The sequence below is a fragment of the Hemiscyllium ocellatum genome, chromosome 16, assembly GCF_020745735.1.
Source record: "Hemiscyllium ocellatum isolate sHemOce1 chromosome 16, sHemOce1.pat.X.cur, whole genome shotgun sequence".
NCBI lineage: Eukaryota > Metazoa > Chordata > Chondrichthyes > Orectolobiformes > Hemiscylliidae > Hemiscyllium > Hemiscyllium ocellatum.
Genome location: NC_083416.1, coordinates 77981299 through 78269656, shown reverse-complemented (window position 1 = coordinate 78269656; position 288358 = coordinate 77981299). Strand labels below are relative to the sequence as shown.

At 48.0% G+C, this 288358-nt stretch overlaps 3 protein-coding genes across 5 annotated transcripts in view; 2 read left to right on the top strand and 1 right to left on the bottom strand.

The window, feature by feature from the left end:
• Positions 1-71255, top strand: part of anxa6 (annexin A6) — a 105266-nt gene extending 34011 nt beyond the window's left edge. Inside the window, exons 4-25 of the mRNA XM_060837428.1 lie at positions 2075-2169; positions 5305-5418; positions 7521-7611; positions 9149-9228; positions 11827-11883; positions 13322-13415; positions 14465-14560; positions 19840-19898; positions 22824-22946; positions 24057-24115; positions 26160-26238; positions 30319-30400; positions 35678-35772; positions 39156-39269; positions 43993-44083; positions 46442-46521; positions 55746-55799; positions 59783-59876; positions 60881-60976; positions 64679-64737; positions 65876-65998; positions 69016-71255. Of these exons, the coding sequence (XP_060693411.1) occupies positions 2075-2169; positions 5305-5418; positions 7521-7611; positions 9149-9228; positions 11827-11883; positions 13322-13415; positions 14465-14560; positions 19840-19898; positions 22824-22946; positions 24057-24115; positions 26160-26238; positions 30319-30400; positions 35678-35772; positions 39156-39269; positions 43993-44083; positions 46442-46521; positions 55746-55799; positions 59783-59876; positions 60881-60976; positions 64679-64737; positions 65876-65998; positions 69016-69075 (1895 nt within the window). The 3' untranslated portion in view covers positions 69076-71255. The remainder of the gene's footprint in view (positions 1-2074; positions 2170-5304; positions 5419-7520; positions 7612-9148; positions 9229-11826; positions 11884-13321; positions 13416-14464; positions 14561-19839; positions 19899-22823; positions 22947-24056; positions 24116-26159; positions 26239-30318; positions 30401-35677; positions 35773-39155; positions 39270-43992; positions 44084-46441; positions 46522-55745; positions 55800-59782; positions 59877-60880; positions 60977-64678; positions 64738-65875; positions 65999-69015) is intronic.
• Positions 71256-127982: 56727 nt separating this feature from the next.
• tnip1 (TNFAIP3 interacting protein 1) lies at positions 127983-243268 on the top strand. 3 transcript variants are annotated; one of them, XM_060837426.1, is made up of 18 exons: positions 127983-128062; positions 177461-177668; positions 180040-180180; positions 184452-184537; positions 187423-187491; positions 196223-196417; positions 197113-197207; positions 200160-200298; positions 206523-206618; positions 219698-219763; positions 227437-227568; positions 229139-229267; positions 229518-229646; positions 231553-231678; positions 236498-236578; positions 239653-239829; positions 240389-240473; positions 241796-243268. In XM_060837426.1, the coding sequence occupies exons 2-18, from the start codon at positions 177500-177502 to the stop codon at positions 241831-241833; spliced, it is 1953 nt and encodes a 650-aa protein (XP_060693409.1). In that variant the 5' UTR covers positions 127983-128062; positions 177461-177499; the 3' UTR covers positions 241834-243268. The 3 variants fall into 3 exon arrangements, with proteins under 3 accessions (XP_060693409.1, XP_060693408.1, XP_060693410.1); XM_060837425.1 differs by lacking the exon at positions 127983-128062 and adding an exon at positions 144074-144160; XM_060837427.1 differs by lacking the exons at positions 127983-128062; positions 236498-236578.
• Positions 243269-255821: 12553 nt separating this feature from the next.
• gpx3 (glutathione peroxidase 3) lies at positions 255822-285902 on the bottom strand. Its single transcript, XM_060837424.1, has 5 exons — positions 285759-285902; positions 270842-270998; positions 265426-265543; positions 258000-258099; positions 255822-257053 (listed from the first exon to the last, which is right to left on the bottom strand). The coding sequence occupies exons 1-5, from the start codon at positions 285828-285830 to the stop codon at positions 256832-256834; spliced, it is 669 nt and encodes a 222-aa protein (XP_060693407.1). The 5' UTR covers positions 285831-285902; the 3' UTR covers positions 255822-256831.
• Between the last annotated feature and the right edge of the window lie 2456 nt (positions 285903-288358).

Genomic DNA, 288358 nt, shown 5'->3' with positions numbered 1-288358 from the left:
CCTGGACCGTCGGAGGCTGAGGGGTGACCTTACAGAGGTTTACAAAATTATGAGGGGCATGGATAGGATAAATAGGCAAAATCTTTTCCCTGGTTTGGGGAGTCCAGAACTAGAGGGCATAGGTTTAGGGTGAGAGGGGAAAGATATAAAAGAGACCTAAGGGGCAACTTTTTCACACAGAGGGTGGTATGTGTATGGAATAAGCTGCCAGAGGATGTGGTGGAGGCTGGTACAATTGCAACATTTAAGAGGCATTTGGATGGGTATACGAATAGGAAGGGTTTGGAGAGATATGGGCTGGGTTCTGGCGAGTGGGACTAGATTGGGTTGGGATATCTGGTCGGCATGGACGGGTTGGACTGAAGGGTCTGTTTCCGTGCTGTACATCTCTATGACTCTATGAGTCCAGATGGGTTACTCTTTGGAGGGTCGGTGTGGACTAGTTGGGCCAAGTGGCCTGTTCCCACACGGTAGGGATTCTGTCCTATTGTGACCCTTGACTCCATCATATACAGTGTGGCTGGCTGTAACCATTCTTTGAAATAGCTGAACCTGGCACACACTTCCACAAGATAGGAAGGAGGCTGTTGTGTCAGGGCTTTGGGAGCATGGAGCAACCTTGTGATGATGTCAGGGAACTGCACATCACTAAAGAAAACATATCACAGTTTGGGAGGAGTTAGAGCAAGTTCAAACTTTAGATTCTCTGGAAATAAACCTCAATATCCTCTGAGGAAGACACATGGATATTAACACCATGAAGGTAGATTAGTCCTTACCTCATGTAACTGTATAATCAGAGCCTGGTTTATCTCAGATTACCGTGTATAGGTATTAGTATTAACGTATAATAAATGGTATTACTTTGATCTTTAAGCCTGAAGACAGCTGTTAACTTTGCTGTCTCCCCAACCAGTTGATATTAAATCCAAACTCAGGGTGCAGCATCAAACCACACAACAAAAGACAGACTCATGCTGACTTCTCAGCGTAGCTGGGGATGGACAATAAAAGTTGGCCTTTTCAATGATACCTGTGTCCCAGGAATAATCGTAATGGAGGGGTGAAGTCCTCATCTGTTGAAATGCTTGTCCTGTCGTATTGAGTGTTTAAGGTAGTGCTTTCAATTCTCCACCAGGAGCTCCTTACTGATTGGTTACTAAGAAGCAGAAGGACTCACTTGACCACCATTTACTGTCCATCACTAACCGTTTGGTGTTGACAGGCCATGTGGTGGAGGGTGGACCTGCAGTGCTGTTAGGGAGGGAGTTCTAACCCAGTGGCAGTGAGGGAACGTCGATATATTTCCAAGTCAGGGTGGAAGGGGAACTTGCAGGGGGGTGATGTTCCCTTGTATCTGCTGCCCTTGTACAATGAGGTGGTGTCACTGGAACTTCGGTGAGTTGCCACAACTCACCTTGCAGCCGGTCCACATTGCTGCCATTGTGTGGAGAGAGTGAATGTTTGAGAGGGTGGATGGGGTGCTGGTCAAGCAAGATGCTTTGTCCTGGGTGGGAAAGGCCGTCCTTAATTTTTTTCTCTCTAGGGTCCTGGCCAGATCTAGAGGAATGTCACAGTTGGCTATGCCATTGTCACCCCGACTCAGTGGTAGATTGATGGCTGGCATTGCACTGATCAAACATGACTTCCATTTCCATTATTCTTCAGTGGGCTGTGGGCATCGCTGGCAAGACCCACCCTTGTTGCTCATCCCTAATTAACCTTGAGCTCAGCTAGTTCTGAGTCGACCACATGGCTGTGGGTCTGGAGTCACATGTAGGCCACACCATGTAAGGATGCCAGATTTCCTTCCCTCCAGGGCATTAGTGAACCGAGAAGGGGTTTTACAACACGATGAGAGTTTCATGGTCCCAACTGCTGAAAGAGAGTTAACAAAGCAGATAAATTAAAATTCCAACAATGGGATTTGAATACGTGCCTCTAAAGCATTAGCCTGGGCCTCCAGTTCACTATCCAGTGACAATAACACCATGCCATCATCTCCTCAGTGTAGATTAATGAACTTGATAAAGTGCAAGAACTAAACTCCTGTCTTTATCCCCATTGAATACAGGCAGTGATAAAGAAACCATCATTGACTTACTGACCTCCAGGTCCAATGCACAACGCCAGCAGATCTGTACGAGCTACAAGACCCTCTATGGAAGGGTAACTTACTATTTATGCTTTTGTGTGTGTTGAAAGATAATTGACCCATTTCTTTTATGTTTCAAACCTCCACTCCACTCTCAAAATTGCAGAGGAAGTCTGTACTGGTATAAGTTCCACATTGTCAGCTCTAACCCCATTTGCCTGCCCCTATTAGGTTGCATGTATTTATTTAATTCCTTCAGAAATGTGGTAGATTTAAATTCGATCATTTCTTGTTGAAGGACGTTCCATATTCTAATTATTGCTGGACAAAACCATGTTCCTTCACTTAATGTTCCCCACACTGACTCGGGGCATATTCCCACTTGTTAATGATTCAGCAACAAGTATCCCATTTACACTCATCCATAATTGGAATGCTTCTATCTAGTGTCGTCTCTCAATGGTCTGAACGCAGGTATAAACGCAGTAAATGTCTTTCACAATGTCTGAAATTTCCTTTTCATACAAGCATCCAGTTAAGAGTAGGCCATTCAGCCTTCTGCTATTCTGTGACATCATGGCTGTTCTGATTTGGCCCAAACTCTAATTTCTTGATAGCCCTCACTGACCAATCAAGAATTATCTCCCTTAATCATCACTACGTTCAATGAACTGCCTCCATTGGGGATAAAGAATTTCACAGATTCACAACAATCGGACTGATAAAACAGTCTCTTCACAAAGGGTGGGAGAGGTTTGGAACTCATTTCCATAAATGGCAGTGGATTCAGGACCAGTTGTTAATTTTAAATTGAGGTGGATCAGTTTTTTTCAGCAAAGGTATTAAGGAATAAGGGCCAAAGGGGGGTATATGGAGCTAGGCCACAGATTAGCCAGGATCTCATTGAGTGGTGGAACAGGCTTGAGGGGCTGAATGGCCTCTTCCTGTTTCCATGTTGCTATGTCTTAGATGGGGAACCACTTATTTTTTAATTGTGTCCCCTCGTTCTAGTCTCCCTCCAAAGGGGAATCATCCAGTTAGTATTGACTGTGTTAATTCCCATCTGTAGCTGCAGTGTCACACAGAAATAAAGAATAACATATTTTCAGAGAGTTGGCTCAGGTACAATGGGCTGAGTCATTGAATCCCTACAATGTGGAAGCAGGTCATTTGGCCCATCAACCCTTTGAAGACCATCCCAACCAGACTCACCCCCATAACCCTGCAGTTCCCACAGCTAACCCACCCAGCCTGCACATCCCTGGACACAATGGGCAATCCACCCTAACCTGCACAAGGAAACCCACACAGACACGGGGAGAATGTGCAAACTCCGCACAGACAGTCACCTGAGGCTGGAATCAAACCCTGGGTTCCTGGTGTTGTGAGGCAGCAGTGCTAACCACTGAGCCACCATGTCACCCAAAATGGGGGCAGGGGAATAAGGCCAAATGGATTGTTGTCTCAGAGCAACAGTACAGATATGATGGGCTGAATGGTCAGAGGGCAGAGGGACAGGAAAAAATGGAGATTTGTTTTCCAAGGGAAGGCACAACATACCATGGGTTAAAAGGGATAATTTTAAATAAAATTCATAACCCTCCAAGTGCAGCTTGACAATCAGTGTGAGCTGGCTCCAAGCATTGGGTGTCTCAGTTGTAATTTTCAAAAATTAGGGGTTTTCAACCCTCACAGCTTGCAAGACAGTTCACCTCCTGCAGTGAACTCTGTCATTTTAAAAATAACCAGGTTCCTGGATAGTGTCATAAGGGTGTTAACACTGCATTAGCGCGTATGCTAAAATTAGACACAAACACAATTACACCCCTTTTCATAACCAGACTGTTCGGGGCAAGAGACTTTGAACTTTGAACTGAGCAAGGATAGAGAGAAAGTCCACCTGGGGGCTCTGGAATAAGGCAAAATAATGTGGGTGCTGGGAATCTGAGACAAACTCGGCAGGTCTGGCAGCATCGGTGGAGAGAGAAACAGTTGATGTTTTTGAGACCAGTGTGACTATACTTCTCCTGCATTTCTCCAGCAGTCTCTGTTTCTGTCTGTATTTGAAGACACTTGAAAATATCGCAGATTGTAGATTCAAAGAAAGAGGCAGAGATGGTCTGGGTTAGCTTACCAAGAGCAGCCGGATGGGAAAGGGTAATGGGAGTATTACAGTTGGTCATGGAGTTGGCACAGACAGGAGGATCATCCAGATCAACCTTGACCCTAACCTGACCCTGACCTTAAACCTGATCCTACCCCTAACCTGACCCTGACTCTAACTCTGACCCTAACCATAACCATGACCCTGACCTTAACCCTAACCCTAAACCGAACCATGACCCTAACCATAACCATGACCCTGACCCTAATCCTAACCTGACCCTGACCCTGACCTTAACCCTGACCCTAAGCCTGACCCTAACCCTAACCTGACTCTGACCCTAACCCTGACTGTGACCTTAACCCTGACATTAAGCCTAATCCTAACCTTAATCCCAACTCTAACCCTAACCTTAACCCTTATCTGAAACGTCAACATAACAACCTGAGCTTAAAACTCTAAACTTAGCCCCAATACTTACCTTAGCCTTAACTCTAACCGTAATGCTCATCCTAATGTCAACTCTAACCTTGATCCTAACCCTGATCCTATTCTTAACCCAAACCTTAACTCTATCCTGTACTCCAACTTTAACCCTGACCTTAACTCTAACCCTAATGGGGGTGGTGTATAGCCTGGATTTGTATGGTGTTGAAGGTGAGAGATTAACAGTTGGCTGAAACAATCAAAAGGGCAGTTTGGTTTACCTGGAGGGAAGGACAAAGGGGTGAGCTTTAAAACGAGAGCTGGATGGTTCCGAACCAATACCAGGAAACATGTTTCCATGTGTACCCCCTCCCCCCAGCACCCACTCGAACAGAAGCCATTGTGACTGGAGAGTAAATTAAACTGGATACACCTCTGTTTGGTATGGTTACTGAACCATGATGGGCAGATCGAGGTGGGACACAGATCAAGTCATGACGCAGTTTGGGAGCCTGTTTATTTTTAAAATGATACCTGTTTAATTATTATACCATGCTGGTTGGTGAACCATCTTGTAAGCTCAAGCCCCAAGCTGTACAGCGAAACAGGCTTGAGATGATCACAAAAAAAAATCTTTGCAGTACTTCTTAAAGAAAATGACGAGATTTCTGTGTCACAGGATCTGATTGATGACCTGAAGTATGAACTGACAGGAAAATTTGAGAGACTGATCATTGGCCTCATGAGACCTCCCGCAGTCTACGATGCCAAAGAGCTGAGAGACGCGATCAAGGTAAAGGTGTATTTGCATGTTTCTAGATACACTCCCAGGGTGACCTAGTGAAAGGCTCCTGCAGATAAGACAGTACAGTATTGTCAGGGACATAGTACTGAGGGAGTGCTGCATTGTTGGAGGTGCAGCGCTAAGGGAGCATTGCATTGTCAGTGGAACAATACGGAGTGCCTAAGGGACCATGGCTAATACCCAGTGATGATTAGGAAGCATCTTTCCAGTATTCCAGGGCCAACATTCATCCCACAACCAACATCACTGAAAGGAAAAGAAGATTGACTGGGGTCATCTTGTCACATTTCCATTTGTGGGGGATCTTGTTGTGTGCAGATCGCCTGGGCTACCGTTCCCACGCTGCAACACTAACTTGACTTTCGAAAGCGCTTCGTTGACTGTCAAGTGTCGTGGGTCATCCTGAGGCTGCAAAAGGCGCTACAGAAATGTAATCCGTTTCATTTCAAAAGGGAACATAATTTGAAGTCATTTATAACTCACGCCTTGTCAGAATCAAGTTGCTATGGCAATGGAGCAGTGATCAAATTGATCATGGGAGAGTTTTGCCAACTTCCTGCTGACAGAGATGGAGGTGATGGAGTCCAGAGTGTGGCGCTGGAAAAGCACAGCAGGTCAGGCAGCATCCGAGGAGCAGGACGATCAACGTTTCGGGCATAAGCCCTTCATCAGGAATCAGGCGATAGGGTTAGGGTTTGAGTTAGGGTTGTGCCTGGCCTGCTGTGCTTTTCCAGCACCACACTCTTGACTTTGATCTCCAGCATCTGCAGTCCTCACTTTCCCCATCACTGCGTTGTAGCCCAGAGTAAGAGGCAATGCTGTCAGTTCATCTTCCACTGTTTCAATTCGAGGTAAAATTTCATGAATTTGACAGCTGCCTAGCAGGAGGAAGAGAACTTGTATAATTAAAACCCAATTGATTCTCTGATTTTATTTTGGTAACGATACAAAGGAAGAAATAGTATTATGAAACTACTTCTCACCGTCACAGGACTTCCAAAACCACTTCATTTTTTGGTGCATCCTTCATAAATTGTGGATGTCACTGACAAGACCTACCCCTAACTGTGCTGCAAAGGTTAGCTGCCTTCCTGAACCGCCACAGTCCATGTGCTGTAGCTACACTCACAATGCCCTGAGGGAGGGAATTCTGGGATTTTGACCCAGCGACAGTGAAGGAATGGCGATATATTTCCGAATCAGGATGGCGAGTGGCTTGGAGGGGGACCTGCAGGTGGTAGCATTCCCATGTATCTGCTACCCTTGTCCTTCCAGGTGGTCAAGGTCATGGGTTTTGCAAAGTGATGCCACTTCGGTGAGTTGCTGCACTGCGCATTGTTGATGGTATGCCCTGTAGAGACTGAGCGCTGGTGGTGGTGAAGGGAGTGGAAGTTGAAGATGGTAGCTGGGGTGCCCAAGACAGTGAGCTGCTTTGTCATGAGTGGTTCCAAGCTTCTTGAGTCTTGCTGGAGCTGCACCCATCCAGGCAAGTTGGAAGTTCCTGAACTTTCACCCAGTGACAGTGAAGGAATGCCGATATATTCCCAAGTCAGGATGGTGAGTGGCTTGGAGGGGGACCTGCAAGTGGTGGTGTTCCCGTGTGTCTACCCACTTTGTACTTTTAGAGGATAAAAGGTTTGGAAGGTGCTGTCGATGGTGCTTTGGTGAATTTCTGCACTGCATTTTAAAAAAATAGCCCACAGTGCTGTGACTGAGCGTTGGTGCTGGAGGGGGGAGTGAAATCGGATGTGGTACCAGACAAGCTGCCTGGCTACTTCCTGGACGATGTGGAGCTCTTTAACTAACTCCAGAGAGTCAGAGACTCAAATACCTCACCCAGGCTGAGCCTACGTGTTGTACAGGGACAGTGTTGGCACGCTGGAGGAACCATCGCTTGAGTGAGTGGTTAAACTGAGGGCCCCATCAACTCTCTGTGGTGACGGTAAAAGAAATCCCCGTGGCACTATTTAGGAGAACAAGGGGGGTTTCAGGGATGGAACCTGGAATCCGTGCGGTGCGTGCAGCTGAGACATTGGCTGGATAAAGTTCACAATTCCCCAATTTGATTGTGTCTCTTTTCCCCTGGGCAGGGACTAGGCACAGACGAGAAAGCCTTGATTGAAATCCTTGCCTCCAGAAACAACAAGCAAATCCATGAGCTCGCCGCAGCTTACAAAGAAGGTAGGGTTAATATAATCTGATTGATGTAAACGTGACCTCGTTGCACCAACATCTAGCCATCTATCACCACCATGGCTCCACACTCACTGTGACTCCCAGAGAAACTAGGCTTCAATTGTAAAATTCTCAGGTATGTTTGCATCTGTAATCTGCTCCACACCTACAACCCATTGGAGGTCATAGAGTCATACAGCACAGAAACAGACCCTTCGGTCCAACTAGTCCATGCTGACTATGGGTTTCCAAACTAAATTAATCCCACCTGCCTGCACTTGCACCATATCCCTCCAAACATTTCTTATTCATGTGCTTATAAAATGATAAAAATCTTAAACTACGAAATGTAATGACTGTAAGAGATCTAGAAGTGAATCAAGAATTGAGCCTGGCTCTCAGGAGCAGCTGTGAGACCTGTGCTACACTCAGTCCATCATTTTGGGATCTGCGCTAATCTGATTTTGGTCTCTTGTACATCCCCAATTCACATCGGTGACCGTGCCTTCCAATCAACTTGAAATTCCACCTCTAGTTGCAACTCTCCGCCTCACGATCCTTCTCTCCTTCTTTAAGATGTTCCTGAAAACCTCGCTCTGTGACCAGTGAATGGGCTGTCTGCCTAAATTGTGTCTCATGTAGCTCTGTGTTGAATATTGTTTGATTACACGTTTATGGAATGCCTTGAGATGTTTCTGTGTGCCAAAGACGCTATACAAATGCAGGTGGTTATAGCTGATTTAAGCAACACCTCCCTCCTCCGGCTGGGTAAAATTTCTTGGATGATGGCCCCCCTCCAAATTCACCCTATCCATGTCCCTCATGATTTTATAAATGTCCATAAGGTCACCCTCAATCTCCTATACTCCAGTGAAAAACGTCCCATCTTATTCAGCCTATTTTTATAACTCAAACCTTCCATTCCTGATAAATTTTTTTTAACCCTCTCCAATTTAACAATGTCCTTCCTATAACAAGGTGATCTGAACTACACACAGTACTCCAGAAGAGGCCTCACCGACGTCTGGTACAAATGCAGCGTGACATCCCAACCCCTACACTCAAAGGGCAATGAAGGCAAGCATGCTCAAAGCTTTCTTCACCACCCTGTCAAACTGTGGCGCAAATTTCAAAAAAATTAAGTACCTGAACCCCCTTGGTCTCTCTGTTCGACAACACTACCCAGGGCCCTGTATTTATTGTGTAAGGCCTGTAGTTGTTTGTTTTACCAAATTGCAATACTTCACATTTATCCAAATTAAACTCCACCTGCCACTCCTCAGCCCCGACATCTGTGTGTGTCATGTTTTACTCTGTAAATGTATGTTGAGTAGGATGCATTGACCAATTGGCTGTCTCGAATGTAATATGTTCTTGTCACCCTCGTGGTAAAGACATTTTTTTTCTGAATTCCTAACTGGGATTTTTTTGTGACTATCTGATATATCTGGCTATTAGTTTGAAATAGAAATATGTAACCTCCCAAACTAATAGTATCTTGCTTGCAGCTAATGGGATTTATTATCCTGGTGTTCCCTTACAGTGTATGAGTCCGATGTGGAAGCAGATGTTGTTGGAGACACATCGGGACATTTTAAGAAGATGCTAGTGGTGCTTCTGCAGGTAAAAGCTACACTGAAGAAGAAGGATGTCAATGACACATTGGTGTGTGTGAACCTGGAACCAGGAAGAGACCATTCTTTCCTCAGCTCTATTCTGTCATTCAATGAGGTTATGGTCGATCTGCGCTTAACTCTGCCCACTCACCCTGGTTTCAGGTCCCTTACCTAGCGAGGTTTTATCAATCTTGGTACAGATTTGGAAGTCTCTTCCACAAACAGCAGTGGATGTTGGATCAGTTGTTAATTTTACATCCAAGGGAGAGAACTTTCTGTTAAGTAATGGCATTAAGGAAAATGGAGTTAGGCCACAGATTAGGCCAGAATCTTACTGAAAGGTGGGACAGGCTCGAGGGACTGAATGGCCTACTCCTGTGCCTAAACTTACACATCAAGCGGCTTCTGTTTTTTTGGTGCGAATGTGTTCCTCATTTTTTACCCTACTCCATCAATTCCTTTCAAAAAATTGAAAATCCCAATCGAATCATCCCTCAATCTCGAATGTTCCAGGTTTTGTGAATATCTGCTCCGTGTTCCCACAATTTTGGAGAGACTCTCTAACCTGAGGAAACAGCCTCTCCACCCCTAGCCTCTCATCCTCTCGAGCTATGAGAGACACCACAAAGCAGACCGTTCCCCAGCGACTGTTCCCCGATGTTTGATGTGTGAGGAGAGACAGAGAGTGGCGGGAGGTCACTCTACCTGAACAGCATCCCAGTCACAAAGTAAAATGCAACGGATGCTGCAAATCTGAAATAAAACAGTAAGTTGTAGAGCGATCCGAGCAGGTCTGGCAGCACTCTTCTTCTGAAGAATCAGACTGGATTTGATATGTGAACCCGATTTTTCTCTCTCCACAGATGATGCCAGACCTGCTGAGTTTCTCCAGCATTCTTGGTTTTATTACAGATCACTCAGATCCTGTGTCACTATGCATGGACATCACTAACAGAGAAACATAGAAACTAGGAGCAGGAGGAGGCCATTCGGCCCTTTGAACCTGCTCTGCCATTCAATAGGATCATGACTGATCGTCCAACGCAGTCCCCTGTTCCTGTTTTTTCCCCATTCCCTTTGATCCCTTTAGCCCTAGAAATTATATCTAACTCCTTGTTGAAAACATTCAATGTTTTGGCCTCAACTATATTCCATGCCAGAGAGTCCCACAGGCTCCCCACTCTCTGGGTGAAGACATTCCTCCTCAGCTCAGTCCAGAATGGTTTACCCTGTATCCTTAGACTGTGACCCTGGTTCGGGACCCCCTGGTTATTGGGAACATCCTTCTTGCATTTACCTTGTCATGTCCTAATCGAACTTCAGAGGGTTTTGTGAACTTTCCCCCTCATTTCACCTAACTCCAGTGAACATAATCTGAACCAATCCAGTCTGTCTTCATCCGTCAGCCCTGCTATCCCAGGAATCTGTCTGGGAATCCCTCACTGCACTCCCTTTGTTGCCGCCAGAACATCCTTCTTTAGATAAGGACATGGAAATTGCGATACTTAATAGTTCTTGGTGCTAAAAGGATCAAAGGGAATGGGGAGAAAGCAAGAATGGGGACTGAGTTGGATGCTCAGCCAAGATCATATTCAATGGCGGAGCAGACGCGAATGGCCGAATGGCCTACTGCTGTTCCTAGTTTCTATGTCTCTGTGGCTTAGTGCCACTCCTACTCTTCTCCTGTTAAAGCAGCTCTCTCTCAATCTCCCATTCAGTAATAGTTTATACATACATCACCATAAAAGTATTAAACATAAAGATCCAGAGACAACGTACAGCATGCATCTATCTGCAGTACACTATAGAGCAACTATACCTGTTTTTTCCCTCATCCCACCTTTGTGCTTCTTCTCAGTTAATTACCCTGTCCTCAGATCATCAACCCTCCCAAAAACCCTCCCTGGAAACACTTTCTCAATGTTTAATTTATCAAAAACTCTTAATGACTTTAACCAGCTCGATCAACTCTCCCCGAACTTGCTCGACTTTAAAAGAGAGCGATCCTAGTTACGGAACCGAATCTCCACAGCCCAGTTCCATTTGCACTAACCCTCCTTGGACCCTGGTCTAAGATCTTGATGTCCTTCTGAAAGAGTCCAAAATGTGGAAATAATTCTCATGCCCAGCAAACCCCCCCATCCCGGTGTGATATTCTGTGGACCAGGGGAAGTAAAACTGGATTCATCCTGCACAGGCAGACACCTCTGTCCTTCCTCCATTTTGTTTAGACTAGATTAGATTACTTACAGTGTGGAAACAGGCCCTTCGGCCCAACAAGTCCACACCGACCCGCCGAAGTGCAACCCACCCATACCCCTACATTTACCCCTTACCTAACACTACGGGCAATTTAGCATGGCCAGTTCACCTGACCCACACATCTTTGGACTGTGGGAGGAAACCGGAGCACCCGGAGGAAACCCACGCAGACACGGGGAGAACGTGCAAACTCCACCCATTGTGACTGATGAACGTTCGTGGGGAAATGAGTTGAAAGTACAGGTCTAATTGGACAGCAGGACGGGCCTCCTGCTTTCCCAGCCCAGCAAATAAAACTTCAAGCGGCATTCCTCTTTGGTTATTCGATTCCTTGTTTTTCTAGGGGACCAGGGAAGCAGACGATGTAGTGAGCGAGGATCTCGTGGCTCAGGATGCACAGGTAGGTGCAGTCCGTGGGTTTGGATCTCTAAACTGAGCTTTCGCTCATCTCCCCAGCACCGACCAGGCCCACGTGATTCTCAGTGTTTGGGCCCAGTGCGAGACCAGGCTGCGTTGCTGATGTAGCCCCAATGGGGACACACAGGAATTGGGTGGCAGAGTCGGGTTTGGGCCAGTCCGGTACCCGGAGGCATCGGTGACATCTGCATTGGTGAGGTCTGGCGAGGACTCATAGTGGCGAGGGTGTCGGTGTAGGCAACCTATCTGGGGGCGGGGGAAATTGTGCCTGACCACTAGGCCCAAAGCCCCGTACTGGTGCACTTAACAAGAAGGATTGTAAAGGAGAAAGTGAGGTCTGCAGATGCTGGAGATCAGAGCTGAGAGTGTGTTGCTGGAAAAGCACATCAGGTCAGGCAGCATCCAAGGAGCAGGAGAATTGACGTTTTGGGCAAAAGCCCTTTATCAGTTGTTGAACACTTCTTATCTTTATTCTTCTGCCTTTTAGGCTTTGTTTTAGACAGTGGCGACACCATATAACAGTTTTCACTGTATATTGTAACAAGAAACACATGATACATAAATTAAATCAAAATGGCTATAGCTAAGGTCTGAAGTTTGTGGGGGAGGTGGTTCAGGGAGTGATGGAATAGTCGTGTTATCTCTGAACTGGTAATTGAGGGACCCAGACAATGGTTATGGAGGTCTGGGTTCAAATCCCACTGTGGAGGAATTTTAATTCCAAATATTTTTAAAATCAACTTCTAAGGATCACTGTGAAATCATTGTAAAATTCCATCGGGTTACCCCTGAGGAAAGGAAATCTTTTGTTCTGACCTGGTCTGGCCTGCATGTGACTCCAAACCCACTGCAATGTGGTTAACTCTTCATTGCCCTCTGTAATGGCCCTAGCAATCCCCTCCCGTTGTAGCAAATCATTGAAAAGGACACCAGGACGGTAGGACACACTCAAGAGGAAGTTGCCCTGGAGCCCTCAGCATTGACCTCATGAAGTCTCATAGCATCATGTCAAATATCAGCAAGGAAATTTCCAGCATGACACACTCCCGGTGCTCCGGTTCCCTCCCACAGTCCAAAGATGTGCAGGTTAGGTGGACTGGCTGTGGGAAATAACCACATAGGGTATAGGTGTGTGCAGGTTAGATAGATTAGCCATGGGAAATGCAGGGTTATAGGGATAGGGTAGGGGTTTGGGCCTGGATGTGATGCTCTTTGGAGGGTAAGTGTGTTCTCGACGGGCCGAACGGCCTGTTTACACACTGTAGGGATTCTCTGATAAAGCATTGGGAAATATGCAGGAAAAAGGAAGTGGAACTGAAATATAAATCCGACTCCGAACTGATAGAATGGTGAAGCAGAACCGAGGGGCTGAATGGTCTCTTCCCATTCATTCCTAATGTTCCCCTGTTTCTGTTCCACAGGAGCTGTATGAAGCTGGAGAGTTACAGTGGGGAACTACAGAGAGTTCGTTCATTACTATTCTCGGAAGCCGGAGCTATTGTCACCTTCAGTTGGGTACAGTGACTGAATGATTGAGTGGTTGATAAATAGCTCCTGATCTATCAATATCCCAGTGTATTAAGCACAAACACCCATTCATGCCCCAAACTTGATCATATTTCTCAGCCCATTGGCTGAATCCGTTCCTTCATGTTAGAGCCATTTATCTTACAGCTTTCCATTGATGCTGGCCCCTAGCTACTACAGACAAGACTACCTCAAACAGAGCAGTCAGTGTCCCCTGGTGGACAGCTGACCCCACTGACTTTCACACTGTCACCCCCTGTGTCCAAGTGGGCGCAAGTGTTTACATGTGTGTCTGAGCATGCGGTGACATTGTGAGAACACAGAAGTGTGTGTGTGTGAGACAAAGTATTGTGTGCCTGTCTGCGACTGTGTATATGTGTGTTCCTGTCAATGTGAGAGAGAATGTGTGTCTATACTGTGTTAAAAATCACACAACACCAGGTTACAGTCCAACAGATTTATTTGGAGGCAGCAGCTTTTCGAGTGCTGTGCACCTCCAAATCACGTATACTGTGTGAGTGTGTGTGCATGTATGTTTGTATATGTGCACCTGTATGTTAAATGCCTCTCTATGAGAGAGAATGAGAGTGTGTGTATGTGTGTATCTGTGAGAATGTGTGTTTGTGTCTGTGTGAGAGAGAGAGAATGTGTGTGTGTCTGAGAGAGAGAGTGTGTGTGTGTCTGAGAGAGAGAATGTGTGTGTGTCTGAGAGAGAGAATGTTTGTGTGTGTCTGTGAGAGAGAACATGTTTTTATGCCTGAGAGAGAGAATGTTTGTGTGTCTGAGAGAGTATGAGTGTGTGTGCCCACGAGAGAGAATGTGTGTGTGCGTATTTGTGAGAGCGAATGTGTGTGTGCGTATTTGTGAGAGAGAATGAGTGTGTAAGGGTGTCTGTGAGAGAGAATGTTTATGTGTGTCTGAGGCAGTATGTGTGTGTGTGCCCGTGAGAGCGAATGTGTGTGTGCGTATTTGTGAGAGAGAATGTGTGTGTGAATTTAATCACTGTCACTGACCTCACTACTTGCTGTGTTCCTCAGTTTTCGATGAGTATCAGAAGATTGCTGGGAAGGAAATTGAAGAGAGTTTGAGGGGTGAACTCTCGGGGGACTTTGAGAAGCTGATGCTTGCCGTGGGTAAGAGTTAATGTGCTTCCTGAGTGCTGGAGGTTAAAAAGCCTGGTTTCCCAGCTAATTGAGGGCATGCAACCTGTATGCAAATGTTATCAAGCTGGGGTTGGTTAAGTGAAATAGGAAATTAGGTGAAGGGGTGGGTCAGTGAAGATGCCTTGGCAGACATTTGAGGAGATATTTCCAACATTTGGTGCAGGACAAATAAAACTCAAGGAGAATTTATATTGGAGGAGAAAGTGAGGACTGCAGATGCTAGAGATCAGAGCTGAAAGTGTGTTGCTGGAAAAGCGCAGCAGGTCAGGCAGCATCCAAGGAGCAGGAGAATCGATGTTTCGGGCATGAGCCGAACTTATATTGAACAGAATATAAAAATCATTAAAGAATTATTTTTTTTAAAAAAGATGGACAAAGGAGTATGAGAGATAGCTAGAAATATAAAAGATGACAACAAGAAATTCTACAGGTCTTTAAAATGGAAAAAGGAAACTACAGTGAACATTGGTTCTCCAGAGAGAGTCTGGTAATTAATAATACAAAATAAAGAAATGGCCAATGCATTGACATTTCATGTCTGACTTCACTCTGAAACAAACAAATAACATTGCAGAAATAAATAATAGTGTGGTAGCACGGAATATAAACATTGTTAAACGGAGACTAGATTTGGAAGCTTTTTGTCCTGCACTCGTCAGAACAAGAAGGCAAGAAAAAAGACACTGTTTTATACAAGATGAGAAGAAGCTGCTGATTGGTCAGGCCATCACTGCCACAGAGATGTTGCAAGAGCAGTTAACTGTCAATCTTAATAGTTAGACCAGGCAGGTTGATTCTGCCGAGAGACTGTTCAGGTGCAGTGGTAGTGTCTCTACCTCTAATCCAGGACACCTGGGTGCAAGTGCCACCTGCTCCAGAGGTGCGTAATAACATCTCTGAACAGGTCGATTGGAAAATATTTACAGCAGCAGCTGAGGGAAAGTTAAACTGGTTTTCTACAGGCTTCAAGTGGCCTTTATCGCAAAGCGCAGGGAGAGAGCTGGTGTTGGTCTGTCCTGAATCACTCAGCCACTGATCACATAGTTGAGGACTTCTATCATCAATAACTGGCCACTTGCGCTCAAACCAATTTTTGTTGCCAACTAGAGCTCCATTTGTACAAGATCCCCTTAGCTCCAGTTCGTCTGCAAACTAAACTTCCGTTACTGCTTGAACAAGCAGCTCTCCCAATGATGCCTGCCATGGGGGTCAACTTACTTGCTTTTCAAAACATTCAGCAATCCTTACAAAACACTGGTTTTAAACGTCATAATTTGAAAGTGCCGGTGTTGGACTGGGGTGGACAAAGTTAAAAATCACACAACACCAGGTTATAGTCCAACAGGTTTAATTGGAGGCACCCACTTTCGGAGCGCCGCTCCTTCATCAGACAACCACCGAAAGTTAGTGCTTCCAAATAAACCTGTTAGACTATAACCTGGTGTTGTGTGCTTTTTAACTTGGTTTTAAAAGAACATAGAACTGTACAGCACAGGAATAGGCCCTTCAGCTATGATGTTGTGCCAAACATGATACCAAATTAAACTAATCCCTTCTACCTGCCCTTGGTCCATGTCCCTCCATTCCTTGCATATCCATGTGCTTATCTAACAGTCTCTTAACCTCCCCATCATATCTGCTTCCACCACCATCCCCTGGCAGCATGTTCCACACTCCTACCACTCTCTGTGTAAAAAACACCCGTCCCTCACATCTCCTTTAAACTTTCCTCCTCTCGCCTCAAATGCATGGCCACTAGTTCGAGACATTCCAACTCTGGGAATCCCATCTATGCATCACATTATTTTATAGACTTCTGTGAAATTTCTCCTCAGCCTCTGCCGCTCCAGAGAAAACGACCTGAGTTTTTCCAGCCTCTCCGTACAGCTCATACCCTGTAACCCAGGCAGCATCCCGGTAAACCTCTCCTGCACTCTCTCTACAGCCTCCACATCCTTCCTGTGATCAGACCCGAACACAGTGCTCTAAGTGTGGCTGAGCCAAGTTTTATAAAGCCTGTTAGCATGCTCCACAAAGGGTTCTTTCTCATTTCAGTCCATAACTTTAAACAGCGCGAAAATAAGAAGATCTGGTCCTTTTCATTACAAATTCCCTTTTTCTTCCTACATAAAACTGTTTCAGTGCACCGTCTATGCCCAAATGAATGGCATTGCCATGATCTAGCTAACGCCTTTGTTGGTTGGCATGAGAGATTTATCCTTGACAGAAAGACCACTAGCCTGCTAACCCTCCACCTACACCGATCCATTGTCCCCCAACCTCCCCACCAAAAACCCTGGCTGACCCCATTTGATTCTCATTCGGCCCAACAAGTCCAAACCTACACTCCGAAGAGTAACCCACCCGGCCCCATTCCCCTACCCTACATTTGTCCCTGACTAATGCACCTAACACTGTGGGCAATTTAGCATGGCCAATCCACTTAACCTGCTCATCTTTGGATTGTGGGAGGAAACTGGAGTACCCGGAGGAACCCCACGCAGACACGGGGAGTATGTGCAAACTCCACACAGACAGTCGCCCGAGGTGGGAATCAAACCCAGGTCCCTGGCACTGTGAGGCAGTAATGCTAACCACTGAGCCATCAGGCCACCTCAGAAAGCCTGTACCTGTCCTGCACACATGACTCAACACCATACGAGACTTGGACATGTATACGTTTCCTTGTGAGCTTGTACCACACAATTATCACAAAGTTTCAGTGTCACCAATTACTGCCTTTAATGGCTTCAGTTGGTTGGCAAGATACAATGAACAGAGTGCCACAGGCATTAGCTCTAAGGCCTCACTTATCATTGGCTTGGAGGAAAGGATCCGAATGTTTGGTGCTGGATTTGTCAGGGAGGCAAAACTGGGTGGGAGAGTGAGTTGTAATGAGGACAGAGAATAAGAAACCTGGAAAGGCACCTGGAAAGGTTGTGTGAAGGGACAAAAGATGGAGAAAGTGGAGAATATGCTGGGAAAATGTGAACTTGTCAACGTTGTCAGGAAGAACAATATTATTGTAAAGGATGGAGATTTCAGAATTCTGTAGAACAGAGGGATCTGGGTGTACAGGTCCATGGATTACATAATGTTAGTCTGTAGGTATAGCAAGTGATTCCGAGGTTAAGTGGAATGTTGGGATTTCATACAACGGAGTGGAATCCAAGGGTTTTCCAATCGTTGTACAAGACATTTGGTGAGAGCACACCTTCTTGAAACATACAAGATCCTTACAACGAGGGTGGAGTGACAGGTAGAAAGGGTGGTAAAGAAGATGTTTGGCACATTTACTTTCTTTGGACAGTGCCAGGAGTTGGGAGGTGATGTTATGCAGGACATTGGTTAGACAACTTTTATAATACTGTGTTCAATTCTGGTGTCTCTGTTCGAGTAGGGATATTGTTAAACTTGAGAGGTGCAGAAAAAATTTGCAAGGATGTTGCCAGGGTTGAAGGGTTTGAGCTACAGGGAGAGGCTGAATAGGCTGGGGCTGTTTTCCCTGGAGCATTGGAGGTTGAGGGAAGACCTTATAGAAGTTTATAAAATCAAGAGGGGCATGGATAGGGTGACTAGTCAAGATCTTTTCCCCAGGGTAGGGGAGTCCAGAACTAGAGGGCATAGGTTTAAGATGAGAGGGGAAAGATTTAAAAGGGACCTAATGGGGCAACTCTTTCACACAGAGGGTGGTGTGCGTATGGAATGAGCTGCCAGAGGATGTGGTGGAGGCTGGTACAATTGAGTTGGACCGAAGGGTTTGTTTCCATGCTGTGTATCTCTATGACTCTATGGCTGTATGAGACAGTTTAAAAATAAGGAGTCTCCCACCTCAAATGGAGATGATGAGAATGAGTCTTCTGTCAGTGGGTCGTTAGTCTGTGGAATTCCACTTGGTAGGGGAGCATGAGGCATTGAATATTTTTAAGATGGAGTTAGATTCTTGATGAAAGTGGGAATGATGAAGCAGGATTGAGGGCTGAATGTCCTGTGCTGACTCCTAATCTGTATGTCCAGAGATAGTGAGTGCGAAGATGCAGCTCAATTCTCAATCAGCAATTCAGTGATCCTGCAGGCAGGCAGTTCGAGGACAGGAGCAGGGGTGTTTTGCTGCAACTGTACAGGGGACTTGGTGAGACCAGGCTGGGAGAACTGTGTGCAGTTTAGTCTCCTTGTCTGAGGAAGGGTACTCTGATGATGGAGGGAGTGCAATGAAGACTGATTCCTGGGATGGCCGGACTGATGTAGTTAGGACTATGTTCCGTTTAGGAGAATTTCTGATTTAATTTATTACTGTCACATGCACAATGAAAAGGTTTGTATGCAGCAAGAATAGATCATACCATACAAAGTGCATCAAGGTAATAAAGCAGAGCGAGGAATACAATGTTATGACTACGGAGAGGGTGCACAAAGAGAGAGATCGATATTAAAGGTGGAATTTGAGAGGTCCAAAGAGTGAGGGGTGATCTTGTAGAAATCTGTAAAATTCTAACAGGATTAGACAGGACGGATGGAGGATGCGCCTGATGGTTGATGAGCCCAGAACCCAGGGTGGGGGGAGGGAGGTTACAGTCTAAGGATACAGGGTAGGCCTTTTATGACTGAGCTGAGGAGAAATGTCTTCACCTCGAGAAAGGGGAGCCTGTGGAATTCTCTGGTTAAGGCCAAAACGTTGAATGTTTTCAAGGAGGAGTTAGATACTGTTCTTAAAGCTAAAGCGATCAAAGGGAACGGGGAGAAAAGGAGAACAGGGGACTGAGTTCGGCCATGATCCTATTGAATGGCAAAGTAGGCTCGAAGGGCCGAATGGCCTCCTCTTGCTCCTATCTTGCAGATTCTTAGCACAATATTTAACTCCTTTCACAAGGTGGTGTCTGGGCTACACCAGGGTTTCTGGTTAACGACCCTGTCTTGGCCACATTGAAGGATCTGCTGCTCAAGGAGAAAACCAGTGACTTACACCCGGGCAGAATTATCGCTGTAACAGCTGAGCGTCCCAGTCTAGTTGTACAAGTGAGATTGGGGGAGTTGGGATTTACTCAATAATTGCAGCACTAGCCCTTGTAAAACACTCTGCACTGTGAAACCCTAACCTCCTTATCCTGTCGACCTGGTTAATCACTGGGATTATCGTCATGTTATTCCATCACAGCCCCCAGTTCATCTGAAATACAGTTTAATGAGCCTTCCCCATTGGGTGGAATTCTCGAGTAACTTTGTGCCTTTTTGCTTTTTGAATTCCGCAGTCCGATGTGCCAGAAATACCCAGGAATATTTCGCTTCCAGACTATACAAGGCGATGAAGGTAAAGCAGCAAAGGTCCACCACAATGAACATAAGCAACAGGAGTAGGAGAAGGCCATTCAGCCCCTTGAACCGTGCTGCACCAGCCAATAAAACCCTCGCTGATCTTTGACGTTAACCCCCACACCCCTCTGCATTGTTGAAAATTCCTCAGCATTTCCCAGAATAATCCCATCCTTCAGAATGTGCTTCTAAAGTGCAGATCCTTTAGTTATGTTGCAAATGTCCCAGTGTAATGAAAGACCTCAGCAACTTCCCAAATCAGTTTTCCAAGGTCCGTGGCTGACAGTGACTATTGTCCGTCTCTAATTGCCTGGGAGCAGGAGGTGATGGTGACCTGTCTTCCTAAACCCTTCCAGTCCACTTCGTTTCAGTTCATCTTGAATAATAATGTTCTCTGGGTTCACATCTCAGCCTCCCTGGTTAAGGACAGTAGACATTGCTCTCTTGAGGAAGGGTAGTGAATCATACAGGTTTTTACAGTTTCAAAGTCACAGACTGTCTTTTTAATTTCAGAGTTATTTAATTTGAACTCATGTTGCTGGTGCATTAGACCAATCCTCTCGATCATTAATCAAGTAACAAACTCAGTCTTCTGTATGAGGAATCATTCCTGTTTATATCGTGTCTTCCAGGACCGTAAGAATTCTCCAAAGAGTTTTAAAGCAAACACTAAAATTCAGGCACAATGCAATCAGTTTGTAGACAGGCTCCCACAACTTCTCTCCCTCAGTACTGACCCTCTGACAGTGCAACACTCCCTCAGTACTGATCCTCTGACAGTGCAGCACTCCCTCAGTACTGACCCTCTGACAGTCGGCACTCCCTCAGCACTGACCCTGTGACAGTGCAGCACTCCCTCAGCACTGACCGTCCGACAGTGCAGCACTCCCTCAGCACTGACCCTCTAACAGTGAGGCACTCCCTCAGCACTGACCCTCCAACAGTGCAGCACTCCCTCAGCACTGACCTTCCGACAGTGCAGCACTCCCTCAGCACTGACCCTCTGACAGTGCAGCACTCCCTCAGCACTGACCGTCCAACAGCGTGGCGCTCCCTCAGTACTAACCATCTAACAGTGAGGCACTCCCTCAGCACTGACCTTCCGACAGTGCAGCACTCCCTCAGCACTGACCCTCCAAACGTGCGGCGCTCCCTCAGCACTGACCCTCCGACAGTGTGGTGCTCCCTCCGCACTGACCCTCCAATAGTGCAGCACTCCCTCAGCACTGACCCTCCGACAGTGCAGCACTCCCTCAGCACTGACCCTCCGACAGTGTGGCACTCCCTCAGCACTGACCCTCCGGCAATGCGACACGCCCTCAGCACTGATCCTCCAACAGTGTGGCACTCCCTCAGCACTGACCGTCCAACAGTGTGGCACTCCCTCAGCACTGCCCCTCCAACAGTGCGGCGCTCCCTCAGTACTAACCGTCCAACAGTGCAGCGCTCCCTCAGCACTGACCGTCCAACAGTGTGGCGCTCCCTCAGCACTGACCCTCCAACAGTGCGGCACTCCCTCAGCACTAACCGTCCAACAGTGCGGCGCTCCCTCAGCACTAACCGTCCAACAGTGCGGCTCTCCCTCAGCATTGACCCTCCGACAGTGCGGCTCTCCCTCAGCACTGACCCTCCGACAGTGCGGCTCTCCCTCAGCACTGACCCTTCGACAGTGCGGCACTCCGTCAGCACTGACCCTCCGACAGTGCGGCACTCCCTCAGCACTGACCCTCCGACAGTGCGGCATTGCTTCACTACTGCACTTGGAGTTATCTGGACAAGTCTCTGAACAGTGGCTTAAATCCACAAACATCATACTCAGGTGCTGAAACTGACAAATGTGAGATTGAACAAGATCCAAATTGAATTTGCCTTGTCATAGCGTCATAGAGATGTTCAGCTTGGAAACGGACCCTTCAGCCCAACCCGTCCATGCTGACCTGATATCCCAACCTATTCTAGTCCCATTTGGCAGCACTTGACCCATGTCCCTCTAAACCCTTCCTATTCATATAGCCATCCAGATGCCTTTTAAGTGCTGTAAATGTACCTGCCTCCACCACTTTCTCTGGCACCACCCTCTGTGTGAAAAGGTTGCCCCTTTTAAATCTTTCCCCTGTCACCCTAAATCTGTGCCCTCTAGTTCTGGACTCACCAACCCCAGGGAAAATACTTTGTCTATTTATCCTATTCAAGCCCCTCATAATTTTGTAAACCTCTATAAGGTCACCCCTCAGCCTCCGACGCTCCAGGGAAAACAGCCCCAGCCTGTTCAGCCTCTCCCTGTAGCTCAGATCCTCCAACCCTGGCAACATCCTTGTAAATATTTTCTGAACCCTTTCAAGTTTCACATTTTTCCGATAGGAAGGAGACCAGAATTGCACGCAATATTCCACTCCTCAACCCCTTGGCCCATCTGGCCCAGATCCTGTTGTAATCTGCGGTAACCCTCTTCGCTGTCCACTACACCTCCAATTCTGGTGTCATCTGCAAACTTACTAACGTATCTCTTATGCTCGTATCTAAATCATTTATATAAATGACAAAAAATAGTGGACCCAGCACCAATCCTTGTGGCACTCCACTGGTCACAGGCCCCCAGTCTGAAAAACAACACTCCACCACCACCCTCTGTCTTCTATCTTTGAGTCAGTTCTGTATCCAAATGGCTAGTTCTCCCTGTACTCCATGAGATCTAACCTTGCTAACCAGTCCTTGTCCAGTTGGAGAAGATACATGGCAATTCAAGACTCATGCATCAAACTGTTTACAGAGTGAATAATCACTGAAGTGTCATTTTGTCTCTCTCCTTCTCTCCCCTCTCCCTGCCGTCCACTGTCTGTCTCTCTCCCTCTCTCTCTTCGATTCCCTCTTCCCCCTCCCTTCATCCCTGTCTCTCTCTCTCTTTCTTCCCTCTCCCCCACAGGGGATGGGGACAAGGGACAACACTCTGATCCGAATCATGATTTCTCGCAGTGAGATCGACATGTTGGACATCAGGGAGGAGTTCCGAATGAAGTACGAGAAATCGCTGCACAATATGATAAGGGTGAGTGCCTGTGTCCATGGGGCAGCTACAGCTTGAGGTGGGCAGGTGGTCTCTGACCAATCTGGGACCATCAATCATTCCAAGTGGATTCTCCTAGTGGCACTGCACCGCTCCGGGGCGGGGAGGCCAGCCAGAGCCCCTGCCCCTGTTAGTGAGCTATCCCCATGTGCCTGGGTGTGTGTGCGTGTCCACACGTATGTGTTTGTCTGTGAATGTGTTTCTGGGGACTTGTGTGTTTGTGCCCATGCGTGTCTCTGGGTGTGAGAGTGGGGAGGGGGTGTGTGTGAGTGGGGAGGGGTGTGTGTGAGTGGGGAGGGGTGTGTGTGAGTGGGGAGGGGTGTGTGTGAGTGGGGAGGGAGGGGTGTGAGTGGGGAGGGAGGGGTGTGAGGGGGAAGGGTGTGTGTGAGGAGGGAGGGGTGTGTGTGAGGAGGGAGGGGTGTGTGTGAGGAGGGAGGGATGTGTGTGAGGAGGGAGGGGTGTGTGAGGAGAGGGAGGAGTGTGAGTGGGGAGGGGTATGTGTGAGTGGGGAGGGAGGGGTGTGGGGAGGGAGGGGTGGGGGTGTGTGTGAGTGGGGAGGGTGTTTGTGAGTTGTGGGGGGGCTAGGTTTAGGGGCTGATGTGGATACATGTGGCTGTCTGTATTGTGGGATGCGAGGACAGGACCTACCTCAAACCCCAGGCCCTACCACATTCCATTGCAGCCTGGCCTTTGAGTAAATAAGGCACATGACCCCCTCGGTTCAGATACTCACCGATGATGGGCAGACACAGAATAGGCACCTATCCCGGGGTGACCAAGTGAGGCAACCGCACCCACCTCGCCATAACTGGGCAGCTCCCTGATTGGCCAAGAATGAGGGCACATGACAGGTGGTCTGGAACCGGCAGGCCGTGGCTCAGAGGGGTATGGGAGGCAGGCAGATGTACCATCTCATTGTGGGAGGGAGGGCGGGTGGAGACTGAGGAGGAGGGAGAGCATGGAGCGCAGCAGTTACCCTCATTACTGCCAGGACTCCCAGCAACCCCCACTGGGGGCAGGAAGATGGAGCATGGCCATGGTGTGTGCTACATTGACATATCACCTGGATGACTGCTGTGTCCTTTCTTTCAGAGTGACACCTCTGGAGAATACAAACGAGCTCTGCTGCGGTTGTGTGGAGGAGATGATGAGTAAGTGTTCCCCTTCCTCCTGTGTGGGGTTCAGAGGTCAGTGCAGAGTGGTTCACAGTCTATTAGCATCTCCTTAAAACTGAGGCCGTTGACAATCCATTTGATGCCAGAGATAGTAGGACTAGGTAAACAGTTAATCAAACCCTGGGAAGTGTAACTGATATAAAGTAGGGCAGCTCAAGGGGGTTGGGAGGTGACAGACAGAACCTGTTTCCTCCTGGTACACCAAATCCAGAGCAAGGCATCAGCCTGTTCAAATCAGATCGAGCTGGATCACTGGGAGGCTCTTCAGACTATCTCCCAACTATCTCCCAGGGATGAGGGTCAACAGAACGTTTCAAAAGTGAGATCAACACATTTTCACTTGGGAATGTTATTAACCGTTTCACAACCAAAACAGGTTAGTGTTAATATACAGTTCAGCCGTGACCTCATTAAATGCTCAATTCGGCTTGAGGGGCTGAATGGCCTCCTCCTTGTCCTACACTGCTACCGTCACAAGAATATAATAATAATGAAACTAATAATGAGCTTTCATTTTCAGACTGAATGGTTCACCTGGGTTTCTTCACCTCCTGTAGTATCCCCCTGAATTATTTTACATTCTGTCAGAAGTGGGTGGTCACACTGAGTTGAGGCTCGATTGGGTTGGGGTTGGAATGGCTTGGGTTGGGTTGGAGTTGGACTGGGTTTGGGAGTGAATTGGGGTTGGGAGTGGGCTAGGAGTGGAGTGGGGTTGGATTGGGGTTGGGAGTGGATTGGAGTTGGGAGTTGATTGGAGTTGGGATTGGACCAGGGTTGGATTGGGTTTGGGAGTGAATTGGGGATGGGAGTGGATTACATTGGATTGGGAGTGGATTGGGGTTAGGAATGGATTGGGTTGGGAATGGATTGGGTTGGGAGTGGATTGGGGTTGGGAATGGATTAGATTGGATTCGGGTTGGGAATGGATTGGGTTGGGAATGGATTGGGGTTGGGAGTGGATTGGATTGGGAGTGGATTGGGGTTGGGAATGGATTAGATTGGATTGGGGTTGGGAATGGATTGGGGTTGGGAATGGATTGGGGTTGGGAATGGATTGGGTTGGGAGTGGATTGGATTGGGAGTGGATTGGGGTTGGGAATGGATTAGATGGGGTTGGGAGTGGATTGGATTGGGAATGGATTGGGGTTGGGAATGGATTGGGTTGGGAGTGGATTGGCTTGGGAATGGATTAGGGTTGGGAATGGATTGGGTTGGGAGTGGATTGGATTGGGAATGGATTGGGGTTGGGAATGGATTAGATTGGATTGGGAGTGGATTGGGGTTGGGAATGGATTGGGTTGGGAATGGATTGGGCTTGGGAGTGGATTGGGCTTGGGAATGGATTAGATTAGGTTGGGAATGGATTGGGGTTGGGAGTGGATTGGGGTTGGGAGTGGATTGGGCTTGGGAATGGATTAGATTGGGTTAGGAATGGATTGGGGTTGGGAGTGGATTGGGGTTGGGAGTGGATTGGGTTGGGAATGGATTGGGTTGGGAGTGGATTGGGGTTGGGAGTGGATTGGGGTTGGGAGTGGATTGGGTTGGGAGTGGATTTGGGTTGGGAATGGATTGGGTTGGGACGAAGTGGTGTTGGGATGACTTGGTTTGATTGAAATCACTGGTGAACCACTGGTGAGAGGTGAGACCACGGAAGATGAGGATGGAGGTTTGAATATTGATGAGTTGGTGCACCGGGGAGTATGGGCAATGGGCAAATGTGACTTGGTACATGTTACAATCCAGGCAGGCCATGGGTGATGGGGTGGGGTTAGAGTTTGAAGTTGACTGCCCAGAGGAGTATTGAAACAGTCCGGTCTGGAGTCAGCAGGGACTGGGACGAGGAGTTAGTGAGCAGGGACAGGGTGACGTCACAAAGCTGGAATCCTTGGAGACGATGTTGGAAACTCACTTTGGGATCAGTCCCTACACACGCCCCCCTCCTAGTGTTCCCTCGTTTATCTTCAGAGCCCTGTTCCCTTCCTGGGCCTTATCACAACGTACTGTTTGCTTGATGTTGCAGTGCTGCAGGTGAATTCTTCCCCGAGGCCGCACAGGTCGCCTATCAGATTTGGGAAGTCAGTGCCGCCAGACGGATCGAGGTTTGGTTTAGACGATTAGCTTCAGTCCCTCTCCCATCTCTCTCCACCTCTCACTGGCCAGCCCAGCTCCCTCAGCTCCACCTGCTTCCACTGCCCACACCTCCTGCTGGTTGCAAGCTTGCGTTTGGTTTGTCTGTATGAAACCCGCACCGCGGATCTTAAAGAGACAGTGCCCACTGGTCGAGGGCTCCGAAAGATTTTCAGGGAGCTTCAGTTTGAGAGCAGACTCAGAACGGTTAATGGTTCCTGATGCCCATCAGGTTCAGTATTGGGAGGTGTAGCAAATTGAGCTGGAAACAAAGATCTTGCATTCCTGTAGCACCCCTCTCAGCCCGAGGATGCCCATCAGTCAGTAAATTACTAACACAGTTCCCTGATGAATGCTGAACACCATGTATCAGACTGACAGGTGTACCAGCTCAAGCACATTCTCGATAGGATTCCTAGTTTGATGTCTTTGAGGGCTGTTGGGTGTCTACATAGAGTAATGTAAAGATTGACTAAGGGAGAGGAGATGGTGCAATGGTATTATTGTTCCACTATTAATCCAGAGGTCCAGCTCATGTCCTGAGGATCTGGGTTCAAATTCTCACCGAGGCAGATGGTGAGATTTGAATTTGATAAAGAATCTTAAATTAAGATCTAACGATGACCTTGAAATCATTGCCAATTGTTGGGGGGGGGGAATCCATCTCTAATGTCCTTCAGGGGAGGCAACTGCTGTCCTTTTACCTGGTCTGTGTGTGACTCCAGACCCACAGCATTACTGCAATTAGGGATGGACAACTAATGCTGGACATGTTGGTGATGCCCACATCGTGTGAGTCAATACAAAAATAATCATGAGCCTGTTATGTCAGAAATCCAGCCTTGCCCCAATCTGTAAAAATTATTTTAAAGCAGTCTTTTACTAAAGAATTTGAATTTAAATTCTGATTTGGGTATCAATTTACATCGATTAATGAAGACCTGGTTTTGGTTTTACCTGTTGGAAAGTACACACTCTCGGTTGCCCACAGTCAGTAGTACGTATCTCTGACAAGATGGTGCAGGGAGGAACTCAGAGATTCACTGCAAAGGCACCACCTACTGGGCACAGCTCACAACGACATTGTCACAGCCAATTGTTTACATATGGCCTTCCCATTCTCAAGGGTTAGTGTAGGCTCTTTCTGTGTTGATGCAAGTTACTGATCAAAGGTCGTGAGGACAGTGAGTGCTGCCCGTGCAAAACTTTTCTCAATAGCTCAGTGCTGCCTCGCAGCACCAGATTCGATTCCAACCTCGGGCCACTGTCTGTGTGGAGTTTGCACAGTCTCCCCGTGTCTGTGTGGGTATCCTCCCACAATCCACAAGGTGTGCAGGTTAGGGTGAATTGGCCGTGCTAAATTGCCCATAGTGTTCAGGGATGTGTGGGCTAGGTGCATTAGTCAGGGGTAAATGTAGAGTAATAGGATAGGGGAATGGGTCTGGGTGGGTTACTCTTCGGTGGGTCAATGTGGACCTCTAGGGCCAATTGGCCTGTTTCCACACTGTAGGGATTCTATGATTTTATATTGATGAAGTGGTAAAATTGTAATAATTAATGGGAGGCCATTCGGCCCACTATTTATGCACCTGAAATCTGTAAAACCACCAGTGGACACTGTAGTACTATCTCTTTAAGTGAACTGCTCTTGCCTCCTGCTGTCCCACTAACCCTGCTGTGCTCTGCTGGTTTCCCCCAGAGATTGAAATGTAAGTATCAATATACTGGGAGTAACTTTTCACCAGCACCTAATGATTCCTAACACACACTCCGCCTCTAACCCAGGACTTTTCTGCTGTTTTACCCCATCTCTGATTAATGAATTTGCAATAACCTGCTATTCACTTCAGAACACTCTCGTCTCTCCTGTGAGGTAGAAATTTTCTGTGTTACTGGTTAGATACAGGGACCCAGCTGTCTGTACGAGTTTCAGTATCAGTTTGTGGTTAAAGACATCTGCTGAAACAACTGAATCTTAGTGATGAGTGATGAAGTTTATTTGGTATCAGTATTCACAAAACGGTTACATTAATAAATTAGAGATATTGTTACTCAGAATATGAGGGGACTTGGGATAAAGCTCTCCTGTTTGCAGCTGTTGTGCTGCAGTGGTAGAGCCACTATCTCTGAGCCAGGAGCCCTGGATCCCGGCCCCACCTGCTCCTGAGGAGTGCCTGAGCAGGTCGATGAGGGAGAAGCTATGGGTCTCTACTGGACGACCCCCCAGAGCTGATCCTCAGCAGGACTGTGTATGTGGAGAAATGTTTCTGGTCCAGTGACCCTTGCTCAGAACTCAGGATCACCAGACTGTTCTCTCCCCACAGATGCTGACAGACCTGCTGAGTTTCTCCAGCTCTCTCCCGGTGTTTGTTTCGGATTCCCAGCATCCGCAGGTTTTTGTATTATGTTAAAATCCAAAACTGTTCTGCGTTTTCCCACCCAAGTCCCTCTGCTATGATCAGATTGGGTGGAGTTTACTGCAGTCCCAACATTAACCCTTTAAGAATCATTCCCTTGTACACCAATGTTCTCTGTTTGTTACTGGGGAATCTCGACAGGGTCCTAGTGCCCTGTGCTTTGTTATTGGGAGAGATCTCTACAGGGCCCTAGTGCCCAGTGTTTTGCTTTTGGGAGAGATCTCTACAGGGTCCTAGTGCCCAGTGTTTTGATACTGGGAATTGGTACAGGCTCCTAGTTCCTGCATTATTGGAAAATCTCTACAGGGTCCTAGTGCCCAGTGTTTTGATTTTGGGAGAGATCTCTACAGGGTCCTAGTGCCCAGTGTTTTTATACTGGGAATTGGTACAGGCTCCTAGTTCCTGCGTTATTGGAAAATCTCAACAGGGTCCTAGTGCCCTGTTGTGTGTCACTTGGGATCTCTACAAGGTCCTAGTGCCCAAATGTATTTTACTGGGTTCTGTACAAGATCATGGTTCCCTGTTGTGCCTGACTGTGTTTGCCGTGGGGTCCTGGTGCCCATCGTGGTTGTGCTGAGTAACTGGTTTAAGTCCTTGCTTCCATGAGGAACTTCAGCTGGAGTCAGCCCCCCCTCCGGCTCAGTCTCCCCACAGCCCCCCCTCCGGCTCAGTCTCCCCACAGCCCCCCCTCCGGCTCAGTCTCCCCACAGGCCACCAAGCAACGTGGAGCGGGTTAGTGGAGCTGCCGGGGCGATCTCCAGCTGTTAACCAATGAAATGGATTAGGAGGAGTCTGATCGTGATGCCCACTGCAGCCGAATAGCCCACTAACGCTATTAGAGCTGAAAATGTGTTGCTGGTTAAAGCGCAGCAGGTCAGGCAGCATCCAAGGAACAGGAAATTCGAGATTTCGGGCAAAAGCCCTTCATAAGGAATCCTGTTGAAGGGCTTTTGCCCGAAACGTCGAATTTCCTGTTCCTTGGATGCTGCCTGACCTGCTGTGCTTTAACCAGCAACACATTTTCAGCTCTGATCTCCAGCATCTGCAGACCTCACTTTTTACACTAACGCTATTAGGTTGTTGCTGAAGGATGACGACATGAAGTGGCCCTGAAACGGCCTGCGCCACTGAGGGCAACAACAAAAAAAGAGGAAACAGCTTAGCAAATGTTTTTAAAGGTAACAAGTACAAATGTTGTAAATCTTAAAAAAAAATAGAAACACAAAGTGCTGGAGAAACTCACTGGCTCTGACAGCATCAGTGGAGAGAAGTTCTGATCTTCTCCAAAGAGAGGTCCTTTAGTCGGAAACATTAACTTTGTTTCTCTCTGCCTGGATGCTGCCAGACCTGCTGAGTTTCTCCAGCGCTCCCTGTGTGTTTCGTTCTCCCTTTTCTCTGTTTGACAGTCTTCTCAGACGGCGTATTCCGAATCCCAACCACCCTCTGTGTCAAAAAGTGACATCTTCCCATGAGATCCACTGGACTGGGAGTTGGGAGTGGAGGGATGGAAGGTCTGTTTTCCTTTGGCGAGACCGTTGCTGTTTCCTCCCTCCTCCTCGCCTTCCCCACCTCCCCCACCCCATTCCCCACTCCGCTCTCACTCATTAACGCGGTCTCCCTTTCCTTCCCAAACAGCTCAAAGGGACGGTGAGACCCGCTCCTGATTTCAAACCAGAAGTGGACGCCAAGGCACTCCGCAAAGCCATGAAGGGATTCGGTCAGTGGTGATTCAGAGAACATTCTGGAACAGGATCAGGCAATTTGAGGCAGAACCCCCACAACCCCACCCCCCACCCCAGAGTCTGCTCTGGTTCGACAAGTAGGTGATGTGGAGCTGCCAGTGTCGGACTGAGGTGGGCAGGATCAGAAGTCACATGATACCAGGTTATAGTCTGAAAGGTTTATTTGAAATCACAAGCTTTCAGAGCACTGCTGTTGGACTATACCCTGGTAAAGTGTGACTTCTAACTTTGTCCTCCCTCAGTCCAACATCAGCATCTCCACACCATGTTACATTGAGAAAGTATTCTTGTGGGATGTTGTACATTTGTGTTTGTTCCTTATGTGTAATATATCCCTTACCAGACTCTGGGTAACTCTTTGAGGCAAACACACTGATGCTGAACTGCTCATTACAGGCCAGGCTCCATGCTCCAGCCAATTGCTCAGCCTCTACATTTGTCCTCAAGAATATAATTTCAAAGCTTCAGTCTCTATCTGCTCCCAAAGCTGGTGGGCTTAAAGTCAAAATGTGAACTTACCCGACAGCCTAAACATTCCTATCTATCCTAATGGTACCCCTCCCTCAATTAAGGTTAATGCATATGTGTGTGAGAGGGAGGGAGAGTGAGAAAATCGGAAATCACATGACACCAGCTTATAGTCCGACAGGTTAATTTGAAATCACAAGCTTTCGGAGCGTTGCTGTTGGACTGTAACCTGGTGTCATGTGACTTCTGACCTCGACGAGTGCAATAGATTAGGTTAGATTACTTACAGTGTGGAAACAGGCCCTTCGGCCCAACAAGTCCACACCGACCCGCCGAAGCGCAACCCACCCATACCCCTACATTTACCCCTTACCTAACACTACGGGCAATTTAGCATGGCCAATTCACCTGACCCACCTGGGAGGAAACCGGAGCACCCAGAGGAAACCCACGCAGACACGGGGAGAACGTGCGAACTCCACACAGAGAGTCGCCTGAGTCGGGAATTGAACGCGGGTCTCAGGCGCTGTGAGACAGCAGTGCTAACCACTGTGCCGCCGTGCCGCCCACCAACACGCCCAATAACACGGGCAAAGTTGCTAGACTAATCATCCTGAGATCACACGGTCATAGTTTCATTGTAATAGAAGCAGAGGTAGGCCATTCGGCCGTCGAGACTCTGCCATTCATTAAGATCATGGCTGATCTATGCATCGTTTCAGCTCCTCCTGCATGATCCCCATAACTTTTAATTCCCCGACCATACAAAAACCCATACAACTGTGTCCTGAATGTATTTAATGAAGCTGCCTCCTTGGGCAGAGAATTCCATGGATTCACTACTCTCTGGGAAAAGCAGTTCCTCCTCATCTCTGTCCTAAATCTACTGCCCCTAGTCCTAGTTTCACCCACCAGCAGAAACAACTTGCCTGTCTCTATCTTATCTATCCCTTTCATAATTCTATATGTTTCTGTAAGATCCCCTCTCATCCTTCTAAATTCTAGTGAGTACAGTCCCAGGCGGCTCAACCTCTCTTCCTGATGAAGGGCTTATGCCCGAAACGTCGAATTTCCTGCTCCTTGGATGCTGCCTGACCTGCTGCGCCTTTCCAGCAACACATTTTCAGCTCTGATCTCCAGCATCTGCAGACCTCACTTTCTCCTCGGCTCAACCTCTCCCCATAGGGTAACCCCCTCACCTCAGGATCAACCTGGTGAACCTCCTCTGCACCCCCTACAAAGCCAGTGTATCCTTCCTCAAGTAAAGAGACCAGGATTGTGCACAATACTCCAGGTGTGGCCTCACCAACACCTTATCCAATTTCAGCAGAACCTCCCTTCACTTAAATTCAATCCCTCTAGCAATGAAAGCCAATATTCCGTTTGCCTCCCTGATTAGGTGGACTCTCCACATCCTCTGCACAGTTTGCCTTTCCACTCAATTTAGTGTCATCAGCAAACTCGGATATGTTACACTCAGTCTCCTCTTCTAAATCATTGATGTATATCATGAACAGTTGTGGGCCCAACACTGACCCCTGTGGCACCCCACTCACCACTAATCTCCAATCAGAGAAACACCTATTTATTTTAACTCTCTGCTTTCTATTGGTTAACCGATCCTCTCTCCATGCTAGTACATTCCCCGCAACTCCACACATTCTTATTTTATGGATGAGTCTTTTATGTGGCATCTTATTGAACGCCTTCTGGAAAACCAAGTATACAACATCCACCTGTTCCCCTCCATCCACTGTGCTTGTTACATCCTCAAAGAACTCTAGTAAGTTTTTCAAACACAACCTTCCCTTCCTGAATCCAGGGTGGAACCTTTTCCATCCAGATGTCTCACTATTCAAATCCCCCCTTTTGGAAGTTTGAATTCCATTAGGGGAAAGTATCTGGAAATATAGAACTGGAATCACAGAATTGCGATGGCGCAGTAGGAGCCATTTGGCCCATCTTTCCTGTGCCAGTTCTATTCCCCAGTTCCAATCTCTCACCTCCTCCCTGCAAGCCATTTCTATCCAAATAACCATCCAGTGCCCCTCTCCAATGCCTCAATTGAACCTGCCCTCACCACATTTCCAGTCAGTCCATTCCACGCCCGAACTACTGGCTGAGTAAAAAAAGTCTTTCCAAAAATCACCTCACCCTTGCCTCATTTGCACATCCTTTTAGAAGTAGCCATGACACCGTGATAAAAGTAAGGCTTTAGATTGTTGTAATAAAATAAAGGCCAACTGGTTTGGCCCTTTTGGAGATGAAACCAGCCCATTTTGTGTGGAGCGTGGGTAAGCAAAGTCTGGTGTCATTGAAGCAGATAAAATTCTCATGGATTAGAGGATGAGAGGCTGATTTCCTCATTCTCTAATCACGTGACCATCCTGATCGTTCCAGGGTGAATCAATGACATTGGCATCAGGAGGGTCATGTGATTAGGACAAGGAGGTCGGCCATTTTGGGACTGCGATGAAAAGAAATCTCCCCACTCAAGGAATTTATTTATGATTTCCGAACCCACCCCTAACCCCTTTGTTTGCTCAGCAGTTGAGTGTAACAAGCACAGCTCGATAGATTTTCGGACCTAAGCAATTTTTGGGGTTTAGGATCAAGTGAGAAAGTGGAGTTAAAACAGGAAATGAACCTTGATTTTGTTGAATGTTGGAACAAAGGGCTGAATAGCCTCATCCTGCTCCTATTTCCTGTTTTACCAGGTCTGGTTGATATGTGAGTCAGGTCCCACAATGAGAAAATTGATTTTTCACTGCTCTCTAGGAGCTCAGTAAATCATTCCATTTGCATCAAAACACCGTGGGCGTGGCACAGTGGTTAGCACTGCTGCCTCACAGCGCCAGAGACCCGGGTTCAATTCCCGACTCAGGTGACTGACTGTGTGGAGTTTGCACGTTCTCCCCGTGTCAGCGTGGGTTTCCTCCGGGTGCTCCGGTTTCCTCCCACAGTCCAAAGATGTGCAGGTCAGGTGAATTGGCCATGCTAAATTGCCCGTAGTGTTAGGTAAGGGGTAAATGTAGGGGTATGGGTGGGTTGCGCTTCGGCGGGTCGGTGTGGACTTGTTTCACACCCGAAGGGCCTGTTTCCACACTGTAAGTAATCTAATTTGGGTGACATGGTGGCTCAGTGGTTAACACTGCTGCCTCACAGCGCCAGGGACCCACATTCAATTCCAGCCTCAGGCAACTCTGTGTGCGTGGAGTTTGCACATTCTCCCCAGGTCTGCATGGGTTTACTCTGGGTGCTCCAAAGATGTGCAGGTCAGGAGAGATTGGCTGTGCTAAGTTGCCCACAGCGTTCAGGGATATGTAGACTAGGTGAGTTAGCCATGGGAAATGCAGAGTTTCAGGGATAGGACATGGGGGCTGGGATACTCTTTGGAGGGTCAGTGTGGACTCAATGGGCTGAATGGCCTGCTTCCACTCTGTAGTTGGGATGACTCAGGGTAATGAGAAAGGGGTGATGAATACTAGTAATGGCCACATAAATCAGTGAATTTAAAATCCCTCATGATCCCATCCCACTCCCTTGCATATTTCTTTGCCAGCCTGAAGTTTAATGGAATGGACAATACCCTTGAGGTTGGGCGTGAGGTCTTGCCAGTGACACCCACATCCCATAAACACACAATGAAGATGAACCCCCAATCCCTTCAGCCCTGTTCCCTCTATGTCTCCATAGTTCCCTATCTCTGCAACGGCGTCTGCCTGAGTGTGTGGGCCCTCAGCTGGGAGCCAAGTGGATGAGACACTCACCTGTCAAAGTCCAGTTCAGCCACTGAGAATTCAATCAGACATTGTGAAAGCCAGTCCAGTCACTTTGTGGATCTGAACGTTACCTCAAGGTGACCTGGAAATCATGGCTAGAGGACATTCATTTATATAGCACCGGTCACATCCTTGTAAGGAGTAGGCCACTCAGCTCTTTGAGCCGACCCTGCCATTCGACAAGATCATGACTGATCTTGCACTTCAACCCCACTTTCTCACCTGTCCCCACAATCCCAGGCAATCCCAAATTCCCACCAACAGCAGAGGCAAGTCGAGAGGATCTGCTTTAGTTGATGCTGATTTGAGGGATAGGTGTTGGCTGCAGAGGGGGATCTCCTCTTCATCAGAACTCCTTGATCTGCCTGAGAGGGCACTTGGGGTCTTGATTTAGCATTGCACCAGAGAGACAGACATTGTCGCACTCCTTCAGTAGTGCAATGGATTCTGTTCATCTCTATGCAGTGGGACTTGAATCCACAGTCTCCATGGTTCTGAGGTGAGAGTGGTGACTATTGAAATGCAGTGGCAGCATGTCACATGATGATCCAAGGTCCTGAAGTAATTTGAACTTTGTGCACATTGTCGTGCGGCTATAGATAGTGCTGGTGGAGACTCCAATTTCACTTCATTATGTGACTGACCAGAAATCTTTCCCATTCTCACCACTTGCCTTTGGAAGGATTTGATATTTAACCTGTTTGGTTGCATTGTGCACACAGTTTCCTGGAAGGTTAAGTCCTGGGGTAGGATTGGAACCCAGAACTTCTGGCTCAGAGACAGGGACACTACCTACAGCCCCATAAACTGAACTGCTGTTGACCCTAAAAGTGTGGGTTTGAGTCACAGCCGAGTTTATAAAATGAAAAGATTTAGCTGCAGTCACAGTGCAGACTTAACCATCTCCAGTTCCCGTGTTTGGAGAAATATTCTGTTAATGGGTCTTTTGGCTGGGATTGTGGAATGATGTCTAAACGTGGTCCATCTGGTCTTTTGCTTCAGGCACTGATGAAGAAACAATCATCAACATACTTACCCAGAGAAGCAATGCACAGAGACAACAACTGAGACAACAGTTCAAATCCCAACTGGGCAGGGTAAGTAACCCACCCTACACTGGGGATTGTTCTCCTCATCCTCGTCCAACCATACATGAAACCAATCAGGCCTACTGCCCAGACTGACTCTCAGCTGCAGCTATCCACTTAATCCCTTCTCCTGTCCTAACCTCAGAGACCTGTCTATTTGTTTCTCCCCCACCTTTCTGTCATCCATCCAATTCTGTTTTCAAGTCAACCGCTGAATTTGTATCTTCAGTGCTTTCCAAATCCCAACCACAAGTTCTGTCAAAAAAAACCTTCCCATGTTATGGTTTGGTTGTTCTGTGTTTGATTGTGAGTGACTGGTCTATGCTAAGTGTGTTTGATTGATTAAGCCTGGGTGAAGGTTCAGAGCAAAGTAAACCAACACAGAAGCTAAGCCTGGAAGACAATTATAACAATTATAAAGGTGTATAAATATGTTTCAGCGCACACAGAAACCTCGGGTAAGGATGGTAGATTTCCTTCCCTGAGGGGGATCGGTGAACCAGATGGGTTTTTACAACAATTCTATGACAGTCACTAGGTCCCAATCTTGGAATTCCCTCCCTAGGGCCACTTTGGGTGTTCCTATAGCACAGACTGCAGTGGTTCAGGAAGGCAGCTCACCATCACCACCTCAAGGGGGCAACTACACATGGGAAATAAATGCTGGCCCAACTGGCGATGCCCACTTCTCATGAGCGAGAAACCAAGCACAGCTTTGACATGATAGTTCTGTTCTTGTGCAATTCTGTGTTATAAGAAAAGTGTGTGATAGCAGCAGCATTTAAACTAATGGGGCCGGAATGGCGTAATAATCAATACATGCTTTAAAAGTTCATGCTTGAGAAACAGTGTCCCCAGTTTGTCAATCGTATTATGGTGAATTTGCAATAACAAAACGCGTGTTACAGCAGAATGGTCTGTAGTAAAGTGATTGCCAATAAGTTAGCTATTTACTAAAATTTACCTTTCACTACCTGCAGTGGGGCATCAGTGGGATTGGTTGCTTTGTAATGCAGAGTGATGTCAACAGCGTGGGTTCAATTCCTGTACTGACTGAGGTTACTGTGAAAGGTTCCCTCAGATAACCCAAGAGCAGTTATCACTTTATAATGGGAGAGTATGGCTATGGTGGGATTTGAGCCCAAGAACATTAGTCTGGGTTTCTGGCCCAGTAACATTATCAGTACACCATTATCTCCCTGGATTTGCAGTATTATATTCCGGTCACCCTCATGGCAGCCTCTCTCAGTCCCTTATTATTCAGCACCTGGTTATTTTATTGTAATTTACTGGATTCTACACAGACCACACTGACTGTGAGACAGGAAGATACTGAACTGGAATTATTAAGTAGAATCATTAAATAATTAAAGTGCGTCTTGTCCATTGTGCCTTTGAAAGAGCTATCCAATTAACCCCACTCAACAACAGCAAAATGCATTTGTCTAGCACCCTGTAGGCGTGAACAGTGCCAAAGCAGTCTCCAAGAGTGTAATCAGGGAGAATTGGACCCAGAGTTATTATCAGAGACGACTGAAACCCTCCCACTGTGCCCCCCCCGTCCCCAACACCAATCTTCTCCCAATCCCCTTCTCACTCAAAGATGAAGGATGCAATTGAATTTGCTTCCGCCCACCCTTTCAGGCAGCGTGTTCTGGATCATTCTGGATGTTTATGAGAATTTGTGGGGATCTGCAGTACCTCCAGGAACCATCAGGAGGCGGTGTGTGATAGTGCCACCTGTAGGTTCACTGTGGCACTGCATCCTCTGAATCGATTCTTTGGAGAAATCTCGAATGTAGAATTATTGAAAAATTACAGCATGAAGATATAATTACACCAAAGCTATCAAAACCAACACATTATCCATGGCAACAGAGAGCACTTGCCAACCAACCACACTCTTCTGATAACAGATGGAATGCTCCCCTTCACGAGTATTCTTGTAGATCGTCCTGATGGGCGTTAAGAGAAAAACTTGAATGAAATGTCTCTGTTTTCAACAATAGTCAAGCTCTGTGCCACCCAGAGACAAATTTATGGATATAATTAATGCAAGAAAGCCCACAGTCTCAGTAAAGACACAGAATAATACTCTTAAAGTTAACCTGAGGTTGTAGAAAGATAGTCATTGAAGCAGCTGGGCTTTCACGAGGGACTTAGAGATATTAATGGAGAGCAAAGGAAATGGTTTGAAGTTGGCCAGGTCAGGAATATACAGTGAAGGTGGAGAGAGAGATACGTTGGAAGGTGGGGGTGGAGGATATGGCTGGGTAGGGACATGATAAGCATGGACAGTTGGTCTGCAGGATGTGGGGGAGATGGGTGCAAACTTGGGGTGAAAAATATGGGCTGAATTTGGAGATGAGGGACTTGGCAAGATGGTGAGTTTGAGGGCTATGTGGCAAAGGAGGGAAGATAGGTGTGTGAGATATGGGGGGAAGGCAGGGCGGAGGGATTTGGGAGGAAAATGGGGGTGAGGGATATCGAGAGACAATGCGGGGAGGGATGTGGGGAGACGGTGCGGGGGAGGGTTGTGGGGAGACGGTGGGGGGAGGGTTGTGGGGAGACGGTGGGGGGGGGGGTTGTGGGGAGACGGTGGGGGGGAGGGATGTGGGGAGACGGTGCGGGGGAGGGACGTGGGGAGACATTTGGTTCAAACTGATCTAAGAATCTGAATTGTCAAATGTAACCGATCTTTGAAATAAAAGTGTTCTTACAAATTTCCATTTTAAAGGCACTGAGTAAGTGGTGTGTGTGGGTGTGGGTGTGTCTGTGTGTGGGTGGGTGTGTGGGTGTGTCTGTGTGTGTGTGTGTGGGTGTGTCTGTGGGTGTGTGGGTGGGTGTGTGTGGGTGGGTGTCTGTGTATGTGGATGTGTGTGGGAGTGTGTGTATGTGAGTGTGGGTGGGTGTGTCTGTGTGTGGGTGGGTGTGTCTGTGTGGGTGTGTCTGTGTCTGTGTGGGTGTGTCTGTGTCTGGGTGGGTGTGCGTGTGTGTATGTGGGTGTGTGTGTGGGTGTGATGAGAAGTGGTACAGAGCATGTTGTAATCTAATGTGAGTGAAAGTGATGACCTGAGCGTTGTGGTAAATGAGGAGTTTGGATTACATTGGGTCAGGTATTAAAGGCAATGGGGAGTGAAGAGGCAGTGGGACTAATCTGTTTGGGTTTATTAAAGGGGAGAGTGGGTGGAGTATGGAATGTGATGGGGGGTGGGGTTACAATGGGAGGGGTGTTAAAGGTGGAAGTACTTGGTGGGGTTTGTGGAGGGAAGGAGAGGTAAGGTCTCAGGTGGGTGAGGCAGTTTCCATGGAGAACCATTTAGGAGATGGCACTCTGATCCAGTCCTGTCCACTTGCTGTGACGGTCTCTGCTGGTGTGTTCTCTCTCCCAGGACCTGATGGCAGACGTGAAGTCGGAGGTGGGTGGACCACTGCAGAAGATTCTGCTCGGTTTGTTGATGACTCCGGCTCAGTTTGATGCGAAGCAGCTGCAGAAAGCTATCAAGGTGAGGACGGACACTGTGTCTTTGTACCTTCCTCTGGTCCTGGCCTAGAGGCTGCACCTGATGAAAGGCTTATGCCTGAAACATCGACTCTCCTGCTCCTCAGATGCTGCCTGACCTGCTGTGCTTTTCCAGCACCACACTTTTCGACTCTGACCTCCAGCATCTTTACATTGGTTAGGTCACTGTTGGAATATCGCATGCAATTCTGGTCTCCTTCCTATCGGAAAGATGTTGTGAAGCTTGAAAGGGTTCAGAAAAGATTTACAAGGATGTTGTCAGGGTTGGAGGGTTTGAGCTACAGGCAGAGGCTGAACAGGCTGGGGCTGTTTTCCCTGGAGCGTCGGAGGCTGAGTTTTATAATATCATGGGGGGCATGGATAGGATAAATAGACAAGGTCTTTTCCCCTAGGTAGTGAAGCCAAAAACTAGAGGGCATAGGTTTAGGGTGAGAAGGGAAAGATATAAAAGGGGCTTAAGGGTCAATCTTTTCACACAGAGGGTGGTGCGTGTGTGGAATGAGACAAAGATACGGCAGATACTGGAATCTGAGGTAGATAAACAGGAGGCTGGAAGAACACAGCAAGCCAGGCAGCATCAGGAGGTGGAGAAGTCAGTGTTTCACGTGTAACCCTTCCTCAGGGGACTAGGGGGAGGGTGTAAGGAGAGCTGCAGATAAAGGGGGTGGTGGAGTCAGGGGGTGAGGTGGGGATAGGGTAAAGGGTATGACCTGGTTGGTCAATGTGAGGGATGAATCCAGTTGGTGGCAGGGAGCCGTGGAAGGGAGGTGGGAAGCGAGTCGAGGGGGATGGGAAGGGAGGTTATTTGAAATTGGAGAACTCAATGTTGAGTCCTCTGGACTGTGGGCTGTTACTTACTTACAGTGTGGAAACAGGCCCTTCAGCCCAACAAGCCCACACCAACCTTCCGAAGCGCAACCCACCCAGACCCAATCCCCTACATTTACCCCTTACCCAACACTACGTGCAATGTGGCATGGCCAGTTCACCTGACCTGCACATCTTTGGACTGTGGGAGGAAACCGGAGCACCCAGAGGAAACCCACACAGACACGGGGAGAACGTGCAAACTCCACACAGAGAGTCGCCTGAGGCGGGAATTGGACCCGGGTCTCTGGCGCTGTGAGGCACCGTGCCACCCGTGTTGTTCCAATTTGCAGTTTGGTTCATTGTGGCAATGGAGGAGGCCAAGGATGATCATGTCAGAAAGGAAGTGGGAAGGGGAATTAAAATGGGTGGTGACTGGGGGTCCAGTTGGCCCCTGTGAGCCCGGTTGAAATGCTTGGAGAACCGTTTCCTGAATTTATGTTCGGTCTCCCCGATGTAGAGAAGACCACATCGGGGAGTAAACCAGATTGGAAAAGAGGCAGTTGAACCTCTGTCTCACCTGGACAGACTGTTGTGGTCCCTGATAGAGGTGAGGGGGTGGTGTACTAGCAGGTTTTGCATCTTTTCCGGTTGCAGGGGAAGGTACCTGGGGGTTCGGAGGGTGGTCAGCGGGGAAAGTGGTGCAAACTAAGGACTGTGGAAGGGAACGGTCCATGTGGAAGGCAGAGAGGGGTGGGGAGGGAAGATGTTTTTGGTGGGGTCTAGTTGGAGTTGTCAGAAGTGTTTAAGGATGATGCATTGGATGTGGAGATCAGTGGGGTGGTAGGTGAGGCCAAGGGGGACTCTGTCTTTATTGCGTGGGGGGTGTGGTTAGAGCAGCGGAACGGGGAATGGAGGTGGTGTGGCAGTGGGATATCTGGATGATGGAGGGAGGAAAATCATGTTGTTCGAAATAGGTGGCCATCTGGGAAGCTCGCGAGTGGAATGTCTCCTCATCCGAGCAGATGCGGTGGAGGCAGAGGAATTGGGAGAATGGGATGGAGTTCTTGCAGCATACTGGGTGGGAGGAGGTGTAGTCCAGGTAGTTGTGGGAGTCTGTAGGTTTATAGTAAATATCCATCTGGAGACTATTGCCAGAGGTGGAAATGGAGAGGTCAAAGGAAGGCGAGGGAGGTGCCCGAGATGGATCAAGTGAATTTGAGGGTGGGGTTGAATTTGTGGGTGAGGTCGATGAACTGCTTCAGCTCAGCCTGAGTGCAGGATGCTGCACCAATGCAGTCATCGATGTAACGGTGGAAGAGTTGGGCACAGTTGGGGCCTGTGTAGGTACCGAAGAGGGACTGTCCAATATGGCCGACCAAGAGACAGGTGTAGCTGGGGCCTGTGCAGGTGCCCATGGCCACCCCCTGGATTTGGAGGAAATGGGAGGAGTTGAAGGAAACATTATTGGGGGTGAGGACCAGGATGAGCTGCCAGAGGAAGATGGTGGAGGCTGGCACAATGACAACATTTAAAAGGCATCAGGATGGGTATATGATTAGGAAGAGTTTAGAGGGCTGAGTGCTGGCAGGTGGGACTAGATTGGGTTGGGATATCTGGTCAGCATGGACGAGTTGGAGCGAAGGGTTTGTTTCCATGCTGTACGTCTCTATGACTCTATCTATCCTTACTTTCTCCCAGGTGCTGTACCATCACCATGGGAACAGCAAGCCCTTAACTGTCCTGAACAAACATAGCAAGAACCTGCGAGTACCAGGCCCAGAGTATCAGAAACACAGCAACTAATCCCTGAACGGCTGCCTCCCAAAAACCACAATGACATGATCTGGTTTGATACTGAACAAAACAAAACTAAAGAACAGTGGATGCTGGAAGTCAGAAACAAAAACAGAAATTGCTGGAAAAGCTCAGCAGGTCTGTGCAGAGAAATCAGAGTTAATGTTTCAGATCCAGTGACCCTTCAGAACTCAGGGACAATAGCACAAAGGCTACCAGACCTGCTGAGTTTCTCCAGCCTGTAGAGTTCGGTGGGGTTTCGAAGAATCAAAGGTGACCTTACTGAAATAGACAGGGGGACATGACAGGATAGACACAGAAAGATTGGTTCCCTTTGTGGGAGAGATCAGGACCAGAGGGCATCATCTCGGAATAGGAGTTTGCATATTTAAGACAGAGATGGGGAGGGATTTGTTTCTTGTGGGTAGGGAATTTATGGGTCTCTTTACCACAAGAGGAATGTCATTATCCTCAAATCCATTTTTGATTCGATTAGATTCCCTACAGTGTGGAAACAGGCCCTTCGGCCCAACAAGTCCACACAGACAGTCGCCCGAGGTCGGAATTGAACCCAGGACCCTGGTACTGTGAGGCAGCAGTACTAACTGCTGAGCCACCTGCCTTCTCCTCAGGTTCCTTGATTTTCCCCCTTACTGATTAAACATCGTCAATCTCCGCCTTAAATATACTCAATATACAGAGTCATAGAATCCTGACAATGTGGAAACAGGCCATTTGGCCCAACAAGTCCACACTGACTCTCTGGAGAGTAACCCACCCAGACCCTATTAATCTACATTTACCCCTGACTAATGCACCTAACTTACACATCCCTGGACACTCTAGCATGGCCAATCCCCCTAACCTGCACATCTTTGGACTGTGGAAGGAAATCGGAGCACACCCACACAGACACGGGGAGAATGTACGAACTCCACACAGACAGTCACCCGAGGGTGGGATTGAACCCAGGACCCTGCCGCTGTGATGCAGCAGTGCTAACCACCGTGCCACCCTACTAGGGTCAGTGTGGACTTGTTGGACCGAATGGCCTGTTTCCACACTGTAGGGATTCTGTGAGTCTGTGATTCTGGGGCATTGAGCATATGTAAGGTGGAGGAGACATATGTTTAATCAGTAAGGGGGAATCAATGGTCCCGAGGATAAGGCAGGAAAATGGATTTGAGGACTATCAGATCAACCATGATCTCAATGAATAGTGAAGCAGACTTGATGGGCTGAATGGTCTACTCCTGCTCCGAAGTTTTATGTACCTCCCTTTCAGGCAGGAAGCTGCAGACCCAGGCTCCCTCCAGGTAAAACAAATGTTTCCTCACCTCCTGTCTTGTCCTCCTGCTGATCATGTTAGATCAATAAACCCCAGCCCTCCCTCCAGTTACTGATCCCTCTGTCCAAAAGGTATCTGGGCAGTTATTGTCCCTCACTGTCAGTGGAAGCTGGTTCCCCTCCTTTCTCCTATCAGTTGTCCTCAGTGTCTGACACCCCTCTGTAAGACCCCTGAACCTTCGCTGATTTGTGGAGCTCAATCCCAGCTCTGGTTCCTCTGGAGAAATTGTTAGTGTCCACTCGACCTCGAACTCTCCACCCCCTCCCCAAATGGTCAAGTTTGCTGGCTCTTTAGAATCTGTCTCTCAGAGATTAGATTACTTACAGGCCCTTCGGCCCAACAAGTCCACACCGAACCGCCGAAGCGCAACCCACCCATACCCCTACATTTTTACCCCTATCTAACACTACGGGCAATTTAGCATGGCCAGTTCACCTGACCCGCACATCTTTGGACTGTGGGAGGAAACCGGAGCACCCGGAGGAAACCCACGCAGACACGGGGAGAACGTGCAAACTCCACACAGTCAGCCGCCTGAGTCGGGAATTGAACCCGGGTCTCTGGCGCTGTGAGGCAGCAGTGCTAACCACTGTGCCACCGTGCCGCCCACACGGCAGATATAAAGGTGCTGTCAGCGAGTATATCCAAGCTGTATGCTGATGGATCTTGAAGTCAGTGAATATCAGAGAAGGTTCAAAGGGATCAATCCATGGCACATTTCTGCTGCTGATTCGTTTTTCTTTCCTCGTGACAGGGTGCGGGTACAGACGAGAGGGCCCTGATTGAAATCCTAACCACAAGAACAAACCAGGAGATAAGAATGATCAATGAAGCTTACAAGGATGGTGAGTGAAAATATGTAAGGAAACTGATTTCAGTCCTTGTGAGGTGGGGGAAGGTGAGATATTCTTTGGAAAAGTAGTTACTGAGCCCTGAGTGTCGCTGACTGGGCAAGTATTTACTGCCCGTCCCTAGTTGCCCCTTGAGAAGGTGGGGGTGAGCTGCCTTCTTGAACCGCTGCAGTCTGTGGGTTGACCCACAATGTTGTGAGGAGGGGATAGGACCCCAGTGCCATAGTGGTGTGGCTGACTCTTAGCTGCGCTCTGAACAATAGGGGGAGGGCAATAAATGTCAAGTCTGTGACACCCACATCCCATGAACAAATAAGGGAACAGGTTTCGAGGATTCTGACCCAGTGACCGTGAAGGAACGGCAATATATTTCCAGGTCAGGGTGGTGAGTGGCTTGGAGTGAAGCCTGTATGTTTCCATGGTGATAGAAATTGTTGGTTTGGAAGGTGCTGTCTAATGTCCTTTGGTGAATTTCTGCAGCGCTTCTTGTAGATATTACACACTGCTGCTACTGAGCATCAGTGTGGAGGGAGTGGGATGCTTTTGGATGTGATGCTAATCAAGTGGTTTGTCCTAGACAGTGTTGAGTCTCTGGAGTGTTGTTGGAGCTGCCCCCCTTCCAGGGCACGTGGGGAGTCCTCCATCACACTCCTGACCTGTGCCTTACAGATTTTAATTATTTTAATTTGTTTCACAGCGTGTGGGTGTCAGTGGCTAGGCCACCATTTGTTGTCCATCGCTGCTGTTGTTGAATTGAAAAGCTTTCTAGGGGCATTTCAGGGGCCAGTTAAGAGTCAGCCACATTGCTGTGAGTCTGGAGTCACATTTAGGCCAGACCGGGAAAAGACAGCAGATTCCCTTCCTGGGAGGATGTCAGTGAACCTGACAGGATTTTCCAACCGTTGACAATGTTGCATTCTCACCATTTCACTGCTAATTCCAGATTTGAATTGATTTCTTATGTCACCCTCTGCCGTGTGGGAGACATCTCCCCAGAGCGTTAGGCGGAGGTTCTGGATTGTTGGTCTCAGACTAGCAGTTGGTATCGCCTCCCTTTCACTCTGTGACCTGTTCCAGGAAAGACAGGTTCCTGTAAAACCACAGGATTTGTCCAATTTGTGGATCCCCAGGAACAGGCCTGTGCCTCAGCTGTTGAGGGACCTACAGAAAACGATGAAGTAATGATGGGAGGAGGGAGGGAGGAAGGAGGGTGTGATTCTGTTTCTGTCATACCTGCTGAGGGACACATCATGGTTCCAATAACATCCCCCCTCCTTCCCCCGAGTCCTGCTCCTGGCTGGGAAAAGTCAATCAAATAGGCAAATGGGACACAGGGCCCCAACTCATCTTGTGTAATTATAAATGAAGGACCAGTACGACCCAGTATGACCCAGAACAACGCAGTATGACCCAGTACAACCCAGTACACCCCAGTATGACCCAGTACAACGCAGTATGACCCAGTACAACCCAGTACACCCCAGTATGACCCAGTACAACCCAGTACAACACAGTATGACCCAGTACAACCCAGGACCATAAGACATAGGAGTGGAAGTAAGGCCATTCGGCCCATCGAGTCCACTCCGCCATTCAATCATGGCTGATGGGCATTTCAATTCTACTTACCAGCATTCTCCGCGTAGCCCTTAATTCCTCGAGACAACAAGAATCTATCAATCTCTGCCTTGAAGACATTTAGCGTCCTGGCCTCCACTGCACTCCGTGGCAATGAATTCCACAGGCCCACCACTCTCTGGCTACGACTGAGTATGACTCAGTACAACCCAGTACGACCCAGTACAACACAGTATGACCCAGTGCATCCCAGTATGACCCAATACAACCCAGTATGACTCAGTACAACCCAGTACATCCCAGTATGACCCAGTACAACCCAGTACAACACAGTATGACCCAGTACAACCCAGTATGACCCAATACGGCCCAGTATGATGCTGTACACCCAATATGACCCAGTACAACCCAATGTGACCCAGTACAACCCAATATGACCCAGTACAACCCAATGTGACCCAGTACAACCCAATGTGACCCAGTACAACCCAATATGACCCAGTACAACCCAGCATATTCATCCCTAAGTATGACTGACTGTTTTTTTTATTGCTTCCTTCTCTTTGGGATTATTAAATATTTTGCAACCGCCCTGAGGCTCAGACCAGGGTTTGTTGACTCGGGTCAGCACTGCACAGGGTGGGCCTCTGGTCTGGATTCGACTCTCGGGGAGGGGAACCTGTCACCTTTTAACTCAGGGCTGATAGTGCAATGACGATCACCTTACTGATAACTTGTGTTGTTGTGGTAACCTCACCTGCCTTTTCTCCACAGCCTACCACAAGAGTCTAGAGGATGACATAAGCATGGATACATCTGGCCACTTTAAGAGACTCCTGATTTCACTGATTCAGGTACAAACTCCTGGGGTGCTCTCGATACAATCTTTACACCAATGGGATTAGAATTACATTAGAGTCGTGGAAATAGCCATCTAACTATTCTAATCCCATTTCCCAGCAGTTGGCCAGTAGCCTTGTGTACTTTCGCATAATAGATTCCCTACAGTGTGGAAACAGGCCCTTCGGCCCAACAAGGCCAAACTGACCCTCCGAACAGTAACCCACCCAGACCTATTCCCCTGCCCTATATTTACCCCTGACTAATGCACCTAACCTACACATCCCAGCATGGCCAATCCCCCTAACCTACACATGTTTGGACTGTGGGAGGAAACCAGAGCACCCGGAAGAAACCTGCACAGACATGGGGAGAACGTGCAAACTCCACACAGGCAGTTGCCTGAGGTAGGAATCGAACCCAGGTCCCTGGCGCTGTGAGGCAGCAGAGCTAACCACTGAGCCACCGATTCTAGCCTCACACGTGCACATCAAAATCCTTCTTCAATGTGATGTGGGTTTCTGCCTCCCCCCCCCCTTACAGGCAAATTCTCACCACCCTCCGGGTGTAAAAGCTTTCCCTCTCATTCCCTTTAAACCTCCTGCCCCTGACCTTAAGTCTATACCCTATGACCCCCTGATGCAACTGTCACTGATCCGGACACCAGGGAGAAAAGTTTTTTTGTGTTCACCTGTGTGTCCCTCGTTATTGTAAACATCTCAAACATGACCCCCCCCCCCCCCCCCCCCCCCCCCCCCCCCCCCCCCCAACCCCACCTCAGTCTCTTCTGCTTGTAAGGAAAGGAACCCCAGTCTGTCCAATCTATCCCTAGACCAGACAACGTCCTGGCAAATCTCCCCTGTCCCCTGTCCAGAGCTATCACATCCCTCCTATAATATAGGTTCCAGAACTACACACAGTACTCTCGCTGTGGCCTAACTAACTTTATATACAGCTTCACTGTAACTTTCCCGTTTTTAAGGTCTATGCATCAGGCAAAAAAACCACATGTTCCAAATCCTCCTTTAACATTTCATCCACCTGGCCGACTCCCTTAAGGGTGGGGTCTTGTTCGGAGGGTCAGTGCGTACTTGAGGGGCCGATTGGCCTGCTCCCACATTGCATTGAATTGAATTTATTGTCACGTGTACTGAGACACACTGAAAAGCTTTGCCTTGTCAGCAATACAGGCCGATCACAGAGTTAAGTAGCAGAGATAGTAAATAATAGGAATACAGCAGCAAAAACAAAAACACAGGTACAGGTGAATGTTCTGAGTTTGTGAGTCCATTCAGTATTCTAACAACAGGAGGGTAGAAACTGTTATGAAACCGGCTGGTGCGTGTGTTCAGGCTTCTGTACCTTCTCCCTGATGGTAGAGGTCGAGAAAAACATTGCCAGGGTGGGATGGGTCTTCGAGAATGCTGGCGGCCTTTCCTTGACAGATTGTAAAGATTCTATGATTCTGTAATTTCCAGAGTCATAGGTATGTGTCTGAGAGCAGAGGGCATAGGTTAAAGGTGAGGATCAAATAGTTTAGAGGAGATCTGAGAAAGGTAGTGAAGGCGGTGTTTGGTACGCTTGTCATTATTGGTCAGAGTATTGAGTACAGGAGTTGGGAGGTCATGTTGCGGCTGTACAGGACATTGGTTAGGCCACTGTTGGAATATTGCGTGCAATTCTGGTCTCCTTCCTATCGGGAAGATGATGTGAAACTTGAAAAGGTTCAGAAAAGATTGACAAGGATGTTGCCAGGGTTGGAGGGGTTGAGTGAGAGGGAGATGCTGAATAGGCTGGGACTGTTTTCCCTGCAGTGTCGGAGACTGAGGGGTGAACTTATAGAGGTTTATAAAATCATGAGGGGCATGGATAGGATAAAAAGACAAGGTCTCTTCCCTGGGGTGGGGAGCCCAGAACTAGAGGGCATAGGTTTAGGGTGAGAGGGGAAAGATAAAGAAGTATCCTAAGAGGCAACTGTTTCACTCAGAGAGTGGTTTGTGTATGGAATGAGCTGCCAGAGGGAATGATGGAGTCAAAAAGCTGCAGATGCTGGAATCCAAGGTAGACGAGCAGGAGGCTGGAAGAACACATCAAGCCAGGCAGCACCAGGGTTGGGGAAGTCAACATTTTGGGTGTAACCCTTCTTCAGGACTGGTCCAGAGGAAGTGATGGAGGTTGATACAATTTCATCATTTAAAAGGCATCTGGGCCAATTGCTGGCAAACAGGACAAGATAAATTTAAGATATCTGGTCCTCATAGACGGGTTATACCAAAGGGAATGTTTCCGTGCTGTACATCTCTATGATTCTATGACACTAACCGATTCAAATGTTTTTTTAAAATGTTGTAACAGTGTCCACATCCACCACTTCCTAGGGACGTTCACTCCCCACACAAACCACTCTGTGTTATTTCAAAAACAAAATTGCTACTCAGGTCTTTTTTAAATGTTTCCCCTCTGGCCTTAAGAATAAGTCGCCTGGTCTTGAAATCCCCCACCCTTAGGGAAATAGCGGGTAATTTTCCCGATCTATACCTCTCATAATTTAATAAACCTCTATAAGGTCACCTCTCAGCCTCCTGCGCTCCAGTTAAAATAGTTCCAGCCCATCCAACCTCTCCTTATAACTCAAACCATCCATACCTGGTAGCACCCTGGTAAATCTTTTCTGAATCCTCTCCAGTTTAATAATATCCTTCCTGTAATTCCTGACAGTAAATTCTGTGAGCTGCAGTCTCAGGATGTGGCCACTGGGTGTCAGTGGCACTCTCTCCAAAACCTCCCCATAGCCGGGGAGTGCCTGAGTAGCTGGGAGCCTGGACCATACAGAGTTCCCAACTCTCTCGGATTCTCCTGGAGTTTAGGAAACAGAAATTGGAATGTTTTAGACAGTACTGGAGCAGGACCTCTGAGGGCCTTTTCAAACAAAAGTCAAGTATTATTTTTCTTAAATATATTTTATTTCTGGAATAATTCTGAGACTTCACACGTTGTCGAATGAAATGAAGACCAAAGAGTTTGGAATGTGCTGAAGTCGTGTAAGGCTTGATATCACAGAAAATTATTTTTAAATCAGAGAGGCTGGCCTATGGGAGCACTCTGCATAGAGACACAGAGAAACAGACCCTTCGGTCCAACTCGTCCATGCTGACCGGATATCCTAATCTAATCTAGTCCTATTTGTCAGCACTTGGCCCTTTCATGTACCCATCCAGATGCCTTTTATAGGAAGATGTGGATGCTTTGGAGCGGGTTCAGAGGGGGTTTGCCAAGACGCTGCCTGGACTGGAGGGCTTATCTTATGAAGAGAGGTTGACTGAGCTCTGATTTTTTCATTGGAGAAAAGGGGGAGGAGAGGGGACCTAATTGAGGTATACAAGATAATGAGAGGCATAGATAGAGTCAACAGCCAGAGACTATTTCCCAGGGCAGAAATGGCTAACACGAGGGGTCATAGTTTTAAGCTGTTTGGCGGAAAGTATAGAGAGGATGTCAGAGGTGGGTTCTTTACACAGAGAGTTGTGGGAGCATAGAATGCGTTGTCAGCAGCAGTTGTGGAAGCAAGGTCATTGGGGATATTTAAGAGACTGCTGGATATGCATATGGTCACAGAAATTTGAGGGCTCGTACATTAGGTTTACCTCACATGAGGATCAATGGTCGGCACAACATCGTGGGCTGAAGGGCCTGTTCTGTGCTGTACTGTTCTATGGTCTATGTTCTAAATGTTGTAACTGTACCAGCCTCCATAATTTCCTCTGGCAGCTCATTCCATACACGTACCACCCTCTGTGTGAAAAAGGTACCCCTTAGGTTCCTTTTAAATCTCTCCCCTCTGACCTTGAACCTACCCACTCTAGTTTTGGATTCCCCTACCCTGAGAAAAAGACCTTGACTATTCACCCTATCCGTGCCCCTCATGATTTTGTAATCCTCTATAAGGTCACCCCTCAGCCTCTGACACTCCAGGGAAAACAGCCCCAGCCTGTTCAGCCTCTCCCTGTAGCACAAACCCTCCAAACCCGGCAACATCCTTGTAAATCGTTTCAGAACCCTTTCAGGTTTCACAACCTGGTCCTTTGTGTTGTGAATGGAATTGAATGATGTTCAACTCAACCGCACTCAATTGTATCAAACTAGACACACTCAAACTATTTAACGTTAGAACTAAAGGTGTCTTAGTTCTCTTCAAAGTTTCTTGCTAAAATTGCCTCAAAATCTGTTTCTCTCCTGTCCTCATGGGAGCTAAATCCTCCGAAGGAGCCTTGTGAAGGGAGGAGGCTAATCAGCCCCTCTAACCAGCTCTGCTGTTCAATTAGATTCATGGACTCAACCGGATTTAGCTGCCTCGGTTCCTGAACTCTTAACATTCGCATCAATATCGATATGGATCAAGCTTTGATTTGGAAATTTAACATGACCTGTGACCTTGATGTGTTTTGGGGAGGCAGAGGGTGAGGTTTGTGTGAAGAATCATCTGCTCGTCCCTAGGTAGCTCGGCAGTCATTGGAGAATCGAATACCTCATCAGGACTCGCTTTCACAGATCAAACAATTTCTGTCCCTTTTGCACTTTTGTAATCACCGTGATCAGTTGTGGCTCAGTGACTGTTTCTGACCTACTAGGTCCTGGGCTCAAGTCCCACTGCAGTACTGAGGGAGTGCCGCACTGTCAGTGTCAGTACTGAGGGACTGCCACACTGTGATAGGGTCAGTACTGAGGGAGTGCCGCACTGTCAGTGTCAGTACTGAGGGAGTGCTGACTGTCAGAGGGTCAGTACTGAAGGAGTGCCGCACTGTAGGAGGGTCAGTACTGAGGGAATGCCGCACTGTCAGTGTCAGTACTGAGGGACTGCCACACTGTGATAGGGTCAGTACTGAGGGAGTGCTGCACTGTCAGAGGGTCAGTACTGAAGGAGTGCCGCACTGTAGGAGGGTCAGTACTGAGGGAGTGCCGCACTGTCAGTGTCAGTACTGAGGGAGAGCTGCACTGTCAGAGGGTCAGTACTGAGGGAGTGCTGCAGTCAGAGGGTCAGTACTGAGGGATTGCTGCTCTGTCAGAGGGTCAGTACCAAGTCAGTGCTTTTAGATTAGATTAGATTACTTACAGTGTGGAAACAGGCCCTTTGGCCCAACAAGTCCACACCGACCCGCCGAAGCGCAACCCACCCATACCCCTTCATTTACCCCTTACCTAACACTACAGCAATTTAGCATGGCCAATTCACCTGACCCGCACATCTTTCGACTGTGGGAGGAAACCGGAGCACCCGGAGGAAACCCACGCAGACACGGGGAGAAAGTGCAAACTCCACACAGTCAGTCGCCTGAGGCGGGAATTGAACCCAGGTCTCTGATGCCGTGAGGCAGCAGTGCTAACCACTGTGTCACCGTGCCGCCCATGTGCCACCGTGCTGAAGGAGTGCTGCTCTGTCAGAGGGTCAGTTCCGAGGGAGTGCTGCAATGTCAGCGGGTCAGTGTTGAGGGAGTGCTGCACTATCGGAGGGTCAGTACTGAGGGAGTGCTGCACTGTCTGAGGGTCAGTACTGAGGGAGTGCTGCACTGTTGGAGGGTCAGTACTGAGGGAGTGTCGCACTGTCAGAGGGTCAGTACTGAGGGAGTGCCACACTGTCGGAGGGTCAGTGCTGAAGGAGTGCTGCACTGTTGGAGGGTCAGTACTGAGAGACTGCCACACTGTCAGAGGGTCAGTACTGAGGGAGTGCTGCACTGTTGGATGGTCAGTGCTGAGCGAGTACTGCACTGTCAGAGGGTCAGTGCTGAGGGAGCGCCGCACTGTCAGAGGGTCAATACTGCAGGAGAGCCACACTGTCAGAGGGTCGGTACTGAGGGAGTGTTGCACTGTTGGAGGGTCAGTGCTGAGGGAGTGAACCTGGTGGAGGGTGAACTCCATACTCCAGGTGTTTCGGAGGTGCTGTCTTTCCAACGGGATCCTAAATCCGATGCTCTACCAGTGCTGCTCCGGTGCTGTTTTTGAACTGGAGTGGGGAAATCTCCCTTGTGTCCTGCGTTAAGGTCAGAGCCATGCTAGCCTGTTTATTATCACATTATTAACCACGTTCCTAAATCGCAAACTAAAGTCTTGCCAGAATCCAGTCTGTGGATCTTGTGGGGTTGACGAGGACAGTGTAACTGCCTTCGTTCGATCATCACTGAATCATTTATAGTGAGGGAAATCTGGGCCTGGTCGATAAAACCTTGCTGCATTGCACCTTTATGTCACCCCCAGTTTCATCCTGAGGCATCCCAGCTTACTCCTTCCAACAGCACTTGCCCTTCCTGAGGTCTGGTGCCTGGAATTAAAGTCCGGAGGGATCTCAGTAGAGCTCCATACACCTGGAATGTAACATCTTAGCCATCACCCTGCATCATTGTGGAGATGACCAGAGACGTGTGTTAACCTGTGTGATTGCTTTCATGCTCAGTTACTGTTCAGGGGGCTTTGGCTCCTCTCTGCACCCGCGCTTAAATAGCAACCCCTCCCATCCCTCCCAGTTCAGGTCTGGTGACAGGCAGCAAATAGTCAGCGTGGAGCTACTCCACCATGGAAGTTGGCATCGTTTTGCAGTATTCCAGATCTAGCAGGGTCCTGGAAGACCGCCTTTGTTTATCCACCATGTCTTAATCAAACCGTGACAGTCAGTAACAGGCCAATACATTGCTCACCCTGACTCAACTCAGATTTTAAATGAACAATCTGACCTAGCATCAGTTTATTTAGAATCCGTACAGAATGGAAACAGGCCCTTTGCCCAACAAGTCAACACTGACCCTCTGAAGAGTAACCCACCCAGACCCATTTCTCTACAGTTCCTCCTGACTAATACACCTAACCTACACATCCCTGGACAATCTGGGCAATTTAGCATGGCCAATTCACCTGACCTGCACATCTTTGGATTGTGGGAGGAAACTGGAGCGGCCAGAGGATACCCGCACAGACACGGGGAGAATGTGCAAACTCCACACAGACAGTCACCCGAGGGTGGAATCGAACCCAGGTCCCTGGTTCCGTGAGGCAGCAGTGCTAACCACTGAAATACGGTGTCATCCTCCCAGCTGTGAAACGGTGTCTCAAACTGCAACCCAGTTTAATACCTAGAGCATCCTCCTGAAGGACGAAAGGATGTTCCCAATGACCAGGAAGTCCAGTGTAAGGATACAGGGTAGGCCATTCAGGGCTGAGCTGAGGAGACATGTCTTCACCCAGGGAGTGGGGAGCCTGTGGGATTCTCTGCAACAGGAAGTGGTTGAGGCCAAAACATTGAATGTTTTCAGGAAGGAGTTAGATTCAGTTCCTCGGGCTAAAGGAACTGTTTTCCCATGCTCCGAGTCAAAGGACATTCTGAGCGGAGATGGAGTAGGCAGACCAGAGGATCTCTACGTATGATCAATGTGCTCGAGGAGGTTGCTGTAGCAACGACCTCTCTGGTTTTAGTGAAGATTGATCAGGCTGCTCCCGGGAAGTTCACTGAAGTTCACACAAATGAGGAGGGGGACCTTACAGACGCTTATAAAGTTCTAACAGGACTGGGCAGGGTAGATGCAGGGAGGATGTTCCTGATGGTAGGTGTGTCCAGAATCAGAGATCACAGTCTGAGGATTCAGGGTAGACCATTTAAGATGGAGATGAGGGGACATGTCTTCACCCAGAGAGTGGTGAGCCTGTGGAATTCGTGACCACAGGAAGGGGTTGATGCCAAAACATTGAATGTATTCAGGAGGCGGCTAGACATAGCAGTTGGGACAAACGGGATCGAAGGTTACAGAGAGAAAGCAGGATTAGGCCGTGATCGTGATGTGGCAGAACAGGCTGAAAGGGCCGAACGGCCTCCTCCTGCTCCTATCCTCTATGTTTCTATCTAAGCCCAGTTGCCCTTGGAGAGGTAGCTTGAGGTGTCCCTGGCTCATGTGAAGTTTCTCACTGAAGTGAATCGTCTCCCATCCAATCACATTCCATAAACTCTAACTCCGTCAGCTTTCCTTTTGATGCAATGCTGCTTTTGAGATTGTGATCCTTCGAGCCAATGTCCCTTCGGGGAGGGGCCTGTCAATTGTTAACTTGGTTCTGTTTGGTTTATTTGAGTTATTTGAAAAGAGTCAATCAGAGACCGCTGGGTTTGTGGTTAGGAGGTAGCTGTAGAGAACAGAACGAGTTCAACCAGGTGGACCTCATAGAATGTGAGTTCCCTGATTGAGCTGTTAACCCAGTCCAGTCAGGGAGTGCTGGCTGACAGATAGAAACTGGAATGACTTGCCCTTTGATGTGAAGGGCGCTGCTTATCACTGGACACTCGGGTGTTTCCTTTCTTCCTGATGGTGGAATAGAAATAAAGATTTACACACTCATTGTTCTTCACTGTGTCCGACACCTGCACAGACACACCATGGGTGCGGGGGAAAAATAAGCACTACTGCTGTTAGGCTGTAGTGTGGGTATGTCAGGGATTCTGTTTACCCTGGCTCTGAGCTAGTTGGGTCAGTATCATGTCTAATGATTGAGTAACTTGGTAATGGGATACTGGCCTTAGTGGAGTTATTTCAGCCCAGAGGTAAGTCTTGTATTGAACCTATTCTCAATGAAACCCTTAGTGTCTAATGTCAAACTCCAGCAGCTGGCTAGAGATCAGTCCGACATTGCCCTGAGCTCTGGAATCCCCCCTCAATGACCATCTCCATCTCTTTCCTATTATGAGTCACTCTCTAAAACCAACCTTTTCCTTACCATCTCTTTTCAAAGGAATTGACCAAAGGCCCTTTTCATAGAATACTGACAGTGTGGAAACAAGCCCTTCGGCCCAACAAATCTACACCGACCCTCCGAAAAGAAGCCCACCCAGACCTATTCCCCTAACCTATATCAAATATTTACCCCTGATTAATGCACCTAACCTACACATCCTTGAACACTATGGGCAATTCACCCTGACCTGCACATCTTTCAATTGTGGGAGGAAACCCACGCAGACACGGTGGGGGGAACGTGCAAACTCCACACAGACAGTTACCCGAGGCTGGAATCGAACCCGGGTCCCTGGCGCTGTGAGGCAGCAGTGCTAACCACTGAACCACCGTGCCACCTTAAGGCTCAGTGTCCATTCCTTTCATAATGCTCTTATTCATCATCTTTGCCTATCATGCTATAGTCAGGTGATTATCGTCGAAATGGTCTTGACGTCTCCTTGCACTAACGACGTTGTTTTGTGTTTTTCTGAAAGGGGAACCGAGAGGAGGGGGAAGCAGATCTGGCCCGCGCCATGGAGGATGCAAAGGTAACCAACCCATTGGGTCAAAGTCAGTTGAAACACTCGAAGACAAAGGGGCAGGAGGGAGATGAAACCCACACTTTGATTTAACAGTGGCAGCCATCGCCCGTTTCCTAACGCACTGGGTAACATTATCTCCCTCCATGACTGCTCCAAACTTCTCCGGAATGTGCCTGTCTCTAGGTGGGACCATTAGTGTACAAAGCCTCTGTGGGCTAGGGGTCTCCAAGACTGGCCCAGCACCCACAGAAATTAAAAACCCACCTCCCGATGCAGGTATAATCCAAATCACAGAGGGGGTTTTCAAAAATGGTGAGTAATTCCGGAATTAATTTTCTTTGAACGTATTTGTCCACTAATAGCAGAAGTATTGGAGGCAGGAGTAAGTATTTCATTGATGGTGAAGGGGGTTGGGGGGTGGGGACCCTGCAATTGTGAAAGGCACTATATAAATGCAAGAATTTCTTTAAAGGTTTTAGTGCGACTTGGAACTTGTCTTATTCTTTACCCAGGCCTCTGTCCCAACAGACTGCACTGTGATACAGACATGCCCCTCGTTATTTTATAAACCTCTGTCAGGTCACCCCTCAGACTCCGATGAGAAAAGACTGAATTGAATTAACTTTATTGTCACTGACGTGAACACAGTGAAAAGTTTACAATCACCCACTTAGAACACTACCTTAGCTGCCAATGTGCTTAAGTATGGAATCTTCTGTACAAATTCTTAGGGAAAAAAGTAGAATAATAAAGAAATAGAAAGTTTAGCATTACAGAAATTCGAAAGTACAAAATTATGGTAATAATTTAGAAAATACAAAGAAATTAAAAATTCTGAATAACAGTGCTTCCACTATAATATAACAAAGAACAAAAAGAAATAATCCCCACCGCGGCCTATCCAGCCCCACCCTGGAGCTCAGAGGAGAGCAGTCCTCTGGGGGGTCCTTGGGCCAGTATTGATCCCTGAACCGACCTCGACCTTTTTCTTCCTATTGGGGAGAGCTGCTGATGGGCAAATTGCTGTGTAACTCATAAAGCAGCAGTGCTTTGATTGGCTGGAAGCATCATTTTAAGGTTGTGAAAGGATATTTTTAACCACAACGTTTTTTTTAACATAACATGAATCTGGATAACTTTTTGGATTTAGCCAGCTGCATCTACAGGTCAGGGTATGCAGTCCGCTGTGTGTGTGTGTGTGTGTGTGTGTGTGTGTGTGTGTGTGTGTGTCCGCTCTGTATAAAGGATGCTGAGATTTCCCAGCATGCACTGGTGTATGACAAGGCCCGATTTGAGATATTACATCCTGCCCTGCCTTAGTCCCACTTTGAAACTCTTCTGTTTCAGGAGGTGCCTGGTCTTGGTTGACAATTGTACCTGGAACAATATTGGAATGAAATAGCACAGAGTGAGGCCATTTGGCCCACTGTGTGTATGCCAGCTCTTTGGAACAGCTATCCTAGCCCCCTTTACTCTTCCCTCACAATACCCTGCAAATGTTTCCTTTCCAAGTGTTTATCTGATTTCCCTTTTGAAATATATTCAGAATTCTGCTCTCACCACCCTTTCAGGCAGATCATTCTTGATAACTACTCAGTGCTGGGTTATATTAAAAACACTCCCCGTCCTCCTCTGATTCTACTGCTGTTGCCTTCAATGAATGTGTCCTGGTTTCTCATCCTTCCACTAGTGGGCATTATTTCTGTGTATTTAACTCTCTCAGAATGGGAGCAGCTAGCTAGCAAATGGAACCCCACCACAGGACCGTTGTAGGTGACAACTATCAGACAGTACAGTGCTGTGCTGTCTGGGTGTCCGATCTCTCTTATGTTCTTGTTGGATTCTTACTAACGTGACAGAGAAACAAAAACACTCTCTCTTTTCTTTCCTTTACTATGCAAACCATGTCAGCTTATATCCGATTACCTGGTAAGTCTCTGTAAACCGTCACTGCACTGTCATGGTTGAGACTCTTCCTTAGCGGACAGCAGGTTTTTAGTGTTTATATAAATGATGCTCCTTTGAATGTAGGATGTTGTGTTTTTAATCCAGTTTTCTGCACTCCCTCCTCAAAACCCCCCAGAAACAAAGAAATTCATGATGGGCACTTGGTCAGAAAACACGAGTGGTTTGACTTGACTGTTGATGTTTGGTTTTACTGATTCCCATTTGTTTTAGTGTCTGGCCCAGTATTAAATCACGTTGCTGTTAGTTAGAATGGGGCGGGACTGAGGTCTAAGTCTGTTAACTCGTGGATCTAGGAATGGAGATGATATCAGTCATGGCTCAGGGGGGAGTGCTCCCATCTCTGAGTCAGAGGATTGTGGGCTCAAATCCCCATCCAGTGCAAAATCCAGACTGATGCCAATAATCGGATCAAGAGACATAGAATAGCAAACTCCGATACACAGCAAACATTACAGCTGTAACTAGACTTCAGAAGGTACTGGTGATAGACAGCACTAGGGCAACATAAAGTCATGGCAAGTTTCTTTCTCAAGAGCGGTGTTGGAGGACACAGTGTGGGATTGGGTATTTGGAGAGTAGGAGAAGTTGACAGGGATGTGCAGGTTAGGGTGGGTTGGCCATGGGAAATTGCCCCATAGTGTTCAGGGATGTACAGGTTAGGGTGGGTTGGCCATGGGAAATTGCCCCATAGTGTTCAGGGATGTACAGGTTCGGGTGGGTTGGCCATGGGAAATTGCCCCATAGTGTTCAGGGATGTACAGGTTCGGGTGGGTTGGCCATGGGAAATTGCCCCATAGTGTTCAGGGATGTACAGGTTCGGGTGGGTTGGCCATGGGAAATTGCCCCATAGTGTTCAGGGATGTACAGGTTAGGGTGGGTTGGCCATGGGAAATTGCCCCATAGTGTTCAGGGATGTACAGGTTAGGGTGGATTGGCCATGGGAAATTGCCCCATAGTGTTCAGGGATGTACAGGTTAGGGTGGATTGGCCATGGGAAATTGCCCCATAGTGTTCAGGGATGTACAGGTTAGGGTGGATTGGCCATGGGAAATTGCCCCATAGTGTTCAGGGATGTACAGGTTCGGGTGGATTGGCCATGGGAAATTGCCCCATAGTGTTCAGGGATGTACAGGTTCGGGTGGGTTGGCCATGGGAAATTGCCCCATAGTGTTCAGGGATGTACAGGTTAGGGTGGGTTGGCCATGGGAAATTGCCCCATAGTGTTCAGGGATGTACAGGTTAGGGTGGATTGGCCATGGGAAATTGCCCCATAGTGTTCAGGGATGTACAGGTTAGGGTGGATTGGCCATGGGAAATTGCCCCATAGTGTTCAGGGATGTACAGGTTAGGGTGGATTGGCCATGGGAAATTGCCCCATAGTGTTCAGGGATGTACAGGTTAGGGTAGATTGGCCATGAGAAATTGCCCCATAGTGTTCAGGGATGTACAGGTTAGGGTAGATTGGCCATGAGAAATTGCCCCATAGTGTTCAGGGATGTACAGGTTAGGGTGGATTGGCCATGGGAAATTGCCCCATAGTGTTCAGGGATGTACAGGTTAGGGTGGATTGGCCATGGGAAATTGCCCCATAGTGTCCAGGGATGTGCAGGTTAGGGTGGACAGACATGGAGAATGCAGTGATGGAGTGGGTTTCGTTGAGATGCTCTTCAAAGGGTTGGCATGGACTTGATGGACCGAATGGCTTGTTTCCACATTGCAGTTGATTCTAGGAAGTTGATCTGTGAACTACCCCCCACACACAGCTTCCTGCGTTGCTCTGAAGTGAGACCTGCTCTCAGTCCGAGACCAAGAGAGAAACCCGGTCTGGCATTGAATTTTAATTATGTTGTGCTCTTGACGATGACAGTCAGACACACGGGGTGAAAGGAGTGGGAGGATAGAGGGAGATGGTGCAGAGGAGGACAAAGGCTTGTGTCCAGCACACACTGGAATGGAGCGAATGGCCTGTCCTTGTGCTGGCACTGTTTTCTAACTCCGTCCCCTTGCTGTGTGGTTGTTAGGAGCTGTGTGGCTCAACCGACGAAGACTCGGGCTCCATGGAGTCAAAGTTCATCAGCATCTTGTGTATGAGGAGCTACCCCCACCTCAGGAGAGGTGAGTGTTCGCCCTTCCCCCACCCCCCAGAATCTGCTGCTGTCCCTCTGTGCTGTCTTCATCCCTTGTTGACCCCTGCTTCTCCTTCAGTTTCTGCTCTGCACTCTCCACCTCTGAGTGAGAAGGCCGTGTGCACAAGTCTTCCTTGAGAGATTTGAGTCACAGGCCAAGGTTGGTACTTCCCAATCCAACGCTGTCGGATGTACCGCCCTTCAGATGACATCTGAAACTGAGGTCCTTCTTCATTTCTCAGGTGGATATTAAAATTCCCAGGCCACGTATCGACAGGGAGCTCAGTGTACTGACCACTGCCGGCCATTTTCTCCTTAACTTCCCCTGTTTGTCTACACCTCAGCTACACCATCCTAACCCTTCTCCCACCCCTGATTCTCAACCCTCCATGGTCTCCTCACAGCCCCCAGGCCCATCTCTGTAAATTCCTCAGGGCTTTCAATCCAGCCTGGTGGCTCAGTGGTAGCACTGCTGCCTCACAGCCCCAGGAACCCGGGTTCAATTCCAGCCTCGGATGCCTGTCTGTGTGGAGTTTGCACATTCTCCCTGTGTCCAGGGATGTGCAGGTTGGGGTGGATTGGCCATGGGTAAGGTAGGGGTTTGGGTGGGATGCTGTTCAGTAGTTCGGTGCAAACTTGATGGGCTGAATGGCTGCTTTCCACACTGTGGGGATTCTATTAAGCCTCTGGGATCTCTGAGCTCCTTCACTTCTGGCCTCTTCCGCAGGCCCCATTTTCATCGCTCTACCATTGGTGGCCTTCTCCCTGCGCCCCATCATTGGAACCCCCTCCATATCTCCCATCTCACCTTGGAGACTATCCTTAAAACCTACCCCATCTGTCCGACTGTGCCCTGAAATGGTCTCACTTTCTGTTTGATTATCCTCCTGTGAGTGTTTTGCCGATTGTTGGAGACATTGAGGCCTGGAGCTTAGGGTAGAGGTTGGCAGGTATTTCCCAGGCTCTGATTGGCTGCACTGTGTTTTCTTGCAGTTTTCCAGGATTACATCAAACTCACCAACAGAGATATCGAGCAGACCATCAAGAATGATATATCTGGAGACGTGAGGAATGCACTGATCGCTATCGGTGAGTCAGTCCAGTTCATTCCAAATAAAAGGGACAATGTTCATCTGCACGTACACACACATTAACACACATGTGTACACACTCAAACACATACACAGACAACATATGCACTCACACACTCAACCACGTGCACACACATGCATGTGCACACATGTACATTTATCTACATGTGCACACACCTACATACGTACAGCCACATGTACACACACGCACACATACTTATGCACACACATGTACACACACATGTACATACAGATGTACCCTGTATGTCCTTGTTTGCTATGATCTGCCCGTACTGCTCGCAAAGCAAAACTTTTCACTGTACTCAGGTACATGTGACTATTATAAATCAAATCAGATGCACACATTTGCTCATGCACATGTGGATTCTGCACACAAAGATTCACATACATAACACACACATGTGGAATCCCCCCAACTCTGTCACCCCCCCCTTCTGTTTCTCCCACTCTGTCCCCAGCCCTCTGTTTATCCCCCGCCCCCACTCTTGACGATTCTGAGTCTCTGACTCCCCCCTTGATTTCGGTTCCAGAGGCACTGACAAACACCCGAGCCCTCGTTCCTGCTCCAGCAGCTCACAGACTGGTACAGATGACCCAGATTACCATGTGCTGTGCGAGACCCTGGCTCCCCTGACTCCAGTTTCCTGCCTCTCTCGCTGTCCCTGTTTCTCTCTCCCACCTTCCCGGGCCTGTATTTCTACAGAATCTCCTTTAATCAATGCAAACTGCAGATCTTCAATAGCACCTTGTGATGAGGCATTCCACATCTCATTAGCTATTCCATCAACGAGTCCTCCTCCTATTGTACCTTCTCACATTTGATCTCTTCCTGGTCTCTCATAAGTGGTTTTTCCCTCCTTCACCCTGTCATCTCATAAAGGCTGTTATTTATTATTTTATGACCAAAACCTTATGCAAAGATGAATGGTGTGAAAGGTGAATTAGGTTCTTAAATTATCTGGGGTAATTCCAGAGTTCTTTCTGCATATTCTCTTGTCTGTAGAGAGTGAGTCAGCAACACATCAGAAAGTAAACAGACTCTGGAACTCTCTCTCTCTCTCTCCAGTCCACATTGCTCCCCCACCCCCCCACACAGTGTGATAACAGGCCATTTGGCTCAATAAATCCACACCAACCCTCTGAAGAGTAAACCACCCAGACCCATTCCCCTAGCCTATTATCCTATATTTGTCCCTAATTAATGCACCTAACCTACACACCCATGGACACTCTGTGCGATTTAGCAAGGCCAATCCACCCTAACCTGCACATCTTTGGATTGTGGGAGGAAACTGGAGCACCCGGAGGAGGCCCACACAGACACGGGGAGAATGTGTAAATTCCACATCAACAGTCGCCCGAAGCTGGAATCGAACCTGGGTGCCTGGTCGTTGTGAGACTCTTCTTCCTGTTGATTTTGTTTTTCTCCCTGTGTACCTGTACCTGGACAGTATTTGCATAGACTCTAACCTCTCCCATTGGCACTGCCTAGTGTCTCCTCTTTGTATGTTTCTGTGCAAGGGTGCATATCCTTCCACAATCCAGAAGGCTTCCGTGAAACATTGTGACTGAAGATCAAAACATGGATGGATTTAGTCTGTTTAAAACCTGCTGTGCCGTTTCGGAAGGTCATGGCTGATCTGTCCGAGGGTTTGACTTCTCTTTCAGACCAGTGCCTCTCAAAGCTGCAACTCCGTCACATTTCAAAAGTCTGTCTACATCCTCTTCAAATATTTTCAGAGATCTCCACAACCCCCTGGGGTAGAGAATCCCAGACATTCATTGCTCTCTGGGAGAAGAAAATCCTCATCAGTCCAAAGATGTGCAGGTTGGGTCGATTGACTAAGGGAAATGCAAGGTTACAGGGATAGGGTTAGGTGGGGTGAGGCTGGGTATGGTGCTGTTTGGAAGGCCACTGTGGACTTGTTGGGCCGAATGGCCTGTTTCCACACTGTTAGGATTCTATGATTCTCAGCTGTGAGTGAATTATCCTGTATCTGTGTCCCTTGTGAGAGTTTTCTCCATTGGTAGAAATACCTTTCCAGCATCAAGCCTCTTCAGAATCTTGTATATTTCAATAAGATCAGCCCTCATTCTTCTAAACTCTGAAGCATAAATCAAGAAACACAGGGAATAGCTGCAGGAGTAGGCCACTCTGCCCTTTGTGCCTGCTGTACCATTCGTTAGGACTGTAATTGATCATCCAATCACAACCCCTATTCTCCCTAGATCCTTTGATCCCTTTAGCCCTAAGAACGTGGGATGGCACAGGGGCTCAGTGGTTGGCACTGCTGCTTCACAGCACCAGGGACCTGGGTTCAGTTCCCACCTCGGGTGACTGTGTGGAGTTTGTACATTCTCCCTGTGTCTGTGTGGATTTCCTCCGAGTGCTCCGGTTTCCTCCCACACTCCAAAGGTTAGGTAAATTGCCTGTAGTGTTGAGGGATGTGTAGGTTAGGTGCATTAGTCAGGGGTAAATGTAAAGTAGTAGGGGAGGGGAATGGGTCTGGGTGGGATACTCTTCGGAGGACTCTACAATTCTATGGGCTTCTTGAAAATATTCAATGTTTTGACCTCAACTTAGTTCCACAATCCAGTACTCACTTGTATATTTTGCCATTTAATGCCAGACACCTGTTCTGTAAAATATTTGAGGTGCTGGTTGGATGATGATAAAGAGCATGTTCTGCCATTGGCAGCTGTGCCTTCAGCAGTCCTGGTGCTAAGCTCCAGAACTCTGTCTGTAAACCTCAATGACTCTTTACCTCGCTCTCTCCCATGCTTAAAACCACCCCCATTGACCAAGCTTTGGGATCATCTGTCCTTCCATGACTTGATAGCACAATAACTCTAAACTGCCATAGCATCATATTGTAATGCAGCAAGAACTAGGCTATGTAGCCTGTTGTATAAGCTTGTGGTCCTGAAGGAGTTAATGTTTATGTCCTGTATTTTGATTCTGTCCTTGTGCCCTAGTGCCCCAGGGATTGTTTGCAGAGGTGGCTTATTTTCTACTATTAACACCCACCATTAACACCTATGCTGCATCTATATCACTCCTCTACATTGCTCATCCCCCTTTGTGAATATCATTGAAATTATCATTTTACACATCCCTTCAGTCCTGGGGAAGGATTCCTGGACTCGAAATGTTAACTCTGTTTTTCTCTCCACAGATACTGCCAGACCTGCTGAGTTTCTCCAGGACTTTGTACTTTTATTTCAGATTTCCAGCATCCGCAGTATTTTCCTTTTATTATAGGGTAGAGGGGTGGGTGTGGGTGGAATGCTGTTCCTAGGGTCATTGTGGATTCAATGGGCTGAATGGCCTGCTTCCACACTGTATAGATTCTATAAAGAAGGGTCACCGGACCCAAAACATTAACTCTGATTTCTCTCCACAGATGCTGCCAGACCTGCTGAGCTTTTCCAGTGATTTTTGGTTTTGATTTTCCTCCCCATTGCCCAAGATTTTTTTCTGCTTAACTGATTTATTTGGTTCCAGTTGGAAAGCTACTGTTTAATCTTCTTTCACCAGCAAATCAAAATTCGCAGTTCATGAGTTCAGCGTATATATTTTCGGATTTTTATTTTTGTTTTGTCAATGGAAACATCTAGGTGTGCTACATAAGTGCAGGCTGTTGTTGTACACCAATTTCTCTGTCTCCTTCATTCCTAGTTCGCAACATCAAGAACATGCCAGGTTTCTTTGCTGAACGCCTCTACAAGTCGATGAAGGTAAATTCTCCTTCATTAACCTCATCTGTGATGGAATTAGTTTATCCATTCACTCCACAGCTGCCTACATGTATTCAGTTCCAGGACTTTGACCCAGCGACAGTGAAGGAACAGCAATCTATTTCCACGTCAGGATGGTGAGTGCCGTGGAGAGGAACCGGCAGGGGTTGGTGTTCCCACGTACCTACTGCCCTTGGCCTCCTCAGAGGCAATGGATGTTGGTTTGGAAGGTGTTGCCAATGGAGCTCTGGTGAATTACTGCAGAGAATCAGGGAGATGTCCACACTCTGTCAGCGGTGAAGGGATTGAGCAGTGAAGGGAGTGGATGGGGTCCAGACCAAGCTGTTTTACTGCAGATGGTGTTGAGCTTGTTGGGAGTGTCTGTGGTGTACTGAGAAGGTGGACAAGGGAGAGGAGGGGAATGTGTGTCTGGTGTCGGCATCTCACTGGAGGTGGTGGAAATGGTGGCTGATGATCCTCTGGGTGTGGATGGCAGTGGGAGGGTAGGGAAGGGCAAATGTTGTAACCGTACCTGCATCTACCCCTTCCTCTGTGTGAACAAGGTACCCCTCAGGTCCCTTTTAAATCCTTCTCACCTGAAGATGCAGTTTACCCTTTACTGTCTGGAGTTCAGAAGGATGGGAGGAGATCTAATAAAGGTATACAAGATTCTAAAAGGGACTGAAAGTCGAGAGAGAGGATGTTTTCTCATGTGGGACAAGCTGGAACGAGAGGTCCTGGTTTTCAGATGGGGAGGGGATGCAGTATTGAAGCAGAGATGGGGAGGAATTCACTCCCCCAGCATGCCAACACACGGAATAAATCAGAGGAGATATTCAGACTTTCAATTCCTAATGGCTGAAGGGTCATGGAGAGTGGGAAGGAAAGTGGAGTTGAGACCAAGATGAGATCAGCCATGATGGTATTAAATAGTGGAGCAGGTGCGAGTGGCCGAATGGCCACCTCCTGCTTCTAGCCCTTATGTGCAGTGAGTGAATCAGCATCATCCAACTTCAAACTCTTTACCGTTTGGCGATCGAAGCCCCAGCAGAGCACCCTAGTCCTGATTAAACGGCTCTGGGATTAGCTGTTCTCCTGTCTCTGGTGTTAACTTCAGAATCTTGTCGTGATTTTCTAGGGAGCGGGGACAGATGACAAGACCCTGATCAGGATCATGGTGTCCAGGAGCGAAATTGACCTGATGAACATCCGACACGACTTCAAAGAGATGTATGATGCGTCGCTGTACTCCTTTATAGAGGCAAGTGTCCGAGGGGAACCATCAAACATGAACTCCAGGAGGGAGAATCCAGGAGGGAGTGATTGTGTGTCTGATGAAGAGCCGAGTCTTTCAGGTCACGGTCTAGTTGGGTTTTCCCTGAACCCTGTCTGTGCCTGCTGACCCACGACTGACTCGTCCCCACCAGCCCTTTGACCTTTAAATTCCCAACCTGGATCATTTTCTGGAAGTAAAGACTGAGTCAGAGAGGAAGGTGGGGCTGTGGGAATAGCACCAGGGAGGTTGCAGACATAAGGACACAATGATGCGGCACAGTGGCCCAGTGCCTTAGCACTGCTGCCTCTCAGCGCAAGGGACCCGGTTCGATTCCAGCCTCGGGCAACTGTCTGTGTGGAGTTTGCACATTCTCCCCGTTTCTGTGTGGGTTTACTCCCATAGTCCAAAGATGTGCAAGTTAGGGTGGATTGGCCATGGGAAATTGCCCCAGAGTGTCCAGGGATATGCAGGTTAGGGTGGGTTGGCCATGGGAAATTGTCCCATAGTGTCCAGGGATATGCAGGTTAGGGTGGGTTGGCCATGGGAAATTGTCCCATAGTGTCCAGGTATATGCAGGTTAGGGTGGGTTGGCAATGGGAAATTGCCCCATAGTGTCCAGGGATATGCAGGTTAGGGTGGATTGGCCATGGGAAATTGCCCCATAGTATCCAAGGATATGCAGGTTAGGGTGGGCTGGCCATGGGAAATTGCCCCATAGTGTCCAGGGATGTGCAGGTTAGGGTGGGTTGGCCATGGAAAATTGTCCCATAGTGTCCAGGGATATGCAGGTAGGGTGAGTTGGCCATGGGAAATTGCCCCATAGTGTCCAGGGATGTGTAGGCTAGGGTGGATTGGCCATGGGAAATTGCCCCATGGTGTTCAGGGATGTGTAGGCTAGGGTGGATTGGCCATGGGAAATTGCCCCATGGTGTTCAGGGAGTGCAGGTTAGGGTGGGTTGGCCATGGGAAATTGCCCCATAGTGTCCAGGAATGTGCAGGTTAGGGTGGGTTGGCCTTGGGAAATTGCCCCATAGTGTCCAGGGATGTGCAGGTTAGGGTGGGTTGGCCATGGGAAATTGCCCCATAGTGTCCAGGGATGTGCAGGTTAGGGTGAATTGGCCATGGGAAATTGTCCCATAGTGTCCAGGGATGTGCAGGTTAGGGTGGGTTGGCCATGGGAAATTGCCCCATAGTGTCCAGGGATATGCAGGTTAGGGTGGATTGGCCATGGGAAATTGCCCCATAGTGTCCAGGGATATGCAGGTTAGGGTGGGTTGGCCATGGGAAATTGTCCCATAGTGTCCAGGGATATGCAGGTTAGGGTGGATTGGCCATGGGAAATTGCCCCATAGTATCCAAGGATATGCAGGTTAGGGTGGGTTGGCCATGGGAAATTGCCCCATAGTGTCCAGGGATGTGCAGGTTAGGGTGGGTTGGCCATGGAAAATTGTCCCATAGTGTCCAGGAATGTGCAGGTTAGGGTGGGTTGGCCTTTGGAAATTGCCCCATAGTGTCCATGGATGTGCAAGTTAGGTGGGTTGCCATGGAGAATACGCAGTTACAGAGAAAGGGTAGAAGGGGTGGGTCTGGGTGGGATACTGTTTGGAGGATTGGTGTGGACTCAATGGGCTGAATGGTCTGTTTCCACTCTGTGCGAACTCTATGAATGAGCTGAGTGTCTATGTGTTAACCATTCAATGTGGTCAGATTCCATCATGACACTAGGCCACGAGGTGTGATGTGTTAGGTCATATGACCTCACAGCAAGAGCCAAGAGGCAGTTTTTCTCGAGTGCCTTAAAGGTGTAGAGAGAGTGAGAGAGAGAGAGAAAGTTTTAGGGAAGGAATTGGACAGTTATGTTCTGTACTAATGGAGTGGAGTAACAGGGGTACACTGGAGAAACCAGAATTGGAAAAACAGAGACCTGGCTGATTAGTGGGAATGTTATAGGGATGTGGGTAGGTTTGGTCGGATTTTTGTTATTGAGGTTAAGGATTTCAAATCTGAAGTGAGAGCCTGGGAATGACAATGGAAAAGACTGGGATGCAGTAAAAGCGATCTGGAGACAGTTGCAGTGAGGTCTGTTAACAGATTTGAAGGATAGGCCAAACCAATTGGCTGTGACTTCAGTCGTTCACCCATTTACGGGTACCACAGAGACCCAGCCATCCTGGGAATAGCACCACCCCCAAATCTCCCTGCGATTAACAACTTGGAGATTGCACTCGAGACTCACTGACAACATCTGATCAAACTGAAGGGTCTGGGGGTCATTCTCAGTCCGGTGAACGGAAAGGGGATTTTGATTGGAGGCGTTTGAAATCGTGAAGGGTTTTGAGAGGGTAAGTAAGGAGGAAGTGTCTCCAGTGGTGGGCAGGTCAGTAACTGGAGGATGCTGATTGAAACTCAGTGGCAATAGGAGTTGATTGTCACCTCCTCAGTGGGTCATTGTTGGAAAGGCCAGTGGGAACCTTTGAAGGGGATTTGGATAATACTGGAAAAGTAGATGTTTGGGACTAATTAGTTAGCTCTTCCTAAAGACCATATGGGCTGAATGGACCCCTATGCAGTTAAAATAAAATCAAATCATCTATTCTTAAAGGACTGCTCTCTCATTTGAGAGAGATTCCTGGTGGTGGTTTAACCTCAGGGTCACCTCAGGCAAAGGGGTTGGGGGTCGGAGGTTTTGATGGTGGGTGTTTCATGGTAACCTCAGTTGGTGTGGGAATTGAACCTGCACTGTTGGCATTCTATGCCAGCTGACCAGTGAACTGAGGTATCTGACTCCAACAGCACCCCCCCCCCCCCCCCACACCCAAACCCCACCTGATCCTGTGCAATATCCATCAGTGTCTGCACAGATATATGTCCAGGCTGCAGGAATCTCTCCAATGGACTGCAGGGATAGGAGACGGTGCAGAAAGGATGGGCCGAACAGAGTTCTTCGCCACCACAATAATTCCTGATTCTGTCAAGAGCGTTCATTTTCCATTTGTTTCCAGGGAGATACTTCAGGGGACTACAGACAGGTCCTGCTGGCACTCTGTGGTGGTGAAGACTAGGAGCCATCATCCCATTGGACTATGTGGCTGCTGTCCTGAACGTTGGAGAGATACAGGACGGACACCACCAATATCCACTGTTAAAGCAAGGCCTGATGGGACATCGGCAAGGGGAGAGAGGGGAAAGGGACGGTCACCAGTCCTTCAACGTCCCCAGCCAACGCCATGTTTGTATCTGTCAATGTGCTGAATCACGAGTTGAGCTTGGCAGTCCCTTTAACCCTCTCTTCATCATGACCAGTCACCCCAGTGACCTTCCGTTAGTTCACAATCCAGTCTCTAGCTGTGTGTGTGTTAAGCGATAGTCAGTACTGAGCTCTGCCGTATAGTACATCTCTGTTTCATTGTGTAGCTCCATGATTGGTCTTGGAAGGTCTCCCTACCCTTCACCCCTCAATATCAGCCACCTCATTTTTTGGGGGGGGTATTCTGCCCTGTTACCTCAAACATTGCCCTGCCTCCCCAATGCCATTTCCAGTCTCTCCAAACTCCACGAGATCCACACGATCCTTACCCCTCACTCAGAATATCCCTTCCTCTCAGAATATCGCCACCTAATTTTCAACCTTCTCCACACCCACCCACCCCCACCCACACCCACCACACTCTCACACCCACCCCCACACCCAACCCACACTCCGCATCCCCACACACCCCACCCCCACACACTCCCACACCCACCCCCACACTCCGCATCCCCACACATCCCACCCCCACCCTCTCTACACCCCATCCCCACACACCCCATCCCCACACATCCCACCCCACCCTCTCTACACCCCATCCCCACACACCCCACCCCCACACACTCCCACCCCCACCCCCATACCCAACCCCACTCCCCCACTCCACACCCCCGCACCCACCGCCACACCCCATCCCCACACCACACCCACACCCTCACACCCCCACCCCCACATATACCACACCACCACCACCCCCAACCCACCCCAGCACCCCACCCCCACACAACCCCTACCCCACCCCACACCACCCAACCCCACTCCCCCACACCTTCACATCATCCCCACACCCACCCCACCCCCACACACATACACAGGCACACAGACACAGAGACAAACATTTACAGACGGAGACACACACACACACACACACACACACACACACACACACACACACACACACACACACACTCTCCCCTGCAGTTCTCCCCTCAGTTTCCCTGCTCCTGCCCACTCGATCGCTCCACCTCAATCCTGGCTCTGACAATCTCTCACTCTGCTGCCTGACCTCCAAATGTCTTATTTCAATCAACTTTTTAACAATATAATTTTCAGCCTACTCTCTCGTATCAGGAATGTGTTTGAAGATGTGTTTTTTTAAACAGACATTTCTCCTGTGCTGTGGGGCTGCCTTTTAAATTGGACTCCACCTTCATTGTACACCTTCAGACTCCATTGTTCATGCCCTCCTCCATCCCCTCCCCCTTCCTCACCCTCCTCATTCCCACCCATCCCATGCTTCTCACCCCCTCCTTCCACCACCCTCTCACTAATTTTCCCAGCCCCAGTAAATCAAACCCCATTTTATTTCCTTAAGAACATAGGACCCAGGAGGAGAAGTAGGCCATTTAGCCCATTTAGTTCAATGAGATGGTGGTTGATCTGTCAATCTATAACTTTGATGCACTGACTGATTTCCTGCCTCGAAACCAAACTCCCGGGATGGATCCAGAGGAGTTCTGTTCCAGTTTAAGCTCAGACCGCGGTCACCGCTAGCGTTTGCGATAAATTCTACGCCCCTCAGTCACGAAGGAGAGCTCCCAATCCTCTGGCCAGCCCTGAGTTGTTGAAGAAAATCATCTGGGATTTGTAAAGATTAGGTGTTTTAGTCCTTTCCTTCCAATACGTCCATCTGTAAAAATAACGGAGCTGAAGGAGTGGAAGGGTTTCTGGAAAGTCAAGGAGTGGGTAGTAGCTACACCCTCCCCAAATACCATTCATCCAAGGACAGGACGCTCTATCCTGACCCTTGCTCTTGGCAGTGAGAAGCGTTTGACAGTAGGTCCTCAATGGGTGCACAGTTGTCGACCTCAGCCACCATTCTGTGTCTTCTGCACGTTCTTGGGAACCTCCTCAGCCCCACCCCTGTGCTGCTAACGAGCTTGCATTATTTTTTAACAAAAGACACAGAAGTTGCAATAAACTTGTGAAGGTCCAGGTTCTGTCGTCTTTGTCCTTTTTCCATAGTCAGCGAGTGTATTTGAAGTCCTCATGCATTCTCCCGTTCTCTGGCAGTCCCTGGGGATGGGGGAGGGGTGACTTGTGGGGCTCTGAGATGCCTGATGAGACTTAATGCCCGGCCTGTGGACTCTACCACTCTGAGAGGCTGAGGGTGGGGTTGGTGCACAAGGAGTTGGATGGATGATTTCGGAGGCTTTCCCCACACCCTCACCCCCACCTTCCCGACAAAAAGGTAATGGGGAGGTGATATCCTAGTGGGATTATTGCCAGATCTTTAATCCAGAGACCCTGGTAATTTTCTGGGGGCATGAGTCCGCATCATACAGCGGCAGAAGGTGGGATTTGAATCCTTATAAACATCTGGAATTTGGAGTCTGATGGTGTCGATTGTCAGGAAAATCCCATCTAGTTCTCTAATGTCCTCAAAGGAAGGAAATCTTAAACAGTCTGGCCCAGGCGTGACTCCAGACCCACAGCAACGGGGTTAAAACTTAACTGATGAAGGGCTTTTGCCCAAAATGTTGATTCTCCTGTTCCTTGGATGCTGCCTGACCTGCTGCGCCTTTCCAGCACCACAATCTTGACTCTGATGTCCAGCACCTGCAATCCTCACATTCTCCTCTGGACAATTAGGGATGGGTCATAAATGCTGGTCTGACCAGTGATGTCCACATCCTGTCAATGAATAAAAAGAAACTCTCAACAATCTCTGAGATAGTCGTCAGGCACCTATCTGATTAGATTAGGATATCTGGCCAGCGTGGACAAGTTGGATGAAAGGGTCTGTTTCCACGCTGTACTGTACATCTCTATGACTATGTCTATGACGATGACTAGTCCCATCCTCCAGAACTTGGCCTGTAGCCTGGATAATTCAGTGAAGTGTGTAAGACACTGAATCACATCAGGTCATGTATGTCAGTTTTCTGTATTCTTTCTGGAATAGACAGGGGAGGTGATGGCCTAGGGATATTATTACTCGACTTTATTCATCGAGAGCGCTAGGTAACCTTCCTGGGGAGCTGGGTTCTAACCCCATCATGGCCGATGGTGAAGTTTGTCTTCAGTAAACATCAGGAATGAAGAGTCTAATCATGCAAATTGTTGCTGATTGTCAGGAAGAAGCCATAACTACCTTTTAGGGAAGGAAACATCAGACACACGCATGACCACAGACCCACAGCAAAGTTGTTGAGTCCTACCTACCCTCTGGGCAATTAGGGTTCAGCAATAAATGCTGGCCCAACCAGTGATACCCACATCCCAAGAATGAATTAAAATCTTGATGAAGGAACTGTTCTTCGTTACTCCTGGTATTCCATCCTGTGAACAAGACAAAATTCCTGAAAATTGTGCTTTGAGCTGAGGTGTAAGTGTTACATGTAAATTACAATCCCTTAATAGCAAAAAATAAACTCTCCTAGCTTAACAATTACAGCCAAGGAGCAGCTGCGTTTTAATGGGGAAGTGATTTTTGTTGAGCATGTTGATTCAAGATAATCAGAGGGTTAGATCGGGTGGACAGTGCGAGCCTTTCGCCTCCGATGGTGACGGTGAGCACGAGGGGCACAGCTTTAAACTGAGGGGTGATAGATATAGGACAGATGTCAGAGGTAGTTTTCTTTACTCTGAGAGTAGTAGGGGTGTGGAACCCCCTGCCTGCAACAGTAGTACACTCACCAACTTTAAAGGCTTTTAAATGGACATTGGATAGACATATGGATGATAAGGGAATAGTGTAGGACAGATGGGCTTCAGATTGGTTTCACAGGTCAGCGTGACACCAAGGGCCAAAGGGCATGTACTGTGCCGAAATGTTCTATGTTGTTTCTTGGGGACATGTTCGTATTTTAAATGAGGCATAGCTTTGAGCAACTTAGTGTTGGGTTATACTTGGCATTGCTTTATTCTCCTTTCCTGGGATGGGATTATCACAGACAAGTCCCTAGTTGCCCTTAAACTGCTTGGCCATTACAGAGGGCAGTTGAGAGTCAAACACATTGTTGTGGGTTTGGAGTCACCTGTGGTTCAGACCTGGGAAAGGACATCCCTTTATGAACCAGACAAGTATTGAATGATCAATGATCGTGTTGTGGTCACCAGACAATGACCAGGATAGCTCCCCCAAACTCCCAAAACACTGATGGAATCACTGACAGAACAGTGAGCTCCTGGTGGTAAACCCACACGCTTCTGAGTCAAGGCCACAAAACAAACAGCTGAAAGGCAATTTCAGTAATACAGCAACAGCCCAAAGGAAGAGGGATAAGGAAGTGAGATATCTCCATAGCAAGCAGATCTCATGAAAAACCAGTTTTTGCAGCAGTCTGACCAGCAAGTGGAGTTGTTTCCACTCACTTCAGCCTTTCCTGGAGCTCTTCAGTGACTAGGAATACCTCTGTGTTTGTGGATAGCAACCCAGGTGAGTCCAAAGCTAAAGGGGAAGAGGTCTGTTCAGGTTTGGTCTATTCTTTGTGGTGGTATCATGTGATCTCCCATTGTCCCAACCCCTGCACACCCCCCAACATGTCTGCTTTCACAAGGTTCCTGTCTCCCAGCCAGTGTCCCTGTCACTCTCTACAGCATCGGTCAGTGCTCCCACATAACAGCCTTGAGGCGGCCTAAATAAAGGGAGTTCCTGATGAACATTCCTGATGAAGAGCTTCCGTTCAAAACATCGACTCTCCTGCTCCTCGGATGTTGCCTAACCTGCTGCGCCTTTCCTGCACCACACGTTTGGACTCTGATCTCCAGCATCTGCAGTCCTCACTTTCCCCTAAATAAAGGAAGACTTCATATTTTGTTTTTATTAAATTTATTTGTGGGCTGTGCCCATTCCTGACAGCCCAGAAGGCAATGTGTTTCTCAACCCCATTCTCCTGCCTTCTCCCTGTAACCCTTAACCCTGACCCCTCACCCCTTGCTAATCACAAACCTCGCTCTCTCTATCTTAAATACACACAGTGACGTAGCCTCTGCAGTCCTCTGTGGCAATGGCATTTCCTTCCCTCGGGACATTAGTGAGCCAGATTGACATAGCTACTTCCATGTTCTCACCACATCTCAAAGCCCTTTGGAACTAATGTCGCTGATTTAAAGCAGCAAGATCCCACGAATGGCAAATTTAAAAATAAAAGATGGGAGGACACACCTTTCCACGACGAGACCAGTTGCATTCCCTCTCCTTTTCTGACCAGTTGCACGGGCCTTTGAGGCGATTGTACAACAACAACCCAAGGAACATCAATGCTGCAAACAGCACGCCAATGTCAGTTACTGTACGTGGAGCAGCTACGCCCCCAACCCACACAGTGTAAAGCCCAGTTTTCAGCAATTAAGGGCAACAAACCCATCAGTATCACCCTAAAAGATTTACCAGGCTGCTATCCAAAAGTCACAGGTGTAATCAGCAGATGGCTTCCAGCACACATTGCTAACCTCACTTTTTTTATCTGAAAGAAACATACGGATTCTGTCCTCACTTGATAAGAACTCTGTCTCATCCAGAAAGTGTCCACAAACTTCACATGGTCCATGAATAAAGATATGTATATACGCCCATTCAGAGTTGGTAATATTATTTCATCAACCAATTAAAAGACATCATCAGCCGTGAAGCTGCCATTCAGGATTAGAATGGTGCCAGAAAAGTACAGCAGGTCAGGCAGCATCCGAGGAGAGGGAAAATCCTGATGAAGGGCTTTTCCAGCACCACTCTAATCTGGACTCTAATCTCCAGCATCTGCAGTACCTACTTTCTCCATGAAGGTGCCAGTGTTGACACAGCTTGCTCGAGACTCCAGCGGCAGTGCTGCACGCAATTTGGTGTAATGTTGTTTACCAGGAAAAGTACAAATGGTCTCAGATTTTCACTTCCCCAACATCCTCCCCCTCCCACAGTCTCTGCTGTCACCAACGCAGACACTATTTCTGTTTGATGACAAGAAGAAATGTAATTTCGATGAGTTGCACAAACAGCCAGAGCCATTCAGGATCATTGGTCACTCTGTAATCTTGCCCCCACACCTTTAAGCAGGTCCCAGGATAATTCCCCAATGAAAAGCCACGATAACCAGCATTCAGTGATTTTGGTTAAAGGTTACAAATTGCTCAGGGCTCGGTGGGGGATAAAAAGCTGCTTCATATTGACATCGAGACTTCACTTTTACAGAAAGATGGAAAGGACAAGAATGGGGCGCTCCCTCAGCACTGACCCTCTGACAGTGCGGCACTCCCTCAGCACTGACCCTCTGACAGTGCGGCACTCCCTCAGCACTGACCCTCCGACAGTGCGGCGCTCCCTCAGCACTGACCCTCTGACAGTGCGGCACTGCCTCAGCACTGACCCTCAGACAGTGCGGCACACACTCGGTAGTGACCCTCCGACAGTGCGGCACTCCCTCAGCACTGACCCTCGGACAGTGCGGCACACACTCGGTACTGACCCTCTGACAGTGCAGCACACACTCGGTACTGACCCTTCGACGGTGCGGCACTCCCTCAGCACTGACCCTCTGACAGTGCAGCACTCACTCTGTACTGACCCTCCGACAGTGTGGCACTCCCTCTGTACTGACCCTCTGACAGTGTGGCACTCCCTCAGTACTGACCCTCTGACAGTGTGGCACTCCCTCAGTACTGACCCTCCGACAGTGTGGCACTCCCTCAGTACTGACTCTCTGACAGTGCGGCACTCCTTCAGTACTGACCCTCTGCCAGTGCAGCACTCTCTCAGTACTGACCCTCTGACAGTGCGGCACTCCCTCAGCACTGACCCTCTGACAGTGCGGCACTCCCTCAGTACTGACCCTTTGACAGTGTGGCACTCCCTCAGTACTGACCTGCAATGTCAGAGCATCAGTACTGAGGGAGTGCCACACTATCGGAGGGTCAGTACAGAGTGAGTGCTGCACTGTCAGAGGGTCAGTGCTGAGGGAGTGCCTCACTGTTGGAGGGTCAGTACTGAGGGAGTACTGCGGCACTCCCTCAGCACTGACCCTCCGACAGTGTGGCACTCCCTCAGTGCTGACGCTCTGACATTGCGGCACTCCTTCAGCATTGCCCCTCCTACACAGCCGCACTCCCTCAGCACTGACCCCCTGATAGTGCAGCACTCCCTCAGCATTGACCCTCAGACAGTGCAGCACTCCCTCAGCACTGGCCCTCCGACAGTGCAGCACTCCCTCGGTACTGACCCTCCGACAGTGCAGCACTCCCTCAGCACTGACCCTCCGACAGTGCAGCACTCCCTCAGCAGTGGCCCTCCGACAGTGCGGCACTCCCTCAGCACTGACCCTCCAACAGTGCAGCACTCCCTCGGTACTGACCCTCCGACAGTGCAGCACTCCCTCAGTACTGACCCTCCGACAGTGCAGCACTCCCTCAGCACTGACCCTCCGACAGTGCAGCACTCCCTCAGTACTGACCCTCCGACAGTGCAGATGTACTTCAGTATTGTAGCGCCAACAATCTGGAGAACCCTGAGCGCTGCATCTTTAAGAATGAAGAATTGTTTCAGTAGTACATCTTTAACAAAGCAGAGCTCCGTCAGTACCCGCAGTGGGATCGTTAGTTTTGATTTTATGATCCGTTACTTGGAGTAAGGATAATCAAAAGTGGCCTCCAGTTCACCTTGTCCATATAAATCGCTCTTACCTGGTAACCTTGTCAAAAACAATAAAACCTTTGGGATCTGAAATTCCAATCTGACCACAACTTCCCTTTTCTCAACTTTTATTTTGCGGAAAGGAATCTAGAAGACAGTTCAGTCAGTGGTCGCTGTCGCCATTAGCAACAGCTTAACTTTGGCCAGTGTTTTCACTTCATCAGCTTGAGCACCTCTGTTTAGTCCACAACAAAAACTTGCATTTATGTAGAATCTTTAACCAAGCATCGTGAGATGGGATACCTCCATACTGGCACTAGACATATTCATTTGGGATTTGTGCTTAAATTCCGGGAACATTGATTTTTTTTGCTGTATTCTTTACCCGGATGTGGGTCTTGCGCGCCAGGAGAGCATGTGTTGCCCATTCTCTTGAACTCCTTGACTTGCTAAGGCCATTGTAGTTCAGAGTCAGTCAGATTGCTGCGAGCCCAAAACCAAACCAAATATGAATAGCAGGTGACTAAAGTGTAAGGATGTGCAATCGATGATAGTTGCCAAGGTTGAAATAGTTTCTATTCCCGATGTATTTGAGTTTGATGGGATTTGAACCCAGGATTTTATTGTACAGCGCGAAAACAGACCCTTCGGTCCAACCAGTCCGTGCCGACCATAATCCCAAACTAAACTAGTCCCACCTACCTGCACCTGGCCCATATCCCTCCAAACCTTTCTGATTCACGTAGTTATACAAAGGTCTTTTAAATGTTATAAACGTCCACCAATTTCTCTAGAAGTTTATTCCACACACAACCACTCTCTTTGTTAAAATAAATGCCCCCATGTCTTTTTTTAAATCTTTCTCCTCTTGCCTTAAAAATATGCCCCCTTAGTCTTGAAATCCCCCAACCTACAGGAAAGACACCTGCCATTCACCTTATCTATACCCCTCGTAATTTGAGAATCCTCTATAGGACAACTCTCAACCTCCTGCACTCAAGTGAGATAAGTCCCAGCCTATCCAGCCTCTCCTTGTTACTCAATCCCTCCACTCCTGGCAACATCCTGGTAAATCTCTTCTGTACTCTCTCCAGTTTTAATAATATCCTTCCTGTAACGTGGTGACCAGACAGTTCTCCAGAAGACGTCTCACCAACACCCTGTACAATCTCAACGTGATGTCCCAACTCCTGTACTCAAAGGTCTGAGCAATGAAGGCGAGTGTGTTAAACACCTCCTTAACCACTCTGTAGTCTTGGTGGACCACATTAGGGAGGCAATTCCAGGATCTTGACCCAGCCACCGTGAGCCCAGACCATTAGCACTCGGATTATTACTCTGGTGACATCACTAGCACATATGATCGACCAAAGCGCCTTCTCATTTCCCATTGGAACCAATGATTCAGTTCACTGGGTGTTCATGATGGCATTCTCAGACAGGATGTGACACTGTGGCACATAAAGGGGTGTTAAGGCAGATGGCACAACTCTTAGACAAGGGGGTAGGGTCCAAGGGGTACCTTTAATAAGGAGATAGAGAAGCAGGGAGGTTTAGGGAGCAGTTCCAACCCTTCAGGACACAATACACAAAGGCTTGGCTATCAATTCTGGTATAATTAAACTTGTGGGGGAGGGGATGGATGGGAGAGACACAAGATGGCCAGGATTGGAGGAGTGCAGAGGTGGATGAAGGTAGGAGTATTGGAGTGGATAAAGTGTGGTGTTGAAAAAAGCACAGCAGGTCAGGCAGCATCTGAGGAGTGAGAGAGTTGATGTTTCAGGCTTAATCCTTCATCGGGTGGCTATTGCAGAGTCAGGGAGGTGCAAGGCTGGAGAATGGTTGGAACACGTGGATGAGGGTTTTGAAATCGAGGTGCTGGCTGGCCTGAGAGCTCATGTAGGTCACTCGCTGTTGACTCTCTTCAAGAAAAAGCAACCGCACACTTCCTTCAGCTTACTTCACAGCACATGCTCCCGACACCCCTTGGCCGGGGGGGGGAAGGCGAGCGGGTGTCAAACATGCCGCTTGATGCAGTTCGCATTTAAAAAAAAGGTGTGAATTCCTGATTACTTCCTCCAATTTAATAAAAGTAAATTCCCCCAAAGTGACGTGAAATGCCAGAGACGAGATGTAAAGAAATCAGCTTTTAGACGGTGCGGGCTGGAATGTGCCGTCTGGAGGGCTGGTGGAAGCAGATCAATTGGAACTTTCAAAAGGGAACCAGATAAACACATGAAGGGGAAGCACTGAAAGGCTGAAGGAGAAGGATCTGGTCATTTGACCAGCCAGTATAAACACCGTGGGGTGAATGATCCATATCTGTGCTATACCTCTCCTACACATCCACAGAATGGATTTTTCCTCAAGATACAATTTGAACATTAGGATCCAGACTGAGCATACACTTCAGGAAAGATCTGACTTGTATTGCTAACTAAGTTCTCTTCTCATCATGGAGGGGATGCTGAAGAGATTTACCAGGATGTTTCTGGGACTGGAGAGCTTGAGTTATAAGGAGAGGCTGGAACTTTTTCCACTGGAGTGTCTGAGGCTCAAGGATGACCTTATAGAGGTTTATAAAATTATGAGGGACATGGATAAGGAGCATAGTAAAGGTCTTTTCCTTAAGGTGAGAGGAGAAAGTTTTAAAAGAGACTCGAGGGGCAATGTTTTCACACTGACAGTGGTTTGTATGTGGAATGAGCTGCCAGAGGAAGTGGTGGATGCAGGTACAGTTACAACATTTTAAAAAATGATTTGAGCATGTACATGGATAGGAAAGGGATATTTAAGAGATATGGGCCAATCAGAAGCAAGTGGGACTAATTTAGTTTGGGAAACCAAACTGGCATGGATGAGTTGGACCGAAGGGTCTGTTCCCTTGCTGTATGGCCCTATGGCTCTACACGTTAAGACCAAAAGAAACAAATGATTGAAAGGGTCAAATATTTCTTATTTGCTTTCGTTGGCAGGAAGTCGCTTATTTTCTGAAATCAGATCGCTTCTGCAATTGCTGAACGATAACTGTTTCACACTTAACCAGATCTCGAGAACTGGAAATCCCCAACAACACTGACCTGCTGCATCATTCCATTTCCTTTTATGGTTACAGCGATGAATGTTTTGACAGGGAACCGTGCATTGTTCATTGAAAGTAGTGTTCCAGCCCTGATGAATGTTACTGGGCAGGGTGGGGTGGTGGGGTGGTGGTGAAGGGATGTGTCTGATGGGAGAAGTTCGGGGTTTTGGTCTGAAAGAGAAAGATGCTTCTTTAACCCCTGAAGTACCTCCTGGGGCAATTAGTGAGCAAACCACTCATCCCCTCACTCAACCAATACAATATTACCATTAACTGAGCAGGAGTAGGCCATTCAGCCCCTTGCGTGTGCTGTGTCATCAGTAGGATCTTGTAGATAATTACTGATCGCCCTGTTATGACACACCCCTGGAGCAGATGGGACTTGAACCCGGCCTCTAGGCTCTGAGGTAGAGACTTAGTGCTGTGCCACAAAAGGCCTCTGTGCTGATTTTCGGAATCATGTGGGAGCAAGCCATTCGGTCCATCGAGTCCACACAGACCCTCCAAAGAGCGTCCCACCCAGACCCACCGCAATCCCTACTCTATCACCCTGCATCTCCCATGGCCAACCCATCCTAACCTGCACATCTTTGGAGGAGACCGGAGCACCCGGAGGAAACCCACGCAGACACGGGGAGAACGTGCAAACTCCACAGAGAGAGTCACCCGAGGCTGGAATCGATCCCGGGTCCCACTCGCAGTGAGGCAGCAGTGCTAAACCACTGAGCCACCCTAAACTGTAACCTTACATCTGCATTCCCACCTTTAACCCCTTTGTTTAAGGAGAATCCAGCTAACACTTCCTTAAAAATATTCAAGGACTGTGCTTGCAGCACCTTGTCAAGGAGACTGTTTCAAAAGCTCACACCCCTCTGAGAGAAACAACACGGTGGCACAGTGGTTAGCACTGCTGCCTCACAGCGCCAGAGACCTGGGTTCAATTCCCGCCTCTGGCGACTGTGTGGAGTTTACACATCCTCCCTGTGTCTGTGTGGGTTTCCTCCCACAGTCCAAAGATGTGCAGGTTAGGTGAATTGGCCATGCTAAATTCCCCGTACCGTTAGGTGTGGGGGAATGGTTGTGGGTCGGTGTGGACTTGTTGGGCTGAAGGGCCTGTTTCCACACTGTAAGTAATCTAATCTAAAAAAAATGGTTTCATGTCTGTGGCCAACCCTTAATGTTTGAAGTGACCTCTGAACTCTAGATTCGCCCACAAGCAGAAACTTGCCTTGCCAAGACCCCTCATAATCTTAGACTATTCTTCGAAACTCCAATGGATACAAACCTAACCTGTTCAACCTTTCATCCTGTTGAACCCACCCAGGCATTAATCAACTAACACTTTCTCTGATGCTCCAATGCATTTACATCCTTCTTTATCTAAAGGAGACCAATCCTGTGCACAACACTCCAGGTGTGGTCTCACCAAGGCTCTGTATCATTAAAGTGGAAATGTCCTCCTATTGTATTCAATTCACCTTCTGATTAACAATACCAGTCTATTAACTTCTCGAATTGCCTGCTGTACCTACATAGTAATCTCTTGTAATTGATGCAGATTGCATAACAACAGCACCTTGCATTTTTATAGTGCCTTTAATGGAGCAAACATAACACCAAAGAGTTCCAAAGCAGCGTAATCAGAGCAGCATAATTGACACTCAGTTGAAGTCATTGGCTGTAGGTGACCATACTTTTGAGGTGATTTATTCAAACACTTAAGATCTTGGAGGGGCCTGGATAGGTTGAATACCAGGAGGGTATGGGTCTGGTTTATTTGTGTGAGGGGGTTTAATAATTAGGTCAGTGCTTTTTGGAACGATGATTTTAAGCCAGCTACAGACCTCCTGGAGAATTAATGCAGGTTTGTTTATATTGTGGGGTTTTATAACAGAACAAAGACAAAAGTGCTATTAGCTTAGTAGAGGATAGGAAGATTGGGCCGTTAAAGATTGGTTATAACATTCTGATTCTAGTTCAAATGAGACCTGACAGAAGTCAGATGCAAGTTACTCCAGTGTACAGGTTTCAGTTTGCGAACATTTCCAGACCAGAAGTGTTTTGTTAGACATCTGTGTTGATTATTCAAAGCTGAGAAAGTCTAAGATCTAAGTTGTGTAAGTCAAAAGAAAAAAAGGCTTGACAGCTCACAGGATTGGAACAGAAAAGAAGGAGTCAAGTTAAACCGACAGATTTGATGTGGAAGGAAAAGGAATCGGGTTTTGATTAACTGCAAATTAAGGGTAGATGGGGAATAGGTTTTGTTTTGCTCAGTGTTTGCAATCTTTAAAACTTTTTTTTTGTGGGGTGTGGGCGTCGCTGGTTGGTCCAACATTCATTGCCATCCCTAATTGCCCCCTGAGAAGGTGGTGGTGAGCTGCCCTCTTGAACCGCTACAGTCTACCTGCTATGTGCTGACCACAATGCCATATATAGTTATAGATAGCTTGGCTTGTTTTGTTCTAATTAACATTCTTCCGTGTAATCAATTTCTGTTTTATTGTTAAAACCAAATCTGCAATTTGACACATTCATGTTTCAGTGAGAGAGACCACCGCAATAAGTTAGGAATAAAAAAAAAGTACAATCTATCAAACCAGATTTTGTTATCGGCTCTGACTTGTCCAGTAGCAACATCAACTGGGATCATAGCTGGGATGGAAGGAACTTAAAAAGCTTGTTGCTAAACCTTCGTGGCTGGTGGGTAATGTCCTTAGAAACATTGCCCAGAAACCAACAGACCGAAAAACAGTCTGCCCCATGGCAGTAACATGACAAGGCCAACTTCACTGAGTGAGATGAAGTCCTACTTGTTAATGCTGTTGTCCATTCTGATTGGCTGATAGATGGCATTGTCTCACAGCGCCAGCACTGCATGGTGGGCACTGGCAGAACTGCAAGCAGGGCTATGAGAAATGCTCCAGGGATCCAGAATAAGTAGTTAGGGGTGAGTGGGCAGGGGATGGCCGGGATGACATTGGGAAGGGAGTGATTGGAAACCTTGGAATGGGTGGGGGAGGGTGCGAGTAGATGAAGTGGTGGGATTTCGATGTGCGGTTAAGGTGGAAAGTAGGACTGGCTTCTCTGGGGGAAGGGGAGCCCTTCCGATGTATACCCCCTCCTCACTCTTTCAAAACATCTCCCACCTGCCTGCCCACACCAGCCACAGTAAGGCATGAGCCAGGTAATATTGGGGGCTTTAGACAAACTGATTTCAACCCCTACTCCAACCCGCCCTCGTACATTGGGGGTTTGCCTGGGGTTTGGGGGGTGGGAGCATGGGTGGGGGTCAGGAAGCTGCTGGGCTGGAAACCTGCACTGTTTTACATACCCCCTTCACCAAAAGTGGGAAGTGTGCGATCTAGCCCACAGTGTGACTGGACTGGAAACCAATGTAGGTCATTGAGAACGGGGACTGAGAGGAGATGGGGATATGACCTTGAGAAGATTTTGCAGTTGGTTGTGAAATCTTGCTCATGTAGTGATTGTTAAGTGAATGTCCGTCTGGTTCAGTTTGAGGGCGGGATGGGGAAGGAGATGCACAAGGCAGGAAGGGGGGAGTTTCCCCTCAGACAAGAATCCCAAGGATATCGGGTTCCCTAACAACTGAAATTATGATAGATGATTGACCGAGGCTCTCGGCCAGGGTTCCAGACCTACTCTGTGCCCATTGTGGCTTAACCAATGACAGGATGACAATGATGAGTCATGTCCAGGGATGTGCAGGCTATGTGGATTAGCCATGGGAAATGTGGGGTTATGGAGCTAGGGTGGGGATGCTCTTTGGAGGGTCAGTGCAGACTTGATGGGCTGAATGGCCTGTCTCTGCACTATGGCGATTCTATGATTCTAAGATGGAAGAGGAGAAGTAGAGGAATTTCCATCTTTCTCAACTAAGTGCCTTACAGTCCATGAAAAGCCATTTGATGTGCAGTCACTATTGTAATGTTGGACCAATTTATACTCAGCAAACTCGCACAAACCACAATGGGATGGTGATCCTGATTGACTGTTTTCCTGAGGGTTGGACACCAGGGAGCACTCAGGATCACAGGGCTGTGACAGCGCCAAAGGAGGCCGTTTGGCCCATCACGTCCACACTCTACAAGTGGAGCGTCTGTATCTTTCACCTCCACCTCAGGCAGCAGCTCATCCAGAGGATGGCCTATCTCTGATTGTGAAACACTCTTTCAGCACAGCACTGCAGTGTCAGCCTGAGCCTCTGGAGATTTGAACAGGGCGGGGGAGATAGAGAGAGAAACTCACTGGGTCACAACTGACACTATATAAAACTTCCCTAAAACGTTTGGGGTTGAACTATTTTCAGGTGTGAGAAGTGTTCCCATTAACAGGATTCATGTTACCATGGGAACAAAAACTCACTGGACTCGAAAACCTAATTCTGATGTCATCAGAGCAAAGCTTCATTTTTGAGAAATGAACTATAGACTGGGAATATTGCCCGTGCCTAATTGCCCTGGAGATTGTGATGGTGAGTTGCCTTTAGATTAGACTTTTAGATTAGACTTACAGTGTGGAAACAGGCCCTTCGGCCCAACAAGTCCACACCGACCCGCCGAAGCGAAACCCACCCATACCCCTAACCTAACACTACAGGCAATTTAGCGTGGCCAATTCACCTGACCCACACATCTTTGGACTGTGGGAGGAAACCGGAGCACCCGGAGGAAACCCACGCAGACACGGGGAGAACGTGCAAACTCCACACAGTGAGTCGCCTGAGTCGGGAATTGAACCCGGGTCTTCAGGCGCTGTGAGGCAGCAGTGCTAACCACTGTGCCACCGTGCCGCCTTCTCGCGCTGTTGTAGTCTGTGTGACGTAGGAGCTCCCACAATGCTGTGAGAGACGGGCGTGAGGGTCCTGGATTTTGATTTACCTATAATGGCCCTAGATAAAGCAGAGAGAACAGGCATATGTAATTACTTTGAAAACGTCCTTTAATTCAATCAACTTGAACTACATCGTTCTGAGTTGTCTCCATTTCACCTCTTGTTCATGTTTATAAGGTATTGGTTCTGAAAGGGATAGCGTTGGAGATTGCATTATGTTTCCTTAGGGCAGGGGATACTGAGGAGGAAGCTGTATGAGGGGCATAGACAGGGTGGACAGGGAGAAACCACACGCCTTGCTGGAGGGATCTATGATCAGGGACATAGATTTAAGGGAAGGGGCAGGAGGATTAGAGAAGATGTGAGGAGAAACCTTCTCACCCAGAGGGTAGTGGGGATCTGGAACTCACTCCTGTGAAGGCGTGGTGGGGGGGAGGCGTAGAGGCATACACCCACTTCACATTGAGGAAGGATTTCGATGTGCACTTGTGAATCCAAGTGTTATGGGCCTAGTGCTGGGACATGGAATTAGAATAGTTAGGGGGTTGTTTCTGACTGGCATGAACCCATAAAATCATGAGGGGCAGGGGTAGGGTGAATAGTCAAGATCTTTTTTCAAGGGTAGGGGAATCCAAAACTAGAGGTTTAAGGTGAGAGGGGAAAGATATAAAAGGGAACGAACAGGCAACTTTATCACACAATGGATGGTACGTGTATGGAACGAGCTGCCAGAGGGAGTGGTGGAGGCTGGTATAATTACAACATTTCAAAGGCATCTGGATGGGTACATGGATAGGAAGGGTTTAGAGGGATATGGGCCAAGTGTTGGCAAATGGGACTAGACTAATTTAGGATATCTGGTCGGCATGGACAAGTTGGACTAAAGGGTCTGTTTCTGTGCTGTACATCTCTATGACTCTACGAGAAAGACTAGACTTAAAATAGAAATTAAGAAATAACATTCTTTTAAAGTTTCACTCATGGGATGTAGGCATCACTGTCTAGGCCTGTATTTATTGCCTGTCCCCAATTACCTAGAGGCTAGTTAAAAGTCGAATGCCAGCCTTCAAAGATCCATTTATCAGGGTAGTAATCAATAGCATAAAACCCCAACCTACAAGCAAAAATCTGAATCTGCACCGATTAACAATTGTAGATGCTTGAACAATACTTCCTGTATCTTTAGAAAAAGAAAATACTGCAAAAGTTGTAGTGGGAAACTTAGTTCAATTGTTTTTACATGATATGGATTACCCAAAGAAGAACCAAAGTTCAAATCCTATGTCCAAAATAGTCAAATGGATAATGAATAGTTTGGGAGGAGAACAATTTACATCTTTCATTTATCACCCACAATCTCAAGATGCATTGGACAGAAGACATCAAACCTTAAAGATCAGGAATAGAGCTTATGGTCGGGAATGTCGTAATGGTGGAATGAAGGAATTCTTTTATTATTACAATCAGGTATGTTCCAAACGAGTCCACTCGATTTAGTCCTTTCCAAATGACAGGTGAGAGATGGCAGGTGAGAGGAATGCTTAATGTGACTAAAAAGAACCAAAGCTGACAGGTAACACTTCCAATTCAAGTTTCAGGGAGAAACTAAGCTCAGTGTGGGAGCTGACCAAAACAAACCCTGAAAAGTGCTCAACAACCAGGAAAACAGGAGCAGGTTCAAAAGTCTGAGGCCCAACCACCAAAGCCAACCTTCTTCCCCCAGCCCCAGGAAGGCCCTGGAACATGAGGACGTTAAAGGAAAGGCTCCTACGAGGTTTCCTTCGAGTTTTCAATGCATGGGTGACCCTCATTCAGATGAAACTGACTCGGAGGATGCTCTTGAATGAAGGGACTCAATTCCCTTCAACAGGAAATACAGGAAAGGAACCAGAGAATGGAATGCTATTGATCTGAAGGCCAAGGGTCACCTCCACCTCCTGGAGATGCCTGCCATATGTGTGGCTCTAGGATTGGACTCATTAGTCACATGAGGACCTGCAGAACCCATCAGCTGTGACACAGATTTACCGAGGTGGCCAATCATACTCATTAGCTGTCTCTGCCAATAACAAAGAGGGTGATGGGGGTGGGGGCAGGGGCTGAACAATACAGGGTGAGGGAGTGGGCGTTCATGAAGGGATGTTGCTTCTGAAAGGATTTCCAAAGGGTTTTCAGTTTTGAGGTTGATCAGGCCCGTGGGCTGGGGTGATGGGGGTGGGTTTACTTACAGGAGGTCTGGTCGATTTTCCTGCTCCTCGGATGCTGCCTGACCTGCTGTGCTTTTCCAGCAACACACTCTCAATACTGTCAGTGATGAATCAGGGCATCGGTTTAATAGCTAACTTTTAATAGCGGTAACTTTCCTGGGTAACTATTATACTTATCTGACCTGAAACCCTCCGAATCTCCAAATTTAATAGTTTCATTCAAGAGGTTCCAGACACAGAGGAATCTTCAACTTCCCATCGAGTCAGCTTTGTTGGGAATTCTGCAACTCCATGAACCCTATGCCATTGGAATAGCCGGGCCATTATCCGTCGTACAGAAGCAAAATTCTGCAGGTGCCGGTGATCTGAATTAAAAACAGCAAGTGCTGGAGAAAATGCAGCAGGTTTGGCAACATCTACACGGAGAGAGAAAGAGATCACATTTCGAGTCAGGTATGACTCGTCTTCAGAACAGTTCTGAAGTCACATTGGACTCAAAACATTAACTCTTTTCTTCCTCAACAGCTGCTACCATTATCTATCAAGACAGATCTCATTCTGTGCTCTGAATTGCCAGTGGTACCATCAGCTGGGATCATAACTCAAGAGGATTTGAGAACAGGAGTCACAAAATTGTAATTAGTTGTATAAACCGTCAGTTCGACATCATTTGGAGTATTGTGTGCCCTGACTTTAGAAAAGATATTATTGTCATTGAGGGAGTGCAAAGAAAGTTCTCCTGACTTGTTTCCAATACTTCATTATCGAGAGTATCAAAGAAAGAAGGTGATCTCATTGAAATCTACACAATACTTGAGGGGATATAGACAAGGTAGATGCAGGTAATGTATCTCTCCACTTGGAGAGTGTAGACCCACAGGGCACAATTTCAAATTAAGGGGGAAGCCATTTAGAACTCTGATAATGAGAATTCTTTTTTTGTTCGAAAGAGTTGTGAATCTTTACAAACCTACTTTCCTACAGGACTGTGGAAGCCTAGTCATCGAGAGTGTTTAAAATAGACATCGACTGATTGCTAAGTAACACTAGCATAAAAGAATATGGGGATACAGTGGGGGAAAAAAGCTTTGAGGTGAATGAACAGCCATGATAGTATTGAATGTTGAAGCAGGATTGAAGGGCTGAATGGCCTCCACTGCTTTCATATTCCTCTGTTCTACCTACAGGCTCAACCCCAGGACTAAGGAGAATGGTCACGTTTCCAGACTGTGGTTTTGAATGGTTTCAGTTTGGAAAACCTCTGGTCTTAGAAACTAGATTAACAAAAAAGGAATTAAAATCAACAACAATACAAGGCCCACCTTATCACTCACATTAGTTAGTTATTTCATTTGCTGTACCAGCTTCTGGATAAAAATTAAATCCATTTCTATTTTAAGAAGCGAGCAAAAAATTTCTAACATTGGGAAAGCATTTCCAATTCAATTTGCACTGAAGTTAGAAATATCAATTTGAGTGAATATGAACTGATGTGTAAAAACTCCATAAACGTGAGCTCATCCAAAACTCTGTTGTCTCTATCCTATATGGAATAGGTGGATTGTCCCATATGGAAGATTCTCATCCATATTTTCAAATACCTCCATGTCCTTCCTCCCCCAGTCCGAAATCTCTAACCTCCCTCAAACTTCCAAGAGCTCTGTGTTCCTCCAGCTCTGGTCTCCTCTGTGACCTGAATTTTATACATTCCAACATTAATTGTCAAACCTGCAGTTTTCTAACCCTAAACTCAACAATTCTTTCTGAGGCTTCTCGGTTTTTTTACCTGACTGTCCATCTTGAAAATAGTCTTCTAAACCTCTTGAAATTTTCTAATATCTCTTCATTGGAATAACTTCCTGTTTATACTGATCTTCTTTGAAAGTGAACCCCTATTAGGAATGGGATTAATTTGGATTTTATCCCCCTCCCACACCACTGAGGATCTGCAGGTCCTGGGCCTCCTCCATTGCCACTCCCTAACCACCCTAGGCCTAGAGGATGATTGCCTCATCTTCCACCTTGGGACCCTCCAAACCCCATGGCGTCAATGTGGATTTCACCAGTTTCCTCAAATCCCCTCCCTCCACCTTATCCCAAACCCAACCTTCCAACGTGGCACCACCCTCATGAATTGCCCCACGTCTCACGCTCCATCCTCGTCTCTGACCTATCACCATCACCCCCACCTCCATCCACCTATCACACTCTCAGCTACCTACCCCCAGCCCAACCTCACCCCTCCCATTTATCTCACAGCCTCGTTCCTGATGAAGGGCTTAGGCCCGAGATGTTAATTCTCCTGCTCCTCGGATGCTGCTTGACCGACTGTGCTTTTCCAACACCACTCTTGACTCAGATCCCCAGCATCTGCAGTCCTCACTTTCTCCTGGGACTAATCTCTTGTTGAAACTAATCTCTCATTGGGACTAGTCTCTCACTGGGATTAATCTCTCGTCGGGACTAATCTCTCATTGGGACTAATCTCTCATTGGGACTAGTCTCTCACTGGGACTAATCTCTCATTGGAACTAATCTCTCATTGGGACTAGTCTCTCAGGGACTAATCTCTCACTGGGACTAATCTCTCGTTGGGACTAGTCTCTCACTGGGACTAATCTCTCATTGGAACTAATCTCTCATTGGGACTAGTCTCTCACTGGGACTAATCTCTCATTGGGACTAATTTCTCGTTGGGACTAATCTCTCATTGGGACCAGTCTCTCACTGGGACTAATCTCTCGTTGGGACTAATCTCTTCATTGGGACTAATCTCTCATTGGGACTAGTCTCTCTCTGGGACTAATCTCTCATTGGGACTAATCTCTCATTGGGACTAGTCTCTCTCTGGGACTAATCTCTCGTTGGAACTAATCTCTCGTTGGGACTAATCTCTCATTGGGACTAATCTCTCACTGGGACTAATCTCTCGTTGGGACTAATCTCTCACTGGGACTAGTCTCTCACTGGGACTAATCTCTCGTTGGAACTAATCTCTCGTTGGGACTAATCTCTCGTTGGAACTAATCTCTCGTTGGGACTAATCTCTCGTTGGGACTAATCTCTCGTCGGGACTAGTCTCTCACTGGGACTAATCTCTCATTGGGACTAGTCTCTCACTGGTACTAATCTCTCATTGGAACTAATCTCTCATTGGGACTAGTCTCTCAGGGACTAATCTCTCACTGGGACTAATCTCTCGTTGGGACTAATCTCTCATTGGGACTAGTCTCTCACTGGGACTAATCTCTCGTTGGGACTAATCTCTCGTTGGGACTAATCGCTCATTGGGACCAGTCTCTCACTGGGACTAATCTCTCGTTGGGACTAATCTCTTCATTGGGACTAATCTCTCATTGGGACTAGTCTCTCTCTGGGACTAATCTCTCATTGGGACTAATCTCTCACTGGGACTAGTCTCTCTCTGGGACTAATCTCTCGTTGGAACTAATCTCTCATTGGGACTAATCTCTCATTGGGACTAATCTCTCATTGGGACTAATCTCTCAGGGACTAGTCTCTCACTGGGACTAATCTCTCGTTGGGACTAATCTCTCGTTGGGACTAATCTCTCATTGGGACTAGTCTCTCACTGGGACTAATCTCTCGTTGGAACTAATCTCTCGTTGGGACTAATCTCTCGTTGGGACTAATCTCTCACTGGGACTAATCTCTCATTGGGACTAATCTCTCATTGGGACTAATCTCTCGTTGGGACTAGTCTCTCAGGGACTAATCTCTCACTGGGACTCATCTCTCGTTGGGACTAATCTCTCGTTGGGACTAATCTCTCATTGGGACTAATCTCTCACTGGGACTAATCTCTCGTTGGAACTAATCTCTCGTTGGGACTAATCTCTCACTGGGACTAATCTCTCGTTGGGACTCATCTCTCGTCGGGACTAGTCTCTCACTGGGACTAATCTCTCGTTGGGACTAATCTCTCACTGGGACTAATCTCTCGTTGGAACTAATCTCTCGTTGGGACTAGTCTCTCACTGGGACTAGTCTCTCACTGGGACTAATCTCTCTTTGGGACTAATCTCTCGTTGGGATTAATCTCTCGTTGGGACTAGTCTCTCATTGGGACTAATCTCTCATTGGGACTAATCTCTCACTGGGACTAATCTCTCGTTGGGACTAATCTCTCATTGGGACTAGTCTCTCACTGGGACTAATCTCTCGTTGGGACTAATCTCTCGTTGGGAGTAATCTCTCACTGGGACTAATCTCTCACTGGGACTAGTCTCTCACTGGGACTAATCTCTCGTTGGGACTAATCTCTCGTTGGGACTAGTCTCTCACTGGGACTAATCTCTCTTTGGGACTAATCTCTCGTTGGGACTAATCTCTCATTGGGACTAGTCTCTCGTTGGGACTAGTCTCTCACTGGGACTAATCTCTCGTTGGGACTAATCTCTCGTTGGGACTAGTCTCTCGTTGGGAGTAATCTCTCACTGGGACTAATCTCTCACTGGGACTAATCTCTCGTTGGGACTAATCTCTCGTTGGGACTAGTCTCTCACTGGGACTAATCTCTCTTTGGGACTAATCTCTCGTTGGGACTAATCTCTCATTGGGACTAGTCTCTCACTGGGACTAGTCTCTCACTGGGACTAATCTCTCGTTGGGACTAGTCTCTCGTTGGGACTAATCTCTCGTTGGGACTAGTCTCTCACTGGGACTAATCTCTCGTTGGGACTAATCTCTCGTTGGGACTAGTCTCTCACTGGGACTAATCTCTCGTTGGGACTAATCTCTCGTTGGGACTAGTCTCTCGTTGGGACTAATCATTCGTTGGGACTAATCTCTCTCAGGGACTAATTTCTCACTGGGACTAATCTCTCGTTGGGACTAATCTCTCGTTGGGACTAGTCTCTCAGGGACTAATCTCTCACTGCGACTAATCTCTCGTTGGGACTAATCTCTCGGGACTAATTTCTCACTGGGACTAATCTCTCATTGGGACTAATCTCTCGTTGGGACTAGTCTCTCGTTGGGACTAGTCTCTCGTTGGGACTAATCTCTCGTTGGGACTAGTCTCTCAGGGACTAATCTCTCACTGAAACTAATCTCTCATTAGAACTAATCCCTCGTTGGGACTAGTCTCTCATTGGGACTAATCTCTCGTTGGGACTAGTCTCTCGTTGGGACTAGTCTCTCGTTGGGACTAATCTCTCGTTGGGACTAGTCTCTCAGGGACTAATCTCTCACTGAAACTAATCTCTCATTAGAACTAATCTCTCATTGGGACTAGTCTCTCATTGGGACTAGTCTCTCATTGGGACTAATCTCTCGTTGGGACTAGTCTCTCAGGGACTAATCTCTCACTGAGACTAATCTCTCGTTAGAACTAATCTCTCATTGGGACTAGTCTCTCACTGGGACTAATCTCTCGTTGGGTGCTCTGAATGCTGTTCACAGCACACGCGCCAAAGACGAACTGAATGAGATCACGCGGGGCCCAAGAGCTTTTGCGTTCAACAAGCGCGTAGCAAAGCAGAACAATGAAACCACGTGGTTGCACACGGGTGTTTTGCGATCGTACTATCATTCATACCTTGAATTTCGTATGTACGTTGAAGCAAAATTTTACATACAATTCTTTTTGCAAACCGATTTGTTTGTGAACCGGGTCGTTCGTATGTCGAGGCGCTACTGTACATATCGTTAATATGTAAGGGAGGTGTAAAATGGCCCAAAGCATGGCAGAACATAGCAAAAAGAACTCAAAACGCAACTGCTTCTCACGTTTCAACAAAACTTGTTATCAGCTGACTACCAATTCCTGAGAGACCACACCATCACCCTCAAGAGACAGTACGACTGAGACTCAGAAAACCCAAGCTGGTCATTTGACCTGATGAGGAAACAGGCAGCAGGGAAAATGTAACCAGAGGCGTACCACATCATCAACTTCTTACCATCTCGATGAATGTCTTGGGTGAAAGGTTACAGAGTTTACTAAAATCGGTAGGAAAGTGAGCTGTGTAGAGGACATAAGACGATCATGCAGGGGTATAGATGGGTGAAGTGAATGTACAAGGGTCTGGCAAACAGAGTATAATGTGGGAAATGGGCAATTGTCTGTTTTGGCACAAACAATAAGAAAGAAGCTTATTATCTCAATGATGAGAGATTGCAGAATTCTGAGATGATAATACAGAACACCATCTCAATGAAGCATTTCTTCTACCGAGAGAGGCATTAACATAAATTTCACGTCAGTGAGCCAGTCCTTCATTTCGCTGTATCATCTGTCCTTCTTAAAGAGGTCATGGGTTCAGACACAGAAACTCCAGAATCTAGTGGGAAGATCCGCAGCTACAGTGGGAAAATACAATGGAATGTTGGCGCCATCTGAAGGAATAGGGAAAAGGGAAGGTTGAGGGTTATGTTAAAGCTCTGGTATGATGACATCAGACCAGATTAAATAGGAACAGAAGTAGACCATTCAGCCCATCAAATCTGTTCCACCACTCAATGAGACCATAGCTGATCGGGTAATCCTCTATTCCATTTTCCTGCCTTTTCTCCATAACCCTTAAAAACCTTTCTGATTAAAAATCTCTCCATCACAGTCTTGAATATACTGAACAGTCTAGTCTCAACAGCCACCTGTGGTAAAGAATTGCACAGATTCAGAGCCCTCTGAGAATAGACATTCCTCCTCATCTCTGTCTTAAATTTGCCACCCTTTTTCTGAGCTTAGATCCTCTGGTCCTAGAGTCTCCCACAAGGGGAAGCAGGCTTTCTGTACGTATCCTCTCAAGCCTCCTAAGAAATGTGCATCTTTCAATAAGATTACCTCTCGTTGTCCTTTATTCCAAGGAGTACAATCCCAATCTACTCAATCTCTCTGCATAACTCAGGCCCTCTGCACCTGGTATTGACTTAGTGAACCTTCCCTGCACTGTTTCCAGCGTCAATATAAATTTCCTTGGATGAGGAGACCAAAACTGCTCACAGAATCCCAGCTGGGGTTTGATTAGTGCCTGGTACAGTATTAGTAAACTATGTTCATGCTCCATTCCCTTTCCATTTCCTATCTGTTAACTCGGAACTTAAGTGATGAAGGTGCAGCGCTCTGAAAGCTTGTGAAATCAAATAAACCTGTTGGACTGTAATCTACTGTCATGTAACTTCTGACTTTGTGCAGGGACTAATCAGTCTTTAACCCCATTAGTTTGGAACCTGTTCAGGGCGGCACGGTGGCACAGTGGTTAGCACTGCTGCCTCACAGTGCCAGGGACCTGGGTTCAATTCCCGACTCAGGCGACTGACTGTGTGGAGTTTGCACGTTCTCCCCGTGTCTGCGTGGGTTTCCTCCCACAGTCCAAAGATGTGCGGGTCAGGTGAATTGGCCATGCTGAATTGCCCGTAGTGTTAGGTAAGGGGTAAATGTAAGGGTATGGGTGGGTTTCGCGTCGGTGTGGACTTGTTGGGCCGAAGGGCCTGTTTCCACACTGTAAGTAATCTAATCTAGTTTCTCAAGCAATTTTTCTCTTGTGATAGTTATTGTGTTTATTTCCTCTCCTGCTTTCGCACGTTGATTATTTAATCATTATGGCATGTTTTAGACTGTGAAGACTGATACAATATATTTGTTTAACATCCATTCCATTTTCTGGTTCTCCCTATTATCTCCCCAGCCTCATTTAGGTCAGCTTTTCTCTTATCTTTCATGTATTTAAAGAAGCTATTGCTGTACATCTTGATATTACGTGTAAGTTCACTCACAAAGTTTATCTTCTCCCACTTTGTGTCTAGTTTCGATTGTCTTCTGTTGGTGTTCTTGGTTCGATTCTCTCTTGTTGAAGATGGTTAGGAGGGATTTGGGGGTGGCATAGTGACTCAGTAGTTAGCACTGCTGCCTCATAGTGCGGGACCTGGGTTCAATTCCACCCTCTAGCGTCTGTCTGTGTGGAGTTTACACGTTCTTGTGGGTTTCCTCTGGGTGCTCCAGTTTCCTCCGGGTGCTCCAGTTTCCTCCCACAGTTCAAAGATGTCCAATTTAGGTGGATTGCCAAATTGCCTTTAGTGTCCAGCAATGTGCAGACTTGATGGATTAGCCATGAAAAATGTAGGGTTATGGGGATTGGCGGGTGTGTGGGGTGTGTCTGGGTGGGGATTTCTTCAGTGGTTAGTGTAGGATCGATGGCCGAATGGCCTGCTTCCACATTGTAGGGACTTTATGGAACAGGAGCAGGCAGCTAGGACTAGTTTAGTTTGAGGTTATGTTTGGCATGGACTAAAAAATCTGTTTCTGTGACTCTATGGTCATTGGTTGGCACTTGTGTGACTTAAATCATAGTCCCTGGGATCTGGCTGGTCGCTGAGTGCTCCGAGGTCAGCGTTTAAAACACTGACAGCTGGTGCCAATGCACCATTGAGAGTATACTGTCCGGGAACATCACGGCCCGGCCTGGCAACTGCTCTGCCCAGGCTTATAAGAGACTACAAAAGGTGGTCAGCCCAGCCCAGACCATCTCAAAAGTCAACCTTTCATCCATGGACTCTACTTACACAGCTCGCTGCCGTGGAAAGGCTGCCACCATCATCAAAGACCCATCGCACCCGATAATGATCTCCTACAACCTCTTCCATCAGGCACAGGATACAGGAGCCTGAACACATGCACCAACAGGTTCAGAAACAGTGTCTTCCCTGCCGTTATCAAACTGATGAATGGACTGTCCAACCTCAAATAATACTGATCTGTTAATGCTGATCTCACCTCGTGCACGCTCTGTGCAGTGTTACCTGTGTGCTTCTGTCTCAGCCTTTTTGATCTGTGCATCCTTTCTTATTACAGTCTGCTAGTACTGATCGTAAACCAAGCTTCTTTCTGTATATGACAATAAGTCAAGCAATCAACCAACTTTTCTTATCAACTCATGCATTGCTTGTAAGGAACAATTAGGGTCGTGATGCAGTGCTATTAATGTAAACCAGTCACTTACCACCCTGTTCCTGAATTCCTATTCTGTTACAGACATGGGAATTTCCACAGAGAATGATTAGCCAATGCTGTTGGTTAAAATCTCTTCCTGTGCTGCTTGAGTAAACGGACAGCATGTACTGTTCTTGATGTCAGTTATGGTTCCTGTCTCTGACGCAGAAGGTCCTAAGTTCAATACTGGGGCCAGAGTGTGTAATCTCAGCTGACGTTCCCAGTGTGAGCATTTCGCTGGATGTCTGGTTTCCAGAGCAGAATGGCGTGGGTTCAATTCCTGCACTGACTGAGGTGATTATGAAGGATTCTCCTCCCTTCACCTGACCCTGTGAAAAGCAGGATGCTTCTCCCCAGTGTCTGGGCCAGCAAACAGTGTTGAAACAAATGATCTGAGTTAGCGAGCTTTGAGAAGATTTGTTGCTCTGGTGATCTGAATATTGCAATGTTGCTGCTCAGGATCTCTTCTGTGCCTCTTGGCTGCTTCCTTCCCTACATTACAGCAACTACAAGGATTTCCAGAGTTGGTCAATTTGTTGTTCCACAGTTGTTGAGAAGTGCTGTAAATTAATCTATGTCTTTCTTTAAATATCATGAGTATTGTGCAAAGTTAAAAATCACACAACACCAGGTTATAGTCCAACAGGTTTATTTGAAAGTACAAATTTTTGGAGCGCTGCTCCTTCCTAGTGAGGCAGGATCATAGGATACGTAGCTCCCTGATGGAGGAGCGGCGCTCCGAAAGCTTGTGATTCCAAGTGAACCTGCTGGACTATAATCTGGTGTCATGTGATTTTTAACTTTATCCACCCCAGTCCAACACTAACACCTCCACATCATGGGACTTGCAAGCAGAGCTATCGGGTATTGCTGGAATGAAGGCGTTTAATGGAGCTGTGGTACAAATTTTCCTGATAGCAGACATTAAACTAACTGGAAAGCAGTTACCTCTTCGTTGTCTCCTTGAACAAAAGGTGGAACAGACATGAGGGGTTGAATGGCCCTCCTGCAGTTTCTTTTCCCCTTGTTTTTAGTTAGTTTTCTTTTATCTCTATTATTCTGGAGGATTAGTTAGCTCAATTGTCCACACAGCTAGAGGGTAGATCAGAAAAAAAATCACATAGTTTGATTGCTGTTTCACCTGCAGGTGGATTTGGAGCCAACTCACCTTCAAACACAGTAAAAAAAAATTACAGCACATAGCAACGGTCTGGCCAATAATAACCAAGGGCCATGTGATTCTTACATGGGACAAGACCAGCATTTGTTGTCCATCCCTAATTGCCCTTGGATGTGTTGTTTTTTTTAGGGCAGTTAAGAATCAACCACATTGCTGTGGGTCTGGAGTCACATGTAGGCCAGACCAGGTAAGGATGGCAGATTGCCTTCCCTAAACAACATTAGTGATCCAGGTGGGCTTTCACAGCAATGGTTACACAGCCACCAGTAGGACAGCTTTTGACTCCAGGATTCACATTTCACCATCTGCTATGACGATATTCAAACCCACGTCCCTAGGGTTCTGGAATACTAACCCAGTGACATTACTGCTGCACTGTCATGTCCCATCCACCACAGAGCGCTGGGGAACATAAGTTATATTGTGTGTCTGAGGGTATAGGTGGTAGAATGGATAACATACAAGCCCCTTAACATCTGGGAACAACTTCTAAACCCAGTCTAGATCAGATTGTTCGCAAACAATATGAATCTGGTCACAACCCAACATTAGCTAGCAACTGGGCTAAGTAAGTAAAGAGTTAAAAAAGGAATGAAAATAAAATCTTTATCTTAAAGTGGTTTACAAATGGATTATATAAGTAGACACAAAGTTGGCTGAGTGAAAGAAAACAGAGAGTGACGGTCAATGGATATTTTTCAGGCTGTTGGAAGGACTGTAATGGAATTTCCCTGCCTCAGTATTGGGTTCATTGCTTTTCCTGATGGATATTAATGATCTGCACCTTGGTGTGGAGGGGGCTATTTAAAAGTTTGCAGTTGTCACAAAACTTGGAAGAATTGTGAAGTGTGAGGACGATGTAGAATTCTGAAAGGATGGCTATTAAGTTGTCACAATGGGCGATAGATGGTTACGCTGGATTGTGTACAGTTTGGATGCCACATTTTAGGATAAAATTTGAATTCATTACAGAAAATGTTGAATTTGCTTCCATGAGTCACATGTAGGCCAGACCAGGTACGGCTGGCAGGTTTCTTCCCTGAAGGACCTCAGACAAATATGTAACGTCCAGAAACCCAGGGAGTTTTAGAGTGGTGCCATCAGACTCTCTAATCTGTGACTCAGCTAGACTGTCACTAACACCCACAGGATTGAGATAAAGGATTCGATTTCTTGATATCTGCAACCAGAGATTCCCCAAATGATTTAGATTTTAGATTTTATTGTCAGGTGTACCCAAGTACAGGAGTACAGTGAAAAATGTATCATGTCCCACTCTTGGTGCCATCTTAGGTACCAAGATATCCAGGTACAAAACAACCTTAGGTATAAAGTAGTAAGAGAAACAAGAGTTAAAAAGTTAAGCATTATTTCATTGAATAGTAGATAAATAAAGACATAGGCAACAGTTAACATCAAAGTCTTTTATAGTTTGAATGAGGAGAATAAAGGAAAACGTAAAGGTTCAGTGGTCTTTGATGAGTCCTCTGCTCCTCTTATTCGCGGGGAGACCTCAGCTGTCTGTCCTTGACACTGTTGCAGGTACCATCACTGCTGCTGGCACTGCCACCTCTCCAATCGCCCATGATGCCTCAGGAACATTTCCAGATAGAATCCACTTGCAGGCCGAGCCAAGACACCACCATGACCCGCCAAGAGAGTGGTCAGCAGACCACTGAGAGACCAGGCTGGGATACACATGAGACACTGAGAGACCAGGCTGGGATACACATGAGACACTGAGAGACCAGGCTGGGATACACATGAGACACTGAGAGACCAGGCTGGGATACACATGAGACACTGAGAGACCAGGCTGGGATACACATGAGACACTGAGAGACCAGGCTGGGATACACATGAGACACTGAGAGACCAGGCTGGGATACACATGAGACACTGAGAGACCAGGCTGGGATACACATGAGACACTGAGAGACCAGGCTGGGAGACACCGAGAGACCAGGGTGAGAGACATCGAGAGACCAGGGTGAGAGACACAGAGAGACCAGGCTGAGAGACACCGAGAGACCAGGCTGAGAGACATCGAGAGACCAGGCTGAGAGACATCGAGAGACCAGGCTGAGAGACACCGAGAGACCAGGCTGAGAGACACAGAGACCAGGCTGAGAGACACTGAGAGACCAGGCTGAGAGACACAGAGAGACCAGGCTGAGAGATACCGAGAGACCAGGCTGAGAGACACTGAGAGACCAGGCTGAGAGACACAGAGACCAGGCTGAGAGACACCGAGAGACCAGGCTGAGAGACACCGAGAGACCAGGCTGAGAGACACCGAGAGACCAGGCTGAGAGACACCGAGAGACCAGGCTGAGAGACACTGAGAGACCAGGGTGAGAGACACTGAGAGACCAGGCTGAGAGACATCGAGAGACCAGGCTGAGAGACATCGAGAGACCAGACTGAGAGACATCGAGAGACCAGGCTGAGAGACACCGAGAGACCAGGCTGAGAGACACAGAGACCAGGCTGAGAGACACAGAGAGACCAGGCTGAGAGACACAGAGAGACCAGGCTGAGAGACACAGAGAGACCAGGCTGAGAGATACCGAGAGACCAGGCTGAGAGACACTGAGAGACCAGGCTGAGAGACACAGAGACCAGGCTGAGAGACACAGAGAGACCAGGCTGAGAGACACAGAGAGACCAGGCTGAGAGACACCGAGAGACCAGGCTGAGAGACACTGAGAGACCAGGCTGAGAGACACTGAGAGACCAGGCTGAGAGACCAGGCTGAGAGACACTGAGAGACCAGGCTGAGGGACATCGAGAGACCAGGCTTAGACACACCCAGAGACAGGCAGGGAGACACCAAGAGACCAGACTGAGAGACGCAGAGAGACCAGGCTGAGGGACACAGAGAGACCAGGCTGAGAGACACAGAGAGACCAGGGTGAGAGATGCAGAGAGACCAGGCTGAGAGACACAGAGAGACCAGGCTGGAAGACACTGAGAGACCAGGCTGAGGGACATCGAGAGACCAGGCTTAGACACACCCAGAGACAGGCAGGGAGACACCAAGAGACCAGACTGAGAGACGCAGAGAGACCAGGCTGAGGGACACAGAGAGACCAGGCTGAGGGACACAGAGAGACCAGGGTGAGAGATGCAGAGAGACCAGGCTGAGAGACGCAGAGAGACCAGGCTGAGAGACATCGAGAGACCAGGCTGAGAGACACTGAGAGACCAGGCTGAGAGACATCGAGAGACCAGGCTGAGAGACATCGAGAGACCAGGCTGAGAGACACTGAGAGACCAGGCTGAGAGACATCGAGAGACCAGGCTGAGAGACACCGAGAGACCAGGCTGAGAGATATCGAGAGACCAGGCTGAGAGACACTGAGAGACCAGGTGAGAGACATCGAGAGACCAGGCTGAGAGACATCGAGAGACCAGGCTGAGAGACATCGAGAGACCAGGCTGAGAGACACTGAGAGACCAGGGTGAGAGACACTGAGAGACCAGGCTGAGAGACATCGAGAGACCAGGCTGAGAGACGAAGAGAGACCAGGCTGAGAGACACCGAGAGACCAGGCTGAGAGACGCAGAGAGACCAGACTGAGAGACGCAGAGAGACCAGGCTGAGAGACGCAGAGAGACCAGGTTGGGATTCACCAGAAGACAACGAGACACCAGACCGAGACCAGCCAAGACCAAAGCGAGAGAAAAAGAGAAGGAAACAGCAGGAGTGGAGGAGCTCTGGTTGGAGAATTCTACTCGGCTGCCATCTTGATGGGACATTTACTGAGTTTGTCCAATTGAAATCGATCTATGGTCATGAGATTTGATGCCCTTAAAAACTGATGAGGGAGAAGTTCTCAAAGCAGAAAGATAAGTCCTCAGTGCTGGATCATAGAAAAGAGGAATGTCAGTGATGAGGATAGATTGAATAAGTTAGAACTGTTCTCCTTAGGGAGGGGAAGGCAGAGAGAGCTGTTTGAAAACATGAGTGGGCTGGATAGAGTAGAAAAGCTGAATCTGTTCCAGTTCATAAAAGGATCAAGAATCAAAGAGCACAGATTTAAAGTGATTTACAAAAGAAGTAAATGTGGGATGAGAAAAGCCACTTTCACCCAGTGAGTAGTTACACATCCTGGAAATGTGTTGGAAACAGGTTCAACCAAGGCATTTAATTGGAAATAATTTGCAATGGTATGAGGAAAAGGCAGGAAATTAGCACGAGATAATTATGTCAGAAGTCGTATGACACCAGGTTATAGTCCAACTGGTTTATTTGAATTTAAATAAACTTGCTGGACCATAGCCGGATGTTGTGTGACCTCTGACCTTACCCACCCCAGTCCGACACCAGCATCTCCACATCATAGATAATTAAATGCATTTCAAAAGTTGGTGCAAGCATAATGGGTGAATGGCCTCTTGCTGCACTGTAATAAGCCTGTGATTCTTTGACATGTTTTTGGTATACAGAATATAACTAAAAGACCTTCACCACAGAGATGATAACATTGCGACGTGAAGATAAATAATATTTGCTTGACACAGAATAAACACAATCACAGTGCATGAAAGGCACAGTCAGAAAGTGGGGAAACCAGAGGACGATCTCTCAGCCATTTTCAAGAAGGTGTTAGATATAGTTCTTGGGGCCAAAGGGATCCGAATGTCTGGGGAGAAAATAGGAACATGAGATTGGGTCAGATGTTGAAGGGAGTGGTGCTGGAAAAGCACAGCCGGTCAGGCAGCATCCGAGGAGCAGGAACATTTCGGGCATAAGCCCTTCATCAGGAATGAGGCTTGTGGGCCAGGGGGCTGAGAGATAAATGGGAGGGGGTGGAGCCAGGAGAAAGGTAGCTGGGGATGTGATAGGTAGATGAAGGTGGGGTGTGATGGTGATTGGTTGGAGAGGAGGGTGGAGCAGATAGGTGGGAAGGACGATGGACAGGAAGGACAGTTCAAGAAGGTTGGGACTGGGATAAGGTGGGGGAGGGGGAAATGAGAAACTTCGTGAAGTCCACGTTGATCCTGTGTGGTTGAAGTGTCCCGAGATGGAATATGAGGCGTTTTCCCTCCAGGCGTCGGATGGTTAGGGTTTGGCGATGGAGGAGGCCCAGGACCTGCTTGTCCTTGGCAGAGTGGGAGGAGTTGGATGATCATATTGATTGTGCAGCAGGGCCAAATAGCCTACTCCTGCTCCTATTTTCTATGTTTCTATAGATACATTGAATAGAGTAGAGAAACAGGCAGTTGGTCCCATTGTTGTGGCTATATTTATTTTCCAAAGAAGCCTCTGTCCAACTTATTTTATTTTAGTCTTTCTGCATATTGTGAGGTGCTGCATTTTGGGAAAGCAAATCTTAGCAGGATTTATACACTTAATGGTAAGGTCCAAGGGAGTGATGCTGAACAAAGAGACCTTGGAGTGCAGGGTCATAGCTCCTTGAAAGTGGAGTCGCAGGTAGATAGGATAGTGAAGAAGGCGTTTGTTATGCTTTCCTTTAGAGTATTGAGTACAGGAGTTGGGAGGTCATATTGTGGCTGTACAGGACATTGATTAGGCCACTGTTGGAATGCTGCTTGCAATTCTGGTCTCCTTCCTATAAAGAGGATGTTGTGAAACTTGAAAGGGTTCAGAAAAGATTTACAAGGATGTTGCCAGGGTTGGAAGGTTTGAGGCATAGCAAGAGGCTGAACAGGCTGGGGCTGTTTTCCCTGGAGCGTCGGAGGCTGAGGGGTGACCTTATAGAGGTTTACAAAATTATGAAGGGCATGGATAGGATAAATAGGCAAAGTCTTTTCCCTGGGGTCGTGAGTCCAGAACTAGAGGGCATAGGTTTAGGGTGAGAGGGGAAAGATATAAAAGAGACCTAAGGGGCAACTTTTTCACGCAGAAGGTGGTACGTGTATGGAATGAGCTGCCAGAGGAAGTGGTGGAGGCTGGTACAATTGCAACATTTAAGAGGCATTTGGATGGGTGTATGAATAGGAAGAGTTTGGAGGGATTATGGGCCGGGTGCTGGCAAGTGGGACTAGATTGTGTTGGGATATCTGGTTGGCATGGACATGTTGGACTGAAGGGTCTGTTTCCATGCTGTACATCTCTATGGCTCTAAACTGAATCATTTCTTGTGCCACTGAATGCCTCCACCTTCCCTCATCACAGCCATGACAGTATGTCAGGAATTACATTCTCTCATCATACCACGTGTATAATTTTCAAATTGAATTGCTGCAATAATAAGTTCCATCTAAATAATCTAGGGTTTTTTAACCCTTAAGTTTTTCCAAAAACTTTGTTGGGTTATGATCGATATATACATTAGTCTCAGACACATTACTGGCAACATAAGTGTTGAAAATGTTGCAAATCCGGCACCAACCTCAAGGTCTCTTTTTCTGTTGTGGAATATTTCTGCTGATGAACATTCAGCTTTTTGTAAAAATAGCCAATAGGTCTTTCTATCAGATTTTGTAACTGCATTGACTTTGTGACAGTCCACACATAATCAGTGGGTACCGTTTGGTTTTGCACCATGACTATGGGTGCACTCCATTCACTGCAACTCACTTTGATTATGTCATATCTGAGCATGCATTCAATCTCTTTTAGAAACTGTGCCAATTTTAGAGGGCTAAGTCTATAAGAATGTTACTTAATTGGAACAGCATTTCCTTTATATACATAATGCATAATCATGGATGTATTTCCCAGCTTATTCCCACATATCTCCCCAAGTGATTGCAATAATTCTTTCAGGCCATTTCAATTTCTCTCTGAAAGGTAACTCAGCAATTTATCCCAATATTGATAATTTCCTCTTTGTCCAATTTAATTTGAGGAATGTCTAATTCAGAATCCTCTGAACTTGGTTCTTCCTTCTGTGTTGTAATCAGTAAGACATTCTCCTTTAGCCTTCCTTCCTTATCGAAATACCTTTTGAATATATTCACGACACACTCTGTGAGATTTCTTTCTATCTAGTGTTCTTATCAAATAATTCACCTCACTCAATTTCCTTTCAATTTGATAATTGCCTTGCCTTTAGAGGTTCATCTACCACTGGAAATAACTCACCAGCTCTACTTAATCTTTCCCTTCAACTTGACACATGGTCCAAATATGGTGGCCTCTGAACTCTGACTCATCAATTTCTTCTTCATTAATTTCAGTGGTGCTCTCACCTCTTACTCCAAAAGTCTTCAAATGGACTGAATTTGAGCAATTCATTTGGTGCATCCCTAATTGCATAAGAGCAAATGGAATTCTTTTATTTCAATCCTCTAGACAGTCTTGACTATAAGCACTTAAGGTAGTCGTTAAAGATTGATGCCACTATTCTAATGCTTCCTGCAATTTTGCATGGTACACAGGGGATTTTGAATTGTTTTATTCCTAAGCTATCTACAAAATCCTTGAATAACTTTGATGTAAAATTTGATCCTTGATCCGATTGTATTTCTGTGATAGTCCATATCTAGTAAAAACTTTGAGTAACTCTTCTATAATCCTATTAACTATGATAGTGCATAATGGAGTAGCCTCTGGAAATCTTGTAAACATATTAACAAATACAATTCCCACTTTTTGTTTTACCTAAGAGTCCTACATAATCAATTAAGATCTTGTAAAAGTTCCCCAGGAATGGGTAAGAGTGCTAGCTTTATTACTGCCTGTGGGTTTTCCAATTACCTGACATGTTTGACATGTCCAGCAAAATTCAACCACATCTCTATGCAGTCCAGGCCAGTAAAAATGTTTTTGAATTTTGGATTGAGTTTTGCTTACTCCCAAATGACCTTCAGCTGGTAAGTCATGCACTATCGGCAGCACCTCCTTTCTATAACCCACTGGTGATGCTAGTTGACAAATTTCTGACAATTTTTCATCCGCCTGAATATGTGATGGGGGTCTCCATTTTCTAATCAAGACTTGATTTTTAAGGTAGTAACATTCTGGGATTTACTCAGATTCTTCTTCTGTGTTTGATCTTTGATACACCTGCTTTAGTTTTCGACCTTTCCGCCGTGATTCAGCTTGCTTCTCTGAATTCAAATATTCACTTTGTCTTCTACTTGTTCCCATTTTCTCTCTTGATCAAGCATAGTTTCTGATAATTGTACTTCAACTTTCATATCTTTACTCCTTGATTTCTCCTCCAGTTTTAACCAGTGACTTTGTGACCTTGTTACCACACAGTCAGGAAAAATCCCAGGATACACTGTCTGAAAAACCTCAGTTGTCTGATTTTCCTCTGGCTTTTCAACCACAGTAGGCATCACTGCTATGCCATTACTAAGAACAAACTGTGTCTCCTGAACAAAGAATTTCTCTATTACTTTTACCACCATTTATCCACTTTTCACCGGACTCTCTAACCTCACTTTACACAATGGAATATTGCTCTTGTCACCATGAATTCCACATATTACCACCTTTGTTGGGAACACTCTTTCTGAATTGCATATCTCTTCATCTCTCACCAACAAAGATTGATTTGCTCTTATATCTCTTAAAATCTTAATTTCCTTTGTTGCTCCTGGTATGCATGAGTAAACCTTACCCGCGTAAGTAAATTCTTTAAAGAGATTGGACACTTTCTTCTCAAACAATCCCTGACCAGATTCTATATCCTTTTGTAGCTTTTTAGCTTCCAATGTGCTATCCTCTACCACTTCAACAAAACTCACTGGGTTATCCTGTTTTCCCAAATCTGTCTTCCCAGTGCTTTTTCTAAACCACCAACACTGTGACTTCACGTGACCTACTTTATTGCAATGAAAATACTTGAGTATTTTACTTTGCCTTTCCCCTCAAGAGTTTCCTTTCTGTGGTAGACTATTTTATTATCTTCAATGGGATCTTCCTTTCCCTTGCTACCTGAGGATTTCTCTTTTGCCCAGTTCCTATCCCTCATAGATTGATGTTGGAAGCCACACTTTGATTTATGAACCAACTCATAATCATCGACCATTTCCACTGCTAATCTTGCTGTTTTAAGTCTCTGCTCTTCCACATGAGTCCCCATTACTTCAGGAAGTGAATGTTTGAACTCCTCCAAAATAATCATCTCTCTAAGTATGTCATGCGTTTGATCTATTTTCAATGCTTTTGTCCACTTGTTTGATCCTTACAAACTCAATGTCGGTTTGACTAGGGTCCCTTCCTAGATTCCTACAACATTGTCTGTAGGCTTCTAGCTCATATGCACTTAAGATGGTTTTACTCACCTCCTCATACTCCCCACACACCTCCTCTGACAGAGATGTAAATACTTCACTTGCTCTACCTGACAACTTTGTTTGGATCAACAATACCCACCTGGTCACGGGCCATCCCATTTGTGTAGCCACATTCTCAAATTAAATGAAAGAGGCTTCAATGTCCTTTGTGATGAGCTTCAGCAACGTTCGAACATATTTAAACAGGTCCCCATTGGCTACAATGGGATTGCTCTCCAACACTGTCCTGATCACCACTCCTATCTTTCACCTCTGCTTCTGCCGTTTCAAGTCGACTTCAAGTTTTCAGTTCCAAACTCTCAAATTCAAAAAAATCTCTCTGTCTCCCTTCCTTCCGTTAGCTTCTTCCTTTCCTTTCCCTTTTTCCACCGCTAGAGCTATTCTCTCTTTCTGTTTTTCTTCTGTCAGGGATATTCTTTATTTTTCTTTTGCCTCCCTTGGACTTTCCCTGGTCATTGTCTCTAAATCAAGCTGTTTCATTTGCAAGTATATTTTAGCCATTTCCAAAGATTCTGCTGGCATTTCTAGCAATTGTAAATGTCAAGTGATTGCCGCCATTACTCCCCTTTTCACTCAGGCAAAGGCAACCCCCAACTCCAGCTTGCTTTCCAATTCCAAATGCTTTGTCCCAAAGTCACTTCTTCCATCCTCAGGAAGCATGGAGTCACCGAAAGAGCCATTGCTACACAAGGCACATTCTGTTTAAACCAATAGAATGCAACATGTGAAAAGAGAGTGCCAACACTCACCACTCACTGTCTTTGAGTCCAATAACCTGCAGCCCAGCCTGAATTATTGATTTTGATCCCAATAAGAGCCTCCAATTTGTTGTGGACCAGACTGACCCTCTCCAGATATATTAAGAAGTCCAAGAGAGGTTGACTAATGAATAGAGTCAATAGCCAGAGACTTTTCCCCAGGGCAGGATTAACTGGTATGAGGGGTCATAGTTTTAAGGTGTTAGGAGGAAGTTATCGAGAGATATCAGAGGTAGGTTCTTTGTGCAGAGAGTTGTGAATGCATGGAATGCGTTACCAGCGGTGGTGGTGGAAGAAGAGTCATTCGGGACATTTAAGCAACTGCCGGACATGCACATGGATAGCAGTGAGTTGAGGGATGCGTAGGTTAAATTATTTTATTTTACATTAGGATTAAATCTCAGCACAACATCGTGGGCCAAAGGGCCTGTTATGTGTTGTACTTTTCTCTGTCCTATGTTCTAAGAAGATAGTCTAGACCCCCAACTTGTGCTTATGTTTAAAAACAAGTGTAAAAACTGCAATTTGCTCGGTCACTCTACCAGACCTATGGAATCATAGAGTCAAAGAGTCGTACAGGATAGAAACAGACCCTTTGGACCAACCTTCCATGTTGAACATAATCCCAAACTAAACTAATCCCACCTGACTACTCCTAGCCCACTTCCCTCCAAATGTTTCTTAATCATGTACTGATCTAAGTGCCTTTGAAATGTTGTAACCGTTCCCACATCCACCACTTCCTCAGGAAGTTCATTCCACACGCAAACCATCCTCAGTGTAAAAACATTGTTCCTCATGGCTCTTTTAAATCTTTTTCCTCTCACCTTAAAAATGTGCCTCCCAATCTTGAAATCCTCCATCCTAGGAAAATGACACCTCCATTAATCCTATCCAAACCCCTCCTGATTTTATAAACCTCTACAAGGTCACCTCTCAAGCTCCAATGCTGCAGTGAAAAAGGTTCCAGCCTTAACATAACATATTGTATTCTTACACTATTGTTAAAATACACACAAAAGAAAGAAGAATTGGAATATCTCAACTCTATTGGAAAACTTATCAGAATAGCAGATTTTTAACAACTGTTCCGATATACCAAATCCCTCCAGCTTCATGCAGTCTTTCTCCATTTAAATAATATACAGCTCCTCTGCAAAAGTGCACAACCTCACAGTTCCACCTTTTGTTCTATCTGCCAAGTTTTGGCCCATTCAGTTAACCTGTCTCTATTCCTTCCTGCCAATGTGCAAGACCTCACATTTCCCCTCACAGCTTCCTTTTTCAGACTTTGCCTTAGCGTACTGTAGGGAAAGTAAGGTCTGCAGATGCTGGAGATCAGAGTTGAGAGTGTGTTGCTGGAAAAGCACAGCAGGTCAGGCAGCATCCGAGGAGCAGGAGAATTGACGTTTCGGGCCGGAGCCCTTCATCATGAATGCCCACATGCACCACTTCCTCAGGAAGTTCCTTCCACACACAAACCACCCTCTGTGTAAAAAAAAACTCCCCATGGCTATTTTTAAAGCAAAGTTTCCTGATGAAGGACTCCAGCCCAAAATGTTGATTCTCCTGCTCCTCGGATGCTGCCTGACCTGCTGTGCTTTTCCAGCATCACTCTCTTGACTCTGTTCTTAGGGAATTATGCTGTTCTTAAAAGCATGTCAGCATTGTACAGAGGGACCTCGGTGATCCGAAGGACATGGGCGGGGAGTTTTTCATTCAATTAATCAAATTCCTGGATAATCAAATGCTGGATAACATAGTTTAGCCATGCAACCTTGGGATTTTGTTCGGATAATCTGTAATTCGGGTAATCGAATGCTGGATAATCGAGGTTCCTCTGTGCATCTATTTCTCCTGTCTATATGTCACGTCCAGATGATTTACCTTTACTTGAAATCACATGCTTTGCAGCAGATGGAAATGGTTTGAGGAAGATGCTCTGAAATGGCCAGTGGGCGGACTTCGCTGTCACTTTATCTCTTCCAAATAAGTATCAATTAAAATGTTCACAACTAATAAAAAAGCCAGGAGCTTTAGTGGGATATGGGCCAGATGCTGGCAAATGGGACTAGATTAATTTCGGATATCTGTTGGGCATGGATGAGCTGGACCTCTGCTTCTGCACTGTACACCTCTATGACTCTATGACTCTGAGTATAATGTTCATGCTCATATCAATGTCATTGGTCACCCTGGAAAAGTGTCTTCAATATTGACAGTTTCACTCCTGCCCTGGTGCTGACATCATCAACTGTTTGATTTTAGTGAAATTTTCTTGATCCGTGCCCCAATAACACAGATTCAACAGTGAACTGGTGCAGAGCTTCACATTCTAACAAATTTATGAAGCAGTTCACAAATTCAACAAATTGTGGCATTGCTATATCTCTGTTACAGCTCTCACTTTTCCAGGATCTGGCAGAAGTCATTCTCCGATTATTTCCTACGACCTCAGTATTTGGCTTCAAGCATCTTCAATCGGATCTTTTACTTGTTCAGGTTCAGGTTGATTTGGAGAGCCCTCGCTCACACTCACATTCGGTCCTGGTTGTGGTCTGTGTTGGTTCTATTCCATCATATCGCCACATCCACAGACTCAATGACATTACTCCTGGAAGATCACCGACTATCTCATTCTGTCAGTGTTGATACCCTCGTGGAGCTTTGAAAATGTTTACCTTCTGTGTAACCATCTCCTGAATGCAGGCAGGAAAATTCTGCTTTCATCCATCTTTAGTTGACCATGCTTTATACCGAGGTTAGTAAAGACCACCGAGTTGATATGGTGTGGCAGAATTTCTTCAATGGATAGCAAGAAAGTTTGGGATTTGAGGAGATCATGTTGTGGTGAACTCTCTTTGAAGGCTTGCTGGGATCCTTTGGATCCATATCTTCTTCAGCTTTCCAGGATTTTCACCCCTATCCTGTTCCTCATCCAGAAGGCTGGAGAAATCACTTCCCTGACATTTTCAACTCTTTTATCTTATCTTTCAGGCTGGGCCACAGAGCAGACTGACATTCTCCTCAGCAGATGCTGAGTTGGTCTCATACTCACATCCGATTTGAGAAGACACACTCAAGAGCTGTGAGAACATCTTCCCTGGTGTTCGGCCTTCTGTTGTCAATCTTCCATGTGGCCTTTTCCAATGGTTGCACTTCTTCAATGTCCACGTCTTTACTTTATCCGGGAGGTGATGACCTAGTAGCATTAGCACTAGAACTATTGATATCGAGACTCAGATAACATTCTGAGGACACGAACTTGAATCCCAACATAGCGGATGGTTGAAGTTGAATCTGACAAAACTCTCAAATGAAGAGTCTAATGATGATCGTGAATTGTTGGAGAAAATCCATCTGGCTTGCCAATGTCCTTTGGGGAAGGAAATCTGTTGTCCTTACTCGGTCTGGCCTACATGTGACTCCACAGCCATGTGGTTGACACCCTTGGGCCATTTTGGAAGTCCTCTAGTTAATATGGGGTAGGCACTAAATACTGGCTTGATGACATCACATGTCATGAATGAATAAAAAACCTCTGAGCTGCTGGAATTCTGATTTCCACATGGACAAAGCCATGGTTTTTCTCCCTGTCTAGCCAAAGGGCCCTTGGTCATACCCAAGTTTGAAAAGCTGTTTCATTAAAAGACTTTTCTTTCACAGGAAGTGGGCAAGCTTGGCAAGGCAAGCAATTGTTGTCCAGTGGCTGGATCTAATTGAATGGAGGAGCAGACTCAATGGGCTTACTTCTGCTCCTATATCGTATGGCTTGCTGGGGCAGTCCAGAAAGTAGCTATGGACAGCAGATTGCCTTTCTTATAAAGTAATGGTTTAATGTTGGAGACTTCATTAAGCTCCACCCAGTTTGATGATGTCATGGGTGGGAAATCAGGAAAAGAACTCTGAATGGGATAGATGTCTCAGCTATATTTCCCAGCTGTCTTAGTGACCATGGCTCCTCATCGTATGTGATGTATATCTAATTGCTAATACTGTATACAATAAACTCCACCTTGTTTCGACAATATTCTCTTCCTGTGAAGACTCACTAATGGTTGATCCTTTCCTGCTGTAAGCCAAATTCGTCTTTAGACCCAGAAAAGAAAAGAGGTGACAACATCCTGCTACTCACAAATACTAGATTGGTGAACCAGATGGGTTTTCACAGTGATTGATGATAGTTGCTATGGTTATTATTACTGAAACGAGCTTTCAATTTCCAGTTTTATCAGTTGAATTTAAATTCTACTAACTATCATGATGAGATTGGAACCTATCTTCCCAGAGTATTAGTCTGGTCTATCTGGATTCCGCTTGGAGACAGTGAGGTCTGCAGATGCTGGAGATCAGAGTTGAGAGTGTGTTGCTGGAAAAGCACAGCAGGTTAGGCAGCATCCGAGGAGCAGGAAAATTGACATTTCGGGCTGGAGTCCTTCATCGGGAATTCCTGACAAAGGGCTCTGGCCTGAAACGTCGATTTTTCTGCTCCTCGGATGCTGCCTGACCTGCTGTGCTTTTCCAGCAACACACTCTCAACTCTATCTAGCTTCTAGCCTAATGACATTACCACCACAACATGATCTCCTCAAATCCCAATAAGTCCTCTTTTCATTACTTTGAAGGTTCCAACTCCCAAGCACATAAGGATTGAAAACACCACAAAGTGTATTGTCTGAAAACTCAAGAACAGCAGATAGGTGCAATGTTCTCCAGAATATTCCCTGTATTTTCAACTGAGGAGACTTCAGCAAGAAAACTGAAGATGCTGATCAAGAAAATTGAGGTGAACTGTTGCTTTGTGGACGGTATTCCTTTCTCTGAATCTAGAAGGTTACAGGTTCACATCCCACTACGGAGATGTCAGTTTATAATCCAGACTGTTGCACCAGTAGGGAATTGAGAGAGAGCGTTCTACATTCTCATGTTTTGATTCAATCTCCAGGTTTCTGCTCCTGCCAAATTCCTGAATTAGCTTTAAACTATGTCACCTCAAACTAGAGCAATGATCAGCCAAGGTCATGCAAGGTATCATGTAAAGAGAGTCATTAGGAGGCCTTCCTTTATTTATACATCCATTATACTTGAATGTTACAATCTAGGCCAGCAGGAACTGCCCGTGTATAATGGCCCTTGCGAAGGTGATGTTGAGCAGCCTTTAATAAGCACTAGTTTCTGTTCACCACAAGTGAGCCTAGTTCATGCTTATGACAATGGGATCTTGTTTGTGTTCATTACATTGGGGCCTGACTTGTGTTGCTCCTTATTGGACACAGGGTTGTGTTTATTTCTATACGACCTGTTTTGTGTTTATCCCGTTCAGGCCTGTTTTGTCTTTATGACAATGAAGCCTGGTTTATGTTTATGAGCGAGAGGCTTAATGTGTTTTTATCACAATGTGGCCCAGTTTGCATTTATCACTATAGGGCCCACTTTGTGTTTATCACAATGAGGCCTGGGCTGTGTTTATCACAGTGGGGTCTAGTCTGTACTTATCACAATGGGATCTGTCTGTGTTTATCACAATGGGACCTGGTTTGTATTTATCACAGTGGGGCCTAGTCTGTGTTTATTACAATGGAGCCTAGTTTGTGTCTATCACAGTGGGCCCTAGTTTGTGTTTATCACAGTGAGGCCTAGTTTGTATTTATCACAATGGGGCCTGGTTTGTGCTTATGACAATTAGATCTGTCTGTGTTTATCACAATGGGGCCTGGTTTGCGTTTGTCACAATGGGATCTGGCCTGTGTTTATCACAATGGTGTCTGAACTATGTTTACCACAATGGGGCCTGCTATGTGTTTATCCCAATGGGGCCTGGTGTGTGTTTATCACAATGGGGCCTGGTCAGTGTTCATCACAATGGGGCCTGGTCTATGTTTATCATAATGGGGCCTAGTCTGTGTTTATCACAATGGGGCCTGGTCTGTGTTGATTACTAAGAGAGTCAGTTAGTGTTTGTTGCTATCAAGCCTGCTTATGTTTATCAGCTATGGGATCTGGTTGATGTTATCACTTTGGAGCCCAGCTTCCCACCCAAGCTTCTCATCTGAACAAAAGGTTAGCATGTTGCAATGATTACCAAGAATAGAACCTCCACAGGGTAAATACTTGTAGCCATTGTGACATTTAAAGGTTGTCCTGTTTAGCTCCTCTCTCTATCGGTTCCTATGGAAATCTCGTGAGCTACAGGGTCATGGGGAAATGTAACTCAGCCAGATTCGTGCAGCTCACCCAGAACTGCTCCTGTGGCTGACTGGGTTTCACTCTTTCACACACTCACACTCTCACACTCACACCCTCAAACACACACACACACACACACACACACACACCCTCAAACACACACATATACACACACACACACACACACACACACACACACACACACACAAACACACACATATACACACACACACACACACACACACACACACACACACACACACACACACACACACACACACACACACCCTCAAACACACACATATACACACACACACACACACGGAAATCCCCAACCTGTTTTAACTTCTAGGTATTGAGACACACTGAATTTCCTCTTCAATGCATTGCACTGAGCAACCTGTCTGTGCCTGAGGTGCATTCGAAAGCTCAATGATTAAAGATAACAATTCTGCCAGCAGAGGTTATGCTGAAAGTCGTTCACAGCAGAAGCAAATCTCCAGCCCCTTCCTCCTGTTTGGTCCATTCCCGTGTCCTGGTGGGTAACACTCTGTCTGGCCCAGAGGCAGACAGGGAGAGAGAAAACATCTCAATGCTTGCTGGTTCACTCTGTTTGAAACTGTTGACGGGTGACTGTACATATTTGACGTGGTTGGACAAGAAATGGCATGGATCCAATGTTACCGACACAAGTATTGTGAGTTCAAACCTCAGAGAAACCCATAACCCGTACTGACACTCGGACAACTAAAGGCTCCAAAGAGGAGGCAGAGCAGACTTGAAACATTCATTTTGTTTTCCTCTCTTCAGCTCCACCAGCAACTTGTGTTTTTATTTTCAAATGCCGTCTTTTTTCCAGGAGTTGGATATAGGGATAAAGGGGTCAAAGGGGAGAATACGGGAACAGGGGACTGAGATGGATGATCCACCCACGGTCATTTCGAATACAGGAGCAAGCTCAAAGGGCTGAATGGCCAACTCCTGTTCCTGGTTTTGGTATTTCACATCCAGCGGACATTCTGCACTGTAGGGGGAGCTGTCTTTTGGATAAAATATTTATTTAAGACTTACATAGAACCTAGAACATTACAGCGCAGTACAGCCCCTTCGCCCCTCGATGTTGCGCCGACCTGTGAAACCATCTAACCTACACCCTTCCCTTATTATTCCTATGTACGTCCAATACCCATTTAAATGCTCCTAATTGCAGGCACCCTTACTCCTCTCTGAATAAAGAAACTACCCCTGATATCTGTCCTAAATCTGCCACACCGCAATTTAAAGCCGTGTCCCCTTGTGTTAGCCTTCACCATCTGAGGAAAAAGGCTCCTTTCAAAGCCAGTAAAAAATTACCATTTTTGAACAGCAGGAAACGTCTCTCAGTATGGCCCAGAAAATCACAAAATAAATTAAAGGTGTTTGGAGGGGATTTGAGGGGAAAAGAGCAATGTTTGTGTCCCAGTGGTGGTGGGATTTGGGAATGCACTGCCTGGGAGGGTAGTAGAGACAGAAAAGCTGCAGATGCTGGAATCCAAAGTAGACAGGCAGGGGGCTGGGGGAACACAGCAAGGCAGGCAGCATCAGGAGGGGCAGGCAGGAGGCTGGGGGAACACAGCAAGCCAGGCAGCATCAGGAGGGACAGGCAAGAGGCTGGGGGAACACAGCAAGGCAGGCAGCATCAGGAGGGACAGGCAGGAGGCTGGGGGAACACAGCAAGGCAGGCAGCATCAGGAGGGACAGGCAGGAGGCTGGGGGAACACAGCAAGCCAGGCAGCATCAGGAGGGACAGGCAGGAGGCTGGGGGAATACAGCAAGGCAGGCAGCATCAGGAGGGACAGGCAGGAGGCTGGGGGAACACAGCAAGGCAGGCAGCATCAGGAGGGACAGGCAGGAGGCTGAGGGAACACAGCAAGGCAGGCAGCATCAGGAGGGACAGGCAGGAGGCTGGGGGAACACAGCAAGGCAGGCGGCATCAGGAGGGACAGGCAGGAGGCTGGGGGAACACAGCAAGGCAGGCAGCATCAGGAGGGACAGGCAGGAGGCTGGGGGAACACAGCAAGGCAGGCAGCATCAGGAGGGACAGGCAGGAGGCTGGGGGGAACACAGCAAGGCAGGCAGCGTCAGGAGGGACAGGCAGGAGGCTGGGAGAACACAGCAAGGCAGGCAGCATCAGGAGGGACAGGCAGGAGGCTGGGGGAACACAGCAAGGCAGGCAGCATCAGGAGGGACAGGCAGGAGGCTGGGGGAACATAGCAAGGCAGGCAGCATCAGGAGGGACAGGCAGGAGGCTGGGGGAACACAGCAAGGCAGGCAGCATCAGGAGGGACAGGCAGGAGGCTGGGGGAACACAGCAAGCCAGGCAGCATCAGGAGGGACAGGCAAGAGGCTGGGGGAACACAGCAAGCCAGGCAGCATCAGGAGGGACAGGCAAGAGGCTGGGGGAACACAGCAAGCCAGGCAGCATCAGGAGGGACAGGCAAGAGGCTGGGGGAACACAGCAAGCCAGGCAGCATCAGGAGGGACAGGCAGGAGGCTGGGGGAACACAGCAAGGCAGGCAGCATCAGGAGGGACAGGCAGGAGGCTGGGGGAACACAGCAAGACAGGCGGCATCAGGAGGGACAGGCAGGAGGCTGGGGGAACACAGCAAGGCAGGCAGCATCAGGAGGGACAGGCAGGAGGCTGGGGGAACACAGCAAGGCAGGCAGCATCAGGAGGGACAGGCAGGAGGCTGGGGGAACACAGCAAGGCAGGCGGCATCAGGAGGGACAGGCAGGAGGCTGGGGGAACACAGCAAGACAGGCGGCATCAGGAGGGACAGGCAGGAGGCTGGGGGAACACAGCAAGGCAGGCAGCATCAGGAGGGACAGGCAGGAGGCTGGGGGAACACAGCAAGGCAGGCGGCATCAGGAGGGACAGGCAGGAGGCTGGGGGAACACAGCAAGGCAGGCAGCATCAGGAGGTACAGGCAGGAGGTTGAGGGAACACAGCAAGCCAGGCAGCATCAGGAGGTACAGGCAGGAGGTTGAGGGAACACAGCAAACCAGGCAGCATCAGGAGGGACAGGCAGGAGGCTGGGGGAACACAGCAAGGCAGGCGGCATCAGGAGGGACAGGCAGGAGGCTAGGGGAACACAGCAAGGCAGGCAGCATCAGGAGGGACAGGCAGGAGGCTGGGGGAACACAGCAAGGCAGGCAGCATCAGGAGGGACAGGCAGGAGGCTGGGGGGAACACAGCAAGGCAGGCGGCGTCAGGAGGGACAGGCAGGAGGCTGGGAGAACACAGCAAGGCAGGCAGCATCAGGAGGGACAGGCAGGAGGCTGGGGGAACACAGCAAGGCAGGCAGCATCAGGAGGGACAGGCAGGAGGCTGGGGGAACACAGCAAGGCAGGCAGCATCAGGAGGGACAGGCAGGAGGCTGGGGGAACACAGCAAGGCAGGCAGCATCAGGAGGGACAGGCAGGAGGCTGGGGGAACACAGCAAGGCAGGCAGCATCAGGAGGGACAGGCAGGAGGCTGGGGGAACACAGCAAGGCAGGCAGCATCAGGAGGGACAGGCAGGAGGCTGGGGGAACACAGCAAGGCAGGCAGCATCAGGAGGGACAGGCAGGAGGTTGGGGGAACACAGCAAGGCAGGCGGCATCAGGAGGGACAGGCAGGAGGCTGGGGGAACACAGCAAGGCAGGCGGCATCAGGAGGGACAGGCAGGAGGCTGGGGGAACACAGCAAGGCAGGCAGCATCAGGAGGGACAGGCAGGAGGCTGGGGGAACACAGCAAGGCAGGCAGCATCAGGAGGGACAGGCAGGAGGCTGGGGGAACACAGCAAGCCAGGTAACATCAGGATGGACAGGCAGAAGGCTGGAAGAACACAGCAAGGCAGGCAGCATCAGGAGGGACAGGCAGAAGGCTGGAAGAACACAGCAAACCAGGCAGCATCAGGAGGGACAGGCAGAAGGCTGGAAGAACACAGCAAGGCAGGCAGCATCAGGAGGTCGAGAGGTAGACATTTCGGGAGGAGAGTAGAAACAGCAGCAGTCACAATCCTTAAAATGGATGAGGATGAGCACTTGAAATGTCATGACATTCAAGGTTATGGGTCTCATGTGGGAAAGTAGGACTGGTGTAGATAGGTTGATATAGACCGGATGGGATGAAGGTCCTCCTCTGTGCTGTACCATGCTACAATTCTGTCACAAAATATTGCATCATCATCATCATCATAGTGACCTCAAAATTACATCCATGATCTCACCTAAGCTTCAGTCTCAATTTGAAAAAAAATAGGTGCTGGAGAGTGAGGACCAAGTGAGCAGAGAGCACCTGTGGTTTACACGGGTTCTCCTTCCTGAAGTGAAAAAGATGGATCAGAGTGACGCCTGGGAACTTATTTGAATATTGGCCAGGACGTGGGGAGAACTGTTCAGTCCTTTATTAAAGACTGCCACTGTTACTCAATCAATCACTGAGGCCTGGACTGGTCTGACAGGTTCGGAGACTCCCTCAGGGCCAGACTTGGAGTCAAAAAGAGTGGCGCTGGAAAAGCACAGCCAGTCAGGCAGCATCTGAAGAGCATAAGCTCTTCAATTATGCTTGAAACGTTGACTCTCCTGCTCCTCGGATACTGCCTGACCAGCTGTGCTTTTCCAGCACCACACTCTCGACTCTGATCTCCAGCATCTGCAGTCCTCACTTCCTCCTACCGGACTTGGAGTGTCAGACTGGATTGTGGGCATGTCTCTGGGGTAAGAGGTGAACACTCAGTCTTCTGACCCATGGGTCGGGGGGGGGGTCTGTTCCCCAATGAGCTATGATTGGCATCTTTTCTCTAGAAAGTTGGCATCAAATCTAAAACTTTTACCCTTTCAACTACATGATATGATAAATAATGTTCTGGTGAATCTAGAGAGCAGGAATCAAAGTAAGAAATTCTACTTTATCATGTCATTGAGGGGTAAAGGGCTATACAGTATGGGCAGTCAATGGGACTGAGGTACGAATTAATGAGGATCTAACTGAGCAGCAGAATCCATTGGAGGGACTGAAACCCTGGCTTCTTAACTGGTTGAGCGGGCATCATTGATAAGACCAGCAATCATTGCCCATCCTGTTCAAAGGAAGAACTGGAGGATTTGCCAAGGCCATTTCAGCCAGCACTTAAGAATCAACCACATTGCTGTGGGTCTGGAGTCACGTGTAGGCCAGACCAGGTAAGGACAGCAGATTTGCTCCCTGCATCACCCAGTGAAGACAGAGATAGGGAGGGATTTTGTTTTCTCTCTCAGAGGGTGGTTCATCCGTAATTTTCTTTTAACCACAGACAGCTGTCAAGGCCGGGTCATTAACTATAGTCAAGGCTGAGGCAGACAGACTTTTAAACAGGGGACGAGACAAGGAAGGTAGAGTTGAGGATCAGGCGTGATCTCATTGAATGGCAGAACAGATGCGATGGGCCAACTCCCAATCCATTGATGAGGTTTTCACTTTGGTCCCAAAAGCCTTGGGGAGAACTGCTCCGTGAATGTCGGAAAATCTATTTTTGAGCAAAGGCCCTTCACCAGGAATAAGGCTCACATGTTTTTGCTCAAATGTCGACTCTCCTGCTCCTCGGATGCTGCCTGACCTGCTGTGCTTTTCCAGCACCACTCTAATCTTGACTCTAACCTCCAGCATCTGCAGTCCCCACTTCCACCTGCTCCATGGATGTTACAACTTCACCACCGTTCTCCCCATTTCTCAGATGACCTTAATACAGTATTCAAAAGGTATTGTGCTGATATTTTTCATAGATTTTTAAATTTATTTATGCATGGGATGTGAGCGACGATGGAAATTGTTGCTCATCCTGAATAGCCCTGGAGAATGTGTTGCTGAGCTTCCTTCTCAAGCTGCAGGACACCTTGGAGTACAGGGACATCCACAGTGCTGTTAGTGAGGAAGTCCCATTCTCTTCCCTCACGGCCGTAAACAGGCCGGGATATATTTACAAGTCCACGTGGCTAGGAGGGAAATGTGCAGGTAGTGGCCACAGTGTCATTGAGATCTAGAGCACAGAGAAAGGGTCTTCAGCCCATTGAACCTGCACCAGTCAAAAACTATCCTCACTATCATAATCCCCCCATTTCCCAGCACTTGGCCCATAGCCTTGTATGCAATTGCACATCTCAATAGTTATAGAGTCATACAGCACAGAAACAGACCCTTCGGTCCAACCAATCCATGCTGGACATAATCATAAACTAATCTAGTCCCACCTGCCTGGCCCATATCCCCCTAAACCTTTCCTACTCATGTACTTATCCAAATGTTATTTAAATATTGTAATGTACCCACATCCACTACTTCTTCAGGGGGTTCATTTCACACGTGAACCCCCCCCTGTGTAAAACATTCGCCCCCATGTCTTCGATGTGGTGATGGTTTCAGTCTCTCACACCCTTACAGGCAGTGAGTTCCAGAACACCTCCACCCTCTGAGTCAAAATGTTTTTCCTCACATTTTCTTTAAACCTCCTGCCCTTTCCCTTAAATCCATGCCTCTGCTCATTGGTCCGTCCACCAAGGGGAAAGGTTTCTTCCTGTTTCTCCTGTCTATGCCCCACCTCCATCGTGTGCTCTCTCAATCTCCTTTGCTTTAAGGTATACAACTCCAGTCTGTCCATTCTCTCTCCATACCTGAAACTGTCCAGCTCAGGAAACATCCTGGTAATTGAATTCACCAGCTTCCAAATCTCCCCTCCCCCCACCCCATCCCAGATCCAACCCTCTAACTCAGCACTGCCCTCCTGACCAGTCCTACCTGTTCATCTTCCTTCCCAACTATCCTTCCCACTGACCGATCACAATCAACTCCCACCTGCATCCCCTTAATACCATCCCACTACATCTCCCCTAGCCCCACACCCCCATTTATCTCTCTCAGCCCCCTTCCCCCTCCCCAGACCTGATGAAGGGATTATGCCCGGCACATCGACTCTCCTGCTCCTCAGATGCTGCCTGACCTGCTGTGCTTTTCCAGCGCCGGAATTTATCAACATCTGCCCTGCGCCCTCTCTAGTGCAATTGCATCAACCCTACAATGTGGATTCCAGAATTGCTCATAGCTCCAGGGGACTATCAGGCTTCTCACTCGTTAGGGAGCGGCGACTGAGTGACAGTTTAACCTGGGAGTCACCACATCTGCAGGGGAAGGGAGAGGTTCACAAGTAAAGTCCTTCATGGTTACCTGAGTGAATCCACACATCATGCTGCACGGCAAACCAAACGGAAAATTACCAGCCGGTGAGCTGGGTTAATCTCTCCCTTAAGGCATAGTTTACAATGACACAACATATTCCTTAGTCATAATTATTTTGTCACTTAATGAAACTAAGTCATAAAAAGCTGCTTGAGCAGATATACAAGTTACTGACATTACCAAATAAGCTGCATATCCTGCAAGGCGTGAACAACAATCCCGGCTTGGGCTGTCAACATTCACTCCATCCAAGTGCCAGATTATGACCATCTCCAATAAAACACAAACTAATCACTGCCCCATGACATTCAGTGATCTTATTGTCACTGAATCCCCTGCTGTCAACATCCTGAGGGTTACCATTGACCAGAAACTCAGCTGTACTCACCACATAAACCCAGTAGCAATAACAGCAGGAGGACAGCTGTGGTAAACTCACCTCCTGATTCCATCAAGCCTGTCCCATCATCTACAAGGCACAAGTCAGGATTGTGACGGTATACTCCCCACTTGCCTGATGGGTGCTGCTTCAGTAACACTCAAGAAGCTTGTCACCATCCAGGATAAAGCAGCCTGCTTTGATTAGCATCACATCCACAAACATCCCCTTCCTCCACCACCAACGCTCAGTAGCAGCAGCGTGTGCTATCTACAAGATGCACTGCAGAAATTCATCAAAGATCCTCAGGCAGCAGCTTCCAAACCTACAGCCACTTCCACCCAGAAGGACAAGGACAGCAGATACATGGGAATACCACCCCCAGCAAGGTCCCCGCAAAGCCCCTCACCATCCGGACTTGGAAATATATTGCCATTCCTTCACTGTCACTGAATCACAATCCTGGAATTCCCTCCCTAACCCACAGCACATGGACTGCAGTGGTTCAAGAAGGCAGCTCACCACCACCTACTCAAGGGGCAACTAGCGACAGGCAGTAAATGCTGAGCCCAGCCAGCAATGCCCAGATCCCATGAGTGAATAAACTTAGATTAGATTACTTACAGTGTGGAAACAGGCCCTTTGGCCCAACAAGTCCACATCAACCCACCGAAGCGTAACCCACCCATACCCCTACATTTACCCCTTCACCTAACACTATGGGCAATTTAGCAAGGGCAATTCACCTGACCCGCACATCTTTGGACTGTGGGAGGAAACCGGAGCACCCGGAGGAAACCCACGCATATACAATTCAGGAGAAGGATGAGTGAGAAATGGAGATATTTTAATTGCCACTTTGAATTACTTCTCTGACTTCCTCTTTTGTTTTTGCTGATTTTCCCTGTCTCTTAAACCCAATGTTGGGGATTATTTTGCTTGGGGCCACTGTTACTAGGAGTTGCTCGACTGTTTCGAGAAAAACCCCCAAGAGGCAGTGTGTGAGAGAACAACTTTCCACCTCCATCAGCCTTCAAACAATGCGCTATAACAGTTCAATGGCCAGGCTTCACAACCCCCCCAGTGTAACAGCCTCACCTATTACAAAACTCTCTTGCAAACATCAATCTCTCATCTTCTGACATCTCTCATCAAACACTCAATTCCCTGTTCCCTTTTCATCCCTCTGATTGCTGGTCTAAATTGGCTCCCAGCCCAGCAACATTAAAACTTTAAAAGTAAAATAACATTAAAATTCTCACGCACATATTCAAATCTCTCCGCAGTCCTATAAATGCCATTTCATTCCTCCCATCCTGGACGCTGCATTTTCTTGTTCTAATCTATCACCATCAGCAGGTGGGATTTTAATTCACATAGAGTCATAGAGTCATACCTGATGAAGGAGCGACGCTCCGAAAGCTAGTGTGCTTCCAATTAAACCTGTTGGATTATAACCTGGTGTTGTGTGATTTTTAACTTTGTACACCCCAGCCCAACACTGGCATCGCCAAATCAATCACAGAGATGTACACCACACCCCTTGGGTCCCCTTTATATCATTCTCCTCTCATCTGAAACCTATGCCCTCTAGTTCTAGACAACCCAACCCCAGGGAAAAGATCTTGTCTATTTACCCTATCCATGCCCATCATGATTTTAGAAACCTCTATACGGTCACCCCTCAGGCTCCAACACTCCAGGGAAAACAGCCCCAACCTATTCGGCCTCTCCCTGTCACTCAAATCCTCCAATCCGGCAAAATTCTTGTAAATTTTTTTCTGAATCCTTTCAAGTTTCACAACATCCTTCCAATAGGAAGTAGAGCAGAATTGAACACAGTATTCCAAACGTAACTTTTCATTGCTTTTTAAAAAAAAATCTCCTTTTAACGCAGGCCAATAAAAGTGTCAATCATCCACACCCGTTAAAGTTCCGGGGCCACAATATTTGTAATATATATTACTGACTTGCATAAGAAATGCAAATGTACTGTAGCCAAGTTTGCAGATAACATAAGTATTGGAGAACAAGTGGTGAGGATGACTCAAACAGTATAAAGAGGGATATGGACAAGTTAACTGACAGGGCAAAACCTAGGTGGAATAGAATGTGGAAAAATGTGAGGTTATGTACGTTAGCAGGAAGAATAGAGGAGCTGAATATTATTTGAATGGAGAAAGACTGCAGAACACTGAAACACTGAGGAATAAGGGTTCTTGTGCATAAATCACAAAAAGACTAGCATCCAAGTTCCAAAAGAACAAAGAAAATTACAGCACAGGAACAGGCCCTTCAGCCCTCCAAGCCTGTGCCGATCTGAATCCTCTATTTAAACCTGCCACCTATTTTCTAAGGGTCTGTATCCCTTTGCTCCCTACCCATCCATGTATCTGTCCAGTTACATCTTCAATGATGCTATCGCTGCCCCCCCACCACCACCACCTCCACTGGCAATGCGTTCCAGGCACCCACTATCCTCTGCGTAAAGAACTTGAGGCGATAATTGGGAAGACAAATTAATACTCTTTCTTTCAAAGGGAATGGAGTATAAAATAGGGATTTCTGATGAAGAGCTTATGCTTGAAACGTTGATTCTCGGATGCTGCCTGACTGGCTGTGCTTTTCCAGCACCACACTCTTCAACTCTGATCTCCAGCATCTGCAGTGCTCACTCACTGCCCCTCTAAAATAGGAAGGTCATCTGGAACTATTCAAAGCATCTGTCAGACACAGTTGGAATACTATGAGCAATTTGAGGCCCCTTATCTAAAGGATGACATATTGGCATTGAAGGCAGTCCAGGGAAGGTTGGTTCTGGGCATGGAGGGAGTGGTTGTGAGGATAGGTAGAGGAGATTGGGCTTGTACTCATTGGAGCTTAGATGAATGAGAGGAGACTTTATTGAAACACATAGGATTCACATGGAGCTTAACGGGGCAGATGTAGAGAGGCTGTTTCCCCTGAGTGAGAATCTAGGATCACAGGCATCATCTCAGAGTAAAGGGTTACACATCTTAACCAGAAGTGAGGAAGACTTATTTTCTTCTGAGAGGGTTGTCAGTAGTTTTTTTTAACCACAGAAAGCTGTTGAGGCTGGGTCACTAAGTATATTCAAAATTGAGATCGACTGTGGTCTATGTACAGAAAAATATGGTCTTAAGGCTTCTTATTACCAATAGCTGAAACTTCTAAGTACTTGAAATCTCTTGATGGTATGTGGATAAACATTGTGCAATTGACTGTAGAGAATAGAACACCACAGATGTCAATCAAACAATACGTTCCCTAGGGCTCAGGTGTTTCAGTAGACTAAATGATCATAGAATCCCTACAGTGTGAAACCATTCGGCCCATCGCACCCCAACTCTCTGAAGAGCATCCCACACAGACCCAGCACCTACCCTATCCTTGTAACCATACATTTCCCCATGGCTAACCCACCTAGCCTGCACATCCCTGGACACTGTAGGCAATTTAGCACAGCCAATCCAACAAACCTTCATATCTTTGGATTGTGGGAGGAAACAGGAGCACCCAGAGGGGACCTACACTGACACGGGGAGAATGTACAAACTTCACACAGACAGTCGCCCGAGGCTGGAATCAAACCTGGCGCTGTGAGGTAGCTGTGCTAACCACTGAGCCACCGTGCTGTACCAGTGACGATTACTCAGCTCTTAGCCAGAACTCATTGTGTGTTCTGGAATTTTGAAGATTTAGCAGCTGTTCCCCTCATGCCAGCTGGAAGGAGGGGAGAGCTGAGTGAGGGATGAGCCAAGGAGGTGAGAAAAGTTTAAAAACTGAAGTGTTCATTCTTTTCAAACTTTTAAGGAGCTTGCCCTTTGAAGTGAACAGAGACATTGGCAGAAACGTTTTGTCTTGCATGCATCAGAACAAATGCAAGAAAGCCAAGTTTCAAATGTTCAGAACAATGTACACCACGTTCAGAACAATGTACGGCTAAATTGCCCGTAGTGTTAGGTAAGGGGTAAATGTAGGGGTATGGGTGGGTTGCGCTTCGGCGGGTCGGTGTGGACTTGTTGGGCCGAAGGGCCTGTTTCCACACTGTAGGTAATCTAATCACAGGGTTAAAGGTAAAGGACTATGGTCAAGCCTTGCATTTTGTTTCTGTGTTAGTTAGGAGTTTGAGGGCCTACAGTGTTGCATTACATTCCCCATAGCAATGTCTCAGCCAATTAGAGTCAACTAAATAGTATCCTTTCTCCCACAGCAGTGATTGTTTGAAATTTGGCATTCTTGCATGTGTCCTGATGAATGCAGGGGACGAAAAGCTTCAGTAACAAATGGTGCTTCAGTGAATAACCAGATAACCTGTTTTTACTGATGGGTCAATCAGGGTTAGATATTGGGCACAGCTCCAGGGTCTAGTCTCTACTTTACTTTGGGGATTTTCCTGTATGCAAATTAACAGCCTCAATTGCAACAGCGTCTGTACTTCAGAAGTAGCCACAAAATGATTGAAATGTGCTAAAGTAAGAAAAGGTGCTATATAGATGCAGGTTTTTCCAGATCTCCTAAGATAGGAGATGCTTTGAGTATTGGTGACTTTCTGAAAAATTATCAATGCCAGAAACCACACAAACATTACTTATTGTTTAGAGTAAAGGACTGTTCTCGGAACCCAATTATGTGACTTTTAAAAAAATCAAAGGAAAAGCACATTGTTAGGTGAATTACTGAAGCTGATAATCTGCTCATAGAGTCACAAAGTCATACAGCACAGAAACAGACCCTTCGGTCTAACTAGTCCACGCCACCCACAAACCCAAACTAAACGAGTCCCACCTGGCCCATATCCCTCCAAATATTTCTTCTTCATATACTTACCCAAATATCTTTTAAACATTGTAATTAAATCTGCATCTATCACTTCCTCTGGACTTCCATTCCACACACAAACCACTCTCTGTGTAAAAAAAAATTGTCTTTAATACCTTTTTAAAATCTACCTCCTCACGCCTTAAAGTATGTCCCGAAGTCTTGAAATGCCCCACCCTAGGGAAAAGACACCTGCCATTCTGTACCCCTTATTATTTTATAAACTCCTCTAAGGACACTCCTAAACCTCCTGTGCTCCAGTGAAAAATGTCCCAATCTATCTAGCCTCTCCTTATAGCTCAAACCCTCCATTCCCAGCAACATCCTGGGTAAATCTTTTCTGAACCCTCTCCAATTTAATAATTAGGACATTACCACTGGGTGGGGGCTTGCTGTGTACAAATCGTTTGGCGCGCTTCCTACATTTCAGTAGTGCCTCACACTAATAAGTTAGTAAAAGCCAGAAGAACTGTGGATGCTGTAAATAAATAAAAAACATAAATTGCTGGAAAAGCTCAGCAGATCTGGCAGCAATCAGAAATTAGAGTTAATGTTTCAGGCCCAGTGACCCTTCCTGAGAACTGGTGTTAATTCAGAATGACTGGTGCATCTGTAAAGGAACCCAGTTGTAATGTCTGAATGAGAACTGCATTTACATAGGGCCTAAAATGTAGGAAGATGTCCCAAGGTGCTTCTCAGGAATGTTATCAAACAAATATTTTACACCAAATCAAGTAGAGAGAACATTAAGGCAAATCAAAAGGAGTACTCTAAAGGTTGAATGAAGGATTTCGAAGCAAGGAGTTTTATGAAAGGAACTGCAGAGCTCCAGGTCCAAGCAGCTGAAGGCAGATTTGCCAGAGGTTAAGCATTGACATTGGGAGTGTACGTGATGGTCGATTACAGACGTAAGCAGCAATGATAAGAAAAGGTGCAGTCACCATAGTACTGCCAGCCTACAGGGCTGCTCTGTCATTACAGAGAGATGACTGATGTGGATTGACCTGAAGGTCACCATGCCTCAGGTGAAGGGAGAGGTTGAAAAGGAGAATCCTTCCTGGTAATCTCAGTTGGTGCAGGTTCATAGTTCCTTGAAAGCAGAGTCACAGGTAGATAGGATAGTGAAGAAGGCGTTCGGTATGCTTTCTTTTATTGGTCAGAGTATTGAGTATAGGAGTAGGGAGGGCATGTTGTGGCTGTACAGGACATTAGTTAGGCCACTTTTAGAATATTGTATGCAATTCTGGTCTCCCTGCTATAGGAAGGACGTTGTGAAACTTGAAAGGGTTCAGAAAAGATTTACAAGGATGTTTTCAGGGTTGGAGGATTTGTGCTACAGGGCGAGGCTGAACAGACTGGAGCAGTTTGCCCTTCAGCATCAGAAGCTGAGGGGTGACCTTACAGAGATTTATAAAATCATGAGGGGCGTGTATAGGGTAAATAGGCAAGGTCTTTTCCCTGGGTGGGGGAGTCCAGAACTAGAGGGCATAGGTTTCGGGTGAGAGGGGAACGATTTAAAACTGACCTAAGGGACAACTTTTTCACGCAGAGGGTGGTACGTGTATAGAATGAGCTGCCAGAGGAAGTGGTGGAGGCTGGTACAATTACAACATTCAAAAGGCATCTGGATGGGTGTATGAATAGGAAGGGATTAGTGGGATATAAGCCAAATGCTGGCAAATGGGATTAGATTAGTTTAGGATATCTGGTCGACATGGACTAGTTAGACCAAAGGGTCTGTTTCCGTGCTGTACATCACAATGAACCTATGTTGTCAGGGTCACTCTGCATTGCAATCCAGACTTCCAGCCAACTGAACAAACCAACATCCACACCCCCTCCCTCCCCCCACAATCAACACACAGGCCATGGTGGGAAGGAGGAAACAACAGTGTGGATTTTAACATGAGTAGTGAGTCCACATAGGTCAGGAGAAGGGGAGAACTGGGCATGGTTTACATTAGAGCAGCTGCTAGAATTTACATCAAATCCCTTACAGAAGAATCATCTGATAATACAAAATGGAACTGAATCGGTTTTGGGCTTGGTAAGATTTTTAAACAATAAATTGACTACAACTGAATTGAAGTGTGTAGATCATTAAAATCTACATTTTTCAATCCCCTCCTCTAGTTCAGACAGTTTGAACCACAGAGAGACCTCCTCGTCTCAGGAGTCGTCTAGTTTCCTTACGCAATGGGATTTCCCCATCAACGAAAGACATCAGAAACTCAGAGTTTAAGAACTCAAGACAGTTCAGCTGCACTTATTACAGACATTGCTTCGGTGAGTTATCTCTTTTGTTAAACACAACATTTATTTGCAGTACACTCTGTCACATTCTGGGACTAGAGTTACCCATACTCTCTTGAGCTTATTTTCACACTTTGTAAGTGAGTGACTTTTACATGAGTTAAAATTGGGCCTAGTCTCTTTGGCAAAATGTTCCTGTATTTTTAAACAGCTGCAAAGGGTTTATCTTCTTTTAACTGTAAAGTTCAGTTCTCCAGCTTACTGAACCCCAATGCATTTTAATTTATTTCATAATTAGCTCCACCTTTGAAAGCAGGCGTATTGTGTGTTGAGAGTTTTGTGATTTTAAACTAAAGTGAAAATGAACTTTTATAGACATAATTGGCTCTTAACTATCCATCAAAGCAATGCAATATGATCTTGGGCCCTAATGTTTTGTAAGAACTGCTACTTAATATGTCTTGTGTGAATATCTAAGTTGAAATGTATAATTATGTATTTTTGTGTAACTTTGCCTCTTTCATTCAAAAGGTTATGAAAGGTGATTATTTTTATGTTTGACCATGATGTGAGGTAGCCTAACATCTGTTGTTCATTGATGTCAACATTGATCGTGGACAGGGTGAATGTTGAGGGTGGTGGATGTGGTGCAATGAAACAGGCAGATGTACCCTGGATGGTGTCTAGCTTCTTGAGAGTTGTTGGAGCTGCCCCCAACCAGGCCAGTGGGTAATATTCCATCACACTTCCGACTTGTGCCTTGTAGATGGTGAACAGGCTTTGGGGAGTCAGCAGTTAAGATATTTGACAGAGAATTCATAAGTTCCAATCTGTTCTAGTAACCGCGATACACTTTCAATTTGTAAGTTTGATCACAAAGAAAGATATAATGGAAAATGCCACTGCTGACTCTAATCACCTGTACAAGTTAGACAGGTTTGACCTGTATCTAGAGTTTAATGTGATTTAATTGAAACATATAAGATCCCGAGGGAACTTGACTGGGTGGATGTGGAAAGCATGTTTCCTTTTGTAAGAGAATCCAGAACTAGGGGACATAGTTCAAAGATAAGGAGTTGCCTATTTAAGGCAGACATGAGGACTTCTTTTCTTCTCTGAGCGGGTTGAGTGTATTTTGAATTCCCTTCGACAAAAAGCATACATGTAGGAGCTTTAGGCAAAGCGAGAAAGATTCTTGATGACCAAGAGGGTGAAAGATTATCGCGGATGTGCAGGAATGTAGAGTTGAGGTTAAAATTAGATCCACCATGATCTCACTGAATGGTGGAATAGGTTTAAAGGGCCGAGTGGTCTATTCTTGCTGCTTGGCGGTATGTTTGAACAGTAATCCGGTGCGTGTGGGACAGGTACAACACGTGGGAAGAATAGCTCCAAGGGAACATTTTCGCTTCTGTATCCAAATTGGAAATCTGGTTAAACCAGCAGAAGTTCTTTTCTCTATGAATTTTTCTTCATAAATTGAGGCTCGAATAAGGCATTCAACAAGGGGCCTTTGGTGATTATTTGGATAGAAATAGTGTGCAAGGGTCTGGGGGGAGAAGCAGGCGTTTCGCACGAAGTAATGAAGCTTGTTAAATGAGCTGGCACAGGAAACATGGACCGAATGGCCTCCTTCTGCACTTTAGCAATTCAGTGATTCTATCATTCCTTTCCTTTGGAAGTGACCTCTCTGATCTGCAACATTGCTGAATCAAACAGGGAAAGAAACAAGGGAGCTAAGCCAAAGCATAGAGAACACTAGGAGCAGGACAGTGGCTCAGTGGTTAGCACCGCTGCCTCAGAGTGCTAGGGTTTGATTCCAGCCTTGGGTGACTGTCTGTGTGGAACATTCTACCCGTGTCTGCGTGGGTTTCCTCCGGGTGCTCCAGTTTCCTCTCACAGTCCAAAGGTGTGCAGGTTAGGTGGATTGGCCATGCTAAATTGCCCATAGTGTGTAAGCTAGGTGGGTAAGGGAAAGGGTAGGGATGTGGGTCTGGCTTAGACCCTTTTCAGAGGGTGGGTGTGGGCTCTGTGGGCTGAATGATCCCTTTTTGAACTGTTCGAATTCTTTATCATATCCCAACTCTGGGACTATTAATTTACATAAGGAGATATGAGAACAGGGGAAAGGGTCAAGGAGAGAGATTTGAAACATTGGTCTGGTACAGCTGAAGATTTAGTTGAAAATGCCTGAGGGGTTAAAATCAGAGATGCAAAATGAGCAGAACATGGTGGAGCGGGCTGATTTACTCCAACTGGTTGGATTGGAGGATGTTCTAGAGATAGGGAAGGAAGAGGCCATCAAGGATTTTGAAAACAAGGATGTGAATTTTAAAATTGAGGGTTTTCAGGATTGTGAGCTAAAGTAGGTTCCTGAGCATGAAGAGGACTTGGTGTGAGTTAACATGTGGGGGCTGCAGAATATTACACAAATTATCTTTCTTTCAAACATTGTGCCAAACTATGAGATATTTGGGAGAGGTAAGGAAAGTTCTAAGGAAGGTTTTTAAATCCTGGTAATATTTCCACTTTTCCCCACTTTGACCATAATTATTCCCATCGCTGGTCTTTGAATTCCCCAAGGACTTGGTCACAAATCTCCCCAGTTCCATCTAACTGCATCTCCAGCCTTGTTCCAAGATTAAGCACAATTTAGATTCCCCTTTGAGGACTGATACATGTTCATTTCATTTCAAAGAGACAGTTATTGTTGCCAGCGATGGACTCTTGTTGGGTAAGGAGCTGTGCATTTTTAATGTCTCTCTCTGGGAATAAACGTGAGACTGAGTACGGATTGATTGGAAGTTGAATATTTCAGGACTAGTCTTTCCACTTTTGGAAGAGATTTTAAACTGAGGTGTTGTCTATCTACTTGGCGGATGGAGGTGCTGATGGAAGGAGACGAGGGTACAGCCTCAGAGTGAAGAGACAACTCTTTAGAACTGATTTGAGGGAGAATTTCTTCAGCCAGAGGGTGGGGAATCTGTGGAACTCGTTGCTGCAGAGGGCTATGGAGGCCGAGTCACTGAGTGTCTTTAAGACAGAGATAGACTGGTTCTTGATGAGTGAGGGGATCAAGGATTACAGGGAGAAGGCAGGAGAATGGGGTTGGGAAACGTATCAGCCATGATCGAATGGTGGAGCAGACCTGATGGGCCGAGTGGCCTCATTCTGCTCCTGCTCCCTTTGGCCTAAAATTCCCTATTGGTATTTCTACAATGAGCTGGAGGAATTCTCTGCATATCCCTGGGTCAATGTTTACTATACAGCCAACAAAAGATCCGTCAACATCCCCTTGCTACTTGCGAGAGCTTGCTGTGCTCAAAATGATTGTTCTGTTTCCTGTATCATGGCACTGACTACAGTTCATAACATGTCTGATTAGCTGTGAAATGATTTGGAAAGACTAAGGAATGGTAAACTCTTCCTTGCTATTTGTTTGAGCGGGTTTTGTTGGAATGAGTATATTGTCGATGAGTTGTTTCTGGTGATCCTGTCTTTGCCAGGGTGGATGTATCTGGGAGGGAGGGAGGGATAGGGCTGCACCTCCTCTACCAGTGAGACTCTCTGTGGCACCAGAATGGGGGAAACTTGCCGTTGTTTCATATCTACACTCCAATTGTCTGGATTAGAGTGATGCTGGAAAAGCACAGCAGGTCAGGCAGCATCCGAGGAGCAGGAAAATCAACGTTTCCGGAAAAAGCCTTCATCAACCCATCTGATGAAAGGCTTTTGCCCGAAACTTTGAATTTCCTGCTCCTCAGATGCTGCCTGACCTGCTGTGCTTTTCCATCACCACTCTAATCCAGACTCTGATCTCCAGCATCTGCAGTCCTCACTTCTGCCTAGTCGATTCTACACTGCAATTGTCAACCTTGATCACAGCCAACAAACCTCCAACGTCATTAGTTTAAGGAATCATTGGCTCTTCCTCACTTCAACAATGATATCCATTCGCACTCTTCGGTTTCCAATGTTGGTCTCCATGTGAATGGAGAGACTGATTTATTACCTGCACATCTTTCAGTACATCCCATGAGGTAATGGAGGTTGGAATGGAGAATTTGCTTCCTTTTCTCTCCTTCTCTGCTCCTGGTCTACTTCATGGTTAAGTCGTTGCGGGTCAAAGCAAGGCGCAGTTTGATAGACAAGTTGCCACCATTTCGAACGATTGGTTCCTCCCAATCATTAATGTCAATGTGGTCGCTCTTCAAGGAGATTGTCTTAGAGGTGTTTTCTTGCTCCCCCCCGGAGTCTGGCCATTGGAGACTTAAGGAGACAGGAACTGAGGGATTAGGTACATCTTAGTTACTGGGACATGGTGTCTGTTCCTTCAAAACTGATTTTGCCTAAACCTTTGTGGAAGTGGCTTCAAGAAAGACATTGGAGTCCATTTGCTGGTCCTCCCATTAAACCTGGTGGAGGCACTGTGAGTGAACGTTTTCTAGCATTCTAACACGTTGCTGATGTAGAGGACTCACTGCAATACAGAACCATGGTGATGCAGAGTGCTCTGTACACTCATTTGTGGATCTGTGAAGATTTTTGTTGTCGCGCACTCACTGTTGTAGTTTGTTGAGGGTTGCAATGGCACAGCTGACCGGGGCTGGATTTCCTCAACAATATTAGCCCAGTGGAGGAGATGACCACCGAATTGTTCAACATATTACGGTCTCCCTTCAACATATTTGGTCGCCTTCTTCTGCACTGGCGAGCCACATGGTCTTCCTTTGCTGCTTTTGCTTTTGGTGATTTGGTTGGAACTGCCCTTTGGCTGGCACCTTCCCCCAAACCTTTCCACAGTGAAATGGTCACCTCGGAATGAGGAACTCCCAACAGCATCACTTGAGGGATCGTGGGAGCATGCGAGCATCGCCACTGCATCAAGATGGTGATCCATGGATAAGTTAAAGAGTGGGATATCTTAGAACCATAGAACGGTTGAAGCACACAGGAAGATGGTTCTGGTTGTTGGAGGTCAGTCACCTCAGCTTTGGGATATCTCTGCAGGAGCTCCTCAGGGTAGTGTCCTAGGCCCAACCATCTTTAGCTGCTTCATCAATGACCCTCCCTCCATCTTAAGGTCAGAAGTGGGGATCGTCAATGATGATTGCACAATGTTCAGCACCATTCACTGCTCCTCAGATACTGAAGGAGTCTGTGTCCATTTGTAATAAGACTTGAACAATATCCAGGCTTGGGCTGATAAGTGGCAAATGGTATTTGCCAGGCAATGACCATCTCCATCAAGGCAGAATCTAACTAACTATGTTTGCCATATAATGACCATTGCCAAACACTTCTCTATCTGCAACCTGGGGTCCTTATTGACTGGACTCTGAGCTGAACCCATCACAAATACTCTGGTTCCAGAGCAGATCAGGAACTGAGAATCCTGCAGCAAGTAACTCCTCTCCTGACTCTCCAATCCCTGTCCACCATCTACAAGGCCCAAGTCAGGAGTGTGGGGGAATACTGTCAGCCAATTGGATAGGTGCAGCTCTAACAACACTCAGGAAACTGGACCCCATCCAGGACAAAGTAGCCTGCTTGATCAGCACCTCATCCACAAACATCCACTCCCTCCACTACCAACGTTCAGTGTATATTACCTACAAGACGCACTGCAGAAATTCACTACAGATTCTCAGACAGCACCTTCCAAACCCATGACCACTTTCATCCAGAAGGGCAGAGGCAGCAGATACATGGGGACACCATCCTCGTTTGGAAAAGTAATAGTGTTCCTTTCACTTCACTGAGTCAAATCCTGCAACTCCCTCCCTAATGGCATCGTGGGTCTTCCTACAAACAGGCTGCAGTGGTTCAAGAAAGCAGCTCACCACCTTCTCAAGGGTAACCAGAGATGGGCAATAACCACTGGCCAACTCAGTGATGCCCACGTCCCATGAATACATAAAAATAAGGAGCTTATTCAGCCCTCATGAGTATACTGGCTCCTTGCAGGAACAATTCTTCTTGTACCACATCTCCATCTTTCCCCACAGCCCTGCCAGTTTTTATTAGGCAGACAATTAGTCCAGTTCCCTTTTCAATGCTGTGGTTGATAGTGCTGAGGCAGGGACAGTGTCAGCAATTAGCAATGTAAAAGCATTTCTCTTCACATCACCTTCAGTCCTGCTGTGGATATCGTTTGGAATTCTCTGAAAGGGGTGGAGGTCAAAACATTAAATACTTTCAAGAAGGAGTTAGATACTGTCCTTAGGGCTAAAGGGATCAAAGAGTATGGGGAGAAAGCAGGAGTAGGGTACAGAGTTGGATGATCAGCCATGGTCATATTGAATGATGGAGCAGGTTTAAAGGGCTGAATGGCCTCCTCCTCATTCCTCTGTCACCCTACCTCCGTGGCCTTCTGGTTATTGATCATTCTGCCAATGAGAATAGTTTATCCCCTTCCACTGTGTCAGACCCCCAGAGTGTTCTCTTCAGGGAGATAGAGCGGCGGTCTACCCCTGTGACTGAGGTGCCTCATCCCTGTGTCCATGCCTCATGCCTTCTGCTCATCTGTCTGAGCTGTGAGCATTCTCCCAGTCAGCTTCGACTGACTGCGTTCAAATTCTGTATCACCGAATGCTTGTAATGAGTCAGAACCTTCTGGGGAGAACGAGGGAGAAACCTGACAAGTTTTCAGAAATTCTGTCCAGAAGCAAACAGTGTGCTCATTTTTCTGAGGATACATCTCCAAGAACACCAGCTTTCACAATGTCCCCAGCAGATGAAGTCAGCCAGGGGCTTATTAAATCACAATCGTTTTAACTGCCGTCCTAGTGGTTTACTGAGAGGGTATACTGGGATGTCAAACTCCCTTGCTTAATTTTTCCCCACCCATTTAATCTTCCCCTATAAGCCCATGCATACTGTGTCTACCCAGCTTTAAGCTCCATTCACTGGGAAAGGGACAGCAAGGGGAAGCTGCAGCTAAGGTGAGGTACAAGAAGTGGGCTTTGTAATAGAGCAGGGTGAAAGTGAGGACTGCAGATGCTGGGGATTAGAGTCAAGAGTGTGGTGCTGGAAAAGCACAGCAGGTCAGGCAACATCTGAGGAGCGGGAGAATCGATGTTTCGGGCAAAAGCCCTTGCCTGAAATGTTGACTCTCCTGCTTCTCGGACACTGCCTGACCTGCTGTGTTTTTTTTTAACAGAGCAGCAGGGTGGGTTTAAAGGGAAAAGACACCAGCTCGCAAATAAGATATAGAACAAATATCCAACATGTCAGCTCAAATCCATACTCTCAATAGACTCAACCTCATAATACATGATTGATTGACCTCAGTATAGAATCTAGAGTGCTGAAGTCATAGACTTACAGAATTATGCAGCACAAGTTATACCCTTCAGTCCAACTCGTCCATATATCCAAAATTAAGCTAGTCCCATTTGCCAGCACGCTGCCCATGTCCCTCTCCACCCTTCCTATTCATATACCCATCCAGATGCCTTTTAGAATCCCTACTGTGTGGAAACAGGTCCTTCAGTCCAACAAATTCACACTGGCCCACCCGCCTACATTTACCCCTGACTAATGCACCTAACCTACGTATCCCTGAACACTATGAGCAATTTCACATGGCCAATCCATCCTAACCTGCACATCTTTGGAATGTGGGAGGAAACCAGAGCACCCGGAGGAAACCCACGCAGACACGGGGACAATGTGCAAACCCCACACAGACAGTTGCCTGAGGCTGGAATCAAACCCGAGTCCCTGGCACTGAGAGACAGCAGTGCTATCCACAGAGCCACTGTGCCGCCTCTTTCAAATGTTGTAATTGTACCAGCCTCCACCACTTCCTCTGGCAGCTCATTCCATACACGCACCACCCTCTGTGTGAAAGGTTGCTCCTCAGGTCTCTTTTACATCCTCTCCCTCTCACATTAAACCTATGCCCTCTAGTTTTGGACTCCTCTACCCTGGGGGAAAAACCTTGTCTATTTATCCTATCCATTCCCCTCATGATGTTATAACTTCTATGAGGTCACCCCTTAGCCTCCGAACACCGCAGGGAAAACAGCCCCAGCTTATTCAACCTCTTCCTATAGCTCACACCCTCCAACCTTGGCAACATTCTTGTAAACCTTTTCAAGTTTAATGACATTTTTGCTATAACAGGGAGACCAGAATTTAATGCATTATTCCAAATGCGGCCTAACCAATGTCCTGTAGAGCTGTAACGTGACCTCCCAACTGCTATACTCAATGCACTGACCAATAAAAGCAGCCCTTTCATTTTATTCTGTCAAGAAGGTGGTCCCATCATGCAGCACCTGAATTGAAAGCTCACAGTTTTGAATCCCACGCCAGGAATTGATGGTCAGGGAAGGTGTGATCATCACACTGTCAGCCTGCAGAGTTGAGGATCACCCTGAACTCCCTTCCAACACATGCCAATGGCAGACGGTGAGGACAAGAGAGTGCCCTGACTGAGGTTCGCTAAGCAGGGACGTCACGAAACTGGTGTTCTTGGAAACATATCCTCCGAAAGTTAGCATCCAGCTCACTTCTGGACAAGATTTCTGAAAACTCGTGAGGCTTCTCACTCATTCTCCCCATCACTCTGTGACTCATTGCAAATATTCAGTAACGGAAAGAGTATTCAACTCTCTACAATCACTGAGGCCCTGCTATAGGAAGGATATTATTAAGCTAGCGAGGGGTCAGTGAACATTCACCAGGACAGTGCCGGGAAGGGGGGGGTTTGAGTTATAAGGCGAGGCTGGGACATTTTTCGCTGCTGCGGAGGAGGTTGAGGGATGACCTTGTAGAGGTTTATAAAATCACAAGTGGTACAGATAAGGGGAATGGCAGGTGTTGTTTCCCTAGCGTGGGGGATTCCAAGACTAGGGGGCATGTTTTTAAGGTGAAAGGAGAGAGATTTCAAAAGGACAAGAGGAGCAACTCTTTTACACAGGGAATGGTCTGGATGTGGAATAAATTTCCAAGGGAATTGGTGGATGCAAATACAGTTACAACATTTAAAAGACATTTGGGTAAGTACATGAGAAAGCAATGTTTAGAAGGATATTGGCAAGCAGGTGGGACTGCTTTAGTTTGGGAATATAGTCGGCCTGAACTGATTGGACTGAAGGGGCTGTTTCCACGTTGTATGACTCCCTAATCTCAAGGCAACGTGTATGTGAATGTTGTTATAGCAGCTCAGACTCATTGTGGGATAGTCAGAGTGAGTCAGACTCGCACCCCATCCTAGCTGCTTCCTTGTTTATCTGTGGGTGAAGGGTGCTGTCAGTCTTCAGGCAGAGAGCAGAGGAATTAAAATGATAGTTATTTATATATTTAATGCTTACAGTTGTACAATCTCTAACGCAAACACAAAACTAAAACCCCAAAGAACTACTGGACATCAGAAACAAAAACAAAAATTGTTGGAGAAACTCAGCAAATGTGGCAGTGTCTGTGGAGAGACCCTGCTTTAGAACTGGAACTGAAATCTCTATTGGTTTGTGCTTTAAGGTGTTTATTAGTACAGACCTTGAGTAGCAATTTGGTTTACTTGAAGCAATCCCACTGTGCAGACCCACTGTGCAGAAAGAGGTTGTTCAGCCCATCAAGCCTGCACTGACCCTCCAAACAACATTCCACCCAGTCCCCCACCTTATCCCAGTAACTCTACATTTACCATGGGTAATCCACATAACCTACAGATCCCTGGACACTATCTAGCACATAGAGTCAATCTACCTAACCTGCTCATCTTCGCGCTATGAGAGGAAACCAACAGAGAGAGAGAGAGAGAGAGAGAGAGAGAGACAGAGAGAGAGACAGAGAGGGAGAGAGAGAATGTGCAAACTCCACACTGACAGTCACTCAACTGTAGAATTGAACCCAGGTCACTGACACTGTGAGGCAGCAGTGCTAACCACTGAGCCACTGTGCAGCCTGACATGCATTTACATACAGTGCCCTGTTCATCACAAATGGAGAGAGCATTGAGACACATTGCAGTTGTGTCAACTTAACATATTGGTGACTGCCATTCTCCGATTTAATCCCTCAGAGCATGCTTTGATCAGGATCAAATTGGTTAATTTAAAATCGGTTAATAAAGTGTTAAACTAGTCTCATTAATAATTATGGTAACTGTCATTGATTGGAGGAAAAACCTATCTGGTTCACTAGCTCACTGGGGTGGCATGGTGGCTCAGTGGTTAGCACTGTTGCCTCACAGCGCCAGGGACCTGGATTCGATTCCAGCCCCGAGCGACTGTCTGTGTGGAGTTTGCACATTCTCCCTGTGTCAGCGTGGGTTTCCTCCTCACAGTCCGAAGATGTGCAGGTTAGGTGAATTGGCTATGCTGTAGTGTTAGGTGCCTCATTCTGAGGGAAATGGGTCTGGGTGGGTTACACTTCAGAGGGTTAGTGTGGACTTGTTGGGCCGAAGGGCCTGTTTCCACATTGTAGGGAATCTAATCTAATCTGGTGCCCTTTAGTGCAGGAAACTGCCATCCTTACCTGGTCTGGCCTACGTGTGGCTCCAGACTCACAGTGATGGGGTTGACCCTTCTGAAATGGGCCATTCAGTTCAAGGACAATTAGGTACATGGAATAAATGGTGCCTTTTCCAGTGAAACCCACTCCCCCTGTTAAGCAAAAAAGAAACCAGTTACTGGCTGAACAGATATTTCCTCTATTAAATATTGGGAAGACTGAAGCCATTGTTTTCAGTCCCTGCTCCGTACTCTATTCCCAAGTTGTTAACATTCCTCTCCATGGAAACTCCCTGAGGTTGAACCAGATTGTTTGTAATCTCGGTGTCATATTTCTGGACATAAGTGTTTCATGTGCAGCAGGTGGTGAAGAAGGTAAATGGTGTGTTAGCCTTTAGAGGATCCGAGTACAGGAGCAGGGATGTCTTGCTGCAAGTGTCCAGAGGCCTTAGTGAGACCACAGCTGGGGTACTGTGTGAAGATTTGATCTCTTTCTCTGAGGAAGGATTTTCTGGCTATGGATTTGAAGATGTCGGTGTTGGACTGGGGTGTACAAAGTTAAAAATCACACAACATCAGGTTATAGACACAGACACAGAATTTATAGCAAAATTTTGTAACTGAAATTATACATTGAAAAAGACCTGGATTGTTTGTTAAGTCTCTCATCTTTTAGAATGACCATGTTGGTGTCAGTTCTTTCATATGTAAATCGCGAACCTTCTTTAAAAGTTACATTCTCAAGTGAACTTTAACAATTGGTGCCATGTCGGCCCAGATAATGCATTGAAGGTGTGAGCTGCCCTGTGTGAGGCTGTCTGTGCCACAATGGTCAGGCTGATTCTAATCTAAACAAATGGATTTACAGAATCTTTCATGGATTCATGCAGTTTTTGAGCAAAGTAAAGTGTAATTCTGCAAGTATAAATTCACCCCATAAACTTATATGTGTATATGCGTGTGTGTGGGTCTGTGTGTGTGTGTCAGTGTAGGGGGGGAGAGAGATGTATGATTGTCTGTGAGAGAGTGAGTGCAAAGGGGTATGAGTCTGTGAGAAGGCTCTGAGGATAAGGTGGGAAAGTGAAGTTCAGTCACACATCAGCCATGATTTTGTTGAATGTGGAGGAGTCACCTTTGGTCTACTCCTGCTCCTATTGTGTTGCTGGTCAAAGCACAGCAGGCCAGGCAGCATCTCAGGAATAGAGAATTCGACGTTTCGAGCATAAGCCTGATGAAGGGCTTATGCTCGAAACGTCGAATTCTCTATTCCTGAGATGCTGCCTGGCCTGCTGTGCTTTGACCAGCAACACATTTGCAGCTGTGATCTCCAGCATCTGCAGACCTCATTTTTTACTCCTGCTCCTATTCCTTGTGTTACCTCATCACCTTACTTCCAATTCCCTCCACAGCCTCACCTTCCCTATCTCCATAATCTCCCCAGCCCCAAAACCCTCCAGAATCTCCAAGCTCCCCTAATTCTTGATGTTCATCATTCCATCTTCACTGTCACCTACTTCCCTCAACTTCTTTTCTTTTTGTTTCTGTTTGTGAACTGTTGGTATCACTGGATGGGCCAACATCCATTGCCCATCTCTGATTGGCCAGAGGGTAGGTAAGCGTCAACCACATTACTGTGGGTTTGGAGTCACATGTAGGCCGAGCCAGATAAGGACAGCCCATTTCCTTCCCTGAAAGGCATTTATAAACCATGATGTGGAGATGCTGGTGATGGACTGGAGTGTACAAAGATAAAAATCACACAACACCAGGTTATAGTCCAACAGGTTTAATTGGAAGCATTAATTACTTGGAATTAATAAACCAAACTTTCTTAAAGATACTCAACAGAGTATATGTTGTCATTATTAAACTGTTGTTTTAATTTCAGAATATTTATTGAATTCAAATGTGATTCAAATCTCAGTGCCTCGAACATTAGCCTGGGGTTCTGGGTTGCTAGTCCAGTCACATCACCATGACTCCACCACTATCTCCAAAACCTACGATATTGACTGTGTTTTGGGTTATTGGGCCAACCCTCTCGATGCAAAGGTGATCAGTGAGTTTCATGGTGAGAGTGTGATGCTTAATGAAGCCAGCAGTACAGGTTCAATCCCTGTACTGGCTGCAGCAGCTCAGGAAAACCTGCGTCTTCACCTTATCCCACATTCAGCATGTGGTGCCTCTCAAGTGTCTTATAACCAATCGCTGCTGTCTTCCTCTCTCACGGAGAGAGACGCTTAGTCGCTTTGTGCGACCACGATTGAAGTTTGGGATCAGATTCTTTTTTCCTTCACCCGGAAAGTGGTGAGCTGATGGAATTCTCTGTCACAGGTTGAGGTCAAAACATTTGAATGCTTTCAAGAAGGAGCTAGATAGAGTATGGGTAAAAAGGGATCAAAGAGGGAGCTAGCAGGAAACGGGACTGAATTGGACGATTAGCCATTGAATATTGAATAGTGTAGCAGGCCGAATGGTATCATCTGTTCGATTAAACAATTTGGTAAGCTCTCCTGGGTTAAAAGGGCTAAATAAATACAAGCTATTGCTGCTATGACTGAGGCTGGGAAAGCCACATTTATGTGAGTGTATGTGAGGGGGTTTATGTACTTACAAACGTGGGTATATGTTTGAGCATATGTGCATGAACAATATCTTTGATGTTTATACTATCCTTCCCTCCCACTTCCTGGAGGTGTTCGAACTCCTAACTGACCAGAATTACTGAACTCATTTCCACAACTGCTCACAATCATGGCTAGATGGCTGGGATCTATTGGTCACGTGAAATACTTTAGTCATTGATTGAATGTCCTGCTGTTCTTCTTTAAATAATGGCCATGGGACTTTTTGCATCCAGTCAAAAGACAAGCGTTCAGTTTTACATCTCATCTGAAAGACTACACCTCTGACAGCTCTGTACTCCCTCTGGACAGCCACTCTGTATATTGGGTTCAAATATCCAGGCAAAAGCGATACCCACTTAGTCAGAGCTGACATTTTAAACCACAGGGGTGGCAAAGATGCAGTATCTGTGGAGAAAGAAACAAAATTAAAATGTTGAGGCCAATAACAATTGGTTCAGTGCTTCCAGCAATATCTGGCCTTTCAGATTGCCAGCAGCTGAGGTATTTAAGAATGAACTAAAGCTGCGAGGAATTGAACATAAAATGATAAAAAAGCAAAATGCTGCGGAGGCTGGAACATCCGAAAGAGAGACAGAGAATGGTGGAGAAATTCAGCAGAACTGGCAGCATTTGTGGAGAGAGACGCTGAGTCAGTGTTTCGAGTCCAATATGACTTTATGAAAGCTGAAGGGTCTGAGAGATCTGAAGAGTCATATGAGACTCAAAAATGTTAACCCTATAAAAATAATAATGCCATGTTTCAGTTAGACAGGACATTAATAGGATCACATCTCACATATGTGTGCAGTTTAAGTTTCCTTATAAAGATGTAAAGGGTGCTCCTGTTTCCTCTCACAGTCCAAAGATGTGCAGGTCAGGTACATTGGCCATGCTAAATTGCCCAAAGGTGCATTAGTCAGAGGGAAATGGGTCTGCTAGAGTTACTCTTCAGAGGGTCAGTGTGGACTTGTTGGGCCAAATGGCCTGTTTCCACACTGTAGGGAATCTACCTAATCTAATCTAAATTCATTCAAGATAGTTCAGAGGACACTTACATAGACATCTTTAATATATTGTTGTCATGTGTATCAACATACAGTGAAAGGTGTTGTTTTGTGTGCTATACAGGCAGATTGTACCAAACAAAGTCCATGAGGGTGGCAGAACAGAGTGCAGATTACAGTGTTACAGCTGCAGAGAGAGAGAAATCAACATTAACATTTGAGAGTCGAAGAGGATGGTGCTGGAATGTCTCATAAGCCTGAATTAGCAGAGCTCATTTCCATTGGAGTTGAAAAGTTGACTCGATTGAAATGTACATGAATGTTCTGGACAAGGTGAATGGGGAATAGATGTTTCCTCTTGGAGGTGAGAGTGGTTACTGCAGATGCTGGAGATCAGAGTCCAGATTAGAGTGTGCTGGAAAAGCACAGCAGGTCAGGCAGCATCTGGGGAACAGGAAAATCCACGTTTCGGACAAAAGCCCTCCATCAGGATTGAGTTGTTCCCTCTTGGAGAGTGAGTCCAGACATGGAGGCCCCACTTTCAGCACAGGGAGAACATTTATGTGTTTATCTCAGAAGGCGGGGTCGTTGAATAGTTAAAATGAAAGTGGATAGATTCTTATTAAGCAAAGGAATCCAGAGTTCTTGGCATGGATGGGATTGTTCAATTTGAGATAAACAGATTGGGCAGGATCTTATTGAATGGAAAAGCTGGTCCAAGGGGGTCGAATGGGAGAGGGCTTTGGCACTAGGACAGACGGTACATTTCACACAGCCAAACATCCCAGGCACCAGGTTATGGACCAACGGGTTTATTTGCAAACACGAGCTATTACAGAACAACGGTGAAACTGCTGTCTTCAAGGAGCTCGAAATCTTTCTCAAGTTTCGAAATAGTTCCTGTTGAAGTTGTAGCAACCCTGGGAAGCTGCGGAAAGTCCAGCGACTGAGCGACTGAGCTGATCTCTCGGACTATTTCCGATTTCTACTTTTGACAGCGGTTGCGTAAAGGAACATTTCGGGTCTGGGGTCTGGGGGCTGGGGAGCAGCATCTCATCGTGAGGAGAGTCGCTGCAGAAACGGCCGCTGGGCTAAATATGAAATCATGTTCTTTCATCCGGAGATTAAAACGTTGGATTGTGAGATACTGGACTGAATAAACTCGGAATGAAAAGAACATAAAAGTCTGAAAGAGGGGAGAGAAACTTGCCAGAGGTTTTGAGGTTAACAACGTGAGGCAAGTCTTGTCTGCTCCTCTGAAGCTGCCGGACCTGCTGTGCTTTTCCAACAGCACACTCTCCACCTTTTATAATAGCTTTGCCGTTTTAAAAATAAAAATAAAAATGAAATCTGATCTCTGTCCTGCTTTTCCCCTCCCCCCCTCCCAGCTTTCTGTCCCCCACCCTCCCCTCCTCTCCTCCCAGCTTTCTGTGTCCCCCACCCTCCCCCCAGCTTTCTGTGTCCCCCACCCTCCCCCCAGCTTTCTGTCCCCCACTCCCCACCCTCCCCTCCCCTCCTCTCCTCCCAGCTTTCTGTCCCCCACCCTCCCCCCAGCTTTCTGTGTCCCCCACCCTCCCCCCAGCTTTCTGTCCCCCACTCCCCACCCTCCCCTCCCCTCCTCTCCTCCCAGCTTTCTGTCCCTCCCACCCTCCCAGCTTTCTGTCCCTCCGTCCCTCCTCCCCTCCCCCCAGCTTTCTGTTTTGCCCCCTCCCCCCAGCTTTCTGTTTTGTTTCTCTAGGCCATTTACAATTTGCTGCTGAGGGCAAACCCGGAAGTGGGACGCCCTACCCCATCCCCGGGCCCTTTAAAAGGTCCCTCCGCGCCGCTATTGGTGGAAGGGGCTGTCAATCAGGACGGGCGCTGACGTCGCAAGGGATCCACCCCGCGCGCTGGGGGGATTCCCGGCCGCGAGTGCGCAGGCGCGGGGCCCCAGGCGCTCTGTCCGGGAGGGAGGGAGGGAGGGAGGGGCAGGGCTGCCTCTACTCGGTCCGCATTGGCAGCCAGTCGCCTGTTCCCAGCGAGAGCAGCGGAGGCAAGGTAGGGGCTTACCTGGGCAAAGGGGGGGAGGGTGAGCCTGGGCTCATGGGGCAGTGGGGAGGTGGGCACAGGGGCGGGAATGCTAGCGATGGGGGCATTGCCTGCTCCAGGCCTGGGCTCCCGGCTGCTTTACAATCGCTCCTGAGCGTGAGTTGCACTGACATGTATCTGCTTCGTGACAGTTGTGGGTGGGGGTGTGTAGGGGTGCGATGGGCCGAACGGACGGTATATGTTGCACAGCTTGTCAGTGTTCCCCATCCCCTGGCGCTCCTGGTGTGCGTGTGCCCGCTATTGTTTGTTTGTTTAGTTCTGGGGACAGGGACAGATCTAAAGATTAAAAGGAGACAGCCCAGCCACTCGATCACCACAAGTGTTTCCTCAAAGGATTGGCATTCGTGTAGCGCCTTCTCCGATTGCCTCGCAGCCAATGCATGCAGTCAGACAGCATAGAAGCAGGCCCTTCGGCCCTCCGTGTCTATGCCGACCAGCAAACACCAAACCACACTGATCCCAATTACCTGCACTTGGTCCATAGCCTACTGTGCCCTGGCATTTAAGTGCTCGTTCAGATGCTTTTTAAATGTTCCCTGATGGGTTAGGTAGGTTGGCCATGCTAATTTACTCATAATGTCCAGGGATGTGCAGTTTAGGTGGATTAGACATTGGAAGTGTGCAGGGTCTCAGGGGTAGGGAGTCTGTGGATCTGTGTTGAGTTGTTGGGCCGAATGGCCTGTTTTCACACAGTAGGGACTCTCTGATTCTCTCTCCCCACCTTCTCAAGCAGCATGTTCCACACAATGTATAATCACTCCCCCCTGCCCCAATTATTTGAGATCTCTCTAAGCTGCTTGCTCCTCATTGTAAACTTATGTGTGCTGGCCTTAGACATGGGGAGAGGTTTCCATGATCCTCTCCATCTATGCCTCTTATAATGTTATCCACCACCATCAGATTCCACCTGCGGCTTCCTCTGCTCCAGGGAAAACAAGCCCTGCCCATCCAGTCTCTCCTCAGAACTGAGACTTTCCATCCCCAAGGTGAATCTCCTGCGCACCCCCTCCAGAGCAATCATGTCCTCCCCAGTAATTTGTGGTGCTCTCTGTTGTAATTGCTTGAGGACTGGCTTGCCAATTTGTGCACAACAAGCTCCCACAACGCAGCAATATGATGAGTGACCTGATGCTATCGGATGAGTGAGAATAGTGGGCTGGGACTCAGTGTGAGCTCTCTTACTGTTGCTCACAGTGTGACTGTGGGATGCTGTAAGCCCAGCTGAGTGAGCAGACTGGGTCTTGGTTTAATGTCTCATCTGAAAGATGATATCTCTAAAGGTGCAGTTTGTGGCAGCAACTATTTGCAATTTATCAGTTTTTCTTTAATATAGTAAAAGGCGCCGAGGTACGATCTCATTACCTCAACAGAGCACCAGTCTGGATTTTGTGCTAAAGTGCCTGGGTCCTGGGGTTTGAAGCCATAGCAGATACATTGATGTTTGGGCATGTATGTGTTTGTGAGTCCCTGCATGGGCTTCATTACACAGACAGAGGATGTTAAATTACAATCAGTGTGGTGGAGGTGCTCTCGTTGTGTTGAAAGGGGGAGGGTGCTGCAGGATTTTGATTCATTTGCTTCTTTGAAGAGCTGCTGGAGGCACGATGGGCCAAACAGCCTCCTTCTGCATTTGTAATATTTCTGTAACGATCCAGAGATTGGTGTGACGATTTATGTTTTTGGTTTGGAGATGCTGGTGTCGGACTGGGGTGGACAAAGATTAAAAATCACACAACACCAGGTTATAGTCCAACAGTTTATTTGGAAGCACTAGCTTTCGGAGCGACGCTCCTTCATCAGGTGGTTGTGCACAGTATAACCTGGGGTTGTGCACAACCGCCTGATGATGGAGCAGTGCTCCGAAAGCTACTGCTTCCAAATAAACCTGTTGGACTATAACCTAATGTTGTGTGATTTTTAACTTTATTTCTGTTTTTGTTTCTGATTGCATGCGTATTTGCTGTCTGTTTGTGTGTGAGAGAGGTTTAATGGTAGTCTTCTCTTTGTCCTTGACCAGTGTGTTCTGGTCCTAGGACACCGTACCTTGGCCCTGGATTGGGAATGTCAGTTGTTTGAAAGGTGTTCTGGGACCACTGCTTAGGCAAAAGTGAGGACTGCAGATGCTGGAAACAAGAGTTAAATCAGAGTGGTGCTGGAAAAGCACAGCAGGTCAGGCAGCATCTGAGGAGCAGGAAAATCGACGTTTCGGGCAAAAGCCCTTCATCAGGAATAGAATTGGACCACTGCCTCATGAGTCAGCACCTGCTGACTGACCATGCCGAACCTGTCGGTAAACCTTCAGGAGCTGCAATTGGCTCGTTGCTTTTCACATTTTTAAGTAAGCCACTGCATTTCATCCACTTTTGCTTCCAGCGCAACAATAGATTAAATTGTAAAACTGCCATTTTCAAACCCTCATTGACTTTGTGTCTGCCTGTCTCTCTGTCTCTGCAGATGCTGGAAACCAGAGTCTAGATTAGAGTGGTGCTGGAAAAGCACAGCAGGTCAGACAGCATCCAAGGAGCAGTATTCCTGATGAAGGGCTTTTGCCCGAAACGTCGATTTTACTGCTCCTCAGATGCTGCCTGAATTGCTGTGCTTTTCCAGCACCACTCTAATCTAGAATCCTATGTCTCTCTCTGTCTTCAGCCCTTCATCTGGTCCCAGCCTCTTGTACATCTCAGATGTTAATAGCAAGCCTTCCTTGGGCTAACTGCTTCTGAAAGACTAGAAATCTCCTCTGTCTCCCTCCTAAGCACTCCCTCCCCCCTCAGCCAAGCTGTGAGTGAGCTCTCCTGATAGGTCTGATCTGTATCTAATCTGTGTTTGGTAAACGTGGCTCGGGATTGGCTCTTATTGCAGCAAAGGTGTTATATCAATGCAAGTTGTTATTGTTGCAGCAGCAGCAGCACCGTGCCACATCAATAAGTCACTTTATGCTGTGAATTAGTTGTAGTGCAGTCATTATGGGATGTGGCAACTTATTGCCTCAGTGAAGCTTCCAGTACAGAGAGAGAGAGAGAGAGAAGAAAGAGAGAGAGAGAGAGAGAGAGAGAGAGAGAGAGAGAGAGAGAGAGAGAGGAAATGATTGTGGAACCGCGAGTTATTTTCATAGCCCAACCACATGTTGTTGATGTCATGGTACACTGAGTCAAGATTTCTACCATTGTCTTGTGTGTAAACAAATGGAAAGCAGGGGTTTTCAGACAAGATTTTTCTGATGATAGTCCCCTCTAACTTAACCCTATCATTGCCAAAAGTCCACAAAAACACAAGGACTGTCGGCAAAATTCTGCGGATGCTGGAAATCTGAAACAAACACCCAGAGAAACTCAGCAGGTCTGTGGAGACAGCAACAGAGTCAATGTTTTGGGTCAGGTATGACACTTCATCGGCGCTAGTTTTGAAGAAGTTTCAAAGTGTTACCTCTGTATCTTGTCTCCACCAATGCTGTCAATCCAAGGAATGACGGACTCATTTACTGGCCATTCTGGGTCATCCAGATTCAGGGTCAGTTTTCCACTTTGTTACGGTTCCAGCGGGATATCCCAAGTCATTAAGTTGTGAGGTGGGGCAGATGAACTAGCTCCCAATCGTCTTATTTTTCCACCATCTTTTTGTTGATCAGTCCCACTACCAGCAGAGTTGAAGCTGGTTTATTAACCCCTGTCCTTGTAATCTCCAAGAGGAAACTGTGAAATGTGTCAGTGATTTGGGACATTATTCTGTGGGGTGGCTTGCTGTTGAGTAGGGGTTTGGTCAGAACCCTCTGTAATCACAAAGAAATCTTCATTCCAGTCTATTTTGACTTAACTCTCCCCTCTTTGAAAGCTTACTGTTTGATCTTCCCATGTATTTACATGTGGCATTCTGTGGGGGTCTCTCTCTCACTCACTCACTCATGTGTGGAATGAACATTCAGAGAAAGTGGTGGATGTGGGTACAGTTACAATGTTTAAAAGGCATTTAGATAAGTTCATGGATAGGAAAGGTTTGGAGGGATATGGGCCAGGAGCAGGCAGGTGGGACTAGTTCAGCTTGGGATTATAGTCAGCATAGACTGGATGTAAGGGTCTGTTTCCGTGCTGTTTGACTCTATCTGTGACTAATTTTGGCAATCTCAGCCCCCTCTCTCTCTTTTTTTTGAGAAACAACACACTTTTTTTGGAGTTTTTATTTCCAAATGACACCTTTCACCATCTCTAACCTGCTCTACTTTTCGTGATGACCCTTAACCTCCATTCTCATTACCTGCCTTTCGGTCCTTCTCACTGGCTGGTTTGTGATGACGAGTGACACCTACAGCGTGGGTTCAATCCCCACACCGGCCGAGGTTACTATGTAGGACTCTCCTTCTCAGCCTCTCCCCAGCCTGAAGCACGCTCCACATCAATAAACATCAGCCTGGCCAAAGAAGCACTGACCTCTCTGCGAGACCAAGGATACAAACATCAGACAGCACCAACTCCATCAGCAAGGACAACCTCCTCAAAATAGTAGACCTGTGCCTCACCACCCACTTCACATTTTGACGATAAGACCTACAAACAAATCAATGGGATAACCATAGTATCGCCAATATCGGGATTCTTACCAGAAGCAGTTATGCAGAGACTTGAACAAACAGCCCTCCCCACGATCCAATCCAAGCTTTGGGTCCGCTGTGTGGATGACACCATCATGAAACGGAACAAATTCAAAGAAACCCACAAACACATAAACAACATCCTTACTGGTATAAAGTTCACCCAAAGAGCAAGAGAACGCCAGCCTCCCCTTCCTAGATGTCAGAGTGGAATGAACAGCCAATGGAGAACTGCAGACCTACAGGAAAGCAACACATACAGACCAGATACTCAACTACAGGAGCAATCATCCCAACACTCCCAAACGGAACTGCATCAGGAAATTATTTAAGTGAGCCACAACACACTGCAACATCCAGGAACTACAGGATGCCGATGAAAAACACCTATACAACATATTCAAGAACAACAGGTTTCTAATAAGCACAGTCCGCCAATTCTTGCACAACACCTAAACAAGACTGCACAACATGCCCATAGACTCTAGCCGCACTACCATACATCAAAGACATCTCGGAGATGACCAGACTACTCCAGCCCCTTGGCATTATGGTAGCCTACAAACCTACAACACACTGAAACAGCTCTCCTAATTAACCAGCAAAATGAATATCTATAAAGAAAATACCCTGCGAGGACTGCAACACCCATTACACTAGACAGACAGGCAGGAAGCTAGCCACCAGGATACAGGAACACCAACTAGCTACCAAAAGAAATGACCAACTACCACTAGTATCCTTACACACAGACAACGAGAGACACCAGTTTGACTGGGACGACACATCCATCCTGGAACAGGCTAAATAAATACACGCACTGGAATTCCTAGAGGCCTGGCATTCAAACCGGAATTCCATTAACAAACACATCGATTTGGGCCCCATTTACCAACCTCTCGGGAAAAAGAACCGGAACTGATATCATCCACCGTAACAGACCAAGACACACAAATACCAAGCGGGACAGAACACCAGCGCTTCACCAGAGGCTGACCGATGTTACCTAGTATGGTGACAAAACTTCTGACAACAACTCCTCCAGCTCAGCAAGCAAACTTACAACCTGCACAATGACCCTCGGGTTAAAGCACCATCAGTCGTCTCTCATGTGTACTCTCTACTGAGTGAGCAATCTGGCCTGGTAAGACTCAGGTGACTTTGGCTTCACTTTTACCTAAAAAAAAAATCCATCTGGTTCACTATAGTCTTTTTCACAGACCTATAAAGTTCACGCTGACCTGCGGAAAAGCATCTCACTCAGACCCACACTGTAACCCTTCATTTCCCTAATTCACCCAGTTTGCAAATCCCTGAACACTCTGTGCAACTTAGCATGGCCAATCCACTTAACTTGCACATCTTTGGACTGTGGAAGGAAACTGGAGCACCCGGAGGAAACCCACACAGACACTGAGCAGACTCCCCACAGACTTTTGCCTGAGGCTGGAATTGAACCCGGGTCCCTGGCGCTGTGAGGCAGCAGTGCTAACTGCTGAGCCACCGTGTTGCCCCTGTTGAGGTAAGGAAGCCTGCAGTCCGTATCTGGTGTGGCCTCCAGGCCCACAGCAATGTGACTGACTATTAACCACCATCTGAAATGGCCAAGGAGGCCCCTCAGTTCAAAGGTGATTTAAGGATGGGCAATAATTCTCCACATCCCAGCCCAGAATAAACAAGAAAAAACTCTGAAAATACTTGGCAGCCACTCCTTGAGGTCCTCTTTGAAGCCCTTTGCCCAGAATTGAACAGTACGTTCCAGCTGCTTTCGGTTTAACATTTTTATTTTGTTCCATGCTTCATCTCTCTTTTTATAAAAGCTTGAACCCTTTGCCCCTTTTTTGGCTCTGGGCCGCGTAGCTTCTTTTTTAAACTAGGCACGTGCTGCGCTGCTAACTGTGTGAGAGCTAATTGTGGACAGACACTGGTTATCGGGTTTGTTCTGGTTCTGGGCAGATTTTGATAGAAAATGCTTGGAAGCAAATCTCTGAGGCTTCTGATTTGTGCAGTAAGTCGCAGAATGGCTTCCTGTGTCCAAACACTGTCACATTTCAGTGACCGTATACACTGAGCCTGAGGCAGCTGTCTGTGGAGTTAGGCCACAGATCAGCCACAATCCCATCTAGGCCCGTTGTGTTGTACTGTGTCCAGTTCTGGTCTCCCACTTGGAGAAAGGATGTGATTTAAACTGGAGAGGGTTCAGAAAAGATTTACCAGGATGTTGCCAGGACTTGAGTTATAAGGAGAGGCTGGGTCTTTATTCACTGGAGTGTGGGAGGTTGAGGGGTGATGACGTAGAGATTTATGAAATCATGAGGGGCATGGATTAGCTCTTTCCCTAAGATTGAGAGTTCAAAACTAGGGGGGCATATTAAGGTGAGAGGAGAAGGCTTTTTAAAAAATAATGAGGGGCAATGTTTTTCCAGAGTGCTTAGTGTGTAGAATGAACTTCGAGGGGAAGTGATGGATGCAGGTACAATTATAATGTTTGAAGGACAATTTGATAAGTATGTGAATAGGAAAGGTTTGGAGGGAGATGGGCCAGGTGCAGGCTGGTGGGGCTAGTTTAGTTTGGGAACATGGTCAACATGTACTGGTTGGGCCGAAGGGTCTGTTTCCATGCTGTATGACTCTATGAATGGTGGTATAGGCTTGATGGGCTGAATGGCCTACTCCTGTGGAGAATTGAGAGGTCGAGCTTGAGGCCTTGAGGCAAGGGCCAACACTGGCTTCTGATTGGCTGAGGACTGTTAGTCCGCTGGTCCTCAGCTCCACAATTCTGGCAGGGAATTCCGATCCCAGCTCCTCCAGAAATGCAGAGTGCGACTGAAATCCACACCGTTGCCTGGGAGTTAAACCACATGCCCTTTTCGATCAGTCAGTGTGTGGCGTTCTGAGAGTAAATGCCCTCTGGCACAGTCAGACGCTCAGACAGCTGGCGAGGAAGGGGAAGTATTTCAGGGAAATGTGGGAGGGAGGGTGGCACTTGGTTAAAGGGCACGAATGTGGCACTGCGGGGGCGGGGGGGGCGGGTGGGGAAGCAAAGATGTTAGGACAGGTGGCTGAGGAGGCTGGTTTATCAGAATCTTCCGTTTCTTGGGCAGTTCCCACTGAGCTTGCTGCGTCTGGGATTCTGCACAACTCCATAATACCATCAAATGGGCTATTCAGTCTGTCGAGTTCTGCACTGTCATTCAGTGAGATCGTGGCTGAACCTTCAGCTCCACTTTTACTGCCTTCTGTCCATAACCCTTGATTCCCTTACTGATTATAAATCTATCTCCGTGTTGAGTACACTTAATGACCCAGCCTTGACAGCACTCTGTGGTGAAGAATTCCATAGATTCATTACCGTCTGAGAATGAAATGTCCTTCTCATCTGTCCTAAATAGGCGACCCCTTACTCTGAGATCATACAACCTGGTCCTGGACTGTCCCATGAGGTAACTCTCTGCATCTGTCCTGTCAAAGTCCCTAAATATCTGGTGGTTCACTAAGGTTGCCTCTCATTCTTCTAAACTCCAATGAGTACAGGCCCAACTTACCCTTGCCCTTCCATACCCAGGAGTCCTACAGCATGGAAACATACCCACAGCCTGGTGCACTGACATTCTACTCCAGTCTGCACTGCTCTAACCAATGGCCCTTGGATGATCCAGCCAATGTCTAAGCAGCCAAAGTAACTTGTACAAATTGCAATAAACTGCACTTTGTTGTCAAGACAACAGCTACTGGTTAAAACTCATGTGGTTCAGCCCCTAACCCTGTCAATCAAACCGACCTTTAGAGCCAGCATAGACTGGAGGATTGTGTTTAGAAAGAGAGACACCCCTGGGGCCAGGGTGCATTGTTGCTCTGGACAATATCATTTTGATTTAAGTTTCTGTTCTAATTCCATAAGTTTCTGACAACTATTTGACACTGTTACAGTGCCCCAGCAGGGAAATGTCGAATCCTTTAGTGTTTGATATTTTGTAAAAGAGTATAAAGCGCTGGTCATGGAGAAAGCACCTTCCCGATAAACTAACAATGCTGGGTTTGAGGTTTGGTAGTGACTTTCTTGAGATATACACAAGAACTCTGAATGTGTACATCCACGCTAGTCTGAAAATAACTAATCCGGTCTGATCCGAGCAGCTAAGCAGCCTCAGTCCTGGTCAATTCTATAAGACTGAGCAGGTTGTAAGTTTGCTCAATGAGCTGGAAGGTTTGTTTTCAGATGTTTCATCTCCATGCTAGGTAACATCATCAGTGAACCTCTGGTGAAGTGCTGGTGTTATATCCTGCTTTCTATTTGTGTCTTGGTCTCTTAAGGTGGGTGATGTCATTTCTGGTTCTTTTTCTCAGAGGTCTAGAAATAGGAGCAGAAATTAGACCATTCAGCCCATTGAGTGTTCTCCACCATTCAATCATGGCTAATAAATTTTTCCCTCGCTCCCATTGATACTGTCTTAAGTATTCTCAAAGACCTGGCCCTCCCCAGCTTTCTGTGGCAATGAATTCCATGGATTCCCCACTCTCTGGCTGAAGAAGTTTCTCCTTATCTCCATTCTAAAGGGTCTTCCCCTTTCTCTGAGGCCATGACCTTGAGTCCTAGTCTCTTCTGTCAGTGGAAACCTCTTCCCAACATCTACTCTGTTCAGGGCATTCGGTATTCTGTAAGTTTCAGTTAGACCCCCCCCTCATACTGCTAAACTCCAAATGTAAGCCCCTAGCCCTCAAACGCTCCTCGTGTTAAGCTTTTCATTCCTGGGACCATTCTCATGAACCTCCTCTGAATAGATTCCAGGGGCCAGTACATCCTTCCTGAGATATAGAACATAGAAACATACAGCACAGAACAGGCCCTTCAGCCCATGATGTTGCGCTGAAGATTATTCCTAATCTAAAATAAAATAACCTAACCTATACTCTCTTCAACTCACTGCTATCCATGTGTATGTCCAGCAGTCGCTTAAATGTCCCTAATGACTCTGCTTCCACCACCACCGCTGGTAACATATTCCATGCATTCACAACTCTCTGCATTAAGAACCTATCTCTGACGTCTCCTCAATACCTTCCTCCTAACACCCTAAAACTATGACTCCCTTGTGCCAGTCAATCCTGCCCTGGGAAAAAGTCTGCTCTGGCTCTTGACTCTATTCATTTCTCTCATTATTTTGTACACCTCAATCAGGTCACAGCTCTTCCTCCTTCTCTCCTGAGAGAAAAGTCCGAGCTTAGTCAACCTCTCCTCTTAAGACAAGCCTTCCAGTCCAGGCAGCATCCTGGTAAACCTCCTTTGCACTGTCTCCAAAGCCTCTGTATCTTTCCTATAATAGGGTGACCAGAACTGGACACAATATTCCAAGCATGGTCTCACCAGGGTCTTTTAGAACTGCAGCTGAAAATGTGTTGCTGGTTAAAGCGCAGCAGGTCAGGCAGCATCCAAGGAACAGGAAATTCGACGTTTCGGGCATAAGCCCTTCATCAGGAATCAAAATAAGGGCTTATACCCAAAACGTCGAATTTCCTGCTCCTTGGATGCTGCCTGACCTGCTGTGCTTTAATCAGCAACACATTTTCAGCTCTGATATCCAGCATCTGCAGTCCTCACTTTTTACTTGTAGAACTGCAGTAAAGCCTTGTCGCTCTTAAACTCGATCCCCCTGTTAATGAAAGCCAAAACACCACGTGCTTTCTTAACAACCCTACGCACTTGGTAGCAACTTTGAGGGATCTATGCACTTGAACACCAAGATGTCCCATCACATTGCCAAGATTCCTGTTTTCAATCTGATATTCAGCATTCGAGTTTGACCTTCCAAAATGCACCACTTCGCATTTATCCAGGTTCAACTCCATCTGCCATTTCTCAGGCCAGCTCTGCATCCTGTCAATGTCATGCCCCAATACTATCGACGGCACCTCCAACCTTAGTGTCATCAGCAAATTTACTAACCCATCCCTCAACCTCCTCATCCAAGTCATTTATAAGAACTACAAAGAGCAGAGGCCCAAGAACACTGCCCTGCGGGACCCCACTCACCACTGACCTCCAGGCAAATTACTTTTCATCTACAACCACTCTCTGCCTTCTTTCAGCCAACCAATTCTGAATCCAGACAGCCAAATCTCCCTGTATCCCATACCTCCAGACTTTATGAATGAGCCTGCCATGGGGAACCTTATCAAATGCCTTATACACTACATCCACTGTTCGACCTTGGTCAACCTGTCTCATCACCTCAAAGACCTCCATAAGATTTGTGAGGCATGACCTGCCCCCCTCAAAGCCATGCTGACTGCTTTTAATCACTCTATGCTTTTCCAAATATGGGGTCCAACATATTCCAAATGTGGTCTGACCAGAGCCTTATAGAGCTGGCAACACCAGGGAATGCCAAGAGCAGTCGACTGAGGCACCTGTGGCACAAGTGGTGGTGTCCAGACCGTCGGCTCAGGAGCCACCTGCCTGGAGCTGGTTTGTAATATATCCAAGCAGGTTGATTGGAAGAACAATTAGAGTGGCAAGGTCTGAGGAAGGGTCAGTTGACCTAAAACGTTACCTCTGCTTTCCTTCCACAGATGCTGCCAGACCTGCTGAGTTTCTCCTGCAATTTCAGTTTTTGTGAGAGAAGATTGTCTTGAGAAACCTTAGGACACCGCGGGGTCTGTGATACATCATCACCTGGATAACGTTCTTTTTAATTTGATTCTGATAACATCTCGGTTCCAATTCTGGAAATTTCCATTGACCATTCGGTTAGTTTTGTTACAGTATCCCATCAGCTATGTCTAGCCAATGTTTGGTTTAAAAGGAAAATTGGTGGTTCCAGCCTACTCCAACCACAAGTTGCAAGTGTTAGCTCCACAAATCATCCCCGTCATGATTAAACCCAAAGCAATATTGGCAGCCAGTCTATTGTGACTGAGGTCATCCGTTCGTCCACAACTCTTGCTCTTTCTGTAAACCTGTAAATGTCAGACAGTCATACTCATACCACATGGAAATAGACCCTTTAACTCGTCCACATTGACCAAGTGTACCAAACTGAACTAGTCGCACTTGCCTGCATTTAACCTATATCCCTTTTACACCCTTCTTATTCATATACCTGTCCAAATGTCTTTTAGATTCTTTACTCAGAATGTGGTGGTTGAATGGAATGCACTGCCAGCAGTGGTGGTAGAGTCAGAGACATTAGGGACGTTTCAGCGACTCTTCGATAAGCACATGAAGGGAATATTGGTTAGATTGATTTTAAAGTAGGATAGAAGGCTGGCACAACATCGAGGGACGAAGGGCCTGTACTGTGCTGTACTGTTCTATGTAAACGTTGTAACTGTATTTGCACCTACCCCTCCCACCAGCAGTTCATTCCAGATCCCCTTTTAAATCTTTCTCCTCTCTCCTTTAAAACATACGCCCCTTTGTTCTGGACATCCTCCCATCCCAGGGAAAAGGCCTTGGCTAATCACCCTATTCATGTCCCTCATGATTTCACAAAGTTCTATAAGATCACCCCTCAGCCTCCTACATTACAGGGAAAAAAAAATCTTTATACATAAACCCGCCAGTTCCAGTAACATCCTTGTAAATGTTTTCAAACCCCACTCCAATTTAATAATATCTTTCCTAATGAAAGATAACAGTATTTATTGAACTCCCTTTTAAATGTTATTGTTGTATCTGCTTCCACTGAGCTTTTGGGCAGTGTGTTCCCAGATCACAACAAATTGCTGAATCTAATGAAAATTCTTATCCCCACTGTGGTCCTATTGCTCACAAACAAATGTGACTCCTCTGTTTCTAACCCAGCTGCTGCTGGAGCAGCTTCTCTTCATAAAACTCTTCATAAACATGAGGTACGGTGGCTCAGTGGTTAGCACTGCTGCCTCACAGCGCCAGAGACCCGGGTTCAATTCCCGCCTCAGGCGACTGACTGTGTGGAGTTTGCATTCTCCCCGTGTCTGCGTGGGTTTCCTCCGGGTGCTCTGGTTTCTCCCACAGTCCAAAAAAAAAGTGCAGGTTAGGTGAATTGGCCATGCTAAATTGCCCGTAGTGTTAGGTGAAGGGATAAATGTAGGAGAATGGGTCTGAGTGGGTTGCTCTTCGGTGGGTCGGTGTGGACTTATTGAGCCAAAGGGCCTGTTTCCACACTGTAAATAATCTAATCTAATCTTTTTAGAGTTGTTTTTAGTTGAACCCATGCTCCCACTATGCAGGAATTCTGCCCCCCCCCCCCAACTCGGTGCTGCTGTCCTCACTGGAACACTCTCTAAGACCAGATGCTCCCATTGCCAGATTAGGTAAAAAAGAGGCCTGCAGATGCTGGAAACCACAGTCTAGATTAGAGTGGTGCTGGAAAAGCCCAGCAGGTCAGGCAGCATCCGAGGAGCAGGAAAATCTCAGATTGTTAGGTTGGTGAGCATTGGGAGCCGTGTGTGTGTGGGAGAGAGAGAGAGAGAGAGACAGACAGACAGACAGACAGAGTGGGGAGGAGAGGGAGACGGAGCCAATCCAGATGGAGAGAATCAGTGCTGGGAGCAGGGAGGACAGAGCAACTGAAACAGAGGGAAGATAAAAAGGTCCCTCCCAGGGAGTCGAATCAGCCTTTGTTTACTCACTGCGCACCATTGCAGTTGAAATAATATTCTTTGATTTATGTTATTTTCATCGTGTTTCAAAACAAGATGTTGGTGATGATAGAGATTCTCCTCTCCAGTAATATTTGAAAGTATTATGTGACCAAATGTCATAGAACCAAATCTCCAGGAATATGTCAAACCTACTTCTCGGTCTCCCTTAACTTACTGTTAAGGCCCTCACTCGAGCTCTCTCTCTCAATGTGTATCCTGCTCCCTCCTCACTATCCACCCTTACTGGTTCACTATCAGACCATAGGCCGTTCAGCTCATTAAGTCTGCTCCCTCATTTGATCATGGCTGATATGTTTCCCAACCCCATTCTCCTGCCTTCTCCCTGTAACCCTTGATCCCCTCACTCATCAAGAACTTGTCTATCTCTTGTCTTAAAGACACTCAGTGACTTGGCCTCCACAGCCCCCTGTGGCAGTGAGTTTCACAGATTCCTCACCTTCTGGTTGAAGAAATTCCTCCTCATCTCAGTTCTAAAGGGTCGTCCTTTCACTCTGAGGCTGTGTCCGTGGTTCCTAGTCTCTCCGACTAGTAGAAACATCCTTTCCATGTCCACTCTTCCCAGGTCTCTCTGTATTCTGTAAGTTTCAATGGGATTACCCCTCATCATCTACAACCTGCTTCATCACCAGGTGCCCTCGCAAACCAAGGACTCTCTCCCTCCAGTTCTTTTACTTTAAACAGTTCACTCCAGATTGTGGGTGTCTCTGACTGGGGCAATATTTATTGCCAATCCCTAATTGCCCTTCCCAGGTCGGTGATGAACTGTCTTTATCCACTGTGGTGTAGTTAAAGCTACTACCCCATACCAATTCCATCAATACATTTTTCTTAAAACCAAGCTTCTGCTTTGCTGTATCACATTAATGAATGTGCACTCAGTCTTGTTCCTTGTGTTCCTGCACACGATGTCTCACTCTCTAGAATGTTCTCTCTGCCTCTTTCAAACTTTCAAAACCTCTTCTTAGAATCCCCACAGTGTGGAAAGAGGCCATTCAGCCCAAAAAGGCCACACTGACCCTCCAAAGAGTAACTACCCAGACCCATTCCCCTATCCTATTACTTTACATTTACCCCTGACTAATGCACCTAACCTCCTGATGAAGGGCTTTTGCCCGAAAAGTCGATTCTCCTGCTCCTCGGATGCTGCTTGACCTGCTGTGCTTTTCCAGCAACACTCTAATCTAGACTCTAATCTCCAGCATTTGCAGTACCCACTGCCTGCCTAATGCACCTAACCTACACATCCCTGAACGCTATGAGCAATTTAGTTTGGCCAATTCACCTAAACTGCACATTTGTGGACTGTGGGAGGAAACTAATGCGCCCAGAGGCAACCCACGCAGACTGAGAATGTGCAGACTCCACGCTGACAGTCGCCCGAGGCAGGAATCGAACCCGGGTCCCTGGCACTCTGAGGCTGCAGTGCTAACCACAGCGCCACCGTGCCACTCTTATCAAAAGCCACGCACTCTGACACGGATTGGCCACTTTCCCAGTCTTGTGTTTCCTTAGCTTTATCATTCACATCTCCAAGGAATGCCTCAGGATATCTTGTATAGCCCAGGTATTATGCACAGGTCAGTTGTTTTTGTTGGACCTGAACTTGGGATCACGCACAAGATGCCAGTTTATCGTGGAAAGCCTATGGGCTAGTTATCGGTGAGAAACCGCAACAGAAACTGGGCAGTTCTGGCAGCATTTGTTGGAAGAAATCGGAGTTAACGTTTCAGGGTGCAGTGACCCTCCTTCAGAACAGCTAGGAAAATGCACTATTTATGCTGAAGTCGAGGCTGGGGGAAGGGTGAAGGGCAGGTAAGTGGATACGAGGAGATGGAGCCCAGAGAGTGAGATGTGGGAAAAAAAAGTAGGTAAAGAAGGAGATTGTGGATATTAGGAGAATGTGAGGACTACAATTCCTGATGAAGGGCTTGTGCTTGTAATGTTGATTTTCCTGCTCCTCGGATGCTGTCTGACTGGTGTGCTTTTCCAGCACCACACTCTTCCAATGTGGATAGGAAGCAGCAACAGGAGAAAAACTGAATAAATGATGATAAAGGCTGAGAGTAAGGGTGAGAGTAGGGTGGGTGAGCTGCGCCATATTATGTGATAATAGGCCTGGGGACTGGGTGAGATTGGGAGACCTTTCTAAAAGCAATCTGCATTGAGCTGGACTGGGTGTGGAGGTGGGTTTAAAAAAATGGAATCAGGCTGTAATGTTATTGAACTCTCTGCTGAGTCTGAGAGGCTGCAGGATTCCCAGGTGGAAAATGTGATGTTGTTGTGTGAGTCTGTGTTCAGGCTGGAACACTGCAGCAGGCCGCAGAGTTGTTGCCATGGCAACACTGTGTTGAAGTGGCAGGCAGCTGAAAACTCGGTCATTTTTACAGACAAATCCAGCATCTCCTTTCCCACTTGGAGACCCTGCGGCCTCAGCATCGAGTTCAATAACTTTAGAATCTGCTTGTATCCTTCCATTCTTTCTGATTTGATTTATTGCCATGCGTACCAAGGCACAGTGGAAAGCTTTGTCTTGCGAGCAATACAGGCAGATCACAGAGTTAAGTAGCATAGACAAGTAATAGATAAACAGCAGCAAAAACAAAAACACAGGTACAGGTGAATGTTAAGATTTTGAGAGTCCATTCAATATTCTAACAGTAGGGTAGAAACTGTTTTGAAACCGGCTGGTGCGTGTGTCAGGGGGATGCCCTGACCTGCTAGAATAATCTCCTTATAAACCTCTTCCCTTTCTTCCCTTTCCCCGATGGTAGAGGTTGTAGAAAAACATTGCCAGGGTGGGATGGATCTTTGAGAATACTGGTGGCCTTTCTTTGACAGCGGGCCTGGTAGATGGATTCTGTAAATGGGAGGTTGGCCTTTGTGATTGTCCGGGCTGAGTTCACCGCTCTCTGTAACCGTCTCTGATCTTGAATGGTACAGTTGCCGTATCAGGTAGTGATACATCCAGACAGAATAAAAAACTTAGAGGTATACAGGTCACATTACACAGGGCATGCCCTAGGCAAGATCAATGTTAACAAGGTCAGTGTTATTCAAGGTTAGAGTCCATTCATCATCTAATAACGGCCGGGAAGAAGCTATTCCTGAACCTGTTGGTGTGTGTGTGTTCAGGCTCCTATATTGGTGTCCGATGGAAGAGGTTGTAGGAGAGCTTTAGCGGGGTATGATGGGTCTTTGATGATGTTGGCAGCCTTTCTGCAGCAGCGAGCGGTGTAAATGGAGTCCCATGCCCAGTCCTATCATCTATTGCTGAAAATGTGTTGCTGGTTAAAGCACAGCAGGTTAGGCAGCATCCAAGGAATAGGGAATTCGACGTTTCGGGCATAAGCCCTTCATCAGGAATTTTTAACCCATTTTCATCGATTGCCAGGCTCATTATAGCATAATACGTTCAGTTGCATTCAGTACAACTCACCCATTTTCTCCTACTCTAAGCCCTTTGTTATCACTTAGTCAATTTCTGTTCTGCCCTGACCTGCTAGAATAATCTCCTTGTAAACCTATCCCGCTTTCCCCGCTTTCCCCGCTTTCCCCGCTTTCCCCGCTTTCCCCCCTTTTCCCCTTCCTATCTCCACCCAACCTCTGTCCCCTAACCTCACCTGCAGCATGAATACTATGTTTTCTGAGCTATTGTCAGTTCTGAGCAAGGAATACTAGACTCGAAACATTAACTCTGTTTTCTTCCCATTGCGGAGTTTCCCCACTAATTTCTGTTATTGTTTCGAAGCTCCAGCATCCAGTTCTTTATCAGTTTCATTTTATCACTTAGAAATTTTTGTTTAAGGTGTGAGAATCTTACACGCAGGCATGGATTCCTCTCGAGCTGCGAGGTGAAAGGGCAGAGTGTATGGCTGTACCAAGCTGAGAGAATAAGGGAGATCAGAGAAACCAGAAGGTCATTCAGTCATCTTTTCCTTGTTCGCTCTTCGAAACCACCTTTTTTCAACCCCAGGCTGTTGCTTTTATATCTCTGTAGCTCTAGAACTTCCTCACACTCTCAAGTGCCTGTCCACCTTTTGTAAAATGTCGTGATCCTCCATCTTTTCAGGTAGAAAGTTCCAGATCTTGACCGTTCTCAGCAGAAAACAAAATCTCACCATACCTTTCTCGCTCTCACACTCACTGGCAGGAATGTCTTATTTTTCTCTCCCTCAGTTGTACATACTTCTCACGATCACTCAATCCTCCATTAACTTCCCTCTTTTTCAAGGAGAGCGGTGTTGATTTTTCCAATCTCTCTCTCCACGACTGAAGTTCATCAATATCTTGTCCCTGTGTCCTGTCAACATTAAGATGTGTGGCCACTGAAATCTTTCTGCTGATCCACACATTTCAACATTGGGCAATTTGTGAGGCAAGGAATAAGAATCTAATCATTTTTAGAAGCGCTGACCTACCCAGCCTCAGTTCCTGTTTAAAACCTGACATAATAATAAACTGAAAGTGCAGATTACTCAATCCCCATCTCCTTGTATGATGTAAACCTCATTGACAGAAACAAAACAAAGCACTTAGAGTCATTGAGATGTGCAGTATGGAAACAGACCCTTCGGACCAACCCGTCCATGCTGACCAGATATCCCAACCCAATCTAGTCCCACCTGCCAGCATCCGGCCCATATCCCTCCAAACCCTTCCTATTCATATACCCATCCAAATGCCTCTTAAAAGTTGCAATTGTATCAGGCTCCACCACATCCTCTGGTAGGTCATTCCATACACATACCACCGTCTGTGTGAAAAAGTTGTCCCTTAGGTCTCTTTTATATCCTTCCCCTCTCACCCTAAACCTATGTCCTCTAGTTCTGGATTCCCCACCCCAGGGAAAAGACTTTGCCTATTTATCCTATCCATGCCCCTCTTAATTTTGTAACCTCTGTAAGGTCACCCCTCAGCCTCCAACGCTCCAGGGAAAACAGCCCCAGCCTGTTCAGCCTCTCCCTGTAGCTCAGATCCTCCAACCCTGGCAATATCCTTCTAAATCTTTTCTGAACCCTTTCAAGTTTGACAACATCTTTCCGATAGGAAGGAGACCAGAATTGCACGCAATATTCCAACAGTGGCCTAACCAATGTCCTGTACAGCTGCAACATGACCTCCCAACTCCTGTACTCAATACTCTGACCAATAAAGGAAAGCATACCAAACACCATCTTCACTATCCTATCTACCTTCAACTCCACTCTCAAGGAGCTATGAACCTGCACTCCAAGGTCTCTTTGTTCAGCAACACTCCCTCGGACCTTACCATTAAGTGTATAAGTCCTGCTAAGATTTGCTTTCCTAAAATGCAGCACCTCGCATTTATCTGAATTAAACTCCATCTGCCACTTCTCAGCCTATTGGCCCAACTGGTCAAGATTCTGTTGTAATCTGAGGTAACCCTCTTCGCTGTCCACTACCCCTTCAATTTTGGTGTCATCTGCAAACTTACTAACTGTACATCTTATGCTCGCATCCAAATCATTTATGGAAATGACAAAAAGTAGAGGGCCCAGCACCGATCCTTGAATCTAGTACAGGCTCCCTCATGGCCAGGCTCGTTCTACGTTGACTAGAGTCATAATTGGAACCAGCTAGTTTATTTGAAATCACAAGCTTTTGCAGCCTTGCTCCTCCTTCAGGTGAAATTAGAGATGTACAGCACAGAAGCAGACCCTCCGGTCCAACACATCCATGCTGACCAGATATCCTAACCTAATCTAGTCCCCTTTGCCAGTATTTGGCCCATATCCCTCCAAACCCTTCCTATTCATATACCCATCAGATGCCTTTTAAATGTTGTAATTGTACCAGCCTCCACCACTTCCTCTGGCAGCCCATTCCACGTATGCACCACCCTCTGTGTGAAAAGGTTGATCCTTAGGTCCCTATTAAATCTCTGCCCTCTCACCTTAAACTTATGCTCTTAAGGTTTGGACCCCCCCACCACCACCTCCAGGGGAAAGTCCTTGTCTATTCACCCTATCCATACCCCTCATGATTTTATAAACCTCTATCAGGTCACCCCTCAGCCTCTGTCGCTCCAGGGAAAACAGCCCCAGCTTATTCAGCCTCTCACTGTAGCTCAAACCCTCCAACCCTGGCAACATCCTTGTAAATCTTTTCTGCACCCTTTCAAGTCTAACAACATCTTTCCAATAACAGGGAGACCAGAACTGAACACAGTATTCCAAAAATGATCTAACCAATATCCTGTTCAGCTGCAATATGACCTCCCAGCTCCTTTGCTTAATGCACTAACCAATAACGGTAAACGTACCAAATGCCTTGTCCACTGCCATGTGCAGCCAATTTGCACACAGACAGCTCCCACAGACAGCCCTGAAAATAACAAGCAGATCACCCGTCCTTGGTGATGGTTGGGGGTAGAGTGGACGTGTATGTTTGTGAAGAGAAGCAAGAAAATTTCACAACAATGGGACCTCGTACGTCCACCTACGTGGACATGGGTCTGTGTGCTGTCAACCTGTTGGTACCTTAGGCACTGCTGCACTCCCTCAGTGTCCACCTGGGTCATTTGCTGCCATCCCAAGGGTACGACTCCATCCTGCGACCCCCTGCGTTTCTTGTGTTTGCACAGATAATCCCTGTTTCTTGACGCCGGCTCTCATTAGTGTAGAGAGATGAAGAATCTATACATAAACCAGTCAGCTATTGTTAGTTAATGGGACAGTCCGGTGATTAAACTGGACTAATGCTAATGCTCATTTGGAAAAGCACTGGCTGACCCCAGTTGCCAGGGTTATTTTGCTGCATGTGAGGGTATATTTTACGGGTGTTTCTCATCACCACCCCACCCTGCATTGTTTACTTGTCAGCCAACAGTTGGAAGAGTCGAAAAGTGTGGTGCTGGAAAAGCACAGCAGGTCAGGCAGCATCTGAGGAGCAGGAGAGTCGACGTTTCGAGCATAAGTTCTTCATCAGGAGAGCGCTGCCTGCCCAGCTGTGCTTTTCCAGCACCACACTTTTCAATTCTGATCCCCAGCATCTGCAGTCCTCACTTACTCCTCAACAGTTGGAAGAGACAGTCAGAAACTGAGTGAGCGTTCTTTCCTCCCACTGCCTGCCTGTCTGTCTTGCTAAGGATTTGAATCATTCTGAAAACCTTTCAGAAACATTCCTGGATGTTTGAGGGTAGTTTCTGCCCTGGTTACCCCTTGTGCGACATTGCATTATTGACATTGCACAGTCCCCTTCCATTTTTCTCTCGTTCCTGCTCCCCAGGGTTGCTAGATGGAGACACGAGTGGAAATGAGTGAGTTGTGTCTAGAGGGAGAGAGCAGAGAGTGAGGGGATAAGTTAATAAGAGTAATTATTGTCATTATAAGTAACAGGTATCCTCTTTGGGCAAGGAAAATGGAAATGGGAGGTATTTATTAAACAGTGAGAGACTGGAAATGTTTAATGTCAAAAGGGACCTGGGTGTCCTTGTTCGTAAGTCCTTGAAAGTTAACATGCAGGTGCAGATTTGAAAGGCAAATGATTTGATGGCCTTTATCACAAGAGGATTTGAGTACGGGAGCAAAGAACATTAGCTTTAGTCATATAGAATTATTGTGAGCACACCTGGAGACTTGTGTATATTTTTGGTTTCCTTGTGTTCTGGTTGCCGCATTATAGGAAGGATATGGAAGCTTTGGAAAGGATTCAGAGGAGATTTACTAGGATGTTGTCTGGTATAGAGGGAAAATCTTGAGAGGAAAGGCTGAGGGACTTAAGGCTGTTTTCGTTAGAGAGAAGAAGGTTGAGAGGTGACTGAATTGACACTAAAGGACGTTCTGAGGGTGAGATAGGGTGGACAGTGAGAGCCTTTATCCTTGGATAGTGATGGCTAGCACGAGGGGACATAGCTTTAAATTGAGGGGTTATAGACATTGGACAGATGTCCGAGATAGGTTCTTCACTCAGAGTAGTAGGGGTGTGGAACACACTGCCTGCAACAGTAGTCGACTCACCAACTTTAAGGGCATTTAAATGGTCATTGGTTAAACATATGGATGAAAATTGAATAGTGTAGGTTAGATAGCTTCAAATTGATTCCACAGGTCAGCGCAACATGGAGGGCTGAAGGGCCTGTACTGCATTGCAATGTTCTATGTTTTGGTTTCCTTGCCTGTCATGAATTTTATTTAATTTGATAAAAATTGGAATGAAGAGTCTAATGATAACTACAAATTTGTGGTTGATTGTCAGAAAAACCCATCAGAGAGGGAAACTGCCATCCTTACCAGGTCTGGTCCACATGTGACCCCAGACCCACAGCAATGTGGCTGACACTTAACTGCCCTCTGGGCAATTAGGGATTAGCAATAAATGCTGACCTGGTCAGCAATAACCTCATTCCAAGAATGAATTTTTGAAAAAATGGAAGAGAAGGATGCAGGGAGAGAGCAGAAAAATTACATTGAGGTGGACATTGAGTCATGGTCTCATTGAATGATAGAAGAGGCTTAAAGGGGCTGAATGGCCTACTCCTGCTCTCATTTCCTGAGTAAGTTGGAAGATAATGTTTAGGTCTGTTAAGTTCTTCACAGCCAAGGCATTTTTAATGTAAAGATTACAGGTTGGGAAGAAACTCAGCATCTTATTACATGGTTTTTGTGGCTTGCTAACTACATTTTTGTTTCGGGTGGTATTCACCAGGAACACTTTCAGAGTGCGAACTGAGTAGGATTTACGATCTCTATTCATTTTTGTTACTTAATAAAGATCGTTTTGTTACCTTAAAAAAGAATCTCCGGATATTGGGCAAGCAGTGTTATCGGGAAAGTTGTTTTATCAGCTGGAATCAGGCACTTGAACTCTACCCCCTCACAGGTTTCAGTTTCATTTCATAGGAGTTGGGCCTTGTTCCAAGAACATCGAAGCGGGCAATAGGTTTTGCGTCTGTTTGGCAAACGTTGCAGCTTTGTGGCAGTAATTCGGACAACGCATCACTGAGCTGTCACTAAACCCCTCTGATGTTGTTCAAGAGCAGCCAGGAGGCCATTTGGCCCATCAAGCCTGCTTCCTCCCCATTCAGTGAGGTCGTGGTTAATCTGGGGATCATTGCCTCAGCTTCAGTATCCTGGCTGTTCCCCATAACCTGAATTCCCTGTCCTCAACTCTTGCTACAACAGAAGATGTCAACTCAAAACTTACTAGGAAGAGGTCAACCATTTTAAGACTGAGCAATGTCTTCTTTTTTCAGGAGGTCTTGGGAGAGAATCAGGATTGGTCAATCTTTGCAATGTTTTACCTCAGCGAGCAGTGAATATATTTAATGGTGACCTTTAGATCTTCCTAAGGGTGTTCGGGATTATATTTGGAGATAGAGGTGGGGGGACACAGTAAAAGGGAATTAAGGCCCCAATCAGACCAATCGTGACTTAGTGCAGGTAAATAGGATTAGTGTAGTTTGGTTAGCATGAACACAGTGGGCCAAAGGGCCTGTTTCTGTGCTGTGTATCCCTGTAATCTTGTTGAATGGCTTGTGGGGCCAAATGGCCTCCTTTTCTGTGTTCTTGTGTTACTGATGTAAAATTGGAACAGACCCCATGCCTCTGTGTGTGTGTGTGTGTGTCTGTCTGTCTCTGCGGTTTGTTTTTGGCCCTTTTAGAACAGCCACCACCAATGAGGTGGGGGAGCAGGGGGGTGTTGAACTTTCAGTTCAATTTGCTGAACCTGAGCTTTAGGTTCCAGCTTCTATTCCAGACCTGTTCCCCAGGCGAGCTACATAGCTCACATTTCTCAGCTCGGCGTAGGGGCTTTCCAGCAGTACAGGAAGTTCCTGCCATTAGTGCTGAAGTCCATCATAAACCACTGCCGTGCACGTTTTAATTCTTTCACAGGATGTTGATATCAGTCCGTCTGCATCTTCCTTAATTCCCCTCGAAGGTACTTCAACCACAAATGCACTCCAGTGCTGTGAAGGAGGGAATTCCAAGATTTTGACCCAGCGACAGTGAAGGAACGGCGATATATTTCCAAGTCAGGATAGTGAGTGTCTTGGAGGGGAACTGGCAGAGGGTGATGTTGGTCTTTGGTTGGTTGTAGGACTCATTGGATTGGAAGATGCTGTTGAAGAAGCTTTAGTGAGGTGCTGCAGTGCCTCTTGTAGATAGTAGATGCTCTGCGTTGGTGCTGGAGTCTGAGAGTGTTCAGAGTGGTGGATGAGGTGCAAATCAAGCAGGCTACTTTGTCCTGGATGGGGTCCAGTTTCCTGAGTGTTGTTAGAGCTGCACTTATCCAATTGGGTGACAGTATTCCCCCACACTCCTGACATGGGCCTTATAGATGGTGGACAGGGATTGGAGAGTCAGGAGATGAGTTACTTGCTGCAGGATTCTCAGTTCCTGATCTGCTCTGGAACCAGAGTATTTGTGATGGGTTCAGCTCGGAGTCCAGTCAATAATGACCCCCAGGTTGTAGATAGAGAAGCATTTGGCAATGGTCATTATATGGCAAACATAGTTAGTTAGATTCTGCCTTGATGGAGATGGTCATTGCCTGGCAAATACCATTTGCCACTTATCAGCCCAAGCCTGGATATTGTTCAAGTCTTATTGCAAATGGACACAGACTCCTTCAGTATCTGAGGAGCAGTGAATGGTGCTGAACATTGTGCAATCATCATTGACCATCCCCACTTCTGACCTTAAGATGGAGGGAAGGTCATTGATGAAGCAGCTGAAGATGGTTGGGCCTAGGACACTACCCTGAGGAGCTCCTGCAGAGATATCCCTGAGCTGAGGTGACTGACCTCCAATAACCATAACCACCTTACTGTCTGTCCGGTATGAGTCCAACCAGCAGAGAATTTGCCCCGATACTCATCGATTCCAGTTTTGCTGGGGCTCCTTGCTGTTACACTCAGTCGAATGCAGCCTTGATGTCAAGGGCTATCACTCTCACCTCCCCTCTGGATTTCAGCTCTTTTGTCCATGTTTGAACCAAGGCTGTAATGAGGTCAGGAGCTGAGTGGCCCTGGAAGAACCCAAACTGGGTGTCACTGAATAGGTTATTGCTGAGCAAGTACTGCTCAATTCTATCACTTGACTGATGATTGAATGTTAGCTGATGGGGTGGTAATTAGTTGGATCGGATTGTCCCTGGTTTTTTTTGTGCAGGACATATCTGGGCAATTTCCCACATTGTTGGGTAGATGCCAGTGTTGGAACTGTACTGGAAGAGCTCCACTAGGAGTGCAGCAAGTTCAGGAGCATAGGCACTATTGTTGGAATGTTGTCAGGGTGTGTAGTCTTTGCAGTATCCAGTGTCTCCAACTGTCTCTTGAAATCACGTGGAGCGAATTAAATTGGCTGAGGACTGGAATTTGTAATGCTGGAGGAGGAGGAGATCATCAACTCTACATCTGCCTGAAGATTGCTGCAGATGCTTCAGCCTTGTCTGTTGCACTGGTGTGCTGGGCGTCTCTGCCATTGAGGATGGAAATATTTGTGAAGCCTTCTCCAATGGGTTATTTAGTTTTCACCACCATTCACAACTGGATGTGGCAGGACTACAGAACTTAGAGCTGATCATTTTGAGATAGCTTAGCTCTGTCTATCACTTGCTGTTTGGTACACAAGTAGTCCTGTTTAGTGGCTTCACCAGGCTGACACCTCATCTTCAGCTATGCCTGATGCTGCTCCTGGCATGGCTTCCTGCATTCTCCATTGAACCAGGGCTGATCTCCAGGTGGAGTGGGGGGGAGGGGGTGGGGGGAGGTGGGCAGACTAGTGGATGTCCCATGCTGGGGTTGCTAAAATCTGTGCTGAATCTATCCCATTTAGCGCAGTAATACCACACCACATGGAGACTATCTTCAATGTGAAGGCAGGATGTTATATTCACTAGAACTGTTACAGCTTAAAGGTCAAAGAACAGTATAGCACAGGAACAGGCCCTTCGGCCCACCAAGCCTGCACTGACCCATGATGCCTTTCAATCCTGACCCTATCACAATTGCAGTCCCTATCCCTCTGTTCCCTGCCTGTTCATGTATCTATCAAGATGTCTCTTAACCACCTCATCTGGCAGCACATTCCAGGCATGTACCACCCTCTTTTATTTTAGAATGGTCATCGCTCACGTTTCCATGATACCTTCCCTCTTTTACCTCAAATCTACATCACCAAGTGTTTGACGTTTCTATTCTGGGAGGAAAAACTCTGACTATCCATTCTATCCGTGCCTCTTGTCATTTTGTAAACTTCTGTCAGGTCAACCCTGAGCCCCCAGTGTTCAAGTGAAAACAAACCAAGTTTGTCCGATCTCTCCTCATAGCTAATATCCTCCAAACCAGGCAGCATCCTGGTAAGCTGTTTCTACACCCCCTCCAAAGCCTCCACGTCCTTCTGGTAGTGTGGTGACCAGAACTGTACACAATATTCCAAATGTGGCTGAACTAAAATTCTATATAGCTGTGACATGACTTGCCAATGTTTGTACTCTATGCCCCAACTGATGAAGGCAAGCCTGCCATATGCCGCCTTGACCACCTTATCCATTTGTGCTGCACTTTTAGGGAATTGTGGGCCTGTACACCTGGATCCCTCGGTATGTTGATGCTCCTAAGGGTTCTTCTTCATGCCCGAAACGTCGATTCTCCTGCTCCTTGGATGCTGCCTGACCTGCTGCGCTTTTCCAGCAACACATTTTCAGCTCTGATCTCCAGCATCTGCAGTCCTCACTTACTCCTAAGGGTTCTGCCATGTACTGTACACATCCCTCCTGCGTCAGATCTCCCAGTATGCATCATCTTACATTTGTCTGGATTAAATTCCTTCTGCCATTTCTCTGCCCAAATCTCCAGTTTATCTATAACTCCTGTGTTCTCTAGCAATCCTCCTCACTATCCACAGCTCCCCCGATCTTAATGCCATTTGCAAACTTACTGACCAGACTTACAAGTGTCCTCTGAATTGGTTTTTGTATATTACAAACAACAGGGTGCCAATACTGATCCCTGTAGAACACCACTGCGCATCAATCTCCAGTCAGGAAAACACCCTCCACCCCTGCACTCTGTCCTCTATGACTAAGCCAGTTCTGTATCCTTACCAGCACAGACCGGATCCCATATGATTCTGCCATGAGGGACCTTGTCAAAGGTCTTGCTAAAGTCCAGATAGACAACGTCCACTGCCCTGCCCTTATCTCTCGTCTTTGGCACTTCCTAAGAAAACTCTGAAACACGTTTGTGAGACATGACCTTCCCTGCACAAAGCCACACTGCCTGTCAGTAATAAGTCTCAAAAGTGAGTAAATCCTATCCCTCTGAATCTTCATCAGTAATTTCCTTACCTCTGACGTAAAGCTCGCTGACTTGTAATTTCCCAGATTATCTGTATTGTCCTTCAACAATGTTGGCTATTCTCCAGTCCTCTGGGACCTCTCCTGAGACTAACGAGAATACAAAGATTTCAGACAAAGCCTCAGCAATTTCCTCCCTCTCCTCCTTCAGCATTCTGGGATAGGATCCTATTGGGTTCCTGAGACTTGTTTACCTTAATGCTTTCAAAACACCCAATACAACCTCCTTTTTGTTATATTGACATGTCTTAGAAAATCAACATAATCCTCCTGTGACTCACCATCCACCACGTCCTTCTTTGTGAATACAGATGCCAAGTGCTCATTAAGGACATTACCCACGTTCTCTTCCTGCACATGTAAGTTCTCTCCTTTGTCCTCGAGTGGATGTACCCTTTCCCAGCTACCCTCATGCTCCTTGTAAATGTGCAAAACATTTTGGGATTTCCCTTAATCTTGTTTGCCAAGGACATTTAATGGCCCATTTTAGCCTTCCTAACTCCTTGTTTGAGTTATTTCCTGCTAACTTTCTACTCGTCGAGGGCTTTGTCTGTCTTCAGTTTCCCAAATCTTACATTAGATTTAGGGTGTAGGTTTGCTCGCTGTGCTGTAGGTTTGATATCCAGACGTTTCATTACCTGGCTAGGTGACATCATCAGTGGCGACCTCCAAGTGAAGCGAAGCTGTTGTCTCCTGCTTTCTATTTATATCTTTCTCCTGAATGGGGTTCCTGGGGTTTGTGGTGATGTCATTTCCTGTTCATTTTCTGAGGGGTTGATAGATGGCATCTAGATCTATGTGTTTGTTTATGGTGTTGTGGTTGGAGTGCCAAGCCTCTAGGAATTCTCTGGTATGTCTTTGCTGAGCCTGTCCCTGGATAGATGTGTTGTCATGGTCGAAATGGTGGGTTTTTTTCATCCGTGTGTAGGGCTACGAGGGAGAGAGGGTTTGTGTCTTCTTATGGCTAGCTGGTGTTCGTGTATCCTGGTGGCTAACTTTCTTCCTGTTTGTCCTATGTAGTGTTTGTGGCAGTCCTTGCATGGAATTTTGTAGATGATGTTGGTTTTGTCCATGGGTTGTACTGGGTGTTCTAAGTTTGTTAGTTTTTGTTTGAGAGTGTTGGTGGGTTTGTGTGCTACTAGGATTCCAAGGGGTCTTAGTAATCTGGCTATCATTTCTGAAACTTCTTTGATGTATGGTAAGGTGGCTAGGGTTTCTGGCTAGATTAGATTCCCAACAGTGTGAAAACAGGCCCTTCAGCCCAACAAGTCAACACCGACCCTCCGAAGAGTAGCCCACCCAGACCCATTTCCCTGCACCTAACACTATGGGCAATTTAACATGGTCAATTCACCTAACCTGCACATCCTTGGACAGTGGGAGGAAACCCATGCAGACACGGAGAGAATGTGCAAACTCCACATAGACAGTCGCTCGAGGCTGGAATCGAACCTGGGTCCCTAGCTCTGTGAGGCACTGAGCCATCGCGCTGCCTAGATATGCCTCCTTTTTGACTAAGCTCACAATTTCTTTTGGAGACAGTGAGGACTGCAGATGCTGGAGATCAGAGTTGAGAGTGTGGTGCTGGAAAAGCACAGCAGGTCAGGCAGCATCCGAGGAACAGGAAAATCGACGTTTCGGGCCAGAGCCCTTCAGGAATCTCTCTTGTCATCCAAGTTTCCCAAATTGTGCTGTCCTTATCCTTCATTTTCACAGGAACATGCTGGTCCTGAACTCTAATCAATTGGCCTTTAAAAGATTCGCACATGTGGATTTCCCCTCAAACCGCTGTCCCCAATCTACATTTCCTAGTTTCTGCCTAATATTGTCCTAGTTAGCCTTCCCCCAGTTCAATACATTCACCTGAGGATTACTCTAATCATTATTAATAAGTAACTTCAAATTTACAGAATTATGATCACTGTTCCAAAATGCTCCCCCACTGAAACTTTAATCACTTGCCTCGGCCCATTCCCCAATTCTAGGCTTAGTAGGGCTCCTACCCTTGTTGGACTATTTGCATATTATTTCAAAAATCCCTCCTGAATATATCATAACAAATTCCGTCCCATCCAAGCCTCTGACACTGAGGAAGTCCCAGTCAATATAGGGGATGTTAAAATCACCCATGACACCAACCTTTATTGTTTTCACATTTTTCCCATCATCTGTCCACACATCTGTTCCTGTATCTCCCGCTGGCTGTTGGGAGGCCTGTAGTCCAATCCCATCAACGTGATTGATTGTATCTTTCCAATTCCTGAGCTCTCCCTGTGTGGCGTTGTTGGATGTGTCCTCCCTCAGTACAGCTGTGGTGTTCTCCCTAATCTGTAACACAACTCCCTCCCCCCCCCCCCACCCCCATCAGGATTCCTGATGAAGGGCTTATGCCCGAAACGTCAAATTTCCTATTCCTTGGATGCTGCCTGACCTGCTGTGCTTTAACCAGCAACACATTTTCAACAGGAGGGCTCATTGCTCATGTTTGACCAGATGTCCTGGGGTCTGCAGTCGATGTGGAGTATTCCCCACCTCCCACCCCCTCCAGAGCATCTAACTCCTGATTGGATAACGCTGTCCTGCTACCTCCAGTGTCTTGATGGGAAGATAAGACACCCCCAGGGATGGTGATGCTGGTGGGGATGGTGATGGTATTGATGGTGATTGTGTTGGCTGGGATATTACAGGGTTGCATTCCATGGCCATAACCATGACCCTGTTGGACTGTTGCCTGATGGGTTTGTCGGGTAGCTCTCAAATGGAATATAGAAACTAGGAGCAGGAGTAGCCATTCAGCCCTTCAAATCTGTTCCACCATTCAATATGATTGAGGCTGATCCCTTAACTCATCACCCTGTTCCTGTTTTATCTTTCTACCCTCTTCTGTGGCAGAGGATTCCACAGGCACAGCACTCTCTGGGTGAAGACACTTTTGCTCCTCTCTATCCTGAGCAGCCAACCCTGTATCCCTAGGCTGTGACCTCCTGGCCCTAGACTCTCTGGGCCATCGGGAACATGCCTCTTGGATTGACCCTGTCTAGTTCTGTCAGAATGTTATGGGTTTCTGAGATATCCCTCATCCTTTTAAACCCCAGTGGATATGGTGCTAACTCTCAGATGTTGGTAAGGAGTGATGCTGTCGGTTCTGATGCTCAGTTGATGCCAAGTTGCCTCCGTGGAGAAGCTGTAGGAAGCTCTCAGTTCTTCACTGTGGTTCAAAGCAGTGACTAAGAGAATTGTGAATCAATGTGTGGCCACACTTTCTTGGTTTGGCCTTTCAAGATCATTTGGATGGTTGCTGAGTAATTTCAGGTCAGACCATGTGGCCTGTGGTTTGAACAAACTGTGGGAACAGAGCAACGAAAGGATTCCCTTCACTGCCCAGATTAAGTGAATGGATTCCAACTGGATTCTCCCCCTGGGCCGGTCAGATCAATGTGCTCTGACCGTGGTCGTGGATGGATTCCAAGTTTGGCTGGTCCTAGGGGAATGGACTGGACAGACAGAACAGCTTCTCAGACAGCCAACAGGAGGCAAATGACCCACCTTTGTCTGCAATAGAGTTGCTATCACAATGAGGAAGCGATGGCCCTAGTGGTATTATCACTGGACTGTAAACCCAGATAATGTTCTGGACACCCAGGTTCAGGTCCCACCACGGTAAATGGTGGACTTTGTCAAATTCAAAGATTAGATTAGATTCCCTACAGTGTGGAAACAGGCCCTTCAGCCCAACAAGTCCACACTGACCCTCCGAAGAGTGACCCACCCAGGTTCATTTCCCTACATTTACCCCTGGCTAATGCGCCAAACACTCTGGACAATTTAGCATGATCAATTTACCTAACCTGCACATCTTTTGGAATGTGGGAGGAAACCCACACAGACACGGGGAGAATGTGCAAACTGCACACAGTCAGTCACCTGAGGCTGGAATCAAACCTGGGACCCTGGCGCTGAGGGGCTGCAGTGGTAAACACTGAGCCACTGTGCCACCCTCTAATCGGGATGAATCCATCATTGGGAAAACCCATCTGGTTCACTCATGCCCTTTTAGGGAAGGAAACTGCCATCTTTACCTGGTCTGGCCTACATGTGACTCCAGACCCACAGCAATGGGGTTGCCTCTTAACTGCCCAATTGGCAATTTGGAATTGACAATAAATGCTGGCCCGGCCAGTCATCCCAGGAGTGAATTTTTAAAAATTAGAAGCATCCAGCAAAAGAGTTGGGAGGGGCGATGGCGTGGGGTGGGGGGAGGATGATGAGATAATGTTACATTGTGCGTGTGGGAGTATTTGGATGGAAATGATGTATGGGAATATGGGGGTGAAGGCAGAAGATTGGCACAAGGTGGTGGAACCTCTGAGGCATGATGGGCCGAATAGCCTCATTCTGTGCTGGAACAGTTCTGTGATGTCCCCTGAGCACCTGGGGTCTTGGGGTTACGAGTCCAGTGAAATTTTCACTCTCTACCATCGTCCCCCTGTAGAACGATGGAACAGACTCAAGGATTGAAGGGTCTCATGCTCCCATTCCTCCCGCAGTTGGTAGTGTGATTTGATCGATAGAATGTGACTGACCAATGGTAACACAGACTGATTATCTTTACTTGATCACGGCTGAAGATCAGGTCTACCTCAACTGATCCCCCAGACTGTCCTGTTGCATTCAGAGAGGGAGAGCTCAGAGCTGTGTTGGGTAGAGAGATCATGGTTCCTCGCTTAATGAAGGAATAGGTGGAGGCCATTCAGCCCCTTGATCCTGTTCCATCACTCATTGAATCATAGAGTCAGAGATGTACAGCATGGAAACAAACCCTTCGGCCCAACATGTCCATGCCGACCAGATATCCCAACCCAATCTAGTCCCACCCGCCAGCACCCGGCCCATATCCCTCCAAACTCTGCCTATTCATATACCCATCCAAATGTCTCTTAAATGTTGCAATTGTACCAGCCTCCACCACATCCTCTGGCAGCTCATTCCGTACATGTACCACCCTCTGCGTGGAAAAAGTTGCCCCTTAGGTCTCTTTTATATCTTTCCCCTCTCACCCAAAACCTATGCCCTCTAGTTCTGGACTCCCCCACCCCAGGGAAAAGACTTTGCCTATTTATCCTATCCATGCTCCTCATAATTTTATAAACCTCTATAAGGTCATCCCTCAGTCTCTGACGCTCCAGGGAAAACAGCCCCAGTCTGTTCAGCCTCTCCCTGTAGCTCAAATCCTCCAACCCTGGCAACATCCTTCTAAATCTTTTCTGAACCCTTTCAAGTTTCACAACATCTTTCCAATAGGAAGGAGACCAGAATTGCATGCAATATTCCAACAGTGGCCTAACCAATGTCCTGTACAGCTGCAACATGACCTCCCAACTCCTGTACTCAATACTCTGACCAATAAAGGAAAGTATACCAAATGCCTCCTTCACTATCCTATCTACCTGCGACTCCACTCTCAAGGAGCTATGAACCTGCACTCCAAGGTCTCTTTGTTCAGCAGCGCTCCCTAGGACCTTACCATTAAGTGTATAAGTCCTGCTAAGATTTGCCTTTCCAAAATGCAGCACCTTGCATTTATCTGAATTAAATGTCACTCGTCAGTCCATTGGCTCATCTGATCAAGGTCCCATTGCACTCCGAGGTAACCTTCTTCGCTGACCGTTACACCTCCAGTTTTGGTGTTATCTGCAAACTTACTAACTAAATCTCCTACATTCACATTTAAAGCATTGATGTAAACTCTGGGGAATGATGTTCACGCTGAATTCTGGGTTTCCTCGTGACCATCTCCCCCCGAGCGGAAATTTATTGTCAGAGTGTTATGTAATCTCATTTATATTATTGTTCAGAGGCTGATTCTGGGAACTCAAGCCAGACATTCCAAATTCAGCTGTCTTTGCATTGACCCGGACATGAACCTATGACACTTTCCCAGTCACTGGGCTGTGTCAGATATCTCTGACGTTGTAATGGGTCTTTTAGTCAGTCTTTTAAATGATGCAGTGACCATCCATCAGGCTGCACTGATCGCCGTCAGGTTTGCCTTGTTCTGATTAATTCCTCCCCCTTCCCTTGAAACGGGTTGTCAAATTGATGTAACTTTGAGGAACTTGTCAGTGTTGGGTCCCCAGTGGCTGCATTTCTGAAGTTTCTCTTCTCCCCCCCACCCCCCGTTCACTCCCACATGCTGTTTTGGTCTCTGATGTCTGTGTCTAATCTCTGGCCTCCATCTCAAGTACAGCCCTGCAGAGTGTCAGTACTTTAGTGGAATCAGTAAAGGGGACAGCAATATTCGCGGTAGGTTCCAAGACCCATAACCCAGAGAATCTGGTGTTTGAATCTGATCTAGCCATTTGAGAGTTTCAACTCCGTCTTTTTTTTTAAAATGTCAAGTCATTGCTAGCCCCCTAACAGATGGGAGCGTGAGTGTTTACTGAGATTTACTGCAACAGTGGCTGGCGTGGTATGACCTTTGTGTGATTTGAATAGAATAGTGTGTGAGAGACAGTGGGCAGAGGTTGGATGGGGGTGTATGTCTGTCTGTGCGTTTGTGCGTATGTCTGTCTGTGCGTTTGTATGGAGTAGGACAGTGAGATGGTCATATTGCCAGCCCTCTGAAAAGTGTGAATGTTTGTAGAAGTGAAATTTGTTTTGCACTGTGTGGAGTTGCTGACAGCGCTGTTTGATTACAGTGAAGGGAAGCAGCTGAAGTGGATGAAGAGCAAGGACAGATGATGGACGGACAAGTCCCGTATCGTATCTATGACCCTGGTGGGAGCAGCCGCTTACGAATGAGTGATGTCACCAGCGAGCCCGAGGTTATCAATTCCATTTCCTACCAGCAACTGGTGGAAGAAAACCATGTGCTGAAGGAGAGGATGAAAGGCTTGAGGAGTTTAGGTAATAACTCTCTAGATCATTCCATTTGTTTTTTTTGACCGTTTTATTGTACAACTCGAGCGACATCAAGACTCCAGTCGACTCTGGGCTGTTGAGGGTAAATTATACCCCACTGGGTGTGTGTGTGCTGGTGCAAGTGAGGTGACACGGGGCACTGCCTCTGCAGTTGAATAGCTGGTTAGTACTGACCTACTGAGGGCCAGGGATAAATAATTCATGAACTCACTGTGTGCTGTCTCATGCTCACTCATTCGCACTCTTTCACACTCACTCTTTCACACTTACCCTCGCTCTCTCTCACTCTTTTACACTCACGCGTGCTCTCACTCTGTGCTGTGATTGCCCTGTTCTGTTCTCCCATTGTCTGTCCTGCCCCTCTCGCTTGCTTGTTCGCTTGTGTCTGTGACATACTCTGGAATGGGTTGAATGGCCTGAGTGACACCTCCATTCTGTCTGCAGTTGATGACCCCAGGCTCCCCATTGGCCTGTCCTCTGAGCTCGGGGCCTTACTATGGGTCTGACGTTTCTGCCCTCGGCATGCAACACTATCCCCATGTGGCTCAGTGTGAGCTCAAGGAGCAGGACGCCATACCTTTCACCTCAGCACAGCACAGCCTCTGGTCTCCACTCAAACTCTGTGTCCACACCCCCTGCCCAACTCTACTCTGTCTCCTTTCTCTTTGCCTGCTTTGTTTCCTTTTAATCAACAGAACTACATCCTTTTCCTTTCTCTCTGCCTGCCCCATCACCATTCCTCTAACTCCGGAGCTCTGTCATGTGATAGCTTCTGCCTTCCACTGTATCCCAGAGCCTTCCTCTGGGCTGCCCCACTCCCCACTTGCCAGGTGCCTATTACATCTCTAACTTTTCCCAGTGCCGATGAAATGTCACAGACCTGAAACGTTAACATGAACACAGGAAGGATGTTCCCGATGGCTGGGGAGGCCAGAACCAGGAGTCCCAGACTGAGGGTACAGGGTAGGCCGTTTCAGACTGAGATGAGGAGAAAGTCTTCACCCAGAGATTGGGGAGCCCGTGGGATTCTCTACCACAGAACGTGGTTGAGGCCAAAACATTGAATGTTTTTAAACAAAAGTTAGATATAGTAGTGGACCAAAGGAGCACAGCAAAGAAGGTTACCTCAGAGTATAACAGGATCTTGATCAGATGGGCCGAGGGAGTGGCAGATGGAGTTTAATTTAGATAAACGTGAGATCTTGCATTTTAGAAAGGGAAGAACTTACTTAATGATAAGGTCCTTAGGAGTATTGCTGAACAAAGAGACCTTGGAGTGCAGGTTCATAGCTCCTTGAAAGTGGAGTCACAGGTAGATAGGATAGTGAAGGAGGCATTTGGTATACTTTCCTTTATTGATCAGAGTATTGAGTACAGTAGTTGGGAGGTCATGTTGCAGCTGTACAGGACATTGGTTAGGCCACTGTTGGAATATTGCGTGCAATTCTGTTCTCCTTCCTATCGGAAAGATGTTGTGAAACTTGAAAGGGTTCAGAAAAGATTTAGAAGGATGTTGCCAGGGTTGGAGGATCTGAGCTACAGGGAGAGGCTGAACAGGCTGGGGCTGTTTTCCCTGGAGCGTCAGAGGCTGAGGGGGTGACCTTATAGAGGTTTATAAAATTAAGAGGGGCATGGATAGGGTAAATAGGCAAAGTCTTTTCCCTGGGGTTGGGGAGTCCAGAACTAGAGGGCATAGGTTTAGGCTGAGAGAGGAAAGATATAAAAAGGACTGAAGGGACAACTTTTTCACTTAGAGGGGTGGTACATGTATGGAATGAGCTGCCAGAGGAAGTGGTGGAGGCTGGTACAGTTGCAACATTTAAAAGGCATCTGGATGGGTATACGAATAGGAAGGGTTTAGAGGGATATGGGCCAAGTGCTGGCAGGTGGGACTAGTTTGGGTTGGGATATCTGGTCGGTATGGACGAGTTGGACCGAAGGTTCTGTCTCTGTGATGTACATCTCTACGACTCTATATGGGACAAAAGCAGGAACAGGGGATGGAGTTAGCTGATCAGCCATGATCATATTGAATGGTGGAGCACACTCCAAGGGCTGAATGACCTACTGCTTCTATTTTCCACGTTTTTAAGAAGAAATGTGAAGATGCATTGAGAGAAGGCAGGAGAGTGATGCTAAGTGAGATGTACTTCTGAAGGGCCAGCACAGATACAATGGACTGAATGGCCTCCCTTTGTGATTCTTTGATAGGGCAGGGTGTACACAGGCTGTGACAGGAGGGTGTTTGATGGGCCGAATGGCTTTCTTCGTTTCCCCCGACTGACTGCCTGAACTCTCCTGCTTTTCTCTATGGTGGCTGAGTGTGTGATTTCTATGCAATGATTCTGTGCCCCAGGAAACCTGTTGGAGGAATCTCAGGCTGAAGCATTGAAGTTGCGACAGAAGGTGGACGAGCTGGCCCGCCAGGATTCTCTGAAACCAACAAGTCTATCAGCTCAGGAAATAAATGGCCCGGCTCTGACCAGTGATGCACAAGGTATGAAACAACACAAACCTGCTATCAAGCTGTGTCCAAAATGAAAGAGGAATCGTTCCCTGATCAATGACATTTCCTCATGAGTCAATTTCTGATTTTTTTTTTCAAAATCTGCAGCCTGAGGCCTTTTCTCTATCTTCCTGACTTCTTGCAATCTGATTCTCTCGTGCACACTCACTCGCAAGCCCCTCTGAAGGATTAGAAGCTGTTATAATATGTACACTTCCTCATGGTAAAGCCATGTCCCCTAATTCCAGCCTGACCCACAGGAGGAAACATCCTTTCCACATGTACTTCTGACAGGGTCAGTCAGTCAGAAGTCACATGACACCAGCTTCCAGTCCAATACTTTTATTTGAAATCCCAAGCTTTCTGAGCGCTGCTCCTTCATCAGGCATGTGTCTGTGCCCTTCCCTCCACTTCCCCCCGATTAAGGGGCAGCGCGCCGAAAGCTGGGGATTTCAAATAAACCTTTTGAACTATAACCTGGAGTCACGTGACTTCTGACTGTGCCCAGCCCAGTCCAACACCGATGCCTCCACATCAAGGATCATTCGGGATGTTCTATCCTCATTCACCTTTTTGATTCTGTGCTGTCCCTGCATTTTATTTTATCGTACATTTTTGCAATTCATGTATTGAATCTTTAAATCCCTCTGCACCTCAGAGTTCCACAGTTCTCCATTTAAGGAATGCTCAGTATTTTCATCATTCCTACTATAGTGTAAACCTTCATGTTTTCCCACAGTCTAACCCATCTGATTGGCTTTTACCTGTGCACTCAACCGATCAATACCTACCTTCCTGATTATGGGCTTCACAACGTGCTGTCCTATCTCCCTATGTGTTCTCCGTGATTTTAGCTCATATGCCTTTGTTCCCTTTATCTAAGTCATGACTGTAAATTGTAAAGAGTTGAGTCCCTAGCACAGGCCCCTGTGGAATCTACTCCCACGTCCTGCCACTCAGACAAAGGCCTATTTTTGCAAACTCTGTTTTCTGCCAGCCGGCCAATCTTCTATTATCACAGAATCATCCAGGGTAGAAGAGGCATTTCAGCCCATTATATCTGTCCTGCTATAAATATACTGTTGTTGATACAAGTCCCACTTTCCCACACTAGGCTTTGAATGTTGACATTTCAAGTGTTCATCTAGGTATTTTTTACAGGTTGTGCGGTTTCCCGCCTCTTAAACGCAATCATCTCCCTTTCAAATTGAATGTAAGCTTTTGTTTTTATTCATTTCATGGGTTGTGAGCATCTGTGGCCAGCGCAGTATTTACTAACTTTGATTTGGTTTATTGATATCACATGTACCTCAGTACAGTGAAAAGTTTTGTTTTGCGAGCAGTACAGGTAGATCACAGCAAACAAGGACATACAGATCATGGCGCTTAGATAGAGCGAGGTATACAAGGTTATAGCTACACAGGAGGGGCACAAAGCAACATCAATGTTAATTGAAGTTAGAGACGTCCATTCAGCAGTTTGTAATGGCGGGGAAGAAGCTGTTCTTGAATCTGTTGTGGTTCTGTTCGCCGAGCTGGGAGTTTTTATTGCAAACGTTTCGTCCCCTGTCTAGGTGACATCCTCAGTGCTTGGGAGCCTCCTGTGAAGCACCTCTGTGATGTTTCCTTCGGCATTTATAGTGATTTGTCTCTGTCTCTGCCGCTTCCGGTTGTCAGTTGCTGTCCGCTGCAGTGGCCGGTATATTGGGTCCAGGTCGATGTGTTTGTTGATAGAATCAGTGGATGAGTGCCATGCTTCTAGGAATTCCCTGGCTGTTCTCTGTTTGGCTTGCGCTATAATAGTGGTGTTGTCCCAGTCGAATTCATGTTGTTTGTCATCTGTGTGTGGCTACTAAGGATAGCTGGTCGTGTCGTTTCGTGGCTAGTTGGTGTTCATGGATGCGGGTTGTTAGCTGTCTTCCTGTTTGTCCTGGTTGTGCAGTGGCACTCATCCACTGATTCTATCAACAAACACATCAACCTGGACCCAATATACCGACCACTGCAGCGGACAGCTGGAACTGACAACCGGAAGCGGCAGATTCAAACCACTATAAATGCCGAAGGAATCATCACAGAAGCGCTTCACAGGAGGCTCCCAAGCACTGAGGATGTCACCTAGACAGGGGACGAAACGTTTGCAATAAAAACTCTCAGCTCAGTGAACAGAACCACAACAATGAGCACCCGAGCTACAAATCTTCTCCCAAACTCTGTTCTTGAATCTGTTGGTGTGTGTACGAAGCCTCTGTGTCTTCTGCCTGACGGAAGAGAGCATTACCGCGAGGGGAGAGCTCTTTGCCAACAGCCTTACCACAGCAACGAGAGGTGTAACTGGAGTCCATGCATGTCTGTCTATAATTGGCCATAGGCCGGTTAAGAGTCCAGCATGTTGCTGTGGGACTGGAGTCACATGGAACCCAGACCAAGAAGGGGGCAGATTCCTTTCCCAAAAGACACTAGTGAACCAGATGGGTCTTTTCCCCCAACAATCGACGATATTTTCATGGCCATCATTAGACTTTTTTAATTCCAGAATTTTTATTGAAAGTAAATTCCAGCATCTGCCGCAGTGGGATTCGAATGGGGGTCCCCAGAATGTTGCCTGAGTCTCTGGATTAATTGAGTTGAGGGTGTGGTGCTGGGAAAGCACAGCAGGTCAGGTAGTGTGGGAGGAGCAGGAGAGTCAATGTTTCAGGCCGGAGCCTCATTCCTGATGAAGGGCTTTTGCCCGAAACGTCAATTTTCCTGCTCCTTGGATGCTGCCTCCTCTCTGGATTAATCATCTAATGATAACATCATTCGGCCATCAGCCTCTGCTAGAGGTTTAATCCTGTTTGAGTTTATTGTGGTTGCTACTGTCTCAGTTGCCTTTACTGTAAGGTTAATAATTAATCAGAAACGTTGACTTTCCTGCTCCTCAGATGCTGCCCGACTGGCTGCGCTTTTCCAGCGCCACACTTTTTGACTAATAATTAATCTGGTTACATGAACACAACACAACTCTAATATAACCTGCCCTCTGGTTCCAAAACACACTGCTTGCTGAACGATCTCCGAGTACAAACAAGAATTCCAGGCAACTGCTGCGGGTCTGATGTTGCAAATCCTTGGAGCTAGAGTTCTGGAGATTCAGCAATTCCCTCCTTAATGGCTGTGGTGAGTGTGCCCACCCTGGAGGTCAGTGGTTCAAGAAGCCAGTTCACCACCTCCTGTCCCAAGGCGAGTTAAGAATAAATCCCCATACACGGTGGCTTCGTTGGCAACACCCACGTTTTCATAAGTGAAGCTTAAAAAAAAGGCAATTACCTTTGCCCTAGATTTCATTGGCTGCCTTGCTGCTTTGGTCTGAGAGAATATTCAGTCCCAGAGGGTGGGGAATCTGTGGAACTCATTGCCGCAGAGGGCTGTGGAAGCCAAGGCATTGACAGTGTTTAAGGCAGAGATTCTTGATTGGTCAGGGGATCAAGGATTGCAGGGAGAAGGCAGGAGAATGGGAGTTGAGAAACATCAGCCATGATTGAATGGTGGAGCAGACGTGATGGGCTGAATGGCCTTCTTCTGCTTCTTCCTCTTGTGGTCTAAAATCCTGCGCTTCCCTTCTGTGGCCGCTATCCATTTCCCATGCGTGTCACAAATGTTCCTCACCGAATGCAAACATCTCTGGCCGACGTCTCTGTCTCAGGCTTGCTGCAGGGCTCCAGCAAAGCTCAATCTCCACCTGAGCACCCTGCAGCCTTCCAGACTCAATATCAACTTCAATAACTTTAAGGTTTGAGCTCTCCCATGTCCTTAACCCAAACCAGGCCTTGCTATCACATGGTCTGCTATTGTACACAACCCATTGTTAGCCACTAACAAGTCCCCACTAATGGTTATCCACCCTCCTAGCCAGATTGCTATCCACTCCTTTGTCTGTCCAACTGTTTTTCTCTCTTTTTGGGCTCTATCCCCACCTATCATTTACTCATTACCCCCTCACCCCACCCTATCTTCTGCTTATAACCCAACATTTTCCAAGCTACCATCAGTTCTGAGTGTTATAATCGCTTTCTCTTCACAAATGCTGCTAGACTCACCAAGCATTTCCAGTTGTTTCTATTTTTATCTCTGATTTATGGCATCCGCACTTTTTACGGTTGCTTTTTGACTGATCTCCAGCATCTGCGGTCCTCACTTTCTCCTTCCAGAATAACCTGTGTACTGCTTCTAATGAAAGAGTTTGGTGTCTAATGTTTCGCTTGTTTTGGATTCTCTTGCAGCTTTTGGTCACCAACATCAAAGTGAGTCAGACGAACGTGGCAAGCTGGTGGAAGAGGCCAAGGCTGAAGTGAAGGCTTCATCAAGTGTGAGTGCCAGTCCCCCTGAGGCTCTGCTCCTGTTGCTGTCTGTCTGATGGTTTTACGTATTGAGTCTCTGAACTCTCACTCAAAGGCTCCAATCTCTCCCTCTCCATGATTTTCCAGGGTCTCCTGCCCTCTGAACTTTCCCCGAGTTCCAACCCTGTCCTTGTCTCCCCCACCTCCCCTTCCACTGATAAAGACCGAACCACCATGAAGTCACATCTCATTCACTGGCTCCCTGACCCCTCTCACTTGCTGTCCTGTACATCCAATCCATGCTGAGGTTCTGAATTTTTTTAAATGAATTGAGGATGTCACTGGCTCAGCCAACATTTATTGCCCATCCCTAATTGCACAGAGGGCAGCTAAGAGTCCTCACTCAAATCATAGGTTCCCCTACAGTGTGGAAACAGGCCATTTGGCCCTGCAGGTCCACACTGACCCTCTGAAGAGTAACCCACCCAGACCCATTCCCCTACCCAATTACTCTACATTTACCCCTACCTAATGCACCTAACCCACACATACCTGAACGCTATGAGCAATTTAGCACAGCCAATTCATTGCTGAAGGTCCATAGTCATGTTGAGACCAGACCAGGTAAGGATGGCCGTTTCCGTTGCTAAAGGGCACGAGTGAACCAGATGGGCTTTTCCAAGAATGGATTCACTCTTAATTCCTGACTTTCACTGAATTCAAATTCCACCATCTGCTGTGAACCTACACCCCCACAACATTATCTGGGTCTCTGGATTAACCGTCCAGTGATAATACCTCTATGCCATCGCCTCCCCAGTATTGTAACCCCCAGTCCCTTCAGTGAATGATGGTCCTGGCCTAGAGACTGAAGACTTTGTTGCTTCCCCTCAGACTCCAGAAAGAGCTGTTCCTACATTGCTAACTGTCCTGCTCAGAGATGTTATTACACATGTCTGGAGCAGTTGGGACTTGAACCTGAACCTCCTGGTCCAGGGATGAGGACACTACCACTGGATCTGTAAACAGTTACATTATGGGGACAGATGGGATCAGTTTATGATGCAATCTGTCCACCTGCAAGTCACGGAGCCACAAGACACTGGAGCAGAATCAAGCCATTCAGCCCAGCCAGTCTGTTACCCCATTCGATCGTGAGTGATGTTTCCCAACCCCGTTCTCCTGCTTTTTCTCCATAATGTTTGATCCCGTTACCAATCAAGAACCGATCTATCTCTATCTTAAATACACTCAATAACTCAGCCTCCACAGCCCTCCGTGGCAATGAGTTCCACAGATTCCCCACCCTCTGGCTGAAGAAATTCTTTCTCATCCCAGTTCAAAAGGTCCTCCCTTCACTGGGGCTGTGCTCTCTGGTCCTAGTCTCTCTTACTCATGGAAACATCTTCCCCATGTCCACTCTATCCAGGACCTCGCAGTATTCTGTAAGTTTCAGTTAGATTCCCCCACATCCTTTTGAACTGTATTGGTGAAAAACCCAGTAACCTCAACCGCTCCTCCTATGACAAGCCCTTCATCCTGAAGATCTTTGTTGTAAACGTCCTCTGGACTCCCCCTCAAGGCCAGCACATCCTCCCTTAGATATGGGGCCCAAAACTGCTTACAATATTCCCATTGCAGTCTGACCAGAGTCTTCTACAACCTGAGCAGTATATCTCTTTGTATATTAGCCCTTGGATTCACTAGTAGGTTTCTGCTACTAGTGAGCCCCAGAATTGTTACAATGCTGAAAGAGGCCATTCAGCCCATTGTAACAGTGCCGACCATCTAACCAAGTGCCACTGTGCTGCCTTCTCTCAGTAACCCTGTGCAATCCTTTTTCAAATCAGTGACCACATTCCCTTCTGAATGTTTCAGTCAAAGCTGCCTTCGCCACACTCTGGTCGGGGTCTGGAAGACCCTGCCTCTCACTGTGTGAGAAAGACATTCCTCCCGTTCGTTTGTTGTTTTGCTTCATTTATTAATGACATTCAGTCTTTACAACTCGATGCTGAGCTACGTTGTAGTGAGGGAGAACAGACTCTATAATGCACTACTCCTTAAAGGGATCAGCCCTGAGCAGATGCTGGGGTTTGATCTGTGGTCTCCAACATCTGAGACCAGATCCACTGTGATCTTATTGAATGGTGGAGCAGGCTCAATGGGTGAGTTTTGAATTATTTGCATAAATGGGGTGGATGCAGAAGTGTTGTTTTCTCTGGCAGTGGGGCCCAGAATAATGGGATGCTGCCTTAAAATAAGGCACGCACCTTGAGGACTGAGATGAGGAGGAATTTCCTCACTCGGAGGGTGGGATATCTTTGGAATTCTTTGAAATTCCGATGGATACAGAAGTTCAATCTTTGAACAGGACAGAGATTGATGGATTTCTTTTGGATATCGAAGGATATGGTGATAGCACAGAAACACGGCATTGAGGTTCGATCATCATTCACGATCTAAAATGGCAAAGAAATGTTGAGGGGCTGAATAGCACCCATCCCCCGCCCCCCCGGGTTCTATGTGACTGCGTCAAGTACATTCAAGGTTCAAGTCCATTTTGGGCATTTAAATGTCTCAAAGGATGCGGGGAATTGGTAGGAAAGTGCTGCTGAGTTTGGAAGTACAGGATGGTATTGAATGATGGAGAAATACTGAGGGGCTGAATGGCCTGCTGCCATTCCTATCCAATTGTTAAAGTACGGACACGATGGACCAAATGGCCCCTCCCTTTTTTTGAGAATGTGCGTGGGGATTGTTCCACTGGGAGTTGCCGCACGTGTGACAGATGCAGCGTCAAACTCTTCGACCTCTGACCTTCCCACAAGGTGGATTGAGCGGCTAACTTTCCGTCCAATGGTTTTTTTTTTAAGCGATGGGTAAGAGTTTGTCGTCATTCTGTTTCATTTCGAAGGGTTCGTCCTCTGAGTTTGAAGTCGTGAGTGCAGAAGACAAAAAGGATACAAGTGGAGAACAGGCAGAGGTGAGTGACTCTGGTATTTCCCTTCCTATCCTTTCACGGGATTGGGGTCTTTTTGTGTCCCGGGCAGTAAGATTTGATTTGATTTATTGTTGTCACATGTTCCGAGATACAGTGAAAAGTGTTGTTTTGCATGCTATCCAGACAAATCAGACCTCATGTAAGTACATCAGGGTGATAGGACAGGATGCAGAATATTGCAGCTACAGAGAAGGTTCAGAGAAAGATCTACTCTGTATGAGAAGTGCGTTCATATGTCTGATAATAGCAGGGAAGAAGCTGCTCTTGAATCTGTTGATATGTTTCAAACTTCTGTATTTTCTGCCTAATAGAAGAGTATACCTGGGGTGGGAGGGGTCTTTGATGATGTTGGCTGCTTTCCCGAAGCAATGGGAAGTTCAGATGGAGTCAATGGATTGAAGTCTGGTTTGTGTGATGGACTGGGCTGTGTTCACAACTCTCTGTAGTTTCTTATGTTCTTGTGCAGAGCAGTTGCCATAACCAGCTGTGATGTATCCGGATAGGATGCTTTCTACGGTGCATCTATAAAAATTGGTAAGGGTTATTGTGGACGTGCTGAATTTCTTTAGGCTCCTGAGGAAGTGGTGGCTTGATTGAAACGCAAAGGATTCAGTGGGTTCCTGACAGGGTGGATGTGGAAAGAATCTAGAACTATAGGTCACTGTTCAAAAACAAGGAGTCGTCCGTCTAAGGTGGGGCTGTGGAGAAACCTTTTCTCAGCGCGTTGGCTCTCTCCTTTCCCCAGAAAGTGGTGGATGCAGAGCCTTTTGCAAGTTTTTACAATAGAGGTAGGTAGATTCTTGGCGTGTGAGTGGGTGAAAGGTTGTCTGGCATCGGCAAGAAGGTGGAGTGATCAAGACAGCCATGATCTTACTGGATAGCAGGGAAGGTTCAATGGGCTGAATGGCCTACACCGCCTCATTTATAGGCACAGCCTTCGGAAGGTGGTGGTGAGCTGCCTTCCTGAATCACTGCAGTCTACAAGTTGACCCACAATGCCCTGAGGGAGGGAATTCCAGGATATTTGATCCAATGAATTTACGCCAGTATATTTCCAAGTCAGGATGGTGAGTGGCTTAGAGAGGGACTTGCAGGGGATGGTGCAAATGTGCTGCCCTTGTCCTTCCAGATGGAAGTGGTTGTGGGTTTGGAAGGTGCTATCTGAGGTAATATGCAATCCCACTTCTCACTAGAGTGCAACATCAAAAATGTTTTATTTCTCCCTCTCTTGAGTCTCGGTACCATCAGCTGCTGGATTGGCACCACTCCCATCAGCATTGTCCGGCCTCCCATTCACCCACCACCACCACCCACTCAGTCGCAGCAGGGTGTACTGGCCAGAGGATGCACTGCAGGAATCCACCATTGCCTCCTGGATAGCACCGTTCAATCCCACAGTCTCTGCCACCTCAGCTCAGGAAAGATGTGGTAGAAAAGCAAACTCATTCAGTCTATTTTCGTCTATTTTATCTAAGCAATCGATTCAGAGAACGTAGAAACCGAAGAAAGTAGGAGCAGGCGAAGGCCATTGAGCCTCCTCCACTATTCAAAACAAGCTTTCCAGTGTGGAAACAGGCCATTTGGCCCAACAAGTCCACACCGACCCTCCAAAGAGGGTCCCACCTAGATCCATTCCTGTACATTTCCCCGTTTAATGTACCTGACCCACACATCCCTGAACACTATGGGCAATTTTAACATAGTCAGTTCACCTAACCTGCGCACCTATGGACTGTGGGAGGAAACCCGCGCAGACACGGGGAGAATGTGCAAACTCCACATACACTGGCCCGAGACCGGAAATGAACCCAGGTCCCTGGTGCTGTGAGGCAATAGTGCTAACCACTGAGCTACTGTGTGATCCAAATGAGTGGGAAGGGTTTAGAAGGATGTACTAGCAAATGGGACTGGATTAATTTAGGATAACCGGTCGGCATGGATGATTAGATTAGATTACTTACAGTGTGGAAACAGGCCCTTCGGCCCAACAAGTCCACACCGACCCGCCGAAGCGCAACCCACCCATACCCCTACATATACCCCTTACCTAACACTACGGGCAATTTAGCATGGCCAGTTCACCTGACCCGCACATCTTTGGACTGTGGGAGGAAACCGGAGCACCCAGAGGGAACCCACGCAGACACAGGGAGAACGTGCAAACTCCACACAGTCAGTCGCCTGAGTCTGGAATTGAACCTGGGTCTCAGGCGCTGCCTCACAGCAGTGATAACCACTGTGCCACCGTGCCGCTGAGTTGGACTGAAGAGTCATTTTCTGTGCTGTACAGCTCTAAGGCTCTATAACTCCGTCCGCGGACCTACTTTCTCCCCCCATACCCTTTGATCCCTTTAGCTGTAAGAACTCTAACTAACTCCTTCTTGAAAACATTCAATGTTTTGACCTCAACTGTTTTCTGTGAGAGAGAATTCCACAGGCTCCCCACTCTCTGGGTTTGTCCTCATCTCGGTCTGAAATGGCCTACGCCCATTACCTTGGACTGTGACCCTCCTGGTTCAGGACGCCCCAGTCATCAGGAACACCCTTCCTGTATTTACCTCCGTCTAGGAGAAAGTGAGGACTGCAGATGCTGGAGATCAAAGTCGGGAGTGTGGTGCTGGAAAAGCACAGCAGGTAAGGCAGCATCCGTGGAGCAGGAAAATCGATGTTTCGCGCATAAGCTCATTTCTGATGAAGGGCTTATGCCCAAAACGTCAACTGTCCTCCTCCTCGGATGTTGCCTGACCGGCTGTGCTTTTCCAGCACCACTCTCTTTAGCTCTGTCTTACCCTGGTCACACTGTGAGCAGATCTGAGCGTCACACCTTAGGAAGGATAGATTGGTCTTGGAGGGAGTGCAACATAGATTTACAAGAATGATACCTAGATTTCAGGGGCTAAGTTATGAGGCAAAATTATACAACTTGGGCCTGTTCTTTCTATAATTTAGAAGGTTAAGGGGTGCTCTGATTGAAGTCTCCAAGATATTAACAGGAAAAGGCAGGGGAGATAAAGATAAAGTGTTCCTATTGTTTGGGGATTCTGGAACTGAAGGGCAGAGTCTGGGAATTAGGACCGGAACATTCCGGAGAGACATTAGGGAGCATTTATACTCCCCCAAGAGTGAGAGAGGTTTGATTCGGCATGGATACTCGATCAGTTTTAATTCTGAGATAGATTTTTTTTTAAGCAAAGAAATGAAAGGATATGGGCGGAAGGCAGATTTATGGAGTTAGGTCACAGACTTGTCAGGGTCTCATTGAATAGTGGAACAGGCTCGAAGGGCTGAATGGCCTACTCCTGTTAGGCAAAAGTAAGGGCTGGAAATCAGAGTCTAGATCAGAGTGGTGCTGGAAAAGCACAGCAGGTCAGGCAGCATCCGAGGAACAGAAAAATTGATGTTTCGGGCAAAAACCCTTCATCAGGATTCCTGATGAAGGGTTTTTGCCCGAAACGTTGATTTTCCTGCTCCTCGGATGCTGCCTGACCGGCTGTGCTTTTCCAGCACCACTCTGATCTGGCCTACTTCTGTTCCCACTTATGTAATTTTATAGGTTTCTGAGATTCCCCTTCAATCTTCTGAATGCCGGTGAATATGATCCGAACTGATCCAATCTCCCTTTGTAACTCAGTGCTGCCAACACCGTTTATTGTCGGTCGGAATGAGTCTGGGTCAATTCTGGGAACTTTGTGTTTGCGTAATTGATGAGTCATGGTATTCACTGTTAATGAGTGAGGATGTTATACACTGGGTCACACAAAACTCCAGGATGAAGTAACCGGGGTGGGGATACTGGGGGTATCAACCAGATTCTTAAAGGGACCTCCCTGGGGCGGTTATTTAGAAGTGATTTCATTCGCAGTTCTCCCTGTGAGGGGGAAGTTATTGATGTATTTATAGAACTTGACTCCAGCAGCTAATTTAAAGTTTAAAGCGGATGTGTCTCAATTGAGATGTGTCCAAAGATGGTGCATTTTTGTGAATTTTGTGTTTATTTTTGTCAGATATTGACTTGAGGGGCAGGAGAGAACATGTTGTAAAAAGCCATTCTCAGTGTCGGAGCTTTGGCTGGGTCTTTGACTGATGTAGTTACTGCTGCTGAGCGGGTTCGAGGCTCACCCACAGTGGCAGGTGTGACACTGCTGTCACTTTAAGAAAATTACTTTGTCCTTGGTTCTTTTCAAGAAAGGTCATAAAGGCAGAGGTGCCGATATGTCTGGGCTGGTGACTAGTTTAACAATGGCAAGGGAGTGGTTAGTTCTCGCAGTTCAGATCTTTTCCAGTTGGGTTTACCTGTAACAGTGAGAAGCTGCTGCAGTGCAGAAAGGTCATAGAGATGTACAGCATGGAAACAGACCCTTCAGTCCAACCCGTCCATGCCGACCAGATATCCCAACCCAATCTAGTCCCACCTGCCAGCACCTGGCCCATATCCCTCCAAACCCTTCCCTGTCATATACCCATCCAAATGCCTCTTAAATGTTGCAATTGAACTAACCTCCACCACATCCTCTGGCAGCTCATTCCATACACGTACCACCCTCTGCGTGGAAAAAGTTGCCCTTTAAGTTCTCTTTTATATCTTTCCTCTCTCACCCTAAACCTATGCCCTCTAGTTCTGGACTCCCCGACCCCAGCGAAAAGACTTTGCCTATTTATCCTATTCATGACCCTCATAATTTTGTAAACCTCTATAAGGTCATCCCTCAGCCTCCGATGCTCCAGGGAAAACAGCCCCAGTCTGTTCAGCCTCTCCCTATAGCACAAATCCTCCAACTCTGGCAACATCCTTGTAAATCTTTTCTGAACCCTTTTCAAGTTTCACAACATCTTTCCGATGGGAAGGAGACCAGAACTGCATGCAATATTCCAACAGTGGCCTAACCAATGTCATGTACAGCTGCAACATGACCTCCCAACTCCTGTACTCAATACTCTGACCAATAAAGGAAAGCATACCAAATGCCGCCTTCACTATCCTATCTACCTGCGACTCCACTTTCAAAGAACTATGAACTTGCACTCTAAGGTCTCTTGTTCAGTAACACTCCCAAGGACCTTACCATTAAGTGTATCACACCAGCTAAGATTTGCTTTCCCAAGATGTAGCACCTTGCATTTATCTGAATGAAACTCCATCTGCCACTTCTCAGCCCATTGGCCCATCTGGTCCAGATCCTGTTGTAATCTGATGTAACCTCTTCGCTGGCTACTACATCTCCAATTTTGGTGTCATCTGCAAGCTTACTAACTGTATCTCTCATGCTCACATCCAAATCATTTATGTAGAAGGCAAAAAGTAGAGGACACAGCACTGTTGTAGGCTTCAGCAGATGATTCCTGACTAGCTTTTCTCTCTGCAATGTCTCCTGCCTCTTTGAGGGCTGAAGGGCCTGTACTATGCTGTAATGTGGCTCTATGGGATGTTGTGGGAATTGGAAAAGCTCCTTAGTGCAGTTGCTATATCAAGTCAGTTGGGTTTTCTAATAGTTGTTCTAAATTCTGCTTTTTTTTTGGGTTTCAACTGTAATATTTAAATAAATTCTGTTTTGCTTAAAGCCGAGTGGTTTGACCAGCTGCATCACACCTGGAACATCCACCTCACATCTACATTTAAAATAAGAAAAAGTTAGGGTCTAGGCTACCTTCTTAAAATATTTTGAGGGAGTTCTGGCCCAGTCCATAACACCGTACTGAAGGAGTGCAGCACTGTCAGGAGGTGCCATCGTTTAGCCAAGACATTAACCTGCAGCCTCTTTATTCTCTGTCCCATTCCTATATGGGACATGGATGTAGCTGACTAACCTGAATTGTCCTAGAACCACATGATGTTGCGAGCCATTTCAGAGGACAGTCAAGAGTCATTGCTGTGAGTCTGGAGTCACTTAAGTCAGACTGGGTAAGCCCGGCAGATTTCCTCCCCTAAAGAACCAGATGGGTTTTCACAACAATTGACAATGATTACATGATCACAATGAGACCAGCTTTTTAACTTCCAGATGTGACTGAATTTCACCGCCTGCCACATTGAGATTTGAGCCCGTAGACTCCGGTCAGGGCACTGTCTCAGAATAAAGGGTCGCCAATTTAAGACTGAGATGAGGCGGAATCTCTTCTCTGACAGGGTTCTAAGTGTTTGGAACTCCTTGCCATAGAGAGAGCTGTGGGGGATGAATTCTCGTGTGGATTTAAGGCTGAGATAGAGTGATTCAGGATCTGTGGGGGAACCGAGGGCTGTGGGGAAAGAGCCGGAGAGTGGACTTGGGGAGTGTTGAATCAGCCATGATCCTACCAAAGAGCAGAGCAGGCTGGAAGGGCTGAATGGCCTCCTCACATTCCTTTTTCATACCGTCAAATGTAACTCCGAATGCAGTTAGAAAAGGTTGACGTGGATGTATAGCTCCGTGTGCAGGTTTGGTCTCCTCAGCTGAGAATGGAACTCCTGGCAATGGAGGGAATGCAGTGAGGGTTTCCGAGACTGATTCCTGGGATGGCAGCCCTGACATATGAAGGGAGACTGGATCGGTTAGATTAGATTAGATTACTTACAGTGTGGAAACAGGCCCTTCAGCCCTGCAAGTCCACACCGACCCACTGAAGCGCAACCCACCCATTCCCCTACATTTATCCCTTCACGGGCAATTTTAGCCTGGCCAATTCAGCTGACCTGCACATCTTTGTGACTGTGGGAGGAAACCGCAGCACCCGGAGGAAACCCACGCAGACACGGGGAGAATGTGCAAACTCCACACAGTCAGTCGCCTGAGTCGGGAATTGAACGCGGGTCTCTGGCGCTGTGAGGCAGCAGTGCTAACCACTGTGCCACCTTGCCGCCCCCACTGGGCTACACTCACTGGAATTTAGACAAGTGAGAGGGAATTTCATCGAAACCTATAAAATTCTCACAATACCAGATAAGGTGAAGGTGGGAGGGGTGTTTCCGATGACTGGGAAGTCCAGAACCAGGCGCGACTGTTCAAGGGATTGGTCCATCAGGACTGAGATGAGGAGAAATGTCTTCACCCAGAGAGTGGGGAGTGTGTGGGATTCTCTGCCTCAGAAGGAGGTTGAGGCCAAGCATTGAATGTTTTTAAGGAGGAGTAAGATGCAGGGATCAAAGGTTATGTGGAGAAAGGGAGTACTGAGTTAGCCAATCAGCAATGATCATACTGAATGGTGCAGCAGGCTCGATGGGGCGAATGGCCTACTGTTTCAGAGTTTCCTGTGCCCTCATTCTAATTGAGACAAGTCACGTTGATTCCGGTCAGGATAATGGACTGCCTGTTAATGAGTGGTCTTTGGGAATCGGATGCCTGTGTAACGGTTAACAATAAACAATCACAGGAACATCTTCACACTGAGAACGAAGGTGTGAAAACAGCCATCAGGGACAGACCTGTAAGAGGGGGGGAGACCAGGATTGTAGGGATAAAATAACGGGCCAGTTTGTTGCAATTATACATGACCGCCTGACAAAAACGTCGACTCATCTGCTGCTTACAATCACAACCATAGAATCCTGACTGGCCATTCAGCCCACCAAGTCCACTCCAATCCTAGAGGGAGGGCATTGCATCCAGACCCACCAATCTCTGTAATCCTGCATTTCCCATTGGCTAACCTACCTATCCACGAACACTATTTCTCACAGCCAATCCACCCTAACCTGCACAGCTTTGGACTGTGGGAGGAAACCGGAGCACCCGGAGGAAGCCCACACAGACACAGGGAGAATGTGCAAACTCCACACAGACAGTCACCCGAGGCTGGAATTGAACCCTGGGCTCCTGGTGCTGTGAGGTAGCGGTGCTAACCACTGAGCCACCGTGCCACCCTCCAAATCCAACCAAGTCCTGTTTACCATTTCCCTTGCTCTGTCTTTCTGATTCACACCGGCCTCGGTTCTGGCAGTGCCTCACTTTTTTTCCTTCTCATTCTTATTGTGGTTTCCAAGTCCCTCCCTGACCTTGTCCCTCCACAGCTCCCATCTCAACTAAAAAAAAACCCTGTCCGACTCTCCCGCCTCCGTGTTCTTCCAATTCCAGCCTCTTGCATACCCCTGACCTCCATCACCTCGCCGTGTCTGAGCTGCTAAAGCCAAATATTCCTGAATTTGATCCATAATCTCCTCCGACCTCACTTTTCTTTCTGTAAGCCCCCTTTTAAAATATCTGTCTTGTCTCGATATCGCCGAATGCGGATTGGAGCGTCAGAGGCTGAGGGGTGACCTTTTAGAGGTTTATAATATCATGAGGGGCATGGATAGTGTAAAAAGACAAAGTCTTTTCCCTGGGGTCGGGGAGTCCAGAACTAGAGGGCATAGGTTTAGGGTGAGAGGGGAAAGATATAAAAGGGACCTAAGGGGCAACTTTTTCACACAGAGGGTGGTACGTGTATGGAATGAGCTGCCAGAGGAAGTGGTGGAGGCTGGTACAATTGCAACATTTAAAAGGCATCTGGATGGGTATATGAATAGGAAGGTTTTGGAGGGATATGGATGAAATGCTGGCAAATGGGACTAGATTAATGTAGAATATCTGGTCAGCATGGATGAGTTGGGCCAAAGGGTCTGTTTCTGTGCTGTACATCTGTGACTCTGGTATTAAGTTGTGCCTGTCATGTGTTACTGGGTTAAAGGGTGATATATAAATACATAGCTGCACGGGTGTTGTGGTGACTGATTGTGTCTTTGTGCCCTCTCTCTCTGGCTTAGGAGGTGCTGCAGAAGTTAGCGATTGAAGATGGAAACGTCTCTGTTCATTTGCAGCGCCTGGAGAACTCGCTGTGCCTGTTTGCTGAGGAAACCAACAGGAAGGAGCTGCTAGCCCACCTGGGCCGAATGGCTGTGGACTTCAATCGTCTCTCTTCAAAAGTGCAGAAGAATGAGTACAAGACTACCATCCTGCAGGTAGGGGGCAGTATGTCACACCTTTTTGCGCTGGGACATTGATTAGTTGGCGAGATCTCTCGTGCTCTCGCTCTCTGTGTGTCTGTCTGTCTCTCTGGGCTCCTTCCAAATCCATTCCCTTGTACCTTCCTGTGCTGCTTGGTAATAAACTGCATTTGAGGATTGCTCTTGGTTAGCACCTTGAGACATCTTACTCTGGTAAAGGTACTATATGAATACAGGTTGCTGTTAAATCTTATCAGAAGGGAGTGTTTGCTTTAGAAGCAGAAGGTGCTATATAAATACAGAGAATGTTGGGGGGCAGCAGGTGGATAAATTGGATTGCGATTCACTGTCTGTCTGTCTGTCTCTCTCTTGCTCTGTGTGTCCCTCGCTCTCGCTCTGGCTCACTCTTGCTCTCTGTCTCTTGCGTGCGCTCTCTCTCTCTTTCTTTCTCTCTATCTTTCTTACTCTTTCTCTTTTTTCTCTTTCTCTTTCTTTCTCTCTTTCACTTTCTCTCTCTCTCTCTTTTCTCTCTCTTTTCTCTCTCTTTTTTCTCTCTCTTTTTTCTCTCTCTTTTCTCTCTCTCTCTCTCTCTCTCTCTCTCTCTCTCTCTCTCTCTCTCTCTCTCTCTCTCTCTCTCTCTCTCTCTCTCTCTCTCTCTCTCTCTCTCTCTCTCTCTCCCCCTCTCCCCCTCTCCCCTCCCTCCATTCCAGACCCTTTGTGAACAGCTCCGTAAAGAAAATGAAGATCTTCGGAAGAAGCTGGACCATGACCTGAACGACAAGAACCAGATGATGGAGAAGATGAAGTACGTTGACAGTCTATCTCTTACAATAATGAAGGAACTGCATTCTGGTAGCACCTTTTCCTACATTGGGATTTCCGGAAGCCTTTGACAGCCGGTGAAGTACTTGTTTCGAAAAGTCACCGCTGTTAGTATAGGAAACGTGGGCAGGAAAGGCCATTCAGCCCATCAAGCCCGCTGCACTAGTTGCGCTCTCACTGCACCTTCCTGTCTGCCCACCATAACCCTCTGTCTGTCAGGCATCTATCCAAGTTATTCTCGAATAAACGTAAAGACCCAGCGGTGGAGAATTTGTTAATCTGAGATTGATATTAAACAGTGAGGAGGGGCTGGATGGGCTGGGGCATTTTTCACAGGAGTGTAGGTGGTTGAGGGGTAACCTTTATAGAGGCTTATAAAATCATTAGGGACATGGATAGGGTGAATGATAGATGTCTTTTCCCTGGGGTGGGAAAGTTTAAAACTAGGGGGCACATTTGAGAGGAGGAAGACTTAAAAAAGACACGAGGGGCAATTTTTTTAACACAGAGGGTGGTTCATGTGTTGAATGAACTTCCTGAGGAAATGGTGGATGTGGGAACAATTACAAAGTTTAAAAGGCATTTGGATAAATTCATGGATAGGGAAGGTTTGGAGGGATATGGGCCAGGAGCAGGCAGGTGATGAGACTAGTTTAGTTGGGAACTTGGTCAGCATGGACTGGTTGGGCCGAAGGGTCTGGTCCGCACTGTATGACTATATGATCTTAAAAGGGAGGTCTCTTCTTCTCTAGTTTTGGTCTCTCCAACAAGTGGGGAATACCCTTACAGATTAGATTACTTAGTGTGGAAACAGGCCCTTCAGCCCAACAAGTCCACACCGACCCGCCGAAGTGCAACCCACCCATACCCCTACATTTACCCCTTATCTAACACCAGGGGCAATTTAGCATGGCCAATTCACCTGACCCGCACATCTTTGGACTGTGGGAGGAAACCGGAGCACCCGGAGGAAACCCACGCAGACACGGGGAGAACGTGCAAACTCCACACAGTCAGTCGCCTGAGTCGGGAATTGAACCTGGGTCTCTGACGCTGTGAGGCAGCAGTGCCAACCGCTGAACCACTGTGCCACCCACCCTCTGACTATTCAGGCCCCTCTGGACCGTCTGATGTTTTATTAAGGTCATCGCCCCCTTTTTCTAAACCTCAGTGGTCATGGACTGAACTTGTTTAATCTTTCTTCCTTTGTCCCAGTAATTCTCACACTGTAAACAATGTGGGAATAACCAAGTCATCGTTTTGTTATTTTTACATATATCGAGGGATGGCCATTGTCCCAGAGTCCCGAGGGAAATGCCCATTGAACAACAGCATCTCTGACAGTACTGCCCATCCCTCCCCACCTCAGTGCTGCACTGGGGATGTCGGCCTAGGAACGGTCTCTAGAGTAGGAATTGAGCCAATGACTCGGCTATCTGCTCAGATGAGACATTTTCCCCGGTGGGAGGGTGTAGAGCTAGGGATCACTGTTGAGAAATAAGGATAAAAATCACAGAACACCAGGCAGGCTATAGTCCAACAGGTTTAATTGGAAGCACTAGCTTTCGGAGCGACGCTCCTTCATCAGGTGATAGCGTCACTCCGAAAGCTAGTGTGCTTCCAATTAAACCTGTTGGACTATAACTTGGTGTTGTGTGATCTTTAACTTTGTACACCCCAGCCCAACACCGGCATCTCCACATCATGAGAAATAAGACCAAGACAAGAAATATCTTTTTTTTCCCTTGAGAGTTGTAAGTTTTTGGAACTTTCTCTTCCATGAAAAGCAGTGGAAGCAGAGTCTTTTAGTATTTTTAAGGATGAGCTGATTTGATCCTTGACAAGAAGGGAGGGGTGAGAGGTCATTGAGGGTGGGAGGGGTGAGAGGTCATTGAGGGTGAGAGGGGTGAGAGGCCATTGAGGGTGGGCGGGAATGTGGAGGAATCTGATCAGATATGACTTACTGACCAGCAGAGCACGCGAGAGGGGCAGAGTGACCTACCCACCCCCCCCCCCACCCCGCTCCCAATGTCCTGCGACAGTGCCACCCCTAAACCCAACCCTCTCTGTCCGCCAGCTTGCATCTTCCCCCACTTTCTAGCCCATAAGACAGAAGTAGGCCATTCAGCCCATCAAGACTTTGTGCCAGCCAGCAACCTCGTGGCTGCTCTGATAATCCTCAACTCCACTCGCCTGTTGTTTTCCCCCATAACCCTTGATTCCTTTGACTGGCTTAAAGACTTGTCCATTTTGGTTCTGAATATACTGACTGACCCAGCCCCCACAGCCCTGTGTGGTGAAGGATTCCCCAGATTCACTCTCCTCAAAGAGAAGAAATTCCTCCCCAATCTGTGTCTGAAATGGACTACTCGGAGATTACGCCCTTTGGTCCGAGACCCCTCATGTTCCTTGAGCTCCCCTCAGTGGGGAGATCTCCAGCTCCAAATACTCCCTGCACACCCCCCAGTGTTTATTCCCAGTCTGCCAGTCATTGAATGGTATCCTTTGGAATTGAGTACTGCTTCTAGGCCTAGTGTTGAGAACAGAATCCGTGTGGAAACAGGCCCTTCGGCCCAACAGGTTTCTGGCTAGTATTCCAGCCGATATTTCCCTAAATGTTGATCAGCAGCTATGGAGAGAGGAAGAGATAACGCTCAGGATTTAGCCCCAGTCAGGATGGTGGGGACCATCAGGAGATGGGTTGGTCAAAGATGGAAGGAAGCCCACCCCCCCTACCATTCCAAGGAATGGAAGATCACAAGGTCCAGCCCAACCTTTCGGGAGGATGGTCCTTCCTCCGAACACTCTGTGTGATCGTCGGTAAAACGAAATGAAAGGGATTCGGTGAAACAGAGGTTCCTCGCACCTTTTCAGCTGTGTCCTTTTTAATTCTCACCCCCCTCCCCCACCTCACCGTCCCCTCGTCTCACTCCAGGCACGAGAACCTGAAGTTGAAGAAAATGATGGCGGAGCAGATGCAGCAGAGGGAGATTGACCAGGCAGTTCCCACACTTGCTGTGGCCTCCAAAGAGGAGCCCGTAGCCAAGCCACTGGAAGGAGCAGCTCTCCAGCAGGTTAGTAATGTCTCAGTCCCGGGGGCACGACCCACTACACCCACCCGTACCTTTCCTGTGGGCAGCGGTTTGCAACTCTGTAGCACCTGTCACAACCTCGGAAGATCCCAAAGTATCTTGAGAGCGTCATCATGTGGGAAAACCCAGTGACCATGTCAACCACAAGCTGCAGTGAGACCCTCTCCAGCAACTTGTGAATGACATAATACTGATCCCATTCATTTCTAAACCAGATTTCCATCCTGCAAAGAACAGAACAGAATCCCTGCAGTGTGGAAACAGGCCATTTGACCCAACAAGTTCACACTGACCCTCCCAAGAATAACCCACCCAGACCCATTCCTTTACCATATTACTCTACATTTGTCCCTGACTAATCCAAATAACCTACACATCCCAGAACACTATGGACAATTTAACATGCCAGTTCATCTAACCTGTACATAGAGATGTACAGCATCGGTCCAACTTGTCCATGCTGACCAGATATCCTCAATTAATGTAGTCGCATTTGCCAACATTTGATCCATATCCCTCTAAACCCTTCCTATTCATATACCCATTCAGATGCCTTTTAAATGTTGCAATTGTACCAGCCTCCACCACCTCCTCTGGCAGCTCATTCCATACACGTACCACCCTCTGCATGAAAAAGCTGCCCCTTAGGTCCCTTTTATATCTTTCCCCTCTCACCCTAAACCTATGCCCTCTAGTTCTGGACTCCCCCACACCTTGGAAAAGACTTTATCTGTTAATCCAATCCATGCCCCTAATGATTTTATAAACTTTCATAAGGTCACCCCTCAGCCTCCGATGCTCCAGGGAAAACAGCCCCGGCCTGTTCAACCTCTTCCTGTAGCTCAAACCCTCCAACCTTGGCAACGTCCTTGTAAATCCTTTCTGAACCCTTTCAAGTTTCACAGCATGTTTCTGATAGAAAGGAGACCAGAATTGCATGCAATATTCCAATAGTGGCCTAACCAATGTCCTGTACAACCGCAACATAACCTCCCAACTCCTGTACTCAATACTCTGGCCAATAAAGGAAAGCATACCAAACGCCTTCTTCACTATCCTATCCACCTGCGACTGCACTTTCAAGGAGCTATGAACCTGCACTCCAAGGTCTCTTTGTTCAGCAACACTCCCTAGGACCTTACCATTAAGTGTATAAGTCCTGCTAAGATTTGCTTTCCCAAAATGCAGCACCTCGCATTTATCTAAATTAAACTCCAGCTGCTACTCCTCAGCCCATTGGCTCATCTGGTCAAAATTCTATTGTAATCTGAGGTAACCCTCTTCGCTGTCCACTACCCCTCCAGTTTTGGTGTCATCTGCAAAGTTATTAACTGTACCTCTTATGCTCACATCCAAATCATTTATGTAAATGCTGAACAATAGTGGACCCAGCACCGGTCCTTGTGGCACTCCACTGGTCACAGGGCTCTAGTCTGAAAAACAACCCTCCATCACCACCCTCTGTCTTCTACCTTTTGTATCCAAATGGCTAGTTCTCCCTATATTCCATGAGATCTAACCTTGCTAATCAGTCTCCCATGGGAACCTTGTTGAACGCCTTACTGAAATCCCTGTAGATCATGTCTACTGCTCTGTCCCCCTCTTTGGCTCGGTCTGTCTTTTTCTGCACCCCCTCCCACTCTGCCATCCCTCCTCATCAATAATTGATTTGATTTATTGTTGTCATGTGTACCTGTGTACAGTGAAAATGTTTGTTTTGCATGAATACAGGCAGACTATACCATACAAAGTGCATTCAGGTCATAGAGCAGAGAGAGGGATGCAAGAGAAGGTGCTCAGAGAATGAGGCCAAGATTAACTTTGAAGTTTGAGAGGTTCATTCAGCGGTCTAATAACAGCGGGGCAGAAACTGTTGGTCCGTGTGTTTAAGCTTTTGTATCTTCTACCTGATGGAAGAGGGTGGAATAGATTATAACCGGGGTGAGAGGGGCCTTTGATGGTGTTGGCAGCTTACCTGAGGCAGTGGGAAGTGTCGATGGAATCCATGGATGGAAGGTTGGTTTGTGTGATGGACTGGGCTGTGTTCACAACTCCCTGTAGTTTCTTACGGTCCTGGGCAGAGCAGTTGCCAGACTAAGCCATGATATATCCAGGTGGAATTTGTTTTTATGGCGCACCTATATCAGTTGTGATTTGGAGGTGCCGGTGTTAGACTGGGGTGTACAAAGTTAATAATCACACAACACCAGGTTATACTCCAACAGGTTTATTTGGAAGCACTAGCTTTCGGAGCGCTGCTCCCTCACCAGGTAGTTGTGGAAGATGAAGAGGCAGTGTCTCAAATGCTAGTGATTCCAAATGAACCTGTTGGACTATAACCTGGCGTTATGAGATTGTTAACGATAAAAGTTGGTGAGAGTCCTTACAGACCTGCGGAACTCCCTGAGCTTCCTGAGGAAGGAGAGGCATTGTTGCACTGCCTTGACCTTGCATCAATATGGTGGGTCAGTGCAGGGGAATGGTACATTCTGGTAACGCTCCAATGGTGTGAAATCCATACCAACTGCATGAGCCATACTGAAGATGGACTCATACATTCAGGGCAATGGCATTGAGACTTGACTTGCCCACTGAGTTTTGTTCCACCATGTGTCCTACAGCACCTTCACTGGGAGTCATTAATGTCAGGTGTGTATTCTCCAATCGGAGTATGATTGTAGTGACAGTTATTGGACATGTTTATTTCAAGAAATCCACATTACACCCTCTGTAAGACAAATATCCCCATGTGAGAAACTCCAAGACTGTTCTGGGATGAATTTTATGAAGTGGTTGTCCCATTGGAGAATATATCCAAATTGGGAGGCCATTCTGCCCATCTGGATTCTACATCTTCTGACCTAAGATCATTCCTTGCTGCCATGTGTATTCTGTCTCATCCCAGCAAAGTTGCTCCACAGACGTTTCCTTTTGGAAAATTCCAGACACCTGAATATTTAGTTTCTCACTTTGATCATATAACCTTGTCTTCCCAATGGCTGGAAGATTCATTAATCGACCTCCTGTTGTACGTTGATTTATTTATTTTCTTCCGATTTAATACTTGCATTCCTGAAGGGATCCAATAATCTTGCATTTGATTTTACCATTTTTGCCCCTATTTACTGCTGTGTGTCTAGTCTGTCCTTCCCCCTCCAACTCTGGGTACCATAGAACCTCTACAGTGCGGATGCAGGCCATTCAGCCCATTGAGTCCACAGAACATCCCACCCAGTCCCATTCCCCTACCCTATTCCTGTAACCCTGCATTTCCCATGGCTAATCCATCCACCTTTCACATCGCTGGACACTACGGGACAAGTTAGCATGGCCAATCCCCCTGACCTGCACATCTTTGGACTGTGGGAGGAAACCGTAGCACCCGGAGGAAACCCACGCAGACACAGGGAGAATGTGCAAACATACCGTTACCTAAAGCAGCTCTTGTGCAATGCTGGTGTCTCTCTCTTTGCCTTGTAAGCCTTTGTAAATGTTTCTGCTCTCCCGCACCCCACCTCAGAACCTCGGTTTGGTTTATTGCCCTCTCTACAGCTCCCCTTATTGTCTGTTCAGGACACTGGTCCTCACATAGTTCAACTTCAATACTACCACAACAGGTCACTTCTGGAGCTGGTGTCACATGAACTATAACCCATTGCGTTCCACCCTCAGCAAACTTACAGCCATTGCTTTAACTCCTTAACGATATTTAACTTGTGTCAGTTTGCCTGGCTCAGGGAGTCAGCCAGAAAGTATTCCTTTAGAAGTTCTGCTTTTTAATTCTGCTCCCAGTGTTCCAATTAGTTTGGCAGACCCTCCTGCTGATGGTGTTGGTGCCACTGTAGAAAAGGACAATGGGGTCTCTCTCCTCCCACTCGTGTCCGTTCAGTCCCTCCAGCCAGCTCCACCATCCAAGCTCTGTGTTTCTCCATCTCAGATATTCCTGAGGGCCCTCAATTTTCCCCCTCCGTGACCTCACCTCGTGCCCCCTGAGGGAGCTAGTTCCAAAGTTGCTAATCCCTTAGAAAAAGCAGTTCCCCTCATCTCCGTCCTGAAAGGGTGATCCCAAGGTTAGAGACAGTGTCCTCTAGTTCTGGCCTGACCCACAAGAGGAAACGTCCTTTCTAAACCCACCTTGTTAAGATCACTCACACACTTCAATCAAATCACCCCTCAATGCTTCTAAACTCCCATGAAATGGAGTCCAGCCTATCCAAGCTTTCCCCAATGTGACAACTTGCCCATTCCAGACAGGGTGGCACAGTGGTTAGCACTGCTGCCTCGTAGCGCCAGGGACCTGGGTTCGATTCCAATCTCGGGCGACTGTCTGTGCAGGGTTTGCACATTCTCCCCGTGTCTGCGTGGGTTCCCTCCGGGTGCTACGGCTTCCTCCCACAATCCAAAGATGTGCAGACCAGGTGAATTGGCCGTGCTAAATTGCCTGTAGTGTTAGGTGCATTAGTCAGAGGGAAATATAGGGAAATAGATTTGGGTGGGTTACTCTTCGGAAGGCTAGTGTGGACTTATTGGGCCGAAGGGCCTGTTTCCATGCTGTCAGGAATCTAATCTGTCTATCGGAATTGTCTCCATTGTGCTTCCTTCCTTCCTTTTTAAATGAGGAGACCAAATCTCTGCTCTTTGTTTGAGATGTGATCTCTCCAATGTAACTGAAGCCTGACATCCTTATTTGTAATCTACAGTTCCTCATGTAATGAAGGACAGTGATCTGTTCGCCCTCTCGGTACTTGAATGTAGCTGTCTTCAAAAAAAGATTAAAAATATATGAGCAGGAGGTTCAGAATCTCCTCCATTCAGGGCAGTGACTCTGAGCTGGCTGGTCACACGGCTAGTGTGTAGCTGTACACAAACATTTTGTGACTTTGTAGAAAGTGAGGACTGCAGATGCTGGAGAGCAAAGTCGAGAGTGTGTTGCTGGAAAAGCACAGCAGGTCAGGCAGCATCAGAAGAGCAAGAGAGTCGATGTTTTGGGCATAAGCCCTTCATCAGGATGAAACGTCGACCTGCTATGCTTTTCCAGCACCACACCCTAGATTTTGTGACTTTAGGATACTTAGAAACCTGAGACACTTGGGAATCTGCCACCTTCCTCTACTTAAACAACACTCTCTGCTTTTTCATTCTGTCTGTCAAAGTGAATAACTTGGCACACTGTGACATTACATTCCATTTGCTGGATGTTTATCCACTCACTCGACCTGTCTGAGGCCGCGATTTCCTTTATTTCTTGACACCATGCTATCCTTGGTGTTCAGGGTGAAGTTAGCTATGATGCCTTTAAGCTCTCCTCCTCTTGATGTTAAAAAAAAAGACCCTGTGGATCCCTTCATTGGTTGGCAGGGTGTGATAAAGACCCAGATTAGTATCCTCTCTGTTTTCTGCCAGCCAGCCAGTCTTCTGTATGCTGGCCCTTTACATCAGGAGCTTACATTTTCAGTAATAACCTTTTGATTTAACAGCTTATCACCTAGTTTCTGGAAATCCCACTGTGCCTTCAGAGTCTTTGACTCTCACACACACTGTGGATAATAGTGGAGAACTCCAAAGGTATTGGTTAAACATAATTTCTCTTTGAAAAATCTTCAGCCGACTGTTCCGAACGCTCTGAGTTTGCTAACAATGCAAGGATGATCATCTTAATGATTTGATTCTAACACCTTCCCTGAGACAGATGTCAAGCAACTGGCCTATGGCTCCTTCTTAACCTGCCTCACTCTCTGAATATCCGGGGTAATATTCACTCCTCTCCAATCTATTAGAACCTTCCCACAATCTCGGGGAATCTGAAAGACTGGTGGAGTTCCAGAATTCTCAATTTTACTTTCAGTTCAAGGAGGCGTTTGTGAAATCCAGTCTGGGAGTTTTAAACATTTTGATGGGGGACAGTGTAGAGGGTGCTTTACTCTGCATCTAACCCTGTGCTGTCCCTATCCTGGGAGTGTTTGATTGGGATAGTGTAGTGGAGCCTTTACTCTATATCTGATACTGTGCTATCCCTGTTCTGGGAGTGTTGGATGGAGGGGAAACAATTAATTTTGAATCAGGGAGAGGAAACATTACTATAATAGATTTTACAAACTGCGGATGCTGGTGCAGTGCTGTGTGAAGTATTGTTGGATGTTCCCCCTGAGCTGGGTCATTGGGTGTGCTGCGGGTTTTTAAATTATTGATGTTTCCCCGTTTTGCAGAATGCAAAAACAACAGACCAACAAGACTCTGTGGACAAAAACACGATGGAAATCCTGGAAAAGAAAGTTGCAGCTCTGGAGGTGCAGAGGAAAGAGGTAAACTGTGTGAATTCTCCCTCTTACCACCTCATGCCCTTCCCTCGCCTCCTCTCTGCCCCTCTCTCTCCTCTCAATCTCACATTCTACCCCTCCCCTTCTCTTTCATGACCCCATCCCCCTCTCTCTTTCTCCCACACCCACAATCCCTCACTCTCATGCAGTTTTTTTGCTCTGTCTCTTGCACTCTCTCTCTCATGCTCTCCCTGTCGCTTTCGCGCGTTCTCTCTATCTCGCACTCTCTCTTGTGCACGTGCTCTCTCTCTCGCACGTGCTCTCTCTCTCCGCACGCGCGCTTTCTCTCTCTCGCGCGCGCTCTCTCTCGCGCGCTCTCTCTCTCGCGCGCTCTCTCCGCACGCACTCTCTCTCCGCACTCGTGCGTTTTCTCTCTCTCTCCGCGTGCATGTTTTTTCTCTCTCTCTCCGCGTGCGCTCTCTCTCTCCACGTGCATGCGCTCTCTCTCTAACGCGCTCCCTCACACGCTCTCTCTCTCTGCGTACGCGCGGGCTTTCTCTCTTTCTCGCACTCTCTCTCGTGCTCTCTCTCTCTCTCGTGCTCTCTCTCTCTCTCGTGCTCTCTCTCTCTCTCGTGCACTCTCTCTCTCTCGTGCTCTCTCTCTCTCTCGTGCACTCTCTCTCTCGTGCGCTTGCTCTCTCTCGCGCTTGCTCTCTCGCGCTCACTCTCGCTTTCTCGCGCTCACTCTCTCTCGCACTCTCTCTCTCGTGCTCTCTCGCTCTTGCGCGCTCTCGCTCACTCACTCTCGCGTGCTCTATCTCTCTCATGTGCTCTATCTCTCTCGTGCGCTCTATCTCACGCTCTTTCTCTCGCGCTGTCTCTCTGTCGCTCTCTCTCTTGTGTGCTCCCTCTCATTCTCTCGGCACGCTCTCTCTCGCGCCCTCTCTCTCTCTCTCGCGCCCTCTCTCTCTCTCTCGCGCCCTCTCTCTCTCTCTCGCGCCCTCTCTCTCTCTCTCACGCCCTCTCTCTCTCTCTCGCGCCCTCTCTCTCTCGCGCCCTCTCTCCCGTGCTCTCTCTGTCTCTCTCACACGCTCTCGCTCTCTCGGCATGCTCTCTCTCGTTCTCTCTTTCTCGCGTGCGCTCTCTCTCTCTCTCTCTCTGTCTCTCGCGCTCTGTCTCGCTCTTGCTCTCTCGCGCTCTCTGTCTCCCTCACTCTTTCTCGCGCTCTCTGTCTCTGTCTCTCTCTCTCTCCCTCTTGTGCTCTCTCTCCCTCTTGTGCTCTCTCTCCCTCTTGTGCTCTCTCTCCCTCTTGTGCTCTCTCTCCCTCTTGTGCTCTCTCTCCCTCTTGTGCTCTCTCTCCCTCTCGTGCTCCCTCTCCCTCTCGCGCTCCCTCTGTCGCTCTCTCTGTCTCTCACGCACTCTCGCTCTCGCTCTCTCTCTCTCTCTCTCTCTCTCGCGCTCTCAAGTGCTCTCTTTCTCGTGCTCTCGCGCTCTCTGTCTCTCTCGCTTGCGATCTCTCTTTCTCACTCGCGCGCTCTCTCTCCCTCTCGCTCTCGCACGCGCTCTCTCTTGCTAGCGCGCTCTCTCGCTCATGTGCGCTCTCTCTCTCGCTCGTGTGCGCTCTCTCTCTCGCTCGTGTGCGCTCTCTCTCTCGCTCGTGTGCGCTCTCTCTCTCGCTCGTGTGCGCTCTCTCTCTCGCTCGTGTGCGCTCTCTCTCTTGCTGGTATGCGCTCTCTCTCGATCGTGCGCGTTTTTTCTCTCACGCTCTCTCTCGCGTGTTATTGCTCTCACTCTCTCTCTCGCTCTTGCGCGCGCTCGATCTCGCTCTTGCGCGCGCTCGATCTCGCTCTTGCGTGTGCTCTCTCTCGCTCTTGCATGCGCAGTCGCTCTCTTGTGCTCTCTCTCTCGCGCTCTCTCACTCTCGCGCTCCCTGTCTCTCGCTCGCACGCTCTCTCTCTCGCTCGCGCCACTCTCTCTCTCGCTCGCGTGCTCTCTCTCTCTCTCTGTCTCTCACTTGCGCGTTCCTTGTCTCTCGCTTGCACTCTCTCTCGCTTGTGCTCGCTCTCGCTTGCGCGCACGCTCTCTCTCGCGAGCACTCTCTCTTTCTCACCCTCTCACGCGCGCTCTCTCTCGCTCGCGCGCGCTCTCTCTTGCTAGCGCACTGTCTCGCTTGTGTGCACTCTCTTGCTCGCGCTCTCTCTCTCTCTTGCTCGCGCTCTCTCTCTCTCTTGCTCGCGCTCTCTCTCTCTCTCTTGCTCGCGCTCTCTCTCTCTCTTGCTCGCGCTCTCTCTCTCTCTTGCTCGCGCTCTCTCTCTCTCTTGCGCGCTCTCTCTCTCTCGCTCGCGCGCTCTCTCTCGCTCGCTCGTTCTCCCTCTTGCTCTGTTTCTCACACGCTCCCTGTCTCTTGCTTGCACTCTCTCTCTCTTTCTCACCCTCTTGCGCGCGCTCTCTCTCGCTCGTGCGCGCGCTCTCTCTCGCTCGTGCGCGCGCTCTCTCTCGCTCGTGCGCGCGCTCTCTCTCGCTCGTGCGCGCGCTCTCTCTCGCTCGTGCGCGCGCTCTCTCTCGCTCGTGCGCGCGCTCTCTCTCGCTCGTGCGCGCGCTCTCTCTCGCTCGTGCGCGCGCTCTCTCTCGCTCGTGCGCGCGCTCTCTCTCGCTCGTGCGCGCGCTCTCTCTCGCTCGTGCGCGCGCTCTCTCTCGCTCTCTCACTGTCGCTCTCGTGCGCGCTCTCTTGCGCTCTCTGTCTCGCGCTCTCTGTCTCGCGCTCTCTGTCTCGCGCTCTCTGTCTCGCGCTCTCTGTCTCGCGCTCTCTGTCTCGCGCTCTCTGTCTCGCGCTCTCTTACTCACCTCTCGCGCGCGCGCTCTCTGTCTCGCGCTCTCTGTCTCGCGCTCTCTCTTACTCACCTCTCGCGCGCGCGCTCTCTCTCTCTCGCTCTCGCGCGTGTTCTCTCTTGCTAGTGCGCTCTCTCGCTCGTGTGTGCTCTCTCTCTCGTGTGCGCTTTCTCTCTTGCTCATTCACGCGCTCTCTCTCGATCGTGCGCGCTTTCTCTCTTGCTCATTCACACGCTCTCTCTCGATCGTGCGCGCTTTCTCTCTCACGCTCTCACTCGCGCGTTCTCGCTCTCTCACTCTCTTGCTCTTGTGCGCGCTCTCTCTCGCTCACTCGCACCCGCTCTCTCGCGCGCTCTTTCTCTGTCTTGCGCTCTCTCGCTCTCTATCTCTCGCTTGCACGCTCTCTCTCCTGTTCTCATGCGCACTCTCTCTCTCACGCGCACACTCGTTCTCGCTCTCTCTTTCACGCTGTCTCTCTCACGCACTCTCGCTCTCTCTTTCTCGCTGTCTCGCTCTCCTTCTCTCACTCTCTCTCGTGCGCTATCTCTCGCTCTCTCTTGCTCTGTCTCTCGCTCGCGCGCTCCGTGTCTCTTGCTTGTACTCTCGCTCGCGCTCTCTCGCTCGCGCGCGCTCTCTCATTCTCACTCGTGTGCGCTCTCTCTTGCTCGTGCGCGCTCTCTCTCTCTCTCGCACGTTCTCGCTCTCTCTCCCTGTCACTCTCGTGCGTGCTCTCTCTTGCTAGTGCTCTCACGCGCGCCGTCTCTCACGCGCGCCGTCTCTCACGCGCGCCGTCTCTCACGCGCGCCGTCTCTCTCTCGCGCCGTCTCTCTCTCGCGCCGTCTCTCTCTCGCGCCGTCTCTCTCTCGCGCCGTCTCTCTCTCGCGCCGTCTCTCTCTCGCGCCGTCTCTCTCTCGCGCCGTCTCTCTCTCGCGCCGTCTCTCTCTCGCGCCGTCTCTCTCTCGCGCCGTCTCTCTCTCGCGCCGTCTCTCTCTCGCGCCGTCTCTCTCTCGCGCCGTCTCTCTCTCGCGCCGTCTCTCTCTCGCGCCGTCTCTCTCGCGCCCTCTCTCTCTCGCGCCCTCTCTCTCTCGCGCCCTCTCTCTCTCGCGCCCTCTCTCTCTCGCGCCCTCTCTGTCGCTCTCGCTCACGTGCTCCCTGTCTCTCGCTTGCACTGTCTCTCTCTCGCTCGCGCTCTCTCTTACTCACCTCTCGCGCGCGCGCTCTTTCTCTCTCGCTCTCGCGCGTGTTCTCTCTTGCTAGCGCGCGCTCTCGCTCGTGTGTGCTCTCTCTCTCGTGTGCGCTTTCTCTCTTGCTCGTGTGCGCTTTCTCTCTTGCTCGTGTGCGCTTTCTCTCTTGCTCGTGTGCGCTTTCTCTCTTGCTCGTGCGCGCGCTCTCTCTCGATCGTGCGCGCTCTCACTCGCGGGTTCTCGCTCTCTCACTCTCTTGCGCGCACTCTCTCTCGCTCACTCGTACGCGCTCTCTCGCGCGCTCTTTCTCTCTTTCGCGCTCTCTATCTCTCGCTTGCATGCTCTCTCACCTGTTCTCACGCGCACTCTCTCTCTCACGCGCGCACTCGTTCTCGCTCTCTCTCTCACGCTCTCTCTCTCTCACGCACTCTCGCTCTCTCTTTCTCGCTGTCTCGCTCTCCTTCTCTCACTGTCTCTCTCGTGCGCTATCTCTCGCTCTGTCTTGCTCTGTCTCTCGCTCTGTCTTGCTCTGTCTCTCGCTCGCGCGCTCCTTGTCTCTCGCTTGCACGCTCTCTCTCTCGCTCGCGCTCTCTCTCTCGCTCGCACGTGCTCTCTCATTCTCACCCTCTCGCGCGCGCTCTCTCTCTCTCTCTCTCTAGTTCTCGCGCGCGCTCTCTCTTGCTAGCGCGCTGTCTCGCTCGTGTGCGCTCTCTTGCTCGCGCTCGCTCTCTCACACGCGTGCTCTCTCTCTCTCTCGCGCTTTCTCTCGCTCTCTCGTGTGTTCTCTCTCTCACGCTTTCTCACTTTCGCGCTCTCCCTCGCTTGCGCGCTCTCTCTCCCTCGCTTGCGCGTTCTCTCTCCCTCGCTCGCGCACGCTTTCTGTCTCTCGCTTGCGTGCGCTCTCTTCCTTCGCTTTCTCTCACGCGCTCTCTGTCTCACTTTCGCGCTCTCTCTCGCTCTCGTGCGCCCTCTCTCTCACTTGCACGCTGTCTCTCGCTCCTGCGCGCTCTCTCTCTCCCTCGCGTACTTTCTCTCACACGCTCTCTCTCGCGCGTTCTCGCTCTCTCACTCTCTCTCGCTCTTGCGCGCGCTTTCTCGCTCTCTTCTCTCGCTCTCGCTCTCTCGCTCTCTCGCTCTCGCTCGCGTGCTCTCTCTCTCGCTCGCGCGCTCTCTCTCTCTCGCTCGCGCGCTCTCTCTCTCTCGCTCGCGCGCTCTCTCTCTCTCGCTCGCGCGCTCTCTCTCTCTCTCTCGCGCGCTCTCTCTCTCTCTCTCTCTCTCGCGCGCTCTCTCTCTCGCGCGCTCTCTCTCTTGCTCTGTCTCTCATTCGCGCGCTCTCTCTCTTGCTCTGTCTCTCATTCGCGCGCTCCTTGTCTCTCGCTTGCACTCTCGCTCGCGCTCTCTCTCTCTCGCTCTCGCGCGCGCTGTCTCTTGCTAGCTCACTGTCTCGCTCGTGTGCGCTCTCTTGCTCGCGCTCTCTCTGTCTCTCGCTCGCGCGCTCTCTCTCTCTCGCTCGTTCTCTCTCTTGCTCTGTCTCTTGCTTGCGCGCTCCCTGTCTCTCGCTTGCACTCTCTCTCTCTTGCTCGCGCGCTCTCTCTTTCTTGCCCTCTCGCACGCACTCTCTCTCTCGCACTCGCGTGCGCTCTCTCTTGCTAGCGCGCGCTCTCGCTCATGTGCGCTCTCCCTCTCTCGCTCATGTGCGCTCTCTCTCGCTCGTGCGCGCTCTCTCTCGCTCGTGCGCGCTCTCTCGCACGTTCTCGCTTTCTCTCTCGCGCTCTCTCTGTCTCGCGCTCTCTCTCTCGCGCTCTCTCTCTCGCGCTCTCTCTCTCTCGCGCTGTCTCGCACGCGAGTGAGAAAGCGCACGAAAGAGAGAGCGCGTGAGCGAGACAGAGCGAATGAGAGAGCGCGCGCGAGCGAGAGAGCGCGAGAGAGAGAGAGAGCATGCATGAGCAAGTGATAGAGCGCGCGCGAGCGAGTGATAGAGCGCACGGGAGTGAGCGCAAGCGAGCTAGATTGCTCGAGAGAGAGAGCGCGCACGCAAGAGCGGGAGAGAGAGAGTGAGAGCAAGAACTCGCGAGAGAAAGCACGCAAGAGAGAGCGAGTGAGAGTGAGAACGTGCGAGAGAGCGCGTGAGAGAGAAAGCACGCGAGAGAGTGCGTGCTAACGAAAGAGCGAGATCGCGCGAGCGAGTGGGAGAGATCATGCGAGCGAGAGAGAGAGCGCGCGCAAGAGCGAGAGAGAGCGTGTGAGGGAGAGAGAGCGCGAAAGTGAGAGAGAAAGCGTGAGAGAGAGAGTGTGTGGGAGAGAGCGAAGGAAGGGAGCGCAAGCGAGAGACAGCGAGCACGCGAGGGAGAGAGAGCGAGAGAGACGTGCGCGCTCTCTCTCGCTCGTGCACGCTGTCTCTCACTCTTGCGCGTGTTCTCTCGCTCTCTCTTCTTGGCTCACTCTCGCTTTCTCGCACTCTCTCTCGCTCGCGCGATCTCTCCCTCTCGCTCATGTGCGTCCTCTCTCGCTCATGCACGCCTTCTCTCACTCGCGCGCGCCCTCTCTCGCTCGCATGTGCTCTCACTCGCTTGGGCGCGCACTCTCTCTCTCTCGCTCACTCGCGCGCGTACTCTCTCTTGCGCGATCTCTTCTCGCTCTCTCTCACGCGCTCTCTCTTCACTCTCACTTTTGCGCTCACTCTCGCTCTCGCGCGCTCTCTCTCTCACTCCTGCGCGTGCTCTCTCTCCCACTCCTGCGCGTGCTCTCTCTCCCTCGCCAGCTTTCTCTCACACTCTCTCTCGCACGTTCTCGCTGTCTCACTCTCTCTCTTGTTCCTGCACGCTCTCTCGCTCTTTCTCTCTCGCTCTTTCTCTCTCGCTCTTTCTCTCTCGCTCTCTCTCTCTCTCGCTTTCTTGCACTCTCTCTCGCTCGCACGCCCTCTCTAGCTTGCGCGCGCCCTCTCTCTCACTCGCATGCGCTCTCTCGCTGGCACGCGCTCTCACTCGCTTGGGCGCGCGCTCTCTCTCGCTCTCTCGCTCTCGTGCGTGCTCTCTTCCTTCGCGCTCTCTCACGCTTTCTCTCTCACTTTCGCGCTCTCTCTCGCTCTCGTGCGCTCTCTCTCTCTCTCTCGCGCGCTCTCTCTCTCTCTCGCTCGCGCGTGCTCTTTCTCTCGCTCCTGCGCGCTCTTTCTCTCGCTCCTGCGCGCTCTTTCTCTCGCTCCTGCGCTCTTTCTCTCGCTCCTGCGCTCTCTCTCTCGCTCCTGCGCTCTCTCTCTCGCTCCTGCGCTCTCTCTCTCGCTCCTGCGCTCTCTCTCTCGCTCGCGCGCTCTCTCTCTCGCTCGCGCGCTCTCTCTCTCGCTCGCGCGCTCTCTCTCTCGCTCGCGCGCTCTCTCTCTCTCGCTCCTGCGCGCCCTCTCTCTTGCTCCTGCGCACGCTCTCTCACACGCTCTCTCGCGCGTTCTCGCTCTCTCACTCTCACTCTCTCACTCTCTCTCGCTTTCTCGCAGTCTCTCTTGCTCGCGCGATCTCTCTCTCTCGTGCGCGTTCTCTCTCGTTCGTGCGCGTTCTCTCTCGTTCGTGTGCACGCTCTCTCGCTCTCACTCTCGGTCTCTCTTTCGCTCTCTCTCTCGCTCTCTCCCACTCTCTGGCTCTCTCACTCTCGCTCTCTCACTCTCTCTCGCTTTCTCGCACTCTCTCGCTTGCGCGATCTCACTCTCTCGCTCTCTTGCTCATGCGCGCTCTCTCTCGCTCGTGCGCGCGCTCTCTCTCGCTCGTGTGAACTCTCTCTTGCTCGCGTGCACTCTCACTCGCTTGGGCGCGTGCTCGCTCTCTCGCTCGCATGATCTCTCCCTCTCGCTCGCGCGCACCCTCTCTAGCTTGCGCGCTCCCTCTCTCTCACTCGCATGCGCTCTCTCGCTGGCACGCGCTCTCACTTGCCTGGGCACGCGCTCTCTCTCTCTCTCGCTCTCGTGCGTGCTCTCTTCCTTCGCGCTCTCTCACGTTTTCTCTCTCACTTTCGCGCTCTCTCTCTCTCTCGCTCGCGCGCTCTCTCTCTCGCTCCTGCGCGCTCTCTCTCTTGCTCCTGCGCGCGCTCTCTCACACGCTCTCTCTCGCGCGTTCTCACTCTCTCACTCTCTCACTCTCTCACTCTCTCACTCTCCCACTCTCCCACTCTCCCACTCTCCCACTCTCCCACTCTCCCACTCTCCCACTCTCCCACTCTCCCACTCTCTCACTCTGTCTCGCTTTCTCGCACTCTCTCTTGCTCGCGCGATCTCTCTCGCTCGTGCTCGCGCTCTCTCGCTCGTGCGCGCGTTCTCTCTCATTCATGCGCGTTCTCTTTCAGTCGTGCACGTTCTCTCTCGTTCATGCGCACGCTCTCTCGCTCTCACTCTCGGTCTCTCTTTCGCTCTCTCTCTTTCGCTCTCTCTCTTTTGCTCTCTCCCACTCTCGCTCTCTCACTCTCTCTCGCTTTCTCGCACACTCTCTCGCTCGCGCGATCTCGCGCTCTCGCTCATGCGCGCGCGCGCTCTCGCTCGTGCGATCTCTCTCTCGCTCGCGCGCACTCTCACTCGCTTGGGCGCGTGCTCGCTCTCTCGCTCGCATGATCTCTCCCTCTCGCTCGTGCGATCTCACTCTTTTGTTAGCGCGCGCTCTCTCTCTCATGTGCTTTCTCTCTCACGCTCTCTCTCTCTCGCGTGATCTAGCTCGCTTGCGCTCTCTCTCACTCGCACTGTCTCTATCTCGCTCACGCACTCGCTCACTCGCGTGCGCTCTCTCTCTTGCTCTCGCGCGTGCTCTCTTCCTTCGCTCTCTCATGCGCTCTCTCTCTCTCTCTCTCACGCTTTCTCTCTCACTTCCGCGCGCTCTCTCTCGCTCATTCCTGCGCACTGTCTCTCTCGCTCCTGTGCGCTCTCTCTCACACACTCTCTCTCGCGCGTTCTCGCTCTCTCACTCTTGCGCACGCTCGCTCTCTTGCACGCGCGATCTCTCTCGCTCGCGCACTCTCTTGCTCGTGCGCGCACTCTCACTCGCTTGGGCGCACGCTCTCTCTCTCGCTCGCATGATCTCTCCCTCTCGCTCACGCGATCCCGCTCTTTCGTTAGCGCACACTCTCTTGTGCATACTCTCTCTCGCTTGTGCGCACTCTCACTCGCTTGTGCATGCTCTCTCTCTCACTCGTGCGCTCTCTCACTCGTGGGATTTCTCTCTCGCGCGCTCTCTCGCACGTTCTCGCTCTCTCTCTCTCGCTCTTGCACGCACTCTCTCTCTCTCACGTGATCTAGTTCGCTCGCGCTCTCTCTCGCTCGTGCGCGCTCTCTCTCTCGCTCGTGCGCGCTCTCTCTCTCTCTCGCTCGTGCGCGCTCTCTCTCTCTCTCTCGCTCGTGCGCTCTCTCTCTCTCTCTCGCTCGTGCGCGCTCTCTCTCTCTCTCGCTCGTGCGCGCTCTCTCTCTCTCTCGCTCGTGCGCGCGCTCTCTCTCTCGCTCGTGCGCGCTCTCGCTCTCTCGCTCGTGCTTTATCACTCGCTCGCGCGCGCTCTATCACTTGCTCACACGTCCTCTCTCTCTCACGCATGCTTTCGCTAGCGCGCACTCTCTCATTCGCTCTGTCTCGCTCACGCGCTCTCTCTTTTTCGTGCACTTTCTCTCTCGCGCGCGTTCTCGCTCTCTCCCTCTCTCTCTCGCTCTGTCTTGCGCGCTCTCTCTCTCGCGTGCTATCTCTCGCTGGTGTGCACTCTCCCTCTCGCTCGCGCGATGTTGCTCTCTCGCTCGCGCGCGCGCTCTCTCTCTCGCTCACATGATCTCTCCCTCTCGCTCACGCGATCCCGCTCTTTCGTTAGCGCACACTCTCTTGTGCATACTCTCTCTCGCTTGTGCGCACTCTCTCACTCGCTTGTGCACGCTCTCTCTCTCACTCATGCGCTCTCTCACTCGTGGGATTTCTCTCTCGCGCGCTCTCTCGCACGTTCTCGCTCTTGCACGCACTCTCTCTCTCTCACGTGATCTAGTTCGCTCGCGCTCTCTCTCGCTCGTGCGCGCGCTCTCTCTCGCTCGTGCGCGCTCTCTCTCTCTCTCGCTCGTGCGCGCTCTCTCTCTCTCTCGCTCGTGCGCGCTCTCTCTCTCTCTCGCTCGTGCGCGCTCTCTCTCTCTCTCGCTCGTGCGCGCTCTCTCTCTCTCTCGCTCGTGCGCGCTCTCTCTCTCTCTCGCTCGTGCGCGCTCTCTCTCTCTCTCTCGCTCGTGCGCGCTCTCTCTCTCTCTCTCGCTCGTGCGCGCTCTCTCTCTCTCTCTCGCTCGTGCGCGCTCTCTCGCTCGTGCGCGCTCTCGCTCTCTCGCTCGTGCTTTATCACTCGCTCACGCGTCCTCTCTCTCTCACGCATGCTTTTGCTAGCGCGCACTCTCTCATTCGCTCTGTCTCGCTCACGCGCTCTCTCTCTTTCGTGCGCTTTCTCTCTCGCGCGCGTTCTCGCTCTCTCCCTCTCTCTCTCGCTCTGTCTTGCGCGCTCTCTCTCTCGCGTGCTATCTCTCGCTGGTGTGCGCTCTCTCTCTCGCTCGCGCGCGCGCTCTCTCTCTCGCTCGCGCGCACTCTCTCGCTCTGTCTCTCGTGCGTTCTCGCGCACGCTTTCTCGATCGCGCACGCTCTCTCGCTCACGCACGTTCTCTCGCTCGCGCGCTCTCTATCGGTCTCTCCGGCTGTCTCACGTGCACGCGCTCTCTCTCTCTCGCTCTCTCGTGCGTGCGCTCTCCCGCTCGTGCGCGCACTCTCTCTCGCTCTTGTGCGCGCTTTCTCTCTCTCTCGCGTGCTCTCTCTCTTGCGCGTGCACTCTCTCTCTCGCGTTCTCGCTCTCTCACTCTCTCTCCCACTCTTGCGCGCCCTTTCTCTCTCGCGCTCTGTCTCTCTCTCGCGCGCTCTGTCTCTCTCTCGCGCGCTCTGTCTCTCTCTCGCGCGCTCGCTCTCTCTCTCTCGAGCTCTCTATCGTGCTCTCTCTCTCTCTCTCTCTCGCGCGCTCTCTCTCCCGCATGTGCACTCTCTCTCACGCCCGCGCTCTCACTCTCGTGCCCACTCGCTCGCTCGCTCTCTCTCGCGATCGCTCTCTCTCTTGCGCTTTCTCTCTCTCTCATGTTTTCCCTGTCTCGCACATGCACTCTCTTGTGCGCTGTCTCTCCCTGTCTCACGCTCTCTCTCTCCCTGTCTCGCGCTCTCTCTCTCTGTCCCGCGCGCGCCCGCTCTCCCTCGCGCAATGTTGCTGTCTCTTTCGCGCACGCTCTCTCTCTCGCTCGTGCGCGCACACTCTCGCTCTGTCTCTCGTGCGTTCTCACTCTCACTCTCTCTCGTGCGTTCTCGCGCTCGCTCTCTCGCTCACGCCGCTCTCTCGCTCACGCACGTTCTCTCGCTCGCGCGCTCTCTCTCGCTCTCTCTCGCGCTCTCTCTGGCTGTCTCACGTGCGCGCTCTCTCTGGCTCTCTCGCGTGCGTGCTCTCTCTCGCGTGCGCGTGCTCTCTCTCGTGCGGTCTCTCTCTCTCGCTCGTGCGCGCGCTCTCTCTCGCTCTTGTGCACTCTTTCTCTCTCTCGCGTGCTCTCTCTCGCGCGCTCTCTCTCTCGCTCGCGCTCTCTCTCTCTCGTGCTCTCTTTCACTCTCCCTGTCCCGCGCGCGCCCGCTCTCCCTGTCCCGCGGGAGAGACACTTTCTCGTGCTCTTGTGCGCTCTCTCTCTCTCATGCTTTCCCTGTCTCACGCGCTGTCTCACGTGCACTCTCTCTCTCACAAGCACGCGTGCAATCTCTCATTCGCACATGCGCTCTCTTACCTCTCTGTTGCGTGCACTCACTCTCTCTCGCGCTTGCACGCTCTCTTGTGCTCGTGCTCCCTCTCATTCACTCCTCGCTTGCTTTTTCTCTTTTGCAACCTGTCTATCTCTTGCTCTCGCTCTCATTTGCTCGTCGCAACCTCTCTCTTGCTCTCACACTCGTTTGCTCCCCGCGCCATCTCTCTTGCATGCGCTATCTCCTCTCTCTCTCGCGTGTTCTCGCTCTCCCGCTCGTGCTCTCACTATTTCTCTCTCTCTCACATGTTCCTGTTGTCTCTCTGTCTCTGTCTGTCTGTCTCTCTCGCTCTCTCTCTCTCTCTCCTTCTGTCTCGCTCTGGATCTCTCTTGTGCTCTCTTGCACGCTCTCTCTCACTCGCACACTCTCTTACATGCATTGTCACTCTCTCTTGCACGCTCTCTCTCACTCGCAGGCATTCTCTCGCTCTCTGTCTCTCTCTGATGCTTGCTCACACTCTTACAGTCTCTCATGTGCTCTCCCTCTTACACTCGCGCATGCTCGAGCTTTCGCATGCTCTCTCTCTCTCTCTCGCTTTTTCGCTCGTGCACTCTCTCTCTCTCTTGCTCACAGTCTTGCTATCTTGCTCTCTCTCACATGCTTTCGCTCTCTATCTCACTCTCTGCCTTTCTCTCTCTCACTCGCGCACACTTTCTCTCTCACAAGCACATGCGCGCTCTCTCTTTCATTTGCAGATGCGCTCTCTTTCCTCTCTCTCATGTGCACCCACGCGCTCTGTCTCATGCACTCTCTCGCTCTCTGCTCTCTTTCTTCCTGCTCTCTGTTGATCACTCCTCACTCGCTTTCTCTCTCTCTTTTGCACGCTGTCTCTCTTTTGCTCTCGCTCTCATTTGCTCGTCGCGACCTCTTTCTCTTGCTCTCGCGCTTGTTTGCTCCGCATGCTATCTCTCTCTCTCTCGCGCGCCATCTCTCTCTCCGCTCTCTCTCACGTGTTCTCGCTCTCCCACTCACATTCTTACTATTTCTCTTGCTCTCTCTCACGTGCACTCTCTCTCTCTCTCTCGCTATTTCTCTTGCCATTTCTCTCACTCTCACCTGCGCTCTCCCTCTCCCTCAGAGTCTCCCCCGTTATCCTCTGTGTCTCTCTTTCTTTCCTCCTGTTGTTGTCTGTTAACCCTGCGCTCTCCTTCAGTCTGGATTGGCCTCTCTCCCCCTTGCTCTCGTGCCTCACTTCCTGGTGCAGGGGAAGCCGGTTGTTACCTTGAGTGTTGTTTGTCTGTCCTCTCGGACCATCAGTCCGCGCCTGGGGAATTGGTTTGGGTTCTGATTGCTGTTTGTTTTTGCATTCCAGTTGTTGGAAGTGAACAAACAATGGGATCAGCAATTCCGGAGCATGAAGCAACAGTACGAGCAAAAGGTGAGGGCCCAGGGCGCGATCGTTCATTCACAAGAATTTGGGGGAAGGTGTGAGAGACTCGCAGAAGTGTGTGGGTGCAGCTGGCAGTTTGAATCTGCTCTGGGCTAGCAGGGATGAGCTGGATTTATGGAAACAAATCCTGTCTATGTTGGGAATTGGAAATATGAGCAGAAAATTCTTGGAAATATTTGAACAGCATCTTGGATCATAGACTCCGTAGTTTGATAGAATCCCAGCAGTGTGGGAAGAGGCCATTCAGCCCATTGAGTGTGCACCGACCCTGCAAAGAGCATTCCACCCAGACTCGCCCCTCAACCCTAATCCCGTAGCTCTGCATTTTCCATGGCTAATCCACCTAACCCGCACCTCATCTTTGGACTGTGGGAGGAAGCCGGAGCACCCGGAGGAAACCCACGCAGGCATGGAGGGAATGGGGAATGTGCAAACCCCACACAGTCAGACAGCCGAGGTGGAACTAAATCCCTGGACAGCGAAACAGAATTGTATAGGTTTCTATGAGATTCCCCCTCATTCTTCTCAACTCCAGTGAATATGGTCCTAACCAACCCACTCCCCCTTCCTGCTATCCCAGGAATCCGTCTGGGAAACGTTTGCCGTGCTCTCTCCATCAGCAGAACATCCTTCCTCAGATAAGGAGAGCAAACCTCCACACACTACTCCCAGGGGTGGTCTCACCAAGACCCTCTGCAGTTGCAGGAAGACATTAGTGTTACTCCAAAATGAGATAACGAGAGTCCAGAGACAGTATATTCCTGTTAGAGTGCAAGGGAAGGCTGGTAGGTATAGGGAATGCTGGATGGCTGAAGAAATTGAGGGTTTGGTTAAGAAAACAAAGGAAACCTATGTCAGGTACAGACAGGATAGATCGAGTGAATCCTTAAGAGTATAAAGGCAATAGGAATATACTTAAGAGGGAAATCAGGAGGGCAAAACGGGGACATGAGATAGCTTTGGCAAATAGGGTTAAGGAGAATCCAAAGGGTTCTTACAAATACATTGAGGACAAAAGGGTAACTAGGGAGCAAACAGGGCCCCTCAAAGATCATCTGTCCACCCCTGAGGCTCCCAGCCTCATTCCTGATGAAGGGCTCCGGCCTGAAACGTTGATTCTCCTGCTCCTCGGATGCTGCCTGACCTGCTGTGTTTTTCCAGCACCACACTCTCAATCCCTGAAAGATCAGCAAAGTGGCCTTTGTGTGGAGCCGCAGGAGATGGGGGAGATACTAAACAAGTGTTTTGCATCAGTATTTACTGTGGAAAAGGATATGGAAGGTAGAGAATGTCGCGGAATAGATGGTGACATCTTGAAACATGTCCAGATTACAGAGGAGGAAGTGCTGGATGTCTTGAAACTGGTAAACGTTGATAAAGCCCCAGGACCTGATCAGGTATACCCTAGAACTCTGTGGGAAGCTAGAGAAGTGATTGCTGGGCCTCTTGCTGAGATACTTGTATCATCAATGGTCACAGGTGAGGTGCCGGAAGACTGGAGGTTGGCAGACGTGGTGCCACTGTTTAAGAAGGGTGGTAAAGACAAGCCAGGGAACTATAGACCGGTGAGCCTGACCTAGGTGGTGGGAAATTGTTGGAGGGAATCCTGAGGGACTGGATGTACATGTATTTGGAAAGGCAAGGACTGATTCAAGATAGTCAACATGGCTTTGTGCGTGGGAAATCATGTCTCACAAACTTGATTGAGTTTTTTGAAGAAGTAACAAAGAGGATTGATGAGGGCAGGGCTGTAGATGTGATCTATATGGACTTCAGTAAGGCGTTCGACAAGGTTCCCCATGGGAGACTGATTAGCAAGGTTAGATCTCATGGAATACAGGGAGAACTAGCCATTTGGATAGAGAACTGGCTCAAAGATAGAAGACAGAGGGTGGTGGTGGAGCGTTGTTTTTCAGACTGGAGGCCTGTGACCAGTGGAGTGCCACAAGGATCGGTGCTGGGTCCATTACTTTTCATCACTTATATAAATGAAATGGAGATGAACATAAGAGGTACAGTTAGTAAGTTTGCAGATGACACCAAAATTGGAGGTGTATTGGACAGCGAAGAGGGTTACCTCAGATTACAACAGGATCTGGACCAGATGGGCCAATGGGCTGAGAAGTGGCAGATGGAGTTTAATTCAGAAAAATGCGAGATGCTGCATTTTGGGAAAGCAAATCTTAGCAGGACTTATACTCTTAATGGTTGCAGGTAGATAGAATAGTGAAAGCATTTGGTATGCTTTCCTTTCTTGATCAGAGTATTGAGTACAGGAGTTGGGAGGTCATGTTGCGGCTGTACAGGACATTGGTTAGGCCCTGTTGGAATATTGCGTGCAATTCTGTTCTCTTTCTTAACAGAAGGATGTTGTGAAATTTGAAAGGGTTCAGAAAAGATTTACAAGGATGTTGCCAGGATGTTGGAGGATTTGAGCTACAGGGAGAGGCTGAACAGGCTGGGGCTGTTTTCTCTGGAGCGTCGGAGGCTGAGGGGTGACTTTATAGAGGTTTACAAAATTATGAGGGGCATACATAGGATAAATAGGCAAAGTCTTTTTGCTGGGGTCGGGGAGTCCAGAACTAGAGGGCATAGGTTTAGGATGAGGGGGGAAAGATATAAGAGACCTAAAGGGCAACTTTTTCCACGCAGCGGGTGGTACGTGTATGGAATGAGCTGCCAGAGGATGTGGTGGAGGCTGGTACAATTGCAACATTTAAGAGGCATTTGGATGGGTATATGAATAGGAAGGGTTTGGAGGGATATGGGCCGGGTGCTGGCAGATGGGACTAGATTGGGTTGGGATATCTGGTTGGCATGGACAGGTTGGACCAAAGGGTCTGTTTCCATGCTGTACATCTCTCTGACTCTCCCTGTAAAGGCCAAGATACCATTTCCCTCCTACACTGCCTGCTGCACCGTCAGTGTTTATTTTCAGTGCCTGGTGTACGAGGGCACTGAGACCTCGCCCTTTCCCAATCTATCACCATTCTGATAATAACCTGCCTGTTTTGTAGTCACTGTTTAAATACTGGAACATTGAAAGCCAACTTGTGAGCAAGATTTCAAAATTAGAAATATCATAATTAAGAAATCATCTGTTGCTTTTGTGACATGAATTGAGAGATAAATATAGAACCGCAGTAGTATCTCTACCCATGAGCCAGGAGTTTTGGGCCATGTCCAGAGGTGTGTGATACCATCTGTCTTAGGCTTCAATTAATATTACAAAAACTTCACAAGGGGGAGATGCTGATTAATGATAACGGTTCAGAGAATGGGGAACTGAGTTCAGCACCGGCTTATGTGTTCAGTTTGAGATCAGACTGATATGAAAATCTCTTTAGTCTCCTAGTTGTAAGAGGTTTGGGTGTTTGCCATTCAGTTTTGTGGCTCAGTGGTTAGCACTGCTCCCTCATGGCACCAGGGACCCGGGTTCGATCCCACCCTCTGTGTGGAGTTGGCACATTCTCCCCGTGTCTGTGTGGGTTTCCTCCGGGTGCTCCCAGTTTCCTCCCACAGTCCAGAGATGTGCAGGTCAGAGTGAATTGGCCACGAGAAATTGCCCCATAGTTGCCCAGCAGTGTTCACGCTGAGTGGGTTAGCCTCGGGGAAAGCAGGATTACAGGGAGAGGGGTGGGTCTGGATTGGATGCTGACTGGAGGGTCAGTGAGAACTCGATGGGCCAACTGGCCTGCTTCCCCAGTGAAAATATCAAGACCCATGTGCCCATCGGAAGTATGCCGTGGGATCCTGAATATTCAGGTGGGCTGTCTATTGAAGGTTCCATCCCCACACAAGCCCAGGCCTCAGTGCCACCACCTTCTGACTCAGGCAAGCCTGCTATGCACTGAGCCACCACGAGGGGTTTAAATTGTGTGGGTGGGGTCTGCAATGAGCCAGTAAGAAATCCCTGGGGAGCAAAACACAAGCCCCTGACCACCAAGCCCTGACGTGGTCCAGGCCTGGAAACAGCGTCTGGGATATTGGCGAGAAAAACAAACTTACCATTTCAACCCTGCAGAAGGACAGGGGAGGGACACCGTTCTCCTCCAAACCCCACCACATCCTGACTTGGAAACTGTCACTGTGCCTTCAGTGTCGGTCGGTCAAAATCCTGGAACTCCCTCCCTCAGGGCTTTGTGGGTCTACCATTGTGCTTCACGAAGGGAGCTCACCACTGCCTTTTCAAGGACGGGCAACAAATCCCAACTTGACCAGCGATGCCCATATCCCAGGAAGGATCAGGGCCTGCTCCAAGACTCCGTGTTGCTGGCATTTTGTCATCTCTCTCTCTGCCCAGTGCACTCGTCAGTTTGGTTGTCGTATTTCTTACAATCCTGAGGTTGTGGTCACTCACCCACCCACCTAATCCTGGTTAATCCTCATCTACCCATCAGCCTCCTTGCAATAGGCCTCTGAGTGGTCATACTGGAAACAAAAGCAGGTTGTGCCTCATTCTGATGTAGTGCTCAGATCAGGCCGAATCCTTGTGGCCTCGGGGTACTCTTATGGCCCTGAGTCATCTGGTCCAACCAATCCTTGATCTTGAATGCTTTCACTCAGGATGTCCGACTCCTCACCTTTTCTGTCATCTTCCCTGTCCCCGTGCTCCTCTGTGGAGGAGAAAGTGAGGTCTGCAGATGCTGGAGATCGGAGCTGAAAATGTGGTGCTGGAAAAGCGCAGCAGGTCAGGCAGCATCCAAGGAACAGGAAATTCGACGTTTCGGGCATAAGCCCTTACATAGAACATAGAACATAGAAGGATACAGCGCAGTACAGGCCCTTCGGCCCTCGATGTTGCGCCGACCGAATCCTACCTAACCTATACTAGCCCAATAACTTCCAAATGCCTATCCAATGCCCGCTTAAATGACCATAAAGAAGGAGAGTTCACCACTGATACGGGCAGGGCATTCCATGAACTCACAACCCGCTGTGTGAAGAATCTACCCCTAACATCTGTCCTATACCTACCACCCCTTAATTTAAAGCTATGTCCCCTAGTAACACCTGACTCCATTAGCGGTAAAAGGTTCTTTGTATCTACCCTATCTAAACCCCTAATCATCTTATACACTTCTATCAGATCTCCCCTAAACCTTCTCTTCTCCAATGAGAACAGCCCCAAGTGCCTCAGCCTTTCCTCATAAGATTTTCCTACCATTCCAGGCAACATCCTGGTAAACCTCCTCTGCACTCGTTCTAAAGCTTCCACATCCTTCCTATAGTATGGCGACCAAAACTGCACACAATACTCCAGATGAGGCCGCACCAGAGTCTTATACAACTGCAACATGACCTCAGGACTCCGGAACTCAATTCCTCTGCCAATAAAGCCCAGTACACCATATGCCTTCCTCACAGCACTATTTACCTGGGTGGCAACTTTCAGAGATCTGTGTACATGGACACCAAGATCCCTCTGCTCATCCACACTACCAAGTAGCCTACCATTAGCCCAGTAATCCATCATCTTGTTATTCCTACCAAAGTGAACGACTTCGCACTTAGCTACATTGAATTCCATTTGCCACATTTCCGCCCAGCTCTGCAACTTACCTATATCCCGCTGTAACCTACCACTTCCTTCCTCACTATCCACAACTCCACCGACTTTTGTGTCATCCGCAAACTTGCTTACCCAGCTTTCAAGTCCTTCCTCTAGATCATTTATAAAGATAACAAAAAGCAATGGTCCCAAAACAGATCCTTGTGGTACACCGCTAGTAACTGCGCTCCAAGATGAACATAATCCATCAACTACTACCCTCTGTCTCCTTCCAGCCAGCCAATTCCTAATCCAAACCTCTAATGTATCCTCAATGCCATACCTCCGTAGTTTTAGCATTAGCCTACCATCCTGATGAAGGACTTATGCCTGAAATGTCGAATTTCCTGTTCCTTGGATGCTGCCTGACCTGCTGCGCTTTTCCAGTAACACATTTTCAGCCCATGCACCTCTGTGCCTGGATATCCTCCTGTCTCTCCCTGACGTTCAGTCGCTGCCCCGTGAGGGGCTGTGTGTTGAACACCTCGGTCCCTAAACCCCGCAGTTCCACCTGTCAATCCTTCCTTTTTAAAACCTCCCTCTTCGGCCAAACTTGGTCATCGATCCTAACACCTGCTGGTGGACCCCAATGTCAAATGCCATTTGATAGCTGCCCCTTTCCAAGTGACTCTGGGGTGGGGCATGTTTCATTGTATTAGATGTGGTATTTACTTGTCATTGTTGTTGTAAAGGTCTGAAAAATCATTGTTTCTAGAATATTCTATTGACTTCCACTGGGTGGCAGCATTTGAAAGGAAAACTCCATTGACTTAAAGATCACCCGACACCAGGTTATAGTCCAACAGGTTTAATTGGAAGCATGAGCTTTCTGGACACTGCTCCTTCATCACGTGATTGTGGAATGTAAGATAGCTTTCAGAGCACTGAATTACTGGTGCTTCCAAATAAACCTGTTGGACTATAACCTGGTGTTGGGTGATTTTTAACTTTGTCCACCCCAGTCCAACATTGGCTCCTCCACATCATGACTCCCATTAACACTCAATCCCACGGAACGCTGTGTTCCCTGAACTTTGCTCACATCAATACAGCATGTGACTAACGTGCGGCACTCTTTAACTAACCCCTCCCTCCCTAACCCATGTAATAGTGACTACAATCACTGGAGATATTTTCTTGGATAGGGGTAGGCCATGGGACAATTTGATAGTAGCTTCTTGGGAATAGTGAGGGGCCGAGCCGAGGGGAGGAGGGTGGGATGAAACTGTTCCCTGGTGAAACACCGTGTTTTGAAAATAAACAAACCCAACATGGAGGTGAAAATCCTTTTCACTCAGCGGGTAGTTAGGGTCTGGAGTGCACTGCCTGGAAATGTGGTGGACACAGCTTCAACAGCGGCATTCGGGAGGGGCACTGGGTGGTTATTTGTTTGTTTGATGTGCAGGGACATGGGGAAAAGACAGGTGATTTGCAGTAAGAACCAGAGCTAGTGCAGACACGATGGGCTGAATAGCCTCGTAGGTGCTGTAACAATTCTGTGATTCTGCAACAAAAAGTGATAGTGACCGTGAAATTAAGGGATGAGGTCAGTATTTATTGCCCTATCCCGGAGGGCAGTTAAGGGTCCAACCACGTAGCTGTGGGTCTGGAGTCACATGTAGGCCAGACCAGGTAAGGATGGCAGATTCCTTCCCTAAAGGACATTAGTGAACCAGATAGGTTTTTCCAACAATGGCCATTATTTGATTTCTAATTCCAGATAATTATTGAATTCAGATACCACCATCTGCCTTGGCAGGATGCAAACCCAGGTCCCCAGGACAGTCCCTGGGTCTCTGGATTAACAGGCCAGCAATAATACCACTGGGACATCCCCTCCCCTGGCTCGCTGATGTCCTTCCTTCAGGGAAGGCAACCTGCTGCCCTTACCTGACCTGGCTTCCAGGTGACTCCAGGCCCACCACAATGTGATTGACTTGTAATTGCCCGCTGGGAGGGTTTTAACCACCCACTCCGTTGTCGGGAAGCACACTGAGATGCCTTTTGAAGGAAGGAAGGTGAGGGAGTGCCCAACTAACACTGACTTTTGCCAGGAATACAGAACAGGACTGCTGGCTGGTTCTGGTCAATGTTCTCCGTCTGGTTCCAGATTGTGGAGCTGAGGCAGCGATTGGCCCGGTCCCAGAAGGAGCTGAATGAGCGCGAGAATGGCTACGAGGAGAAACAGAGAGACTTCGACAGGAAGTTACTGCTGGCCAAGTCGAAGATTGAGAATGGAGAGGTACAGAGTTACTCGGGCTGCACTGCGCAGGATAAGAGTCCTCGAGTGGCTCCTTCCCTTCATTCAGACTGTGTGGCTGATGGTCAATCTCCATCGGCCTTCCAGTCCATCCTTCATATCCCATGATTGTCCGAATGCCCAAACATCCATCTACCCCAACATTGAATATATTCAACAATGGGTGTCCCCCATAATCCTTGGGGTTGGGACTTCCAGAAGTTCTCAGTCCTCTGTAGAAATATTTTCTCCTCTTTAGGCCAAAGTAATTTTCCTTTCTCCTCCGGCCGCAGCCCTCCATGTTCAAGATCCCCCAGCCGGGGAGAAACCATATTCGTGTTGAGCTTTGTCCGAATTGTGTCTGTTTCAAAGAGATCGCCTCATCTCTGTTCTGGACATTATAGGTCCAATTTGCTCCCCTGAAGACAACTCTCTATCCCAGGAACCGATCTCCTGAAATACTGTTATATTATTTCCAAGGAATCATAACGTTCTTAAACACAAATATTCAAAATCTTTCATAGTAAAGGAAGGCATAAGCGTTTGTTTAACATCTCTGCTATTTTCTCATTCCCCAGGATTATTTCCCTATTTCTACCTCCGAGGGATCAATATTTATTTTGGCTACTCCCCTCCTTTTTTTAAAAAAAATTTATCTGTTTTTTTTTGTTTCCAGCCAGTTGACACCTATTCTATTTTTCTGCCCTTTACTAACTGTTGGTGATTGGTGTCTAAAACATGCCTAATCTTCAGATGTCCTATTGTTTTTATAAATGTGAAAATGCTCTACTTTTAATCAAATGCTATCCTTAACGTCCCCGGTAAAGCGCCGCTAGATTTTCGTGCTGAGCTGTTTTGCTTTTATGCAATGGATTTTGTTGCACATTTTGAACCATGTCTTTTTACAGTCCTCACGATTTACTGCCATTCCTATTTTCAGTCCATTTACCCCCGTCATTCCTTTGAAATTGGCTTTGTATCGGTTTGAAATTCACGTTCGCCCTCTCAGGAGGTGGGCAGTTATTTTTAATCGGGGGTAAAACTTGAGCCTGTGTGATTTTCTGCAAAGGACAAAGTGAGGACTGTTGATGAAGGGCTTGTGCCCGAAATGTCGATTCTGCTGCTCCTTGGATGCTGCTTGACCTGCTGTGCTTTCCCAGCGCCACACTTTTCAACTCTGACTCTCCTGTAAAACCAACAAAGCTCAAACAGTTGGAGAACAAGTCTTGCCAGAGTGGATAAGCCAGATGATTTGTATTTCTGTAAATTATTTCACCAGCACAAGGGCTAGATATGTTGTTCTCTCACTCTCCCACACTCACTCTCTGTTCTGCACACCCTCCTTCTCTCACTCCCCTCTCTGTCTTGTATGTGCAGTGTCTTCTTCTGAAGTTATGGGCCAATGATTTCCTGACTGCTTTATTCACTTGTTCACTTTCTTCGCTGACTCTCTGGTTGTTTCAGTGTCCCTTCGCTACACAACACAGTCATTCGCTTTGTCAGAGGTGCTGGATAAATGGGACTGCAGACAGCGACTGAGAATCCTTTATCTGTCTCCGTCTTTGTCCTTCAGAGCGAGAAGGAGAGGTGTCTAGCAGAGATCAAGGAGCTGAAACAGAGGAACCAGTGTCTGCAGAACCAGCTCCTGCCTCTCACCAAACAGCGGGAATACCAGGAAAAGGAAATTCAGCGTCTCAACAAGGTCAGGCACCAGCCTCCTTGGGTAACCCTTGGATCCAGGAATACCATACACACACGTGTTCATGTACACACACGCGTGCGCGCGCACACGTGTATACGTTCGTGTACATGGACGCATGCACATGGGGGTACACATACATGGGTGCACACATGTGTACACATGGACATGCACACACGTGCGTAAACGCACAGAGCCAATTTTCCCAGCTAATTTCAGTCCTGTCACTGACAGCCCTCTGTTTCTTCCCTAGGCCTTGGGTGAGGCTCTCACTGCACAGCCTTCAAGCCCACAGCCGGCTCCGTTCAGCAACACCAGTGACTCGTGTATGAGTGCGAGAAGGACTGAGCTCCTCACCCAGATCGAGGTGCTCAAGCAGCAGGTGAGTAGATAATCCCAAACTCCTTTCTTTGTCCTGTATTTTTCAATTGGTGTTCCAGTGTCCACCTCTTGTTGCTTCAGCCCTGTGCCCCCGCCAGGATCGCCCTTAAACCCCTCTCTGTCTCTCCAAAATCTCCTCTGGAAATTGTTTGGGAGCTAGGAGAATGGACAGGCCTTCCAGCTGTCAGGTTGTGAGGAGCAGTGTCCCCCGTTCCCTGGAATCCACGCGGAGGACTCGGTAATTCAGTAGAATCATCTTGCTGAGCACGTGGCACAGTCTGTGTTGCAGATAGAAGCAGCAAGGGGTCACAGAATCAGGGGAATGAACCATGCTGGAGGGAGTGCAGTGCTGGGAGTAGGTCTCCAGTCACTGCTGCTGCACATGCACACATGCACATATCCAAGTAAAGGCCCACATCCTTATAGGGGGATTGATTTTATTCTTTTACTCCAATCACATAGAACATAAAACAGTACAGGCCCTTCAGCCCTCAATGTTGTGCTAGCCTTTTATCCTACTCTAAGATCAGACTAACCTACGTGCCCTTCATTCGTGGTATTAACTTCCATGTGCCTATCCAAGAGTCGCTGAAATGTCCCTAATGTATCTGACTCTATCACCACCGCTGGTAGTGCATTCCACACACCCACCACACTCTGTGTAAAGAACCGATCTCTGACATCTCCCCAAACCTTCCTTCCATCACCTTAAAATTATGGTCCCTCACGATGGACATTTCTGCCCTGGGAAAAAGCATCTGGCTATCCACTCTATCTGTGCCTCTCAACATCTTGTACACCTCTATCAAGTCACCCCTCATCCTTCTTCACTCCAATGAGAAAAGCCCTAGCTCCCTCAACCTTTCTTCATAAGACATACCCTCCAGTCCAGGCAGCATCTGGGTAAATCTCCTCTGTACCCTCTGGAAAGCTTCCACATCCTTCTTATAATGAGGTGACCAGAACTGAACACAATATTCCAAGTGTGGTCTAACCAGAGTTCTACAGAGCTGCAGCATAACCTCATGGCTCTTAAACTCAACCCTCTGCTAATGAAAGCCAACACACCACATGCCTTCTTAACAGCCCTATCAACTTGGGTGGCAACTTTGAGGGATCTATGGACAAGGCTCCCAGGATTCCTCTGTTCCTCCACACTGCCAAGAATCCTGCCTTTAACCCTGTATTCTGCATTCAAATTCGACCCTCCAAAGTGAACCACTTCACACTTTTCCAGGTCGAACCCCATCTGCCACTTATCAGCCCAGCTCTACATCCCGTCAATGTCCCATTGCAACCTACAACAGCCCCGCACACTATCCACAACTCCAACCATTGGCAAACTTACTAACCCACCCTTCCGCTTCCTCAGGCAAATCATTTATACAAATCACAAAGAGCAGAGGGTCCAGAACCACTCCCTGCGGAACACCTTGCAGTTGAGAGTCGCGTGTGTAGTGCTGGAAAAACACAGCAAGCCCCATTCCTGATGAAGGGCTTATGCTTGAAACTTCGATTCTCCTGCTCCTCGGATGCTGTCCGACCTGCTGCGCTTTTCCAGCACCACACTCTGAACTCTGATCTCCAGCATCTGCAGTCCTCACTTTCTCCTAGCTCATTCCATACACGTACCACCCTCTGCATGAAAAGGATGCCCCTTAGTTCCTGTTTTAAACCTTTCCCCTCTCAACCTAGGCCTATGCCCTCTAGTTTGGGGCTCCCCCCCACCCCCCCAACCCTGGGGGAAAGACCTGGGTTATTCCAAGGTGTGTCCCCCTTCACCAGGGAGAGATTATCCGCTCCCCTTCCCCGGAGCTGGGTGGGAGCTGGGGATCGAGCCATCAGGGAGGGACCTGTTGAGATTTGGAATTTGCCTCCCAACAGCAATGAGCTTTCTGCCCTCTCAGGTGAAAATATTTGAAGAGGATTTTCAGCGGGAGCGCAGTGACCGAGAGCGGATGAACGAGGAGAAAGAAGAGCTGAGGCAGAAACTGGAGAAGGTTCAGACACAGATGACATTGTTGAACACGCAGGTACGCTGTGATGGGGACACCCTCCCCATTCTCTCTCTCTCTCTGTCTTCCTCTCTTTAATTAAAAATCACACAACACCAGGTTATAGTCCAACAATTTATTTGGAAGCACTAGCTTTTGGAGCGCTGCTCCTTCGACATGTGGTTGTGGAGATTAAGATCGTAGGACACAGAATTTATAGCAAAAGATCGAAGTGTCATACAGCTGATACAAAGTATTGAACAGACCTGGATTGCTGTTAAGTTGTTAATCACTTAGAATGGGGATGCAAGTTTCCGTTCATTAATACATAAGTCCCAGAACTTCTTTCAAGTTGTGGAGGGTTGTTTTCCAGGCTGGAGGCCTGTGACCAGTGGAGTGCCACAACGATCGGTGCTGGGCCCTCTACTTTTTGTCATTTACATAAAGGATTTTGATGCGAGCATAAGAGGTACAGTTAGTAAGGTTTACAAAATTGAGGGGCATGGATAGGATAAATAGACAAAATCTTTTCCCTGGGGTTGGGGAAACCATAACTAGAGGGCATAGGTTTAGGGTGAGAGGGGAAAGATATAAAAGAGACCTAAGGGGCAACTTTCTGGTCGGCATGGACAGGTTGGACCAAAGGGTCTGTTTCCATGCTGTACATCTCTATGACTCTATACGTCACACTCCCGAGAAAACTTCAGGTTTCATTAAAAAAAAGTGTCATCTCAGCTCAGACAATGCATTAAAGGTGTGAGCTCAGATTCTGTCTGAATTCCAATCTTGAGTCAAACTGATTCTATTTCCAAAGTAGGAATTTATAAAGTGTCTCATGGATTATAAAAAATTATTGACTGCCTACAGACTGTGCTTTTTGAACAAAATAGAATGTATTTGCAAATGCCTTTCTACAAATGCAAATTCACCCCACAGGCTTACGTGTCTGTGTGTGTCTGTGTGTATCTGTGGTGCAGTGGGGTCACCTGTAGTGTGACATGAACCCAAGGTCCCAGTTGAGGCCCTCCCTGTGGGTATGGAACTTAGCTATCAGCCTCTGCTTGGCCACTTTTCTCTGCTGCCTGTCCCGAAGTCCACCTTGGAGGATGGTCACCCAAAGGTCCAAGGTGGAATGTTCCAGACCGCTGAATTGTTCCCTGTCTGGGAGGGAACACCACTGTCTGGCAATGGTTGCGCGGTGTCCATTCATCAGTTGTTGTAGCGTGTGCTCAGTTTCCCCAGTGTCCCATGGATGTGTGTGTGGGTGGGATGTTCTTCGGAGAGTCGGTGTGGACCTGATGGCCTGAATGATCTGCTTCCATACTGTAGGGAGTCTATGAATATCCCAAAGAAAGTCATTAAACCCTGGAGGTTTTACTCCTGTGATTTCCCACAGCCTAGCCCCATGTCCGATCTCCCATCTCCAACGAACGCGAGCTAGTACACGTTAAACAGTGAGAAACAAACACTCCTGGTTTTTGTTTTGGATTTCCCCTTCCCACTCCCTTTCCGACATGATCATCCTTGGCCTGCTCCATTGCCACAGTGAATCCGCCCGCACATTGGCGGAACTACACCTTATCTTCTGCCTGGGGCAGCCTACAGCCCGCAGGACTCAACATTGAGTTCTCCAATTTCAAATAATCTCCCTCCCCAGGCCCCCAACTCCCTTCCCAGACCCTCCCGCTGCTCCCAGCCAACCGGATTCATTCCTCCCATTGACCAATCAGGTTATACCCTCTACCTGTCTTCACTTGTCCCCAATTCACTGTTCCACTACTCCCACCCCCCCCAAACCCCCTTTATCTGCAGCTCCCTTTACCCCCATCCCCAGTGCTGAGGAAGGGTTACACCCGAAACGTTGACATCTCCACCTCCTGGTGCTGCCTGGCCTGCTGTGTTCTCCCAGCCTCCTTGTCTACCAAGGACCTTTTCCCCCTCTTTCACTGGGGATTTCATTCCTGGACACTCTTACACTGTAACTCAAGAGGCTCAATGCAACAATTTCTGAGCTCGGGGTGGGTGTGTGCATGTGTATCACTCAGTTATTTGTTCAGGGGACTTTTCATTCGCGTAGCGCCTACCACAGTCTTGGAGCACCTGACAGCCAAAGCAGCACAATATTTCTCGAAGTGCGGTTGTCTTTGGGAAATGTGGCTGCCGAGGTTGCACGATTGTGACTGTCAATCCAGAGACCCAGGGAATGTTCTGGGCTCCTGGGTTCGAATCCCACTGCAGCAGAGGGTGGAATTTAAAATCAATAAAAATCTGGTATTAAGAACCTAATTGATTACCGGGGGAAGAAAGGCCGTCTGCTTCTCAAGTGTCCATTAGGGAAGGGAAACTCCCATCTTTACCTGGTCTGGCCTACTCGTGACTCCAGTATTGTGTTTGACTCCTCACTGCCTTCTGGGTAATGAAGGTTGGGTAATAAATGCTGACATCCTGGGGGTGAATAAACAAACCTCTGTTGGTTAAAGGGCAAACATTAGCAGGATGCACTTGGCCGCGCTTCCGCACTAGTGAACCGTGGGATCTTTCCATACTTACCTAAGAGGGCCCTTGGGGTTTCAATTTAATTTCCCATCTGAAAGACTGGTCCCTCTGACAGAGCAGAGCTCCCTCCACGGTGCTGAGGAGTCTCCAGCTGTGCTCCAGTGTCCAAACTGGGTCTTGATACCCACACCCTTGGCCTCCGAGGTGGAGTTGTTCCCCACGGACACACACACACACGGACACACACACACACACACACACACACACACACGGACACACACACGCACTCTCACTCACTCTCCGGGAGTGCTGATCTAACCCAGGCTTGCACTCCCAGTGCAGCCCGGAGTGAGCCCTCCAACCTCTCTCTGAGGTGAGGTTGAACTGATGCTATGTCTGACCGCTCAATTAGACATGACTGATCCCACTACCTCTGTCTCAAAGAGCAGCAGGACCCAGAGCCAAGATTCACCCCTTGACCGATGTTGCTAAAAGATTTTGACCAGATCTTTGTTGGAGTTTGCTGTGCACAAATCCACTGTTGTGTTTCCTACTTTGCAATGTTAATTACACGTTAAAAAAAACCACTTGGTTGATTCTGAGGGATATCCTGTGATTTGTGAAAGACGCTATCGAAATGTAAGTTTAAACCTTTGCTGAAAGCAGACGTTGTGGTTTTTGGTCTTTCCCTTATCAGAACGAGGGGGAAACAGAGGGGTTGAAGAGACACCGCTGTGTATGTAGCGTGCTGGTTGGCTGGGCCCTCATCGGAATGGCGATACACAAGAACAGTTATCTGCCAGTCTTAATCGTAGGTCACAGGGTAAAGAAAATGGATCAGCCATGATCCTATTGAATGGTGGAACAGGCTCGAGGGGCCGAATGGTTTACTCCTGTTCCTATTTCTTAGGCTTTTATAGTCTTAATTCTCACGCCAGAATGATAGATTCTGATTGGTCCAGGTGTTACCATGGGAATGCAAATACACGTTTGTTCTTTCTCTCTATCCATGAGCAATGCCACAGGAGGTCTGCTCCACAGGTGCCTGGTCCTTGGGGCCAGTTCCTTGCTGTTCAGCCCAGAAGCATTCTGGGTAAGGTTTACCCAGCAGCTCTCTCTAGGGTAGTTGATCCAGCCTTAGCTGCAGTGTGGGAGGATTTGTCTTTGCAAAAATACTTGCTCCTCCTAACACGCTCCTGCTGCCAGCCTCTGGGATTGGTGCTGCTTTTCGTTGGCATTGCTGCCTGCCTTCACTCAAACTAACCCAATTCCCAAACTCTGCAACGGTTTCCCAATGCATCTGGAGCTTCTGCCATCTGTGTGTGTCTATCTCTCTTCTCTCTTTCACGTTTTCTCTTTCATTCTCTCTTTCTCTGTCCTGCACTCTCTCTGTCTTCATCTTCCCCCTCTGTCTTTCTCTTTCTCTCTCTCTCTCTCTCTCTCTCTCTCTCTCTCTCTCTCTCTCTCTCTCTCTCTCCTCCTCTTCCCCCCCTCCCCCTTCTCTTTTTTCTTCCTCTCTCCCACCCTCCCCGTCTTTATCCTTCTCTCTCCCCTTCTCTCATTCTCTTTCTTTCTTTCTTTCTTCCTCGCTCTCACATTGATTTCTCATTTTCTCTCTCCCTCCCTCTCCCCTCACTCTCTTTCTCTAGTTCACTCACTCTCTCAGTACATGTCTCTCTCTCTCTCTCTCTCTCTATCTAGCTCTGTGCACCATGCACCACCCTCCCTGTCTGTCTGTGTACCTGTACCCGTCTCCTTGTTTCGTTCCCTGTTGTAGTTTGGTCGCTGATAAACCTCCTCAGGATCTTGCATGGTTTACTGGGCGGGGCTCCTCCCCAGGGTACACCCCTCCCACCCCCAACCCCCCCCCCCCCCCCCCCCCCCCCCCGCCCCGGGTACATTTCCCTCCCTCCCCTCCCTCCCCACCCAGTGTACACCTCCCTCCCTCTGTCTCTCCCTCTCCCCGACCCCCACCCATTCCCAGGGTACACCTCCCTCCCTGTCTCCCTCCCTCCTACACACCTCCCTCCCTCCCACACACCCTCCCCACCCCCTCCCTTTCTCTCTCCTTCCCTCCCTCCCCTCCGCAGGGTACATTTCCCTCCCTCCCCTCCCCCCCCCACCCAGTGTACACCTCCCTCCCTCTGTCTCTCCCTCTCCCCGACCCCCACCCGTTCCCAGGGTACACCTCCCTCCCTGTCTCCCTCCCTCCCACACACCCCCACTCCCCAGGGTACACCTCCCTCCCCCTCCTGAGTCTGACATTTGAGTCTGTCTCTGGGTCTGCTCTCGCTGACTCCTGTGCCTGTCTGCCTGTCTGCTCGCAGCTGCTGAAAGTTCTCTTGTCTGCTCTCTCTCTCAGCTGAGAATCTATCAGGAAGATTATCAGGACGAGAAGTTGGAGAAGGAAAAAATTCAGAGGCTGCTGAAGCATCAGAAACAGGTATTGACCTGCCATGGGGAGTGGGCAGTGCCTGACTGGATGGGAATTGGGATTCAGCAGTCCAGCTGGGAGTCACATAGGAGACCATTCATTCACTGCAATCTAACTGTGTGCAAATTCCTCAAACCTGTCTCTATTTGACTCTTCTCCATCCCTTGTTTTATTGATTGATTTCTGTTATTCACAGAACTGTGGGTGCTGGGGATCTGAAACTATCCCAAACAGAAATTGGCGAGAGAAACTCAACAGGTTTTGGCAGCTTCTGTACAAAACGGTTCCTGCTGAGGTGGCAAATCAGATCTGCAATGAACACACTGTTTCTTTCCCCCCAGATGCTGCCAGACTTGCTGAGCTTCTCCAGCACACACCCTCTGTTTTTTTTTGATTGTTTCAGAAATCTCTGATTTCCAATGCACCCATCAGTTGCCTTTGCTCAAGGTGGATTCCAAATTCCTTGCCCTTTCCTCCGTGGAGCTGTTTTCCTGATCTGACTCCCTTTAAATCGGCTGCTCCTTTCGGCCAGAATTCCGCCACACAGCGAGTGATGCAGCTGTCTCTTCTTTTGTTGTGTTGGGTGCACAACAAACCAGCGAGAGAAATGTTAAATAAGACCCAAACATATTAAATAAAGGTCTTTCTCTGTGTCGCTGAGAATGGAATGGAGCAGATACTAAACTACCCTGCGCTGCCAATGTTTCACTGACTTGCCTTAACCTTTTCTTGCTAACTTGCCAGTCCGCAAGAACACGCGCTAACTCTTTCCCTGGTGACAAATTTTACAGGGTAGGGCCAGACATAACCTGCCTGATACTGACTATCAGGAACCTCTTTGAGGGTCTCTCAAAAAAAAACACTTGGATAAACACTTAAAACGCTTGAGGTGATGAGCCCAGTGTGGGCAAGTGGGACTAGTATAGATAGTAGTGTGACAGTACAGACTTGATTGGCCGAATGGCCTTTTATCATCTAACCCCACAACTTAGCCATTTAAGCTAACAAGTCTGCACTGTCCCTCCAAAGAGCAATCTAACCTGCACCTCTTTGGATTGTGGGGAGGAGACCCATGCAGACCCGGGGAGAATGTGCAAACTCCACACAGTTGCCTGAGTCCTTGGTTCCTGGCGCTGTGAGGCAGCAGTGCTAAACACTGTGCCAACATTACAACCCATCTTCTGTACACGATGATTCTATGATCAGGTGCAGCTCAGTGGCTGATGCCCTGGCATCATTCGAGTCAGAGGTTTGTGGGATCACGTCTTGCCAATGACTCAAGCAAGTGCTCCCTGCAGAGGGAGTGCCGCACTGTCGGAGGGTCAGTGCTGAGGGAGCGCCGCACTGTCGGAGGGTCAGTGCTGAGGGAGCGCCGCACTGTCGGAGGGTCAGTGCTGAGGGAGCGCCGCACTGTCGGAGGGTCAGTGCTGAGGGAGCGCCGCACTGTCGGAGGGTCAGTGCTGAGGGAGCGCCGCACTGTCGGAGGGTCAGTGCTGAGGGAGCGCCGCACTGTCGGAGGGTCAGTGCTGAGGGAGCGCCGCACTGTCGGAGGGTCAGTGCTGAGGGAGCGCCGCACTGTCGGAGGGTCAGTGCTGAGGGAGCGCCGCACTGTCGGAGGGTCAGTGCTGAGGGAGCGCCGCACTGTCGGAGGGTCAGTGCTGAGGGAGCGCCGCACTGTCGGAGGGTCAGTGCTGAGGGAGCGCCGCACTGTCGGAGGGTCAGTGCTGAGGGAGCGCCGCACTGTCGGAGGGTCAGTGCTGAGGGAGCGCCGCACTGTCGGAGGGTCAGTGCTGAGGGAGCGCCGCACTGTCGGAGGGTCAGTGCTGAGGGAGCGCCGCACTGTCGGAGGGTCAGTGCTGAGGGAGCGCCGCACTGTCGGAGGGTCAGTGCTGAGGGAGCGCCGCACTGTCGGAGGGTCAGTGCTGAGGGAGTGCCGCACTGTCGGAGGATCAGTGCTGAGGGAGTGCTGCACTGTCAGTAGGTCAGTGCTGAGGGAGCGCTGCACTGTCAGAGGGTCAGTACTGAGGGAGTGCTGCACTGTCAGAAGGTCAGTGCTGAGGGAGCGCTGCACTGTCAGAGGGTCAGTACTGAGGGAGTGCTGCACTGTCAGAAGGTCAGTGCTGAGGGAGCGCTGCACTGTTGGAGGGTCAGTACTGAGGGAGTGCTGCACTGTCAGAAGGTCAGTGCTGAGGGAGCGCTGCACTGTCGGAGGGTCAGTGCCGAGGGGGCGTCGCACTGTTGGAGGGTCAGTACTGAGGGAGAGCCGCACTGTCGGAGGGTCAGTGCTGAGGGGGTGCCGCACTGTCGGAGGGTCTGTGCTGAGGGAGCGCCACACTGTCGGAGGGTCAGTGCTGAGGGAGCGCCACACTGTCGGAGGGTCAGTGCTGAGGGAGCGCCGCACTGCCGGAGGGTCAGTGCTGAGGGAGTGCTGCACTGTCAGAAGGTCAGTGCTGAGGGAGCGCTGCACTGTTGGAGGGTCAGTACTGAGGGAGTGCTGCACTGTCAGAAGGTCAGTGCTGAGGGAGCGCTGCACTGTCGGAGGGTCAGTACTGAGAGAGTGCTGCACTGTCGGAGGTGTTAACATTTCCAGTGAAGGATTAACACCATCCCCATTGCTGACACATGGACTGGTAACAGTTCAACTTCCTTTAAAGTTGGCTGCAGCTTGAACGGGGAGTCAAAGGGACGTGTTTGTTTGTTTGTTTTTCTTTGCTAAACATTCGATCCTGTCAGTCAGGTATCGAGATGCGGCTGGCACTTTGTGAAAAACATCTGGATCTCTGGAAACGTCACAAAACGACGTTATGTCCTTTTCGAAAAAGAAATGAATTACTTGGTCGTTGACAGGGAATTGTTGGGATCTTGGTGTGCACCTGTTGGTCATGATGTTTCCCGCATTGTTTCAGAAAGGCATGTTCCATTGACTGTAGTGTGGTCTTGTGGGACACGTTGGGATGGTAACGGTGGCTATAGAAGTGAAGGTGTGTTTTGAATGAATGCGGCCCCAGCCCCCCTGCCCCCTCCCGGAGCGTCAAGGACACGGTGGGAGCACTCGCTCACTTTGGTCTCTGTGGGTTTTGCAGGTCGCGGGTGACAGGAGGCCATCGGACCCACCAGCTGCTGCCCCCGGGCCGTACTGCCCCCCTCCGTACCAAATCCAATACCCACCCCTGCCTCACCCCACCGCTGGCTTTGGGGGCTATGACTGGCAGATTCACTACCCACCTGCTGGACCTGGGGCTCATGCCCAATTCCGAGGGGTAGGTATGAGACAGCAGCTCTTTAGAGTCACCATGTCTCTCACTTGCTCTCTCTCTCTTGATCTCATTCTCTGTCTCCCCCTCATTTTCTCTGTCTTGCTCTCATTATCTAACTCTCATTGTCTCGTTCTCTCTCTTGTGTTCTCTCTTTCTTTCGTGTTCTCATTCTCGTTCTCGCTCTTGCTCTCTGCCACTCAGTCCCTCTCGCTGTGTTCTGGATCAGTGGTGCTGGAAGAGCACAGCAGTTCAGGCAGCATCCAATGAGCAGCGAAATCGACGTTTCAGGCAAAAGCCCTTCAACGGGAATAAAGGCCGTGAGCCTGAAGTGTGGAGAGATAAGCTAGAGGAGGGTGGCGGTTGATTTTACCCTCTTGCTGTCTGTTCTCTCTGCCCTGCTGTCTCTTCCTTTCCTCTCTCTTTCTCTCTCCCCTTCCTCTCTCTGTCTGTGTATCACTGTCTCTCTCTCTCTCTCTCCCCACTCTCTCACTCCCCTCCTCCATCCCTCTCTTTTATCCTCCCCATCATTCGCATTGTTTTTTATTGTTTATGTTAATTGCAGTCGGAGTTTCCCTGGAATGCTGCATTCCCACCAGCTCGGAGTCCACACCCTGCAGGGACAGATCGGCCCAAGGCTGATGGAAAAGGTGAGCCCTTGTTGAGTGACGGATGGATTGAGGTCAGACCCTCACTCACTTCACACTGGCCTGTGGGCCAACCCTAGACAGAAACTCAGTTCACCTACTGAGGGAATGCCACACTGTCGGAGGGTCAGTACTGAGGGAGTGCTGCAGTGTCAGAGAATCAATGCTGAGGGAGCGCCGCACTGTCAGAGAGTCAGTGCTGAGGGAGTGCCACACTGTCGGAGGGTCAGTGCTGAGGAAGAGCCGCACTGTCGGAGGGTCAATGCCGAGGGAGTGCCGCACTGTCAGAGGGTCTGGGCTGAGGAAGCGCCACACTGTCGGAGGGTCAGTGCTGAGGGAGTGTTTGAGTTCGAGGGACTGTTCAAGGGACTAATCAGAACACTGGGGGGTCATTAGAAAGGTTCTCACTAACAGCCTCCGTGAGAATGCTGACGAGGAAGATACCAAGGCAGATATCAGAGGAGGTTTCCTGACTCTGTCTCCCACAGGGCGCCATAGAAATGAAGGACAAAGGGCGTTCCTCAAGACAGGCAGGAGTCTGACCTTTGAACCAGACACTCCAGGTTCAAGTCACACTCCAGGACTTGACAGACCAGGACTGCAGTCAAACCCAATTGAGGATCAACTTGTAAATCCTTCTGACATTTGGGTGGCATGGTGGCTCAGTGATTAGCTCTGCTGCCTCACAGCGCCAGGGACCTGGGTTCAATTCCAGCCTCTGGCAACTGTCTGTGTGGAGTTTGCACATTCTCCCCATGTCTGCGTGGGTTTCCTCCGGCTAGTCCGGCTTCCATTCTACAGATGTGCAGGTCAGGTGGATTTGCCATGGGAAATGAGAACAACAGGGATGGGGCGTGTCTGTGTTGCTCTTCAGAGGGTCAGTGTTGACTAGATAGGCCGAATGGCCTGTTTTCGCACTGTAAGGATTCAGTGGTTTGCTGGCAAACAAATTTCTGGAAAGAATTCCAGAGAGGGATTCCTGTGATGGAAAGGGGCTTTGAGTCTTTGCCATGGTCATCCATGTGTACAAATGTGTAAGGATTCTTATGGATGAGGGGAGTTAGAGGGGCTTGGAGGGGAACTTGCAGGGGGTGGTGCTCCCATGTATCTGCTACCCCTTGTCCTTCTCGATGGAAGTGGCTGTGGGTTCGGAAGGTGCTGTCTGAGGAGTTTTGTTGAATTTCTGAACTGTATCTTGTAAATAGCACACACTGCTGCTACTGAGTGTCGGTTATGGAAGAGACATAATGTGTCCGATTATCTGGGTCTGCGTTGATGAACTAATTTGACTTTTGCTTTCTTCACCCCCCCCCCCCCCACTCCAGAACCGACATCTCCCAGGCTCGGGAAGGGGCAGCACTGAGGGAGGAGGCACCAAATTATTCCAAGCTGGCTCTGTGCAGTGTCCAGTGTTTAACCATCCCAAGGTGACTGCACTCTACCTTCCTTCAACAGCAACACGGATTGTGAAGACCTCAATCTCCTGAGGTTGCTTGACGCTGTAGTCTTGAGTACATTAGCAGATACCACAGCACCCGATTGGCTGGGCTGGTGCTGGGGGTGGGCTGGGTGATGATCCCTTTTGGTTTATGTTGGGAAGCCTTCCTCTATTTTCATGTGCTGCCTGTCCTCCATCTTGTTTCTCCCTTCCCTCCATTTTGTACAGTCAGGTAAAGTTCAATGGCGAGAGTCGACAACCCACCATCCACATTTGCAGACCAAAGGTGTGAGAAAAAGGTTCTTTCAAAAGCTTCTAAAGATTCACTTGTCAATATACGACCTATTGCTGTCTCATCTCTCTTCCCCCATCCATCTCCTCGATGTTTTAATACCAAGTGAATATAAAACACAATTTACTTTACAAACCTGAGGTGGTAACCTTTTAGGGTAAGGACCATGAACGTTTTGTTTGGACAAAGTATTGAAAGCATTGTTTTGTAGAGTCTGATTTTATTCCTTACCCCACCACCAAGGGCCTGTAACCAAGGAGTAAACCCATCGTTAGAATCCCCTATCAGCATCTCTCTAATTGAACAGGATGACTCGATTCAAGTGTTTTCAAGCAGAAATGATGCTAAGTGCCGCACCTTCCCAAACCGATCCCCTGTCGAGGATTTTGAAATCTTGCCTCATTGCCTGCTCCGTGACTGTTTGATCTGGGCCAGGAAGCTCCCTGTCCCTCAGTGGGTCACCTATTTTCTCCCAGCCTTGACCCAGACTGGGTCCATCTTTCAAGTATGCTTCATGAGCTTGGGCCACGTGGTCATCCTCTTCAATAACTTGTGTTCAAAGGTCTCCTGCTCTCTGCCCCCTTCTTTTCCTGCCCACCCTTTCTCTACCCTTCTCTGTCTGCTAATGGGGCCTTGCTGTGCAGAGATGGTCCTCGATTACAACTCAGTGTGCACTTCCCATTGGCTGTGGTGCCCATTGGGATGGTGAAGGGGGATAGATAAATGTTTGTTCTCTCTTCCCTTTTCCCCCTCTCATGCTTCTGAAATATGAACATTTCCTGCAGTATCCTCAATGCCAGACCTAATCCCCGTCCTTTCCTTCATAAAATCGGCTTTATTAGTCTCTGCTTACCCTGCACGGCCCTCTGATTCTCCTCGGCCTTCCCCTCTCACTGCGCCTCGGAACATGCGGGTATCTGTCACCAGACGAATGATGACAAATTGTGCTGTTGGACAATGATGGGCTCCATGTCAGGGGTTGATGGGAGACGTTTGTGTGAGATGTTTGGAGTAGTCAGTCAAACTCAATCTTTTATTTTTTTTGTTCCAATAAACTGATTAAATGTGGTGTGTGTTCCTTTCAGTTGGAATGAAATGGGTGTGGAGTGGAGGGGTTTTCTTGCGAATTGTTTTGGTTTAGTAAGAGGTGAAGGAAACTGGTGGAACAAGGTGAGGAAATCTGCAGCGAGTAACTCACCTCCTGCCTCCCCAAAGCATGTCTATCATCTACAAAGTTAAAAATCACACCACACAAGGTTATAGTCCAACTGGTTTATTTGGAAGCACTAGTTTTCAGAGAGTTTCCAAATAAACCTGTTGGACTATAACCTGGTGTTGGGTGATTTTTAACTTTGTCCACCCCAGTCCAACACCGGCTTCTCCAAATCATGACAATCATCTACAAGGCACAAGTCGGGAGTGTGAAGGAATACTCCCCAGTTGCCAGGATGGGCGCAGCTCAAACAACACTCAAGAAACTTGACACCATCCAGGACAAAGAAGCCCACTTGATTGGTACCACATCCACAAACATCCATTCCCTCCAGCACCAACGCTCTGTAGCAGCAGTGTGTCCTGTTTACAAGATACACTGCAGAAATCCACCAAAGATTCTCAGACAGCAGCTTCCAAACCCACAACCACTTCCATCTAGAAGGACAAGGGCAGCAGATACATGGGAACACCACCCCTGCAAGTTCCCCTCCAAGCCTCTCACCATCCTGAGGAAATATATCGCCGTCCCTTCACTGTCACTGGGTCACAATCCTGGAATTCCCTCCGTAAGGGCATTGTGGGTCAACCCACAGCAGGTGGTCTGCAGTAGCTCCAGAAGGTAGCTTGCCCTCACCTTCTCAATGGGCAACTAGGGATGGGCAGTGAACGCTGGCCCAGTCAGCAACGCCCACTTCTTGTGAATGAATTTTTCAAAATCAGTCCTGTGGCCCAACCTATCCAGGCTGGTGTTTAGACCCATACATCAGAGCAATGTGGCCATTCAGCCCATTGTTCCTCTGCCAGGAGATACATGGAAACCCAACCTCCTGGAAGTTCCCCTCCAAGCCCCTCACCATCCTGACTTGGAAATATATCACAGTTCCTTCACTGTCACTGGGACACAATCTTGGAATTCCCTCCCGAAGAACATTGTGGGTCAACCTACAGCACATGGACTGCAGGAGGCAGCTCCTCCCCACCATCTCAGGAGCAACTAGGGATGGGCAATAAATGCTGGCCCAGCCAGCGATCCCCACATCCCACACCTTACAGAGAATGAGGAGAGATTGCATGGAGACCAATAAAACTCCAACAGGGCTTGACAGGTTAAATACAATCACTGGGGAACCCAGAACCAGGATCACACGGTAGGCCGTTTGAAGTCTGAGATGAGGAAATATTTATTCACCCAGAGGGGAGTTAGGCTCTGGAATTCTCTGCTGCAGAAGATGTCAGTTACAGATCTCGAATGTTTTCAGAAAGGAGTTCAATATAGTTCAGAGGGTCAGGGCTGAGGGAGCACCGCACTGTCGGAGGGTCAGTACTGAGGGAGTGCCGCACTGTCGGAGGGTCAGTGTTGAGGGAGTGTTTGAGTTGGAGGGACTGTCTGAGGGTACAGCACATTACTGCAGGCACCAGCCCCTGAACGGAAGGTTTAATTGACCCATTAAAGTGAGTCATAAAGATCCCATGACATTATTGTGTGAGAATAAATCCTCCTGGCGTCATGGCCAATCACTGTCTTCCATAACCAACATTCCGGATCCACATCCACCTTGGTCACTGATCCCATTATTCACTGTGGCAGCTCACTGCCCCAACTGGGTCCAGGCTTCACAACAATCTCTGTCCTTCAAATACTTCATTGGCTGGGAAGTGCATTCTGAGACCAGGAAAGGCGCTATCGAAATGAAAATCATCTTGTTGCTTTCTTCCTGTTACTGATGTGTTCCCCGGAGTGAAAGGAGAAAGTCTGTAGGAACAGGCGACTGTGGGGGTGGAGCGGGGAGGGGTGATCTCTTGGAGTCGGCGAAGGCCGAATGGCCTGTACTGTGCGGTAATTTTCTCAAAGTGTGGTGCTGGAAAAGCACAGCCGGTCAGGCAGCATCCGAGGAGCAAGAGAGTCGACGTTTCAGGCTTAAACCCTTCATCAGGACTGGGGAGGGAGAAGGGGGTGCTGAGAAATAAGTAGGGGGTGCGAAGGGGGTTGGTGCTGAGGGGAAAGGGGTGTGTGATGGTGATAGGTAAATGCAGATAGGATGTGGTTGTGACAGGAGTCGGTGGGGAGGGTGGAGCCGATAGGTGGGAAGGAGGATGGACAGGTAGGACAGGTCAGGAGGGCGGTGCGGAGTTGGAGGGTTGGATCTGGGATGGGCTGAGGGGAGGGTAGATTTGGAAACTGGTGAAATCTGTGTTGAGGCTGTGTGGTTGATAGCCCTTACCCCTTACTCCCCCCACCACCCCCCCCCACCCCCCAACACCCCACCCCAATCCCCTCTCCCCCCCCCCCCTACACACACACACACACACTCCTGATGAAGAGGTTATGCTCGAAACATCGATTCTCCTGGGATGCTGTCTGACCTGCTGTGCTTTTCCAGCACCACACTCTCAACTCTGATCTCCAGCATCTACAGTCCTCACTATCTCCTGCGGTCAGTCAGACGGGCTTTTATGAATCGTTTGGGGAGAGAGAGTGAGTGTTGGATATTTGCACAAAGCAGCTGAAACTGAACAGTCTCATCTCCCAGAGGCTCTGGCCTTTTCAATCAATAACTGGTGTTTGTCAATGCACAGGGAGTCTGTAACACAGTGACAGAGCACACTGACCAGAGGGATTGAGACAGACAGGTTGTACGTTGTCACTGGTACCCTGCCCTGCCATAGGCGGTGCTGTGTCTCAGGTTGAGCAGATTGTTCAACAGGAGGTGAGGGAAACTGGTGGAACAAGGCGAGGAAATCTGCAGCGAGTAACTCACCTCCTGCCTCCCCAAAGCCTGTCTATCATCTACAAAGTTTAAAATCACACCACACCAGGTTATAGTCCAACTGGTTTATTTGGAAGCACTAGTTTTCAGAGTGTTCCCAAATAAACCTGTTGGACTATAAACTGGTGTTGGGTGATTTTTAACTTTGTCCACCCCAGTCCAACACCAGCTTCTCCAAATCATGACAATCATCTACAAGGCACAAGTCGGGAGTGTGATGGAATACTCCCCAGTTGCCAGGATGGGCGCAGCTCAAACAACACTCAAGAAACTTGACACCATCCAGGACAAAGAAGCCCACTTGATTGGTACCACATCCACAAACATCCATTCCCTCCAGCACCAACGCTCTGTAGCAGCAGTGCGTCCTGTTTACAAGATACACTGCAGAAATCCACCAAAGATTCTCAGACAGCAGCTTCCAAACCCACAACCACTTCCATCTAGAAGGACAAGGGCAGCAGATACATGGGAACACCACCCCTGCAAATTCCCCTCCAAGCCCCTCACCATCCTGAGGAAATATATCGCCGTCCCTTCACTGTCACTGGGTCACAATCCTGGAATTCCCTCCGTAAGGGCATTGTGGGTCAACCCACAGCAGGTGGTCTGCAGTAGCTCCAGAAGGTAGCTTGCCCTCACCTTCTCAATGGGCAACTAGGGATGGGCAGTGAACGCTGGCCCAGTCAGCAACGCCCACTTCTTGTGAATGAATTTTTCAAAATCAGTCCTGTGGCCCAACCTATCCAGGCTGGTGTTTAGACCCATACATCAGAGCAATGTGGCCATTCAGCCCATTGTTCCTCTGCCAGGAGATACATGGAAACCCAACCTCCTGGAAGTTCCCCTCCAAGCCCCTCACCATCCTGACTTGGAAATATATCACAGTTCCTTCACTGTCACTGGGTCACAATCTTGGAATTCCCTCCCGAAGAACATTGTGGGTCAACCTACAGCACATGGACTGCAGGAGGCAGCTCCTCCCCACCATCTCAGGAGCAACTAGGGATGGGCAATAAATGCTGGCCCAGCCAGCGATCCCCACATCCCACACCTTACAGAGAATGAGGAGAGATTGCATGGAGACCAATAAAACTCCAACAGGGCTTGACAGGTTAAATACAATCACTGGGGAACCCAGAACCAGGATCACACGGTAGGCCGTTTGAAGTCTGAGATGAGGAAATATTTATTCACCCAGAGGGGAGTTAGGCTCTGGAATTCTCTGCTGCAGAAGATGTCAGTTACAGATCTCGAATGTTTTCAGAAAGGAGTTCAATATAGTTCAGAGGGTCAGGGCTGAGGGAGCACCGCACTGTCGGAGGGTCAATACTGAGGGAGTGCCGCACTGTCGGAGGGTCAGTGTTGAGGGAGTGTTTGAGTTGGAGGGACTGTCTGAGGGTACAGCACATTACTGCAGGCACCAGCCCCTGAACGGAAGGTTTAATTGACCCATTAAAGTGAGTCATAAAGATCCCATGACATTATTGTGTGAGAATAAATCCTCCTGGCGTCATGGCCAATCACTGTCTTCCATAACCAACATTCCGGATCCACATCCACCTTGGTCACTGATCCCATTATTCACTGTGGCAGCTCACTGCCCCAACTGGGTCCAGGCTTCACAACAATCTCTGTCCTTCAAATACTTCATTGGCTGGGAAGTGCATTCTGAGACCAGGAAAGGCGCTATCGAAATGAAAATCATCTTGTTGCTTTCTTCCTGTTACTGATGTGTTCCCCGGAGTGAAAGGAGAAAGTCTGTAGGAACAGGCGACTGTGGGGGTGGAGTGGGGAGGGGTGATCTCTTGGAGTCGGCGAAGGCCGAATGGCCTGTACTGTGCGGTAATTTTCTCAAAGTGTGGTGCTGGAAAAGCACAGCTGGTCAGGCAGCATCCGAGGAGCAAGAGACTCAACATTTCAGGCTTAAACCCTTCATCAGGACTGGGGAGGGAGAAGGGGGTGCTGAGAAATAAGTAGGGGGTGCGAAGGGGGTTGGTGCTGAGGGGAAAGGGGTGTGTGATGGTGATAGGTAAATGCAGATAGGATGTGGTTGTGACAGGAGTCGGTGGGGAGGGTGGAGCCGATAGGTGGGAAGGAGAATGGACAGGTAGGACAGGTCAGGAGGGCGGTGCGGAGTTGGAGGGTTGGATCTGGGATGGGCTGAGGGGAGGGTAGATTTGGAAACTGGTGAAATCTGTGTTGAGGCTGTGTGGTTGATAGCCCTTACCCCTTACTCCCACCACTCCCCAACAACCCCCAACGCTCCCCCCCCCCCACACACACACACACACACACACACACACACACACTCCTGATGAAGAGGTTATGCTCGAAACATCGATTCTCCTGGGATGCTGCCTGACCTGCTGTGCTTTTCCAGCACCACACTCTCAACTCTGATCTCCAGCATCTACAGTCCTCACTATCTCCTGCGGTCAGTCAGACGGGCTTTTATGAATCGTTTGGGGAGGGAGAGTGAGTGTTGGATATTTGCACAAAGCAGCTGAAACTGAACAGTCTCATCTCCCAGAGGCTCTGGCCTTTTCAATCAATAACTGGTGTTTGTCAATGCACAGGGAGTCTGTAACACAGTGACAGAGCACACTGACCAGAGGGATTGAGACAGACAGGTTGTACTTTGTCACTGGTACCCTGCCCTGCCATAGGCGGTGCTGTGTCTCAGGCTGAGCAGATTGTTCAACAGGAGGTGAGGGAAACTGGTGGAACAAGGCGAGGAAATCTGCAGTGAGTAACTCACCTCCTGCCTCCCTAAAGCCTGTCTATCATCTACAAAGTTTAAAATCACACCACACCAGGTTATAGTCCAACTGGTTTATTTGGAAGCACTAGTTTTCAGAGTGTTCCCAAATAAACCTGTTGGACTATAAACTGGTGTTGGGTGATTTTTAACTTTGTCCACCCCAGTCCAACACCAGCTTCTCCAAATCATGACAATCATCTACAAGGCACAAGTCGGGAGTGTGATGGAATACTTCCCAGTTGCCAGGATGGGCGCAGCTCAAACAACACTCAAGAAACTTGACACCATCCAGGACAAAGAAGCCCACTTGATTGGTACCACATCCACAAACATCCATTCCCTCCAGCACCAACGCTCTGTAGCAGTAGTGTGTGCTATTTACAAGATACACTGCAGAAATCCACCAAAGATTCTCAGACAGCAGCTTCCAAACCCATGACCACTTCCATCTAGAAGGACAAGGGCAGCAGATACATGGGAACACCACCCCCTGCAAATTCCCCTCCAAGCCCCTCACCATCCTGAGGAAATATATTGCCATCCCTTCACTGTCACTGGGTCACAATCCTGGAATTCCCTCCGTAAGGGCATTGTGGGTCAACCCACAGCAGGTGGTCTGCAGTAGCTCCAGAAGGTAGCTTGCCCTCACCTTCTCAATGGGCAACTAGGGATGGGCAGTGAACGCTGGCCCAGTCAGCAACGCCCACTTCTTGTGAATGAATTTTTCAAAATCAGTCCTGTGGCCCAACCTATCCAGGCTGGTGTTTAGACCCATACAGCAGAGCAATGTGGCCATTCAGCCCATTGTTCCTCTGCCAGGAGATACATGGAAACCCAACCTCCTGGAAGTTCCCCTCCAAGCCCCTCACCATCCTGACTTGGAAATATATCACAGTTCTTTCACTGTCACTGGGTCACAATCTTGGAATTCCCTCCCGAAGAACATTGTGGGTCAACCTACAGCACATGGACTGCAGGAGGCAGCTCCTCCCCACCATCTCAGGAGCAACTAGGGATGGGCAATAAATGCTGGCCCAGCCAGCGATCCCCACATCCCACACCTTACAGAGAATGAGGAGAGATTGCATGGAGACCAATAAAACTCCAACAGGGCTTGACAGGTTAAATACAATCACTGGGGAACCCAGAACCAGGGTCACACGGTAGGCCGTTTGAAGTCTGAGATGAGGAAATATTTATTCACCCCAGAGAGGAGTTAGGCTCTGGAATTCTCTGCTGCAGAAGATGTCAGTTACAGATCTCGAATCTTTTCAGAAAGGAGTTCGACATAGTTCTTAAGGCTAAAGGGATCAAAGGGTTTTGGGAGAAAGTAGGAAGAGGGGACTGAGTTAGATGATCAGCCAGGATCATGTTGAATGGCAGTGCAGGCTCAAAGGGCTGAATGGCCTACTGCAGCTCCTATATTTCAGGACCCTTTCCCAGTGCTCGGTACGCAAACACTCTTAAGTACGTTTGGGAGTCAGATGCGTTTGAATTTGGCCTCACCTATTTGGCAAGGGCTTTGGGAGGAGATGGAACAGCCTGGATCTAGTGGAGCTGATTAACTGGAGGGCAATGATGGGAGAGTGTCCCTGAGTTAGCATTCCAGAGATTCAAGCTAATGCTCATAGCTTCATATCCTATCACTGCAGCTAGTTCCAATGAATAAATATCTAAGATAAAGTTAATCTTGGTGACTTATGAATCATTGATTCTCATTAAAAAACCACATGATTCATTACTGCCTTTAGGAATGAAATCTATTCAGTCTGGCCTACGTGTCACTCCAGGCCCACAGTAATGTGGCTGATTTTTATCTGCCCTCCAAAAAAGGCCAGGTAGTGATGTGCTCCAATGCTTGGACCTGTTAGAAACTAGTACAGTTCAGGAAACTGAGTGAAAACCTGGGAATGTGGGATTTGTCCTTGCTGTTCAAGGTGCTATCTGATGAGCATTTTAAGTGATTTAAGGGCTTTTTATTCAAAGTTTTAACATATACAAATGATGGTAATTTATAAACAAAGAAACCTCGGTAAATAATGTTATGAAATATAAATAAAAACTCATTGACGTGTAACAACGACTGAAGACTCACCATGCCAGGTGATGCGTCAAGTCTGCAGTATGTGGGAGTTTCTGGATACCATTGTGATCCAGGGCAAACATGTCTGAAATCACAGTATGACATCCTGGTTTAAAATGGGCAGTGAACTGCAGACACTGCAATGTACCAGGAAGCAGTCACACTATTAGGATATTATCTTCTGATTTGATTGGGGTCAGGGACAGGAGCTTCTCAGGCAGGTAAGGGGGTCCAGAGGACAGTTCAGAGGCGGTTTACTAGATAGATATTTGGAATGAGGTGATTTCCTATGAGGCAACACTGAACGGGCTGGGATTGTTTTTGTTGGCATTTAGAAGAGGGAGGGGTGACTTGGTTGAAGTGGAGAAGATCCTGAATGGTTTTGACAAGATGGTGATAGAAAATATGTCTAACTCAGTCCACAGCAAGGGATATTGTTTTAAAATAAGGGATCATCCTTTTAGGGGCAGCGCAGTGGTTAGCACTGATGCCTCACAGTACCAGGGACCTGGGTTTGATTCCTCTCTCAGGTGACTGTCTGTGTGGAGTTTGCACATTCTCCCTGTGTCTGTATGGGTTTCCTCCCACAATCCAAAGATGTGCTGGTTAGGTGGATATGGGAAATTGCCCATAATGTTTAGGGATGTGTAGGTTAGGTTTGGCAGCCATGGGAATTGCAGGGACAGGGTCAGGAACTAGATCTGGGTGGGATGCTCTTTGTAGGGTCAGTGCAGAGTGGATGGGCTGAATGGCCTCTTTCTGCACTGTCGGGATTCTCAGAGAGATGAAAACTGCTTTTTGTGAGGGAAGTGCCAGTTTGGAACTCCCTGCCTGAGAAGGCAATGGGAGATGGTGGGTCATTGAATATTTTAAAGGGAACCAGATCCTTGCTGTGGAGAGGAATCAAAAGGTTACCGGGGACAGAAAGGATTGTGGATTCTAAAACAGAAACTGAATAGCCAGGAATCTATTGACGGCAGGGCTCGAAGGACCGAATGATGTATGCCTGCTACTATATGAAGCCAATGCTGCCCGCATCCCATGAAAGAATAAATAGCATTTGATGGAAGGCCAAATGGCCTTTTGTTGTTGAAGATTTCTGAACAGCAGCTGCTGTCAGGTTTAGTGGTGGGTTTGGTGACCTGGGAACTTGTGGGCTGTCATCATCTCACTTCCTGGACACTGTGTGCTATCAGACTGGGCCAATTACAGACAGATGGTGAGAAAGGCCAGAGGAATGGAAGGTGGTGACATACCATTGGGATTCACCAGTTCCTGTCTGTAATTACCCTGTTGGCAGCAGCCAGTCCTTGGTGATGCTGATAGCACTCATTTCGATGACAATATCAGGCCTGAATTTTACTGGAGGTGGCGGGGGAGTTTCAGTTGTGAAGGTTAGCCAGGAGCAGGAGGCCATTCAGCCCCTCGAGCCTGCTCCACTATTTACTACAAGCATGGTTGAGCTCATCTTGGCCTCAGCTCCATTTCCTTGCCCATAAACCTTTAACCCACTGCTAATTATAAACCTGTCTTATTTCCTCCTTAAATTTATTCAGCGTCCCGTATCCACCGCACTCTGGGATAGTGAATTCCACAGATTCACAATCCTTTGAGAGAAGTAATTCCTCCTCATCTGTTATAAATCCCATCGCCCCCTAAGCCTAGGTAAGAGGGAAGGTAGTGGTGAAGGTGTCGGGCATTATTGTAATTACGTGCCAATTTTAATTACACCCACCCTCTCCAAAAAGCACTGGCCTCAGAGAGAGGCAAGAGGGAATGTTTGGAAAGCCAAGGCCTGAAAGAGAGGGGCAGCACAGTGGTTAACACCGCTGCCTCACAGCACCAAGGGCACAGGATCGATTCCACCCTGGAGTCTCTGTGTGGAGATTGCCCTGTGTGGTTCCTTCCAGGAGCTCTGGTCTCCTCGTACAGTCCAAAGATGCGTAGATTAGATGGATTGGCCGTGCCAAAATTGCCCATAGTGCCCAGGGATGTGCAGGCGAAGTGGGTTGGCCATGTGAAATGAAAGGTGACGGGGTAGGGTAGGGGGATGGGTCTGCGTGGGATGGTCTTCAGAGGGTCAGTGTGGACCCATTGGGCTGAATGGCTTGCTTTCACACAATAGGCATTCCATGAGAACAACCTTGGAATAACACGGAGAGGGAAGCTGGAAGTGGGGGGGTGGGGGGGGGGGGGGGGGGAATGCTACAAGTTCTGTTTGGGGGCCAGGGAAAGTAGGGAGTTCTGCGCCTCCTTCAGTGAGCTCTCACCAAAATACAACAGAGCTGGGGCAGAAGTGGCATTATCACTGGACTGTTAATCCAGACTGGCGAAAGTGCAGATGCTGGAGATTAGAGTCACGATTAGAGTGGTGCTGGAAAAGCACGACAGGTTGGGCAGCAGCCAATTTTCTTGCTCCTCGGATGCTGCCTGACCTGCTGTGCTTTTCCAGCACCACTCTAACTTGACAGTTAATCCAGAGACCCAGGTAACATCCTGGGGAGCTGGGTTTGAATCCTGACATAGCATGTGGTGCAATTCGAATTCAGTAAACAACAAAGACTGGAATTAAAAGTCTAACGCTGACCACGATTCCATTGTCGATTGCCAGGAAATACCCATCTAGGTCACTAATGTGCTCTAGGGAAAGAATCTACCATCCTTATCTGGTCTGGGCCGACATGTGACTCCAGACTAACAGAAATGGGGTTGACTCCTAACTGCCCTCAGGGCAACTAGGGATTGGGCAATAAATACTGGCCGTGTGAGGGACACCCACATCTCATGAATGAATAAAGTGGAGAGACCTTAAGCCAGTATGTGGTCTTTGTCCTATTTTAACCCTTCCCCAAGACACCATTCTCTCAAGGATGGGGGATAATGGCTGTAGAAACACCTCGTTCAATAAACATTAGACTAGATTAAATTCCCAACAGTCGGCTGAATTTGGCTGGACAGATCACGTCATGGAATGATGATGATAAAAAATGGGGATAAGGCAGGAACAGGATACTAATTGTGGATGATCAGCCATGGTCATAATGAATGGTGGTGATGGCTGGAAGGGCCGAATGGCCTACTCCTGCACCTATTGTCTATTGTCTAACCAAGGAGTTATAAACAAGTTATACAAATAGTTGTTGGAAAAGTCTATAATTCTCATTGAAGGTAGGGTGGCTGAGCACCATAAATACTTTGCTGATCAATTTGTAAATGATGAGTTTGCATCAAAAAGAAAGGGCCTGTCAAAATCTGTTTGAATTCTTTTGGACAGGGAACATTTAACGGATGCTATTTATCTGGAAGGTGTGTGATTCCTGAAAGGCGGAATTGTTAATAATGCCGAAGGAAGCCATTCAGCCCATTTTTTCTGCACCAACTCTCCAAATGAGCATTTTGACTTTGTGTGATTCTTCTAATTTTCCTCGAAAACCCTTCTACTTCTGTTGTATATATTATTGTGAATACTTGACATTTTGATACTCTTGCATTTTTCCTGATGATGCAAACTGGAAAGTTTCAACAACACAGAATCCCTACAGCGTAGAAGCAGACCTTTCCCCCACTGAGTCCACAATAACCCTCTCTGAAGAACATTCACCCAGACCCTCCCACTATCCCTATCCCCATAACCCGTGAACACTACAGCATGGCTAAGCCACCTAATTTATATATCTTTGGATTGTGGGGGGAAACCGGAGCACCCAGAGGAAACCCACGCAGACATAGAACATAGAACATAGAACAATACAGCACAGAACAGGCCCTTCGGCCCACGATGTTGTGCCGAACATCTATCCTAGATTAAGCACCCATCCATGTACCTATCCAATTGCCGCTTAAAGGTCGCCAATGATTCTGACTCTACCACTCCCACGGGCAGCGCATTCCATGCCCCCACCACTCTCTGGGTAAAGAACCCACCCCTGACATCTCCCCTATACCTTCCACCCTTCACCTTAAATTTATGTCCCCTTGTAACACTCTGCTGTACCCGGGGAAAAAGTTTCTGACTGTCTACTCTATCTATTCCTCTGATCATCTTATAAACCTCTATAGACATGGCGAGAATGTGCAAACTCCATACAAATAGTCACCCGAGGCTGGAATGGAACCTGGTTCCCTGGTGCTGTGAGGCAGCAGTGCTAACCACTGAGCCACCATGCTACTCAGAGGCACATGTCTCTTTTCATGATTTTCAAGTTTTGTACATTCAATGCACTGCCCCTACTTCTGTAACTCTATCCCAGAAGGTAAGCTTAATTTATCTTTAACAGCTCTGAGCTAACCTTCATAGGTCATAAATCCGTACAGTGTGGAAACAGGCCCGTTGGCCCAACAAGTCCACACTAACCCTCTGAAGAGTATCCCACCCAAACCCATTCCCCAACTATAATAGTCTACATTTACCACTAACTAACACATCCCTGAACACTATCGGCAATTTAGCATGGCCAATCCGCCCTAACCTGCACATCTTTGGATTGTGGAAGGAAACTGGAGCAAACCCAGCAGACACGGGGAGAACATAGACAGTTGCCTGAGGCTGGAATCGAACCCGGTTCCCTGGCGCTGTGAGGCAGCAGTGCTATCCACTGGGCCACTGTTCCGCCCTAAAGCTGATTCAGGCTACCACATATGTGTGATTCCTGTGATAATTCAATAGCTCACCACTGCCCCACACTTAGATATCAAACCAGATGGAATACCAGAGAATGGTTAGTGCTTGAGTCATCTAGCAGGTGCCTGCACTTACAAAGGAGAAATCAATTCCCTCAGGCAGATGCAGGGTTTGTGAAAGATGGATTTTTATTTGTGTGTACAGGTGTTTTTGAGGCTTATTGATATCCTGACAGGCAGACAGGCAGGCAGGCAGAGCTGCTGGTGTGTGGGGAGAGGTGACATGCTCTGGGTGAGCTGACAGGACAGCCTGAATGCACTAAAGGGCTGAGCCTGCCTTCACCCAGCTTCAGACCAGACCTGGCAGGGAGCACCTGCTTTTAGGTCCAATCGTCACTCTGCAGCTCCTCTTCCCATCTCGCCCAGCCCTGCCAGCCCATTACCTGGAGATATCCTGAGGCTTAGACACAGACCGTGATTAACTACTACGTATAAAGTTCTAGCATTACTGGTTTGCATTAGATAAGTGAGAAGGCATCGATTTAATGTTCCAGTAGGAATTTTCTTCAGGCAACTGGAGGGTCCTGACTAAAATCACCAGATGAAAAATTGGTATAGAGTGGGGAACAGTGAATGGAGGGGGGGGGTGAAGGGGATAGAGTGGGGAACAGTGAATGGAGGGGGGAGTGAAGGGGATAGAGTGGGGAACAGTGAATGGAGGGGGGGGGTGAAGGGGATAGAGTGGGGAACAGTGAATGGAGGGGGGGGGTGAAGGGGATAGAGTGGGGAACAGTGAATGGAGGGGGGGGTGAAGGGGATAGAGTGGGGAACAGTGAATGGAGGGGGGGGGTGAAGGGGATAGAGTGGGGAACAGTGAATGGAGGGGGGGGGTGAAGGGGATAGAGTGGGGAACAGTGAATGGAGGGGGGAGTGAAGGGGATAGCGTGGGGAACAGTGAGTGGAGGGAGAGTGAGGGGAGAGGGTGGAGGAGCAGGGAATGATAATGGAGGAGGAGTGGGGAGTAAGACAGAATGAACGGGGGAGGGTGAATGGAAAAGTAGTTGTAAGAAGTGGGAGGTGGTGAAGTGTGTAAAAGGAGAACAATGAGGAGAAGTCTCATTTATCTAATTCAAACCTTTGTATCATTATGCAGGTGAAGCAATAAAGCTTTGCGATATCATTTAGAGGATTCTTTGTTGTCGATTGGGCAGTGTACTCATATAGCGAATGATATCCTCCCTGACATTAGCGACAGGGACCTGTGGGTACCATCGTTGAATGGCCTTGCCATCAGGGCCAACGAGAAACTTCTCAAAGTTCCACTTGATGTCAGAGATCTTGAGGGGCTGCCAGAACAGCCTGTCGGGGTTTCCGAAGCTGTTTCCCACGGGGTCGCAGGCATTCTGCTCGAAGCAATAAAAACAGAAAGAATGTGCGATCGATTATTCTTCACTTGCTCTGCCCTGTGACTTTCAACCCATTCCCCACCAGGCAACATATGGGATCATAATGACCTCCCAAACCCCAGACACACAACAGTCATTTCCCTAAGTATTGCTGGCAGTTCCCGGAGAATACTGAAGGCCAGCCCACCTATCCAATCCTGAAGATATTTCAATTTAGACCCAAAGTGTAATGTCTGTTTCTCTCTCCATGGAGACTGCCAACCCTAGAGGGTATTAATGTGGAGGAAGTGTGCTGAGGAAGGGTCAGTGGACCTGAAACGTTAACTGATTTCTCTCCACAGGTGCTGCCAGACCTGCTGAGCTTTTCCAGCAACTTCTGTTTTAGTTTCAAGCATTTAATGTTGACCTTGCTACTCAGAATTAATATAAGAAAAAGATAATTTGTGATCCTGTCTATAATCAACCCCAAGGTTGAGAGAGGCTTAATCTGTATCTGTCAGGCAGGACTAACCTGTGTCATCAATTACTCTTAACTTTGGAAAGTTACAGAATTTGGCGTAATCTTTCTGATCCGGATAGGCCCACTTTATTGGAGAAAGTGAGGACTGCAGATGCTGGAGATCAGAGCTGAAAACGTGTTGCTGGAAAAGCGCAGCAGGTCAGGCAGCATCCAAGGAGCCGGAGAATCGACGTTTCGGGCATGATCCCATGTTTCAGATTCCTGAAGAAGGGCTCATGCCCGAAATGTCGAATCTCCTGCTCCTTGGATGCTGCCTGACCTGCTGCGCTTTTCCAGCAACACATTTTCAGGTTTGTTTTATTCCCAGGCAACCATCCTTGCCATGCGCCTCCGACAGTGCAGCCCTCTCTCAGTACTACTTGGCAATGGGATGATCTTGAGAGACATGGCTTGTGATGAACACCTTGTCAGGGTCTCCCTTACCTTCAGGTATGTGAATAGCTGCTGCTCATTTTCCCCATTCACATCTCCTTTCTTGAACAGTTGGAAGTTTGGAACGAACCCTTGGCCAGGACGGATATACCTGTGACCAAGCGACAACAGATGTGTTATCCATGTAAAAAAAAATAGCAATGCCATGGTCCAGTAAAAGGCCATTCATCCCCTCCTACAGTAGGGGGTACTGTTCTGTGTCTTTATCCAAAGTGGTCCCACACTCAGCATGTTCCCTGGATAGTGACCATGGGCAGGAATGCAGGAGGATTCTCCCAAACACAGGGTCACTCAGACTGACTGTGGTGCCTCCTGCTGCTGTGACCTGGTAATTACCGGGGAGACACAGTGTCCTACCTGCCTATCTTCTTTTCCACCTATCCACTCCACCCTCCCCCTGCCCTATCACCTTCATCCCCTCCCCCACTCACCCATTGTACTCTATGCTACTCTCTCCCCAACCCCACCCTCCTCTAGCTTATCTCTCCACGTTTCAGGTTCTCTGCCTTTATTCCTGATGAAGGGCTTTTGCCCGAAACGTCGATTTTACTGCTCCTCGGATACTGCCTGAACTGCTGTGCTCTTCCAGCACCACTAATCCAGAATCTGGTTTCCAGCATCTGCAGTCATTGTTTTTACCTAGTTAATTTTAACCCTACTGCGAATCCTCTTGCAAGGATGTCTGCCTTGAAGAAGTTTTCCTCCTCTCTCTACAAGAATCTCAGGCAGTCCCTCTCCCACTGCAACTCCCAGATCAGTTCCTCTGCCCTGAAGCTCTTCAACCATGTCCTGAAACAAACTCGCTACCATAGCACATTTGCTTCCTCAGTGCCTGCCTCCGTAACCAACTCATCCCACACGGACACTGGACCACTTTTAAACCAGCAGAGTACGGACCCGAACAGGTCAAATAATACAGACTACAGATTCAAAAACACCAGCAACAGTTCTCCTTCAAGATCTTCCGCTCCACGCTCGCAGCAATGCGCCGGCACCTAACCTCTCTACAGTCAGCCCTGCCTCAGCTGAGGGCCACACTCTCTCAGAATTGCAAAGGACCCACTCTGTACTACATCCTCAGGAGAATTCATACTCTCAACAAGCAGTATTTCAACTCCATCTCAAACATTAAAAACTGTAGGTACAACAAACTTTTATCCACCCACCTCCATAACCAGCGCTCCTCAAACACTCCAGAAGATTCCCCTGGCCTCGGAAACGACATTAGCCATGCGGCTGATGCAGCTACCACTCCCATGCTGATTGATGATGTCACTTCCACCCCCATCATGGCCACTCCCACAGCCACTCCTGCCCCTCACAATTCCTCATGCATCACACGTGACATCACTTCCGCCCCTCACATCATTGCTGATGTCACATGCTCAGTGACAACCACCACCCCTACTGCCGAGTCTGCCACCACTTCCACCCCCACCAACGCCACTCACATGCATTCTGCTGGCACGCCCCCCACATATCCCACTGTCACCATTCCCGGCCCCCAGAACTCTGAGGGGTGCACCACCCCTGCTCATGACTCCACCCCCATTCCCCCCACCATCACACCCACTCCAGTTACTGGCTCTGCCCCCACTCCCAGCTCCACACCCACACCAGATCCCAGCTCCCAGCCCTGCCGAGTTTTCACCATCCCTCCAGATCTTCCCCTCACTGAGGACAAACGATCAGTCCTCAGCAAAGGACTCACCTTCATCCCCGTCCGTCCACGCATCAATGAATTTAATACACGCCGTGACGTCGAACACTTCTTCTGCCGCGTCCGCCTCCGAGCTTACTTTCACAATCAGGACTCCCGCCCACCTTCCGAGGACCCCTTCGCCCACCTCCAACACACTGCATCCACCTGGACACCCCGCGCTGGCCTATTACTCGCCCTCGACCTCTTCATTTCCAACTGCCGCCGGGACATTAACCACCTCAACCTGTCTACCCTACTCCCCCCCTCCAACCTCTCACCCACACAACGCGCAGCCCTCCAATCCCAACCTCACCATTAAGCCAGCAGATAAAGGGAGCGCAGTGGTAGTCTGGCGCACTGACCTCTACACTGCTGAAGCCAAACGTCAACTCGAGGACACCTCTTACTACTGCTTCCTCAACCATGACCCCACCCCCCATCACCAAACCATCATCTCCCAGACCATACAGAACCTCAGGAGATCTCCCACCCACAGCTTCCAACCTCATAGTCCGGGAACCCCGCACTGCCCGGTTCTACCTTCTTCCCAAGATCCACAAGCCTGACCACCCTGGCCGACCCATTGTCTCAGCATGCTCCTGCCCCACTGAACTCATTTCTACCTGCCTCGACACTGTCCTATCCCCCCTAGTCCAGGAACTCCCCACATACGTTCGAGACACCACCCACGACCTCCACCTCCTCCAAGACTTCCGTTTCCCCAGCCCCCAACGCCTCATCTTCACCATAGATATCCAATCCCTCTACACCTCCATCCGCCATGACCAGGGCCTCCAAGCCCTCTGTTTTTTCCTCTCCCGACGTCCCCAACAGTACCCTTCCACCGACACTCTCATTCGTTTGGCCGAACTGGTCCTCACCCTTAACAATTTCTCCTTCGAATCTTCCCACTTCCTCCAGACCAAAGGGGTAGCCATGGGCACACGTATGGGCCCCAGCTATGCCTGTCTCTTTGTTGGCTGTGTAGAACAGTTGATCTTCCGTAATTACACCAGCACCACTCCCCACCTCTTCCTCCGCTACATTGATGACTGCATTGGCGCCACCTCGTACTCCCACAGAGAGGTTGAGCAATTCATCAACTTCACCAACACATTCCACCCTGACCTTAGATTTACCTGGACCACCTCTGACACCTCCCTCCCCTTCCTAGACCTCTCCATCTCCATTAATGACGACCGACTTGACACTGACATTTTTTACTAACCCACCGACTCCCACAGCTACCTGGATTACACCTCTTCCCACCCTACCTCTTGCAAAAATGCTATCCCATATTCCCAATTCCTCCGCCTCCCTCATATCTGCTCCCAGGAGAACCAATTCCACCACAGTACACACCAGATGGCCTCCTTCTTTAGAGACCGCAATTTCCCTTCCCATGTGGTTAAAGATGCCCTCCAATGCATCTCGTCCACATCCTGCACCTCTGCCCTCAGACCCCACCCCTCCAACCGTAACAAGGACAGAACGCCCCTGGTGCTCACCTTCCACCCTACAAACCTTTGCATAAACCAGATCATCCGCCTAATTTCCGCCACCTCCAAAAAGACCCCACCACCAGGGATATATTTCCCTCCCCACCCCTTTCTGCCTTCCGCAAAGACCGTTCCCTCCATGACTACTTGGTCAGGTCCACACACCCCCCCTACAACGCACCCTCCCATCCTGGCACCTTCCCCTGCGACCGCAGGAACTGCAAAACCTGCGCCCACACCTCCTCCCTCACCTCCATCCAAGGCCCTAAAGGAGCCTTCCACATTCATCAGAGTTTTACCTGCACATCCATTAATATCATTTATTATATCCGTTGCTCTCAATGTGGTCTCCTCTACATTGGGGAGACTGGGTGCCTCCTAGCAGAGTGCTTTAGAGAACATCTCCGGGACACCCACACCAATCAACCACACCGCCCCGTGGCCCAACATTTCAACTCCCCCTCCCACTCTGCCGAGGACATGGAGGTCCTGGGCCTCCTTCACCGCCGCTCCCTCACCACCAGACGCCTGGAGGAAGAACGCCTCCTCTCCTGCCTCGGAACACTTCAACCCCAGGGCATCAATGTGGACTTCAACGGTTTCCTCATTTCCCCTTCCCCCACCTCACCCTAGTTCCAAACTTGCAGCTCAGCACTGTCCCCATGACTTTTCCTACCTGCCTGTCTTCCTTCCCACCCATCACTCCCGCCTCCCCCTGCCCCCGACCTATCACCTTCATCCCCTCCCCCACTCACCCATTGTACTCTATGCTACTTTCTCCCCCCCACACCCTCCTCTAGCTTATCTCTTCACACTTCAGGCTCACTGCCTTTATTCCTGATGAAGGGCTTTTGCCCGAAACGTCGATTTTACTGCTCCTCGGTTGCTGCCTGAACTTGCTGTGCGCTTCCAGCACCACTAATCCAGAAGACACTGGATGAGCAATGCAGATTAATGCCCCACTGTCTGATCTGGATCACTGAATAAGCATCTCACTTAGTGCCATTTCCCTGCCTTTGTCCCCCATCTACCTAATTCTCTTTTGAATGCTCTGACTGAATCCTTCTCCACCACACTCTCAGACGACCTGATTGAAGTATCTAAAATGATAAGGGGCATGGGGGGATAAGTTTAAAGGTTTTTTTTTTACACAGAGGGTGGTAGGTGCCTGGACCATGCTGCCAGGGGAGGTGGTGAAAGCAGATACAATGGTCACGTTTAAGAGGGTTTGAACAAGCAGAGAATAGAGGGATATGGACTATGCACGGAAGATGGGATTAGTTTAGTATGTCATCGTGGTCAGCATAGACACGGAGGGCTGAAGGGCCTGTTCTTGTGCTGTACAGTTCTAGCCTGTCTGTTGTATGTTCTTTCCACCTCGGCCTTTAGAATATTCAATGACATCGCCGCCTCCATCTTCTGAGGTAGAGAGTTCCAAAGTTGCACAACCATATGAGAGAGGAAAAAAGAATTTCCTAACTTCTATCCTAAAAAGGTGACCCCCTAATTTTGAAGTAACGTCCTGTAGCTCAGCATTCACCCACACAAACAAGCATCCTTGCCCATCACCTTAGAAACAAGCCCCAGCCTATCCAATCTCTCCTTATAAGGCAATCCACTCAGTCTGCATATCAATCTCATAAACCCCCCCCCCCCCCCCCTGAATTGCTTCCAATGTATTTACACCCTTTCTTCAAAGAGATGGAAACTGCACTGTACTTGAGATGTGGTCACCATGTACAAATGTACAGAATACTGAGAGGCCTGGATAGAGTGGACATGGAGAGGATGTCTCCACCAGTAGGAGAGACTAGGAGCAGAGGGTCCAGAGTGAAAGTATGACCCTTTAGAACGGAGATGAGGTGGAATTTCTTCAGCCAGGGGGTGGAGAATCTGTGGAACTCGTTCCACAGTCGTCTGTGGAGGCCAAATCATTGGGTGTCTTCAAGACAGAGGCAGATAGGTTCTTGATTGGTAAGGGGATCAAGCCGAGGGGGACAAGGCAGGAGAATGGGGTTGAGAAACATATCAGCCACAATCGAATGGGGGAGCAGATTTGATGGGCTGAATGGACTAATTCTGTTACTATATCTTACAGTCCTATGGCGTATAATCCTTACTTTTATATTTAGGATTTCTTGAAATAAATGATAGCATTCCATTTACCATTGTAACCACTTGCTGTGCCTTCATACTAACATTTTGTGATTCTTCCAAAAGAACAGCCAGAATTCTCTGCTCCTCAGAATTCTTTAGTCATTGTCCATGTCCAGACTATCCACGCCTCTCAGTATTCTGTAAGGTTGTACATTGAGACCATATCTCAAATATAGTGCAGTTTCCAGCTCCAAATGCTTTGCTTTCTTTCGGTCCTTCCTGCCAAAGTGACCAAGTTCACGTTCTCCCACACTGTACACCATCTGCCAGACTTTCACACACAATCACTATCAGGCTGCCTTCTGCCCTCTCACCTAAACTATTGATAAGAATTGTAAAAGGCTGAGTCCTGTGAGATTCCACTTATCAAATCCATACAATCTGAAAAGAGACCTATTTAGGCATACACTCTGTTTTCTGTCATGCAGCTATCTATGTTTGTACTCACCTGACGAAGGACCAGTGCTCCGAAAACTTGTGATTTCAAATGGACTATAACCTGGTGTTGTGCAACTTCTGACTTTGTCCACACCAGTCCAACATCAGCACCTCCACGTCATATGTTAGATTATGCTGGAGTATCCTGAAGTGGGAGCAGTTTCTCCCAACTTACTCCATCCAGACCTATCTGATTGTGAATGCATAGAATCTTGACAGGCCATTTGGCCTATCAAGTCTGTACTGACCCTCCATCCCTTTCTCATAACACTGCATTTCCCACGGCTAACCCACCAAACCAGCACATCCCTGGGCACTGGGTAATTTAGCATGGCCAATTTACCCTAACCCGCACACCTTTGGACTGTGGGAGGAAACCAGAGCACCCGGAGGAAACTGAGAATGTCTGTGTGGAGTTTGCACAGTCTCCCAAGGCTGGAATTGAATCTGGGTCCCTGGCACTGTGAGGCAGCAGTGCTAACCACTGAGCCACTGTGCCACCTCTATCTATCAGATCTGCTCTTTTTCAAGGGAAACTGTCTTTACAGCTGAGGTATTCCCTCCCTGAAACCATTCTTGGAAACCTCTGACACCCTGTTTCATATCTTCACATCCTTCCTGAAGTGCACTGTTCTGAAGAGGCTAGAGCCTCTTATCTAAGTGTCACCTGCTCTTGCGCCCCATTACAAGGCTTAACATGCAGTGTACGTTATTCTGGATCAGTGGTGCTGAAAGAGCACAGCAGTTCAGGCAGCATCCAAGGAGCAGCAAAATCGACGTTTCGGGCAAAAACCCTTCATCAGTGAGCTGGAAGCATGGAGAGATAAGCTAGAGGAGGGTGAGGGTGGGGAGAAAGTAGCATAGAGTAAAGTTCAAGGTAGAGGAAATGACCTGGGAGTTGCAGTGGGAGAGGGACTCCCTGAGATTCTTGTAGGCAGGCATCCTTGCAAGAGGATTTGCAGTAGGGTTAAAATCAACGAGGTAAAAACAATGCCTGCCTACAAGTATCCTCTCTCTACAAGAATCTCAGGGAGTCCCTCTCCCACTGCAACTCCCAGGTCATTTCCTCTGCCCTGAACTCTACTCTATGCTACTCTCTCCCCACCCCCACCCTTCTCTAGCTTATCTCTCCACGTTTCAGGTTCTCTGCCTTTATTCCTGATAAAGGGCTTTTGCCCGAAACGTTGATTTCGCTGCTCCTCGGATGCTGCCTGAACTGCTGTGCTCTTCCAGCACCACTAATCCAGAATCTGGTTTCCAGCATCTGCAGTCATTGTTTTTACCTCTATGCAGTGTACTTTAATTAACTGTTCTCTCAACCAGCCCTGTTACTTTCTAAGGGATCTCCATTACTGAAGATAACTTCTGGAATCTAAAGCTATCAATCAAATTTAAATTCCATCAATAGCCCTGGTGTGATTTGACCCCATGTCTCTTGAGCATTATGTCTGGCTCTCAGATGATCAGGGTCAGTGATATTACCACAATGTCACCGTTTCCATGATTATGGGCTACAGCTGGAAATGGCAGTGACTGCTTAGGGGACATCTTTTCTGAGGGGAGTCCTTCCCAGCAGCTGTACAGAGCGGGGCTCGGGGATTGGAGGGGATCACTTACTTACTTCAACAAAGGGAGGATCTCATAGTTTTCAGCAGGTTCTTGTTTGCCGAACTGGTTACATGGGAATGCGAGGATGACGAAATCGTTTCGACCCAGCTCGTCCTGTAGTGCATTCATTCCTACAGAGGAAAAGCACATCTTATTCTGAGAACATTTCGGGCTTGTTCATGAAATGGTAAGATCAGGCCGATGAGTCTCTGCCCCTGTAGCTAATCAAGCGAACTGGTTTGTCCTGGTTAGTGCCCAGCTTCTTGAGTGTTGTTGGAGCGACCCCCATCCAGACAAGGGGGGAGTATTCCATCACACTCCTGACTTGTGACTTGGGCAGGCTTTGGGGAGTCAGGAGCTGAGTTACTTTCTGCAGTATTCTTAACCTCTGAACCGCTCTTGTAGCTGATGTATTTATATAGTATGACCAGTTCAATTTCTGGTCAATGGTCACCCCAGGAAGTTGATAATGTTGGTAACATTATTGAATGTCAAGGAGCAGTTGTTAGATTGTCTCTTATTGGATATGCTCCCAGCCTGGTATTTCTGTGGCATGAATATTATTTATCACATGTCAGTTCAAACCTGGATGTTGTCCAGGTCTTGTTGCATTTGAACACGGACTGTTTCTGTATCTGATGAGTTGGGAATGGTGCTGAACATTGTGCAATTATTGGCAAACATTCCCAATTCTGACCTTATGATGGAGGGAAGGTCATTGGTGAAGCAGCTGATAACGGTTGAAAATATTTGAGGAGCTTCTCAACTAGCCAACTTTCGGTCATTTGGTTTCTTCAGTCAGTTCTGCAGAAGGTGTGGTGTATGTGGATTTCAGTAAGACATTTGATGAGGTTCCCCACAGTAGGCTATTGCACAAAATACAGGGACATGGGATTCAGGACGATTTAGCAGTTTGGAACAGAAATTGGCTAGCTAAAAGAAGACAGAGGGTGGTGTTTGATGGGAAATATTCATCCTGGAGTTCAGTTACGATTGGTGTAACTACTAGCAAGGATCTGTATTGGGCCCACTGCTGTTTGTCATTTTTATAAATGACCTGGATGAGGGCATAGAAGGATGGATTAGTAAAATTGTGGATGATACTAAGGTCAGTGAAGTTGTGGAAGAGCGTAAGGATGTTGTAGGTTACAGAGGGACATAAATAAGCTGCAGAGCTGGGCTGAGAGATGGCAAATGGAGATTAATGCAGAAAAGTGTGAGGTGATTCACCCTTAGAGAGAGTAACTGGAATGCAGAATACTGGGTAGGATCCTTGGTGGTGTAGATGAGCAGAGAGATCTTGGTGTCCATGTGCATTGATCCCTGAAAGTTGCCACCCAGGTTGATAGGGTTGTCAGAGTCTATGAGGTCATGCCGTAGCTCTACAAAACTCTGTGGCCACAATTGGAGTATTGCGTACAGGTCTGGTCACCGCATTATAGGAAGGAGATGGAAAGGGTTCAGAGGAGATTTACTGGGAGGTTGCCTGGTTTGGAGAGAAGGTCTTATGAGGAAAGGCGGAGGAACTTGATGCCATTTTCGTTAGAGAGAAGGTTGAGAAGTAACTTAATTGAGACTATAAGATAATCAGAGGGTTAGACAGGGTGGACAGTAAGAGCCTTTTTCCTCAGATGGTGATGACTAGCACGAGGGGACACAGCTTTAAATTGAGGGGTGATAGATATAGGACAGTTGTCTGAAGTAGGTTCTTTTCTCAGAGAGTAGTAGGGGCCTGGAATGCCCTGCCTGCAACAGAAGTAGACTCACCAACTTCAAGGGCATTTAAATGGTCATTGGATAGGCATATGGATGAAGTGGAATAGTTTAAGATAGATGGGCTTCAGATTGGTTTCACAGGTCGATGCAACATAGAGGGCCGAAGGGCCTGTACTGCGCTGTAATATTCTAAGTGTAATACTGCACTCGAAATGTTAACTCTGCTTTTCTCTCCCCAGATGCTGCCAGACCTGCTGAAGTTATCCAGTATTTTCATTTCTACTTTGCAGTATTTATTTGGCTTTTCCAGCATACATGTAGATTAAAATGCACCATGATTATCACTGTGCCTTTCTGACAATCCTTTGTTATTTCATCCTTTATACCCCACTCTTTAGTTATAACCAGCCACTGGACAGACTGGGGTTTATTTCCTTTGAATCGAGAAGATTGTGAGTGGGCATGATTAAGATTTATAAACCTGTGAGGGCCATAGACAGAAAGAAACCTTTCACCTTGGATGAATCAATGACTGGGGTGGAGGAGCATAGGTTTAAAGGAAGGGACAGGGGGTTTAGATGGGGATGTGAGGAAAAACCTTTTCACCCAGAGGGTGGTGGGGAATCTGGAACTCACTGCCTGTCAGGGTGGAAGAGGCAGAAACCCCCATGGTGCTGATGAAGTACTTAGACGTGCAATGGTGATACCAGGACACTCAGGCTATTGGGCCAAGTGTAGGAAAATCGGATTAGAATAATGATTGTTTTTTGACTGGTGCAGGCAGGATGGGCCGAAAGGCCTTTCACTGTGCTGTAGATTCCCATGACTTTATGAATCCACCTTACCATGTGGTCATGGTCATGAACCTGTACAGCACTCGCACCAGTGACCTCCTGCCAATATCATTTCTCATTCTCCAGCTTAGTTTCCTGAACACAGGCCATCCCTCCACCTTCTCCTAAATTCCTAACTGCCCTGTGACCTCTGAGCAGCACTACTCCATGCCATCGTTCAGCCTTGTCTATGTATTTGTGCTCTCCTGTTTCAGTTTGACTGAGGTACATTCAGATACTGGGCTTATAGTTTCAGTCATTTACTCTCTTTGTAAACTTCAGTCTTATCTGTTGGTTGAGTCTTGGATTTGTGCTCTCTCTCTCTCTGCCTTAGAGACAAAAAAAGTGCAGATGCTGGAATCCAAACTGGACAAATCGAGGCTGGAAGAACACAGCAGGCCAGGCAGCATCAGGAGGTGGAGACATCAATGTTTCAGGTATAACCCTTCTTCAGGAATGAGGTTCTACCCAAAATGCCAATTATTCCATCTCCTGATGCTGCCTAGCTTGCTGTGTTCTTCCAGCTTTCTGCTTGTATACTCACTCTCTTCCTGTCATGGTCAGTTGTTTATTGCCCATATTAGTACCTTTCGCTATGCTCTTGTTCCTACTTTTGAACATGACCACACCTTCCCCAGATTGTGATTCATCTTGCCAAATTTGATTCCTTACCCCCACTATTCATAGAGATGTACAGCATAAAAACAGACCCTTTTGTCCAATTTGTCCATCCTAACCTAATTTAGTCCCATTTGCCAACATTTGGTCCATATCCCTCTAAACCTTCCTATTCATATACCCATCCAGTTACCTTTTAAATGTTGTAATTGTACCAGCCTCCACCACTTCCTCTGGCAGCTCATTCCACACACGCACCACCCTCTGCATGAAAAAGTTCCCCTTAGGTCCCTTTTATAGCTTTCCCCTCTCACCTTAAACCTATGCCCTCTAGTTCTGGACTCCCCTACCCTGGGGAGAAGGCCTTGTCTGTTTACCCTATCCATGCTCCTCATGATTTTGTAAACCTCTATAAGGTCACCCCTCAGCCTCCGACGCTCCAGGGAAAACAGCCCCAGCCTGTTCAACCTCCCCCTGTAGCTCAAATCATCCAACCCTGGCAACATCCTTGTAAATCTTTTCTGAACCCTTTCAAGTTTCACAACATCTTTCCGATAGGAGGGAGACCAGAATTGCATGCAATATTCCAACAGTGGCCTAACCAATGTCCTGTACAGCCACACATGACCTCCCAACTCTTGTACTCAATACTCTTGACCAATAAAGGAAAGCATACCAAACGCCGCCTTCACTATCCTATCTACCGGCAACTCCACTTTCAACGGTTAAAATCTCCACCTCTCCAGTTAGAAAGCTAGAACACCAGCTCCAGCAGAGTTCAGGGGGAGATTACCCTATTGGTCGTGCTCCCATTTTCCCCAGGAGTGATTAAAAAGGGAAGCCAAGCGAGCACAAAGGAGAAGAGAACAGGAGGATAAAATGCTGGCGGGAGATGAAGTACGGTTGGAGACGGATTAGGTAACATATTAACTAGGATAGCTCACTGCTGATTCACAGCACCAGGCACCCAGGTTTGATTCCAGCCTCAGGAGACTGTGTGTGGAGTTTGCACATTCTCCCCACAGTCCAAAGATATGCAAGTTCGGTGGATTGGCAATGGGAAACTGACCATAGCGATTAGGGCTGTGTGGGTTAGCCTAAGAGAAATATAGAGATGGGTGGAGTTGCTGGATGGGATGCTCTTTGAAGGATCAGTGCAGACTTGATGGGCTGAATAGCCTCGTTCCGTACTTTAGGGACTCTGGGGTAGGCCATTCAGCCCCTCGAGCATGTTCTATCATTTATAATAATCATGGCCAATCACATCTCAGACTCAACTCCATTTTCCTGCCTGCTCCTCATAACCCTTCAACCTGTTACTAATTCCAAATCTATCTCCTCCTTTAAATTTATTCAGCGTCTTAGCATCCACCACACTCTGGAGCAGTGAATTCCATAGATTCATGACCCTCACAGAATTAATTCCTCCTCAGAGCAAAGACATGCAGGTTAGGGTGGACTGGCCATGCAAAATTGCCCAAAGTGTAGGTTCGGTGGACTGGCCACAGAAAATGCAGGGATAGAGTGGGTCTGTGTAGGATGCTCTTTGGAGGATTGGTATGGACTAGATAGGCTGAACAGCCTGCTTCCGCACTGTAGGGATTTTGTAAATCATTCTGTTCAAATTCATTTGCTCCTCAGACAGCACCTTCCAAACCCACGATTACTTCTGTCTCGAAGGAGAAAGGCAGCAGGCACTTGGGAACACCAAGTTCCACCCCACTCACCACCCTGACTAGGAAATATATCACTGTTCCTTATTTGGGTCAAACTCCTGGCACTCCCTCCCTACCGGCATTGTGGGTCAACCCACCGCAAGTGGACTGCAGCGATTCAAGACGGCAGCTCACCCCCACCTTCGAGGGCAACTAGGGATGGGCCATCAATGCTGGCCAACCAGCAACGCCCGAGTCCCAGAAATTAATTTTTTAAAAGTCTGCTTTAAATCTGCCAAAGTTGGAAGTCACATGACATTAGACTATAGGCCAACAGGCTTATTTGAAATCCCAAGCTTTCAGAGCTCTGCCCCTTCGTCAGGCATGTGTCTGTGCCCTTCTCTCCCCTTCAACTGATGAAGGTGCAGCGCTCTGAAAGTTTGGGATTTCAAATAAACCTGTTGGACTATAACCTGGTGTCAAAAGACTTCTGACTTTGTCCACCCCAGTCCAACACCGGCACCTCTGCACCAATAAATCTGCCAATGCCTACGATGGATGGAATATAATTGTCAGCACAGTCAGTGGAGCTGCAAGTCATCCTCACCCTTATATTGGGGCGTCAGGCCTCAGAATGTGGCGACATTGACGACCAGGATTAGCTTTCCCGCGTAGTCATGAAAGGAGATGTTTCTGCTTCCGTCTATAGTTGTTGCTCCGTAGTCATGGAACGAACCAGGCGCTGAGCTGTTGCAGTGGGAAGTCTGGAAACAGAAAGGAGAAAGGAGGTTTACTGTCACTTCTCCCTGTGACCTGCTGCTGCACCCAGAGCAACCTGCACCCTCCCGGTGCCCTGGCCACACTCTGTAGGAATCAGGAAGAATACCACAAATTCAGGAGAGAGACGAAGGCTAGAATGATGAGGAAGTGATGACTGCAGATGCTAGAGATCAGAGTCAAAAAGCCTGGCGCTGGAAAAGGGCTTATGCTCAAAACAGCGACTCTCTTGCTCCTCAGATGCTGCCTGACCAGCTGGCCTTTTCTAGAGCCACAGTTTTCAACTAAGGCCTGAATAAGGAAGGCTAACAGGAAAGGATGGAATGCTTCATTGAATCCCTACAGTGTGGATACAGGCCATTAGCCCCAACAAGTCCCCTCCCAAGAGTAACCCACCCAGACCCATTCCCTTACCCTATTACCTTACATTTACCGCTGACCAATGCGCCTAACCTACACATCCCTGAAATACAATGGGCAATTTAGTATGGCCAAACTTTGGACCTTTTAACCTGCACATCTTTGGACTGCGGGAGGAAACCGGAGCGCCTGGAGGAAACCCGCACAGACACGGAGAGAATGTGCAAACTCCACACAGACAGTCGCCCAAGGCTGGAGTCAAACCCAGGTCCCTAGTGCTATGAGGCAGCAGTGCTAACCACTGAGCCACCATGCTGTGCTAAGACACAGAATAAAATCTTCTTGAGACACATTAATGGTAAGAGATTAGTGAAGGATAGAGTGGGGGCAAAACAGAACATACAATATAAGCTGATCATTGAAGCAAAGGATATGGCAGAGTTATGGAATGGGTACTCTGCTTCTGCCTTTACCAGATTCAAAAATGGTGACAATGGCCCGGTTGAAAATGTGGGTGTTGAGGAACTGAGCAGTATAGTGTTAGATAAGGAAGAGGTGTTAAAAAGCCTGGCAACACTCCAGGGAGAGAGGTCACCGAGTTCAGATGCAATATATCCTGGATTGCCGAGAGAGAGGTAAGGGAGCAAATCGTGGAGCCATTGATAGAAATTCTCCAGAGCTCTGTGATCACAGGATTAGTCCGGTGTGTGTGTGTGTGTGTGTGTGTGTGTGTAGGATCGTAAATGTGACACCTTTGTTTAAGAACAGGAGAGAGGATAATCCAGGAAACTACAGACCTGTATATCAGCGTGACATCAGTAGTGGGAAAACTAATGATGGCCATAATACAGGATAGACTGGAGCAAAATAAGCTAATACTTGACTATCAATATGGCTTTGTCAAAGACAGGTCATGTCTGACAATGTAATTGAGTTCTGTGACAAGGTGACACAGATAATGGATGTTGTATATTTGGACTTTCAGGAAGCATTTGATACAGTGCCATCTGGCAGTTGGTTGGAAAATGAGGAATGTTTGGGATTGATGGGTCCTTGACAGCATAGATTAGAAATCGGTTAAAAGATAGGAAACCCAGGGTATGTTTGATAGGCATTTCTCAGACTGAGATGGAGTTGAAAGTCGTGTTCCCCCAGGGTTGGTGTTGGGACCTTTGCTTTTTCTGATTAATATATAAACAATTTGGAGATGGGTGTTTATGGCAAAATCTCTAAATTTGCAGATGACACTAAGCGAGGGAGAATAATGAACAGTGATGATGATGCTGAGCAGCTTCAGAGGAATATTGACAATTGGTGAAATGGGCAGGCAGATGAATTTCAATGCAGAGAAATGTGAGGGAATGCATCTTGGTAGAAGGAACGCAGAGAGACAGCACAGGCCTCAATGGGACAACTCTGAGGGGAGTACAGGAGCAGTGGGACCTCAGGGTTCATGTAATGATTCTCCGAGGTGGCCAGGCAAGCTGAAACAGTTGTTATGGCGGCTTATAGGATCCTTGGGTTTATAAATAGAGGCTGAGAGGATAAAAGGAAGAGATGCTCCCCCTCTATCATTGGTCAGACCACAATTGGAGTAAAGTGTTCAGTTCTGAGCACCTTATTTAAGGAAGGATGTTAAAGCCCTGGAGAGAGTGAAAAGGACATTTACTAGAATGATACCGGGAGAGAGGGATTTTAGCTACAAGGAAAGATTAGAGAAATTGAGTTTATTGTTATTGGAGCAGAGAAGATTAAGTGGTGACCTCCTTGAGGTGTTAAAAATTACGAACCATTTTGACAGGGTAAAGAAGATTTTTGTATTCCCAGTAGTTGGTATGTCAATAACTAGGGGTCACAATTTCAAGATTGTTAGCAAGAGAGCTAGGAGTGAGATGAGGAGAAACGTCTTTACTCAGAGAGTCATTAGGATTTGGAATGTGCTTCCTGAGGGAATGGTGGAGGTGACTCTATCGAACATTCCAAAGAGAGCTGGATACATATTTGAAAGTGATGAATTTAGAGTGTTACAGAGATAGGGCTGGAGAGTGGGACTAGCTGGGTAGCTCTTTCATGACCTCATCCACGTCCTGCACCTCCGCTCTCAAACCCCAGCCCTCCAACCGCAATAAGGACAGAACCCCCTCCCCCGGTCCTCACCTTCCACCCCACCAACTTCCATATACATTGCATCATCCTCTGCCATCTGCACACGGACCCCAACCCAAAGATATATTTCCCTCCCCACCCTGATCCGCTTTCCATAAAGACCGTTCCCTCCGTGACTAACTGGTCAGGTGTAGCCACCCTACAACCCACCCTCCCGTCCTGGCACCTTCCCCTGCCACCACAGGAATTGCAAAACCTGCACCCACACCTCCTTCCAAGGCCCCAAAGGAGCCTTCCATATCCATCAAAGTTTCACCTGCACATCCACCAATATCCTTGACTGTACAGTTGCTCCCGATGCGGTCTCCACTACAATGGGGAGACTGGATGCCTTCTCACAAAGCGCTTTGTAGAACATCTCCAGGACACCTGCACCAACCAACCCCACTGCCTCGTGGCCCAACATTTCGACTCCCCCTCCCACTCTGCCGTGGACATGCAGGTCCTGGGCCTTCTGCACTGCCACTCCCTCACCAATTGAGAAAGAATGCCTTACCTTCTGCCTCGGGACCCTTCAACCCCAGGGCATCAATGTGGACTTTACCAGTTTCCTCATTTCTCCTCCCCCCATCTTAGCCCAGTTCCAAACTTCCAACTCAGCACTGTCCTCATGACCTGTCCTACCTGCCAATCTTCCTTCCCACCTATCCACTCACTCTCCTCTCTGACCTATCACCTTCATCCCCACCTCCATCCACCTATTGCACTTTTAGTTCCCTTCTCCCCAGCCCCAGCCCCCTCCCATTTATTTCTCCACCCACAAGGCTTCCTGCCTTCAGTCCTGATGAAGGGCTTTTGCCCGAAACATCAATTTTCCTGCTCCTCAGATGCTGCCTGACCTGCTGTGCTTTTCCAGCGCCATTCTAACCTTGACTCTGATCTCCAGCATCTGCTGTACGGACTTTTGCCTAGCTCTTTCAGGAGCCAGTTACAGACATGATGGGTTGAATGGCCTCACTCTGTACTGTAAAATTCTATGATTCTATGCACCCCTTAACTTATATCACTGAAGAGGACACGTTATTTGATCATTACCAAATTGCTGCTTGTGGGAGATTGCCGTGCACATTCGGGCTGCTATGTTTGCTACATTACAACATTGACTGCACTTTTAAAGGACTTCATTCACTGTAAAAGTCTGACAGACACCTAGATGTTGGTGAAAACGGTGTTGGAGAAATGTAACTATCGACTCATGGACATTTACAACACAGAAGACAGACCATTCGGTCCATCGCATATGTACTGGTCGACAAAGATCTGACTACATGAATCCTATTTCCAGCTCTTTGCCCTGGAGAGTAGAATAATGCAACTGCATATCTAAATACTTCTTAAATGCAATGAGAATTTCTGACACAACCATCCTTTCAGGCAATGAAGTCCAGACTCCCATCACCTCTGCGTTAACTCAGAATCTCCAGCTTGCCTCCTGGCCTTCTACCTCTCTGGTTACTGGACCCTCTGCTAATCAAAAAAGTGTTGTCCTATCACTCTATCCTTGCAGATTATAATCTTATGCACCTCCATCAAGCCCTCTGTCAACATTCACTGCTCTGAAGAAAACAAGCCCAGTCTACACAATCACTCCTCATGGTTCAGACCATTCAGCCCACACAGCATCCTGAAAGCAGAAGACAGCAGATGCTGGAAATCTGAAACCAAACCTTTCCAGCTGTGGGCTATTTCAATGAACCGTTGTGCTCCCATTTCCACCCCTGGCATGCTACCGTGTTCTAACAAAGTTCAATGCAAACTGAAGAGGTAACACCTCATTTTCCGCAGAGGCACTTCATAGCCTCCCGGACTCAGTACTGAGTTCCTCAACTTCAGAACATGGTCTCTGTCCTCCATTGCGATAATTGTCTTGCTCTCAACAACAGACCCATTCTCTTACTTTCACACCTAACATTGCACCTATATCTTCCCTTTATCATGCACAGACTAGATGGGCCAAAGGATCTCTTTTGGTCTCTGCCCATTGAAGTTGCCATAGTCCTACCAGGCCACAGGGCTGCTCTCTCATTAGAGAAAAATGACTGGTGGTGCTTTAACCTGAGGGTCACCGTGCCTCAGGCGAGGGGAGAGGTGGAGAAGGACAGTTCTACATGGTAACCTCAGCCAGTGCCATGTTGTTGACATCACTCTGTATCCAGTCAACGGAGCTAACCAACCCCCTAATTCTGACCATTAGTACTCCCGTTGTCGTTTGTTCTGAGCCACCTCACCAACTGTTCTACTCGCTCCTTCTCCCCCTCGCCATCTGTTCCACTCACTCCTCCTCCTCGCCATCTGTCCCACTCACTCCTCCTCCTCGCCATCTGTCCCACTTGCTCCTCCTCCTCGCCATCTGTCCCACTCGCTCCTCCTCCTCGCCATCTGTCCCACTTGCTCCTCCTCCCCCTCGCCATCTGTCCCACTCGCTCCTCCTCCCCCTCGCCATCTGTCCCACTTGCTCCTCCACCCCCCCTCGCTCCTCCTCCCCCTCGCCATCTGTCCCACTCGCTCCTCCTCCCCCTCGCCATCTGTCCCACTCGCTCCTCCTCCCCCTCGCCATCTGTCCCACTCGCTCCTCCTCCCCCTCGCCATCTGTCCCACTCGCTCCTCCTCTCTCTCCCAACAATATAGGAACTTCAATTTTCCAACACCTTTCAGTGCTGAAGAAGAATCACACTGCACTCAAAACGTTAACTCAGTTTCTCTCTCCACAAATGCTGCCAGACTTGCTGAGTTTCTCCAGCACTTTGTTTTTATTTCAGTATCCTGATGAACCTCCTTTGTACATCTCCAGTGTATTCACATTCAGAACTGTACACTGTGGTCCAGCTTTGGCCTTACCAGTTCCAACCTAACCTCCCGGCTCTTATATTCTGCGACTCGGCTAATTCCATTTACCTTCTTAACCACCTTTTATTATTATTAACGATTTAATAATATTTTAATACTTCAGTAATTGCGAGAAATCTGGATTCATTCTTGGGATGGTGACTGGGTGTACACGTGCTTGTGGTCAAGGGTTTAAATCCCAACGTGGCAGATGGTGAAATATGAATTTGGTCAAAATCTGGAATAAAAAGCTAGTCTAATGGTGACCACGTAACCACTGCTGATCATTATAAAAAACCATCACCTATGTTCCCTTTAGAGAAGGGGATTTCCTATCTTTACCTGGTCTGGCCTACACGTGAGTCCAGACACACAGCAACGTAGTTGACTGTAATTGTCCTCTGGACAACTGGAGGTCAGGAATAAATACTGGACCTCGGCAGCAATGCCCCTACCCCATGAATGAAAGTGTATGTCTTTGAACAGCCTTCAGGTCTGGGCATGAAGGAGAGACAAAACACGGAGATCAATGGGGCACAGAAATGGGCCTAAAAATCAAAGAAATGTGCATTTTTGTAGCACCCTTCATTGTCTTAGGATGCCCCCAAGATGTTTTACAGCCAATAAAGTACGTTTTTGAATTTAATCACTGTTGCAACATGAGAAGCAGGGGTTCCAATTGTACACAGCAAGATCCCATAGGCAGCATGTCTGGCTCAGCGTTTTTCCCCCCATTGATGTCACTTGAAGGATGACTGTTAATCCAAGGGAATTGGATGAAGGGTTTTACCTGACGGAAGCTGTGGGATCCTTTCTTCCACCTGGGAACGTAGACGGCATCTTGACATTAGTATCTCACCTGAGGTAGGCAGATACCTCCGGCAGGTCCAAACTGCCCTGGGGGTGAGAGAGAGCTTGCAGGAGCTACTCCAATCTCTTGGGAGGTGACTGAGCCACTGAGAAGCCAACACAGTGCCTGCTCCTCAGGCATTGGGTTGGGGATGTTGGCGTTGGCAATGTTTTGATGCAAGGATTGACTCAGGGCTGTGAGTTTCTGTTGTGGGTCTTCATATGAAGGGATCATAGGATACAGGAGCAGAATTAGGCCATTCAACCCATTGGGTTCACTCTGTCATTTGACAATGGCAGATCTTTCTCAACCCCATCCTCCTGCCTTCTCCCTGTAACTGTTGTTCCCCTTTACCAATCAAGAGCCTCCCTATCTCTGTCTTAAATACACTCAATGAGTTGGCCTCCACAGCCCTCCGTGGCAATGAGTTCCACAGATTCCCCACCCTCTGGCTGAAGAAATTCCTCCTCATCTCAGTTCTAAAGGGTCCTCCCTTCACTCTGAGGCTGTGCCCTCAGGTCTTGGTATCTCCGGCCAGTGGAAGGACCTTCTCAAAACGTCCACTCTATCCAGGCCTCTCGTATTCTGTCAGTCTCAGTCAGACCCTGCCCCCATCCTTTTAAACTCCATCGAGAATTGACCCAGAAACCTCAATCACTCCTCATGTGACGAGCCCTTCATCCATGGGATCATTGTTATAAATCTCCTCTGGATCCCCCTCTCCAAGACCAACACATCATTCCTTAGATATGGGGCCCAAAACTGCTCAATATTCCCATTGCAGTCTGACCAGAGCCTTGTATAGCCTTAGCAGTACATCCTTGCTCTTGTTTCTAGCCCTCTTGAAATAAATGCTGTCAGGATACCCCAAATCATTAAGCCTCTGGGTGAAGGAGGCTGAAGTGGTTCCTTGACTTCTTTCCTTGGTTGGTTTCAACAAGAGTAATTTAAAACAGATCCTTTTCTTCCTGGGTACCTTGCTCCCAGACCAGATGAGTTTTAGTTTGGAAAAGGAGCCAACATAACCAGGCTTTGATATAATAAAAGAATGTGTTTATTAATTATTAAGTCTGAGTGCAACTTTGTTCGATGCGGGGCCTTGGGGGGCTCTGTGCACATGGTCTTGGTGGTTCAGCTGTGGGTAAGCAGAGGGCAGTTTGTGTGTGGAATGAGCTTTGAGGAAGTGGTGGATGTGGGTACAATTACAATGTTTAAAAGACGGATGGATACGGGTTTGGTACGCTTTGGCGCAGCTGTTTGGGTGCTGGCGTTTTGGCACGGCCATTTGGGTGCCAAACTTAATTGCGCCAGCCCATTTGGTGACGGACATTAAGGCACGAAGAACATTTCTTTATTATAAATCTGTCTGTATGGACAGCTTTAGTGTAACAGAATGGAATGTTTTTATTTTTCAATAAAGTTACAGTTTTAAAACTTTTTAAAGTTCTACCTTTGAATGATGATGAATCAATCAACATTTCTTTTCTAGCGCCAAAATGTCCGTCATCAAATGGGCTGGCGCCCAAACGGCCATGCCAAAACGCTGGCGCCCAAATGGCTGCGCCCATTCATCTCATTCCGATGGATACATGGATAGGAAATGTTTGGAGGGATATGGATTAGAAGCCGGCAGATGGGACTAGTTTATGTTCAGCATGGATTGGTAGGACTGAAGGGTCTGTTTCTGTGGTGTATGACTCTATAAAGCTGGTCACAAGGATAGGGGCTGCACTACCCATTTTGGCATTCTCCCACTCCCACAGCCAGACAGGTACACAGCTCTCCCTCCTTCACCTCTCCTCCTGCTGAGGATGGGTTGGATCGCTCCCAATGGCATCTCTCGAGGGGCTGTCAGAGCAGGTCAGCTTCAGAGGGGAACAACTTACTTCTGAACGACCTGAGAACATTCACTTTGGATATCAGGGGAGAGGGTTCTCTTAACAATGCACATGAGCAAACCAGGTTAGTCTGATTACAGCTGGAATGCAGTGGACAGATTGGTCCCTTATCGAAGGATAACTTATACCGGCCTTAGAGGCAAACCAGAGAAGGGTCACACAGCTGACAGTAGGTATAAGGGGACTGTCCACTGAGCGATGCTATGTATTTTGGACCTGCACTCATTAGAGTTCAGAACATTGAGAGAGGACCTTATTGAAACAGACAAGATTCTCATGGACCCTGTTTGGATAGATTGAAGATTCCCTTGTGGGAGAATCTCGGACAAGAAGGCATTATTTCAGAGTAAGGGGTCACACATTTAAGACAGAGGTGCAGAGGAATTTCTTCTTAGAGGGAAGTGAAGCTGTGGAATGTTTTGCCCTACATGCAGGAAAGTGGAATTGAAGATCACCAGATCAACCATTGATAGGCCAAATGGCCTGCTCCTGCTCCATGTCCTATAGCCCGACGATGTAAAGCAGCGCAGCACCACTCTCTTCAGGGCAATAAGTGCTACCCCAAGCAGTGATACCTGCGTCCCATGAACAATGAAGAAGAGGGAGAGAATATGAAATGGAGGTGGTGGGTTCTGTGGTGGAAAGATAGAATGGGGGAGGGAGAAAGCGAGGGGTAATAGGATTATGGGGCGGCGATTATATAATCGCTGGACTAGTAAGCATAGAACCCTTACAGTTCGGGAAGAGGCCATTGGCCCATCAGGTATGCACTGACCATCCAAACAGCATATCATCCTGGAGTAGTAATCCTGAGACCCTGGCTCATACTCTACTGGCACGGGTCCAACCAGGCAGTTGGTAGAATGTACCTTTAGTGAATTAGTCAGAGTCATTGAGACGTACAGCATGGAAACAGAAGGTAAAGCTAGTCTCAGTGATTGTGCACACTAAACCATTATCGATGGCTGTAGAGACCTCATCTGATTCATTAATGTCTTTCAAGGAAGGAAATCTGTCATCATTACCCAGTCTGGCCTAATGTGGTTGACCCTTACCTGCCCTCTGAAGTGGCCAAGCAACTTCAGGTGGCAAATTGGGACGGGTAACAAAGGATGACCTTGCCAGTGGTGTCCACGTCCTGTCAAAGAATAAGGAATTAAAAGTATCAGTGAGAGGTTTGGGAGGCATGGTGGAGAGAGAGGGATGGAACTTAGAAAGGGGAGAGACAGAACCGGAGAGAGTTATAAAACCAGAGAGAGGACGTGAGCCGTGCCAAGTGAATGTCCTGAGCTTGTTTGCTTGCACACACACTGCTGATAACACTTATCTTAAACAGTTGCCACCAAATGGAAGCCAGAATGTTTATATCCTCTGTTTGTTTTGTTACCGCCTCAAGAACTTGACGTGTGGGGAAAAAAGTCATTTCCTGACACAGCCTTCCTTGTTAGAGGCTGTAAACAACAGGATGACAACTGCAGGCAGTATCTCATTCAGGAACAACCAGGTGCCTGACTGTCTCACTCCTATATTGTCTAACTACAGGCCTGGCTCATGAAATTATGGTCCCGTTTCAGCTGGTTTAATGCCTGACTGTGTTTATTAGATTACAGATGAATTAGGTCAGGTTGATCTGTGTGCGTCACCGAAATATTTCTGCATTTCAAGCTGGAAAACATGCCAAAGTAAAACTCTGGTTCACCGCACTGGAGAGGTTTTAGTCTCCACGCTCATGACATTGGTTTCCTGACATGCCCATATGCCCTCCAAAGAAATATCTGTAAAATAACATTCTCAAAAAGGACCTGGCTAGGGAATAATTTGGAGATTTGGTAATGTAGTGGTCCCTGGAAAAACCGGGAACATAAGTTCAAATCCCAGCCACAGCGGCTGGTGAAGTTTAAATTTCAATAATTAATCTGAAATGGAAGCAGCGGTCTCACTAATGGTGACTATTGCTGTTCAATACCCACCTCGTTCACTAATGTCATGCAGAGAGGTGCCATCGAGTCCACACTGGCCCTCCAATGAGCTTCTCACCCATACACAGACGCCAACCCTATCCCAGTAACCCTGCATTTCCCAAGGCTACCCCACCTAGCATGCACATCCATAGAACATAGAACATAGAAAAATACAGCGTAGTACAGGCCCTTTGGCCCTCGATGTTGCGCTGATCCAAGCCCACCTAACCTACACTAGCCCACTTTCCTCCATATGCCTATCCAATGCCCGTTTAAATGCCCATAAAGAGGGAGAACAGAGTAAGCATCAGGAGGTGGAGAAGTCAATGTTTTGAGTATAATCCACCCCCAGTCCTGAAGAAGGGTTACACCCGAAACATTGACTTCTCCACCTCCTGCTGCTGCCTGGCCTGCTGTGTTCTCCCAGCCCCATGCTTGTCTATTTTGGATTCCAGCATCTGCAGATTTTTTTTGACTCATCCTATAGGTTCTGGCATGGATCTGTCTCAAATATGACACTTCCACTATCATGTGATTGGCCTTGAGCTGTTCTCTGCGATGGCCTTGGGAACGGCACAGTTCAAGGGCAGTAAAGGGGGTGGGTAATAAACTGCAGTCTTACTATACATCACATGATGTGGCAAAGTTTAAACAAAACCCCAGGGTTTGTTTTCCTTGGAGAAAGAGATTTGATTGAGGTGCCAAGTTTACAATACGTGGGCAAAGAGAAGTTGTTTCATTTGCTGAGGAGATAAGGACTAGGGGACATGAATTAATGCTTTGTGCAAGAGCTTCGGGGTGGGAATTGAGAGGATGGATTTATTTAAACACTGAGCTGTATGACCTGGGACCACCTGCCCCGAGGGCACTGCAGGAGATGTTTAACAATGTCTACAGGAAAGTGGATGGGTACTTGAGGACAACAAATTCATTGGCCTGAGGAGATGGGACAGACTGGACCGCTCTACGCATATGGACTCGATGGGCTGAGTGGCCTCCTCCTCTGCCTTTAATGACTCAGTGATAACTGCTGCAACATTTTATACTGAGACACATAGGAAGAGGTTCAGGCGATGAGCAAAAACTCAACGAAAGAGGTGGATTTTAAGGGAGGTTCCTAATGTGACAGAGTCAGAGACAGAGAGATTAGGGAGGACTTCACATCTGAGACGCAGCCCCTGATGGTAGAATCATCCCAGAGACTCATTGGAGTAGCAGCAGCAGCAGCAGCAATCTCAGACTTGTAGCACTGGAATCCTCTTCAGGGGTTTGGAAACAAGGACAAAAATTTTAAAATCAAGGCGTTGGCTGGTCAGGAAGCCAATGTATGTCAGTGAGCACAGGGCTGATAGGTGCACAGAGCCTGGTATGAGATGGGAGGTGGGCAGCTGAGGTTTAGATTACCTTAATTTAGAATAGAATTAGGCTTATTATTAACTCGAGTTACACAAGAACAGGGGTAAAATAAAAAGTGTACAATGTCACCAACACAGTGTCATTTAAGGTACAAATCTTAGCTACAAGAAAAAGAGAAAAGAGGAGAAATGTTACACTACATTTCAGATATACATACAGATCGTTCTTCTATAACATGACAATTGTGTTCCTCTATAACATTGTGCTATAGAAAATCGCACTCAGGAAATTGCTTTAGAAAATCGCTCTGTAGAAGATCGCTAACTAAAAGTAGCTATACCCATTCGGTAGAAAGTTTGCATTATCTGAGCAACTTCCAAAATACATCAATCGTGTTATAGCCAATTCATGCTGACGAACCGCGTGTTATAGCAGAACAACCTGTAAGCTAAGTTAGGAAGGTTAGAAATAAAGTTAAAAGGATAGAAATTACAGCCTTTCTACAGATGGTGTAAATCAGGAGGTGGCCAGGGAGCATTGGATATTCAGATCTGAGGGTTGTAACGATGTGGCTGAGTGGTTTATCGAATAGGGACAGCAATGTACTGCATCGTGGAGGTAAACATTTGCCGTCTTGGCAATGGAGGGCATCACTAATAATTAATACCAACTTTTCTGGCCTTCCAACTGAAATACTGAGTCTTTGTTGACAACCAGCAGATCATTTTGTTTCATTTATTCACAGATTGTCGGTGTCACTGGATTGGATCTGCATCTATTGCCCATCCCTAATTGCTCAGAGTGGTCTGGAGTTGCAGGTAAAGGCAGGCGTTTCCTCTCTTAAAGGACTTTAGTGAACCAGATTTTCTGGACAATTGGCTCTTAAGTTCAATTTGTTTTCGTTGATCTGAAATTCCATTATCGGTTGTGGCAGGATCTGAACCATAGCATTAGCAGGGTCTCAGGATTAAGAGTTTAGCGACAACACCATCCTTCCCTTAAATACTCATGCGCCTCTAATGGGGTGTTAAAGAGGAATGCAGGAATGAATTAGAGATAGTAAGCACCATGACACTCCCGCCTCGTACCAATGCAGAGTATTTATCAATATAACAGAAGCTGTTGAACGAAAGGATATGGAGATGGTGGGTGAATGGGGCAAAAATTATCCACAAGAATGGACCAGATCCAAAAGGTTACGGCTTCCAGAAACAGGCTAAAGATTTTTAAATAAAATTATGAAAAGGTAGACCTAGAAAAATTAATGTTTCCATTGACAGGGAGACAAGAGCAAAGAGCTACAAAGAGAAATGTATTCAATAGGAATTCATAAACAAGGTTTTGATGTAAGCTGTTTAGAATGTGGAACTCGATACTGCAGGGAGTGGCTGAGGTGTACAATGTAGGTTTAATTAAAGAAAGGTTAGACATACGTTTGAGTGAGAAAGGAATAGGAGGCTGTGCTGTTGGTGTGGGACAAAGAAACAACACGGGAGGAGGGTCCTGAGAGAACAAGCCCCAGCATTGACCGGCTGGGCCCACTGGGAGCAGTGGGTGAGCCAGGAAAAGAGTTCTGTGGACATACTGTTCTCATGTCAATAATGCTGCCTGTCCTCAGTTCTGAGGGCGTGAAAGTAACGATAAACAGGGAATGAAAAATCGGGGAGGGTTGTAACAACTACTGGTGTGGCGTGGGAGGGATGGGAAATTGGAGCTATACAGCATGGAAAGAGACCGTTCGGTCCAACTCATTTATACTGACCAGGGTTTCCCAAACTAAACTAGTCCCCCACTTGCCTGGGTTTGGCCTGTATCCTTCTAAACTTTTCGTATTCATGTACCTGTCCAAATGTCTTTTAATTGTTACTGCATCTACCACTTCCTTCGGCAGTTCATTCCACACAAGAACCACCCTCTGTGCGAAAAACTCACCTCCCAGGTTCCTTTTAAATCTTTCTCCTCCCACATCAAAAAATATGTCCCCTCAATTTGAACGCTCCTAACCTAGGGAAAAGACCTTTGCTATTCACCTTATTTATGCCCCTCATGTTTAATTAACCACAACAAGGTCACCCCTCCTACGCACCAGTGAAAAAAGTCCCAGCCTATCTAACCTGTCTTTATAACTCAACCACTCCAGTCCTCGTAATATCCTGGTGAATGTTTCAAGCACCCTCTTCAATTTAACAATAACCTTCCTACAGCAGGGCCACCAGAACTGTACACAGTACACCAAAAGGAGGACAAAATACTATTCTGCACAATAACACTCTCTGACAAATCAACTGTGGGCAGCACTGTGGCTCAGTGGTTAGCACTGCTGCCTCACAGCGCCAGAGACCCGGGTTCAATTCCCGCCTCAGGCGGGTGTCTGTGTGGAGTTTGCACGTTCTCCCCATGTCTGCGTGGGTTTCCTCCGGGTGCTCCGGTCTCCTCCCACAGTCTAAAGACGTGCGGCCAGGTGAATTGGCCTTGCTAAATTGCCCTTGCTAAATTGCCCGGAGTGTTAGGTGAAGGGGTAAATGTAGGGGTATGGGTGGGTTGTGCTTCGACGGGCTGGTGTGGACTTGTTGGGCCGAAGGGCCTGTTTCCACACTGTAAGTAATCTAAAAAAAAACAGTTAGTCACACAATGAGATAGACTGAAGCTAGTGTTCACAGGCACATCAACTCACTGACTGGCACCTGTTGGTAAGGATTTCATGTACCAGGACATCTGTACTGTCAAATCAAACATCAAATCTCACACCCAAACCCTCTCTGGCATCTTAGCTGGCACACACACGATGGGCAGAGTGTCCTCCTTTCGTGCCCTGATTTTGGGGATGTGGTGGGTGGGGAGGGCCAGTATGTGGATAGTTCCACAGGAGAGTCATCACATACACACAATAAGCCAAGCAACACTCTCCTGCACTGTGCTGATTCAGTGGTACAATAAAAGGTCACTTTGACTGGGAGCTGGGAAGGAAACTGGATTTTGAGATATATTTTGAAGTGGCTGTGAGATGGAGGGCAAGACGTGGAGGAGGAGACTCGCCTGGATCGTAAAGGCAGGGGCTGAAAACCTAAACACAAGAAACCGTTTGTATTCCCTGTTAAGATTAAGTTATTAATTAAAAGCATAGACACGTATTCCTAGTGAATCCAGAATAAAACATTAGGGTCTAACCTGACAAAATAGTAATGAGCCATAATGAAATTTAAGATAGAAATAAACATAGAACTGAAATGACAGATGAGGCATATTTAATTGATAAAAAAACATTGCTTTCAAATTCTGTGAAGGTTAATAAAACTCGCTATTCAGTGCCTGGTTAAAAACCACCTTTACCTGGCTAGCTCCTGCCTGTATCCAGCCCAGCAGGAGCGACAGCAGGAGCCCATACTTGCTCAAGGTGCCCATTATGGAAGCAGGACAGTCATCTCCCAGTCAGTGGCTCAGACTCAGTCACACAGGACTCAGAATCGTTTGAACAAACATTGTCCTATTTAAGCACAGAACAAAGTGAGTCAGGGCAGGAGACAGCCAATCAGATACACATGGGTTATGTGTTTGTCTTTGTGTTTGATGTAACCCTTTCAATGCAGAATTAGTGAGCCCTTACGGCAGTGCTTTCAAATCAGATGTGTCAAAACACACCATAAAACCCATGTGAATACTGACATACATCCAGGGCACCACTGTAAATGCTGGCACACTCCCCAGGTCGCCCTGCCAATTCTGCCACACCCTGCCCCGGGGCAACCCCCCTGTAAATACTGACACACTCTCCCCACACCCTGCTCCAGCACCCGCCCCCCCCCCTTCCCCACCCCCCACGTAAATACTGACACACTCCCCTCATATCCTGACCCCGGGAGACCCCCTGTAAATACTGACACACTTCCCCCCAACACACTGTCCCCGGGGGACACCCCCTGTAAATACTGACACACCTCCCCCCCCACACCTCGCCCCCGGGGACCCCCCTGTAAATACTGACCCATTCCCCCTCACACCTTGCCCCCATGGCCGCTCCATGTAAATACTGACACACTACCCAGGGACCCTTGGGGAGCCCTGTAAACATTGATATGTTCTTTGAAAGATTTACTTAATGCTACCACACTCTTTGTGGTCCCCAGCAGTATCAGCACACTCCGTGGGCCCTCAGTGTCTGCTGAAACACTGCCCAGAGTCCCCTTGCTAAAAAGAGAGACCACTCACTGGGTCCCCGATAAAGGTGGAGATACTCCCCTGGTGTCAGAGTAAATATGGACACAACAGATCAAGCAGAACCTATAAGAGAAAAACAGTTAATATTTGAGTTGAGGTCATCTTTCATTCTGATAAAGGGTCATTCTGACCTGAAATGTGGACAGGTATTCTGTTTCTCTCTCTAAGGATATAGTCTTGACATACAGAGTATTTTAAGCACTTTTTGATTTTCTTACTGTTATGATCCGAGCTGGGAATACGGGACATGTCAGATCCCAGCTGGGAAAACCGGACATGTCAAATCCAAACTGGGAATACGGAATTGGCAAATCCCAGTTGGGAAAACGGGACATATCAGATCCAAACTGGGAAAACAGGACATGTTAGATTCAAGCTGGGAATACGGGACATGTCAGTTTGCAGTATGAGACCTGCTTGATATATCATAAGTTCAGTTTTTGCCATTGATTCACTTTAGTGGTTAATCACTGAACGCATGCACAGGAAGCTGAATGTGTTCTTTAATGAAATAACATAAAACGACTTTGCAACAGAGAAAAGGCTCCATATATTACATTTATTAAAAACCTTAACATAAACAATAAAACAAAGCTTCAGCAACAGTGTTTGGAGATACTCCATCTCAAGGAAATTTCATTCCTATCTCAATGCTTCAATATTATTTAAACTGACTATTTCCAGTTCTCCTTCTTGGATGGTTGATGTATTTCTTTCCAGTGTGATGGCCTGAGCCTCCTTTAGCACTGATAACTCTAACGCTTCTGTACAAACCCTCACAGCTTGGAGATTTCTCAACCTGAAATTGTTCCACGAGGTGGAAACTTCTGAACTGAAATTCTGATTCTCATGAACTGAAATCAAACTAAAGTAATTGTCCTCAACCAGCCTGTCGCAAATGCAGCAGTTTAAATATTTCATCAATTAATGACCATAATGTACCTGTTAATTTGTGTTTAACTCATATTAATTCTGCATGTTAGAGTAGAGATTGATAGATAGCAAAAAAAACTTGCTTTATTGATTCATGTAGAGGACCAAGTTTCCTCCTTTAAGGTGTGGAATCTTGCAGCTTTGTTCTTTTAGTGAATGGAGAAAGTGAGGACTGCAGATGCTGGAGATCAGAGCTGAAAAATGTGTTGCTGGAAAAGGGCTCCTTCCCGAAGAAGGGCTCATGCCCGAAACGTCGACTCTCCTGCTCTATGGATGCTGCCTGACCTGCTGCGCTTTTCCAGCAACACATTTTTCAGCTCTTTTAGTGAATGGACAAGTTTTGGTCGGCTCGGACCAGTTTGGGCCAAAGGGCCTGTTTCTGTGACACTAACATCACGGATATCCTGACAGACATTTAACTAAATCATATGATGCTTTAAACATTACAAATGACTTTTTGGCCTCTTTAATAAAAATTACTTTCACAGAACTAAAATCAAAACTTATCTGACTCTTATTTTTAAAATTCAAATTCTCAGTAATATCTTAAACAGCTTTATTACATCACACTGAATGTTTCCTGTTCTTCAAAGGTCATTTTACTCCTTCCTCCTTGCAAATGCTGTGCCTTTCCCCTTGTACTCCACCACTCCAAAGCTATTAAAACCTTCCCCAACCCACTGAACCTGTGTCTTATACCATCTAGGAGGACAATAGCAGCAGATACATGAGAACATCATCACGAGCAACTTCCCCTCCAAGCTGCTCAACATCCTGACTGG

What these genes read in the sequence shown, in the direction of transcription:
- tnip1 (XM_060837426.1), top strand. Translation starts at nt 177,500, where the DNA reads ATGATGGACGGACAAGTCCCGTATCGTATCTATGACCCTGGTGGGAGC. An exon ending in TGGAGGTGCAGAGGAAAGAG is followed by an intron (nt 206,619 to 219,697) that starts GTAAACTGTGTG and finishes TTTGCATTCCAG; the next exon opens with TTGTTGGAAGTGAACAAACA. An exon ending in CGAAGATTGAGAATGGAGAG is followed by an intron (nt 227,569 to 229,138) that starts GTACAGAGTTAC and finishes TTTGTCCTTCAG; the next exon opens with AGCGAGAAGGAGAGGTGTCT.